Consider the following 285,145-nt stretch of genomic DNA (forward strand, 5'->3'; position numbering starts at 1 on the left):
TTAATCCCAGCACTCAGGAGGCAGAGGCAGGCGGATCTCTGTGAGTTCGAGGCCAGCCTGGTCTACAAGAGCTAGTTCCAGGACTACGGAGAAACCCTGTCTCGAAAAATTAAAAAAATAAATAAATAAATGGTAAAGTTATATGTACATCAAAGAATTAGAAATTCCTTTATGGCTGGGCAGTGGTGGCACACGCCTTTAATGGCATCACTTGGGAGGCAGAGATAGGTAGATCTCTGCAAGTTTGAGGCCAGCCTGGTCTACTGTGCAAGTTCCAGGACAACCAGGATTGTTAACTCAGAGAAACCCTATCTGGGGAGGGGGGAGAGGGGAAGGAAATTTCTTTATAGTTTATTGTCAGTGAATATCTGTGTCACGGCCACCCTCGTCCCACAAGGATGACGCCACCACCGGAGCTCTTCTCACTGCAGTTTTATTCCAGGACTTTTTACACTTCTCTCTCTCTTCCTCTCTCTCCCCGGGCAAACCTCTCCCAGCCCTTAAGTAGGCATGGGCTGCCAACCCCGAACTGCCAGGTGGGCACTGCCCATAGGCTCACGCATATGCAGGCAGCTGATAATCATTGCGTGATCATAGCATAGGTCAGGCCTTAGCCATAGGAGTTGATTATCATAAAGAGAATTCGCTTTCGGGATCGCGGAGGGCGGGAGTCAGTACCATCAGGTGGCTCCATGCAGCTCTCTACATTGCCATCAGGTGTGGCTCTCTACATATCTGATTTATACATTTACTTTTCTATACTTATTCACCTGGGGTCTAGGGTCACAAAGTCTTGGATAAAAAGGGATATCAAGTTTAAGGAGAAACAAAAGAATAGGGATCATCGATGAGCTCAGGTGACTGAGACAGTAGCTCAGCGGCACAGCCTTAGGTGCCTGGCATGTACAAGGTTTGGGGTTCCACCCCCAGAACTGACAAAAAACATCAGGGCCTGATTAAGACCCAGATGCTGGAGGCAGCAGATGGGACTTAGGGCCAAATACTTAGTTTCAATTTAGCTTGAGGGGCCATCATTTCAGGCAGCAAGAATTACAGCGCTTCCAGGCCCAGCGTTAGGAGAGAATCCTCATTTCCAGAGGAACAAAATCCAGAAGTAGTCAACTGCGGTCTATCGGGTACCTAGGGATACTGTTAGCACTGGAAGACTTGCAACTTGGACTGGTGCTCATGGGAAGGATTACACTGAAGGCTTAAACTAAATGGGATTATTCCTAGTATTTGTTAAAGCTTTTAATTTTTTGCATGCTCTCTGTTTGTATAACTTGCCTCTGCTGTAGACTGAGCTTTTGAAAGGTTTTAAGTCCCCAGCACCTAATAATTCCTGATTAGCACTTTAATACTCATCTCCCCCCTTGTCAAATATTTAATGGACAATGACATTTTCCCGTAGGCCCCAAACGACTATAGCTAATATAAGGCACACTTCCCTAAAGGAGTTATGTTCAGCCGGGCGGTGGTGGCACACGCCTTTAATCCCAGCACTCGGGAGGCAGAGGCAGGCGGATCTCTGTGAGTTCGAGACCAGCCTGGTCTACAAGAGCTAGTTGCAGGACAGGCTCCAAAACCACAGAGAAATCCTGTCTCGAAAAAACCAAAAAAAAAAAAAAAAAAAAAAAAGGAGTTATGTTCATAGAATAGAATTACTCCTGTGACACATGGTGGCCCAGGCCTTTAATCCCAGCACTCGGGAGGCAGAGGCAGGCAGTTCTTTGTGAGTTCGAGGCCAGTCTGGTCTACAAGTGCTAGTTCCAGGATAAGTCCCCAAACTACAGAGAAACCCTGTGTCGAAAAACAAAAACAAAACAAAACAAAAAAAAGGAAAGAAATCAATTACTTTTTTTGGCCACCAAGTGAGTGGCCAGCTTGGTTGCGGTGGGCCCGCTGAGGGAGGGGCAAAGCTTTGGAGGAGGGAGTGGGTATTTCAAAGGGGGGCAGAATTGTATGTGTACCTTCCCTGTGTTCGTTATGAACGACACCAAAATGATGGGACCCTTAGTTACTGTGATCATATTTGGAGGTCGGGGATGAGAGGGCCATCTATCTGTAGGGTTTGAATTGTTTATTATCCATTGGTAGCCCAGGCTTCCCCCTAGGCAGATGGAGACCTCATCCTAGACCCTCTTTTAAAAAAAAATTAGGCTTCCACTGCACACACTCTTTTTTTTTTTTTTTTTTTTTGGTTTTTCGAGACAGGGTTTCTCTGTGGCTTTGGAGCCTGTTCTGGAACTAGCTCTTGTAGACCAGGCTGGTCTCAAACTCACAGACATCTGCCTGCCTCTGCCTCCCGAGTGCTGGGATTAAAGGCGTGCGCCACCACCGCCCGGCTAGTGCACACACTCTTGTGCACTCCTGCCCAGCGCCGTCCTTACACTCAGCAAGGGATCACAGAGTTAAAGGGAGTCTGGACGCCGAGTCTCCTCTCTCCTAAGAGCTCCCAGGAGTTAACAGCTCCCGCTCGGCTCTGGGCTCCGCCTCTCTCCCCTCTCCGAGGTCCTGGCGGGCTTCTCCTGGAGGGGGCGGCCTCAGCAGCAACGCTCGGCCGGGCGGAGCTCTGGCCCGGGCGGAGCTGCGGCTGCAGCGTCCAGTGGCAGGACCGAAGCCGGGCTGTGCAGCCTGCGGGAGCGGCGCGAGCCCTTTCCGCACCGGGGCCCACACCCCCGCGACTCTGCAGGTCAGTCTTTCCTTTCCGCACCCAACTTTGTTGCGGTCAAGCCTCGAGTCGGGTGGCGCCAGCAGCAGCTACGCTCGTAGTTGCTGTGGGTTCGGGGGAGGAGGAGAAGGATCGGCAAAACCCGTCTCTGACAGTTCTCAAGTCCCCAACTTCCCTAAAACGGGCCGGAGCGCATCACTCCCGGACTTGCCAGAACTCTGGGCTTTCGCTGGCTAAACTTGCAGCTCCCGGCGACAAGGGCTCCAACTTCGCCGCCCCTCCCCCATTTCTTGGAGCTCCGGCAGTTCCGGATACTTTTCCCTCCATCTTTCAAGTACCCGGGGCTCCCTAAAAGCCCGTCCCTCCGGGCCCGCCTCCTCTTCGTTACCCGCAGGGCCCGCGATCCCTGCGCCGCACACTGCCCGCGGGGTCACCGCGTCGCCGGCCGGCCGGAGACTCGCCGGGGCGGCGGGGCTGCGGAAGAAGGGGCGAGGCCGGCGGCGGTCCGGAGCCCGGCGGGCGGGGCCGGGAAGGGGAGGTGTAGGGGGCCGGACGGGGCGGAGCAGGCGGCCTTTGCGGCCGGCGCCGGGGCGGAGAGTTTGCGCCGGTCCCTGGGCCTGAGCTCCGGCTCGGGCTGGGGCGCCTGCGATGTCTCAAGATGGCGGAGCTGGGCGAGTTAAAGGTACCTGCCCCCTCCCCCAGCCCCGTCAGGACTCGCTCGGCTGCGCGCCGAGGCGGGGAGGCGACCGGGCTGGGCGCCGCGGGCCGGGGTGGGCGCGGGCGACGTGTCAGGGACGGGCTGCAGGGATGCGCGGGCAGCGGCGGGCGGGCGGGCAGCAGGGGCTGCGGCGGCACCCCGGGGGCGGGGCCGCGGGGCAGATGCAGGGGTGGGGCGGGGGGGGGAGATGGTCACCGCTGGGGGCCGAGGCACAGGGGGCGGGGACGTGGGCAGTGACCGCTTTGCGGAGTAGGTGGTTGCAGGGTTGCGTCGGGCGACCGCGACCGAGAGCTGCTCCCGAGGCATAGGGGCGAGTCCGTGAGGCCGAGGGATGAGGCAGTAAGCGGGAGACGTAGGGATGGGCTCCGAGGCGAGGGCCGAAGGTTGCCGGGCTCCCGAGGACCTGCAGCTCAGGATGGAGGCTTTGGGGCTGCTGTTGGCATCTGAGCCCTGGGAAGTACCAGCTGGCAGCTGAGACGCAGGGGGCGGGGCCGTATGGGAGTGTACTTCAAGGGATGGGGCAGGAGCATCCTGATGGCTGAGGAGGAGGAACCGGCTTGGTGAGGCGCTGTCGTTGGAGAGCTGGAGCAGTGTAAACCATAGGATGGAAAAATGAGTTATAAAGCCGATGGAGAAATAAAAACAAGTAGGAGGAGCTAAGAATGGAGAAGGTTCTCCTTACCTTCCTGAAAAGGAGTCCGAGAGGAAAAGAACTTGGAGAGCTTCTGACCTGCCCCATGACTAGGTCTTCTAGGCATTCACAGAAGGGAGCCCTACAAGGAGAGAGGTCTTGCCCCACCCCCTCCAGTCTTCAGGGAACCACTTGGGAGGACACCCCTCAAAACTTAGACCTTCAGCTGGGCGGTGGTGGCGCACGCCTTTAATCCCAGCACTAGGGAGGCAGAGGCAGGCGGATCTCTGTGAGTTCGAGGCCAGCCTGGTCTACAAGAGCTAGTTCCAGGACAGGCTCCAAAAGCTACAGAGAAACCCTGTCTCGAAAAACTAAAAAAAAAAAAAAAAAAACTTAGACCTTCATCGCCTATCTTCTGCCTTTGCCTCATTCTTGTGCTGGACAGCCACTGGGTCATCATCACCCTTTAAGAGCTTACTTCGAAGCCTGGCAGTGCTGGTACACACACTAGGGAGGCAGAGGCAGGCAGATCTCTGTGAGTTCAAGGCCAGCCTGGTCTACAAAGTGAGTTCCAAGACAAGCAAGGTAAATAGAGAAATCCTGTCTCAAATAACCAAAACCAACCATAAATAAATAAATAAAGAAAGAAGGAAAGAAAGACAGAAAGAAAGAAAGAAACCTTGCTTCTGTGTCCGGGTCCATGGACACCAGTCTCATTCTCCTGGGGTCTCTGTTGAGAACTTTGCCCTGGTTTCCACCCCTGTGGGTATATATGCCATGTATAAGGGAGAGCAGCAAGATAGTAGTCCTTGACAGATGGAGTAAGTCATGCCAGTTACCTAGACTTGTGGATTCCCTTTCTCCCCCACAAGTTTTGGTAGCTTCCTTCTAGTAAAACAGAACTAGAGGAGTGTGAGTATGTAAATAATGTAAAAAGTTGTATGTGCGCCGGTTGGTGGTTGTGCATGCCTGCTTTAATCCCAGCACTTGGGAGTCTGAGGCAGGCGGATCTCTGTGAGTTCGAGGCCAGCCTGGTCTACAAGAGCTTGTTCTAGGACAGGCACCAAAAACTACAGAGAAACCTTGTCCCAAAAAATCCCCCCCCAAAAAAAGTTGTATGTGTGTGTTTGCACATGCGCGCTTGCGTACACAGGGGTGGAGTGGTGGTGATAAAGATGGAGTGTTCAACTCTGATTTAAATCCCTTACCATAAAAGCTTCAATTCAGAGGTATGGGGAGAATAGAGGTGGATTGAGGTGATTGGGAGGGATGAACCGGGAGATATACAATCAGCTAGCCACCTGGCCTCTTTCTTCCTCCTGGGGCTTCCTGCCGAATCCTTCTCTTCTAGCGTCCTATGCTTTTCCAGGAGGCTAGGAACACCCTGAGAGTCTGAGCCCTGGAGAGGCTATAATCAGCTTAAGGGAATGTCTGCATTAGGGGTGGGGATGGGGCTAGGTAGTCCCTGTGGATTCAGCTAGTCGGGTGAGCTCCTCCACTGTCTCTACCCTCCCCCCGCCCCCCCAGGAGCTCAGCGTCTGTCTTCAGCAGGATAGGCCTTTGTGACTGGGTATCATTTCTGGGCTCTTCTCTCCAGCACATGGTGATGAGTTTCCGAGTGTCTGAGCTCCAGGTGCTCCTTGGCTTCGCCGGCCGGAACAAGAGTGGACGGAAGCACGAGCTCCTGGCCAAGGCCCTGCACCTCCTCAAGTCCAGCTGTGCCCCCAGTGTCCAGATGAAGATCAAAGAGCTTTACCGACGCCGCTTTCCCCGGAAGAGCCTGGGGCCCTCTGATTTCCCGCTGCTCTCCTTGCCCCCTGGCGCCTCTCCTGTAGGCTCCCCCGGTTCTCTACCTCCCATTCCTCCCTCCCTTCTAACCCCTGGCACCTTGCTGGGCCCTAAGCGGGAGGTGGACCTGCACCCTCCTCTGCCCCAGCCTGTGCACCCCGATGTCACCATGAAACCGCTGCCCTTCTATGAAGTCTATGGGGAGCTCATCCGGCCCACCACCCTCGGTAAGTTGGCTGTGGTCCCCCAGAGTCCCTTTTTGGACTCTGGTTCCGGCTGCGTTTGTTTCTCCCCTCTGAGGTTTTAGTCTCAGCCCTCTGGGATGGGAGCAGGTGGCTTCTCAGGCCTGGGCTGGGGAGTGACTGTGTCTTTGTGTCCTCAGCGTCCACCTCCAGCCAGAGGTTTGAGGAAGCACACTTTACCTTTGCACTCACCCCGCAGCAGGTGCAGCAGATCCTCACGTCCAGGTACATCTCTCCTGTCCCTGCCTCGGCTGTGGCGACTGTCCCCTGGCCTCTGCCTTTCTTCTCTGTTCTACTTTGTCTCTCATTCTTTTGCCTGTCTTCTGTCTGTGCCCTGGACATCTTTCTTTCTGTCCATCTCCACCCTCTGAACTGACGTTTCTTTCTTGTTGCAGGGAGGTTCTGCCGGGAGCTAAGTGCGATTATACTATACAGGTGCAGCTAAGGTGAGCTGCTGCTTAACAAGGACAGGCGCTAAATAGGGGGATGACATACTCCTCTCCTGGTCCTGCCCAGACCACTCTGGCCCTGGGACTCTTCGGGATGCTGGGGGGCTGCATATTATCTCTGACTTTTTTTTTTTTTTTTTTTTTTTGGATTTTTTGAGACAGGGTTTCTCCGTAGCTTTTGGTTCCTGTCCTGGAACTAGCTCTTGTAGACCAGGCTGGCCTTCAACTTACAGAGATCCGCCTGCCTCTGCCTCCTGAGTGCTGGGATTAAAGGCGTGCCCCACCACCGCCTGGCTCTGACTTCTTTTTTTCTAGAGTTCCCCGCTTCAGTGCTCATTCACCTCAGAAAACTGACACTTACCTGTTCATCCTGTCCTTTCCCACCAGGTTCTGTCTCTGTGAGACCAGCTGCCCGCAGGAGGACTATTTCCCCCCTAACCTCTTTGTCAAGGTTAATGGGAAACTCTGCCCCCTGCCGGTAGGTTAAGATTCTTCCTTTTTTGGCAGCAAACGTTGTTAAGTAAAAACCTTTGGTGAAAAGATATGCTGAGCACAGTGCCCGCTATGTGGTAGTTGCTTAGTTTACTGGAAAAATCAGTGTAATCTAGAGAGTATTAAAATGGGGCTGACTTGTAGGCAGGACCATGTTTCTGTGGAAGGCCACACATCCAAGAGTATTTGGGCAACACAAACTCTACCTGATATGTCAATAAGGGGGGACTCAGAGTTGGCTGAGTACAGGAGTGGGCGGTTCTGGGAAGAATCGAGGATGGGAGTGAATAGGATTGCAATACGTGTGTGAAGTTCTCAAAGAATTAGTAAAAAGGGCTGGAGAGATGGCTCAGTGGTTAAGAGCATTGCCTGCTTCTCCAAAGGTCCTGAGTTCAATTCCCAGCGACCACATGGTGGCTCACAACCATCTGTAATGAGATCTGGTGGCCTCTTCAGGCATACATATAGACAGAATATTGTATACATAATAAATAAATAAATTTTAAAAAAAGAATTAGTAAAAAATGAGTAAAATAAAGGAGGGCTGAATAACTCTTGTCGGCCCCAGGCGAGGGGCACTGCTTTAACACACATGTTTAGAGAAGACTTCCAAGAGATTATGACAGCAGATGACACTGGAAGTGAGGACTGTCCCTGTTGTTCCCTGGGACCCAGTGATTGGGGTTCCTGGCTCCTTGGTTAACAAATAAGCTCCCCCCCCCCCGGAAGTGAACCTCTCACCCCGCCCTGTGTAGGGCCCATGTTTTAGCATCGCCACGGCAGCATGGATCCTGACTCCGTTGCTCCTGAGCGAGCTGGCCTCCCTCCAGAGTAATCTGAGACAGGGTTTTTGAGAGTTGAACCCCTTCCCAGCACTCTGTCTCTAACAAGTCCCTCCCTTCCTCAGGGTTACCTCCCCCCAACCAAGAATGGAGCTGAGCCCAAGAGGCCCAGCCGTCCAATCAACATCACATCCCTGGCTCGGCTCTCAGCCACGGTTCCCAACACCATTGTGGTTAATTGGTCATCTGAGTTTGGACGGGTGAGCATAGCCAGAAGGCCTGCAGAGGCTGCAGGGGAGCCTTCTAGTTTGGGGTTGGGGATCCATCTTGCTCTTCATGGGCCTCTCTGCTTAAGGCCACCATCTCTGGTCCTCGTGAGACAGAGCCTGTGGGGAAGGGGAGGCAGGAAGCAGCAGCTAACTCCCCCTCCCCCTTCCCCAAGTAGAATTACTCCTTGTCTGTGTACCTGGTGAGGCAGCTGACTGCAGGGACCCTTCTACAGAAACTCAGAGCGAAGGGTATCCGGAATCCAGACCATTCCCGGGCACTGAGTGAGTACCAGCCTTTTCCTTGGGTCAGGGGTTCCTGCTGCCCTCCAGACTTTATCACAAGCTCTCTTAGGTGATCTCTGGCTGTCTCTCCCCGATGCTTCTCCTCAGTCTCTGTGGGTGAGGAATTAGATCCTCAAGCAATGCAATAGCTTTGCATTCCCAGTCACACAACTCTTCTGCAACTCCAAGACCCCAGGTCCACCCCTACTAAGATACAGTTTTCTGTACTGAAAAGCCCTAAAGTTCATTCGACCTAATCCTCACGCGATGCTTCCCTTCCATCTAGATCATCCCAAACATAGCCCACATTTTCCCTTGCGGTGGTTAAAGATCTTCAGGTACGGAGAAATCTCTTCTCCATACCTTCTAGATCTAGATCCGCTCCTGTCCGGTGCCACGGGCCCCAAAGACAATGCTCAGCGGCCTCTCTGCCTCCTGGCTGCCTCCGGGCTGCCTCCGGGCTGCCTCCGGGCTGCCTCCGGGCTGCCTCCGGCCTCGCCGACCCCAGGGCTCTGGCCCCACTCTCGTTTCAGTCAAGGAGAAACTGACCGCTGACCCTGACAGTGAGGTGGCTACTACGAGTCTCCGGGTGTCACTCATGTGCCCGGTGGGTACACGGGGCGAAAGGAAGTGGGAGGGGGGTTGGGTTACAGTCTGAAGGGGGTTCCTAAAGATACTAGAGCCAAGTTTTCTCACCTGACCTCTGCTCTCATCAGCTAGGAAAGATGCGCCTGACTGTCCCATGCCGCGCCCTTACCTGTGCCCATCTGCAAAGCTTCGATGCCGCCCTTTATCTACAGATGAATGAGAAGAAGCCAACGTGGACGTGTCCTGTGTGCGATAAGAAGGCTCCCTATGAATCCCTTATTATCGACGGGTAGGGCTTCGCTGTTTCCCCCTCTCCTAGGACAGTCGCTTAGGTGCCCCCCTCTTTATGGCTTCCTTACTCCCAGCTCTCACCCTCATCTCCTTCAGTCATCCATGTGTGAATGACATCAAGGACTTAGGGAAGACATCATGCTCAGCATTTTCTCAGTCCTCATAACAGCCCACAGCATGAGTGCCGCCCTTCCAGGTCCTGTTTACATGACCTGGAAGGTCACATTAGCAAGTGGCAGAGTAAATGGTGAATTGTCCCGATATACTGCTGATAACAGCTACCTGAGATTCCCACTGTGCTTAGCAAGTCACAAGTCACATGCCTTTTCATTTTTGCTGTTATAAATGGCATTTATTATATTGGCATAATAAGGTTTTTTTTTCTTTTTTAAGTGCATGCCCTGACACTTTCTTTTTTTTTTTTTAAAGATTTATTTATTTATTAAGTATACAGTGTTCTGTTTACATGTCCTGCGGGCCAGAAGAGGGCCCCAGATCTCATTAAGTAGTCGTAATCTCCTTGTACAGCCTCCATTAGGGCTCTCAGATTGTCTTTTGAGAAGGTTAAGCCTGCACCTAAAATTTGGGAAGTTTGCCGGACCTGGTGGCCCGTGCATTTAATCCCAGCACTTAGGGAGGTAGAAACAGGTGGATCTCTGAGTTCAAGGCCAGCCTGGTCTATAGAGTGAGTTCCAGGACAGCCAGTGCTACACAGAGAAACCCTGTCTTTTGCATACTGGCCCCCACAATGCTAGGGATCAAACTTGGGGCCTGCATGCTAAGCGAGTCTCTGTTATTAAGCTACAGCCCCAGCCTGTGCTTTACTGCTGTTCCAGCAACGACTCTGAGAGGTCCAGTAAGGCGCATAGTACAGATGAGGACACTACGGTACAGGAAGTGAGTCTCAGAACACTGACTGGTGTCCCAGTGAATTCCCATGTCCTCCTCCCCTAGTTTATTCATGGAAATTCTTAATTCCTGTTCGGATTGTGATGAGATCCAGTTCATGGAAGATGGATCCTGGTGTCCAATGAAACCTAAGAAGGAGGCATCTGAGGTTTGCCCCCCGCCAGGGTATGGGCTGGATGGTGAGTGACCCCCTGCTCCCCAATTGAGCTAGATCACAGATGGCCCTTTTTCTGAGACACAGTCTTCTTAACCACCCCAGGCCTCCAGTATAGCCCAGTCCAGGAGGGGAATCCGTCAGAGAATAAGAAGAGGGTTGAAGTTATTGACCTGACGATGGAAAGCTCCTCAGATGAGGAAGATCTGCCCCCGACCAAGAAGCACTGCCCTGTCACCTTGGCCGCCATCCCTGCCCTTCCTGGAGGCAAAGGGTATGAGGAAAGGCGAGGAGACAGGAGGGCAGAACTGCTATCTGCTCATAGGCAGGCCTCGGGACAGGGAAGGGAGGATGGACTGGGACCGGACCGTGAGTATCTGTACTTGGCTAGCTTCTCCAGCTCCTTCCCTTCCCTCAGAGTCCTGACATCTGGTCACCAGCCATCTTCGGTGCTGCGGAGCCCTGCGATGGGCACCCTGGGCAGTGATTTCCTGTCCAGCCTCCCACTACATGAGTACCCACCTGCCTTCCCACTGGGGGCTGACATCCAAGGTATAACACACATCCTAAGTGGGTGGGTGGGGTCCCGCCCTGTTACACCCTCTCTAGACCTGTTTCTTTGCGGAGCTTGGGTAGGGGGATGTTTTCTTGTAGTGAAGGAGTTAGAAGGGGGTTGATTGTGATTTTTCCTTTTCTACCAGGTTTAGATTTATTTTCTTTCCTTCAGACTGAGAGTCAGGTAAGTAGTCAGACCTCAGAAGATTCCTTTCTCGTTACTGATGGCATTGTCTTTCCCTGCCCAGTTTCCCTAGGGATTTCAAAATGCTTTCCCATGGGAGGAGAGCATAGCAGCTTATCTCCCTATTCCCACTGGCACTGCATGTTCACACCTGTGCCTTCCTGGCTACCGCCATGCAGTTCTCTTTCTGCCTACTCACCCCTGCATGTACGCAGAGCCTTTCCTAGTGGGTGTCACACACATTGCCGACACCCACAAAGCCAAGAACTGGGTATCCGGAGGGGCTGTCTAAGGCAAGGCACGGGGGAACTGTCTGGGGAAGTAGGGCAGAGTTGGCGAGGTCCCCCTCTTTTCTTCTCAAGAATGCCTTGAGATCATGAGGGTTGGTACCCACAAAACAGTTCCCGGATGAGTTCTGGGAGGTGGCAGGCAAGGGAAACGGCAGCTGTGCTCTTTATCCCCAGCACTACGGCCCTTCCGTCATCACCTCGCTAGATGAACAGGACACCCTCGGCCACTTCTTCCAGTACCGGGGAACCCCTTCTCACTTCCTGGGCCCTCTGGTCCCCACACTGGGGAGCTCTCACCGCAGCGCCACTCCAGCGCCCCCTCCTGGCCGTGTCAGCAGCATTGTGGCTCCCGGGAGTTCCTTGAGGGAAGGGCACGGTGGACCCTTGCCTTCAGGTCCCTCTTTGACTGGCTGTCGGTCAGATGTCATTTCCTTGGATTGAGTTACTTGGATTACAAAACCTTCTCTGCCCCCCAGCACTGAGCAGGTGTGCTGTGGGTTCCCAACCCCTGGCTACCCTGATCCCTCAGGGGTCTTTGGCCAGAGGCCAGACCAGGCCTTCATGGATACCTACTTTTGATCTTTTCTCTGCCTAATAAGGCCGGTACTCAAAGGGTTAACATTTAACCTGTTTTAAAGGGTGTTGGGGTCTGTTTTTGGAAGTATTTTGATGGTTGCACATTCCTTTGGGTATGGTGACCTAGGCAGTGGGAGGCAGATGGAGAGAGAGGAGCTGAAGGAAAGAGGGGGATCCTCAGCCTTTACCAGGTCTACGGCCTCTTGGGGAAAAGGCACTTTGCTGGCCCGCAGGACGCCTTCCCTTCCCAAACCTGTCTGTCTGTCCTTTTCATGTCCGTTCTGTTCTCTTTGGCCATACCGGTGGCAGGCAGATCTGAGATATGAGGCTTCAGAGAAGGACAGAGAACTCTATTTGGGGTTGCAGATTTCTTTTTTGTACATAAATAAGAAAACCCAAAATTATCCAAAGATGACACTCCTGCCTTCTACTTCCCAGTCTGACTTGAGGAGGAAACAAGGCCTTAGTTGTGATGCCCAGGGCCTCGGGCCTGCCTACTGCCTGGGTCTCTCTATTTATATATTTAAGTTCACAATGTTTCTTATGCTAAACAACCAAGGGTCTATGCTTCTAGTGACCTGTGGTCAGGCCTAGATCATTCTGCACCTTTTGTGGGACATGGGGGCTCTGTGTTCTCCTTCCCAGTACTCAGGCCCTTGTAGGGTCAAGGCCCTATGTTGTGATTTTACTTTCTGTTCCCAGAGGTGTAGCAGGGTTCTTGCCTACAATAAAGGTTGTGAATGTTCTGTGATTTCGTATCTCAATTTTCAGGCCCCTGGTTTGTGGGGAAGAGGGTCCATGCTCCGTCTTTTCACTTTTAGAAGACGTTTGAAATTTTTTATTACTGCGTATTTGGGCATATGTGCCTTTGCTTGGCATGTGGACAATAGGGGACAGCTTTTTGGAGTAGGAGCCCTCCTGCCACCAGAAGGAGATTCTAGGCACTGAACTCAGGTCTCAGGTTTTTACAGTGGAAGTGTGTAGATCCAGCATCTCACAGACCCCAATCCTTCCTCTGCTGGTCCGGGCTCCATGTAAACATCACTTTTACCTGCAGGGAGCGGAGGCATTCACAGCAAGTGCTTGGGGTCAGTAAGCACTAGACCACCCCAGGTCAGTGCTGTGGGCCCTCAAGTCATTCCTTACCTTCAGCTGCCCAGATGTTGCAGCCAGAGCCTGAGAGCAAACTTGGTTCCAGCGCTGACCCGCTCTTTGTCCTCTGCTGAGGTCGGGGTTGTCCGCAGGAGTGTGGACATGGGCAGGACCAGAGGCTGGGTTCCTCCATCGTCCTTCAGTTCGGTTGCACTGGAGAATGACAGTTTCTGTCTAGGTTGTGCCTTGTAGCTTACAATGAACTTTAGTATGTTGGGCCATTTAATCCTCCCAGCTGTTACATAAGGCAAGCGAGTGTTAGCCTCATGCGGCAGAAGTTAAGTGACTCTCCTATAGGAGAGTAGGGGCTCAGACCAAGGGCTTCAGTGCTAGTCAGCTGGAGGGTGGACCCTTAACATTTGGAGTCTTTGATCTCAGGTGATCTTTTAATTCTCAGTAGACCAACTCACTTCATAAATCTCTTCCACATGCTACATGCAACTCCAAACTGCAATCTCCCCATGTATGCATATGCATGTATGTTGTTGAATGCCGATAGCTAAAGTAAAATTCTTACCAGAGAGAGGATGGTAGGGTCTGGAGAAGTCTGGGGGTCTCAGTGCCATCTTCTGTGGCGGCCACAGCTGTCGCTACATCTGGCCCCAGCCACATGAAGGCACTCACCTCATTTGGGTTTATTTGGATCCGGGCCTGGGGTTAGACATATTGATCCATCACTTAGGAGAAGGCAGAAGACAGACCAGGGGCAAGGGCAGCCTGTAGCTTGTTATCTCCCCTTGTCTGGAGTCCCAGTCAGAGCCAGGTGCTATATCCTGTCCTTTACTCCAGGCCTACCTGGAGCTGCTGCTGTGACTCCCGGGATATCACGAGAACATAGAGAATGAGGTGATGGTATTTGGGGAAACCCCAGCTCAGCCTAGGAGGGTAGGCAGACTAAAACAAAACAAAGCAACACCAATGTAGCATGTGGAGAGAATTTCTATTTTTGAAACTTTGTAAGTAGAGCTTTAGGAAGACAAAATGCTGGCCCAGCGCCCATGGAGTGGATGATAGGTAAGAGGTAAAAGGGACGCAGGTGAGAGCTGTGGTTTGGGTAACCCACACTATCCACGTTTCTTTTCCCCAGTGGCCAAGGCAGATAAGGGTTGTTCCGTGGGCTTTAGGGGTCGTTGAAAGTCTGTCTCACCTCCCACAACCCCAGAAGGACACAAGAGACCTGGGCCAGGGGCAGCTGAAGCCCACACTCTTCCTGCAGCTCTCGAAGGCCACACTCCAGGACCTGGGAGTCAAAGGGAGCAGGTCAGGATGTCCAAAGTGTAACCCCCTTTGTCCCTCAGCCCACACCCAAGGTGACGCCACTCATAGGTCTCTTGGTTGGGTTGGCAGACTGGTACCTCCTCCTCAAGTTCCATGTGGCCACCTGCAAGAAGAACGGACCCAATAGTGAATGGTGGGTGGTTGTCTCCACCAGGGAGCCCATCCTCCAGAGGGCAGAGGAAGTTTGTGGCTGTGGACACAGACCTTGGGCAACCACTGTACAGGACTGACTACCCAGTAGCAATGTGGAGGGAAAGGACACTGTCTTCCACAGCGTCTGTTCCTAGGTGCTCACCTGGAGGGACCCAGACGTTGGGGGAAATGCGGAGAGTGCATGTCCTTCGGGTCAACAAGACAGTCTGGTCACTGGACTGAAGAATAACGGCCACACCCACATCCACACCTCTATCTGTGGGCAGCTCCGTCCTGGAGCCCCCAGGCTTCTGGTCCAGAGCCACAAAAGGGCAGAAAGGGGGTCTCTGACAAGAAGGTTGATCGGGCTAAGGCTTTGAAGCAGGGTGGGACTTTCGGAAATTGGAGGTGCCCGCGGTGGGAGCTGGCCCGTCGCCCCCCGACCGGTCCTCAATCCACCCTCACTTTCCCTGCCGACTCCCGACTCCCTGACCAGACCTGGATTAGAAGTCTCTCCGAGGCGCCGGGGAATGAATGGCTGGAAAGGACAAGCTGTCCTCGCTCCAAGCTGCAGTGCGTGTGCCACGGCCCGGGTCCCTGTCCGGCGCCCAGGAGACCACACACACTCTGCGTGAAGTTCACTGACTCTAGGCGTCCGGCCAGGCGCAGCAGTAACCTTGCCGCAGCCATCGCGCTGCTCTGGTCGCTGCTTGCCTGGCGCCCCCTGGTGGCCCAGCGCCGTGAGTCGTGCAGTTTCCGGTGTGCCTGCCCTGCAAACCAGATTTTCCAGACCAGCTGGGAAATTTAGGCACAACTTTTGGGGGCAATCCCTGGGTGTGATGCTCATAAAACATAAAGAAACCCGCTACATACTCTCATTTCCTCTTGAGTTCTCTCTGACTTCTCTGTTTGGTACAATAATCCCCAGGTTGAATGATTTCTGGACAGGTGTGTTATTCCCCTTCAGTCCTAGGCTGAACTTAACCCCCACACACATCAGCAAGTAAGAGGTTTAAATTAGTCACTCTCCACATGAAACGCCTAACAATTTCTTAAAAATGTAAAGCAGGGTCTCATGTAACCCAAGCTAGCCTCAATCTTGTGTAACTAAAACAGATGTTGGCCTTCTGACTAGCTTGCCTGCATGTTCTACCTGTTTGTGCATTTCCGAGGATCAAACCCAGGGCTTCCGGCATTACTATGCTTAATAAGTGATGGTGACTAGCTTGAAGGCAGAGACAATCTTTTATCTTAAATATATATATAGTCACTTTTATTTTTGTCAATATGGGGTAGGGTGGGCATGCATTTGTGGAGGTCAGAGAAGCCAGTTCTCTCCTTCCTTCATGAGAGTCCACGGAAAAACCTCAGGTTGTAACTGTCTGATTGGAATCAAGCCTACTCCATGAGATGGAACCCATGCCCGACACTTCCTGGGATAGCCAAGAACCTGAGACTAGATAGGCCATGGACCTAGGGGAAACCCAAACACTACTGTCTGCTAAAGGAAGGTGGCAATGAAATGACTCCTAATGACATAGTGCCATACGCTTGGGCTGGTGCCTTGCTCAGCCATCATCACAGAAGCTTCCTCCTGCAGGAGACGGGAACAAACAGAGACCCACAAATGGACAACGTGCAGAGAGTGACAGGTCTTAGAGCATCTGGTCCTACATGGAATGTCTTCATCAAACCCTGTCCTCATGGCTCAGAGAACTCTGCGGAAGACAAGGTGGAAAGATCACAAGAGCCAGGGCGGGTAAGGACACCAAGGAAACAAGGCCTTCTAGGCACAACAGGAATGGTTTCATGCGTGTGAGTGGTCCAAGTCTAACCCAGATGGGTCCCAGCACTGAGAGGGGAAGTAGACATACTGCACCCCTAACGCAGAAGCTATTACAATGGATAACTTCTCGTAAGGGAAAATAGCTTTCTCCATCAGACTCTCACTGGGTAGACAAACCACACTTAAGGGCAGGCCCAGTAGATGGCCAACACAAATCAAACTCAATGGTACTTTTGGAGGTTCTTTCTTTTTCTTTTTTTTTGTTTCATAATGCTTTGTCTGCAATTTTTTTCCCTTACAGATTTCTTGTTTATATATTATGATTTCTGTTTTGTTTTTATGGGTTTTCTATGTGTGTCTTAACACCGGTGCTTCTTCTGTTCTTTGACTTTTGTTGTTGTCTTGTCCTATTCTGGTTTGTTTTTATTTTATCTTATCTTATTTTTAGATGCCTGTTTTCTTATAAGAGTGTGGATTTGGGGGGCTGGAGATATGGCTCAGAGGTTAAGAGCACTGGCTGCTCTTCCAAAGGTCCTGAGTTCAATTCCCAGTAACCACATGGTGGCTCACAACCATCTGTAATGAGATCTGGTGCCCTCTTCTGGCCAGCAGCAGACATGCAGACAGAATACTGTATACATAATTAATAAAAAAAATCTAAAAAAAAAAGAGTGTGGATTTGGGTTGGTAGGGAAGTAGGGACGATCTGGGAGGAGTTGGCTCATCCTATCTATCTATCTATCTATCATCTATCTATCTATCTATCTATCTATCTATCTATCTATCTATCGATCTATCTATCTGAGACAGGGTGTAGCTATGGCTGCCCTGGGACTCACTCTTGTAGACTCAAGGATTCACCTGCCTCTCCCTCCCAAGTGATGGGATAAAAGGTGTATGTTACTACTGCCTGGCTAAAAACAATCTATTTTTGATTATACTCCCAGACTTAGGCCGCATTTATTGTGATACATTGTGTTTAATGTAGAAACTGGCAATATATTGACACTCAAGTGTTGAAAGAATTGAAACATAAGTAAGAAGAAACTAAAAGCCTTGCAAGAACATTTAGCTGCATTAAGTGAATTCAGGCTACCAGGACAAACTACCCAAGATACTGACACCATCTAGAGTGGACCACAGAAAGGAGGGAAGGGGTAACTTTTGTGTTTATCATGTCCCAGACATTATATTCAAGTGTTCCACACATATAATTTCAGCTGTGTTAGAAGCCTAGACCTGGTAAACGTGTCTTTTGTTTATATAATTGCGTGGCTCACTTTACCTGCCAGTCCTGTAAACAGGTTTCCTTGCTGGGTGTGCAGAGCATGTTTTAATCCTAGTATTTGTAAAACAGAAGCTGGAAGTTTGCAGAAAGTTTCAGGTTAGCTTGGTCTACACAGTGAGTTCCAGGCCAGCCTAGCTATACAGTAAGACCCTGTCTCAAAACCAAAACCAAAACCAACAACAAAAAAGCCCCAAATAAACTTCTTTTCGTTTTCCCACGGCTGCCTTTGACATTCTGCACACTGTGTGCATGCATTAAATGTTACAACTCAGTGAAATAGGTGTAGACTTTTATAAATGGAATTAACTACTTGGGAAGAAATTTCAGGGACTGTGATGGTTTGAATATGTCCCAGTTTCCCTTGGGCATTTGAACACATGGTCCCTGACTGGTGGCACTGTTTGGGAAATTTAGAAAGTGTGGCCTTTTTGGGGGATGTCACTGGGTGTCTCGGGGTTTTATTGCTGTGAGAAGACACCATGACCAAGGCAACTCTTATAAAAGAAACATTTCATAGAGGTGGCAGCTTACAGTTCAGAGAGTTAGTCCATAATCATCATGGCAGGGAGCATGGTGATGTGCAGGCAGACATGGTAATGAAAGAGGAGCTGCTATTTTGATCCTGCAGACTGCAGACAACAGGAAGTGGTCTGAGACATTCATTGGGCATGACTTGAGCATATACAAGACCTCAAAGACCACCTCCACAGTGACATACTTCCTTCAATAAGGCCACTTCAACTTTAACAAAGCCACACCTAATAGTGCCACTCTCTTTGGGGCCCATTTTTTGCCAAACCACCCCACCTGGGGCAGGCTTCCAGCTCCAGCCACCATGCCTTCATTCTGCCATCTTGTCCTTTGGTCATGGCGTTTTATCACAATAGAAAAGTAACAATTCAGGGATGTTTCAACATGAGCTTGACTGACTTAATTTTTGTTTTGTTTCCTTAAGACAGGCTCTCACTCTATTGTCCACACTAGCCTGAAACTTATCAAAAGGGCCAGGCTGACCTTGAACTTGCAGAAATCCCCCCATCTTAGCTTCCTTATTGGTGGGATCACAGGTGAGTCACTTTGTGCCCAGCTTTGGACTTCTTTTTTGTGTGTGTGGTGTGTGCACGTGTTGTACAGGTATGTGCATGTGTGTTGCACAGGTACGTGCATGTGTTACAGGTACGTGCACGTGTGTTGTACAGGTACGTGCACGTGTGTTGTACAGGTACGTGCACATGTGTTGTACAGGTACGTGCACGTGTGTTACAGGTACGTGCACGTGTGTTACAGGTACGTGCATGTGTGTTACAGGTACGTGCACGTGTGTTACAGGTATGTGCATGAGCGTTACAGGTACGTGCATGTGTGTTACAGGTATGTGCATGTGTGTTACAGGTATGTGCATGTGTGTTGTACAGGTATGTGCATGTGTGTTACAGGTACGTGCATGTGTGTTACAGGTACGTGCATGAGCGTTACAGGTATGTGCATGTGTGTTACAGCTATGTGCATGAGCATTACAGGTACGTGCATGTGTGTTACAGCTATGTGCATGTGTGTTACAGGTATGTGCATGTGTTACAGGTATGTGAATGTGTGTTGTACAGGTACGTGCATGTGTGTTGTACAGGTACGTGCACGTGTGTTGTACAGGTATGTGCACGTGTGTTGTACAGGTATGTGCACGTGTGTTGTACAGGTATGTGCACGTGTGTTGTACAGGTACGTGCATGTGTGTTACAGGTATGTGCATGTGTGTTACAGGTATGTGCATGTGTGTTGTACAGGTATGTGCATGTGTGTTACAGGTACGTGCATGTGTGTTACAGGTACGTGCATGAGCGTTACAGGTACGTGCATGTGTGTTACAGGTACGTGCATGAGCGTTACAGGTACGTGCATGTGTGTTACAGGTACGTGCATGTGTGTTACAGGTATGTGCATGTGTGTTACAGGTACGTGCATGAGCGTTACAGGTACGTGCATGTGTTACAGGTATGTGCATGTGTGTTACAGGTATGTGCATGTGTGTTACAGGTATGTGCATGTGTGTTGTACAGGTACGTGCATGTGTGTTACAGGTACGTGCATGTGTGTTACAGGTATGTGCATGTGTGTTACAGGTATGTGCATGTGTGTTGTACAGGTACGTGCATGTGCGTTACAGGTACGTGCATGAGCGTTACAGGTACGTGCATGTGTGTTACAGGTATGTGCATGAGCGTTACAGGTACGTGCATGTGTGTTACAGGTACGTGCATGTGTGTTGTACAGGTACATGCACGTGTGTTACAGGTATGTGCACGTGTGTTACAGGTACGTGCACGTGTGTTGTACAGGTACGTGCACGTGTGTTGTACAGGTACGTGCATGTGTGTTACAGGTACGTGCATGTGTGTTACAGGTATGTGCATGAGCGTTACAGGTACGTGCATGTGTGTTACAGGTATGTGCATGTATGTTACAGGTATGTGCATGTGTGTTGTACAGGTATGTGCATGTGTGTTACAGGTACGTGCATGTGTGTTACAGGTACGTGCATGAGCGTTACAGGTACGTGCATGTGTGTTACAGGTACGTGCATGAGCGTTACAGGTACGTGCATGTGTGTTACAGGTACGTGCATGTGTTACAGGTATGTGCATGTGTGTTGTACAGGTACGTGCACGTGTGTTACAGGTATGTGCACGTGTGTTGAACAGGTATGTGCACGTGTGTTGGACAGGTATGTGCACGTGTGTTGTACAGGTATGTGCATGTGTGTTACAGGTATGTGCACGTGTGTTGAACAGGTATGTGCACGTGTGTTGGACAGGTATGTGCACGTGTGTTGTACAGGTATGTGCATGTGTGTTGTACAGGTACGTGCATGTGTGTTACAGGTACGTGCATGTGTGTTACAGGTACGTGCATGTGTGTTGTACAGGTACGTGCATGTGTGTTACAGGTACGTGCATGTGTGTTACAGGTACGTGCATGTGTTACAGGTACATGCATGTGTGTTACAGGTACGTGCATGTGTTACAGGTACGTGCATGTGTGTTACGGGTACGTGCATCTGTGTTGTACAGGTATGTGCATGTGTTGTACAGGCATGTGCATGTGTGTTACAGGTATGTGCATGTGTGTTGTACAGGTATGTGCATGTGTTGTACAGGTATGTGCATGTGTGTTACAGGTATGTGCATGTGTGTTGTACAGGTACGTGCATGTGTGTTACAGGTATGTGCATGCGTGTTACAGGTATGTGCATGTGTGTTACGGGTACGTGCATCTGTGTTGTACAGGTATGTGCATGTGTTGTACAGGTATGTGCATGTGTGTTACAGGTATGTGCATGTGTGTTGTACAGGTATGTGCATGTGTTGTACAGGTATGTGCATGTGTGTTACAGGTATGTGCATGTGTGTTGTACAGGTACGTGCATGTGTGTTACAGGTACGTGCATGTGTGTTACGGGTATGTGCATGTGTGTTACGGGTACGTGCATGTGTGTTGTACAGGTACGTGCATGTGTTGTACAGGTATGTGCATGTGTGTTACAGGTATGTGCATGTGTGTTGTACAGGTATGTGCATGTGTTGTACAGGTATGTGCATGTGTGTTGTACAGGTATGTGCATGTGTTGTACAGGTATGTGCATGTGTGTTACAGGTATGTGCATGTGTGTTGTACAGGTATGTGCATGTTTTGTACAGGTATGTGCATGTGTGTTACAGGTATGTGCATATGTGTTGTACAGGTACGTGCACGTGTGTTGTACAGGTATGTGCATGTGTGTTACAGGTATGTGCATGTGTGTTGATCAGAAGTTGACGGTTGGTGTCTCCCTGGTCTGCTTCCTATCTTATTTTTACATTTGTGTGCATATGTGCATGTGTGTGTGTCACGGTGTCCAAGTAGAGGTTAGAGGACAGTGTGTGGGAGTTTGTTCTGTTCTACCATAGGGTTCTGGAGCTAGGTCATCAGCCTTGGTGGCAAGCTCCCTTATCCACTGAGTCACTGTCTTATTTGTTGAGCTGGGTCTCTCACAGAACCTGAAGCTCTTCCATTTGTCTTGACTGGCTAGCTAATGAATTTCAGAGATGTGCCCATCTCCAGGGCTAGGGTGATAGACATCACACCCAAATTTCATGTGGGTACTGAGCTTCCTGAGCCAGGGCCTCATGCTTGAGCAGCAAGTGTGTCACCCAGTAAGTCATCTTGTTGGCCCCTCAATGACTTCCTGATAAGAACTGACACATATAATTTATGATTAATCTCATTTATTTAAGGTTCTCCCCACTGCAAGGATTTGGTGAGAGAATATAGTGATGGGTATAAGTCTATTAACAAATTTTACAAAATATGTCAGTCTCTTTCTGGTGTATCATGAGCAGTAGGGAAAGACAGAAGCAGGGGCTCAGAATCAGAAATTTAGCTGGGTGATATGGCACACTCTTTTAATCCCAGCACTCAGGAGGCAGAGGCAGATGGATCAACGATGAGTTTGAGGCCAGCCTGGTCTACAGAGCAAGTTCCAGGACAATAAGGATTAAAGATAAGAATGCATCCAAGCACCTTCTTCCTGTTGTTCTATCTCCTAGATCTCTGAGAAGGATGTTGGTTTCTGGTTGGGGAGGTAGCTCAGTGGTACAGCACTTGACTACCATGTGAAAGGCCCTGAGTTTGATCCTAGCGCTGCTTCCTCTGGGTCACGGTCTCTTCATGGTGCTCTCGATGTATGACTCCAGCAAGAAGATGGTTTCATCTACCTGGATCTCACTGGCATCCAACCTGAGTGAAAAAGTGAAACATTTGCCAGGGGTTTATGCTCATTAGTATAGTCACAATTGGAGGCTGGGCTGGGTGCGGCCATGCAGAATTGCTTGCTCATTCCTGAGCAAGTGGAAAGAAGAGAGAACCAGGAGAGCCTTCTTCCGTCTATATCTCTCCCATATCAGACACTGTGGAGCCGCTGAAGCCCCACAGGCAGCGTCTTTTACTTACAACCATGAGAAAGAACAGCACTTTTAAGAGTCGTGTGCTTTAAAACCATGAGAAAGTGAAGAGTTAGTGTTAATCAAGAAGAGTGAGGGACTTCCCCAATCTGACAAAACCACAGCTAACACCACACTTAATGGTAAGAACTCAAGTTTCCTTCCTTAGATCAGGAACAATGCCAAGATGTCCTTTCCAGTCTTCTGCTGGAGGTGATAGTCAAGACAATTAGGCAAGTTAAAGAAAAAATAAAAAATTACTAGAACTAATAAATTTACACAACCCCTCTTAATGAATAAAAGGAAATGAAGATGGAGGCACATTGCTATGAAACTATGAAAGGTTTCATGGCCCAGCAATGAATTTGGATTTTATACTGTAAAAAAAAAAAATCAATAAATCATCTTAGCCAGGTGTTGTGACATACACTTGTAATCCCAGCACTCTGGAGGTGGAGGTGGTAGAAGCAGTAGAATCAGTCCAAGGCTAGTATGACTACATGAGACCTTTAGTCAAGAAACATAACCCCTTCCAAATCAAAGGATGAGCAAACATATGCACAAGCAAGGAAGCCAATAAATCATTTCAACTAGAAGAGGGATGCTATCAACCACTTTAAAGACAATATTATTACCCGAGGGTTGGGGAGATGGACCAGAGGGTAAATTGTCTGCCATCCAAGTGTGAGGGAGGACCTGAGGCTGGAGTCCCAGAATACACATACCCCCCCCACCCCCCACGCTGTAAGAGCATTGTGACGCATGGTTTGTAAGATAAAGTTATTGCAATGCTCTAGGTAAGAGGTAACGAAGAATCAAGATGAAATGCCAGACTTGAGGCTGAAGTAAAATTCTCAGTACTTGGTGAATGACAGAGGACAGCCCTTGCTGTCCTGGATCAGGCTGGCCTTGAACTCATAGAGATCTGCACCTCTGGAGTGCTGGGATTTAAAGACGTGTGCCACCATGCCTGCCTGGTAGGTTCAATTCTTTTAATTAGGCTAGGAAAGATGATGCTGCACTTAGGTTTGCTCACTAAATTGGAGGAGATTAGGCAGTGAATCATATTTGCTTGAAAGGCATCGTTAAGCAGAGTCTGGACCCACCACTTACTTGTTAACGTTGCGTTTCAGCGTCTCCAGCTGCTGCCGCTCAGGGGCTGTGATCATCTCCTCTATCTCCTGCAGCTGCACCTCCTCTGCACCCGTGGCCTGCATTGATGCAATGATGGCTTCTACCCTCTGAGACTTTTCTAGTAGCCGCCTATCAGACAGACAAAGCTTTGACGTATTTCCTTATCTCTGAGATTCTCCTGCCCTCTAACTCAGAGGCCAGTTCCTTCCTTCTATGTTTCAGCTACAGACTCTGCCCATACCTTAATCACAAACGTAACTTTGTTTCTAAAACATTTATTGCCTCTTAGTTGCACTTAAACTCTGGGGTCAAGCACATGCTTCCTAATTTGCAAACTTATTTAATTGGGGGTGCAGTCACCAAGTGTAAACTAAGGCATGGCTATGCCAACCCAAACCTATGACTCAATGCCATATACTGTGCATTGGGCTACTGTTGCTATTTCTAGAGCAAGTTTTCCCTTAGGCTTGGACCGTGAAGAATGTGACTGAAAAAGTGCTGGGGCCCAGAGTGCCGGGTAAAGGAGAACTGTCACCATGGGGAAGTGTTTTAGTTACTGGTTCAGTGGAAAATAACATAAAAACAAGCTATGTCTGAGAGAGAGAGAGGAAAAGAGAAATACAAAGGTTCAATGGAGAGCACACTCACCTGTTTTCCTTCGTTTCAAACTGCCGCCTTTCTATCAGGTTGGCTATGCTCTGAGGAAAGAGAAGACAGACAAGAAATGCCAATGGTTCTGTTTCACTGGTGTGGAGTGGACGAAGGAGAAGGGCGAGGCCGTCGGCGAGGGAGGGGAGAAAACCGCACGATTACCTTATAGCACCTGTGCAACAGCATCCTGGCGGCCGACAGCACATTCACGGTGTACAGATAGAAGGTCCTGGATGGCGCGTGGTCTGGGGTTTTAGGAATTTCCTGTTTGTCCGCAGAAATAAAGAGACTGTTCTTTGGAACTAGTAGACACCCATCCACCTGGCACTCTCAGTCCTCATTTCTAAGACTTTTCTTTCCTGGCCAATCAGTAGTGATTCTGTTTATGACATAATCAGTCATAAACAGAAGCAGGGCGCCTGGCTTTCCATTTTTCTATCAGCATCCCGAATAAAAGGGAAAGCAATTAATATTTACTGAGGGAACTCTACACAGGCCAGGTGGATTGTATTTGATTTTCATAATAGACCTTATTTATTAATAATTGAGACAGTGTGATACTGTTAAGCGTATGCTGGCCTCAAATTTTCAACCCTTCAGCCTCAGCCTCCTCTGTACTGGGGATTATAGGTACACACTACCACAGCTGGTCCAAATCACGGTTCTTACAGCATCATCCACCGCCATTTTACAGATACAAAATGACGGCGGTTGACCTGCTTGAAGTGACTCCAAAATCCATTCAACCTGCTTCCTCAAAGGGTCCCATCATAGTTCTACAAGAATCAAGATATGTTGAATGAGTTACTTACTCTATTAAAGATTTAAGGCTCTCAGGAATAATGGGCTGGATAGGGCAGGGAAGTTAGAGCTGTGAGCTGATTTCCTGGGTGTTGTCTGTCTCTTATCAAGAGAGTTAAACTACACAATCCTATGTGGGTTTGCTATGTCTGTGTTAATCTTTCTCTTTTCTTCTGTTTCAGAGGTGGCTATAGTATCTGCCTGGGGACCCAGAGTAATTTCCTCAGGAGTTTCTCCAGCCATGCTGAACAGCAGCTACTAAAGCCGTGGCTACCTGGAGAGATGGGAAGTTCTCTACTAAAGCCGTGGCTACCTGGAGAGATATGAAGTTTTCTGAGAGCATCTTATACAACATGTCCTTTGCCTCCTTTGCAGGAATCATCGCAAAGTCCTCCACCTGCTTCTGCTCCAGGTGTTTCTTCTGCAACACCAGACGGAATATTCTGGCACAGCGAGACCCAAATCTGGAAGAACAAAGAACCACAGGGTATACTTTAGCTCCTGGTCTCAGAGTAGGACTTACTAATCCACATGTGGGGTCAGGGGCAGAGAGGAACAGGGCTCAGAGTTCTTTTACAGCTTCAGAAGTTGGTAATGGTACTGTTAATCATAACTTGTCACCAAACGCCAACTCCATTGTGTGCCACAGATCTTGTATCCAGAGCTTTGGGTGCTGGTTAATTTGCCTAGCTAGGAATTAGTTTTATAGGGAAGAATAGTTCTACTGGAAAGATGAGACCAAGTATGGCAGGGTATGCCATCAAAACCAAATTACCTGTTCAACGGGATGTGGAGAGGAAGTGTCTGAGCCCACCCCCCATCAATGGCCCTCTTACCTCTCCTGGATGACAGACTCCAGAGTCGCAGTGGCCAGGGATGCTAATGCCTTGTGGAGGTCTTTATGGAGAGGATTAAGGGCATTCAGTAATGTTTTGGCCTCATCATCATGAACTTAGTTTCATGACTAAATTCCTAATTTATAACTAAAAATTAAATAATACTTTGCTTTTTACATTTCATGTATGATATATAAGTATATTAACATTTGTAAGGTTTTTTTTTTAATGAAACCAAATCAAAATGGCCATCATTTTATTAAGTACAGCGCCCTCTGATGACCGATTCCATGTTGGGAGACAGGACTGGGGTAGGGAGGGGGGTGGTGGGGGTGGCGAGAGGGAGGTGCACATGCAAACTGGGAACTAACTCCATTTGTAAGGGTTTTGCTTAAACTTATTTTTTTTTTTGGTTTTTTTTTTTTTTTTTTGGAGACAGGGTTTCTCTGCGGCTTTGGAGCCTGTCCTGGAACTAGCTCTGTAGACCAGGCTGGTCTCGAACTCACAGAGATCCACCTGCCTCTGCCTCCTGAGTGCTGGGATTAAAGGCGTGCGCCACCATTGCCCGGCGTAAACTTATTTTTTATTTTTACTTTATGTGCATAGGTGTTTTGCCTGTATGTGTGAGGGTGTCAGATTTTGGAGTTAGAGATAGCTATGAGCTGCCATGTGAGTGCTGGGGATTGAACCTGAGTCCCCTGGAAGAGCAACCAGTGCTCTTAACTACTGAGTCATCTCTCCAGCCCCTCTCTTCTTTCTGTGAGACAGGGTCTTTGCTATGTAGCCCAGATTGACTTGAAACATTTGACTTTTCTGCCTCAGCTCCAAACTGCTCCGACGGTAAGCAGTTAGAACAACTCCTCCCCTTTCCTAGCTCGCTGCCTCAGCTCTACCACCTTCCTTCTTCCTCTCCTGCGGAGCTGGTGATCTGGCCCAGTGCCTCGCACGATGTGCGTGAGGTGCTATGAGCAATGACAGATGTAGCACGATTAATAGAAACCCAGAGACAGATACTGCGGTTTAACCTGAAGGTCAGAAAAGCAAAGCAGTTAGCCACTAGAGATCTCTTGCCTCTATGAAATCTTCAGATTGAAAGAAGGGCGAGTTGCTGTCTTAGCCCACCTTATATTCCTCTCTAGAGCTAGAATTAAAGGTGTGCACCACTACCACCGGGCCTGTATGGCTGACTAGTATGGCTGTTTTGCATTCTGATCTTCAGTCAAGTTTTATTTATTAAAATACAAATGAATATCACTACAGACAGTCCCAGGCCTTTATATTTTCATTAATAAAACTCAATGAAAACTCACAGAAAAATTAAGAAAGTTATTTCAATTTTTGAATGTGTTTAGTATATTAGGCATTGACAAATTCCTTTCCTGTGGTGGTACATGCCTCTACTTCCAGCACTTGGGAGGTGGAGGCAAGAGGATCAGGGCTTCAGTGCTAATATCTAAGCTACACAGTGGGTTTGAGACCAGTTTAGGCTACGTGAGACTGTTTCAATAACAACAATAAAAACAACAACACCCCCACCAATTTTTCCTAGGTTACCCCTCTGCTTCCTATCTCAGGGGTTCTGACAGAACAGACAGCTGGGAAGGATACTGATGACATACATTCCTCCACCGCTGTCGCCAGACTTTCCAATAAACTCTAGCTGTTAAAAGAGAGCAAATGGTGTTAATTGGTGTAAAGTCTAGTGATTAATTTGTTTCCTATAGACCAATCTGGTCAAGACTCTGAAGCAGACAGCTCCGACTATAGTGGATATTAGGATTTAGTGGTAGAGATAAATTATAAACAGACCAAGTGGGTGGGGAGACTTACGGGGTCATCTGCCAACAGCGTAAGGTATTGATCGAGGACTTGCTTAGAGATGTTATAGCCAACAGGCAGGGACCTGAAGATCTGTGGAACAGAAGGGGATGCTGGAAGTGGGGCCTGGGGATGCAGAACTGTTAACATGTTACTCCAGATGTCCTAATTCGGATTACAAACATAAAAATGTCTAAAAAATTCATATAAAAGGCCGAGAGGGACACATGCCTTTAATCTTAGGACTGGGGAGACAGAGGCAGGTGGATCTCTGAGTTTGGGGCCTAATCTACATAGTGCATTCTAAACAGCCAGCACTACATAGTCAGACTCTGATAGAAACGGAGTAAAAGAAGAAACAACCCAAATGTCCAGTGATAAACTAACCAAGTACAGTGGTGTGTGCCTGTAATTAATCCTGGCTACCCCAAAGGCTGGGTTAGGAGATTATGGGTTGTTGTGTAGCCATAGCCTCCAAAGTTAAACCTTTCATTCTGCAGGGAGGCTCTTAAGACTCTGGAAGCTAAAACTTACAAGGCTCAGGAAACTCATGAAATTTACAAGGGTCACAAACTCAGAAAGTAGGGCCTTTAATCATAGCACCAGGGAGACAGAGGCCAGCCTTGTCTACAGAGCAAGTTTGATGTCAGCAGAGACCCTATCTCAAACTAACCAACTACAAAAACTTAGAAACAATATAAAGTATAGTGACAACATCTAAATAAGTATAATTATAAAAGTAATAGAAATGTAATGTTTCAACCGCCAAGGCTTTCATCAGAACCCATATATGGATATATAATGGTAAGATAGCCTTCCTGCTGCTGTCCAGCCTAGCTTTAAACTCCTGAGCTCAAGCAATCCTCAGCAGCCTTCTGAATAGGTAGGATTCCAGGTATGCCAGCACACCTAGCTACTAGTATCTTAAAACAACGAGATATAAATTTTACTTGACAGTTATTTAACTTGACTTAAAGATTTTTTTTTTTGGAGATTTAATCATTTGTATTTTGAGATAAAGTTTCACTGTGTAGCCCTGGCTGTTAACTTTGTAAACCAGTCTGGCCTTGAATTTAGAGATCCACTTGCCTCTGTGTCCTGAATGCTGGGATTAAAGGCGTGTGCCACCACGCCTGGTTTTATTTAAAGATTTCCTTACGTGTATATGCTATGTCTGCACGAATGTATGTATATCATGTGTGTGCAGTGCCCAATGAAGCCAGAAGTGGGAATAGATCCCTTTGAATCGGAGTTACAGACTCCTGGGCGCTGCCTTGTGTGTGCTGAGAACTGAGCCTGAGTCCTCTGGAAGAGCAGTCAGTGCCCTCAAACACTGAGCCACCTCTCCAGGCCCAAAGGCTTAACATTTATAAAAGTTGGATCTTAAGCCGGGCGGTGGTGGCGCACGCCTTTAATCCCAGCACTCGGGAGGCAGAGGCAGGTGGATCTCTGGGAGTTCGAGGCCAGCCTGGTCTACAAGAGCTGGTTCCAGGACAGGCACCAAAGCTACAGAGAAACCCTGTCTCGAAAAAAAAAAAAAAAAAAAAGTTAGATCTTAAGTGGTTAAATGTTTTAGTGCTTACCATTTCCAAGAAATCCTTGCTCCACTCCAAACAAGAGAAAACCCCTTTTGCCCTAAGGAACAGGCATCAACATAACCCTATGAGCTACATCTAATAACTGCTATGATACCTATGGCTATCAGGAAGCTAGCACGAAGATGGGGAGCTGAACCAGGAGTGGTGGTGCAGACCCTGAACTCAGCACTGGGGAGGCAGAGGCAGGTAGATCTCTGATTTCAGTGACAACACAGGAAGTTCCAGGATTGCCAGGGCTACATAGAAAGACCAAAACAAAACCCCAAATACAACAACAAAACAAAAACCGAAAAAAGAAAATTGAAGTATACCTCATTAGAAGACAGTGGCTGGGTAAACGGGGCACTAGAGGGAGTGGTAATCTCACTCATCCGAAGCATTGTCCGCACAATCTCGCTGCTTGTCTGAAAAAATAAACTAGAATTCAGAATTCACTGTTGCTGCCTCTGAGCCAGGGGCCACATCTGACAACCACCTGAACGATCGACCTTACTCCTTGCTGAACACTGGGTGACCCACTTAGACATTACCTGGTCCATTCGGTTTGCAACTGCGCTCACAATTGCTTGGTCACGGAAGTGCTGGTGGAATCTCTCAAGGTTGACTTGCCAATAAATCCCATCATCTGGACTGGGCTGAGGAGAGAAAAGGAGAAGAAACATTGAAATACAGTGTAAAATTTTAGATTTTTCAACAAATAGACAAACCTTTATCTAAACTAACAAAAAGGCAGAGAGAGAATATCCCAATTAAAAAAAATCAGAAATGGGGGGCTGGAGAGATGGCTCAGCGGTTAAGAGCATTGCCGGCTCTTCCAACTTCTAAAGGTCCTGAGTTCAATTCCCGGCAAGCACATGGTGGCTCACAACCATCTGTAATGAGGTCTGGTGCCCTCTTCTGGCCTGCAGGCATACATGTAGAAAGAATATTGTATACATAATAAATAAATAAATATTTCAAACAAAAAAAAATAAAAAAAAATCAGAAATGAAAAGGGGGACATAACCGCAGACACGGAGGAAATACAGAGGATCATCAGGTCATATTTTGAAAACCTGTACTCCACAAAATTGGAAAAGTTAAAGGAAATGGAAAACTTTCTGGATAAATATCACTTACCAAAATTAAATCAAGACCAGATAAGCAAATTAAACAGACCTACAACTGCTGAAGAAATAGAAACAGTTATCAAAAGTCTCCCAACCAAAAAAAAGCCCAGGACCAGATGGTTTTAGCTCAGAATTCTACAAAACTTTCAAAGAGGAACTAATACCAATACTCCTCAAATTATTCCACACAATAGAAACAGAGGGAACATTGCCAAACTCTTTTTATGAGGCCACAATTACCCTGATACCCAAACCACAGAAAGACAATACCAAGAAAGAGAACTACAGACCAATCTCACTCATGAACAATTGATGCAAAAATACTAAATAAAATACTAGCAAAAAGAATCCAAGAACACATCAGAACCATCATCCACCATGACCAAGTCAGCTTTATCCCACAGATGCAGGGATGGTTCAACAAACGAAAATCTGTCAACGTAATCCACCATATAAACAAACTGAAAAATAAAAACCACACGATCATCTCATTAGATGTCGAAAAAGCATTTGACAAAATACAACATCCCTTCATGATAAAGGTCTTGAAGAGAGCAGGATACAAGGAACATACCTAAACATAATTAAGGCAATATACAACAAGCCAACAGCCAATATCAAACTAAATGGAGAGAAACTCCCAGTGATTCCACTGAAACCAGGAACAAGACAAAGTTGTCCACTCTCTCCATACCTATTCAATACAGTTCTTGAGGTCCTAGCTAGAGCAATAAGACACCAAAGGGAGATCAAGGGGATACAAATTGGAAAAGAAGAAATCAAACTCTCACTGTTGGCTGATGATATGATAGTTTACATAAGTGATCCCAAAAATTCTACCAAGGAACTTCTACAACTCATAAACACTTTCAGCAATGTAGCAGGATACAAGATTAACTCAAAAAAATCAGTAGCCCTCCTGTACACAGATGATAAAAGGGCTGAGGAAGAAATCAGAGCATCAACACCCTTCACAATAGCCACAAATAGCATAAAATAGCTCAGAATAACTCTAACAAAAAAAAGTGAAAGACTTGTATGACAAGAACTTTAAATCTTTGAAGAAAGAAATTGAAGAAAATACCAGAAAGTGGAAAGACCTCCCATGCTCTTGGGTAGGCAGAATTAATAAAGTAAAAAAGGCAAACTTACCAAAAGCAATCTACAGATTCAATGTAATGCCCAGCAAAATCCCAGCAAAATTCTTCAAAGACCTTGAAAGAATGGCACTCAACTTCATTTGGAAAATCAAAAAACCCAGGATAGCCAAAACAATCTTGGGCAATAAAAGAACTTCTGGAGGCATCACAATCCCTGACTTCAAACTCTACTACAGAGCTACAGTACTGAAAACAGCCTGGTATTGGCATAAGAACAGACAGGAGGACCAATGGAACCGAATAGAAAACCCGGATATCAACCCACACATCTTCGAACACCTGATATTTGATAAAGAAGCAAAAAATAACAAATAGAAAAAAAAGCATATTTAACAAGTGGTGCTGACATAACTGGATATCAACATGTAGAAAAATGAAAATAGACCCATATCTAGCACCATGCACAAAACTCAAGTCCAAATGGATCAAAGACATAAAGCCAGCCACACTGAACCTTATAGAACAGGAAGTGGGAAGTACACTTGAACGCACTGGCACAGGGAACCACTTCCTAAATAAAACCCCAGCAGCATAGACATTGAGAGAAACTGAAAAGCTTCTGTAAAGCAAATGACACGGTCAACAAGACAGAATGACAGCCTATAGAATGGGAAAAGATCTTCACTAACCCCACATCAGACAGAGGTCAGATCTCCAATATATACAAATAATTCAAGAAATTGGACACCAAAAGATCACATAATCCAATAAAAAAAATGGAGTACAGACCTAAACAGAGAACTCTCAACAGAGGAATCTAAAATGGCTGAAAGACACTTAAGGAAATGTTCAACATCTTTAGTCATCAGAGAAATGCAAATCAAAGCAACTCTGAGATTCTATCTTACACCTCTAAGAATGGCCAAAATCAAAAACACTGATGACAATTTATGCTGGAGAGGTTGTGGCGGGGAAAAGGGAACACTTCTGCATTGCTGGTGGGAATGCAAGCTGGTACAATCCCTTTGGATGTCAGTGTGGCGATTTCTCAGAAAATTAGGAAACAACCTTCCTCAAGACCCAGCAATACCACTTTGGGGTATATATCCAAAGGACGCTCAATCGTGCCACAAGGACATGTGCTCAACTATGTTCATAGCAGCTCTGTTTGTCATAGCCAGAACCTGGAAACAACCTAAATGTCCCTCGATCAAGGAATGGATAAAAAAAAAAATGTGGTACATTTACACAGTGGAGTACTACACAGCAGAAAAAAATAAGGACAGCTTGAATTTTGCAGGAAAATGGATGGAACTAGAAGACATTATTTTGAGTGAGGTAACCCAGAACCAGAAAGACAATTATCACATGTACTCACTCATAGGTGGTTTTTAAACATAAAGCAAAGAAAGCCAGCCTACAAACCACAATCCCAGAGAACTTAGACAACAATATGGACATTAAGAGAGACTTATATAGATCTAATCTACATGGGAAGTAAAATGTATAAAAAGACAAGATCTCCTGAGTAAATTGGGAGCATGGGGACCTTGGGGGAGGATTGAAGGGGGAAGGGGGAGAGGCAGGGAGGGGAGCAGAGAAAAATGTAGAGCTCAATAAATATAATAAAAAATATCTCCTGCCTCAAAAGAAAAGTAGATTTTAGATTTTTAAAGTTCCATTTGTTTTGCTATACTGTGGCAAATAAATGGGTTAGAGAAAAAGAATTCAAGAGTGTGGGTTAGTGTGCCCTGGCAAATTCTAACTCAAGTTCCCTGAACTTACCTTCCTCCTGCTCCCTGTTAATTTTTGTCCATTACCCTCAAATGTACATGTATGTGCCTGTAGCAAGTGCATGTTTGGTGCCTGTGGACTCCAGAAGTGGATATCAGATCCCCTGGGACTGGAGTTATAGACAGTTTTAAGCTATCATGTGGGTGATAGGAACCACACCTGGGTCCGCTGCAAAGGCAAGTGCCCTTAACTGCTGAACTATCTCTCCAGCCCCTCAAGATTTCTTTCTTTGTGTGTCTGCCACATGTGTGTGGGGCTCCAAGGTGGCCAGAAGGTGTTGAATTACAGACACAGGTGTTAGGAATCCAGTTCTGGTCTTCTGGAAGAATAGGAGGTGCTCTTAATTGTGAAGATCTTTCTAGACCATAGACATCTACTTTTGTTGTTTTCTAAAACAGTGTCTCTTCTGGAGTTTGAACTTACCAAGTAGGCCAGGATGGCTAGTGAGCCCCAGGGACCTTCCTGTGATTTTGGGTTGGGCCATATCCATAGCCTACAGACTAACATTTGTAGATCACATTTGTAGCTTTTAATAGTCCTTAGCTTGGCTTTCTTCTTCTTTTTTCAGCCAGGGTCTCATGTAGCTCAGGCTAGCACTGAACTTACTATATAACTGAGGGTGACCATGAACTCTGGCTCTTCCTGCCTCTATCTCCCAAGTGCTAGGATTACAAGCATTTACCACTACACCTAGCTAAAAAGTACTTCTGGTCATTAAATGGGTAAGAATGCAAGAAGGGAGACCACTGAGAAGAGTCTGGAGAAGTGCTGACAAGAGATGATAGTCTTGGGGGCTAGAGAGATGGCTCAGTAGATAAAAGATTTGTTGTCCAACCATAAGTATCTGAGTTTGAACCCCCAGCACCCACATAGCAAGCCAGACATGATCTCATAGATGCCTGTAATTTCAGCACTGTAAGGGCAAAGGGTTGTTGGGGCCAAGAAAAACAAACAAACAAACGAACAAACAACAAAAAACCCACAAGACCCAGGTTCAGGGAGAGAAGAGGCCTCAAAGGATAAGGCAGGGATTGCTAGAGGCCATCTGATGCTCTCCTGTGGCTCCAGTGCATATCTGCACAGGCATGTGTACTAACACATGTCATATAATCCCCCTTTATACACACACAAAGAGACAATATAGTCACTTAGACTAGGGAGAGAACAGGAAAGGTAAGAAATAGTTGGATAGGAGAAAATTTTGGAAAATGGACTGATATGTATTAGTGAGATATAAGAATTTCAAGGATTTTGCCTAACATGGTAGTGGGTAACTATTACTAAAAAAAGGAGGCTTAGGAGGGGGCAGGTGTATGGGAATAGGAAATCAATTATTCTGTGTTGGTTATGCTAATTTCCTTTTCTGTTGGGAGTATATGTGCTTAATTCTATGTCTAGGTATGGGCGTGTGGTGTGTGTATGCAGGTATGGTACTATGTGTGCCATAGCATGTGTGTGGAGAGCAAAGGACAACTTCAGGGGTCAGTCTTCAAATTCTGCCTTGCTTTGAGACAGGGGCTCTTTGACTCCTTATATAGCAGGACAGCTGGCCTGTGAGCTTCAGGAGACTCAGCCTTGGCTCGTGTCTCGTCTCAGGAACACCTGGATTAGAGGTGTGCTCCCACACCTGGCTCTAGGTGGGTTCTAGTTTCTCAGGCCTGTGCAGCAGCTCATTTACCCTCCGAATTATCGCCCCAGCTCCTGGCCATGTTTTTGAGATGCTTTTTTATTTTATTTTAATTTGTTTAAAGATGGGGACTTCTTATGTAGTAGGCTGGCCTTGAATTTGCAGTAATCCTCCTGTATCAGTCTCTCTAGTAGTGGGATACAAAGCATGCACCGCCACACTTGGCTTGAGATGTTCATTAGCCATCTTTATATGGGTGCTAGTAGGATATGTGCACACAAAAGTTCAGGCTTAAACACTTTTTTCTAGACTTAGGCCTCACCACTAATCCTCATAGGTCTATGTATTCCTGCCATACTGAAATCTTGAACTTTATCTAGGTTCTCTTTTCTTTTTTTTTGGGGGGGGGGTGAGGGTGGGGGCAGGGTTTCATGTAACCCAGGTTGGCCTTAGACTTACTTTGTAGCCAGGGATAACCCTAAACTTCTGAATCTCTTGCCTCTACCTTCTGAGTGCTGGAATTATAGGTTGTGCGCCACTTATGGTTTGTTTCGTCTGAGACAGGGTCTCACTGTGTAGCTCTGGCTGTTCTGGAACTCATTATGTAGAGCAGACTGGCTTCCAATTTACAGAGATCTGCTGGTCTCCTTCCAAGTGCTGTGATTAAAGGCATGGTTATCACAATGGGGACCACTTCTGCCTTTATTTGGTACTGGGAATCAAACTCAGGTCTTACTCATGCCAGGCAAGCTATCTACCAACTGGGCTACATTCCTGGCCAAAGTCTCTCTTCTCTTTTTGAGACAAGGTCTCCCTGGGTAGCCCTGGCTGCCCTGGAACTCACAGAGATCCTCCTGGCTCTGCATCCCAAATGCTGGGGCTAAAGGGATGCAAATACCATACTAGCCCTGCTTCCTCTTTTGTGTAAGTTGGTCCCATTTTGCAGTGAAATAAATTAGCCTCAGAAGGGAATGGGACATTCCTTCCACGGAGTCCCTCCCGTTCTCAGGCATTCTCACTGTTCCTTGGTAAAAAGAGGGGAGGGGAGAAATAAGCAGAGGTAGTAGGAGAATTCCATTTCCATTGGTCTATTCCTATTCCTTTTCTTAGCCAGAAATATTTAGGTTCTGTTGGCGCATGTTATCCGAGGGCTGTTTCTGGGTGGCTCCAGGGTGAGGATTGCTAATCAGAAAGCCCCATTACCTCTTTGTTATCTGGGTATTTTGGTTTCTTGGCCTTGGGCTCTCCAGCAGCATCTTCATCAGATGATCGCCTTCTCTTACCTTTTCCTGCCAAATAAAATACTGAACTATTAGATTATATATCATATGATGACAGGAAATGAAGCCGGTGCCTCTTTATCCCAAAGATGTACGTAGCTGCCTCAAGTTAGAGTTGTTTAGGAGCTGTAAGAAACTCAAATCAATGAGGGTATCATCTAAAACTCAGTATGTTTTAAAAAAATCCAGTCTTAAAACTGGGTATTGGGGAGGCAGAGGCGGGTGGATTTCTGAGTTCCAGGCAAGCGTCGTCTACAGAGTGAGTTCCATGATAGCTGGAGCTACATAGTGAGAACTTCTCTTGAAAAACAAAGAAAAAAAAAACAAACCCAAAAGCCAAAAACCAAAACCAAACCAAACCAAAGTAAAAAAACCAGAAAAAAAATCCTGGGGCTGGAGAGATGGCTCAGTGGTTAAGAGCACTGGCTGTTGTTTCAGAGAACCTGGGCTTAATTCTCAGTACCCACAAGAGAGCTCACGATTGTCTGTATCTAACTTCTGTTCCCCAGGGGATCCGACACCCTCACACAGACATACATGCAGGTAAAACATCAATGCACATAAAATAAAAATAAATTATTCAAAGAAAAAAGAAAGAAAAAAAAGGAAGAAAGCAAGAAAGAAAATGCATAGTCTTTGCCATCAAACTGCCCGTCCTCCTATGTGTCCTTTCAGTGAAAGGTACCATCATGCTCCCATGGGTGCAGGTCAGGCACACAGATGTCATTCTTGATCCTTTTCTTTTTTTTTTGGTTTTGGAGCCTGTCCTGGAACTAGCTCTTGTAGACCAGGCTGGTCTCGAACTCAGAGATCCGCCTGCCTCTGCCTCCCAAGTGCTGGGATTAAAGGCGTGCGCCACCACCGCCCAGCCGGATCCTTTTCTTTTTTTGTTTTTTCGAGACAGGGTTTCTTTGTGTAATAGCCCTGGCTGTCCTGGAATTGGCCTTGACCTCACAGAGATCCCTCTGCCTCAGTTTTCCCAGTACTGGAATTAAGGGTGTGTGCCACCACTGCCTGGCGATACTTGTCTTCTTACAGCTTCTATATCTACTCTTTTGTTAGTTTGCCTCACTTACCTTTGCCCTATCCTTTCAGCCTTTATTAGACAGTTACAATGTAAGTCAGATCATGTCATGTTCCTGCTTAAAACCTGAGTAGTCTCCCTTTGCTCTTAGGTTAAAGCTCAGACACTCTACAATGCCGGGTTTATCTAGTTCCTCCACGTTCTCGCCTTCTCTCAAGCTTCTCTGAACTTTGCTCGCTTTGCTTCAACACTGACCTTTCACTTTCTCTAATGCTCGGTTTCTTTTTCTTATTATACACTAGTCTTAAAAATACTCACCTTCGCCAGGCAGTGGAGGCACACACCTTTAATACCAGTACTTGGGAGGCAGAGGCAGGTGGATCTCTGTGAGTTTGAGGCCAGCCTGGTCTACAAGAACTAGTTCTGGGACAGATTCCCAAAGCTACAGAGAAACCCTAAAAAACCTTGAAAAAAAAAAAACAGAAAAGAACAAACAAACAAACAAACAACCCCCTACCATAAAAACCCACTTCATCTTTGCTGGGTGGTGGTGGCGCACGCCTTTAATCCCAGCACTTGGGAGGCAGAGGCAGGTGGATCTCTCAGAGTTTGAGGCTAGCCTGGTCTACAGAAAGAGTTCCAGGACAGGCTGCAAAGCGACAGAGAAACCCTGTATTGAAAATCCAAACCAAACCAAACAAAAACCAAAATAAAATCATCTTCTGTTGCCTTAGTAGGGCCTACTTCTTCAAGACCCAAATCAAATTCCACTTTCTCAGAAAAGCCTAACTTTTACCCACTTCACAAATCAGTTCCTCCATACCCAGCTTCTCCACAGCCCTCACCATGGTGTATAACCTATCTCTGTGACTGATAATGTCTTCTCAGAAAGGAACAGGGGTTTTCCATTATTACATACGACAGCGACTGGCACACAGCAAGTACCTGGTCAACAATCACATGTTCATTCACATAAAAAAAAAAAAATCAGTCAAGCTGGGCGGTGGTGGCGCACGCCTTTAATCCCAGCACTCGGGAGGCAGAGGCAGGCGGATCTCTGTGAGTTCGAGGCCAGCCTGGTCTACAAGAGCTAGTTCCAGGGCGGTGGTGGCGCACACCTTTAATCCCAGCACTCGGGAGGCAGAGGCAGGCGGATCTCTGTGAGTTCGAGACCAGCCTGGTCTACAGAGCTAGTTCCAGGACAGGCTCCAAAGCCACAGAGAAACCCTGTCTCGAAAAACCAAAAAAAAAAAAGAGCTAGTTCCAGGACAGGAACCAAAAACTATGGAGAAACCCTGTCTCGAAAAATCCAAAAAAAAAAAAAAAAAAAAAATAATCAGTCAAGAAGAAGCCACAATTAGGGCAAAACACAGTTCAAGGATGGAAATTCCTTACCTATCAAGCTCAGTTTAGGAACTAGGTACATGTCCTTCTCATTAATGACAAGAGTCGGGGCAGGTAGTGGTGGCTCAGGGTCAGAACTGCCAGGGGCAGGAACCAGAGGACAGCGCTGTACAAAGTGAGTGTCTGCAAGTCGCACAAACGCATTTGACACCTCGGCATAGTCCATGGTCTTGCCATCTGTAAAACAGAGGAAAGAGGCAGGTGAGAAGGCCTAAGAGGATGGCGCTGCCAGCCAACCTAGGCTTTCGCTCAGAGCTGTAGACCCAGTACTGACCCTCCATGGTCTCCGTGAGTCGGTCTGCTACTTTCTTCACCACAGCTGACATTGTCATTTTGCCATTCAACAGGAGCTCCTCAACAATCAGCTCGCCGGTGTCACTGTACAGCGTTTTGGTAGTATAGATGTACCGGGGATACCGAAGCATTCGCAACACCCGGCTACACTGGGCTTCATACTCCACCACACTGCGCTTATGCACACGATAGATCACCAGGTTATGGTGGATGAGGACACAAAGCGCTTTTTTCACCTAGATGGGACCCAAAGAAGGAGAAGAAAGACCTGGAGCTAAGTAGCTCATGACCGCTGGCAATACCGCCCACCCCCGACAGCTTAGGAAGTATCTGATCACTAGCCAAGAGTTTACTGAATCGTTTTGGGTTTATTTTTAAAAGCAACTCGGTCTGAGTTGAAACAACACAGACCCATCCCAACAGGACCTGCCTCTTGTCTGCACCAAGGACTCCTATGCCTACAGTACAATGTCTGCAGCCAAACTTATCCCCAGGTCCCAGGACAGGGGACCCAGGGCCCATGAGCTGCAGAACTTGTTGTGGCAGCCATCTGGGCCAGTTCCCGCCATGACAGGACAGGGACTGAATTTGACTTGACTGCACATAGACTCTTACTTCCTCTTTGTATTACTGTAGTTAATAAGAACCAAATGTCAGTGGAAGAGATCAAGAGAATTCCTTGCTATGATGCCCATTTTATCCTTGATCTCTATCTTTCTTTTAGTTTTCCGTTTTGAATCAGGGTCTCATGGAGCCCAAGGTAGCCCAGATGACCTTGAACTTCTGAGCTTTCACCTTTCAAGTGCTGGGATCATAAACATAAATCACCACACCCAGTTTTATGAAGTGCTGGAGATCGAACCAGAAAATCCTACATACTATGAAGTCACTCCACCAACTGAGCTACCTCCTCAGCCAGGACCACGACAAAAATCTTTCACGCCACAACTGACCTGTTTTGCCTATCATTTTTATTCCTTAAAGACAGTGCCAGATTAGTAGACTTACTGTGAATGAAGGAGGGTGGCGTGGGGACAGCAAAGACCAGCTAAGGACACTCTGAGGAGCAGCACGCTGGGGCCTAAGTACAATACCACACCCCCACCCCACCCCATGGTGATTCTGATCATAGGGCAGGCTTTTTTATTTCTATTTTCTAGGGGAAGGAGTACCACTGTTAAAAGGTGGCTGAAGGAAATGAATTAAAGAAGCAAAAGAGAGCAAACTGGTATTCTCTAAACATACCTGGTCCAGGGATGTTCCCGTGTCATGGGCAATTACTCTAAGAGGCTGGCTGCCGGTTCTGATTAGGTGGACTCCAATTTTTTCCACAATCTCACCAAAATGCTCTTGCAGCAATAAAGAGCACAGTTTAATTTCTGCTTGAGTCATTGTGCCTGGAGCCTCAGAACTAGGAAAGAACAACGATATAAATTCACATATTTTTTTTTCCTAGAAGGCAACTTGACAATGCACATCAAAACCTTAAAATCTTGCATATATGTGCTTTAATACTTTAATTTGGGATCCTTTATTCCATGGAAATAATAATAAAAAAACCACGCCATTTGTTCTCTTCATAATACTTGCACTGTATACTAAAACAGCTCAGCATCTGTCAATAAATTAAATGAGTACACACTACGTCAATATTTAAAATGACTTTGCACACTATAAGTAGCAAAACATTACTTGTAATGTGTAGTAATATCAGTATTGTGATGGCTGGGTATGATGGTGTACACTGTCTGCAATTCCAGCACTCAGGAGGCAGAAACAAAAGGATTAATAGTTCCAGGCCAACCTGGGGTACAAAGTGAGTTCAAAGTCAGCTTGTACTGGACAGTGAGACTCTGGTGGGTGATATGCCCACCCATCAAAACAAAAGACTGAAAAAACTAAACATCAAATGTATTTTCTAAAGTCAGGTATGGTGGTGTATGCCTGTAATTGTACACTTGAGAGGTGAAGGCAGAAGGGTCAGGGGTTCAAGGTTACACACTGAGTTCCATGCCAGCCTGGCTACGTGAGACCCTGTCTCAAAAAAAAAAAAAGGCCATTTTCCTCTATTTTATTTACTTTTATGGGATTATATGTGGTTTCAATAATCTTTAAAGATTGGATTTATCTAGGTATGAGGGCTCACATTTGTAATCAAGGCTCACGTGGGCTACATAATGAATACCAAACAAACTTGGTCCACAGAGTAAGACCTCTAAAAAAAAAAGTGTGTGTTTGTGTGTGTGTGCAAATGACTTGCAATCTGACATAGATACAAATAACTACGGCCCATCGCTCCGTGGGAGTACAAAGTATCATTCCCTAGCCATAAACCTCAATTTAGAAGCCAGCAAGTAAAGAAGAGCTTCTCAACAGGGTGTTTCAATTAGGAGAAGTTACGTTCCCTTGAGAACCAAGTTAAATTTCTACTCTGTGACAAATGGGACACAAGCAGAAATGGATGGAGCTTTAAAAATTACCTCCCTATCACAAGTTGTTCCTGCCATTATTCATCTATCTCTCCAACGCTTTAGTACCTAAGTCTTTGTCCCTCTTGCCACGTTGTCGCAGAGGAGGCTATATTTCACTTATCCACCCGTCTTTGGTGCAACATCCCTACATCAGTCGCCATCCTTGAAAAGCGTTTCCAAGGCGCCTGGCTCCTTTCCCTTCATGCGAGTTCCTGTTCCGGACTTCGCTTCTTGACCCTGAGTCAGGGCCTCCACATTCCGGCGTCGTTTTTCACTAACCTCAGGGTCAGTGCTAATTTAGAAGCTCCAAATGTTATCCTCCGGAGACCAGCAGCCTAAGCTCGGGGCCAACCCGCCGCCCCTTCTCCAAAGTAGAGCACCATTGAGGCGGACGCGGAAGGGCTGCGAGCACGGGCCGCTCTAGCCGATGGTGTCGGTGGTTTCCGGAGACGCTCTCTCCTTCCTCTCGGTGGAAAGCTGGAGGACCGGCCAGGGGCTGTCTGAGGTGCCGGCGGGCGGGCTCTCCTCTGGCTCTGGTGCCGGGAGGCGGGCCTCGGGTCGCGCGGCCGCTGGCGGGCGGGTCTCTCGGGGCCGGGCGGACTCACGTGACACTTGCGGGCCCAGGAGCGGCCGGCCGCACAGAGGAGGCGGCGACGGCGGCGACCGCAGCCCGGGAGGTAGCGGCCTGGGGAGGGACCGCCGGCCGCCCTTTCGGACATCCGCGGCGGAGGCGAAACATGGCGGAGGCCTCGGCGGCGGGGGCGGACGCGGGCTCCGCTGTCGCCGCGCACCGTTTCTTCTGCCACTTTTGTAAGGGCGAGGTCAGCCCCAAACTACCGGTAAGAGCCCCGTGTGTCCCGCCCTCGGGCGACGCGTAGATCCTTGGCCCCGTAGGCTGGAAACTGGGTCTCGGGCTGCCTTGCAGACCCGTGAGTCCCTTGACACCGGTGTCCTCGGTACCTGCTGCCCGCTGTCGCCTTGCACCGGCAGCAAATGCTAGGCGTCAGGGCCCCGGTCGGTCACTCCTGCCTAGCCCTCATTTCCGCGGCCGCTCCAACCTGCCCCTCTCATTTCGCTTCCGCCCTTCAACACCACCTCCATCTTTTTGTCTTCCCCGGTGAATTCTCGGTTAAGTCTCCGCTCCGTTTGCTTGCGGTCCCCTCCCCTGTCTCCTTTCCGCAATGACCTATCTCCCCCCCCCCCCCTCCCGTACTCTTTTCGCGGTTGCGTCTCACCTCCCTCTCCCTCTTTCCCCACTACTTCTCAACCAGATCCTCCCCCTTCCGCATCCCCAGTGAGACAAAATAGCGGACCGCCGAGAACTCCCTAATAGGTGGCGGCGAAGTGCGGAAAGAGGAGATTTGGAAGGGAGCTGGGAAGAGGGAGATTGTGTTCTTAAATGGTTCTGTGGGTTCTTGTGAAAGTGAAAATAGCGGTGTACTAATGACTTGCAGACCGTCTGCGCTCCCTGTTGCTATTGAAGGAAATGGCTTTAGGAAGAAAGCAGGACGTACTGTTTCAACTTAGTTTATTTTAGATGTCACGCTGCCAGTGTCTTTAGCTCCACTTCCCCAGCCCACCTCTTCATTCTTTCTGTTCAGAAAAAAAAATACAGAACATAATGTTGGGGGCTGCTTTCCTCTGCTTTAAAATTGGTTCTCAGCCGGGCGGTGGTGGCGCACGCCTTTAATCCCAGCACTTGGGAGGCAGAGGCAGACGGATCTCCGTGAGTTCGAGCCTGGTCTACAAGAGCGAGTTCTAGGACAGGCTCCAGTGCTACAGAGAAACCCTGTCTCGAAAAATGAAAAACAAAACAAAACTAGTTCTCACTGGTTTCTGCCAGGCTGTCAGCCAATAGAGAGGTCAGGCTACGGTTTGAGAAGAAAACGCGTCTGCAGCATGCTAGCCCGAGCCAGCATCCACAAACCAGAAGCTCCTTTGAGTTGGAGTGTAGTACTGTGGAGAGACTGGCAAGGTGTTAATCATGCTTTTGACTAATTGTCTTTGTAAGAATTATAGTTCTTTTTTCTTGGGAGGGTTGTCGAGGTTCCTTCTTAAAATGGGTGGCTATGTTTTAATTTATTTTATATTTATGGTGTCTTGAGTACACTCTTTTTGTTTGTTTGCTTTTTGCATCAGGGTTTTACCATGTAGTTCAGATCAGGCTGGCCTCTAACTCCCAGGGATCCACCTGTCTCTGCCTACCAAGTGCTGGGATTTAAAGTGTGCACCACTGCACCTGGCTTTACTAAGTTTATGTTTCTGTCTTATTTCTTAGCACAAATGGAGTCCAGTGAATAAGAACTTCACTTAAAAGTTGTGCTATTGAGGCAACGAAGACATTTCCTATCCTGTTTGTTCCACCCCCAACTTCATAATTAGCTATGTGTAATGCTGACTAGTTTCACTTGCTGCCTTTGCTGTATGCTGATGTGCTGTCTGCCGTATTTCAGTTTGGGAAAGAATGGGTATCTTATTTTTCCTGGCAGATACTAGAACTCTTACTACAGAGAAGGAGTCTGGAATTCAGCCACTGTGTGTAATACTGATGACATGTTATTGAATGTGATTGATGCCTTGTTAAGACATTACAACGTTAGCCTTTGGATCTGTAAGTGCATTCACGAATTTGCCTTTCAGAGTGAGAAGACATACTATCTAAATGTCTTTCTTTTGATTACCCGAAGTCTTTACTTCAAAGGGATGATTTAAAAGCTTTTTAGGTATTTTTTTGTAAGCATTAGTTAGATACATGATCATATTTGTTGGTCTTTTTACTCTGATTTATTGCTTGTTAGACCTGACTTGTAAATTGAAGCTTATCAGTGTTTAATATAACCAAATGCTGCCTGCATACAGTGTTCTCTGCTGGATGCCCTAGAGGTGAGGTGAAAGCATATGTGGTTCTTGTTTTTTTTTTTTTTTTTGAAAGCCAAGGCAAACATGGAAATATTAGCAGTTATGCATTGCTTAAGGATGGGGACACATTCTGAGAATTAGAGTGTTTTCATGCATGTGCAACCTTTGCGGAGTTTACTTAGATAAACTAAAGTGCATTGTGGTCTTGAGGACTGAGTCAGACCTTTCTACATGCTAGGCAGGTAAGTGTTTACTACTAAACTGTCTTAAGGTATTTATTTATTTATTTCTTCTTCTTTTTTTTTTAAATATTTTTTATTTATTTATTATGTATACAATATTCTTTCTGTGTGTATGCCTGCAGGCCAGAAGAGGGCACCAGACCTCATTACAGATGGTTGTGAGCCACCATGTGGTTGCCGGGAATTGAACTCAGGGCCTTTGGAAGAGCAGGCAATGCTCTTACCCTCTGAGCCATCTCTCCAGCCCTATTTCTTCTTATATAGATAGCTAGGGCTAGTTTTGAACTCAAGAACTCTCTGCCTAAGCCTCCTGTTAGTGGGATTACAGGCAACACCCTTTCACCCCCAACTCAGCAACATGATTCTTTTGTTGTTGTTGTTTTCAGTTTTTGTTTTTTGGAAACAGGGTTTCTCTGTGTAGTTCTGGCTGTCTTGGAACTTGCTCTGTAGACCTAGCTATCCTCTAACTCAGAGATCCACCTGCCTCTGCCTCCTGAGTGATGGCTTTAAAGTCATGTGCCACCACCAGGCTAGCAACATGTTTCTTTTTTTTTTTTTTTGCTTTTTTTTGTTTTTCGAGACAGGGTTTCTCTGTAGCTTTGGAGCCTGTCCTGGAACTCCCTTTGTAGACCAGGCTGGCCTCGAACTCACAGAGATCTGCCTGCCTCTGCCTCCCGAGTGCTGGGATTACAGGTGTGCGCCACCACCGCCTGGCTTAGCAACATGTTTCTTAATGGAACTGTTTTGTATTGTCTATCTGAAGTCGGGGATTCACGGAAAGGTCATATAATGCACGACAGCAAAACAAACGAGGACAAATCCTACGTGGTTTCAGTTTTAGAGAGGAAGATAAGGTTGCATTGGTGTCATTGAAGGACTATTACAGATGAGGTGGAGTCGAACGAGTTTTGAGGGACAGGTCAAATTCAGCTTGAGAATATGCAAGACTGGAAGATAACACATGAAAGTTTGGGGTGAGGAAGAAAGGAGACTATTGAGTAAATCTTTGTTGTCTTTAGCTGACAAAATTGTAGTTATGGGGTACATGATATTTGATATACGTCATGGAATGGCTAAATCAAACTATTAATTGAGTTTAACATAGAAAAGTTCAATTTTTATTATCACACTTTTCAGTTTTTATTATCTTGCTTATTGTGTGTGTCCATGTTCATGAATGGGCACCATGGTGCCAGGTTGAAGATCAGAGGACAACTTTTGTCAGCCAGTCCTCTCCTACCTCGTGAAGGAAGGAAGTTTCTAGAAGAAGCTCCCCCTCCCCCCCCCCCCCCCACTGGGTTTCTCTGTAGCTTTTGAACTTGTCCTGGAATTTCCTCTGTAGACCATGCTGGCCTTGAACTCTGCCTCGGGAGTGCCGGGATTAAAGGCTTGCACCACTACTGTCCGGCTTCCAGAAGCTTTTACTTCATCTGCTGACTGTTCTCTTGAGAGTGGGGCTGAAACTAATGGCAATTATAGTACATTGAAAGGATAACGGCCTGGAGAGATGGCTCAGTGGTTGCGATTGCTGGATGCTCTTCCAGAGGACCTGGGTTCAGTTCCCGGCACCCACATGATCACAGCTGTTTGTAGCTCCAATTCCAGGGGATCTGACACCTTTACACCAGTGTACATAAAATAAATTTTTTAAAAAAGAGAAGAGCCGGGCCATGGTGGCGCACGCCTTTAATCCCAGCACTCGGGAGGCAGAGGTAGGCGGATCTCTGTGAGTTCGAGACCAGCCTGGTCTACAGAGCTAGTTCCAGGACAGGCTCCAAAGCCACAGAGAAACCCTGTCTCGAAAAAACAAAAACAAACAAACAAACAAACAAAAAAAAACCAAAAAAAAAATAAAGAGAAGAAATGATTACTGGACAGAATCCCACAGAGGGCTGTATGCTCTGTCCCCACATGCTACCACCCTCCCCCAATCTCCTTTAAACAGAAGTTTTATAAGGTTGAATTTGGTAGTGATAATTATATAGTAGAGTTGCCTGCTTTGGATATTGATAAGACTTGTGTGGTTCTTAAGTGTTTCATGGAAATCGGGGCATTTCTCAAATCCAGATGACAAATAAGTCTAGTTAAAGACTGCTTACCACTGGCTCAGCCGAAAGGGACTGGTGAGTTTCTCACTTCATAGTTCTTTGTTATGCCATCTTCTTTGATCTAATAAATTTCCTTCTTTTAAGTAAGTAATGTTATCTCATTTGGCTCTTTACCAGCTACTTACGCAGGGCAGGTATTAATCATTGTGTGTACTTATAATAGTTCCAATGTAGGAAAGCATTCTGATATCTTGTAATAAAGGTAGCTAAGTGGTAGATTTCTTCAAGAATTTATACTATTAAACTGGAGGAAAAATTAACGATTTGAGATGTTTCAAAGATGCTAATTATTAAATTACCTTACTCTGTTATCTCTGACTTAATATCTGTAATGTCTAGATGATTAGTATCTATCAGTTAAATAATTTTGACTGAATGAGGGATAATGATGTTTTGAGAACTTTTTTACGTTTTGTTTAAAAATTGCTTTAAATTTGTTTATTTTATCTATGTGTGTGTATCAGTGTGTTCATGCCGTGTGTGTGTGTGTGTGTGTGTGTGTATCTGTGCTTATGCCATGACACGTGTGGAGATCAGAGGACAACTTGTAGGAGTTGGTTTTCTCCTTCTGTTTTACAGGTCCTGGGGATTGATCTCAGGTTGTCAGCCTTGATGGCAAGTGCCTTTGTACTTTGAACAATCTTGCTGACCTATAGTTTGTTTTTTTGAGAGAGGGTTTCATGTAGCTAGGCTGCTTCCAAATTCACTGTGTAGTGGAGGGTGGCTTGGAACTCCTGATTCTCTTATTAGAATTAGAGAATTAGAGAAGTACTACCACGACTACCACACTATGCTCTTTTGAGATCTTTAAGAAGCTATAATGGGGTTTGGGGATGTGGCTCAGTGGCGGAGCTTCTGCCTTGCATGTGAAAGGCTTTGGGTTTAATCCCTAGTAACTTTAGTTGGGTTTTGTGCTGCACCCATCTGTAATCCCAGCACTTGGTGGTAGAACAGGAGGATTAGGAAGTCAAGGTCATTCTCTGCTACATATGAGTTCAAGGCCAGCCTGGGACATGTGATCCTGATCCTGTTTCCGCCCCCCCCCCCCCAAAGTTCTAGTGATATAAAATACAGTACTGTGCTTGACTACAAAGTGTCAGCTAGTGTTTCATGTAAGATCAAGAAATAACATTGTTTTATTTTATTTAAAAATGTATTTATCTTGCGTGTATGAGAGAGAGAGATATATGTATATGGGCATGCACATCTTGGCACCTGTGTGAAGGTTTGCGGACAACTTTCGGGAGCTAGTTCTCTCATTCTACTGTGGGTTTCAAGGATTGAATTCTGATCATCAGGCTTGTGTGGCTTCAAACTGACTCTGTAACTCTGGATAACCTTGACCTTCAGGTCCTAGTGCTGGGTGTTGAAATTAGAGATGTGAGATACATTCTACTTATTTCAGACAGTGTTTGACTCTGTAGTCCAGGTTGGTCCAGAACTCGTTATGCCAGTATGGATCTTAGGCCGCCTTGAACTCTTGGCAGTCTTTAGTGTTAGGATTACAGGTATGAACTGCCATGCCTAGCAGATTTGTATTTTTAAGGGTGGGAGGTTAGTTATAGCCTCAAAATTCAGATTAGCACATATGTACATATTAGGGAATTTTGTAGGACTTTCTCAGTATGAGAAAGGACAAAAACCCCTTAAGCTTATTGCAGGCAAAGTTTCTTTGGGAGCATAAATGCTGACAGGATGCTAACTAACACTTTGTGTTTCTTTATGTTTAGGTGACTTTTTTTTTTTAAACTAATTATTTATTTATTATGTATACAATATTCTGTCTGTGTGTATGTCTGTCTGCGGGCCAGCAGAGGGCACCAGACCCCATTACAGATGGTTGTGAGCCATCATGTGGTTGCTGGGAATTGAACTCAGGACCTTTGGAAGAGCAGTCAGTGCTCTTAACCCCTGAGCCATCTCTCCAGCCCCCTTAGGTGACTTTTTAATGACCTTTATTTTTGTTCAGGTTCATGCAGCCAGCTTGTGAGGAGAGCTGGGTTATTTCTTTTTCTGGATTGTCAAATTAGAAGGATCTTAATAATAAGTGTGCATTTTATCTTTTCACAGCTTAGTTCTAAGAAATAAAGGAAAGATATAGCACAGTGGAGTTTGGGGGTCATTTGCTCTTCAGGGATCATTTTGCAATCTGTAGACATTTTTGATTTTATAGTGGGGGGGCTGAGGGAGGACGGCAGCTGTCGTTTGGTAAGTAGCAGAGAGAGCTGCTGGTAAACCTGCTGTAGGCCCAATGTCAAGAATGCTGAGGTTGTGAAAAACCCTGGTAATGAACAAAAGGATGAATCCGTGGGCATTGTCTTTGTGTGCTAGTGGTGCTTAAGGTTTTGTTCCAGGGTAATTTTTAATTTTTAACTTTGGGATCTTGATCTGAGAATTTTCAGGAAGATAATTGAGACAGTATAATTTTATCCAAAGCCCTCATGGGAAGGGATTGTTTAGAACAGGGACGAGAGTTGGGTAGCTGGTGGCTGCCATTTCATCAGAGCAGATCTTTTGGGCTCACTTTCTCTGTGGTTAGTGAGATCACAGGCATTAGATTACTCACCTAAGGCTACACTCTGTAACCTAAAAGTATCCAGTATTTTTATTGGTTGGAAATTTAGTAACAGTGTATGTAATTTAGTAAAAACAGTTGGGATTTCAGTCTGAAAACAAAAGGAAAGATGTAACAATCCTAACTTTTCCCGTAACTCACCCTGGTATTGTTCTCTTTTGTCTCTCTTGCACACTTTTGAGGCGTTTCATATGCATAGATGATCATATTCATGAGCTGTTAGTTTCTTTAAACTCTTCATTGAGTGGGCGAATTGAAGTTATTTGTGTTCCTTCTAATACTTATCCTTTCTGGGATATAAAGTGAATTTAAGGATACCCATTAGAAGCTGGAGTTAGAAGCTGCTGAGGGGGTCTGTCCTCCACCTGGATGGTAATCACAAGAGTCAGGCAGCTCCAGCAGCTTTTGTATTCCCAAAGTGTCTGATAGATAGCTGCAAGTGGTGGTAGTCCTTAGACAGTAGTGCTGACAAGTGCCACCGCCAGTACTGCAGGTCCCCATGCTGGTTTGGGTATTGGAATCCTTGGCTCTTAGCGGACATCCTTTGTTATAGAACTCAGGTTGGTGTCTGAAACCCTTGGCCCTGAACACTTTCCCAGCTCTCTAGAACTTTTCTGCTTCCTTAATAGCATTGTTTGCTTCCTACTTTCCTGTGATCTTTGTCTTCCCTTCCTTCTGCCTTAACTGCTCTTAAATTGTTCAGTTGCCAGTGACTGTTGCCAGAAAGACTTCAGGCACTAGCTTCTGTTGAGACAGCATTAGGTAAGCAGGGTACATGAAGGGAGCCCTGGATATATACGGAGGCTCTGTCTAGGAACCTGGTACAAACAAGATTGTTTAGGTGCAGGTATACCCTCCTGTCAGGGCAAGATCCCGGTAGGTGAATGGGATTCCAGACAGAATCCCATGGGCAGCACATTATGGATGCAGGTCTGTGGGTACAGCTAGTGGGTGGTTCTGATATCTCCACAAGCAGGCAGTTCTTTGCCAGGGCCTCTGTCTCTTCTGTTTCTTCAGCCATCAAGTGGTTTTGGGTGCTTTGCACTGGAGAGCCAGACTCAGTCTACTCAGAAACCAGATGAGGTCCTATTACAAGCAGCTTGTATAGGAACCCAGCTTTGGAGATCAGAAGCTGCTTGGAGCTCAGAGGTTAAGGTCAAGGTCAACCTGGGAGTACAGGCATCACGTAGGTACAAGCTGTACTTCAGGCTTGGTGCCAATTGTGTTGGTGCAGCTGCCAAGCACTAGGCAGCTCTCACTGTACCCAGCGATTGGTTTTGTCCATTGCTGCTTGTCTCTGCTACTTTCCCATTTGCAGCTGAGCTTGCATCAATCAATAGAGCTAATTTTTAGATCTAATATTGGAACACTAGAGTGAGCTTGTATGTAGTCTAGGAAATGGTTTTACCAGTCACAGCTGTTTGTTTGGCAGATCTCACCTTTCTTTCAGCACGGATCACAGTCATTAATGCCCACGTTTTGACCCAATCATCAGTCAAAGTACTGTTTGACAGACAGTGCTCAAGGCAATTTGGGCAGCAAGAGTAGTAAGAATGACTAATTAGTGAATGAGATTGTCCTATCCCTAGTGTTATTGCTTTGCAGGAAATCAAACATAAGAAGGAGTGTGCTTATAACTTACAGAACTTGCAAATTCTAGAAGCAATCCTGACAGAGATAGAAAGCATTATCTGCCTACCTGCCCAGTGCCCAGAGAGAAGGGTCTCTTAGGAATGGAGCAGTGTGATCCTGATTGAACACTGTAGATAAAGAGAGCTTTAAAAGGAAAGGAAGAGAGAGGGGACCTTTATTAAAGTAAAAATACTTTAGATTGGTTTTAGAGTTTCAAATATTTAAGTTTGCTGAGTGGTGATGGCCTTTAATCCTAGCACCCTGGAGGCAGAGGCAGGCGGATCTTTGTGAGTTTGAGGTTAATCTGGTCTACAGAGCGAGTTCCAGGAGGACAAGCTTCAAAGCTACACAGAGAAACACTGTCTCAAAATTAAAAAAAAACCAAAAAACAAATCTAAGCTCCCCTCAAAACAAACAAACAAACAAACAAAAACAAAAGACAAATCATATATTTAAGTTAGCTGCTGAAAATTTTATTTAATTTTTTTCTTTGCTGGGTGGTGGTGGTGTACACCTTTAATCCTAGCACTTTGGGAGGCAGAGGCAGGAGGATCTAAGTTTGAAGCCAGCCTGGTCTACAAAGAGAGTTCTAGGACAACCAGGACTCTTACATAGAAAAACTTTGTTTTGAAAAACAAACAAGCAAAAACCAAAAAAGGTTAATTTATTTCTTTATTTGTTAGTAACTCAGCTTTTAAAATTACATTTACTTTTATACACATAAAAGTGTGTGTTCACATCAGACAGAGGTCTGATCTCCAATATATAGAAAGAACTCAAGAAATTGGACACCAAAAGATCACATAATCCAATAAAAAAAATGGATTACAGATCTAAACAGAGAACTCTCAATAGAGGAATCTAAAATGGCTGAAAGACACTTAAAGAAATGTTCAACATCCTTTGTCATCAGAGAAATGCAAATCAAAACAATGCTGAGATTTCATCTTACACCTGTAAGAATGGCCAAGATCAAAAACACTGATGACAATTTATGCTGGAGAGGTTGTGGCGGGGAAAAGGGAACACTTCTGCATTGCTGGTGGGAATGCAAGCTGGTACAACTCCTTTGGATGTCAGTGTGGTGATATCTCAGAAAATTAGGAAACAACCTTCCTCAAGACCCAGTAATACCACTTTGGGGGTATATATCCAAAGGACGCTCAATCATGCCACAAGGACATGTGCTCAACTATGTTCATAGCAGCTTTGTTTGTCATAGCCAGAAACTGTGAACAACCTAAATGCCCCTCGACCAAAGAATGGATAAAAAAAATGTGGTACATTTACACAGTGGAGTACTACACAGCATAAGAAAATAACGACAGCTTGAATTTTGTAGGAAAATGGATGGAGCTAGAAAACATTATTTTGAGTAAGGTAACCCAGAACCAGAAAGACAATTATTACATGTACTCACTCATAGGTGGTTTTTAAACATAAAGCAAAGAAAGCCAGCCTACAAACCACAATCCCAGAGAACTTAGACAATAATGAGGACTCTAAGAGAGACTTACATAGATCTAATCTACATGGGAAGTAGAAAGTAGAAAAAGACAAGATCTCCTGAGTAAATTGGGAGCATGGGGACCTTGGGGGAGGGCTGAAGGGGGGAGAGGAGAGGCAGAGAGGGAAGCAGAGAAAAATGTAGAGCTCAATAAATATCAATAAAAAAAATTTAAACACACACACAAGTGTGTTCACATGTGTGCGCACACAAATACATGTAGTGGCACAATTATTGCAGTCTGAGGATAACTTGTAGGAGGAATTGGTTCTCTTCTTTCACCATGTGGGACCCAGAGGTAGAACTCCTATCATGTGACTTGGTGGCAAGTGTTTTTACCCATGAGCCATCTCACCAGTGCAATAGTGAAGTTACTTAGTAGTCGCTGGATACATATGTATGAGCCTGAAGTTTGTCAGATCTGCTGATTTTAAATCAGAAATATTTTTCTTATGTGAAGTATATCTTTGGGCCTTTTATTCCCCAAAGGGACCAGCTAGTTTGTCTTTCTTGAAAACATTAAAACTAAATGCAGTGGCACTTGTCTATCAGCCCCAGCACTAAAGCCCCGATACTTTGGAGGGTGTGATGGGAGAACTCTGAGTAACACAGATGTGTAGGTTGGAGGACTAAGAATTTGAGGTCAGCCTGGGTTACATAAGGAGACCCTGTTACAATAAACCAAATCATCAAAACAAAACAAAAGACCAGTAAGAGAAATGCTCTGTCTAGACAGATACAGCACTGCTCATTGCTCTGCGATGTATAGAGTTATCTGTGGTTTTGAGATATACCTTGCTATTTACCTGGCTGACCTAGAATGCCTACATTCCTCCCGCACCGTGTGTGTGTGTGTGGGGGGGGTGGCACTCTTGTTTTTTATCATAGATTTATCTATTTTATATGTATGAGTGTAATGTATGCATGTGCACCAACCATGCATATGTTGCTCTCAGAGGTCAGAAAAGGATATCAGATCCCCTGGAACTGGACCTTGGGAACTGGAATTGTGAATGCTTATGAGTTCATGTATCAGAATAAGCCTGGAATACAGCAGGCTCTAATAAAGTCACTGAAAAAAGGCAGAAACTGTTTTACTACTGTTAGTTTAGTAGTGCCTATACTGTTATTACTAACTGCTAGTTAACTTCATAGTACTAAACTCCATAAATAAAAGCAGTGACTGTGTGGATGTGTGTGTCCTCCAAAAACAAAAACAACCCACACCCTATCAGACTTGGTGTAAATCTGCAACTCTCTATCTGCCTGCTTGCCTGTCTGCCTATCTGTCTGTCTGTCTATTAATTATTGGTTCTTTGGGAATTTCACGTCATGCACCCCAATCCCAGTCTCTCTGTATTCACCCCTCACCCTTGTAGAAAAGCTAAAAAAGAATAAAAGTAAATAATAAAAAGAAGAAAAAGAAAAACAGTTTGCTCCTCCGTCTCTCTGCCCCCGCCCCCCTTCATTCATCTCAGAGGCACTGGGATCTGCTGCTGTGTACCATGCAGTAGACCCTTTGTCCAAGCAGCTTTCCTTGCAAATGTTTGCTGTGTAACAAGTTGTTGGTCAGGTTCAAGGCCTCTGACTTTGGTAACCATCAATACTGGACCCCCACTCACATTCCTCTCCAGTATCCTGCTGTTGCCTCAGTCATGGAGATCCTATGGTTGTGCTTCCTCAGGACCAGTCCCTTCACACGCTCCAGCAGGTTGTAGATCAGGTAGATGTTGGGTAGTGCCAACCCAGAGTCCTGGATGTGTGCCTGGGTGGCAGCTGAGTTGGTCAGTCCAGGGCTACTGGAACCGTCCCACTCAGGTCCCCATGGTAAGGGGTGCGTGAGCTTTCCCAAATATGGGGGGCCAATTCTATAGGGTGGTGTCGGGGGTCTGGTTCTTTCCTGGACCCTAAGTTATTTCTCTTGACCAGATCCCAACATAAACTGTCTCTGGACCGGCATGGAGGTGCAGGAAAAAAGACACAATTCACATGACTTTATCGGGAGGGAGATTCTCCGTGATCCCTCATGATATCCTGCGTTCACATGCTGAAGAATTCCTCTCATTTTATTCTCCAAACAAGTCTTTATACCAAAACTTAACCGATAAGAAATACATTGAAAGACCCCAGTGGTGGGCAGTCTTTCAGGCTGAGGAGACCCTCCCAAGGAGCAGCGAGTCACTCTTCGGATGCAAATAGCAAGAGGCTTTATTAAGTACTTAAGTACACAGGTACCTGGGGCGACTTAGTCTTTCGGAAGACAAGCGCGCCTGCAGACTGGGGGAAGGTCTTTTTATAGGAAAGAGGGCAGCAGAAGCAGATTACAGAAGCAAATGCATCGTTAGTGGTCAGTTGGAATGGGGCAAGGGGCACAGGTGGTTTTTCCTTTCCCAGCACAGATGTATGGGAACAGACATCCTGTTAATTGATGTCCTGTCCTAATCTATGGATATAAAGATCCTGTTTTGCAGCCAGGGACCCTGACCTTACTCTGCACTTACAGTCGTTCGTCAAAAGCTTTGTGAAATGACGTTACAGCAGATAAGCTGGGATCTTTCATAGGGGGAGTTGTCTTCTTCTGTGAATTACTGACATTCTAAGTTGGGCACATGTGCTGACTATGCAAACGGGAGGTTCTCATTAGAGCAGGCCAGCTGCGGGTTCCTTATCGCTTGGGGCCAGGTGGCTGACCGGCTGACCGCAGATATCTCGCCTGGCTTCTCCGCCCTTGTTTTCAAGTCGAACTTCCCTGCTCTAATTACTTGCGTTGCTCCAAAGTTTAAGCCTTGCAAAATGGCATTACTGCTGCTTAGTGAGTGGGGGTCTTTCATTCCCCCCTTTTTTTTTATCATGGATTTAATCATAAATCCATGTGTTTAAAATATCCTTGTTGAGAAGATAGTAGAACATCTCTAGGGTTTGCAGAATAGCTCTTAGCAAAACTATCTGAATGAGGCTTGAAAGTAACTACATGGTAGACATTGTGAACCACTGTAGACCCGAGAATAGCACCCAACATTGTGGCAATAATAGTCTATTGACTACAAAGAGCTTAACTCAGCCCTAAGAAACACATGGATGCCTTCTCCTAAGAGGCAAGTTTAGTATTATGAAGACAAATCTCTTTTGCTGTAGACACCGGGAGTGTTGTTCCTCAGCTCCAGAGAATGTGCCGGAGAAGTCAGTTTCGGTCCAGCTGGCACCACATGGCATTTACGAGTTTCCATTGCATCCCGTAGCATCAGCTTTATCCAAATGTACAGGGTTGTGTCCATTGTGAGAACTTTAACAAACAATGAGAGAAAATGCAATACAGGATGACAAATGTTTAAAACAAAACAGAAAGCCCTAAAGCCAGAGGACAGCCAATGGGGACATAAATATCTTTTTGAGACTGACCTTACCCAGGCTTCACATTTGTAAGTACAGCATTAAAAAGTTTTAACATCCCATTGATATCTATTTTATCATATATTAAATTACATCTGTTTACCTTTTGAAAGCCATATCATTTTATAACCCCATAGATTAAAACAAGATTTTCCTGTAGAAAAACAAAACCTGTCAAGAGGTAAGGAGGCTTTAGGTGTGTTTGCTTCTCTCTGCAGTTATCTGCACAAAACGGTCTGATCTGGAAAAGTCTCAAACTGTACTAAATAATTCCTGTCAATAGGTCCCAGACACACAAAGGAGGAACAGAACAGAATTGTCTTTTGCTTCTGCTGTCTGATATTATGCTTTAAAAGACATTAAAAATGAGCAGAGCCCTGTGGGTTTCTGACTTTAGGAAAGAAGAGCCTTGAAGGTGATGTAAGCCCATCTTACAGCAGATGTGCCTGCCCTGTGCAAGCCTTGAGCTCAGGATTCCATCATCAAGGTCAACCATTGTCAGCAGATACATGAGCAGCAGCTAACTAGCCAGGCAACAGAGCTAGTGGCAACGATGCCGGGGTGTTTTGAACCCAGAACAGGACAGGAGGGAGGGAGGTCTGTCCAGTCATTTTTGCTGGTCTCCAGGGCCAATTATATCAATTTGTTTTTTTAGAATCTTACTTATCCTATCTATCTGACCTGAGCTTTGAGGTTGGTAAGCTTAAGTTCCAATTGATCCCCAATGTCTTGGCCACACCCTAACTTGCCTGGGCAACAAAGGCAGGCCTATTATGGGACATGATTATCTTGGCCATCCCAAACCTTAGGATGATTTTTTTTTTTTTTCTGATCTTCTTAGCCATTACATTGGGTGTCTCAATCTTGGTCAATGTATGATGGCTATCTTCTTTGGCAAATGCGTGGCCTCCTGGAGGCTCAAAATTTCCGCAGATGTCAACAGTCCTTTTTGTCTGTATATTGCTTTATATATATATATATAGGTGAGGGCAAAAGCATACCTGCTGTTAGTATAGACGTTCCCTCTGCCATCTGTAGAGCTTGTATCAAAGCCACAAGTTCAGCGTTCTGGTCGGGCCACCATCCCTGAAGGGAGGCTACTGGCCCAGATCATTTGCTTCCTGTCCACCAATGTTGCCCCCGCCTTCCGCTTACCTTCGGTCTTCTGTACCTGCTTAGCTCGGACCGCCAGCCTTGTACCCCTGGCAAGCTTCACCCTCATTTTCGGCTCTGCCTGGCACAGCTTAGCCTGCCATTTTGCCATTCGCCTGTCCTTTAGGCAGATGCTGGTAGGATCCATAGTCCATCGACGTCAGCCCAGCACAGGAGCAGTAGTCTGGCACAGGAGGGCACCTGTGGTAGCATGGTGACTGCTGTATCGCAGTCTGACATGGGTGAGGGGAGCAAGACTGTAGAGTGAGCAGTCAGGGCTCATGCAGGCTTTAGAGCAAGCACAGCATCAAGGCAGTTGCTAGGAGGTGAGGATTTCTTCAGCGGTGAAGGCAGGGAGAGGTGGTCGTCCTGGTGAGGAGGGCGTGGTAGAGACAGAGGCAGACAAGCAGCCTGTGTCTCCTGCAGAACTGAAAACAGCAGCGAAAGCAAAAGTCCCTCGTTTGGTCAACAAAAGGCTTTGGTCATACATTCAGAAGTGACCAGGGAGGAACGAGTATAGTTCGTAAGGTGTCCAGTTTGTATTCTTTACTCAGTTCCAGTGTCCCTCTTTATCTGTCTTTGATCTTCTGTTGCCCAGGCTCCTAATCTGTCTGAGTCCTATCTTTCTTTTGCTTCCCGCCTCTCTCTCTCTCTCTCTCTCTCTCTCTCTCTCTCTCTCTTTCTCTCTTTTGTGGCTACTGCTGTCTGCTGACCTTCAGAGGTTGGGTAAAATGCCTGTAAACTTTCATTAATCATTTAAGGAACACAGATTTTAACTGGCCCCTGGAGAACCTCTCTTATCTCAGCCGAATTAGTGGGGTGCCTTGCAGCCCCCGCCTGAGATTTGCCATGAGCCCAGCATTTTGACTGTCAGTTTCTCCCTTTAGAAGAATGAAGATAGATCCATATTTTTCTCTATGCACAAAACTGAAATCCAAACAAATTAAAGACCTTAACATAAAACCAACAATATTGAACCTTTTATAGAAGGAAAAAAGTTTAAAATTTATTTTAGCAAAGGATATAATCAACAGAACGTAATATCAACCTGTAGAATGGGGAGGTATGAGACATATAAGGAACTTAGGAACTTAATCCTCATAAAAACAAATATTTTAGTACAATTACGTCACAGACCAAAACTGTAAATTCTCAACAAATGAACTTGAAGTGACTGAAAGATATTTAAAATTTGTTTAAATATAACATCCTTAATCATCAGGGAAATGCAAATTAAACAATTTTGAGATTTTATCTTATTCTTGTAAAACTGACCAAGATTAAAAATATCATTTGACAATTTATGCTTACAGCTACTTTGAACATTAGCATGGTGGACTTTCAAAATTAGATAACATATTACCTTAAAAACTTAGCGACATCCTTTATATTATCATTGACAGAATCTGAAAACAACTCAAAATGCACCTTTTTTATATTAATAATAAATGAGAATCTTCACCATGTTTTTTTTTTTTAATAGCCATAAACATTATAAAGAGTCAAAAGGACCATTTTAACTCAACCTCATCATTTAGTAACACCCCCTTTGCCATTGTAGTGGGGTGAGAGGCTTTAGCAGATCTTTGTCTTGTGGGGCAACTCAGGGCCCCCACCTTATCACAAGCATTGTGAGCAGACAAGTGTTAAATTCAGATCTAAACATGGGCTGGCTCAGAAGCTCAGCTGGGCTGTTCATATGGCCCCGGCCCTGTGCCAGGCCTTCTACAGCAATAGTTCTTGAAGACAGTGTAGTCCTGCATCCATCTAAACAGAACTGGGAATTTACTTTTCTTCTAGACACACTGCATAGTAGTTTTTTTTTTTTATCACAAGCATATTATTTTAAAGTGACTTAATTTAATTTTCCCAATTTTTAAACCAGAGGCTTTTACCTGGATGCAGCACATGATGACTGGTATAGAGCATCCCCAGAAGACAGATGTTATTAGGGCTGGCAGGCCCTTTTGATGTCAGCTTATTCCATTAGCTACTACTCCTGAATCCACATTTATCATTTATCAACAGCCACAGGGAAATTTACTTGCAATCTCTTGCCCTACTGCCAAAATGGAAAGGTCCAGGTTCTTTAGGGGACCTTTGCTTTTTAATAGGGTATCCGACCCCAGAGAAATAGCCTACTGCAGGTTCCCAGGCTTAGTTCTGTGACCCTGGCGCTAGCACCAGCTATTTCCCCTGGGCAAGGGCCACAGATCTTTAGTACAAGGTTTTACATGGCATTTGCAGATGGGGGCTGCCATTCAGTCTCTAGCACCTTATTTTCTAAGGAAAACAAGCCTTCTCCACAGGGAACCCCACTGGGGATCCTCCCAGGACCTGGCTTCAGCCTCAGCTCTGTCCACAGTGAGCTCCTAGTTGTATAGCACAAGCTTCCCACATCCCATCTCTATACTCACAGCAATCTAGCAGCTTTTCTCTGAATGGGATTCCAGAGGCCCCAGGAGGCATTCCCTCCAGGGAACTTGTGAGGTCAGGATTGGTCCACTCAGTTCCTCTTAGCCCTCACACTGCCAGTAGCAGCTGGGAAGGCCTTTGCATTGGCTGTAGGGGGAGGGAACACCTTGGACTGTCTAAGGCAGCCCTCCTCCCCCAGTCCTCCCGTGCGGTGCTGGTGGACTTCAGGTCAGCAAGGGAGGACGTCATTTTCAGCACAGGGATTTCAGGGGGGCCACGGCTGCCCCCTTCTCTGACTCGGGCCAGGGTTGCTGCCATGCCCCGCCCTGCGTCCTGCTGAGAGGTTTGCTCAGAGCTGGAGCCAGTTGCCCCGCCTAGGCCTGGCTCCAGGCCGTGCCTCAGGAGATCACAGTCCTGTTCCCTCCCCCCTCGCGACAGCAAGCAGGGCAGTTCAGCAGCAGAGCCTAAAGAAGTAAAGGAAGGGCAGACTGTCTGCATTTCTTTTGGATTTTCATAGAGTTAGGGTCAAAGAGATGGTTATTTACTGCCCCATGGTACCAGATTTAGACTCGAGTACAAACAGATATACAAAACAAAGAACATATTAAGCACAAAAATACACAGACAATACAGATGCGCTGGCGCGGTTTCGGCATAATGCCGAAAGCAAAATTTCAGACGGAGACTCTGAGGATCCGGATTCCTCGTCTCCCAGAAGAATCACGTACCCTTCGGACTGTGGGGGTGCCCCGAACAATCCTATTCGGTAAGGATTCACAGAGTTACCGATGGGCCAGGCACCACATCCGGCCCCAGATGCCTCTGAGACGTCTCCCAGGGCTGCGGTCGGGAGTGCGAGCCCGTCGGCTCCTCTGCGGGTCCGCCCGATACAGATCTAGTCAGCCAACTAGTACAGATTCGGTCGCAGGCGCAAACACAGAAACACCGAAGCACAGACATTCACGGAAAACAATCGCTGGCCAGCTTACCTCCCGGTGGTGGGTCGGTGATCCCTGGGCAGGGGTCTCCAGATCTCGGTGGGACCTCCAAATGAAAGACCCCAGTGGTGGGCAGTCTTTCAGGCTGAGGAGACCCTCCCAAGGAGCAGCGAGTCACTCTTCGGATGCAAATAGCAAGAGGCTTTATTAAGTACTTAAGTACACAGGTACCTGGGGCGACTTAGTCTTTCGGAAGACAAGCGCGCCTGCAGACTGGGGGAAGGTCTTTTTATAGGAAAGAGGGCAGCAGAAGCAGATTACAGAAGCAAATGCATCGTTAGTGGTCAGTTGGAATGGGGCAAGGGGCACAGGTGGTTTTTCCTTTCCCAGCACAGATGTATGGGAACAGACATCCTGTTAATTGATGTCCTGTCCTAATCTATGGATATAAAGATCCTGTTTTGCAGCCAGGGACCCTGACCTTACTCTGCACTTACAGTCGTTCGTCAAAAGCTTTGTGAAATGACGTTACAGCAGATAAGCTGGGATCTTTCATAGGGGGAGTTGTCTTCTTCTGTGAATTACTGACATTCTAAGTTGGGCACATGTGCTGACTATGCAAACGGGAGGTTCTCATTAGAGCAGGCCAGCTGCGGGTTCCTTATCGCTTGGGGCCAGGTGGCTGACCGGCTGACCGCAGATATCTCGCCTGGCTTCTCCGCCCTTGTTTTCAAGTCGAACTTCCCTGCTCTAATTACTTGCGTTGCTCCAAAGTTTAAGCCTTGCAAAATGGCATTACTGCTGCTTAGTGAGTGGGGGTCTTTCAACATTAGCATTCTGTTTCCTAGGTAACCAGGTGAATGGCTTTCAGTCACCCCTGCATCTACCTCTCTGCTCTGTAAACTAGCATAGGCTTGAATCAGCATTTCTATCAGGCTTCCTCCAAATTACAAAGAAAGGAGAGAAACAGCACCCTGACCTTTTGTTAGGTTAGTGACCGCGTGTCTGGCAGGGTAAGTGACCCATCTCAGGTGTGGCCTATGGCTTTAGAGTCTGGCTGTCATATCATACAGAAATACGGGCCTACAGCGTGGGGCCAGCTTTCCCATGCTGGAGTCATCAGTATCCATTATCTCAGGGCTAGGGAGGTTCATTGTCAGCTCTCCTAGGAGGTGGGGTGTGTGAGTGTGTGTGTGTGTGTGTGTGTGTGTGTGTGTGTGTATGTGTGTGTGTGTAGGGGCGGGGGAGGGTTGGGAGTGTCACTCCCGACTGGTGAGTGGTGGGGCCAGCTCAGCAGGGCCCTCAGTACTTCAGCACAAGCATGATTCAACACATGGTTGCATAGGTCCCTCTAGTAACATGGACAATGGCCATCCACACAGACTCCAGCTGCTGCAGGTTCACGGTTCCAGACCTGATCATTGGTAGCAGCTTGGGGCCAGATGTCACCATGGCCCCAGGTGGTAATGCAGGCCTCTCAGATCTGAATGGATGTAGCAGCAGCAGCATGGTCCCCAGGCTCCAGCCTGGCCCTATGTGGTGGTTCAGACCCTGGGCAATCACATGACACATACCCCCCTCCCCCCCAATGGCAACAGGAGTCACATACCTCAATACAGACTCTGGCTGTGGCAGGGCCATGGATCCAGAAATGACCCCTGGGTGTCAGTCAGTGCAGGCCACTCTGATCTGCATGGCTGTAGTGGCAGGATGACCTTTGAGCACCGAAAACCTTAGGAGGGGAAAAAAGCACTCACCCGAAGCACGATTAATAAAACCTCAGAGAGAGAAATTGGGTTTCAACCTGAAGATCTGAAAAGCAAAACAGCCAGCCACTTCAATCTGAAATGGTGATCCTGCCTCCCGGAATCTCAGAATGAGACTGTGTGTTGAGAACTGTTTCCTCCAGTGCACCGCTGTGATTAAAGGCATGTCCTGCCCAGTTTCTATGACAACCAGTGTGGTTGCTGGGATTAAGGTGCCTGTTACCATAACCTGGTCTGTGAAGCTGACCAGTGGGATTGTTTTACTCTCTGATCTTCAGTCAGTCTTTATTTATTAAAATACAATTGAAATGCTACCACACTAACCACCAGCAGTTGAACACAGCGGCTTAATCTTGTAATCTCAGCACTGAGAAGGTTACTTAGAGAAATTTTGAACAAAAAAATGAAAGTTTTCTTTTTTCTTTAAAGGCATTATGCATTATTGAACATGTTAAAGACTTAGCTTTCCATTTGTTTCTATCTGTGGATTAATGATTTAAACTTTTGGGTATCTTTTGGATTATGTATAAGAGAATTTTATTCTATAGTTTTTACACATGGAAAACCTCCAAATTAATATTGCTGTTTGTTAAGTTTTGTGTTTCCACCTATTTCCTTTTGAGTTGGAAACTATACACACTCTCGTTAATGGTAGTAAGCAATCTAGCAATCTTGAAAATGTTTCTTCTTTTTATGGTATTGGGGATCAAATTCCAAGCCTTGCACATGCTAAGCAAGTGTTCTACCACTGTACCCAGAGACAGGCAAAAAACATACCTAACATATTCAGCAAAGGAATATGTTAGGTATGTTTTTTGCCTGTCTCTGCCTCCTGAGTGCTGGAATCAAAGGCTTGTGTTCCCACAACTTTAAAGAGTAAAATTTATTCTTTGAAACTTTCATACATGTATGTGATGTGTTTTGGGGAGATTTATTTATCTTTATTGTATGTGTATGGTTATCTTGCCTGCATATACGTATATGCATCATCTGTGTGCCTGATGTCCAGGGAGGTCAAAAGAAGGTATCGGATCCCTAGAACTGGAGTTACAGGGAGTTGTTATTGTTCATGTGGATGCTGGGAATTGAACTTGGGTTCTCTGGAAGAGCAATCAGTGCTCTTAACTGCTGAGCCATCTCTTCAATTTCCATATATAATGTATTTAGATCTTATCCATCCACCACTACTTCCCTCCTACTTCCTCCGGGCCCTTTTCAACTGATCTCCCTTTTGACTTCATGTCTATTATTATTATTGTTGTTGTTGTTGTTGTTGTTGTTGTTGTTTTATTGGTAGTAGTTCCCAGAGTGCAATTAGTGCTGACCATATATATACTATTAGTGTGGGTCACTCATTGGGACGTTGGCATCTTAGTAGCAGCCACATCTCCAAAGAAAAGTGACTCTCTCCTCAGCAGCTATCAACTGCTAGTGCTCCCCAGCTTAGAGCGGGATCTCGGGAGTTGTTCCCAGTTCATGCTGGAATTTAAGAAAAGATATATTTGTTTAAAAATTTCAGTGTGTTTCAATGTTTTGTCTGCATGCATATCTACATACTTCTGAGGTCTGAAGAGAATGTCAGATCCTCTGGAACTGGAGTTATAGAGGGTTGTGAACCACTATGTAGGTGCTGGGAACCAAACCCAGGTTCTCTCCAAGAGAAGTGCTCTTAACCACTGAGCCATTGTTTCAGCCCCCCTGCCAGGACTTTGACTGGCTGGATCTCATGCAGGCTTTGTACAGGTAGTCACAGCTTTTATGAATTGATGCATGTATGTGTTGATTTATGTATGTATGTTTGTTTTTTGTTGTTTTTTTTTGAGACATTGTGTCTCTATGTAGCCTTGGCTGTCCTGGAACTTGCTTTGTAGACCAGGCTAGCCTTGAACTTACAGAGATTGCCTGCTTCTGCCTCCCTAGAACTGGGTTCAAAGGCATGTGCCACCACACCCAGCCATGTGTTGATGTTATATGTAGAAGACAGCTTTTCTCAGCTCTTCTTTCCATTCTCTCATTTTTTTTTTTCCTGCTCACTCTTCCTCCTTGTTCTCTGAGCCTTGGATGAGAGAGGTTTGTTGTTAGTTGTTCTTTTACTCTTTGGGCTTTTTACTCTTTTGGGGGCCCCACCATCCAGTTCCCAGATAAATCACACATAGAATCTTATTCTTTCTTATAAATGCCTGACTTTTGTTTGGCTTGTTTCTAGCTAGCTTTTCTTAACTTATCCCCTCTACCTTTTGCCTCTGGGCTTTTCTTTCTTTCTTTCTTTCTTTCTTTTTTTTTTTTTTTACTTCTGTGATCTTCCTTTCACTCTTACTCCATGGCTGACCCCTTCCTTTCTTTTTCTCCTCCTATTTATTCTCTCTGCCTGCCAGCCCCTCCTATCCTTTCTCCTGCCTCGCTATTGGCCATTCAGCGCTTTATTAGACCATCAGGTGTTTTAGATGGGCAAAGTAACACAGCTTCACAGAGTTAAACAAATGCAACATAAAGGGATGTAACACATCTTGGCATCATTAGACAAATGTTCCACAGCATAAACGAATGAGATTGACACAGATGGCCTCCTGTGACTGAGTACTCATAGTCCTATTCTCAGCACTTTTATCAGCTTGATTCTCTGCATTAACCACTGCCAAAAGCAGCTTTTCCAACCAGGGTTGAGAACAGCACAAATCTGTGGATATAAACAACACCTATAGGTTCCTCCCTATAGCCTGTGATCTCCTCACCCAACAACTTTTGATCATGTTTACAGTACTAGACATAAAATCCCTGGAGGAGGCTTCCAATCCAATCAGAAAACAGTTGGCTACCCCTATAGTCATCAAGCTACTATTGTATCAGGTGAGTACAACTTGCTTCACTCTTCTCCCCCAGAAGTCCTTGTAGCGCCTTCTAGCACTATGGAAGCTAGCCAGCAAGGAGAGTTACCTGGTTAGTTTGAGATTTATTTATTAATTGGGTGTAATCAAAATTGGTGGTATTCAGCAGAAGGGAATTGCCATTTTGCTATGATGGGCAGCTAACTGCAATGGCAATGGCCTATGTTGTTTAGGATGTCTTTGTGCCTTCCTGATCAATAACTTGTTGGGAGGTATCAAATACCTGGACTGAGATTTTAATTAGAGTCCATGTTTTCTGTGAGCAGTATTCATGCAGGGTACCCCTGATCAAATGCCCTTTCAAACACACGCACACACACACACACACACACACACACACACACACACACACACACAATTCTGAATGTGGCTGACGATTGGGGCAGGCTGAGAAGCCAATGATAATGGCACTGGGATTTGTCTCTACTGCATGGACTGGCTTTTTGGTATCCTATTCTATTTGGATGTACACCTTCCTAAGCCTGGATGGAGGGAGGAGGGCCTTGGACTTCCCACAGGGCGGGGTACCCTGCCCTCTCTTAGGACTGGAGGGTGAGTGGGGGAGTGGGAGGGAAGTGGGTGAAGAGGAGGTATTATTTATAAAGTAGTAAAAAAGTTTTATGTGTATGAGTGTTATGCCTGCATGTATGTAAGTGTACCGTGTGTGTGTTTGGTGCCTGCAGAGGTTAGAAGAGAGCATCATATTCCAGGAACTGAGATTCTAGGCAGTTGTGAGCCATCATGTGGTGCTAGGAACTGAATGAACCTGGGTCCTCTGAAATATCAGCAGTTGATCTTAATCACTGAACCATATCTCTGTCCCCATATTATATTTTAAAAATTAGTTTACAAACTATTGGGTTTCCATAGGCCTCTTTTTATATCTTTAGTTTTGGCTAACCTACTCCTTGCTTTCTCTCATCTACGCCCATCTCCCCTGAAACTTTTAACCTGGAGTATTCCCCTGCTTCTTCATGTCACTGGCTCTACTACTATTTTTCTTTTGGGTTGCAAGACCGTAGGTTTCCATACAGCTTTTTCATAAATCCTTCATTTTAGGTAAGCCTTCCCCCATTCCCTCATATCCATCACTCCCTATCCTTCTCCATACGGGAGCCTTTCCACCCCTAATATTCTTTTTTTTTTTTTTTGGTTTTTCGAGACAGGGTTTCTCTGTGGCTTTGGTTCCTGTCCTGGAACTAGCTCTTGTAGACCAGGCTGGTCTCAAACTCACAGAGCTCCGCCTGCCTCTGCCTCCCGAGTGCTGGGATTAAAGGCGTGCGCCACCATCGCCCGGCCACCCCTAGTATTCTTATATACTTTCATCTTACCTTTATTTCACTGCCCCCTCTCTCTTAATGATCAGGCATATTCTTAATAGACTATTTCAGTGAATTTTAATTTTAATTTTTCTTTCTGAGCAGTGCTTGGCAAACAGTTTGGAATGTATTTTGCTGAGTGAGTTATCAGTTTTAAAAGAAGTTTCCTTTTCTTATCTCTCTGTTTTTTTGTTTTTTGTTTTTCTTTTTCTTTTCGAGACAGGGTTTCTCTGTGTAACAGCCCTGACTGTCCTGGAACTAGCACGTGTAGACCAGGCTGGCTCGAACTCAAAGAAGTATACCTGCCTCTGCTTCCCGAGTGCTGGGATTAAAGGTGTGCACCACCATCACCTGACAGAAAGAAGTTTCTTTTTGACTAAACATGTTAAATTTTTGTCTCTGACTGTTATGGTTCATATCAATATGTAGGTTTTTTTTTTTTTTTTTTTTTTTTTTAAAACTCTTAGGGGGTCTGCCATCCAACTCCCAAACAAATATATGGAGACTTATTCTTACCTATGAATGCCATGCTTTAGCTTGGCTTGTTTCTAGCCAGCTTCTCTAACTTAAATTATTCCATTTCTCTCTCTCTCTCTTTCTTTTGGTTTTTTGAGACAGGGTTTCTCTGTGGCTTTGGAGCCTGTCCTGGAACTCACTCTGTAGACCAGGCTGACCTTGAACTCACAGAGATCTGCCTGCCTCTGTCTCTGTGAGTGTTGGGAATAGAGGCGTGCACCACCACCGTCCGGCTATTCCATTTCTCTTTAACTACATCCTTATTCTATATATTCCTCTTTCCTTCTTACTTGGCTGGCTGGATGGCTGGCCCCTGGCATCCTCCTTTTTCTTTTGTCACTCTTCCCCCTTCTCTCTCTCTCTCTCTCTCTCTCTCTTTCTCTCTCTCTCTCTCAAGATTTATTATGTCATGCATGTATGCCTGCAGGCCAGAGAAGACCTCAGATCTCATTAGAGATGATTTTGAGCCACCATGTGGTTGTTGGGAATTGAACTTAGGACCTTTGCAATCAGTGCTCTTAACCGTTGAGCCATTTCTCCAGCTCTATCCTCTCTCTTCTCCTGATCCTAGATTTCTCTTCCTGTTTATTCTTTTTGCCTGGCAGCCCTGCCTGTTCCTCTCTCCTGCCTAGCTATTGGCTGTTCAGCTCTTTATTAGACCAATCAGGTGTTTTAGACAGTAACATAGCTTTACAGTGTTAAACAAATACTACATAAGAGAACGCAACAGATCTTTGCATGATTAAAAAATATTTGCAGCATAAACAAATGTAACACATCTTAAACTAATATTCCACAACATCAATGCTAATGATTCATATTTTAGTTGAACATTGTGGCACACTAGTAACCTCAGTATTTAGAAAGTAGAGGCAGGATAATACGAAGTTTAAAAAACTTGAGATATGTAATTTTTTGGATTATTTGCCATTTTCTTTGTTACTGAGTTGTTGCTTTAAGGTAGGGTAAGCAAAAATACTATAATTCACTCTTGGGAGTGGTGAGGTGGCTCCATGGGTAAAGCATATGCTGTGCCCACCCAACAACCTGAGTTTGTTTCTGGAGCCCATGTTAGATGGATGGAGACTGACTTCAGAGAGCTGCTCTCTGCCGTTCGTGTGGACACCATATGAGCTCACACACAGTTAGTAATAAATTTAAATTAAAAAAACTTAAATCCTGTCTATGTCATGTTATATGAAGTTAACTTTTTCTAGGGGTGTGTGTGCCTACTGGTAGAGGCCAGCTCCAGGAAGCCTCTGTCTGTCTCCCCAGTGTTGGGATTACGGACACAGGGTTGCATCCCACTTTTGTTGTTTTTGTTGCTTCTTTTGTTTTATGTGAGTGCTAAGGATCTGAACTCAGCTCTTCACTTTTTGTTCTCAGGCCTGCCCCTTGTATCGTCTCGTGTGGAGTTAGAGATGTGTGCCACCCTGCCTGGGTTTTGTTTACTTTTCTTCTCTGAGTTCTTACCGCTTAACTTTTTAATTTTTTTTAAAGAAAGTTTGGCTGATTGTCTGACTGAGCTTGTATTCAGTAACACTTTGTCCTGTGACCTGCTTTTCTGTCTTTCTACACAATGAGTTAAAGGAGTTGGTTGATTACACTGTTTTGTTTGGAGTCACTGGTCAGTGTTCAGTCATGGCCTGGAATGAAGAAATAAGAGTATGAGGCTTGGAACAGAATGACAGCTGACAGTAGTCCGGCTCTCTTGTTTTCCACTGCGGGCCCCTGCACAGCAGGCAAGTGGTCTGCGCCGTAGCCTCAGCCTCTCAGCTTGTCTGGTTTGTCTTAGGAGCTAAAATAACATTTCCTTTTAAGATGTCTTCAATTCAGAGAGCTTACCTGGAACTTTGGCTTTTTATATTTTTTGATATAGGGTCTCACTCTGTAGTCCAGGTTAGCTTCAAACTTGAGGCAGTCCTGCTTCAGTCTCCCAAGTACTGGGATTACAGGCATGAGATACCATGCAAACTTTTCTTTAAGTGAATGTTTGGATCCGTGAATGAGAAAGGTAAATTTATTCCTTTTTCCCCAAGAGAGGGTTGGGAGAAACAAAGTCTGGAGGTCTGTGTCATGGTGTTGAAACAGGTCTTTCCTGTCTTCAGAACTCAGGAGCTCTTTGCTTTGGAATTGAATGGATGCTCTTTCTTTAAATTAATATGTGTGTGTGTATATAGTTACTAAAGATTTATTTTACTTTTATTTGTGTGTGTGTGTTTGTGACCAGAGAGAGGTATCATATCTACTGGAGCTGGAGCTACAGGTGGTTGTGAACTGCCTGACCTAAGTGCTGGAAATTGAACTCTGGTCCTCTGCAAGAGCAGTAAGTGCTTTTAACTCCTGAGTCTCCTGAGTCTTCTCTCCAGCCCCATCAGTTGGTGCTCTTGAGAAGGGAAAAATTACAGTGATTTTATTGTGAAGGAATGTTGAATTTTGTTGAAGGTTTTATCTGCATCTAAGTGAAATAATTGTGTAATTTCTATCCTTACGTCTATTTATGAGCTATATTAACCTTATTGACTTATGTATGTTGAACCATACCTTGCATTTCTAGAAAGAAATTAACTAAGTCAAGGTGTATGATCTTTATTTTTTGTTTTTGTTTTTCGAGACAGGGTTTTTCTGTGTAGCAGTCCTAGCTGTCCTGGAACTACTAGCTCTCTTAATTGGTTCTTTTTTTTTTTTTTAAGACTTATTTATTTATTTATTATGTATACAACATTCTACCTCCATGTATGCCTGCAGGCCAGAAGAGGGCGCCAGATCTCATTACAGGTGGTTGTGAGCCACCACGTGGTTGCTGGGAATTGAACTCAGGTCCTCTGGAAGAACAGTCAATACTCTTAACCACTGAGCCATCTCTCCAGCCCTCTTAATTGGTTCTTTAATTCAGTTTGTGAGAGATACTATTGAGAAATTTTATGTGTAGCAGGCTTTCTTGGACTGCCAGCCTCCAAATCATGACATGGAGACTTATTATTAGTTATGAATGTTCGCCTTACTTTAGGCTTGACCCACTATCTCTTATAACTTATTTTAACTTGTTTCTCTTTATCTACATTTTCCCTTGGGGCTTTTTACCTTTCTTTCATTCTGTATTTCCTACTTTCCTGTTTCCTCCATGTCTGGCTGGATGGTGTCATGGTGGATGCCTGACTGGCCCCAGGGGTTTACCTCTCTTTCTAGTCCCTTCTCTGTCCGCCAGCCCCGCCTATTCTTCCTCCACCTAGCTATTGGCTGTTGAGCTTTTTATTAGACCAATCAGGTACCTTAGGCAGGCAAAGTGAAACAGCAACCTGTCTTTATATAGCTAAAGAAATGCAGCATAAGCAAATGCACCATGTCTTTGCATAGTTAATTATCCTGCAGCATAAACAAATGCACCACGTCTTTGCATAGTTAAACAAATATTCTATTCTACAACATCGATGTTTATCAGGGAAATTGGTCTGTAGTTTACTTCTTCTATTGTATTTCTTTTCCCTCTTGTTTTTTTCAAGATAGGGCTATCCTGTGTAGCACTGGCTGTCCTGGGACTCAGCTATAGACCAGTCTGGTTTCAAACTCACAGAGATCCGCCTGCCTCTGCCTCCCAAGTGCTGGGATTAAAGGCGTTTGTCACCACCGCCCAGCTTGCATATGCTGCTCTTGAATAGGACTGGATTTGTATTCCTAACACCCACGTCAGGCAGGTCACCACCTGTTATTCCAATTCCAAGAGATCTGGCACCTTCTGGTACTCTGGGTACTGTACTCACACGTATTTAATCATGATGTACATAATAAATAAGATAAATATAAAAAAATAAAAGCTTTATAGGGTTTGTGCTTGCTTTAACAGCACATATATGTAGCACAAATTCTTGTTTTTGTTTTTTGTTTTTTCAAACAATGAACGCTTAACTTGATTCTATGTGTTGTTCTTTTATTCTCCATTTCATTAATTTCTGCCCTGGTTTTCATTTTTTCTTTACAGCTACTAATTTTGAATTTGACTTTTTTTTTTTTTAAAGACTTTGAAATATATTGTTATTTGTTGACAGGGTTTCTGTCCTGCCCGGTTCCTGCAATCATTAAGTCCCAAAGAAATCACACAGAGGTCTACATTAGTTATAAAGTGATTGGCCCATTAGCTCAGGCTTCTGATTAACTCTTATAACTTATATTAGCCCATTATTCTTATCTGTGTTAGCCATGTGGCTCAGTACCTTATTCAACGGGGCAGTCACATCTTGCTTCTTCTGTGGCTGGGCCAGGACTGCAGAAGGAACTTCCTTCTTCCCAGAATTTTCTTGTTCTCATTGACCTGCTTCTACTTTCTGTCTGGTTGTCCTGCCTCTACTTCCTGCCTGGCTACTGGCCAATCAGTATTTATTTAAAATATAATTGACAGGATACAGACCATTGTCCCACAACAGTTATTTATTGAGATCTTTCTGGGTTTGTTTTTGATTTTTGTTTTTTGGGTTTTTTTTGAGACAGGGTTTCTCTGTAGCTTTGGAGCCTGTCCTGGAACTAGCTCTTGTAGACCAGGCTGGCCTCAAACTCATAGAGATCCGCCTGCCTCTGTTTCCAGGAGTGCTGGGAATAAAGGCGTGCACCACCTCTGTCTGGTGATCTTTCTGATTTTTGTATTTTTGGTTGTGAGCCTAGCCTTTAACGGCTGAGCCATCCCTCCAGGCCTCTTTCTGATTTTTAAAATATAAGTATTCATAACTGTAAACTTGCCCCTTAGAACTGGTTTTACTGTGTCATAAAGATTTCTGATAACTCTTGCTTTCATTTTCTTCTTTACTCTGGGAATTTTAAATTTTCTTAAGTGCTCTCTTTAGTGACTCATGTGTCTTTCAGAAGTGTGTTGTTAAATCTCGAGTACTGTGTAGTTTCTTTGGCTTCTCTTACGTGGATTTCTAGCTTTATTCCACTGACATGGTAATTATTTCAAGAAGGGCATGGTGGCTCACCCTCAAATCTCATCGGCTAGAGGTAGAAGCAGGACAGTTGCTCTGAGTTCAGGTCAAACATGAGTAACAGAGTGTTTGAAGCCGGACTGGACTACAATATAAGACCCTGTTAAGATTATTTATTTTCTTTTGTATTTTTTAAAAGTTGCTTTTGTCTTAAAATGTGATCTATTCTAGGAAGATTTCCTGGGCTACCAAGAAGAATGTGTACTTTGGGCTGGAGAGATGGCTCAGAGGTTAAGAGCATTGCCTGTTCTTCCAAAGGTCCTGAGTTCAATTCCCAGCAACCACATGGTGGCTCTCAACCATCTGTAATGAGGTCTGGTGCCCTCTTCTGGCCTGCAGACATATACACAGACAGAATATTATATACATAACAAATAAATAAAATACTTTAAAAAAAGAATGTGTACTTTGTATCCACTGGATGCAATATTCTTTAATGTCTTAATTCATCTGACCTATGGTCCTATTAAATATCTCTTTTAGGGTTATGGACAGTGTTCTTTCAGAATCACTTTTACTTTGGTGGAAACAACTGGATTCTTGTTTCTTCCTTTTCTCAGTTGGCAAATTAGGAGTGATATGCTTTTCTTTTATAGATTTAATAGTAGGAATAACTCATGGAATGTTTTTGATAAGATTTTATAACCAGGGCTGAAGATGTAGCTCAGTGATTTAGTGCTTCCCTAGCCTGTATATGACTCTCGTCTCCAGTACTTGGAGCAGGGGAGAGAAAAAGGACAAAAAGATGACCATAGAGGTTGGCGTCTTCCTGCTGAAGTGCAGTCATGTTTCTCCAGTATTACCTCAACAAACAGGGAGATCGCGTCTATACATTAAGGAAATTTGACCCGATGGGACAACAGACTTGCTCTGCCCATCCTGCTCGCTTTTCCCCCGACGACAAATACTCAAGACACCGAATCACCATCAAGAAACCCTTCAAGGTGCTCATGACCCAGCAACCGTGTCCTGTTCTCTGAGAGTTTGTTAATTTCCTGTGCTGCCCGCCCGCAGGCTGATTATTAGTAACCAAACGCATCAATCTGCACTTCCTGCACTGTTTGGAATCCGATCTCACCACGTGACTGAGTCTATCGTAACGGCATCTCCCGTAAAAGGAACAATCTTAACTTTTGTTTTTCATGCTTTGAATTAATGCCAGGTTATTAAAGATAGAATGACTTGAAAAAAAAAAAAGATGACCATATTAGGCCATTTACAGTGGAAATATTGGGGGCCGCGGAGTGCAGTGGAAAGGTTGGATAGATTTGCTGTATTAATGTGTGAGCAAGCACAGGGAAGATTTCCACAGTGCCAGGCAATTATCTTTGCTTTGCCGTCCCGCTCCTCATATACCCTCTATCCTTGCAGTTCCCAGCTCCATATGTGAAAATATCAGAATGGTCCTAAGGCCCAATACCTGGGTAAGAGAAGTGTGGAGAAAAGGGTGTATTTGCTTCCTGTTTGACCCATAGTCTCCTCAAGTCACAGAAAATTTGTAAATGTAATTAAAATTACCTTTGAAAAATGTCATAAAAATATAGTTAGCCCATTTTTAGAAGTGTAAGGTAAATACTTAAAGTGCGGTATACTTGCAGTCTGTGTAGGGCATGGCTGTGATCATAACTAAGAAAACAACAAAGTATTTGCATTATATTTTTTTCAGGGGTAAATGTGTACAATTGGATGAGGGTGTGGGAATTGGAGGTTAGCAATAAAAGCATAGAGAGGAAGCTAGAGACTGACATAAACTGTAATCTGGGCATTGTCTGGAGAAGAGGATCCTGGGGCCCAGGCACCTGAATTTGAGGATGCAATGTCCACTTATTCTGGATTACCCTTCCAGTATGTCTGCTTTAAAATTTCTTAGTATTTTTAATTATTTAAGACAGGCTCGTACTTTGTAGCCCAAAATATCCAATCTTCTTGCCTCTGCCTTCTGAGTGCTAGGAATACAGATATGCGCTACCATAACTACTTAAAAAGTGTGTGTGTCTGTGTGTGTGTGTGTATGTGCGTGCGTGCGTAAACCCAAGGTTGACATTTGGTGTTTTGTGCTATTGTTCTCTACTTTTAATTTTTGGAGACAGTGTTTTTCATTGAACCTGAAGCTTATTGATTTGGCTAGGCTGGCCAGCCGGTGAACTTCAGGGATCTGCCTGTCTCTGTTTCCTCAGGGTGGATGTTATAGGTGGTGCCACACTTGTTTTTTATATGAATTCTGAAGATCTAATCTTAGGTCCTGGTGATTGCCCAGCAGTCATTTTACCAGCTGAGCCATCTCCCTTAGCCCTCTTCCATACCTGCTTATCTGCTTGTTAAGATATTCTGATGGTCTGCTTATTAAACAAATATATTTTCATAGTATTAGAAAACTGGTAGAAAAGCTTGATTGGTGTTTGTAAATGAAAGGATTATTTGCTACTTCCAAGTGACAGGAAAAATTATGTCACACTTTTACAGTTTGGTTTGTACATAGAGATATTTTGCTCATGCAAAGGAGCCTGGTTTTTAGAATGAACCTTGTCTAGGATCATGAAGAGAAGGTAGTAAATTTACGTATTTTCACTCAGTTCTTGATGTTTACATCAGTCTTCTCCTTCACCTGTGTTGTGAAATCTGAAGTGATTTGAAGTGATCTTTTATCTGCCACAGCTCTGAATAGCATTTTATTTATATATATATATTTTCAAATAATATATTTTATTACATCTTTCTCCTCCCCCAACTCTAACCAGATTTTACCCACCTCCCTACCCTGCCTCCACTCCTGTGTGTCTCTCTGTGTTCCCAAAAAAATCAAACCAAAACAAAACAAAAAATACCCTGCAAAAACTAAAAGCAAGCAGAAGACCAATAAGACAAAAAAAAAAAAAAATGCTGAAGTAAAACAAAACAAAAAAGTCCACAGAATGCCCCCCCCCCCCCCCCCCCCCCCCCCCCCCCCCCCCCCCCCCGCCAACCAACCAACCAACAGAAAAACCAAGGAGCTTGTTTTGTGTTAGTTAGGTGTCTATTCCTGGGCTTGGCTGTACTGTGGTTGGTATCAGAGACAGAAATGCCATTAGCGGATGCAAGAACTTTGTATCATTTTGAACCTTAGCTACAAACAGAATGAAAAAGAAGAGAGGATAGAAAGCAGTTGGCCAAAGAATACCACCAGTATGACACACAAGCACTTCTTAGCTACAGAATACCCAGGCCTCCACTCTGTTACCAGGGAATGCCTGGTAAATACGTGTAGAACTCTTTCAATGTGAAACAGCTAGACCTGTATCTTGGCCAGTGGGGCACGAACAGGAGTCCCTGATAAACCTGGAAGGGAGGAATGGAAGGGCAAGAGACACAAGAAATGACAGCAAGACAGGCTTTCTGATCAAGTTGCAAATTTTATTATTCCTCAGAAGCTGTTATATAGCAAACAGGCAGAGGGGAGGGTGTCAGCAAAGTTCGGTCTGCTGGAATTCAAGTCTGGAGGGTCTCTGACTGAGAAAGAGAGATATTAACTAACAAAAGAGGTGCTAATTGCTTCTAAAGCCTGCAGCCTGTCTCACTAGGAGATAAAATACCAGGTTAATTTCCAGGGCCCAGGATTTACCCTGCAGAGGTGATAGAGGTGAATATTTTACTTAACTTGTAAACTTAAGATGGCTGTAAACAAAATACAGATCTCAAAATACAGGTTTTTGCTTTTGGCAGACCTGGAGAAACCCAGCTTAGAGCGTCTAGATCTCGAATACCACTCTTGGACCGGTTATATCATACCCAGGCCTAGGAAATCAGGCCTTGAAAATCCATCTCATAATTGGAGGGAGAGTCTGCAGGCAGTGGGTTGAATTCTCTTTCTCTTTTTTTTGGGGGGGTGGGGGGGAAGAGTTTTCCAAGACAGGGTTTCTGGGTTTCTCTGGGTAACCATGGCTGTTCTGGAATCACTCTATACACCAGGCTGGCCTCTAACTCAGAGGTCTGCCTGCCTCTGCTGTCCAAGTGCTGGGATTAAAGGTATGCTCCACCATACCCAATTTATCTAAAATTAATATTAATTAACATTAATATTCATATCAAATTTTTTTAAGAGGGAGAAAGGAGTGGAATCATCGTCCCTGGGAGGGTGTAATTTAAAAGAGCTGAAGAGATGCAGGATTTACATGACCTTTAATTAATTTTACTTTTTACAATAGCTCACAGTATGCCTGTTATGAATGTGTCTTGTTCTCAGTGTGGCTAATGGAGGATCCTGCTGATCCCATGGTCATCTGAAGTTTTCCATATCTAGTCCCTGTGTGACCTGTCCACCTTCATTCTTGTTCTTCCTAACCTCCAAACTTGCTGCTTTCATTACTTTTTTGGGGGGAGGGGGGACTGAGTCTCTTGTAGCTCCAGCTGGAACTTGCTGTATAGACTAGGGTGGCTTCAAACTCACAGAGACCCACCTGCTTCTGCCTCCCTGGTGCTGAAATTAAAGGTACACCACCTTGCCTGGCCCCCTGTCACCACAGTCCTACATACATCATTTCCTTCATCATTGAACAGATTAATATCTTAGAATTCTGTCTTAGAAATACCTTCTCTCGGGCTGGAGAGATGGCTCAGTGGTTAAGAGCACTGTCTGCTCTTCCAAAGGTCCTGAGTTCAATTCCCAGCAACCACATGGTGGCTGCAAACCATCCGTAATGAGATCTGGCACCCTCCTCTGGCGTGTGGGTATACGTGGAGGCAGAAAGTTGTATACATAATAAACAAATAAATCTTTAAAAAAAAAAAAAGAAATACCTTCTCTGGGTGCTCTAGGCAAAATCTAAAATTTGTTTCTTTTTCTAGTGCTTATTTAAGGTATTTATTTTACAAAATATTACTGTTTCTTGATTTGATTGGCTTCTCCTCAAATTAATCTCGATGTGAGGAATAGCTCAATCACTTTTAAGAAAACATTTGGATATTTGAGTCACTATTTTTGTTAGAGATAGTAATAATTATATCAATAGCAGATAACCAACTTTAGTGTTCAGGAAGTAGTTGGAACAAGAAATTAGTTGAAAATGTCTTTCTCAGGTCTGTTTGAATAGACAAAGCACACTGGAAAACTGTGGCAGTCTCAAAGGTGTAATCTTTCTTAGCCCCACACTTTACTAGTATTTAAAGACAGATTTATTGTTGAAGGATGCAGAAACTAATCAGTGGTGCTGTTTCAGTTATTTAAATTCCTTTAAGAAACATGTATTTACTATTATTGTGTTGGGACATATGTGTGAAGGTCAGAGCCCCTTTGTGGGTTTGACTCTCCCCTTCACTTTCATGTGAGTTTCTGGAATGGCACTGGGGTTGCCTTGCTTGTGTGGTGTTGTGGTTTGGATGAGAATGGCTCCCATAGACTCACATGTTTGAATACTTGGTCTCCAGTTGATTGGGAGATGTGACTTTGTTGGAGGGAGCAGGTCACTGCTGGTGTCTTTGAAGTTTCAAAAGACATTTTGAGTTAGTATTTTCTGTCTTCTGTTTGTGGATCAAGATGTGATCTCTCAGCTTTGCCTGTTACCATGCCTTTGCTCCACCATCCTAGACTCTAACTCGATGAAACCATCAACACAATTAAACCCTTTCTTTTATAAGTCATGGTGTTTTGTCAGAGAAATAGAAAGCCAAGACACATGGCAAGTGCCTTTACCCGCATAGCCATCTTACTGCCTTTAATTATTTGAATTTTTATTCCTTAAAAGAGCTGATGATGTAACATTTTACTTGGAACCATTGCTAATCAGAATATAGATTAGAAAATCTGCGAATTGTGGCTCATGTGTTTAATCCTAGCACTTGAAAGACTGGAAAATGAGGAACTCTGTGAATTTGAGGCCAGCATGGTCTTCATGGGGAGTTCCAGGACAGCCAGGGCTGCACGGTGAGACTCAGTCTCAAAACAAACACACAAACCAAAATATTAGAAATGTTTAAAGTCTCATTTCATTTACTAGGCTACACATTGATTTATACTGTGATTCAGTTTATCTCTTAGATATACATAGTACAAAATAGTTGTTTCTATATTTATCAATACTAGTACTTTGTTTTGTTTTGCTTTTCAAGATAGGTGTGTCTCTGTGTAACAGCTCTGGCTGTCCTGGAACTCGCTTTGTAAACGAGGCTGGCCTCAAACTCACAGAGATTCGATTGTCTCTGCCTCCTAAGTGCTGGGATTAAAGGCATGCACCACCACCACCTGATCCTTTTCTTTTTTTTTTTTTTTCTATCTTGATATAACCATTGGAGCTGCTGTTCTTTATCAGCTTTGAAGGAAAAATTAGATGATTAATTTTTTCTAGTTAAATAATTAACTGTCTTAGGGTTACTATTGCTGTGACGAAACATGACCAGTCTACTTGGGGAAGAAAGGGTTTATTGTGCTAATGTTTCCACATCACTGTTCATCGCCAAAGGAAATCAAGACTGGAACTCAAGCAGGGCAGGAACCTGGAGGCAAGAGTTGATGCAGAGGCTATGGAGGGGTGCTGCTTCCTGGGTTGCTCTTCGTGGCTTGCTCAGACTGCTTTCTTTCTTTCTTTTTTAATTTTTTTTCCATTCAAAAGTTTACACTTCCTCCCCTCCTCCCATTCCCCTCCTGCTCTCCCACTCCCCCTCTTCCCTCCCCCTCCCTCCTTAAGAGAGGACAGGGAACCATGCCCTGTGGGAAGTCCAAGGCGCCCCTCCCCCCCTCCCCCACCCCCACCCCCACCACACACACATCCAGGCCTAAGAAGCTTTGCATCCAAATAGACTAGGGTCCCAAGAAGCCAGTACCTGCAATAGAAACAAGTCCCAGTGCCTTTATCAATGACTTCTCAGTCGGCCCCCATTGTCAGTCACATTCAGAGAATCTGGTTTGATCACGTGCTTGTTCAGTCCTGGTCCAGCTGGATTTGGTGAGCTCCCATTAGAACAGGCACACTGTCTCAGTGGGTGGACCAACCCCACGCAGTCCAGACTTCCTTGCTCATCTTCTCTCTCCTGCTCTTCAACTGGACCTTGGGAGCTCAGTCCATTGCTCTTGATGATGGTCTCTGTCTCTATCTTCATCTGTTGCTGGAGGAAGATTCTATGGTGATATTTGAGATATCTTCATCTGTTGCTGGAGGAAGATTCTATGGTGATATTTGAGATAATCATCAGTGTGATAGTGGGGCAAGGGGAATTCTTTTTTCAGTTCAGTACCCTATTTTTTAATTGGGTTAATTAGAATTTTCATGTCCAGTTTCTTGAGTTCTTTATATATTTTGGAGATCAGACCTTTGTCTGATGTGGGGTTGGTGAAGATCTTCTCCCATTCAGTAGATAGTATTTTCTATTTCCATCCATTTGCATGCAAAATTCAAGATATCATTGTTTTTTTACCGCTGAGTAGTACTCTAATGTGTATATATTCCACACTTTCTTTATCCATTCTTCCATTGAGGGGCATCTAGGTTGTTTCCAGGTTCTGGCTATTACAAATAATGCTGCTATAAACATAGTTGAACAAATGCTTTTGTAGTATGATTGGGCATCTCTTGGGTATATTCCCAAGAGTGATATTGCTGGAACCTGAGGTAGATTGATTCCTAATTTCCTGAGAAACTGCCACACTGATTTCCAAAGTGGTTGCACAAGTTTGCATTCCCACCAGCAATGGATGAGTGTTCCTGTTACTCCACATCCTCTCCAGCATAGGCTATCATTGGTATTTTTGATTTTAGCCATTCTGACAGGTGTAAGATAGTATCTCAAAGTTGTTTTGATTTGCATTTCCCTGATTGCTAAGGAGGTTGAACATGACCTTAAGTGTCTTTTGGCCATTTGAACTTTGTCTGATGAGAATTCTCTTTTCAGTTCAGTACCCTATTTTTTAATTGGGTTAATTAGAATTTTCATGTCCAGTTTCTTGAGTTCTTTATATATTTTGGAGATCAGACCTTTGTCTGATGTGGGGTTGGTGAAGATCTCCCATTCAGTAGGATGCTTTTTTGTCTTAATGACAATGCCCTTTGCTTTACAGAAGCTTCTCAGTTTCAGGAGGTCCCATTTATTCAGTGTTGCTCTTGTTGTCTGTGCTACTGGGGTTATACATAGGAGGTGGTCTCCTGTGCTCATGTGTTGCAGTCTACTTCCCACTTTCTCTTCTATCAGGTTCAGTGTGGTTGGATTTATATTGAGGTCTTTAATCCATTTGGACTTGAGTTTTGTGCATGGTGATAGATATGGATCTATTTTCATTCTTCTACAGGTTGACATCCAGTTATGCCAGCACCATTTGTTGAAGATGCTTTCTTTCTTCCATTGTATACTTTTAGCTCCTTTGTCGAAAATCAGGTGTCCATAGGTTTGTGGGTTAATATCCGGGTCTTCGATTCGATTCCATTGGTCAACGTCTCTGTTTTTATGCCAATACCAAGCTGTTTTCATTGCTGTAGTTCTGTAATAGAGTTTGAAGTCAGACTGCTTTCTTATAGAACCCAGGAACACCAGCCCAGGGGTGGCACCACCCACAATAGCCAAACTCTCCCTATCAATCACTAATTAAGAAAATGCCTCCATAGGCTTTCCCACAGCCTGATCCCGTAGAGACATTTTCTGTTGATCCTCCTCTCTGATGACTCTAGCTTGTCAAGTTGTCATAAAACTAACCAGAACTTTAGCCATCTAGTTTTTGCCATTATCCCTCTTAAACAACAAACCAAAAAACATTTTTCTTTTAAAAAAAAGTAAACCCAAACCACATCCCAAATTAAAAATGAAATAGAACAACAAAAGAAACAAAATTTTAACACTCTTCTTTATTCTCTCAATGAGACTTAGGTATCTGTGAAACCATTTTGTAAATATCTTATGAAATCCTTTCCAGAGTATATTAGAAAACAAACAGCCTGAAATTAGCAAATACATACATTTCAGAGCCAACTTTAAATGTTTTTTTTTTTGTTTGTTTGTTTGTTTTTAAAAATGGGGCTGGAGAGATGGTGGCTGAGCTGTTAATAGCACACATTGCTCTTGCAGGGGCCTGGGTTCAGTTTCTAACATCCAAATGGTTCACAATCATTATAACTTCAGTACCAGGGGATCCCCTGTCCTCTTCTGACCTCCATGGGCACCAGACACGCACTTGCTGCACAAACACACATGCAAGTAAAATACCCATAGACATAAAATAAGTAAATACATCTAAAAATGTTTAACGTTTTTATAACATTTTGTTTATTTATTGTGTGTGTAGGTGTGTGCATGAAATGGCACAAGTATGGAGGCGGAGGACAAGTTGTAGGAAGTCTGTTCTTAATGCTGTGTGGGACCTGTGGGTCAAACTTAGATCATCAGGCTTGGCAGCAAAGTGCCTCTGCCCTCTGAGTCATCTTGCCAGCCTGATCATCAGCTTCTGTACTTCATGATATTCTAAAAGCTACATGCTTAGGTTCCTAATGAAATGAAAAGCTTTTATTTATTTATTCTTTTCTTTTGTAGGAATATATATGTCCCAGATGTGAATCAGGCTTTATTGAGGAAGTGACAGATGATTCCAGGTATTGTATAAGCTTACGAGTAAACCAAACATTCTAGTATCAAAACTGTTTTTCTCCTAGTATTGACTGAGTGGATGGGAAGGAATTCCTTTTGTAGCTTACCCTCTGCTGGAGTAGAGACTGTGAGTGTGTGTGTGCTCATGCACATAGACACGAGCAAAGAGAATCTGGAAAGCAATGTGATGATATGATTTTACCCATGACTCCTTGATTGTGTCACTCCTAGGAAACCTCTAGCCATAGCAAAATAAATCCACTAAGTTTTCCTTTATTTCTTTGGGAGTCCTCTTGGATTATTAATTAATTTTTAATGACTACTCTGTTGCCTGAAGTTAAATTACTGTCACACATATTTGGTGGGCTGTGGAGTGACTTCTCATAAGGACTCTAATGAGACAAACAGTATATTCTAACCAGGGAAACTGGGCCACGCGTCCTTATTCAGATGAAGATTAGTGTTGTCAAGATTTGCCATCTTGCTGCTGAAATATTAATATATGGGCTTGTTCTCTTGGCTTTGGTAAAGGTATAATATTGATTAAAGGGAAATATTTTCTCTAAGTGATAATATATTTCTTGATTTTTATGGATAAACCATGTAATAACTTAATTCTAGCATTTGACCAATTGATGAAATACCAACTGCTTAAAAAAAATTTGTAATCTGAAGTCTCTTAATCTTGGAGTGGCTTTGGAGGCTTATGCCAGTTCATAATTCCTTTACATTGCTGTTGGCAGAATCTAAAGTTGAAGGTCTCTTCCACAACCAGAAAAAACCTGCACATTTTAAAGTATGTACTGTTAGTTTCACTGCACTAATGGTTGATGATTCTATATGTAAATAACTTGGAGCTTCTGGGGCAGTGTGTAGCATGGGATCTAGTTTGGTACAAACATTTGAATGTTGATGTAATGGTTTTGGTTTTAAATAACAGTGCCAGCATTATGCCTGTGAGATTAGCATGACAGCAAAATTAGCAGCGTGTGGATGGCATGTTAACTTTGGATTTTTTCTTACTTGTCCTATTATAATTGCACCAAATATATTTTAAGGCATTTATGCTCTGCATGTGTTGAATAAAGAGTTTACTGGTTGTAGGGAAGTACCTTATGGATGTTCCCCTAAGTTTTAAAATAGTAATTCAGATTTCTTTAGACATAGAGAACTTTTATACAAAGTACAGTTATACCTGAGTATAATGACTAACTGCAAGCTGGATACTTGGGGACTATGAATTCTCTTGATTCTATTTTTACTCAGTTCTTCTATTTGTGCCTGTATAGGTCAAAGACTGGCAACTATTCAAATGTCAATCTTTTGGATTTTGAATGAAGTGCCCTCCCCTCCCCCTTTGGTTTGGTTTTTCAAGACAGGGTTTCTCTGCAACTTTTTGAAGCCTGCCCTGGAACTCGCTCTATAGACCAGGCTGGCCTCAAACTCCCATAGATTCACCTGCTTCTGCCTCCCAAGTGCTGGGATTAAAAATGTGCACCACCACCACCTGGCAAAATCAGTACTTTTAATGAGGGAAGAATTTTATTCTAAGATTTGGAGTCTTTCAGGCAATGAATTATTATTATCTTCTATAAAATTTATAAGTATGTGCTGACTTTGTACTTAGCAGTTGCAGGGATTAGTAGTAGATGATAAAAATGAGCTGAGCCTGATGCTGTAAACCAGAAATTCTAGTCACTCAGGAGGCAGAGACAGGAGGATCATAGGACCATAAGGCTTTCTTGGGCTATAGAGTTCCCAGGCCAGCCTGGGCAACTTAGACCTGGTCTCTAAAGAAAAAATAAAAAGGGAAATAGAGCTTAGTGGTAGGAGTGTTTGCCTCCCCTGTGTGAGGCCCTAGGTTCAACCCTAGTATCAGAAAACAAATCCCTACGAGGAAATCTGCATGTAAATATAAGCCATGAGCCCTGTCTGCCTCCAGCATACTAGGGCACAGTTTGTGCATTGTCTTAAGGTTTGTAAATTTTATTAGAATGTTGTAGTTTTATCATCCCTTTTCTTAGTTCTTTTGTTCTTAAGGTGCAGAAGAATTTTAAAGAAATGTTGAAAGAGTTTCAGGGGAGTAGAGCTCTACAAGATAACAATTGAATTTCTGAAATCAGGAAGTAAAGACAAGAGAGAAGCCAGGCATGGTGGAACACACTTGTAATCCCAGCACTTGGCAGGCTAAGGCAGACAGGATCATGAGTTTGAGACTAGTCTGGGTTACATAGTAAGTTCAGGACCAGTTTGAAGTATGTAGTAAGGCCGTGTCTCATAGAGAAATCACACACCTCCCACTCCCACCCTCCACCCCACCACTCAGGAAAGGATGAATCTTGGAAGCCTATTAGGTTTGTACAATAAAATATCTATGCAGTCATGCACTATGGAATCTGGTGGTTCAATTACTTATTTAGTATTAGATGTTACCAGTACCTTGTTGCACAATCGAAATGATTTTTTAAAAAACATTTTTAACTTCTGATAGAAACACAGTATCACATGGTTTCTCGTCAGAGTAAGGCTTGAGAATGAGTACAGAAAGGAAAATAATTTGCTTTTGGTTTTAGACTAACTAGGGTGTGTTTGTTTTCCTAGTGAGCTCAGCACAATGCCTGGACTGATATTGTAATCCTGAAAATGAAAGTAGTTTGTAGTAGTTCAAAGGCTTTATTATTAGGATGGATGCTTGTATTTATTACGTGAAAAGCTATCTAGCAGTTGTTGTTTTTTTTTTTTTTTATTTTTGTTTTGTTTTTTTTGAGACAGGGTTTCTCTGTAGCTTTGGTACCTGTCCTGGAACTAGCTCTTGTAGACCAGGATGGCCTCGAACTCCCAGAGATCCACCTGCCTCTGCCTCCCAAGTGCTGGGATTAAAGGCGTGCGCCACCACCACCCGGCTTCTAGTAGTTTTTGTGATTCAGTCTACCCTCCTTTCTCAAAAGGTTTAGCCAGTTTCTTCTCTGCAAATTTCATGGGCAGTGGGATTTAATTTCTTCCTATTCTTTTGGGTCCTCGAAAAGAGGTATTTTGTCACTTAGACATGTGCTATTAATTGAACAACTTTTGTTTTGGAGTTATAGGTATATGCCATCACAAGGTTTTCAGAGGTGAGGAATGCTTTTATTATGTAATACCTGACAAATAATAAATTCATATATATGAGGTATTCATAATAAAGCACAGTTTTTGACCTTTCAGTTTATATTTATGAAGGAGGGAAGGGCTGAAATTGTTGAGGGAAATTCTAGCTATTTATAACATAACAGAACCAGAGTCAGAGTACAGAGGATGTGGAGGAGTCATATTTGGTTGCTGAGTTCAGAACTGGTTAATGGAGGGTGTAGCCTTGAAGGGTGGGTAGGATAATCTAAGTATAGGATAGTCTATTCAGAGAAGAAATTCTTTTTTGTTGTTTTTTCTTTCTTTCTTTCTTTCCTCTTCCTCTTCCTCTTCCTCTTCCTCTTCCTCTTCTTCTTCTTCTTCTTCTTCTTCTTCTTCTTCTTCTTCTTTTTTGACATCTCTGGCTGTCCTGGAACTTGCTCTGTAGACCAGGCTGGCCTCAAACTAACAGAGATCCACCTGCTTCTCCTTTCTGAGTGCTGAGATTAAAGGCATGTGCTACTACTACCTGACTCAAAGAAGAAATTGATACGAAACTCTTCTAATCTATTAATCTATACCAGGCCCTTTAGATTACATATTTAATAATTCCAGAGGATACTAACCTCAGCAGTCTTAATCATATATCTGGTTAAATGGTTTCATAGTGAAACATTTTGTTTTCTTAGACTCTCTGAGGATACTTTTCTTCCCTTGCTAGGCTAACTTTGAATTGTTACTGGCTGTGAACATTTTCTTTCTGTTGGATGGCCTTTTCCCCTAAATTTCCATTTGATATAGCTTTAATTCATTTGAAAACCACTTGGTTTTGTTGTATGACAATTTTCTTTTGCCTATCTGTTACTGTTTTATTTAAGATATTCTCACAGACACAGCATCTTTGGCAGGTGTCCTGTAGGGCTGAGTTACTTTTCCTTATTGAGCTTTGTTCTCATTTTCCATTCTATATTTAGCTCTGGGAAGGAGCTCATTCCTGGGAAAAGAATCACCACCATTGCTGTTTCTCTTTAGTTTTTTAGGTGGTGCTGGCAGCCGGATAGACAATAGCACAGCAACACATTTTGCAGAGGTAAGTTTTCCTTTGACTGTAGAAATTGCTTAGGAAGTTGGTGGGGATTAAAGTAAGGACAGCCTCACATGGAAGATAAACTGAACGTGTAAGAACACTGTGGTCAAAGGTACCCCGGAAAGATCTGTGTCCTCAGTAGCTAGGGATTGGGCATGTTTCTTCTGAGGAGAACAGCGTGTAAGCTGTCCTATTTCAAACCGGGTTCTGTTTTCTTTTCCTGCTGCTGTTTTGTGTATATGAATTAGAAGCTTGTGCTGTTTGCAAATCAGTGCTGCAGCCTCTGTGGCATTGGCAACCCTGAATGAATGTTATCCAAATTAATAAAGCAGTTTTCAACATTGTACAATACTAGACTTTAGCATTTACCTTTTGTTAACACAGTAGTATGGCCCTTTCAGATCCTAAGATGGGACCTTTGGTTAATTAACTACTATTTCTTTATATAATGTGGCATCCTTATGTTGAATCTCCCCCCTCTCCTTCTCTCTCTTTCTCTGCCTGAGGCAGGTTTCATATATGGTCCAGGCAGGCCTCATACTCATTTTGTAGCATTGAACCCATAATCCTTCTGCCTCAGCATCCCAGGAACTAGAATTATAGGTATATGGCAACATGCCTGGTCAAAAAACAATAAACAAAATTCTGAACTATCATTTGAAAATAGAATACTAGGGCATTAGTCTATGTTCTTGAATATCATTTATTTTTTAATTAGGAATACTTTGGTTATTTACATGTTTTTCATTGATCTCTTTTTCTTTGGGCTGTGTAACTATACCTGTTGTTTCTTTTGAGAAGAGGTTCATAAGGTTTCACTCTATTGCCTAGGCTTGTCTTGAACTCATGAGCTCAGCTGATCCTCCTGCATTAGCCTTTGGAAAAGCTGGGATGATAGACATATGCCCTTATGCCTAATTCTTAAGCTGTTCTTAGTTATTCAGTTGAATGGTGTTCATAGTCCATGCTTTTAGTCATTTAGAGACTTGATCCTATGGGAAAACCTAGTTCATTGGATAGCAAATACTACTTTCTTCTGTTACTTGTGTATCTCTCTGTTGCTGGGCATGGAAAGATGGTATATAACTAAAACAATTTTTAATGTTAAATTTTATAATCAGAATTATGGGATTAAAGAAGGTTTGTTTGTTTATTATGTATTCATGTATGCCTGCAGGTCAGAAGAGGGTACCAGATCTCATTACAGATGGTTGTGAACCATGTGGTTGCTGGGAATTGAATGTAGGACCTCTGGAAGGGCAGTCAGTGCTCTTAATCTCTGAGCCATCTCTCCAAGCCCTGATTTTCAATTTTTATTTATGTATTCTTTTTGCTTCAGAATCGTAGTCTTTTCTAATGTAACTGAAGTGCCAGGAGAGCCAGCCAAATATTTTGATATCTGTGTGCAAATTGAAATTTTATTGGTAGTGTGTTTGAAGAGCAATAGTTAATAAGTCCACAAATCACTGAATTTTTCTCCTTTTGAAAATTATCTTAAGACCTGTATGTGTCTTCCTCTCCTTTTGATGACATTATAGTCAAGAGTTGTGTTAAGTATGTTTCCTTTTGCTTATGGCCTATGTAATTCCTAACATCTAGTTTCTGTGGTTTTTAGTGACTCTTAACTACTTTAAGATGAGTTGATGTGACTATAACTCAGGACAGGTCATGTATTAGACTGCTCATTTGTATTTTCTTGTTGATAGATTGAGAAGCATTTAAAGTATATTCTGTGAGGTCAGCAGTCTTCTTGATTTCGGCATTTCCCAGGGTGTGCTATTCCTAGGAACATAGACTGTCAGTTTCTGATGGTGCATATGCAGAAGAAACTTCACTTGATTTTCTTTAAGTGTTTGTCCTCTTTTAAGAAATGGAAATAGATCTGTCGGTTTTGAATGTATGATTCATGAGGAGGAGATGCATTGAGTAAGAGGGAAAATAAATACATGTGGTCAGCATTCTAACTTTAGTATTGCTATATCTGCCACTATGGCGTGGGCCATCCTTCAGGTGTTAATTTTGCAGAAGTGATGGTTGCGAGTTCATTACTTAGTTATCTTAGTTATCAATGACAGACAAGTTTGTAGCAAGGATGTAATTATGCCCAGTTTTCTCTTTGTAGAAGTCTCTTGTCACTATTTCTCAATATTTAATTTTATCCTTTTTTTTCCTTTCTGAAGACAAGATCTCTCTATTTAGCTCTGGCTGTCCTGAAACTCACTATGTAGACCATGCTGGCTTCTAATTTCCAGATTTACCTGCCTTTGTCTCCTGATTGCTGGAATTAATTTCCTCCCTTTAAAGTAATGTTTTACATTTTATAACTGGAAAAATGTCTTTATAATATTATAGAAATTCCCAGTCTTTATAATATTATAGAAATTTGAAGAATTAGGTGAGAATTGTTTTGGTAAGTAGCCATTCTGCCAGAAGTAGGGGCAGGAAGCCAATGTCTGGTTTCCTTGCCTGCACAGCATTACACTGTAGCTGAAGAACAAATTTAAACACATGAGGTGGGTGAGAAGACAGAATACAGAGAGTATCCTGAGCCTCCTGGGGGGGGGGCGTATATACAGCCCAAGGACGGTCTTTTAGTCTCCAGGAAGGATCATGTACAGGTGACTAAGAGCAGATTCCAGAACCAAGTTACCTGACTCCAGATCCTGGGTGTGCAACCTACTAACTGTGTAACTCTAGCAAAAGTTCTCACAGTCTTTCTGCCTGTCTGTGAGATTGAGTAAATTAACACATGCTAGGTATGTAGACCCCAATATCTGTCCTTCATAAGGGGCTGGTAGATTAGAGCCATGAGTGTACTTCATGGAGAAGGGGTTTAGATTTAAAAAAAAAATGTAAAAAAAAGATCTTTCTCAAAATAGTATTATTTATTTATTTATTTATTATGTATACACTATTCTGTCTGTGTGTATGTCTGCAGGCCAGAAGAGGGCATCAGACGTCATTACAGATGGTTGTGAGCCACCATGTGGTGGTTGTCGGGAATTGAACTCAGGACCTTTGGAAGAGCAGGCAATGCTCTTAACCACTGAGCCATCTCTCCAGCCCTCAAAATAGTATTCTTAAGCTTTATTTTTTTTTTATGCCCATGTATCTGGAGATAAAACCTTTTAAAAGGAAGTTATCTAGAGCAGCACTTCCCTTCACTGTTCTAGTGGTTATTTTACCAAGAGTTTATGCTTGATTTTACTGTGTTTTTCTTTATTGTGCTGGTTAGACAATTAAATTATTTTTCATAATTAGCTGAATTTCTAAATGGACATATAGTTTTTATTTTTAAAAAATTTAATTTTAGCCGGGCGATGGTGGCGCACGCCTTTAATCCCAGCACTCGGGAGGCAGAGGCAGGCGGATCTCTGTGAGTTCGAGACCAGCCTGGTCTACAGAGCGAGTTCCAGGACAGGCTCCAAAGCCACAGAGAAACCCTGTCTCGAAAAACCAAATAAAAAAAAAATTTAATTTTGCTCCAAAACCACAGAGAAACCCTGTCTCGAAAAACAAACAAAAAAAATTTTAATTTTGTTTCATGTGCATTGATGTTTATCTGCATGTATGCCTGTGTGCGGGTGTCAGACCCCTTGAAACTGGAGTTGGAGACAGTTGTGAGCTCCCGTGTGCTGGGAATTGATCCTCCATCCTCTGGAGGAGAAGCCAGTGCTTGTAACTGCTGACCCATCTCTCTTGCCCCCTAAATAGATATATTAGAAAAATCTGAGTCCAAGAAAATTTCCCAAATATTTAGTATTTAGTATTTGTTTATTTTCCCTTCTGGAGAGGCTGGAGTTGGGAGGGCAGCTGGGTGAGAAGAAGGCAGAAGAGGCTTACCAGTTAAATAGCGACAGAGTAATGTGTGAGGGCTAAGGAGGGTGAGTCTAAGATGTCACAGAAGTTTGGAGAATGAGAGAACATTGTTATTCTGAGGTTGCTGATGATAACCTGGTAAGTGAGCACAGTTAGTTCCCTGAGGACTCATTGATTACTTGAACGTCTCTGACTAATACCTGGTGACAGTGAGGTCACTTATCAGGACAGGTCACTTTCGTGCAAGAAAGCTTTTGGAACCAGAGGTGTAAGGCTTAGGATAAGGCCCTGCTTCAGTGTCCAAAACACGCACACACACACACACACACTTATACAGTACACTCACATACACTGTCTCTCTCAGAGAGTGGGGAGGGAGGGGAAGGAAGAGAGCCTCAAAGACACACAGAGTGAATTGACTATGGCTGCTGCCTCAGATTGGCTAAAAGTAAGATAAAAGAGCTTTCAGGTATACAAGAGGACGGGTTGCTCTGAGAAGTTTATGTAAGTAAAATTTGTTCTGTTACATAAGATGCCTACCTGCCGGTTGCTATATTCGCTGTCACAATGGTCAAAGACTAATCCTGTGGATCCAGAACCCCCAAATTAAATGCTTTCTTTTATAAGTTGCCTTGGTCATGGTGTAGTTACGATACAAAGTGGTACTAAGAAATGTCATATTGCTGTAATAGACATGACCATGCTATTTTTTGGGGAAATGTGGGCAACTTTGTCACTTCGTTCGAGGGAAGTGGTTTAAGGCTATAAGCCTGTAACTGGAGTTTGAAGGACAGTAGTGCTGAGAGAAATGTGGACTGTGGAGACCCTGCTCAAGAAGTTTCAGAGGGGAGCAATATTAGCAACTGGTCTAGAGACCATTCTTTTGATATTTTGACAAAGACTGTGGCTGTATTTTGCCTTTATCTGAACAATTTGCCCGAGGCTAGGTTGAAGGGTTTTGTACAAATTTCATTGGTAGATTTTAAGGCGGACTAATATTAACATGTGACTATTAGTGACCACTCTTATACAGATCTACAATGAAAATGAATAAGTAGGGCAAAAAAGACATACAAAATGTACAATTTGAGGAGAAAGGAAGAACAGGAATTTGGTTTATGCTGGAAGAGATAAGGAGGCATGGAAATAAAGGGAGTGGTGCCCATAGCGACTCCCACCCAGCAGAGCCTGCAGCCTGTGGAAACAAAAGACCTAAGGGATTACCTGTTCCTAAAGAGCCACAACAAAGGAAAGCTTGTACTGACTGTGACTCAAGGAGGGGCCAGGTACCATCCCAAGCAGGCAGCAGAACTTGCCACATGGTGGTTCTGGTTTTAGAGTTTGGAGAGATACAGGAGTACAGGAGCTGTGTAGTCTTCCTCCATGGTTAAGGAAAGCTGCGGAGGCCAGGCGTGTGGCAAGGGAGTCCCTGTCTGGAGGCCTGAACAGGCTGTTGTGTGAAACTGTGACAGTGAAGCCTGGGTTGTGTTGGCGATCCTAGGATGGTAGAGATGCCAGTGCTGTGGGATAGACAAGAAGTGCAAGCAGGGAGTTCAGTCATCTTAAGACAGAGAAGCTTGTTGGGCAAAGCTAGGCAGGTAGAACGGCATGGAGTTACAGGAGTGGGGTTTGCTCTGCTGGTTTTCGGTCTGCTGGTTTTTGGTCCAGTATTTCCTCACTATTTCCCTTTTCTCCCTTTTGGGATGATGATGTGTAGTTTGTGCCGTTGTATATTGGAAGTGTGTAATTTGCTTTTGATTTTATAGGGGGTTATAATTAAGAGATTGCCTTGTGTCTCAAAAGAGAATTTGGACTTTTAAACAGTCTTGAAACTGAAAGACTATAGAGATTGATCTTTCTTTCTTTCTTTCTTTCTTTCTTTCTTTCTCTTTTGTTTTGAGACAGGGTTTCTCTTTGTAGCGTTGGAGCCCGTCTTGGCACTTGCTTTGTAGACCAAGCTGGTCTTGAACTCATAGAGGTCTGCCTGCCTCTGCCTCCCAGATTGCTGGAATTAAAGGTGTGCGCCACCACCACTCAGTGACTGTAGAGATTTTTGAAGATGGACTAAGTTACATACATATTACTACATATATATATATATACATAGTATATATATATGTATATATATATATATATTAGAAATAGACTTGATGAAAACGATGGTTTTACTATGTTAAAGGACTTGAAGTACTTTTCAAAAATAAAAAGATAATTTCGGTTCTTAAAAGAGACATTGCAAGGAAAGTTCAGACCAGTATCTTTTTAAATATAGATGTAAAGAACATAGGTAAAACTTTAACAAGCAATATATAAAATGGGAAGTATATCATGATCAAGTAGAATTTACCCCAAGAATCTAAGGTTGGTTCAACAATCAAAAATAAGCAAGCCAATATAATTTACCATATTAATACTCTAAAAAAGATTATCTTATTTCAAAACTTACAACAAAAGCATTCTATAAAATTTAACATCCATTCTTGATTTTCAAACTCTCTGTAGCTAAGGAGACTGCTCAATCTGCAAAGTGCTGACTGTTCAAGTATGAAGAGCCATGTTTGATCCTAAGCAGGAGGGGGCTGGAGAGATGGCTCAGTGGTTAAGAGCATTGCCTGCTCTTCCAAAGGTCCTGAGTTCAATTCCCAGCAACCACATGGTGGCTCACAACCATCTGTAAAGAGGTCTGGCGCCCTCTTCTGGCCTTCAGGCATACAGACAGAATATTGTATACATAATAAATAAATAAATTAATCAGGAAAAACCAGACATACATAGAGGCATATATCTATAACCAGTGTTGGGGAGGCAGAGACAGGTGGCTCCCCAACCTTCCTTGGACAGCTGGTGAGCTCTGGGGTTCACTGAGAAACATTGTCTCAAAAAATGAGGTGGAGACACTCAGTTTCATAACAGAGTGTATAATAATAAAGACGCTCTATGTGGTGGTTTGAAAGAAAATGAATCCCAAAGGGAGTAGTACTGTTAGGAGGTGTGGCCTTGTAGGAGTAGGTGTGGTGTTGTTAGAGTAAGTGGGCCCACTATGGAAGTGGGCTTTGAGGTCTCACACGTGCTCAAGCCAAGCCAAGTAAGACAGTTCACTTCCTATTGACTTTGGATTAAGATGTAGAATTTGCTGGGTAGTGGTGTTGTTCAGCTTTAATCCCAGCACTCAGGAAGCAGAGAACAAAAACAGAAACAAACAAAAAAACAAAAAGAAGATGTAGAATTTTTTAACACCACCTCTGCCTGCATGCCACCACATTCCCAGCTGCCTTGCTCTCCACTGTCATGATAATGGACTAAACCTCTGAAACTGTAAACCATACCTCAATTAAGTATATTCCTTTACTTTATTTATTTTGTTTTGTTTTTTTGTTTTTGACATAGGGTTTCTCTGTAACTTTTGGAGCCTGTCCTGGAACTATCTCTTATAGACCAGGCTGGTCTCGAACTCACACAGATCCGCCTTCCGCCTGCCTCTGCCTCCCGGGTGCTGAGATTAAAGGCGTGCCTCCCCCCCTCCCCCCACAGCCCTGTGTTCCTTTAAAAGAGTTGCTGTGGTCATGGTGTCTCTTCATAGCAATAGTAGAAACCCTAACTAAGATACTTTGTTTCAACTTCTGACCTTATGTAAATCAAACATATGTGCACATACAGACAGACACACCTCGGTAAACTAGAAATCAGTAAGAACTGCCTTTCAGACAAAGTGAAAAAAACAGACAAACAAACGAAAACTCTACTGTTAATACAGTTATCAGTGAAAGACTAAGTGCTTGTCCTTTAGGATAGAGAAGACCAGGGTTCTCCCAACCCTTTTATTTAACATTATACTTATGTAGCTAGTGCAATAGAGTCGCAAGCTAGTGGTACAGACTGAGACAGAGTGACATCTTCCCTGGAAAGAAAGAAGTAAAACTGTCTTGATTTGCAGTGAAATGTTCTGGCTTTATTTTGTTTTTGAGACTTGAGCTCAAGGCTACACTACATCATGCGCAGCTGAGGGCTGGCTCTGAACTCCTGATTTTTGTGCCTTCCTTTCATGTGCTAGAATTACAATTGTACACTACCACGTCTAGATTTGAAGTGTTCTTTTGTGTATAAAATGTGATGGAATTTACAAGAAAGCCATTAGTACCTGTGAGTGTGTTTAACAAGGTTGTAGGATAGATAGAAAAATAAGTTTGGGAGATTCTCACTGTCCCTTCTGGCGCGTGCGTTCTCTCTCTCCCGTTCCCTTTCTCTGTCTCTCTCCTCTTCTTCTCTTTCTTTACCCCCTCTAAGTAATAAATATCCAATTCTATTCTGTAAAAAAGAAAAAAATAAGTTTGGGCTGGTTAGATGACTCAATAGTTAAAATGCTCCTCATGAAAACCTGATTACCTGAGTCTCTGGATCATGGAGGAAGGAGAGAACTAACTCCCAAAAGTTGTCTTCTGACAGCCATGTGCACACTCTGGGATACACACATTCACATGCACATGCGTGCTTCCCAATAAATAAACAATTAAAAAAATAATTTATTTAAATTTATTTTATGTGCATTGCTGTGAAGGTATCAGATCCCCTGAAACTCAAGTTACAGACAGTTGTGGGCTGCCATGTGGGTGCTGGGAATTGAACCTGGGTCCTCTGGAAGAGCAGTCAGTGCTCTTAACCGCTGAGCCATTTCTCCAGCCCAATAAACAAAAAATTTAACTCAGTTTTATTCTATATACTAGCAATAGATAATTGAGAATTGAAATTATAAAATATATTATTTATTGCCATATGTAGTGGCATACACCTTTAATCTTAGCACTCAGGAGGCAGAAGCAGGTAGATCTCTGAATTCCAGGTCAGCTTACTATACATAGTGAGTTCCAGGACAGCCAGGACTACATACTGGGACCCAGTCTCAGCGGAAAAATATATTTGTTTGTAGTAGTATCAAAGTATGTAATATTTAAGATCCCAAGTGGGAAAACTATAAAATATTACTTCTAGAAATTAAAGAACATTGAAATAAATGGAGAAAAATCTCATTTATGAATCAAGTGGCAGTAATTTTAAGATAGAATTTGTAAATCCTGACATTGTGGCACATGCCTTTAGTTCAAGCACTTTAGAAGCAGAGGCAGGGGGATATCTGTGAGTTTGAGGTCAGTTTGTTCTACATGGCAAGATCTTTTACTGGTCTTTTTCCTCTTCCCAAACAGTCTCCTCAATTCATCTACTTTCATGTTCTTGTTTTTTTTGTTTTTTGTTTTTTTGTTCTTTTAAGACAGGGTTTCTCTGTGTGTTGCCCTGGCTGTCCTGAAACTCTGTAGACAAGGCTGGCCTCCCAATTCTGGGATTAAAGCCGTGTGCTGCCATTGCCCAACCCAAAATTTTTTGTTATATTAATTTATTTGTGTGGGTGTGTGCTGCAAGTGTGAGACCTTACACATGCTACTGTGCATGCGTGCAGGTCAGAGGACAACTTGTGAGGGTTGTTTTTTCTCTTTCCACCATGAGTCCTTGTCAAACTTAGATCATTAGGCTTGTAGGACAAGTACCTCCCCATTCTCTCCTTTAATCTTTAAACTGTTTCCACTGATAAACAAAAGCATACGATATTTATTTGTCTTTTTGAGTCTGACTTAACATGATGGTGTCCACTACCACCCATTTGCCTGAAAATGACATTTCATTCTTCTTTATGGCTTTCTAAAATGACTTTGTATACATCTATACATTGTTTTACGCTATTTATTTGTGATAGAAATCTGGGGTGATTCTACATTGACGTCACAATAAATATTGAATGGATTATCATCTCTTTTTGTTGTTGTTTTTAATACTTTTATTCCTTGAGACAGGTTCTGTCTATTTTTTTTTCAAGACAGGGTTTCCCTGTGTCCTGGCTGTCCTGGAGCTCACTTTGTAGACCAGGCTAGCCTCGAACTTACTGAAATCAGTCTACCCCTGCCTCCCTAGTGCTGGGATTAAACGCCTGCACCACCACCACCCAGCTGAGACAGGTTCTGTCTATTATGTAGCCCTGGCTTCCTGAAATTCATTCTATAGACCAGGATGGCTTCGAACTCGCAGAGATCTGCCTGCCTTTGCCTCCTGAGTGCTGAGATTAAAGGCATGTGCCACCACCACCTAGTGATGTATGTACTTCTTAATGTGTACTTGAATTTAATTTACACATTTTATTGAGAAATTTGCATTTGTGTTAATCAAGGAGATTGATCTATGGAGGTTTTTCTTTTTTCTTTTTCTTGTTTGGTAACAGTATAATACTAGCTTCATAGAAAGAATTTGGTAATGCTCCCTTTCTACTTTATGGAATTTTTTCAAAATTGCATTTTTATTTCTTTTAAATTTTATTTTATGTATATGGATGTTTTGTCTGCATGTATACTTGCTCATCAGAAGAGGGCATGTATCCTACAGTTACAGGTGGTTGTGAGCTGCCGTGTGGGTGCTGAGAATTGAACTCAGGACCGCTGGAAGAACTGCTGAGCCATCTCTCCAGGCCTCTTTTGTAGACTGGTTGAGGAGCATTGGTTTTAGTTCTTCAAAGATCTGGTATGACTGAGTGAATTTGTCTGGTCCTGGCCTTTTCATTGAAGACACTTTCTTACTATTTCAGTAGCATTATGTTATAGGAGTGATTAAGTATTTTTCCCTTTTTCTTTCTCTTCTTTTTCTCTTTTTTTCTATAGGAACTTCCTATCCCAGACTGGACTGGAATTCTCTTTGTAGGCCAGATTGGCCTCAAACTTAATGGAAATCCCCCTCCCCTGCCACTTTAGCCTCCCAAAGACTGAGATTACAGGCCTTGTCACACCTGAGTTTACATTGCCTCTTGGTTTAATTTTTATCCATAGATATCTAGAAATGTATTAATCTCATCTAGATTTTACAATTTATTGTGATATAAATTTTCAAATATTTCACAGTGAATCCCAAGGTTTCATTGGAATTTGCTGTAATATACCCATTTTGTCTCTAATATTATTTATTTGAGTATTCTTTTTTTTTTTTTTTCTCTGTGGTTTTGGTTCCTGTCCTGGAACTAGCTCTTGTAGACCAGGCTGGTCTCGAACTCACAAGATCCGCCTGCCTCTGCCTCCCGAGTGCTGGGATTAAAGGCGTGCGCCACCACCGCCCGGCTTGAGTATTCTTTCTTTTTTTTTTTTTAATTTATTTATTTATTAAGGATTTCTGCCTCCTCCCCGCAACTGCTTCCCATTTCCCTCCCCCTCCCCCGATCAAGTCCCCCTCCCTCATCTGCTTGAAGAGCAATCAGGGTTCCCTGACCTGTGGGAAGCCCAAGGACCGCCCACCTCTATCCAGGTCTCGTAAGGTGAGCATGCAAACTGCCTAGGCTCCCCCAAAGCCAGTACGTGCAGTAGGATCAATTCGGGAGTATTCTTTCTTGATGACTTTGGCAAAGGGTCTGTCAGTCTTACTTATCTCTCAGAGAACTCTGTTTCATTGATTCTTTTTATTGTTGTTAGTTTCTGTTTTGTTGTTTCCTACCCTGATCTTCGTTATGACTTCCTATGAACTGATTTTGAATTTATGCTTTTGTTTGTTTGTTTCGAGACAGGGTTTCTCTGTACACCCATGGCTATCCTGGAACTCAACTCTATAGACCAGGCTGGCCTTGAACTCATAGAGATCTGCCTGCCTCTGCCTCCCAAGCACTAGGATTAAAGGTGTATACCATCATTTATTTTATTCTTATTCTTTCTTTCTAGGACCTTGAGGTGTATCATCAAGTCATTTACTTGAGTTATGTTTTTAATCTAAGCACTCATATATGTTTCCCTCCTAGAACTGCCTTCACAGTTTACCAAAGCTTCTAGTACATTGTGTTTTCATTTGTTTGTAGGAACTTTATACATTCCTACATCTTTTTTTTAGTGAGCCATTGATCAATCAAGAATGCTTGTTAATCTCATCTTTTTTATAAAATGTGTTGTTTCTCTTGCTATTGATTTCTACTTTTATTCAATTATGGTCCGATAAAATATAAGAAATTATTTAATTTCTTTTGTATTTGTTAAGAATATTTTTATAGTCTAAAGCATGATCTGCTTTGGAGAAGCTTCCATGGCTGCAGAGAATAATGTGTGTTTTGCTACTGTTGGATAGAACATTCTGTAGAGATTTGATGAGTGCATTTGCTCTATGGTACAGTTTAACTCTGAAGTTCCTTTGTTGAATTTGTTTAGATGATATATCTGTTGATGGGAGTAGGTTATGAAGTTATTAGTGTTGTTTCTGGATCTACGTGGTTTTTTATATCTAGTGGTGTTTTCAAACTGAGAGGAATTCACACACAATATAATTCACTGGGGGCTGGAGAGATGGCTCAGAGGTTGAGAGCACTGGCTGCTCTTCCAGAGGACCTGAGTTCAATTCCCAGCAACCACATGGTGGCTCACAACCATCTGTACTGAGATCTGGCACCCTCCTCTGGCGTACAGGCATACATGGAGGCAGAATGTTGTATACAAAATAAATAAATCTAAAAAAAAAAAGAAATTAATCAGTTTTAGTATGTTCGCACCATCGTATAACCATTACCACTAACTCTGGAGCACTCACACATCACACTCTCACACACATGTTCTCTCTCTCTCTGTCGTCTGTCTTTCTTGTGTATGTGTTTTTCCTCTGGTCCCGTCCACATTTCTTTTGAGATGGTCTTCTACCAAATAGGCCAGGCTGGCTCTTTGGCCCCAGGGATCTGCCTATCTTTACTTCCCCAGTGCTAGCACAATTTCACACTTGGATTTTTTTTTTTTAATGTGACTTCCTGGGCATTGAATATAGGGCCTTGTGCTTGGAAAACACCTTACTGATTGGAAGGAACAATTTCTCTAGTCCTCAGAACTTTTTCATCATCTCTAATCTTCTAACCGTTTAATTTATACTTATTATTTCTGCACAGTTCCCCCATATTAATCAACCACCAATCCATTTTCTGTTTCTGTGTAGAACAGTAACTATAAATGAAATCATAATATGTGACCTTTTCTGATGGACTCTTTTCTACTTAGCATGATGTTTTCAGGTTTCATCATGCTTTAACAGTGCATCACTGCTTCCTCATTGTTGTGGCTGCACAGTACATTGTTAGGCACTCACTTTTTTCCTTTTAGTGCTGAGAATCTCCCAGCTTCAAGCCGAGCCTATCTAGCTCCTTGTGACTATCTAGTATTGTGTGTCTATCAGCTGATGGCCACTGGATGTTTACTCTGGGACTCTTAGGACTAGTGCTGCTATTAATGTATTTGTACATGTTTCCTTGAACTATATTTATAGTTACCTTGGTTTTAATAACCAACAGTGAGATTTTTGCTGTTTAACTCTGAGGAACAGACCATAACATTTTAAGTATGTGGATGTGATTATAGTTGGCTCAGAGAAAGTTCTGCCAAATGGAAGATACCATCTATCCTGTTGGTTATTTTGTTTATATTTTAAGAGATTATTTATGTATTTTTGTGTGTCTCTGTGTGGGTGTGTGCATGTGTAGAGGCCAAGAGAGGACCTTAGGTGTCATCCTGCCGCTCTCTGCCTCTTCCTTTGAGGCAGAGTTTTCTTGGCTAGGCCAGAAGCCATCAAGCCCTAGTGATCCTCCTGTCTCCTCCCTCACTGCTTGCTGGGATGTCTAGCTTGTTACATGAGTGCTGGCATCCAGGCTCCAGTCCTCACTGTGGGGAAGTGTACTCAGCTGCCCCAGCTCTCTCTCGTTTATAATGACGCTGGAAGCTTTATCTTATTACTTCTACGGAGAGTAACTTATTTTGTTTTCTTTCAAGACCAAATTTGTCAAACTGTGACTCTTTTGAATGTTTTACTAAGACTCTGTAATTGTTCACTGTTAGAGTCTACTTATGTAAGTTGTGTCCTGAAGACCCAGTTCTGTTAATGAGCTTTCTCCCCCATATGCTTGTGTAAGTCTGCTCTGAGACAGATGACCTGAAACTATTCTTATCCTTAGTGTTGCTTTGGAATAAAGTTCTGAGAGGTACTCTTTTGTTCTTTTTTCTGCAGTTCAGGCACACTGTCGTCTGGGGAGGAAAGTAGGCTAGAAATACACTAGTACTATTAGTTTGACCAATTTGCATTTCCAATCAAGTAGCAAAGTTCCTCTGCTAATGTTGAAGGTGCTTTGAGTTTTCTACTTTATTAGTTGTGATAACAATTAACAGTAATCTAAAGAGTATAGTTAACCCGACTAGGAGATGGCTCTGTGGCTAAAGTACTCAGTGAGGACTAGAGTTGGGATCCTAAGAAACCCGTGTAAAGGGAGGAGGAGAATCATTTTCTTTAGCTACTGGCAAGGTGCCCATGCAGATAAATCTGAGATAGCCTCACTTGTGAGCAACCATGCTGAAACTCAGTGGGTCACCAAAAACACACATACAAAAGAAAGCAGTAACAAAAACAAAAAACAAAGCAGAAGGGGCATTAAAATAGAAGGGACAGGTTGGGAAGAGTAAGAGGACGGCAGAAGTGAAAAAAGGACAAAAGAATTTAATGGGGAGCATCTTAGGTAGGGTTTCTATTGCTGTGAAAAGACACCATGACATGGCAACTCCTAAAGAAAACATTTAACTGGGGTGGGTAGCTTACAGTTTCAGAGGTTCTTCATGGTGGGAAACATGGCAGCATGCAGGTAGATATAGTGCTGGAGGAGTAGCTGAGAGTCCTGTATCTTGCAGGCAACAGGAAGTTGACAAACACTGGGCAGTATTTGAGCATGAGAAACCTTAAAGCCCGCCCCCACAGTGACACACTTCCTTCAACAAGGCCATACCTACTCCAACAAAGCAACACCTCCTAATAGTGCCACTCTCTATGAGATGATAGGGGCCAGTTACACTCAAACTACCACAGGAAGTGTGTATATATTATAAAAATACATTGTCTACATGTACTACATGTTAGTATCTACATGTACTAACAAACATTTTAAAATAAAAAAGTTTTAAAAAGCCAGTGAATTGTAAACAAATATTTGGATAGCAGTTACTTCTGGAGGTTGTGAGAGAGATACATAGAGAATTTCAGTAGCTTTAGAGCGGTAAGCTAAGAGATGGTTTATGGACTTATGATGTATTTTAAACATTTAATTCATATGTTATTTTGCATATATTGAATATAGTATGATGATAATCTTAATCCATCAAATTTACATGACATACTGCTAGTGAAAAGAATGCTATGGCAGTATCCTGAAAATACAAGTCTGTCTCTTTTTTTTTTTTTTTTTTTTGAGAGACAGGGTTTCTCTGTGGTTTTTGAGCCTGTCCTGGAACTAGCTCTTGTAGTCCAGGCTGGTCTCAAACTCACAGAGATCCACCTGCCTCTGCCTCCCGAGTGCTGGCATTAAAGGCGTGCGCCACCACCACCCGGCTCAAGTCTGTCTCCTTTGAGATAGCCTTTAGCTAACATATTATAATTTCTGTATATATTATATGAATATAATATAATTCTGTATATATATGTGAACTTCTGAATTATATTAATTATCTGACTACAATTCCTAACAGACAGTTTAAGGGAAGAATGGTTTATTCTGGTTCATGATTTCAGAGTGTCGTAGTTCATTGTGACAGGGAAGACATCGTAGGACAGCTCAGTCCATGATAGTAGGAGCACGTTGCAGAGACTGTTCACTCCAAAATAGGAAGCAGAGAGACAGCTGGTTCCACAGCTACCCCATTGTCCCCCAAGAGGCTGTGTGGGATTTTTCAGCTTCTAACCATAGCAGTTTCTTTTTCCCTCCTGGGGCGGGGGTATTTTTGGGATCAGTATCTATATCTTCCTACTTAAAAATAAAATTCTTATGAAGCAGAAGAGTCTTTTTCTGTAAAAACTTGTTCTGCACTGGAGAGATGGCTCAGTGATTAGGAGCATCTGATGCTCTTGAAGAGGATTGGTGTTGGGGTTCCCAGCACAACAGCCTGTAACCTTAGCTCCAGGGGATCCCACGGTCTCTTCCAACCTCCTTGAACACTGCACTCATGCATGCAAAGACACACAAAGTTGAAAACAATCTTTTAAAATGTTACTTTACCTTTCCTTTTCCCCTTTGCTTAGTGATTCTCCTCCCAAACAGCCTTTCTCCCACCCATGTTAATGATGAAAATGTGTACAACAGAGTGCCTTTATCACATACAGCCACACTTGGCACAGCACTGACACAGTCCCTCTCTGATGTGAGTGCCAAGTCAAGAGAAGGATTTTATAGACACCTGTCTCTACTTCGTGGTGATGATGTGTTCTTTACAATTGGAGAAATGTATTTGCTTTGTTGGGAATGTAGACTTCACTTGTGACAAAACACCAAGGTATACTATTGATCTGAATTGTTAGTTATGCATGGGATGGATGTCTTTGCTTACCTTTAGCTCGTATACTTCTGAAGGGGAGACTGGCCAGAGGCAGGTTAAGAAAAGGACCTAGGAATTTGTTTGTTTCCTTACATATGAGGAAAATTCATTATTTCAAATTTTAAGTTATTTATTTATTTGATTATTTATTTATTTATCAATGCTAGGGATTGAGCCAAGAGTCTTCCTCATTCTAGGCAAGTGCTCTTTCACGTAGAATTAGGGAAATATATTTCACTGTTTTGGAGCTGTTGAAATTTCAGTGTTAAAAGTAACTTCTTTTCTTTTCCTAATGTGTGTTTTCTTGTTTGTTTATTTTTTTTAAACTGATTTTTACTAGCTCTGGGACCGTCTGGATCACACAATGATTTTACAAGATTTTAGACCATTTCTAACTAGCAGTCCACTGGACCAAGATAATAGAGCCAATGAGAGGGGTCACCAAACTCACACTGACTTTTGGGGACCAAGTCGGCCTCCAAGGTTGCCAATGACGAGAAGATACAGGTCTCGGGGAAGTACTCGTCCTGACCGGTCACCAGCTATTGAAGGGTGAGTTGTTGTTTTGAGTTCTTAGAGATTGTTTCAGTGAAGGACATACTGGCATAATCTAATCTTTATAAGGTCCTCAGACTTACTTTTGTGAACAAGACAGAAGTATAGACAGGATGAAAATGAAACTAAATTGAATGTTATATTCAAGTATTGCCAGTTAAGGATTGGTGATAAAGTAGAGAGTGATAAATCTAATATACTCCATTTAGCATTTTTACTAATCTTGCAGATGAACACCGAGGGAATTTATCAATATTTTAGAAGAAGATGGGTTTGGTAGCTTATGCTTATAAGCATTTGGGAGTCTGAGGAGGATCATGAGTTCAAGACCAACCTGGGTTAAATATTGTCTCAAAAAAGAATGCAGTGGCACATACTTTTATTCCTGTAACTTGAGGGCTGGCTTGTTGGGTTTCTGTCCTGCCCAGTTCCCACAGCCGGCAAGTCCCAAAGAAAATCACACAGGGGTCTCCATAAGTTATAAACTGATTAGCCCATTAGTTCAGGCTTCGTATTAGCTCTTATTATAACTTACATTAACCCATTATTCTTATCTATGTTAGCCACATGGCTTAGTACCTTTTTCAGCAGGGCAGGTTATATCTTGCTTCTTCCGTGGTCTGGGCAGGACTGTGGAGGAATGTGCTTCCTCCTTCCCAGAATACTCCTGTTCTCATTGCCCTGCCTCTTACTTCCTGTCTGGTTGCTGGCCAATCAGAGTTTATTTAAAATATAATTGACAGAATACAGAATTGTCCTGCACCATATTCCTAGCACAAAGGGAGACAGAGGTAGACAGATTTCTATGACTTTTTGGCCAGTCTGGTCTACAGAGTGAGTTCAAGGTAGATAGGTAGGTAGGTAGGTAGGTAGGTAGGTAAGTAGATAGATGAATGGATGGATAGGTGGGTGGGTGGGTGGATGAATGGATAAAAAGAAAAAGTAAAATGAAAAAGTTTGAAAGATACCAAGAGGCATAGCAAGTATATTACATAGTATTGGAGTCCGTCTTAGTTACTTTTCTATTGTTGTGATAAAATACTATGAGCAAAGCAACTTATAAAAGAAAGTATTTAATTGGGCTTATGGTTTCAGAGGGTTAGAGTTCATCATATCAAGACAACACAGCAGCAACAGTAACCATGTTGCCTGGAGTGGCTGAGCTTACATTTTGATCAAAGAAATGATACAATGAGCTGAAATCCCAAAGCCTGCCTCCAGTGACACGTCTCCTCTAACAAGGTCACACCTCCTATGCTGCCCAAACAGTTCCACCAATTGGGGGCTATTCTCATTCAAACTACTACAGAATGCAAAGATCAGAATTAAATAGATGAGAACAGTGGATTAATATGACATTCCTCTGTCATTCCCTGCTTAAAACCAGTTTTTATAGGCTCTTCACATCTACCCAGTAGCCCAGGCTGGCTTTGAACTCCAGTCCTCCTGCCTTAGGCTCCCATTTGCTGGGATTATAGGAGTGTGCCACCAAGCCTGCTTTATATTACATTTTTGTTAAAGGAAAGGGAATTTTTCTTCTACTACCTCATACTCTGTGTTAAGAAAATTCCCTGTGTCACCACATGCTTTTTGCTCACAGATGTAAAGAAAGCTGGATGAGTATAGATTTAACTTTTTATTCTGTACTGAGAGGTGCCAAGGTGAATGGTGTTGAGGATGGATCTGTGATTAGCCAGCCACTGTCTGCTAATCAGTGACACTAGAATAAATGATATGTTTGAGTGGGGTGTGGTGGCATATACTTGTAACCCCAGCTCTTGGGAGGTGAAGGCAGGAGAATCTGGACTTCAAGGCTAGCCTAAACTATACAATGGCTTTGAGATCAGCCTAGACTACATGAGCCTTCAGCTAAAAAAACAAAACAAAACAAAAACAAAAGCAAACTAAGCAACAACAGAAAGCAGGTGTCAGGTGAATTGTACTGTACGGTCAACATTTTTTCAATGCATAGCAATCGTGAGGGTTTTTTTACTCTCATTGTAGGTGTTCTCTCAAAATGGTTTGTACATTTTGGTCATTTAAATTATTTCTTAATGAATTCTTTCCTTTGAATAATCATGATTGTATTTCTTTATTTTTATTTTATGTACATTGGTGTTTTACCTACATATATGTGTCTGTATGAGGGCATCGGATCCTCTGGAACAGGAGTTACAGTTGTGAGCTGCCATGTGGTTACTGGGAATTGATCTCAGGTCCTCAGGAAGAGCAGCCAGTACTCTTAACCACTGGGCCATCTCTCCAGCCCCAACCCACCTATTTTTAATTTTATTTAGATGTTGTATTGTTGGGTTTTTTTTTTTTTTTTTTTTTTTTGAGACAGGGTTTCTCTGTGGTTTTGGAGCCTGTCCTGGAACTAGCTCTTGTAGACCAGGCTGGTCTCGAACTCACAGAGGTCTGCCTGCCTCTGCCTCCCGAGTGCTGGGATTAAAGGCGTGCGCCACCACTGCCCGGCTTTAGATCTTGTATTGTGAAATGAACCTGCATGATTTTAGATGTCCAAACATAATTGACTATATAGTCAGTAGTAGTTTTTTTTTTTCCCCACTTACTTTTCTTACCAAGTAGAGACCATTTCTTGAAATATGATCAAAAAATACCAGATTACGTTTTGAGGGTTATTGAAATAGGGAATTGGCATGGAACCCATTTTTCACTGTTTGGACGCCACAAGTCTACTATAAGGAATCTGTTGTGCATCTCCCAACACACACATACTTTCTTATAAATAGCCAAGGGGAATTCTAGTTTTTTTACTTAGTAAAGATGTTATACTTTCAACTGCTGTCATCTGCCCTCCAGTTATGGATGGAAGGCGTGGCTGATGCCAAGGAGAAAGAGTAGAGGATGAGGAGGGACATGTTATATTGAATTGCCAGTCTCTAGAACTCATTGCTTATAATTCATCCCGTTAGACTTAAGTTCCAAGAAGAAAGCAACCATTATTCCTGCCATAACATGTTTTGTTTGTTTGTTTGTTTGTTTAAGGCAGAATGTTGCCATGTCTTGCCTGGAGTATCCTATGTAGCCCAGACTGACCTTTCAATCCTCCTTCCTCACCTCCCTGTTAATATAGGGATGAACCACTACACCTGAAAACTGAACTTTGGAAAAATAATAGGGCATATATTAGGATCTGTATTAGTTACTGTGTACATTTCTGGGATAGAATACTTGACAAAAGCAACATAAAGGAGGAAAGGGGTTTGCTTTGGTTCACAGTTCCAGGGTGCAGCTCATCACGGTAGGAGGTCATGAGGGCAGGAGCCTGAGGCAGCTGGGCACAGCTGAGGCAGAGGGATGGGTGCTGCTGCTCAGTTCTCTTCTCATTTTTATTCAGTTCATGCCATCAGCCCATGGGATGTGCCACCCATGTCCTGGATGATCTTCCTACCTCAGCTAAATAAGCCGAATCTAGATAATCCCTTACCTAGAGATTTGTTTCCATGGTGATTCTAGATCCTGTCAAATCAACAAGATTAACCCTCTTGGGAACCAAAAGCAAACCTGCTTTAAAAAGAAATTGATTCACTCTCACTAAAATCAAGAAGACAGGAGTAGCTACTGCTAAATACCTTTCAAAAACTAAGAGTCATTGCAGGGTTGGAGACCTGGCTCCACAGTTAAGAGCACTGGCTGCTCTTCTAGTGGATTCTGGTTCAATTTCCAGTACCCATATGATGGCTTGACTCCGATGTAACTCTAGTTCAGGGGATCTGATGCTCTCTTCTGGTGTCTATGGACACTGCATGACCAGACAGCAGGCAGGCCACACACCCATATACATAAAGATAAACAAATTAGAAATAAAAATTTTGTGGCATTGTGTCATTGGAATACTTGAACTGGGTGTGGAAGATCTTCCAAGGTTTCTTCACTTGAGTATTAGCAGGAGTCCTTAGTTTCCTCACTACACAGGTCTTTCCGTGGTCCCCACGACAACTGGCTCTTTTAGAGTAAATGATCCAATAGAGACAAAGGTAGAAGGGAAAAAAATCATGGTACTTTTTGTATCCTAATCTTGCAAGCCACACAGTCACTTCTGTCATATCTTGTCTGCAAGATGTAAATCACTAAGTCTAACCAAGTTTGAAGGGAGAGAAGTAGTGAATAATTTGTCCTGTGGTTTGATACTGTCAGAGTTATGTTGATTAGCTTAATGCCCTTGTTAAGAAGGAAATGGGTGCAGAATGCCTCTGGGTCAGCATCCTTTGAACCTTTTCTCATTAGTATCAGAGACCCAAGGAAATGTTTTGAGAGCTACATCATAACATCAGCTTTTTTTCTAATCTAATTCATAAAAGTAGTATTAATTTTGAAGATGGAAGAATTCACAAAGAGCACTAATGGACACATACTCCAGGCAGTGGACTGATTTCTGTTGCTATCTTTGTGTGATGACTGTTGGAAACAATTGTGGTTTAGGGTGTTGGTTGTTGAGTAGTCAGCCATGATTGTCTATAGAATATTTCTGTGTATTTTATATCAGTTTTTCCATCCTTTAACAGAATAATACAACAGATCTTTGCAGGATTCTTTGCAAATTCTGCAATTCCTGGATCCCCACATCCTTTTTCTTGGTGAGTGATCATTCTTTGTATTATTCTTCTTGAGTAGTACCATTTTAGATGCTCTCGTTTCTGTATCATAGAGAAGGAAAAGCTGCATAGGTGAGTATATGGATGTGCCTGGGATGTTGGACTGCTATTGTTTGCCGAACCCAAACTCACTCAGAACTGACTTTTCCTTGTGGATGCTCAGGACAGCTGTCCTGGTCTTAAGATACTTAGGATATAACTGCTTCCTTTTCTGTCTTGCTCTGAGGAGAATGTCGAGGTGGAGAATGACATGGTCCCTACCAAGCTTGGTATCTGCTTTGTGAGTTTTCCTTATGGACCACAAAGGAAGATTTTGTGCTTTAAGAATTTTTTGAAGTTGAAAACATAACACTCTACTTTCTTTTCTCAAAGTGAGAAAGTTTCTCAAAACAAATCAAAGACACACATAGTCTAGTGTCAGAGTGACACTTAGGCATGGCAGGAATACAGACAGTGTCTTCTAAGAACCGTCTTTCCTCTAGTTATTTGTAACTTCTAACGTTACTGTAGGAGGGTTTTCTTCTGTTCAGAGGCACCTCAGTCCTTCCCCACATTTATCCCATTTTATAGCCTCTGGTTACTTTAAATGTGGTCTAGCTAGAACCTGTGCCTTCATCCAAGGTACAGCACCAACAGCACTAAGAAAGAAGTCCGGCCAAGTCCCTTTGTAAGTGCTGGTCATAATTCACAGGAACTGTTATGGCCGCTTCTCTACCAGGAAGTCCTTACTGTGCAGGACACGTGCGGCCTCTTTGAATGAGGGAGGTCTGCTGTAGATTTGGGTCAGCCAAAACACCTTTCTTAACCCACGAGCAGTGAGCTCTTTTTATTCTGGGATGTTATGTGGCATTTTAGATGGCTTCACATTTTATTCCAGTTAGGTAAAATTTATTGAGAATGGAAGCACATCTCTAGATAACCTGGTCGGCCTTTTAAATACAGAGAATTTCTTTGCCTCACGATTCTAGAGGACTAGTGACTTTTCAGCTCTGAGAGAGTGGTGTCCATTGCTAGTTCCCCCCAGTGCTATAAGGCAGAGCCCGGCCACCCCACCTAATCCTGTCTGTCTCATCTCACGTATAGGAGCGGGATGCTGCACTCCAACCCTGGGGACTATGCCTGGGGTCAGACAGGGCTTGATGCCATTGTAACCCAGGTGAGGAGCTGCCTTTTGAGAGGGTGTCTGTTCAGTGTGTCTCATGGTTCCATAGGCTTCCTGCATTCCTTCTGCTACTTTCTGAGATGGCAACCACTCTGCTTTCACTGAAATTTTGAGCTTTGGGTTTCTTTGTTTACCAAATGGATGGATGGGCTATTGGTCCAGCCTAGTTTCCATGTTCTCCTACTAGGCAGCAGGGGATTTCTAGATGATGATTTTACCTCTAGAGGAAGTAAAGACTTCTCCTGTAACAAAATAATATATTGCAATTTTGTCCTCTTATTTAGTCCTATGAGGAACAGATGCTTCACAGAAAAATAGGGGTTCACATGTTGAAGCAGGGGTTTCTGCTAGACAGAGCAAAGTAGAGGAAGGAAGCAGAGACAAGATCTTTCCATGCTGTGTGTAATTGCTTCCACTGGTTTGTGTTCATCTAACTGGACTGGTTTTCATTTCCTGGGGACTGCTGAGAATAGAAAGCATGTTGTCTATTTATTAGTCTTCTCACAGACAATAATATGCCCAGTTCTTGGCTTTTGGCTGCTTTTCATACTCCCACCCCTTCCTTCTGACCAAATGAAATTTTGAACCAGTTAGCTCTTACTTTTTATTAGCTGTAATTTATTCAAGACATCACAACTCTTGGTATCTGAAATTAGCTTTGTGCCCAAAGCTGAGCCTTTAGGCTAAGAGTCTGTCTTAAAATCTTGGCTTACACTGGTGTTGCTCTGACATTTTGAAGCAGCTGTGTGTTCCAATACCTGGAAGGGGAGGCTGGCTTCTTGGAGTTCTGCAGAAGTTAAGAACAGTGAGCATCCTTAATGCTTACACTGTTTGTTCTCAGCTGGATGGCTCCCTCTTCAGTTACTAAGATAACAAATATTGCTGCTTTTTCTTTTTGTAGCTTCTAGGACAGCTAGAAAACACAGGCCCCCCTCCAGCGGATAAGGAAAAGATCACTTCTCTCCCAACAGTGACAGTAACTCAGGAACAAGTTGGTAAGTTATTTTCATATTTATTCTGTCATCCTAGAACATCTGATCTAATATTTAGTACATTTCTATTCTAAAGCTACCGACTGTGGAGAACCTAGTTAGCATGCCTGCTTTCTAGGACCCATTAGAAAGAAAGAGATACAGTCATTTATACAAAACTTGATTATAATTAGTACAAGAACTTAATATGGGAAGCAAAACTCACTAAATTATTTAAAAAGCTGTTGGATATGGTGTTGAGTTCATGACACCATGGGGAGAAGAAGAGGACAGATCCAAGGCTAGGGATTTGTTTCCCATGGGAGGTGCTGTCAGGTAAATGGGGACAATGTTTGAAAACTCTTTTCCCTGAAACATCTTGGAACTCCTTTTGCAGTCTGAAGGTCTCCCGCAACAAGTCCCTCCTTTCCCTATCTGGTCAGACTCCCTCTGCTTCTCACATCAGAGTTCACTCCAGAGCTAATAAGAGCAGTTTATTAGAGGAGTAGATCTGGGGGAGAGGGGAAGTGTGGGGGAGACTAGGAGGAGTTAAGGGAGGGGAAACTGGGTCAGTATGTAATGTATGAGAGAAGAATTAAAAAAAAAGTGGTAGCCGGGCAGTGATGACACGCGCCTTTAATCCCAGCACTTGGGAGGCTGAGGCAAGAGGATCTCTGAGTTCGAGGCTAAACTGGTCTATAGTGAGAGTTACAGGACAGGTTCCAAAGCTACACAAAGAAACCCTGTCTCCCTGTCTTGAAAAAAACAAAACAAAAACAAAACAAAAAAAGAAAGAAAGAAAGAAGAAAGAAAAAGATAAGAAGGAAAGGAAGGAAGGAACTTTTTAAGGGGCAGTTTTCCTTCAGATGCCTTGATCATCGTTAAGTCCTGGAGTATAGCTCAGCCATTAGATACTGTTAAGCAGATTTCTGCGGCTCAGAATTTGACCCTTAGAACTTTCAATGTAGTAGCTATCTTCTCTGAGGGAAAAGTCTTTTGTTGGTTGGTTTGGAGTCCCGAGTGCACTTGTCTCCTGTAGTTCTGTGGCACCATCTCCTGGTACAGCCTTTAATTAACAACTTGAGAGGACCCTGGGACACACTAAAGAGAGCACAGAAAGGGAAGAACAGGATAAAGGTGATTAAAGCACTGAATGGACTCCACTAATGTTGCTGAGACCAGTCCCTCAGTTATGGAGCATAGGTTGCCACTGTTTTCTAGGCAAAAACTGGCGGTCAGATGCTGTCGTACATTTGGGAGCATGTTTTCCCTGTTTTATTTAATAGACAAATAAGTTTCTGCTCTTTTGTTTGTTTTGTTTATTGAGACAGGGTTTCTCTATGTAGCCCTGACTTGGCTATCCTAGAACTCACTTTGTAGACTATGCAGGCCATGAACTCAGAGTTCCGCCTGCCTCTGCTCGTGAGTGCTGGTATTAAAGGCGTGTGCCACCACTGCCCAGCATCTGCTTATTTTTTTTAGTTCTAAAAATTATATTTATTTTGTATCTTTGTGCACATGTACCACAATACATGTGTGGAGGTTAGAGGATAACTTGTGGGGGTTGGTTTTCTTTTCCTACCATGTGGGTCCTAGGGATTGCACTTAGGACATTAGACTTGGTGTCAAGCTCCTTTATTCTCTAAATCACCTCACTGGGACAACTCTGCTAATTCTTCTAATCTGCTATTCTAAGAACTGAGTCTACTTTATGATTCCTGTTAGGTTTATTGGAGTTAGCCCCATTTGTTGTTTTTTTTTTTCTTTTTCTTTTGTCTTTTTTTTTTTTAACAGAAAGCAAACTATCTTTTTCATTTTACACACCAATCCCAGTTCCCATTTTTTCCCCGTCTTTCATTCCCTTCACCTCTCCCCCACCATTTTTATGTCTACTGCCATTTCTGTTTCCATTTTGAATAAACTTCTTACTTCTTATCTGCCTACCTTCTAGATATAACTCCCCCCTTAGTGTGTGTGTGTGGGGGGGCATCTTTATTAATGCATTTCTTGGGTTGTAGGAGGCAGCTTGTTCGTTTTTTTTCCCTTTTTTTTTTTATTTGTTTGTTTTTGATTTAGACTTTAGCCCAGGTTAACCTTGACCTTGAATGCTCCTTGCTCTCCAGTGCTGGGGTCAGGTCTGCAACATAGGCCTGGCTCTTGGTTGTTTCCTTCCTTTTGCTTGTTGCTTTAACACATACATCTTCCTCCCACAGATACAGGTTTAGAATGTCCAGTATGTAAAGAAGACTACATAGTTGACGAGAAAGTCCGGCAGTTACCCTGCAACCACTTCTTTCATAGCAGCTGCATTGTGCCGTGGTTGGAACTGGTGAGTACAGCTGGCTCTGGGCTGGGACGAGGCTGCTTCAGAGGAGAGATGAAGTTGCAGTTCAGAGAGGCAAGCAAATCAAATATTAGCCTCCTTGCCTGGCTCCTAGTGTCATGTAGGTTGTTTTTTTCAGTTATTATCCCTCTGCAGTGCTTCTAACCAGAGCGTAGTGTATTCTAGCAAACAGGCCACGGTGGCATGCCAGCAGGTCTTGTAAATACAGTGTTTCTGAGACATGTAACAGACTGTGGCTGTTCCTGTGCTAGCTGGGCAAGGTTGAAGAGTTGTGCTGGAGTTGGGATAGCCTGCAAAGCCTAAAACACTTATTCTCTGTCCTCTTAAAGATGTAATTGTTATTTTTAATCATGTTTTTATGTATGTGGAGGGAGTGGGTTTGTACACATGAGTACAGATGCCCTTGGAGGTAAGAAGAAGGTGTTGAATTCTCTGGAGCTTGGGTTGTAGGCAGTGCACACATGAGTCCTGGCAACTGAGCTCAGCCCTCTGCAAGAGTAGTGTATGCTTTTAACCCACTGAGCTTCGCTCCAGCCCCCTCTCTATCGCTTTAAAAAAAAAAAAAAGGTTTGCTTAGCCTCATCTAGACTACATGGGGAAATAATTGATAGATACCTTTTTGTCATGATTCAGGTCACTGTTAGTAGTTCGTTTTATTTGCTGTTATGTGTTAGCTTTTATTAACTTCTTGACTTAGAATTCTGTCCATTCTGCTTAACATTCTATACCAGAGATATCCTGTTTTGATGGTACTAGGGGTTGAACTTAGGACCCCGTAATAAGGCAGGTATCCTTATGTCATAATGGGGGTGGTGAAGTGGCATGTGAGCGCATAGTCTTTGTGGGCATGGGGAGGTCAGAGGTCAACCTTAGATGTTGTTTTCTTAAGAAGTATTCAATTTGATTCTTGAGATGGTGTTTCTGGTTGATTGACCTGGAACTTGACAGATCAGGTTAGGCTGGCTGGCCACAAACCCCAGGGGTCTGTGTTTCTGCCTCTCCAGCAATGGGATTACAAACATCTGTCACTCATGTTTTATGTGAATTGCATGAAACCCATTACATGGGTTCTGTATTTGTTTGTAAACATTTTACTGACTGAGCCATCTCCCCAGCTTGGTATTCCTAGCTTCTAAGGTCATGGTGTTTACATGGACTGATATCATTTTGTTTCAGCATGACACATGCCCAGTATGTAGGAAGAGCTTAAATGGTGAGGACTCCACTCGGCAAACCCAGAGCTCTGAGGCCACTTCAAGCAACAGATTTAGCAATGACAACCAGCTACATGACCGATGGACTTTCTGAAACTAAAGACTACACCTGAACCAGGGCTGCCTGTATTAATCTTATCATAGCTGTAAATTGTTTCAAAACTAAACAAGCAAACAAAGTAGTAGATGGATTTAGGAATCATGTAAGAAACCCCAACCCATATTATTAATGCAATGAGTGTGTTTCTCTAAATTTAAGGTTAGGACCTACAGATGGAATTGTATCTACAACCAAATGCCTCTTGTTCCTGAATTCACAGTGATACTTTTTTGAGTGTAAAACTTAATTATGTCAGTTTGCTCCTGCCTGAGTAGAATCAGTTCCTTAAAGTCTAGCTAGGGTTCTGCTGTCACGTTGTCTTGTAATGGATGTCTCTACCTCCTCCTCCAATCTCTGTCCCACCAGTCGTGGACTTTGCAGCAAATACAGAGGAGCCAGAGCCCTATATAAAGTCTTTTTGTCTTAATTGTGCAAGAGTACCTACTCTTGGCCACATTAGCAAGGTAAGAATAAAAAAACTCAGGAGTCTGAGACTATACTTGCCTTGATCTTCAGAGAGCAAACAAGGAAAACTACAGTGGGAAGGAAAAGTGGCCTGTCATCTACACTTTGATTTTCTTATTTTAATTCAGGAAGTGCAGTGTCCCTAAAAACCAACACGGCATGTCTTAGTCTTGGGTTGGAAGAAATCTGATTTTGGTTCCTTTTTGGCGTTAAGTTGGGCAGCACATAATAACACAGAAGGACAGATGTTGGAAATCCTTACTACTGAGCTGTTTTTGATGACTCTCACCTCTTTGTTTACTGTCTTTCGTACTCGGGACCTTACAATAATTTCCCTCAGAAAAAGAGGATTATTTTATTAGTGCTTCTATACCAAGGCACATTTTTGATAATTCATTGTTATTTAGGGATTGGGATTTTATGTTGCCTTGTTTTAGTTTGTAAAGCCCATTTTTTTTATGTGTGAAACTCTTCCTGTTCTGTTCAGTTCTCCCTATACTTGGAATCAATCTGATCAATGTAATCATGCCCAAAACAACTTATCTGGGAAAGGTAGACCTCGCTTTAAGTTCTAACACTGCCCATACACATGCTCTGTCCATGTTTAAAACTGAATAAATGGAGATTGGTGAGAATGGTGTTGAGCTTCAGTGTCTCAGAAGGACATAATGGAGATGCTATTAGCTGTTAGCACCAAGACAGGACCTGAAGGCACGCAGTTGTTTATAGCAGAACGGGACCTGAAGGTGCGCAGCTGCATTTATAGCAGAACATCAGCGCTCACAGTTCAGGGCAGTCAGAACAAGATCACTACAGTTTGATGTGTCTCTTTTTTGGCTAGGAGCCCTTCCTCAGTTTTTGATGACTTACACTCTGGTTTGGAGGTAAGTGTTTGGGTTAAAGATGTCTTTGTATTTTGTTAGAGGACAAGGAAGTTGAGGAGGGAAAACAAAATAATGAGAGAGTTCCCTGCCTGCTGAACCAAAATTAATCAAAAGAGATAGAAAAGGACACTAATTTATGCATCAAAGAAAAAAAAATCCACCAAGACGACATTTCAATTCATGGAAACAGAACAAATCTCTTCTTAATGAAAGATGGATCAAGACAGAAATAAAGGAATTAAAGACTTGCTAGAATTCAGTGAAAACAAATACGCAGCATACCCAAACTTAGGGACTCAACGACAGTGGTGCCAAGAGGAAGGTTGATAGCACTAAATGCCTACATTGAAAAATTGTAGAGATCTTATACTAGCAACTTACCCAAGAGTGTAGATGGCCAGAAATAATCACACTCAATCAATAGTAGCAAATTACCCAAGAGTGTAGATGGCCAGAAATAATCACACTCAATCAATAGTAGCAAAGAACAATCAATGAAACAAAAGTTGTTTCTTTGAGAAAACAAGATAGACAAATCCTTATCCAAACTAAAAGATAGAGAATATTCACAGTGACAAAATCAGAAATGAAAAGGGAGTATAACAACAGACACCAAAGAAATCCAGAGAATCATAAAGACATACTTTAAAAATCAGTATTTCACAAAACTGAAAAAAAAATCTAAAAGAAATGAATAATTTTCTTTCTTTTCTTTTTCTTTTTTGGATTTTCAAGATAGGGTTTCTCCGTAGCTTTTGGTTCCTGTCCTGGAACTAGCTCTTGTAGACCAGGCTGGCCTCGAACTCATAGAGATCCGCCTGCCTCTGCCTCCCGAGTGCTGGGATTAAAGGCGTGCGCCACCACCCCCGGGCCATTAATAATTTTCTTGATACCAGTTATCAAAGTTTAATCAGGAGCAGATAAGCCTATAGACTTATAACCCCCAGTGAAATAGATACAGTCATTAAAACTCTCCCAGCTCTGCCCCCCTCAAGAAAGCCCAGGCTTTTTTTCTTTTCTAGACAGGGTTTTTCTGTGTATCTCTGGCTGTCCTGGAACTCACTCTGTAGACCAGGCTGGCCTCGAATTCAGAGATCCTCCTGCCTCTGCCTCCCTGAGTGCTGGAATTAAAGGCATGCACCACTACTGTCTGGCTAAGCCCGGGCTTTTTTTAGTGCAGGTTTTAGTGCAGAATTCTATCAGACTTTCAAAGAAGAGTTAATGCCGATACTCCTCAGTTTATTCCACAAAATAGAAACAGAAGGAACATTGCCTTGTTCATCTTATGAGGCCACAGTTACCCTTTTACCTAAAACATGTAACCCAACAAAGAGAATTTACAGAACAATTTCCCTTATGAACACAGATACAAAAATACTCAATAAAATACTTGCAAACCAAATCCAAGAACACATTAAAAAAGTTCACCATGATCGAGTAGGCTTCATCCCAGAGGTGCAGAGATGGTTCAACATATGTAAATGAACAAATTTGATTCACTGTATAAACTAAGTAAAAAAAAAACCCACATTAGATACAGAATTTTTTTTTTTTGGACAAAATCCAATGTCCCTTCTTGATAGAAGTTCTGGAGAGAGTAGGGATATGAGGACCATACCTAAACATAATAATGGCAATTTACAGCAAACCTATAGACAACATCAAATTAAATGAGGAGAAAATCAAAACAATAAAATCAGAAACAAGACAAGATTGTCCATGTTCTCCATATCTATTCAGCTAGAGCAATGACAACTAAAGGAGACCAAGGCGAACAAATTGGAAAGGGAGAAGTCAAAGTATCTTTATTTGCAGGTGATATGATAGTATACATAAGTGACCCTAAAAATTCCTACAGCTGATAAGCATTCTCAGCAAAATAGCTGGATACAAGATTAACTAAAAAATAAATAACATTAAAAAATCAGTAGTCCTCCTGTATACAAATGACAAATGTACTGAGAAAGAATCACAATATCCACAAATAATACAAAATATCTTGAGGTAACTCTAAGCAAGCAAGTAAAGGACATGTATGATAAAAACTTCAAGTCTTTGAAGAAAGAAATTGATGAAGATACCAGAATATGAAAAGATCTCCCATGCTCATAGATTAACATAGTAAAACTGACATCCTACCAAAAGCAATCTACAGAGTCAATGCAATCCCCATCAAAATTCCAACACAATTCTTTATAGACTTTGACAGTGCAGTTCTAAACACCATATATAAAAACAAAAACCCAGGATATCTAAAACAATCTTGAACAATAAAAGAACTGCTGGAGGTCACATAATTCACTATTTCAAGTTATGCTACAGAGCTACAGTAATAAAAACAGCAAGATATTGGAATTAAAAACATACACATTGATCAGTGGAATCGAAGGCCCGACATAAATCCACACTCCTATGAACACCTGATTTTGATAAGGAAGCCAGAAATATACACATTGGAAAAAAGACAGCATCTTCAACAAATGGTTTTGGGCAAAGTGGATGTTTGCATATCGAAGAATGCAAATAGATCCATATCTATCACCCTGCACAAAACTCAAGTCCAAGTGGATCAAAGACCTCAACATAAACCAGACACACTGAATCTGATAGAAGAGAAAGTGGGGAATTGCCTTGAGATCATTGGCACAGAAGATGACTTCCTGAGCAGAACACTGATAGTGCTGGCACTAAGCTCAACAGTTAACAAATAGGACCTCACAAAACTGAGAAGCTTCTCTAAGGGAAAGGACACCGTTAATTGGACAAAGCAGAAACCTACAGAATGGGAAAATATTTTATTTTACCAACTACACATTCAGTAGAGGATTAATATCCAAAATATATAAAGAACTCAACAAACGACATCAGAAAAACAAAGAATACCATTTAAAAATAGGGGACAGATCTAAACAGATTCTCAACAGGAAACTCAAATGACTGAGGAGCACTTAAAGCAATGTTCATTATCCTTAGCCTTCAGAGAAATGTAAATCAAAATGACTTTGAGATTCTATCTTACACCCATCAGAGTGGCTAAGATCACATTGGCCAGGATGTGGAGTAAAGGGAACACTCATCCATTGCTGGTGGAAGTGCAAACTTGTATAGCCACTATGGAAATCAATATGGCGATTCCTTAGACTAGGTTGGGAATCAATCTACCTCAAAATCCAGCTCTACCACTCTTGGGCATATGCCGAAAGGATGCTCTGCCATACTACAAGGATACTTGCTCCACCACATTCATTATGGTTTTATTCATAATAGCCAGGAACTGGAAACAGCCTAGGTGTTCCTCAACAGAAGAATGGATTTTTAAAAATGTGGTACATTTGCACAATATTACTCAGCTATAATTTTAATTTACATCATGAAATTTGTAGGCAAATGGATAGACCTAGAAAAAATCATCCTAAGTGAGGTAACTCAGACTCAGAAAGTTAATTAGTGTATATATTCACTTACAAGTGGATATCAGCCTTTATGTAAATGGTAACCAAGCTACAATCTGTATACCCAGAGAGATTAGATAAAGAGAAGGTGGTCTAGGGGGATTCATCGGTCTCTCTGAGAGGAGGAAGTAGAATAGATCTTACTGGTGGACTGGGGGCAGGTGGGAATGGGAGTGGGGGAGTAGGATCAGGTGATGGGGAGAGAGGGTGGAGAGATAGGCTGGGAATGGGGGGCATTTGGGGAGTAGTGTGGAAACCCAGCACAGTGGAAACTTCCTGGAATGTATGAAGGTGATCCTAGTGAGGACTCCTAGCAGTGTGGGATATGGAGTCTCAACTAGCCATCTCTTGTTGCCAGGCAAGGTTCCCAGTGGCAGGACTGGGATACATTCAATTGACTTATTGGTCAAGGGGATCCCATGGAAATTCCTAAACAAGCTAGGCATTGTTGTTAAGACAAAAGGTTGCTCTCTGAAAACTGACAGCAGGGGCCCCATTGCTGAGGACAATAACCACACAACTCATGAACATGGAAAAAGTCAAGCTGGTACCTACATGGAACCTTCATCCCTATGTTTGAGTCTGTTTGGTTCGGGAAGGTACTCTGCAAGCTACCAAAAGGGAAACATTGACACCAACCAAAGAGGAGGAAGAGGAGAAGGAGGAGGAAGAGGAGGAGGAGGAGGAGAAGAACAATAACAATAACAACAACAACTAGGTAGGGAAAGTTAGGCTGAATACTGGGAGAAAGAAGACTGAGTCAGGAGAAGCTATGTATCCCACCTGAGACAGAGCCACTTGGCAGTACATAGATTAATGGAGATGGGTTAACCTAATATATGAATTAGCTAGAAATACACTTAAGCTATTGCAAATAATATGGTTCTGTGTGATTATTTTGGGGCTAAGCAGCCGGGAACAAACAAGCGGCCCCCTACAACAGGACTCCTAACCATGAGACTCTTGGGACTCTTTTTCTTCTCTTGGGTTGCTGTGTCCAACTTTGACATGATAGTTTTGCTTCATCTTATTACATTCCATGTTGTCATGTTCTGCCGTTGTTTCTTGGAAGCCTGTTCTTTTCTAATGAGAGACAGAAAGGAGGGGATGTGGGGAGGAGCTAGAAGGAGTGGAGGGAGGGGAAACTATAATCAGGATATATTGTATGAGAAAATAATCTACTTTTGCCAAGCAGTGGTGGCACACACCTTTGATCCCAGAGGTAGAGGCAGGTGGCTCTCTGTGAGTTTGAGGCCAACCTGATCTACAAAGCTAGTTCTAGGACAGCCAAAGGCTTCACAAATCCTGTCTCAAAAGACAAACAAAAAGAATGAAAGAAAGAAAAGAAAAGAAGACCTCATGCTCTTGCCTAGGACTTGAGTTCAGTTCCCAGCACCCATGTCAAGTGGCTCACAACTGCCCTTGCTGCAGCTCCAGGGTATGCTGTGACCTCTTCTTCTGGCCTCCCCAGACACCCATATGCACATAGCAAATACCTACAAAGATGCACATATACATGCAATTAAAAAAAGAATGACTATAGATTAAATACCTTCCTTATCTCAATATAAATTTATTTATCAACGATTGCTATGTGACAGTTTTGTAAATTCTCAGGTATCTGTTTTTTAGCAGTTCTCTGGTAATCCAATAGTTGATTCTCAAGTCAGGAGATTTAAAGGAAGAATTTGGTTTTTCCTTTGTTTTTTTGAGACAGGGTCTCTCTACATAGCCCTGGCTGTCCTGGAATTCACTATGTAAACCAAGCTGGCCACAAAACCACAGAGATTGACTTGCCCATCCCCCCCTACTGCCTGGTGCTGGGATTGAAGGTGTGCACCCCCCTGTCCCTCTTCCTTCCCTTCCTCCAGTCCTCCCTCCTTCTCTCCTGTGTGTGTATATTTAGATAATATATACACTCTCAGACACATGTATATACAGATTGTACCTTGGAGGAAGAAAAGACATGGTGGTCGCTGAGTCAGCAGGCAGAGGGAAGATTGGAATCTCACATTCTGCTTCTCTCATGTACAAACAGGCCCCATTTTCCCAGGATTTCTCTCTTACAGGACATTGGCTTGGATAAGTAGGTACCTCATTACATGGTCAATGGCAGAGATCCGCTTAAAGTAATACTTTGTCATCTCTAAGGGTCAAGAACAAATTACTTAAGGATGTTTATTATCTAGTACTCATAATCAGTTGAACTCACATTTGTGTGTGTGTGTGTGTTTGAGGCGGGAGGGAGGAAAGGGTTCATGTAACCGAGGACAACCTTGGGTTTCTGAATCCCTTCAGTGTGAGATTATATGAGTGTGCCACCATGCCCAGTTTATGTGTTGCTGGGGTTGGAACCCAGGACTTCATAAATGCTGGAAAACACTCTACTGGGAGCCACGCCCCCAGTCCCAGTTACCTTGGTTAGTGTGAGAACATGTCTCACTGTATAGCCCAAGCTGGCTTGGAACCTCAGACCCTACTGCCTCAGCCTCCAGGGCTAGGAAGACCGCTGTGTGTTTCCACACTTGGCTTGGCTATTAATTATTTGTTTGTCTATGTGTATTTATGGTTTTGAGGGGACTGAGGAATTGAAACAAGGACATCAAGTGCTCTAAGAGCATACATTAAAACTAAGCTTCAGTTGCACACTAACCCCCCCCCCCCCTTTCTGTCACAGGGTCATGTTCTATAGTCCAGGCTGGCCTTGAACTCACCATCCTCCTGTCGCAGCCTCCCAAGCGCTGGGACTATAGGTGTACCATACCAGGGTTAATACTATTGACATATGTTTGGTAGCACATTGAATTTCCCATGACCTCTTGCATACTTCAGTTTCTGTCTGGCTACAAGAACTGTTCCTCGAGGAGAACTAGATCACTCAAGAAAAGCTTCATCTGTCTCTTCTAAATTGCACCAAAGGGGCTTAGAAGTGAGGGAAGCTTCAGAGTTGTCTGCTAAGCTGCTGTGAGACTCACTGACATCAATGAAGGAAGCAGACTGTAGAAGCAGGGTTTGTATAATAGATACTTAAATATTAAGGGCAAGCTGGGCGGTGGTGGCACACGCCTTTAATCCCAGCACTCGGGAGGCAGAGGCAGGCGGATCTCTGTGAGTTCGAGGCCATACTGGACTACAAGAGCTAGTTCCAGTACAGGAACCAAAAGCTACGGAGAAACCCTGTCTCGAAAAATCCGAAAAAAAAAAAAAAAAAAACCAAAAAAAAAAAAAACAAAAAAACCCCCAACTATTAAGGGCAAAACCTTTTCCTCTGTGGTAAAGAAATGGGAAGATAGGGGGCTGGAGAGATGGCTCAGTGGTTAAGAGCATTGCCTGCTCTACCAAAGGTCCTGAGTTCAATTCTCAGCAACCACATGGTGGCTCACAACCATCTGTAAAGAGGTCTGGTGCCCTCTTCTGGCCTTCAGGCATACAGACAGAATATTGTATACATAATAAATAAATAAATAAATATTAAAAAAAAAAGAAATGGGAAGATAAACATGCTTGTGATGGCTACTTATTTATTTATTTTTTGTTTTGTTGTTTGTTTGTTTGTTTAATTTTGAGACAGGGTTTCTCTGTAGCTTTGGAACCTGCCCTGGAACTCGCTCTGTAAACCAAGCTGGCCTCAAACTCGCAGAGATCCACTTGCCTCTGCCTCCCGAGTACTGGGATTAAAAGTGTGTGCCACCACTGCCCGACTTTGTGATGGCTATTCTTGGTTGTCAACTTGCCAACATTAGAATGAACTAAAATCTGAAAATGAAGGGCACACTGGAGGAGGCCGCTTGTTCTTCCCAGCTTCCCAGCTAGCTGAGAACCGAAATAATCACAGAAGCCGTATTATTTAAATCACCATTACCTATAGCTTCTTATTGGCTAACTCTTACATATTAATTTAACCCATCTCCATTAATCTGTGCATCACCACGAGGTCATGGCCTACCAGCAAAGTTCCAGCATCTGTCTCTAGCGGCTCCATGGCGTCTCCCTGACTCTGCCCTTCTTTCTCCCAGCATACATACTAGCTTTCCCCGCCTACTTCTGTTCTTCCCTGCCATGTGCTCAAAGTAGTTCTTTATTCATTAACCAATAAAAGCAACACACAGACAGAAGGACCTCCCACACCAGCACACCAGTGAGGGATTTGTCTTAATTAAACCTTTTGATGCGGGAAGACCCATCTTTAATCTGGATCTTTCCATGTGGGAAGATCCACGTTTAATCTGGGCCACACCTTCTCGTGGCGGCCTCTACAAAGGACATGGAAGGACGAAGCTTCTGCTCTTTGCCTGCTTGCCCTTGCTCTTGATGGCAGCTTCATTCTCAGTTGCCATCAAGTGAAAACGTCACACCTACTTCTTCAGGATCCCAGCAAATACTGAAGACAAGCTGAGACATCCACCCTAACAGACTGTGTGACTGCTAGATCCTTGGACCTTCCGTTGGACAGTCATTACTGGACCAGCCGGGCCTCAGCCTGTACACTACTCTAATTGTATACGTATGTACAATGTATAATAGAATATATATGAATCATTATACATTACTTATATGAATATATGTGTAAATATTTATTCAGGGTGATGAATTCAGGGTTGTGGGATTAACAGAGATTTGAAAGTTGCTCTAAGAGACTGCTCTTAAGAGTTTCCAAAGCAAATCTCCAAAGTTCTATGAATGTAGCTGGGAAGGAGTTAATGGAATGGTGTCATTCCTGCGGGAGGAAATACCGGCTGGTACTAATGTCCTTGTCTGGGCACACAGGTGACACTGTCCTAGGGGGTTCTAATGGAAATCAGAATGCAGTGTGCATGACTAGGGGTGTGTACCAGGACCAAGTGTTGCTCTTAACTGAGCTAGAAGATGTCCCAGACAAGAGGAACTGTAGACACTCAAGTTTGAGATCTTTTTTTCCCCCGCTTTTTACATTTTCTTTGTGACAGATTGGATGGTGTGCACATAAACAAAGCATCTGATGTAGCTTTTCCTTCTCACTGAGATCCTGGCTGCGGCTTGTGGTGGCCATTTTTTCTAATCAGAAGTACAGCTGTTTTTTGTTTGGTTTGGTTTTGAGACAGGGTTTCTCTCTGTAGCCCTGGCTGTCCTGGAACTCACTCTGTAGACCAGGCTGACCTCAAACTCACAAGATTCACCTGCTTCTGCCTCCCAAGTGCTGGATTAAAGGCGTGCGCCATCATGGCCCAGTTAGAAGTACAGTTTTCTTTTCTAATTTATTTATTATTTTTATTTGAGTTGGTGCTTTGCCTGCCTGTATGTCTGTGCGAGGGTGTCAGAGCCTGGAGTTACAGACAGCTGTTAGCACTTGCACAAGCCTGGCCACCTGAGTTTGATCTCCAGCCCTCACAGACGAAGAGAGAACCAGCTCCCGGGAGTTGTTCTCTGACCTCCGCGTGTTCAGTGTGCACACATACATGCATCACACACACACATATAAAATTAGAACTCACTTATTTTACTGTGTTGCAGGGGAGATGAACCATTATTCTGTGGTATAAAACATACCTGGTATTTAAGGCCAGCACACCAATCACACTTGTAACATGTTTTCTCTCTTGGCACTGAGGCGGGAGTAGGCAAACTTGCGCTGGCAATAAGGAAAGAAGATCCAGAAGTATGCCAAACGCTCTGCCAGATCCCTGGAATGATTTTATTTATTGGGGTCAGAGCACGGCACTCCCATGGAGGTCAGAGGACAGCTTGGGGGAGTCAGTTCTCTGCTTCCACCATGTGGGTGCAGAGGTTTGAGCTGAAGCTTGGCAGGCAAGCTCCTGTTCTTGGCTGAGCCATCTTGCTGATCCTCCAGATTCTTGGTCTACTCGGCATCTGTTCCCCGTACCGTTCTTCCCGTGTGCGTTGTCAGATTTATCTTGCTGTACCTTCTTCTGAAGTGTTTTTTTTTTGTTTTTGTTTTTTTTATAGAGCTGTTGAAAGAAAATGAATGGTTTGTATCACTACCTCACAACTTAGACTAACTGAGAAACAGAACACCTGATTTGAGGCCCGTCCTGAGGTGGCTGTTTGATAGGCTCTCGTGATTAGAAAGGGAATAGGGAAAAGGTGTGAACATAGTATCTGGGCTGTGTGGGAGGCGCAGAGGGAGGCGCAGGGATCAGGACACTCCTTCACTTTAACCTCACATGGAAGAAAAAGCATTATAACTTGGTCTCCATGATATCGCTAAGACCCCCGGAAATGCGTGTGTTTTTCTGCTGAATGCTGTCTCTTCCCTCTGTCTGCTAAGGCTTGGATTGGAGGAAGAGGAAGAGAAGGAAAAGCTGGACATGGCTCTTCAATCCCAGTGGTCCGACGCCTGGGGTAGGACTGAGTAGGAAACCAGTCTGGGCTGCATGGGGAGACCATGTCTCATTCACACAGCTTCATAAGTAGTTATGATTTAGTTTTGTTTTTTCTTTTGTGTACCTTCAGAGCGCCTTGAGTACAGGAGAAAATAAATAGTTGAAAGTAAGGCTTTGTTCTTGACTAGAAAAGGGCACTGGGAGCAGAGGCCTTGCTGTTCTGGGTGACTCTGGAGTCAGGTAGTGGCGATAGTGCAAGGTGGACCCCGTTTCCCTTTGAGTGTGTACTCAAAGTGTGCCTGAAGAAATAGCATTTATTAACAAGAATATAGCTTAACCCACTAGGGAAACTTGTATTCAGTGCAAGTAAATAACCAGACTGCTCCATCCTCATGTCCCCTGTGTAGAAGCTGGCCCTTTTGGCTGCCAAGGACAGTCAAAATCTCGTATCATTTATTTGTTATGCAAAATCCTAGTGGAAAATTATTAAATGTCTCAGTATTTTAATACTCAATACGGTCATCATCTTTGTGGAGGTACTGTGTTCAAACCCCACCTCAGGCCGACCCTGTCTCCTGCCTTGTTCATCTTTGTGTAATAACTAGAGACCTGTGGCTTGTCCTGGCGTTTCTATGTTCATTGAGTGAGTGGGGGCAGCTGTGTTTCTTGTCTCCCACAGGCCTTTCCTAAGAGGCCCAACCTCTTACCCAGAGGGAAGTCCGATTTGTCTGTCTCCACATAGCTACAGTATGAGGACTTTAGTAACTTAAAGCTGGTTTCACCCACATACTGTAGATGGCCAGGCCTTGGGGAACACGTTTTCCCCTCCTTCCTTTCTGTACTTTCCCGCCTAGGAAATAATTAAGCTGGCAGTACAAACTCATAGCTTGGAGCGCTGAAATCTCTTCTGAACATACCTTGAAGAGCCACCAGGATGGCGACCAGCATCCCGCAGGCCTTTACTTGCAGGAAATCTGAACTGGGAGTGCTGTCAACAGGGTCCTGCCTTTGTCTTGGTCTTATCTCAGTGTGGTTCCCTGTTCCAGGTTCAAAAGAGAATCACGGATCAGAAGAGGGGATCAGAGGTCAGGACTTCCTTTTGTTGCTTTTCCCACGTGATCTCAAAGAATGCCTGGCAGCATAATCCACTTCCTGAATAAACAAGTTTTGATATCTGCGGGCTGTGGTGATAGGCTTAGGCTGAGCAAATAAATACAGAACCTAGCCTTCAGCAGGTACAGAGACAAGTCAACCTCGGAGGAGCTCTAGAGTTTTTTTGTTTTTTTTTTTTCGAAACAAGGTTTCTCTGTGGTTTTGGAGCCTGTCCTGGAACTAGCTCTTGTAGACCAGGCTGGTCTCGAACTCACAGAGATCCGCCTGCCTCTGCCTCCCGAGTGTTGGGAATAAAGGCGTGCGCCACCATCTCCCAGGAAGGGAAAACAGCTCACCTTGGACTTGGGTTTCCTCAATTGTGTTCATTATAAACAGTCTTCTATAATAGAGTAATTTAGCATGAGTTAAAATTTTGGGCTGAGCCAGTGGACCTCTGTGAGTTCAAGGCTAGCCTGGTCTACATAGCGAGTTCCAGGACAGGTTCCAAAGCTATATAATATGAGAAACCTTGTCTCAAAAAACCAAAATAAATAAATAAGAACCTTGGGCACGGGAATAGAGTTGGAGCGTCTATCGCTGCCCCTCTGAGTGAGCGCTGAGAACATCTTGTCACGGGACAACAAAACCTCCCGAAAGTCTGTGGAGACGACTACCAGCACAATGCCTGGTGCATGCTAGCACTCAGTACACGGTGGGCACTGTTTATTAGTGCCGCCTCTTGCCTGTCTGCTCTTACCTTCCAGAAGGACCTTATTTCCACAGCTGACGATCATATGTGCTGAGTGCCTACATAGCCTTCCCTGTCACTCAATTAGAAATACTGGGGCCGGGCGGTGGTGGCGCACGCCTTTAATCCCAGCACTCGGGAGGCAGAGGCAGGCGGATCTCTGTGAGTTCGAGGCCAGCCTGGTCTACAAGAGCTAGTTCCAGGACAGGAACCAAAAGCTACGGAGAAACCCTGTCTCAAAAAAAATCCAAAAAAAAAAAAAAAAAAAGAAAGAAAGAAATACTGGGGCTCCACAGGGCAGGGAACCCTGACTGCTCTTCAGACTTGAGAGGGAGGGGGAGAGGAGTGGAAGGCTGGGAGGAGGCGGAAATTTTTTTTTCTCAATTAAAAAAAAAAAAGAAACACTGGGGCTCATTGGGAAACTGTGAACACCGAGTTATAAGGAGCAAGGACTGTTGCACCCCATTCTTTTGTCCAGCGCTTGGCATTGTGCTCAGGATGCACAGGGAGTGTCCATCAAATGAATGAAGAGGAGGCAGGAGAATAGCCACTTTTGCAGTTTAACTGGAGCAGAGGGGCCAGATAAATACAATGAAATTGCCTGGAGCAGTGGGTCTCAGCCTTCCTAATGCTGCGACCCTTCAATACAGTTCCTCATGTTGTGGTGACCCCAACCATAAGATTATTTCATTGCTACTTTACAACTGTAATTTTGTTACTGTTATGAGTCAGAATGTAAATATCTGATGTGCAGGATATCTGATATTGACCCCCAAAGGGGTTGTGACCCACAGGTCGAGAACTGATGAGCTAGCGCCTCATATAAGCTAACGTGATTTAGACATTGTAGACACTAAGTAGCCTTTAATTCTCCGAGTGACGGCATAGAACATACACACTAACCTTCTAGCTAAGTCTGTGGCAATCTCAAGTGAACTGGCACAATACAGGGTTGGTGGCCCATTTATTGAACAATAGGTCCCGTAGCAAGTGTGAGAGAGGAAATGTTGGCAATCTCAAGGACCTCACTTGTTAAAGTTGAGAGGAATGTTTTAACTGTGATGTGAGAGAAACTTGGGAAGCATTTGAAAAGAAAATAGTAAACACAGGGAAACTTGTAGTAACTTATTAGATGGGTAAAGAAAAGGAGGAACCAGGACTTTGACCGAGAGTCATGGACAGATGCTAGTCTCAAGAAGACAAGTTAGGGGAGATGGGGTGCTGCCAGGAAGTGGTCCAGCTGAGAGTGGGGTGTTTGGTTAAAGCATTGGAAAGGAGGTAGAGCTGGAGAAGGTGACTTGGGATTGATGCAAACTCGGGGGAGGGAAGGAAGTTAGATTAGGTGAGGACTTAGGTTTGATAGATGGGAGAAGAAAATAGAGGCAAAGTAAATGAGAAATTAAACAAGTCAGAGAACACTCACAGAAGCTGTGGGAGAGGATTTTGGTGGAAGAAAGAATAGTTAGAAGTGCCAAGTGACAGGACATTTAGGTAGGTAGCAGCAAGCAAGGAAAGAAGAAAATATAGATGTAACTGAAGAAAAGTGGACCATTTGAATGATTAGTAACCATAGAAGAGAATAGGAATGTTTATTAAAAGGCCCTACCTCTCAGATTTTTTATTTACTGTGAGTGGAGGGCTAAGATAATGTTTGTGTGTTTGCTGACATGGTGTAGCTATGTAGCCCAGACCCAAAACTTACGATCAGTCTTTGTTTTCCTGAGTGCTGAGATTATAGGTATGGGCCACCATGCTGGGTTGTTGGATTCTTTTAAAAAAATTGTATGAGGCTGGCATGTGGCTCAGTGACAAAGTACTGACTTAGCATGTTCTAGGTCCTGGGATCAATCTCCAGCATTGAGAAACGTTTACAGATGGCAAGCTTTTTTAAGCCATTGTACATCGAACAGTGTCTCTTGTCTCACATAGATTGGTAGTTTGGCTGGGTATAGAACTGTAGGTAGAAGGTGCGTTTTCCACAGGATTCTGAAGGCTCAGGCCCAGATGGGCCCTCTCTACAGCTTGGCTAGAGTTATCACAGTGAGGTTCACTGGGGAAGTGATGGAGCATGAAGGGCATAGGCAGAGGCCAGAAGCCTTGCTCCCTTGGTGAGCTTGAGACCCTGATGGACTGTTTTGGGTCCTGTTCAGCTTTCTGGCTTCTGATTCTAGAAAACTGAACTTGTGGGGCTATCCACACTTTCTGCTTTATTTTTCTGTTCTAATCCAGTAGCTAGAGTAGGTTCATTTCTTAGAGTCAAATGCTTCTTAGGAAAATCACAGATTGTATTTTAAACCCATCTCTGTATATTTGGGAAATACAGGCTCTTCACTGAGAGAACTGCAGAGTAGTCATCAAAAGTCCTGGGTTGATTATTATTATTATTATTGTTATTTTTATTACTATGATTTAATAAACACCCTATTCTCTTCTATGGTTACTAGTCCAGTTGATGAGTGGCATTAAATAAATCCCTGCACTTCCTGAAGACTCAGTCTTCTAATGAGAATGAAAGGGCCATTCGATAAAGATGCTGAACAGTAAAGACAAAGATGAGATTACCTTCATACATATACTTTGAAGATAGGTTTAACATGAAGTATATTAGCCAGCGTGGTGCTAGCAGAGAACTGGGTAAGAGGAAGGATGCTCAAGGGATGAAGGATGTTCTAGGAAGGAAGGGTGCTCAAGGGATGAAGGAAGGATGTTCTAAGAAGGAAGGGTGCTCAAGGGAGGAAGGATGCTCTAGAAAGGAAGGGTGCTCAAGGGAGGAAGGATGCTCTAGAAAGGAAGGGTGCTCAAGGGAGGAAGGATGCTCAAGGGAGGAAGGATGCTCAAGGGAGGAAGGATGCTCAAGGGAGGAAGGATGCTCAAGGGAGGAAGGGTGCTCAAGGGAGGAAGGATGCTCAAGGGAGGAAGGATGCTCAGGGGAGGAAGGATGCTCAAGGGAGGAAGGATGCTCAAGGGAGGAAGGATGCTCAAGGGAGGAAGGATGCTCAAGGGAGGAAGGATGCTCAAGGGAGGAAGGATGCTCAAGGGAGGAAGGATGCTCAGGGGAGGAAGGATGCTCAAGGGGATTGCTATTTAGGACCTCGACTCGCTACTCGAAACTCCTACTGTCAGCCCCGCTCACTACTCCTCTGGCTGCATTTGGTTCTTAGGGACTTACCTGTGACTAGAACAGAGACAAAATGACCATGAATGTAGATTTCTGGCTTCTGGCTTCGAGCACAGCACTGGTAGGTCCCACTGTCCGATGGTGTGGCTTGGTCTATGGTGAATACCAACTGAGATTTCTGTTCATTGCTACCATCTGTCCCAGGATCCCTTTTCACCCTTAGCTGCTCTAAGCTGGTCTCAGGAGAACAGTCGGACCGCCTGTCTTTGCACCAGAAGAGTATTAGCCCCTCGGCTTCGCCTCTCTTGTGCCACAAAGTGCAGGTGAAGACCAGTTGTCCTCCTTGCTGGGATACTGAGCTGGTGACTTGGAGGCATCCTGAAACAGGGATGCAGGAGTTACCATGAAAAGTCAGGAAGAGTTCCTTAAGTCACACCTTGTGTGACACTTGTCTGACAGTGACACCGGCAGACGGGAAACACAACTTCTAGTTGTTCCTGGGACAATAACCACATTGCCCGCCTCTAATTTTCCTGGGAGGTGAGACTTAAGGGACCAGATACATCCGTGTGAAGTTTCTACTCCATGATGCTGGGGAGCAGGGGACTGCCTTAGTGACTTTTCTATGGCTATGACAAAGCACCATGAACAAAGCAACTTATAAAAAAAACCCTTTAATCTTTCAGGGAGGGTTAGAATCCATGATGGCATAGTGAAGGCGTGGTGGCAGGAATAGCTGAGAGCTCACATCTAAACCCATAAGCAAGAGAGAGCACACTGAGAGAGGTAAGAGGATTTTGGAACCCCAAGCATGGCCCCCATTTTCCCCCCAGCAAGGCCATACAGCTTAATCCTTCCCAAATAGCCACTAACTGAGCACCAAATATCCAAATACCAAGACTTATTCGGGACATCTCATTTAGACCATCAAAGCTCTGCTCTCAAGTGTACAGCCCAACGTAAAGATCAGCAAAATACAAGCCAGGCAGCGGTGGTGCACACTTTTAGTCCCAGCACTCGGGAGGCAGAGGCAGGTGATCTCTCTGAGTTCGAGGACTGCCTGGTCTACACAGAGAAACCCTGCCTCAAAAAAAAAACCCAAATAATAATAATAATAGATAACATAGATAAAAATAAAATAAATTTTGAAAGATTAGCAGAATACCACAGTCCAGATTCCAGGCAGTAACAGCAGTCATGGCTAGAGGTAAGACAGGCAAACGACACTTGGTAGAGGTAGAGGCAGTGGCCATGAAGTCCCTGGGTCTGGAGGTAGTAGAGTGGATGGGATGGGGGAGGCCCTATACCAATGGGGTGAACATGTTCGCAGGGTGAAATTTCATTCTTGTATGAATGCAAACGAGTGCTCTGAAATATTTTCTGTCTTGGGGAGAGAAATCAGTGGTACGTCACACACTCAAATGCCTGGGAAGCCTTAGTTGGGGTCTGCAGGAAGTAAGGAGGGAAATGAGATGGTGTGGGCATGAGACGAAACTCCAGGAAGGTAGGACAGGAGGGCCGTGCGCCAGGACAGGGTCTCAGGCGTATTCTCGAGCCAAAGATGAGAAGCAATAAAGTCTCAAAAATTCTACTCTCGTGTGGCCAGACAATCCCTCAAGGGCAAACAGGCCCCCCAAAATAAGGGCTGGGGGAAGCAACAGCAGCAAACGTAGGTGTCTTCCTTGTCCAAAGGAAGCCCAGCAGGAGCAGGGCTGAGTGGCAGTCTGAAGGAGGAAAAGAGATGGGTGAGAGTGGCAAGGAGAGACAGAGGCATGACGGCCACCAAGCCGATCTCTCGGGGCATCTTTGTGGTGCTGTACCTCACCTGGTTCACAGACACCAAGAGTTGAGGGGTCTGTGTAGGAACTGACAGATGGGGCTAGTGTGCCTCATGCCTGGTACTTCCTGTCACTGCACGGTCAGGAGGGCTTCCAGCAGACTGATGGCCCCGCTGCAAGGTTGGGTAGAAGCCTGCCACGGATGAAGCGGTCACTATTGCCTTACCCACCAAGCCATCTCCCCTCTTCAAAGGACAAAGCCCTCAAAGAGAAAGGATTGTTTTTATGCGTGAGTGTGCATGTGTGAGTGTGGTGTGGTGTGTGAGTGTGGTGTGTGTGTGTAGGTCAGAGGACAGTTTCAGTGGCATCTTCAAGAACACTTTACCTCTTTTGAGACAGGGTCTCTGGCTAGATTGGCTGGTCAGTAAGCCCAAAGGATCCTCCTGTCTCCACCTCCCTGGTTCTGGGATTACAAGTACGTGCCGCTGCCATCCTTGGCTTGTTTTTGTGCCTGGCCAGCACTTTACTGATTAAGCTGTCTTCCCAGCACAGTTTTTTTTTCTTTTTAAAAATAAAATCTTAGAAAATTACTTAAGCTGCATTAATTTTTTTTAAAAAAATAGATGTGTTCATTTTATGTATATGAGTTTTTTGCCTGCATATATCTATATACACCATGGACTTGCCTGGTGTCCAAGGAGGTTAGAAGAGGGTGATGGACCCCTGGAACTGGAATTATGGATGGTTGTGAACCACCATGTGGGTGCTGGGAATTGAACCAGGTCCTCTGCAAGAACAGCCAGTGCTCTTAACCACTGAGCCATCTCTCCAGCCCTTCAGCTGTTTTAAAAAAGTATATCTACGGGCTGGAGAGATGGCTCAGTGGTTAAGAGCACTGCCTGCTCTTCCAAAGGTCCTGAGTTCAATTCTCAGCAACCACATGGTGGCTCACATCCATCTGTAATGAGGTCTGGTGCCCTCTTCTGGCCTGCAGACATACACACAGACAGAATATTGTATAAATAAATAAATAAATATTTTTTAAAAAGTATATCTACATGCCTTTGCAGTCTCGTGTTTGTATTACACAGGTTTCCAAAGCCAGATTTGGACAGTTTGTCTTATGTTATCAGAAATCTTATATCCTAATTATATTTTTTTGTTCACGGGTCAGATGTTTTTACTTCCCCGTCATGTGGTGAGACTCACAATTGGAGGAATACGTGAATGAGGATGCCCCGAGTTAATGCCCATGAAAGCCTGAACCCCTGCACTGCGGGGTCAAAAGCAGGTGGATGTGAGGGACCACTGCCTTGATGGCCTCAGTAGGATGTCTCCAAGCACTTGTTCTCCTATACCTTGACAGACACTCTGCAAAATATATGAATATATATCCTCAAGGGTTTCTCAGGAAGCTTTTAATGTTTACAGGCCCCGTGGTTGGAAGGCACCAGCTGGGCACAAATCTCTTCTTTCACAGGTTGCAACTCCCCCTGGCACCACAGAGCATCGGGGTAGGTAAAGTGGACAGGAAAGTACTGCTTCCCTGATACATTTAAATCTATCTCTTTCTCTCTTTCTCTTTCTCTCTCTCTCTGTCCATCTATCCATCCATCTGTCCATCTGTCTATCATCTATCCATCCATCTGTCCATCAGTCTATCATCTATCTATCTATCTATCTATCTATCTATGCATCTGTCTGTTCATCTGTCTATCATCTACCTATCTATCTGCCTGTCCATCTGTCTAACATCTATCTATCTATCTATCTATCTATCTATCTATCTATCTATCTATCCGTCTGTCCATCAGTCTATCATCTATCTATCTATCTATCTATCTATTATTGATCACCACAAAATAAAAAATTGTCACCAAATTATGTAGGGAGCTTATGAGTTCCTGTGTGTGCCTGGAAGAACCAGGGAAAATCTCCACAGAGAAATCAGCGCTTGTGTTGAGGCTTTTTCCTACAAGAAAACATGCATGGGGAACTCTTTCCCCTGAGCCCCGGATTCTCCCCTAATGGCAGTCTCTGTCCCGGCACCTATACTCACCACCACGTTGGAAGTCCACGATTATCAGCAGGATGGCTAGGGCACAGCAGCTTTGGCAAGGTGGCATCAGGATTTGCATGTTTTCAGCAGCCCCGGGAATTCCACATGAGTGTTGGCTTTGTTGCTCTGTAGCCTCACACCCCTGAAAGCACAGAGACACCTTAGCTGAAGCCTTCCAGACCTCTAGGACTGTTTCCCTATTTTAAGCGCTTATTGAAGTTACTCAAAGTGTGATGGAGATAAAAAGAGCCCCAGGGAACAGAGGGTTTGGAAGTGATATAAAAAGATCAAGTAAGGTATAACTGGAGAGAGGAATGGGGCGGGCTGGGCTGAGAGATGTTGCCTAGTTTTCATGGGTTTAGTTGGCAAATAGCCCCTGTTATATCCATCCATATATATGTAACTGTATGTATATGCCTATATGTAAACAAATGTCCATGTGGGTAAATATATAGTATGTAAAAAGGAGAAAAGAAAGTGAAAATATGGGGGCTGGAGAGATGGCTCAGAGGTTAAGAGCATTGCCTGCTCTTCCAAAGGTCCTGAGTTCAATTCCCAGCAACCACATGGTGGCTCACAACCATCTGTAATGAGGTCCGGTGCCCTCTTCTGGCCTTCAGACATACACACAGAATATTGTATACATAATAAATAAATAAATATTAAAAAAAAAAGAAAGTGAAAATATGAGGGACTGAGGGAGGACTGAACTCAGGTAAAGGGCACTGTGTCCTGAAAGCAGATACAAAGCTAACGTTGCTCCAGTTTCAACTCTACCATGGATATTTTGGTGATGGGTAAGCACAAAAAAATATATTAGCTAATGAAAGCCTAAGATCTGACGTGAAGCTTTGAAGTGCCTGTCTCAGCACCATAGGCATTTGCTAAAACGCAAGGACTTTGGGCCGGGCTAATTTTGATGTGTGATTTTTTTTTATTTGCAAATTCTTTACAATAAAGTTTTAATTAAAAAATGTTTGGGTTTCCAATATTGTTTTAATAAAGTTTCCCTTGATTTTAAATTATTTTCTCCTAATATTTTTATTATTTTATTTTAATATATTTAAATAACCTAATCCCGTTTAAGCAAAATTATGTCCACATTTTAAAAAGCACTCAAATTGAAAGGAAAAGTTAACAGGAGGCTGACTTGGTAAATTTGGTTCATTCATACAAGAGAGTATTACATGGGCATGTGCTGTATATCAACATTTCAGCCAGCGACAGATGGCACAGACATCAGTGGTCCTTAGAGATTATAATGAAATGGGGCAGAAATGAGCGACTGGAAGGACAAGAGAAAAAAGAAACGAGGAAAAGAGAGTGGAGGAAAAGGAGAATGAAAAGGAGGTCGGAGGAAAAGAGATTAACAAGCAAACCATGGTGAAGGGGTTCGCAGACTTTGCAGACTTCAACTAGCTTTGAAAACAGGGACCTCGGTGTTGAGTAGTGTGTCACCTGCTCATCAGCAGAGACACCAAGCAAGCCGCCATGCATGTATATATGAAGGGTCCCACACAAGAGGAGCTTGGGCAGGTCTTTCATGAGGGATGCCAGAAAAAGACGGTGGCGTTTCAGGGGATGATGGCCTTAAAGGCCTTCTAGTGGGACGATATTGAAGATGTAAGACAGTAACATTAATGACCTTGACCTCTGCAGACATAGGTTACATGTGTTATGTTTTCCTTTTTTATTGAATGTGTTCACTTTTAACAGAAAAGGTTTAAAAATTGGGAAAGCATATAGGATAAGAATATATGTATATATGTACACACACACACACACACACACACACACACACACACACGTAACATGAACGAGCCTGATTGTTGGGGTTTATGTCCTGCCCAGTTCTCACAACTGGCAAGTCCCAAAGAAAATCACACAGAGGTCGTCATAAGTTATAAACTGATTGGCCCATTAGCTCAGGCTTTGTATTAGCTCTTATAACTTATATTAACCCATTATTTTTATCTATGCTAGCCACATGGCTCAGTACCTTTTTCAGCAAGGTAGATCACATCTTGCTTCTTCCGTGGTCTGGGCGGGACTCAAGAAGAACTTCCTTCTTCCTAGAATACTCCTGTTCTCATTGCCCCATCTCTACTTCCTGTCTGGTTGTCCCACCTATACATCCTGCCTGGCTAGTGGCCAATCAGCGTTTATTTAAAGCATAATTGACAGAATACAGAATTATCTCACACCACACACACACAATTCTTATACAGCTGTATAATATGTACAATGTCTTTGTAGGGACTTTTCCCCAGACTGGCCTCAAACTCATAAGCCTTTTGCCTCAGCCTACCCAGCTGTGATTACATGCATGGGCCAACGAAACTGGCATGGTTATGTTTTAGGCTAAACTTAGAAATTAAGGAGACTGTAAAGTAAAAATGTTATCATGAGCTAACGCTACTTTATGACTGAAGTCAGTTTCTTTCTGAGGTGCTGGGGATCCAGCCCAGGATTTGGGGTCTGACCTATTTAGAGTGGCTGTTATGCGGTGCCCAGCTGTGCCCAGCTGTGCCCAGCAGTGCTCAGTCATGCCCCAGGCTTCCATCACTCATGCTCTGAAGAGATTCCCAGACCTGCAGACTCCAGGCACAGAAAGTGCTTTATCCAGGCGTTCAATTTAAAGCTGTTGGACTCTATTTTTAGTGTATATTGTGTCTAGATACATAAATACCGTTGTATTATGGCTGCCTACAGTATCATTATAGTAACATACCATGTGGGTGTGTAACCCAAGAGCAAAAGGTTGTGCCAGATGACCAAGGTGTGCAGAGGCTGCAGCATCTTGGTTTGTATGTATACGCTCTATGCTGTACAGCCATGAAATCATCTAGTGATGTATCTCTCAGTGTGCCATCATCATTAGTGATGCATTATTTTAAATTATTTATTATCTTATTAATCTTAATGTTTTTAAAATGGAGGCTCTCTACCTTGCTATAATGTAGCAGGCAGGCCCTCAGCAGATGCTAGTGCTACACACTTGGACATTTCCATGTCTAGAATCAGGAGTCAAATCAACCTCTATTATTTATTTAAAAACTGAACTCGATTAGTTTTATAAATATGGACTTAAATTATATCTATTATAATTCAGTATGTCAAAATGGGTATCGTGTAGGATATATATATATATATGATATATACATATTCACTGTACATTGTCTGTGTCTGGATGTATAACTACCTACTGTTGTATTACAGTTGCCTAGAGTATTCATCATAGTAAAATGCTGTGTGGGTGTGTAACCCAAGAGCCTTGTTGTACCAGATGGCTAAAGTATACAGAGGCTATGCCACCTTGGTTTGTATACATACACTCTATGGTTTCTAAGAATCTTCTGTGTGCTCCCCCATGTATATATTTCCAGCTTGTACCTTCTTGAAGAGGTATACTCACAAGTTTTGTGGTCACTGTTTCACTGATAAGACACAGTAGCTTACTGAAGCAGCTTCAGGAAGGGAAGGACTACTTTGGCTCATGGCTTCGAAGGGATGCCAGCTTGTTATAGCACGGGAGCCTTAGGGGTGTGGTTTGTGGTGGAGGTAGCTTGTGGCACAGGTTAGTTTACACGACAGCAAGCATGACACAGAGAACTGGGCCAGAAGAGGCTGGTCGGCTCACTTCTGGTGAGCCAGGCTCCTTATCTTAAGATGCTTTATTAGCACCATAAACTGAAGAATAAGTATTCAAAATACAAGACACTGGTGTATATTACGGACTTGAGCTCCAAAATTTGAGGGAGAAAACCAGAAATAGTTATAAATCCTGTTTCTGATTTTTCAGTTATATATTTAAAGATTTATTATTTGTATCTTTGGGCACTGCATGCAGGTGCACAAGGAGTCCAGAAGAGGGCGTCAGACCCCTGGAGCTAAGTGATGGGTGATTGTGAGCAGCCCTGTGGGTCCTGGGAACTGAATCCTGATCCTCTGCTAAAGCAACCAGTGTTCTTTGTCACTGAACCATCTCTCCATCCCCTACACCATATTTTTGTCACATATCAGTTATATAGCGCTATGAATTTCATTGCTTTCATACACAGAGACAGCACCTTGAGCATATTCATCTCCACCATTGCCTTCTCTTATCACCCTTTCCAGCCCAAGAAAGTCCAATTACTTTTCTTTCATTTTTATTTTGTGTGCATGGGTGTTTTGCCTGCATATATATTCATGAGCCACATGTGTGCAGTGCCTATAGAAGCTACATTCCCCCATTGTTATTTTAAAAAATAGGTTATAGGTTATGTTCAATGTATATTTTAACTTAGGGAGAAGTGAATTTTTTGTGACATTAAGTCTTCAGATCCGAGCATAGATTTCCGTGTTGTGTATTAGTTCGTTTTCTGTTGCTCTGATGAAACATCAGTATCAAAAGCAACTTAGAGAAAAAAGAGCTTGAGTTTACAATCCAGAGGAATGAGATTTCATCATGGCTGGGCAGTGGTGGGGCACACCTATAATCCCAGCACTCGGGAGGCAGAGGCAGGCAGACCTAGCTGAGTTTGAGGCCAGCCTGGTCTACAGAGATTTGCAGACCAGCCACCAGACCTACACAGTGAGACTCTGTCTCAGAAAAAAATCCGACCATAGACTACATGCAAGAGGAATACTGAAGAGTACTGAGGGTTGCTGAGATTGCGCAGAGGGTAAAGGTGCCTGCCGCCAACCCTGACACCCTGAGTTTGATCCCCAGGAACTGAATGACAGGAGAGAATGGACTCCTGAAAGTTGACCTCTGACCCTTCCTCAAATATACAGTAAAATAAAAATAAATGTCATTAAAAAGAGCAATGATGTGGAAATTCAAAACTAAAAGGATGAAAAATAGTGGTTAAGTATTGTCGGCCTAACTAAATTAATATAAGGCAAAAGTATACAGTTTTATAAAGAAATACATAAGGTCACAGATATGCTTTGCTGGCCTCTACAGACACCGCACACATTGGTGCACAAACACGCTTGCAGGCAAAACACCCAGACACATAGCTTGAAACTATGTAATAACCCTTAGCTCTATAAAGTAAAGTTTGGAGAAATTACTGGAAGAAATGGGAACTACAGTGATCCCCATAGTTCAACCCAGCTTCCTCAACTGTGAAGTGATAAAAAGGTATGTATAGAAGATTTAAAGGCCAACCAGCCCAATGGAACTGTAGAAGTCCTTCCAACAATTCTTTGCTGAACACATATTCTTCTAAACAAATCAAACATTTTAAAAATTGATAGTGTACTAGCCATTGAAGTGAAGCTCAGACTGTCAGTATTGCAAGGCCAGATTCTGTTTCAGTGCAACTAGCTTAGATGTCAAAAACAATAAGGTACATTTTAAAAAAACTATTCCGGGGCAACATCAGGCTTCTTGGGCTTCTGTGCTGGGCCCTAGGTCAAGCCCCTGAGAAGTGAAAACATTTGACTAGTATATCCCATCTAGCACCTGCCAGGTAGGTACGCGGTGGACAGAGAGATCATTAAAACAGGAGTCTATGTGTTGCTCGATGCCGCCTAGTCAGGTCGGGTTTGAAATCTAATGTTGGATTTCTTAATCTCTATGAAAAAGAGTTTACTGATGAATAAAATGTTGACAACAGCGTTCTCTCCCCCAAGGTAACTATGGAGGTCAATCTAGCAGCTTTGTGAGCATAGCATGGTGCTTGACGGAGCGCAACTGCTCAATAAATGCTAGCCGTGCTGATTCTTATGGCCGCATAACTGGCTGCAGCTCATACACAGTAGTATTTAGTGCTTGTAAAACTCTGAGCTATCATTAACCACGTGCTCAGTGCAGAAGTCTTGGAGGAGCCGTGTGGCTTGCTTAAAATCACAGAGACTGGGTGGGGAGCTGGGATCCTAACCCCCTTGCAGTCAGTATCTTTGGTGCCTCTCCTTACAGCCATCTCTCTCCATTCCCAAACAGTGAAGAATAAAGGGTTATGACAAGAACAGAGTTGGGGAAGCAGTTTACAAGGGTTAGAAGAAGAGGAATGCAGGCCATGGGCTCTGGGAAGGTTGCAGGAAGGCAGTGGAGTTGGGTCTTGGTCGTTTTGTTGACTTTAGGTGTTGGTACTGGAAGGATGTGGTGGGAGAAGGAAGGTGGAGGAGAACTGACCGGTTGGGAGATTTGGCTTGTAACCAATGCTGTGCACTTGCTGGCTGTGAGATGCCAGAAGGTCCTGCTTCTTCTTCAAGATTGTGTCCTCAGGGACTGGTGTAATGGGATAGGAGGGGCGGAGTAGGGACCGCTTCCAACGACAGGCAGGCTGGCCTGCAGCAAGGAGCCGGTCCCTCTGCCCGGAGTGGCTACGCGGTGATGAAGTCTAGCTGGACCACAGTGTGTAAGTAAGCTTCGGCTCCTCAGCCGGTTTGGGGGTAGGCGGGGACCATTCAGGTAAGGACTCCCTTGTCAGAAGTGACCTTGATTCTTGGAGCACCAGGTGCGTCGCGGGCAGACACTGATGGCTGGAGCTCTCGCCGCTAGAGGGCGCTGCCTCCCAGCCCCGGGTGTGACCTTCTCCGCGTTGCCTGGCTCAGTCCAGCCCAGGACTCCTCCAGGCAGAAGAGCAGGGGATTGGGGAAGGGGGGGGGGGGGGGGGGGGGAGACAGACGACGACGGGGGGTGGGTCCGAGGTGGGGGCAACAACCTTAACTAGGAGTGGAGAAGAGGAGAGTGCATGATTGGATCCTGTGGGCCCAGTGACTAGGACTGCGCTCGAAGCTACTAATGGCTCTTTAGCATCTAGAGTGGTGGGGTATGGGAGGGCAGAACTTTCTGGGTCCTTTACGCCTCCAGCCGCAAGGAAGGGTGCAGATAGGGTTGGTATCCTCACATTTGAGTTTTCCTTGAACTCTCAGAAATCCTTGGTAAGAGATGGAGGAAAGCGGCAAACGCCCTCATCTCTAGTTTATGAGAAACCAGAGTTCCGGGGAAGCCTTGGCGCCCTTGCTTGTTCTCAGCCTGCCCTTCTAACCCGGTCTCTTGAGCTGGAGCGCAGCTTCCTAACCGCGGCTCAAAGGGAACTATGGAGAGCCAGATGACTCAGCCGGTAAAGGCGCTTGCCACAAAGCCCAAGGACTTGAGTTCGCTCACAATGGAAGGAGGTAGCCGACTCTTGCAAGTTGTCCTGTGACCTTCACGTGTACAGCACACACACACACACACACACACACACACACACACACACATCTATGCACACTAAATAAATATAGTAAAACTATTTTAAAGGGGACCAAGGAGCCTTTTGAAGACCTGGTGAGGAACATGCGGCTTGTGCTCACAGCGAGGCAGACATGATGTTTTTAGCGAAGTTAAATCCACGCGATTTGTCTGATTTTCCTTTAATCTTGGGTATTTTGTTTCTCTTGCTGAGAATGTGTGGAAACACTAGAAAGCCTGCAATCCTGTAGCACGAATCTGCAAACCTGTAGTTTTCTATACAGTCACAATGTACGTTCACTACCTTTGCAACACGTTACTGTACAGTAGCAAATCACTTTCAGTTATGTGTAAAGGAATAAATCAATTCAAATGCTCTTTGTAAAAAAATTAATGAGATGGGTTGGGGAAATGACTCGTTGCTCTTGCCGAAGACAGGGCTGCGTTCCAGCGTCCAGGTTGGTACCTCTGTCTGTAACTCCAGTTTGAGGGCACCCAACACCCTCTTCTGGCTTCTGTTGGGTCCAAGCTCACATGTGGTGCATGTGTGTGTGTGGGAGGCATGTGTGTATGTGTTCATGTGTATGTGTGTGTGTGTGCGTGCGAAGGCAAAACATTCATAATATATGGGATAAAAAAATCAGTCTAGAATTAATAAAACAAAATGTATAGGATAATAAAGGAAGCAAATTCTATAAAGATGGTTGCTGGAACAGTTACAGGAATTCATGATAGATAACACACGCTTCCTTGGACCCGGTGTCCATCTGACAACGACCATCATTTCTTTTTATTTTATGTGTATAGCTTGTTTTACCTACGTGTATGCCTGTGTACTGTTTGGGTGTGTGGTGCCTGCGAAGGCCAGAAGAGGGCATTGTATCCCTGGAACTGGAGTTATATATGGCCTTGAGCCTCGGTGTGTGGGAACCAGGCCCTCAGCAGGAGCAGCCAGCACTCTTAGCCACTGAACGGTCACTCCCGGCCCTTGTCTAGTCCAATGAAGTGTAACAGCCGCCAAGAGATTTGAAGATACCTATGCTTTCTGCTAACGGCAGATTCTCCTGTGGCTCCTTGCCTGCAACAACCCCTCCCCACCCCGAGACAGGGTCTCTCTGTGTAACAGCTCTGACTGTCCTGGAACTCCTTTTGTAGACCAGGCTGGCCTCGAACTCACAGAGATCCGCTTGCCTCCCAAATGCTGGTCTTAAAGGTGTTTGCCACCACACCTGTCTCCTTACCTGCATTTTTAATGGAAGCAAATACCAACTCCCTAGCAAAGGCTGACAAAAGAGAAGATATATTTTCTCCCCAGACTCACAAACCTCGAGTGTGGTCTGACCTCGTGGGGTCACACACCCTAGGTAAGCCACCAGCTCTGACTCACAGGCAAAGGCTAAGGCTTCTTCCCGCTGAAGGAGACAGTTGGAACTGAACTGAGGGCAAAACATTGCTTTTTTAAACCCCAGGAATTTAGAGGTTTACTCTGCCCAAACCACACAGCGACTAAGGCTGCCCTTGTTTATGCCACGTTTGGTGCCTAGGACTTGAATGTCCCTCAGAGACACCTCACAGAGGCAGCTCACATCTCAGCCCAGGGCTGGAGCAAAGGCTTCACAACCTTTCTTATGATGATTCTTCATCTCCTTTGTATTTATAGAAATGTGTGTCTTCCACCCACCATCTTCTCATGAACACAGAACCAAAGAGAGCACCTGGAGGAGTCGGCCCAGCATGCCTGAGTTAATCTGGTCAGGCTTAACTCTAAAATGCTCACAGAGAGAGACTTCCTTCCCATGGATGGAGTGTGGTCTTTCCCCCTGAAGGCATATCTGAGCCAGTGAAGGACCCGAAGCCCATGAGAAGGAAGGGTGAGCGCGCCAGCCCACCGCCATAAGTAGCCTATCTCTTCCTCAGGCTTCTGAGGGCAGAGAACATTTATTTCCCTTTGAGAAGCAGGCTTCTCAGCACCTCACTGAAAGCTTGGCCTCACGTGAGCAGTTCTATCAAGCGTTCCACCTCTCCCCAGAGCCCAGGTACCTCAGGACAGAGTTCCTCCTTGCTCTCAAGCTGGGTGCTCACGCTGGGTGCTCTTGATTCTTATGCTGGTGTCTTTCTCTTGTTAAAAACTATCTTCCCCACTTCCGTCTTGGCCCCTACTGTCGTCAGTCTCATAGTGAGCTTTGAAAAACCACAGGATGGGTTTAGCTCCTGCCTTTCTTTCCTCCACCCCTAGAACTTTTCCTCTCTGCTTTCTCCCCAGCACCTCCTTCTCTTTCCACGCCTCTCTTATTAGAAACCCACTAAGGTTCTGAGAGGACTGAGAAAAGAAAAATCGCCCCTTGAAATAGGTTTCTTTACCTTGGGAAATGAAGATTTCTCACTTGTTAATGGATAGAGATGGCTCTGGTAATAGAGATGGCCAGAAGGTGCAAAGACAGCGCATGCTCTCAGGAATAAAGGTGCGCTGTCTTTTCCTGTGGATACCTTTGGATTTGGAGCCGTTAAGAGCACAGCAGAGCTGTTCCACTCTGAACCTGTGCAGCAGGAAGTCCTATAGTTCGGAGACACCGCCCGCGACTGCCAGCTAGTGCCAGATATCCAGAAGCTTGAGTTAGTGTCCTAAGAAGTGACACTGGGGAAGCTTCTTCCTGGCTAATGTAGAGTGCTCACACCATTGCCACCCCACTCAGGAAAGTGCTCTAGCATCGCGGTCCCCACCAGCTGCCTCCCTGAAGCCATCACTGGATGAGACAGACCTCATGTGGCGCCACCCTTTTTCAGTGCATTCCATCTTGCTTTCTCGGCCCCTGGAGATAGACTTCAGAAATGTATCAGTTCGTCAGTGTTTGACTTTCTTGGTCTGATGAGCAGCTTCTAGGAGCTTGGCTGATTAGAGCCTATGTTAGGGAGGAGACTCTTCGCGTCATCTCCATGTTTCTCACCACAGTTGATGTCATGGACATGGACTGCGGAAGTAGCCTGGCTTCCGGGGTCCCAGGATCCTTATCCTTTGTCCGTGTGATAGTGGGTAAAAGTGCTGGAGTCCAGTTCTATGCTCTTGCCAATGCTGCATTGTTGTCGAGGGGAAAACAGTAAGGGTTCTGCCTGGTTTTTTAAAAAATGGAGGAAAAAGTAAAAAGAAGCAAACTGGGTGGATGATAAGTGTATTTTTATTTTCTACAGAATTATAGAGTTTCTGAACTGGAAGGACGACCTGGCTTATGAACGCAACGTTTGGGAGGCAGAAGCAGGAAGATTTTGAGTTCAAGGTTAGCCTGGGCTCGTAGATCCTACCTTAAAAACAAACTAAGTACATCCTGATCAAAAGGCAGAAAGGGCCACAGTCGTCTGCTAGTCCAGTCTGTAATGATGTACAGAGATGTCTGTGCTAGTGGTTCTCAAAGGAAGTGTGTCCAAATCAGCAGGCTGGCTTGTTTAAACAGCTGAGGCTCTGGAATTACAGCTCGGTACTGGTGCAAAAACCCAGCTCTAACAAAGAGGATACGAGTTTATTCTGGAACCAAATATGAGTGACCATGGTCTGGGGATATGGATTTGGGTCACCCACCCCGAGTTCCAAGTTCTGATGTGGAAATGTTTCATGATGGTTTTTATAGAGACAGAAAATCAAAAACCAGGGTACTTTTCAAGGACATTGGTAGCAGTGGGAGGGAGGAGGGGAGAACTCCCCTGTGGTCCTTGGTGCTAGTCCACCGGTTCTGTTGAGTTCATTCGTTCCAAAAGGCTTTACGATGTCAGGCTGATAGGAGGCTGGGCAAAGAACGGCTATTTGGGGAACCGAAGGTAACCCCAGAGAAGCTGCAAACTGGCTGTTGACCTGCAGCATTCCCAACTCTACAGCTACTGAAGTTCTAACCTGTCAATCCACCTTGCACAGGTTTCGGTGTTAAGGTAGGGCCAGCCGCTTTCTGGAAACTTTACATCGCTGGTTGAGGGCTTGTCCGCCTTGCCCGAAGCCTCAGGTTTGATCCATACATTAGGTGGGATAGAGGAGGATCAGAAATTCACGGCCAGTCTGGGCTAGAGACTCTGCCTCAAACCAACAATAACGTCATAATTGGCCTGGCGTTAGATTATACCAATAGCTAATCAGTTCACATTCACCTGCCATCTCTCTGCCACTGAGGAGAATTCCCTGAGAGCTGGCTGTGATCCTTAAACAGAGTCCCCAGACATGTTGCTGAGACTACAGCCCATCCACAACCCTCAATTCTCATGTGGATTCTGGGGTCCCTGCTGCTGTAGGGAGACAGTCACCCTGTGGAAGAGTTTGTCTGTCAGTACACACACTCCCTGATGTCACACTTCAACTAGAGGACCCCTCCTCCATACCTCCCCCGCATCCTAGGAGTTTCACCTGTCTTCTCTGGAATTCTCTTCTCTTGTAGCCTGACCACAGACTCATGCTATGGAACCTTTCCCCTTTGGGACCTATAGAGAAGGATGTTCAGTCTGCCTCACAGGTCTGATTTGCCATTAGAGCCCCTAACGTGCTGTCTGTCCATCAGTGACACTAGGGATGGACCTTGCCTCTCAGCCTTGACTATGCTGGTCTCTGCTGTCTGCTTACATGTCTACAGCATCAAGAACTCATCTAGTAAATTTCTTAATCAAGCCAGGCAATGGTGGTGCATGCCTTTAATCCCAGCACTCAGGTGGCAGAAGCAGGCGGATCTCTGTGACTTCGAGACCAGCCTGGTCTACAGAGCTAGTTCCAGGACAGGCTCCAAAGCCACAGAGAAACCCTGTCTCGAAAAACAAAATCTTAACCTAAAGGGCAATCTGCCTCACTGTAGCCCTTGAAACACATAAGATCTTTTATATATGCAGCCTCTACCCTTTGGGTAGACCAAGCAGTTGCTTCTCTTCTGTTTCCAGCTGCTGCTGTGATGGGCCTGCCAGAAATGAAGATACTCCAAAGAGACACCGTCTCTTAGGTTGAACATCAGGCTATGAAGCAATGGACCCAACAGAAGTAGCCCAGCCTCAGGGAGAGAGATCTGTCTCCCAGAAAGATTCCACAGGCTTCTAATAAAATGTCAGACGGCCTTATGGGACACAACCAAAGCTCAGACAAGGATGCATCGATGGTGGGCAGAACCACACTTTGATGGGACTGCTTTGGTCCTCTATTTATATTATTTTAAAGGATATATTTTTATTTCATGTGTATCCCTGGAACTGGAGTTATAGCCAGTTGTGAGATTCCAGGTGGGTGCTGGGAACCACACCCAGGTATTCTATAGGAACAACAACTGTGTTTAACCATGGAACCATCTCTCCAGTCTCTGGGCCCTCTATTTAAACTTAAAGTTCACTTCAGGACCCCAAGGATGGACTTTAAGAGGTCACTGGATCTCTTTGTTCCTTTCCCCAATGAATAAAACTCCATTTTCTGAATTTTCATATCAAGTTGGCTGTTTTAACTGACTTCTTAGGGGTACAGGCTGTGAGCCTAAGTCTGGTGACACTGCTGTTTGTGATGGGGAGAGTCTTCTGTTTTGTGTTGATTTCATTGGTTAAATAAAGAGACTGCCTTGGCCCTTTAATACGACAGAAAATTAGGTAGGCGGAGTAAACAGAACAGAATGCTGGGAGAAAGAAGCTGAGTCAAGGAATCGCCATGATTCTCCTACTGGACACAGATGCAGGTTAAGATCTTCCCTGGTAAGACACCTCGTGGTGTTACAGGGATATTAGAAATGGGTTAGATAAATATGTAAGAGCAAGGCAATAAGAGCCTGGAACTAATGGGCCAGGCAGTGTTTAAAAGAGTACAGTTTCTGTGTAATTATTTCAGGGCATAAGCTAGCCATGTGAGCAGCCGGGTGCTGGGGACGCAGCCCCGCTGCTCCTATTACAACACTGTTGTGATATTGCTTGAAAATGGTTTCTTTCCTCCCTCTCTTTTTCCCTCCCTCCCTCCCTCCTTTTCTCCTCCTCCTTTTCTCCTCCTCCTCCTTCTTCTTCATAAGGTCTCACTAAGTAGCTTTGGCTGGCCTTGAACTCACAGAGATCCGCCTGCCTCGCTTCTCTAGTGCTGGGATCAAAGGCATGCGCCACCACTAAGGCTCCATATCTTGCATCCTTGTTTCATTCCCTCTAGTGGTGTATAGCTCATTCCCTTTGTCTGTGGGTATCAATTGTAGATAGCTCTTGGTTAGGGTTGGGACCCTGTGTCCACGTCCCCGCTCAGTGCTAGGACCTCTGCTTGCTTGAGCCTATGCAGGTTGTGCATGCTGACACAGTCTTCTTGTATCTGGAATACACTGTTCCATATGGTTTTTCAAATGGCCTTCTGTTAATTGTCCCTCCCCATGCTTCCTCCCATTCCCTCTCCATTCAATCCTCCTAGTCTAGTTTCCCCTTTGTCTCTTATTCCTTTTTTAAATTTCTTTTTAAGTTGTTTTTATTGACCTATATATTTTTCTCCACTCCCCTCCTTTCCTCTCCCCATCCCTTCTACCCTCTCACATGATCCCATGCTCCCAATTTACTCAGGAGATCTTGTATTTTTCTACTTCCCACCTAGCTTAGATCCATGTATGTTTCTCTTAGAGTTCTCATTGTTGTCTAGGTTCTCTGGGATTGTTAAATACAGATTGATTTCCTTTGCTTTATGTCTAAAAGCCACTTATGAGTGAGCACATACTATATTTGTCTTTCTGGGTTTTTGTTACCTTACTGAATATGTTTTCTAGTTCCATCCATTTGCCTGAAAATTTCAAATTGTTGTTTTTTTTTTTCTGCTGTGTAGTACCCCATTGTGTAAATGTACCACATTTTCCTTGTCCATTCTTTAATCGAGGGGCATCTAGGTTGTTTCCAGGTTCTGGTTATGACAAATAATGCTGCTATGAACATAGATGAACACATATCCATGTGGTATGATTGAGCATCCTTTGGGTATAGAACCAAAAGTGGTATTGCTGGGGCTTGAGGTAGGTTGTTTCCTAATTTTCTAAGAAAGCGCCATACTGATGTTCAAAGGGGCTAAAGCAGTTTGCACTCCCACCAGCAATGGAGGAGTGTTCCCTTGACCCCACATCCTCTCCAATATAAGCTGTCATCAGTGGTTTTGATCTTAGCCATTCTTACAGCTGTGAGATAGAATCTCAGAGTTGTTTTGATTTGTATTTCTCTGATGGCTAAGGATGTTGAGCATTTCCTTAAGTGTCTTTCAGCCATTTTAGATTCCTCTGTTGAGAGTTCTATGTTTAGGTCTGTACCCCATTTTTTTTTTTGGATTATTTGTTCTTTTGATGACTAGTTTCTTGAGTTCTTTGTAAATTTTGGAGGTCAGTCCTCTGTCTGATGTGGGGTTAGTGAAAATTTTTCTTCCCATTCAGTAGGCTGTTGTTTTGTCTTGTTGACCATGTCCTTTGCTTTATAGAAGCTTCTCAGTTTCATGTGGTCCCATTTATTAATTGTTGCTCTCAGTATCTGTGAGGCTGGGGTTATATTCAGGAGGTGGTCTCCTATGCCAATATGTTCAAGTATATCTCCCACTTTCTCCTCTATGAGGTACAGTATGGTTGGCTGTATGTTGAGGTCTTTGATCCATTTGGACTTGAGTTTTGTGCATAACAACAGATGTGGATCTATTTTTATTCTCTACATGTTGATACCTAGTTACACCAGCACCATTCACTGAATATACTTTCTTTTTTCAATTTTATATTTTTCTTCTTTGTCAAAAATCAGGTATTTATGGGTGTGTGGATTGATACGGTGATTGAAAGTTATGTGGGTATAGTAGTCTGGGCTGGCATCCGTGATCTCTTAATGTCTGCATAACACTTGACCAGGACCTTCTGGTTTTCATTGTTTCCATTGAAAAGTCAGGTGTAATTCTGATAGGTCTGCCTTTATATGTTACTTAACCTTTTTCTTTTGCAGCTATTAATATTCTTTCTTTATTCTGTATATTTAGTGTTTTTCTTACTATGTGCCGCGGGGACTTTTTTTCCCCCCAGTCTACTTGGTATTCTGTAAGCTTCTTGTATCTTCATAGGCATTTCTTTATTAGGTTCTTTCTTAGGTTGGGAAAGTTTTCTTCTGTGATTTTGTTAAATATATTTTCTGTGCTTTTGAGTTGGACTTCTCCTTCTTCTATCCCTATTATTCTTAGGTTTGGTCTTTTCATGGTATCTCATATTTCCTGAATATTTTGTGTTAAGCTTTTGTTAGATTTAATGTTTTCTTTGACTAGTGAGTCTATTTCCTGTATTGTATCTTCAGCGCTTGAGATTCTCTCTTCCATCTCTTGTATTCTGCTGTTCATGCTTGCATTTGTGGTTCCTGATCATTTTTTCATAATTTTCTTTTCTATAATATCCTCAGTTTGTGTTTTCTTTATTGTCTCTATTTCGGTTTTCATGTCTTGAATAGTTTCTTTCATCTGTTTAATTGTTTTTTCTTGGTTTTCTTTAAGGGATTTGTTGATTTCTTCCATTTTTTTGTTTTTCTTTTCTTTCATTTCTTTGAGGGGATTTTTCATTTCCTCCTTAAGCTCCTCAAACATTCTCCTAAAGTTATTTTTTAGGTCATTTTCTTCTGCTTCATCTATATTTGGTTCTTCAAGTTTTGCTTTTTTTTAAAAAAAAATATTTATTTATTTATTATGCATACAATATTCTGTCTGTGTGTATGGCTGCAGGCCAGAAGAGGGCACCAGACCCCATTACAGATGGTTGTGAGCCACCATGTGGTTGCTGGAAATTGAACTCAGGACCTTAGAAGAAGCAGGCAATGTTCTTAACCCCTGAGCCATCTCTCCTGTCCCAAGGGCCACTAGTTTTTATTGGTGTTGTGATGCTCTTTGTGGTGTTGAGTGTGTTCTTACCTTGTCTACTCATCTTTTCCTCTGATTGGTGTAGCTGTGTCTCTGGTGATCAATCTTCCAGGTGCCAGATGGTTGCTCCTCGTGGTGCAGTCAGGGCTATGGTTCCAGTTACTCTGGAGGTCACCTGGTGCTCCTGGAGGTGGCTCAGTGCTATTAGGGGTTGCTCTGTGATCCTGGGGGTCATTTGGGCCTCTCTCAGAAAGGTTGCTTGGCTGGGGCTGATCCCACTGAGGTTGTTGCCTTGAGCCTGTTCCTGGGGAGGTCCCTGGGTTGGGCCTGCTCCCTTGGATGTCCCTGACTTGCGCTTGTTCTCACAGAGGTCTCTGGCTGGAGCCTGCTCTCTCTGCGGTTGCCCCCTTGTACCTGCTCCTGTGGAGGTCCCTTTGTCTCTTATTCTATTTCCCTTTCCTCTGGAGTTCCCCTCCTCTCCTCTAGTCCCTTACTAGCTAACTGACCTCTGGCTATTCGATTGTAGCACACATAGTGAAGACTTAAAAGCTAACAACATCCACATTGTAAGAGAAAATTTACAATATTTCTCCTTTTGAGTCTGGTTCACCTCATTCAGAATAACTTTTCCAGCTCCATCCATTTCCCTGCAATTTTCATTTTCCTAGCATCTGAACAATATGGCACTGTGTAAATGTATGACATTTTCATTATCCGCTCACCAGCTGACGGGCATTAGGGTGCTTTGCATTTCCGGGCATTATGAATAGAGACGCACTGAAATCGGGTGGGGAAACGTCTCTGTAGTTCACCTGATAACCTTTGAAGAATTTCTCAGTTAGTGCTGAAAACCTCTTCCTCAAGTTAACTTCCTAGCCCCCTTGGACTTCTGAGCATGAGTCCTAATTCTGCTGAGGGCTCACGGGCCGCGTTTGTGGTTGATGGGTGACTAAGTCACAACTTAAGGGTCAGACCGTGCGGGTTTCTGCCCCACCTCACCACTTTACTGTATGATTATGATTTGGGGCAGGTCATCCAAGTTTTCTGAATTTCCCTCACCTTTAGAATTGGCATAATAATTGATATTCAGATAATTGAGACAAAGCCTGGGAGCCAGTGAGCCTGGTCCTCAGCAGGGGAAGTCTTCAGTGTGTGTCGGCTGTTATAATTACTTCATTTCATTGTTTACTCTAGAGCCAACCAAATCTCTGAAGAAATTAATCATTCTCAACCTAGGCACGGCAGGCACATACCTGTAATCTTAGCACTAAGATTATTCAAGTGAATTCAAGAGGACCTGGGCTATAAAGTGTAACAAACCCAAAACAAACAAAATAAGAACTTAATCTTTCTCCCTAATGTTTCTTCTTCGGAGGTTAAATATCTCTAGCTCTTTTGATTATGTCCTGTGGTTTTGTTTTCTTCAGAGCTGGGGACTGAGCTTCTAGCCTTCTGCACAGGAACGTGTTTGACCATTGAGCCATCGGCACAGCCCAGTGGCTTTAATGTCGTCGTTCCCTTGTAATTCTCCTGTGGGCAGAGTCCGGATTGCCATGCTCCCTTGATAATTGCAGGAGCTCTCAGCTGCCTCCTGTCTTCCTTTTGTTACTGCTCCCAAAGAGCCCCAAGTTAATCTCCACACCTCAGACTCATAAACAGCAAGGATACTAGAGTCTGTCCAGCCAATACTTTTGGGAGGAAATGCTGCTGTTCTGAGTTGTTTGCCCTCACGGCTCCCTTGACTGACTCCGTGAAAGGCTCAGATTGTGCCTGTGTGCTTGCGCGCACGCGCGTGTGCGTTGGCGCGTTTGCGTGTGCGCTTACGCCAAGCAGAGCTCCCACTACCATGTACTGCTTTGATGGTGATGGGCAGTGACCGAGGAAGCCATGGGCTAGACTGGGCAGAGGGGATGGAAGAGTCTGGCAGGAGATGTGAGGATTTCCGTAGAAAAGAGTGACCTGCTATGCTGGCACAGCTTTCTGGAAGGAAACCAATCCTCGGGGCCAGAGGGCAATTGCATCAAAGCAGTGCGGGTATTTCATCCCCACCCCGCCCCCGTCTCTGTTGGGCTGTAGCCCAGAGTTCTCGGTTAGGGAAGACAAGGAGGGAGCCAGGACTGTGTCACTGTAGAGACAAGGATGGCAGACTCAGGCATTTGGGTAGTGGGCTGACCGAGGAGGCCGTGAAAAGACTGTCTCCGCCTCATTTCTAGTCTCCAGTCTGTACTGAATGGTTCACCAAGAATTTGGACCTCAAGTTCTGTGCTTTTAAGCTAGAAGGCAGAGCATCTTCCTAACACTGTGGTGTCCTGGACAGTCTGTGTTTTCCTTCTGGACCACAGAGGGTACCAGGTCCCGTTCTAATTAGACCTCTCGCTGAACGGAGATCAGCACGTGGAGGCTGTCTCAGCGGCTCAGCCCCCCACCCCCACTGAATACTTAAAGGTCACTCGAGTTTTTCCACAATGTCTCTGCCTGGTGGCAGAAGTGGGCACAGTGAGTTCTGCCGGAAGGATGAGTGGACTCTGCAGCCCTCACTATTGCAAAGCCAGATTCTGCTCTGAGGATAGAGACTTGCTTCTCACCAACTCAGGGCCACACTGTTTCCTCATACTAAGGTAAGAACATGTAAGCTCATTCACCCACGTCTGCTCACTGCCTCCTGAGCCTGGCCCAGCCTACCCTGTGAATACGAGGGTACCCTCTCAGGCTCCTTCCAAACTCTGTCCTTAAAGGAGCCGGGGAAACTGGTCTCCTGTACTTGTGGGTTCTCATCTTCTCGCAAGCCAGGAGTCCTTAGTCTCCTGATGCTGAATACCTCGGATTCAGGATTTATTACTTTACTCTCCAGGACTTTTCCTGTGTGATCCTGGTGAAAGGAAAGTCAGGATCCAGTCCAGGGTTCACCGTGAGGGTGAGGGCAGACCATCCTGCAGTTGGTGCAGAGGCTGTACCCCGCTCTCCTTACCAGACCAGATGCCACATCCTCAGGCTCCGGAGGAAGAGTGCCCCTGGCGCCCAATTAAAGTAAGAACTGATTTTTTTTCTAGTACATTAGACTTTTTTTTTTTTTTTTTTTTTTTTGGTTTTTCGAAACAAGGTTTCAGGCTGGCCTCGAACTCACAGAGATCATCCTGAGTCTGCCTCCCGAGTGCTGGGATTAAAGGCGTGCGCCACCACCGCCTGGCTAGACTTATCTTTTATCTACTATATTTTATTCTGTGGTGCTAGAGATAGAGCCTCATGCAGGCTAGGCAGGCGCTCTACCGCTGAACAATACTCCCAGAGCTCTTTGATTGACCGACTCCCTACACTGCCCAGATTGCCTTACGCTTGCTGTGTAACCCAGGCAGGCCCTGATCTGGAAATCTTCCTCCACATCCTGAGTGGAGACTACAGGTGTGGGTTGTCACCTTCTTACCCTGGCCTGAGCACGCCAAAAAGAACAGCCACAGCTGAGTTGTTTTCTGTAACGCCGGGGGTGCCAGGAGCCCTCATGGAGGCCATACTTTGAAAGAAGGTTTCTCTGTGTAACAGCCCTGGCTGTCCTGGAACTTGCTTTGTAGACCAGGCTGGCCTCGAACTCACTGAAATCCCCCTGCTTCTGCCTCCCAAGTGCTGGGATTACAGGCGTGTGCCACCACTGCCCAGCCACGAGGGATGGCTTCTTTGAAGTCAAGCCAGAGGTGGGCCACTTTGCCTCTGGTAGGGTGTCCCAGCCTCTCAGAACTTTTTCTGCTGTTCTCTTGTCCCTGCCTAGCCTGTCCCTGTAGGGCAGTGGCTCTCAGCTAGTGGGTCATGACCCCTTTCATGGGGGTCGCATGTTAGATATTTACATTACGATGCATAAATTACAGTTATGAAGTAACAACAAAAACAATTTTGTGGTTGGGGGGGTCACCACAACATGAGAAACTGTATTAAAGGGTCGCAGTGTTAGGAAGGTTGAGACCACTGCTCTAGGGGCTCTTGAGAAACTGGATCTATAAGATGGAATCCAGGTCACTCACAGTCCCTGTGTCCCTCAGAAAAGTAGGCAGAGACCCTTAAAACCTATATTTCAAAAGTGTGATGTTGGTACATTCAGGAGCCTAGAGCATGGAGATATATATATATATATATATATATATATATATATATATATATTCTTGCTCTGTCCCATAGTTTACCTTTGGTGGAAGCAGACTCTGTGTTCTGACCTCTCAGTTGGGCAAAGGGAGATAGATGGTTTGGCATTTCAGAGCTCTGGCTGTTCTTCTAAAAGTCCCGAATTTGATTTCCAGCACCTCCATGGTGCCTTACAACTGTCTATATTCCAGTCCCAAGGGATCCAACATCCTCTTCCGGCCTCTGGAGGTCCTGCACGCATGCAGTGCACAGACACGCATGCTGGCAAACACCCACTTTTAGAAAATAAAAGTGAAGAAAAGAAGTCTTCCACAGACAACTTACAAGTTTTACCAACTCATAGCTCTCCAGGGGTCCTCAGGCCTATTCTGGCCTGAAACCTGTTTCCTATAAACACTAGAAAATTCTGGTCAGCAACCATATGGGCCCTCAACGTATACCACGGCAGAGAGGGATGGCGTTGTCCCACGTGCCGCCCATCAACCCACACAGCTGTAAAATATTTATCTCCGTTCTGCATCTGGACCCTGGCCTAATAAATTCCTCTAAAGGTATGCAGCCTACGTGGCCAGCTTCTGTAGATGTTAGGGGAGGCCAGGAACGCAGAGGCAAAGGGAGAGTTATTACGCTGACTCAGGACAGGGACAGAGGACAGCAGGATCTAAAACGTTAGGGTTGGAGTAAGTTAATGAGCTACTAAAAAGTAATGCGGGACAATCAAATGTTGAAGCTGAAGTAAAAGCGGGGGGGGGGGGGTCTCTCAGGTCCCCTGTGGCCAAGTTGACTTGTGTTGCGGAGAGAGAGCATTCATTGGCTGTCGAAACAGATGCGCTGGCCTTCAGCCGCCACATCTCTGGTTAAATCACTTCATCTCTCTGAGTCTTTGTTTCATGGTCAAAAACTGAGGCATCTGAACATGAATAACAAAAACGGCTTTTTAAAAACGGGGCAGGGACTCTAAATAGATATTTCTGTAAAGAGGTGTACAACCGGCCAGGAAGCAGATGAAAAGACGACGATGCTATAGGCATCAGTCGTTCGGGAAATGCAAATGAATTGTTACACACATCAGGATGATGAGTTCAACACAATAAACAAACCAACAAGTTAGGTGAAGGTTTATGAGGATATGAGAACCTTTGTGTCGCTACTGGCGAAGAAGCAGAGTGGGTACGGCCATTATGGGAAATAGTGTGGGGTTGGTGAGATGGCTCAGTGGGCGGAGGTGTTGGAGTTCTATACCAGGAGCCCCAGAGTCGAAGGAAGAAATTGATTTCCTCTGACCTCCACGCATGCATACACACACACGATTAAAAATAACAAAATAAATCTGAAAAAAGTTTATCCTTGCTAGGCATGATGGCTTTTAAATCCCAGCACTAGGGAGGCAGAGGAGGTGGATCTCTGTGAGTTCAAGGCCAACCGGGTCTACAGAGCAAGCTGCAAGACAGTCAGCACTACACAGAGAGACACTGTCTCAAAAACAACAAACAAACAAACAAACGAAACTCTACTTGTTTCCTAACCTCGTGGTCAAGCATGAATTCAGACAAAACAAGGGGTGAGCCATCAGCCCCAGGAAACCAGCCAAGGAGCCTGAATCTCAGGGGCCTCCCGGAAATCAGACGAACATCCTAGCCACCAGTCAGGCAGCCTGCAACACTGCCCCATGTTCAGATACTATCTAAATGGAATGTTATAATAGTATTAAATATTAATATTAAATGACAGTAAAGCACACATATCAACTTGGCTGAATCTCACAAATATTTGATTGAAAAAAATAAAACATACACATACGTTTGTATGAAAAAAGTCTAGCTCCTTTGTCTTCAGTTTTTGTCGTGAATCAACTATTTGTATATGTTTGGAGCTGTTTTGGGGCTTTCTAGTTTATTTCATTCTAGTTTATTCCTTTGCCTACCTGGTCCCCAAATGCCACCATTTACTACATGGTTTTGGTATCTAGTCAAAGAAACTCCTTCCTGAGTACTGGTATTTAAAAACAATTTTACGTCTCTCTGTGTGTACATGTGCATGCATATGTACAGACACATGTGCAGGTGTGAGCATGGCCTGCAAGTGGGGTCAGAGGGCACTCCGTGGACTTGTTTCTCTCCTTCCACCTTCTGGGTTTCGGGGATTGAACTCTGGTCTTCAGGCTTGAATGGAAACCACTTTCACTGGCAGAGCCATCTCATTGGCTCCCTTCCTTATGGTTATTTTTATTTCCAAAACTAGCTTATCCAGGTTCTGCCAGCAAATGAGGGAAATTTCTTTCACTGGAAATGCCAATATCTATCTATCTATCGATCGATCTATCGATCTATTATCATCTATCTATCTATCGATCTATCTATCTATCATCTATCTATCATCTATTTATCATCTATCTATTATCATCTATCTATCATCTATCTATCTATCTATCTATCTATCTATCTATCTATTATCTACCTATCATCTATCTACCATCTATCATTTATCTAGTAGGTTTGGAGAGAACTGGCGTCTTTATGTTATTCATGGATTTCCATCTCCATGATATCTTAGAGTTTTCCAAATATAACAGAATATCAACCCCAGCTTCTGGGGCATCAGAGCAGAGTCAGGGGTCCTGGCCCCAGGACAGTTGCTCCAGTCTTGAGAAGCTTCACTTGCCCACCCTAACAGCTGCAGGACTATTACCAATCTTTGTACGTGACCCAGCGAGGGAAGCATTAGGAAATAGTGAAAGGTGTTTTTAGCTTTGTGTTTCCGACCAGTGGCACAGGATACTGAGCTGCCAATAGGCAGGGTACCATTCACGGTGTCCCAAACATCACCGTGTGCTTCTAGCCCATCCATTCTCATACATGTTGCTACACTGTGCGCTCAGAAGTAAGAGGACTGATTCTTTCAAACATGAAGCAGCCCTGTGCCCTGAATGTTTACTAGATCTGGATGGCTATAAAAGTCTTCTTGGAAGCTGGAAAGGTGGCTGAGTGGCTAAGAGTACTGGCTACTTTTCCAGAGGACTTGGGTTCAATTCCCAGTACCCACAGGGTGGCTCACAACTGTCTGTAACTCCAGACAGTTCCAAGGGATCTGGTGTTCTCTTCTAGACTCGCTGGGAACCAGTATGCATGCGGTACATAGACGCACACCCGGGCAAAACACCCATATAAATAAATAAAGTTAAAAAAATAAATCTAAAAGAAAACACAAGTCTCTGTCCTTGAGGAACTGATATTCTGGCAGGAGGGACAAAGGGATCAAACAACACAATACTCAAGTCTGAGGACAAAATGGAGCTCAATGAAGAGACCAGGAGGGCAACGAGAAGATGGCTGCCTCAGCCCAGATTCTGGGGAGAAAAAAAAGAAAGTTCTTTGGCAAATTCCTAGTCACAGACCTGCTTTGGATGAGGGGTGGAGAGTGAGGTGCTGGGGTTGAGGATACCTCACACGAAGTCTTTCCTTAACGGAAGCAGCCAGGTAAGCAGTGAACACGGATTGTAGGTGGAAGATTTTTTTACCTTACCTTTCTTCTGCCTGAGCGAAGATAAAGCCTCCAGCTGGAGAGAACAAACCAAAGAAGAAACCATTAACGACTTAATTAGGATTCAATGTTGTATCTTCTTGATGCCAAAGCCCCGGCTGGGCTATGGCTCAGAATTAAGAGCATTGGCCTAGCACAGTAAGGCCTTAGGTTCCATGGCCCGGATTTTGAGAAACAAAACTCAAAACCACCCCTACATCCTATGCTGCAGCCTGTACTCATAGCTTCTTACCTGCAGGACTCTAGAGACAAACCAGAGCTTACACTGCATTATCCTCAAGTGTGAGCTGCAGGGTGTGCATGCGTGTGTGCATGGTGTGTGTGTGTTAAAGCCCAGCAGATTTAGCTGGGCAGTGGTGGCGCACACCTTTAAACCCAGCACTCTGGAGGCAGAGGCAGATGGATCTCTGAGTTCGAGGTCTATAGAGTGAGTTCCAGGACAGCCAAGGATACTCAAAGAGACCTTGTCTCAAGAAACAAACAATGCCCCCCCCCCCGCCCCCTCGCCTCACCAAGCAGATTTAGGATCACCGAATCCTGAAGTTGGAAATGACCCAGGAAATCCCAACTTGTCTCTGTACAGTAGAGAACGCCTCCTAGAAAAGCAATAGATCGTCATCTGCCCCCCCCCCCCATCCCTACCCACTCAAATACAACTAGGGAAGGTGTAGAAGAGGAGGCAGAAGGCTCTCCCGACCGCAGGCCTTATTACCGCTGTAAAGGACTCAGTTAAGAAGATAGGGCGGAGTCCAAGGCTGGCCCCTCAGTCCTCCTGGGCAGGTGACCCTGGGCAGGATTATTAAACAGATGAACCTCAGCTTTCTTATCTAGAGATGAGTGTCATGTCATGTGATGAGGGCTGAGGCGAGTAATGAATGTAAGACCTTGAGGGGCACATAAGAGATAACCCTACGAGAGCTATAGATCTATAGTGAAGAACTTATGCTGTTCTTGCGTTACTCAGGTCAAAAATCAAAATTTTGTAATTGTTATTGTGTGTGTCCTGCGTTCCACCCATAACACTGTAAGAAAGAGAATCAGCCCAGATCAAACATCTGGAATCTGGCAAGTCAGAGTTTCAACTTGGGGGTTCAGATCCTAAATGTACAGCACCCTGATGCTTTGAAAGTTATATTAGCGGTCAAGAGAATATGGCCTAAAGATGGAAGGCAGCTGGGTCTGATGGAGTGACTCTGATGCTGGCCAGTTTCAAATGCTACCCACTGGCTTCGGTCACACATGGCTTGAGGGCAAAGCCAAGACTCAGGGCAAACTAATGGCTGGCTCGTCATGAGTGGAGAGAGGCGAGGCTACCCGGTCCACAGCCTAGGGCTTGCTTTGTCTCCTGCCCTGGATTAGGAGTGTGGGCTGGGAATCCAGGTGAGGATGGTTTGTGTGGGTGGGGTTGATAGAGATCAGCTGCTGCACGGCACCAGCCCACAGGGGAACTTGTGAAAACGCTGTCCACTGCCCGGCTGCCTTCCTGAGAGGCTGCAGAGTGTGGAGAGGAGTTCAGGTATCAGCCAGCGGGAGACAGGAGGGTGCTGGCTTTGCTGCTGCTGACCCCAGCAAGCAGGCAAGTGCGGGCACAGTGGGAGGCAGGACCGGTAAACAGGGGCTTTATCAGCCTGCTGGTGGCTTCCTGGGCAGGAGGTGCAGTGCCCTGCTCTCAGGATGGCCTCAGAAGGTGGCTGGTGATGATCCCCAACTCTGACCCTGGGCTAGGGGCAGTGGGATTCCTACTGGGATTGGGGATTAGCTGGGTATGACCCAGACCTCTGTTCATTGAATAGAACTGGAAAGGCAGAGGCACCTCCTCCCCAGATGCCCTTCCTCACCTCTGCTCCCCACTTTGTTGTCCTGAGGGAGCACAGATAAGCCCTCCTACTCCCCACATTATTAGGCTGGGGTGGGGGCAGGGCTTCTTTTGGCTGAAGGATCTTGAGGGTTTCCAGCTGGCAGGGAGCAGGACAGAGGTCGCTTGAACTCAGACCACACGTCCCTGTTAAATACATCAGCTTTTAAATCAATCTTTGTCCAAAGTCCAGTAAGTTCCAAGACTAGTAGTGTTAGCAGCAGAGAGAATTCCTAGTGGCCCGGTGGCTCCCTCTCTCATAGGTAAGAATGGCTTCTGGAACCTGCCATCTGGCCTGAGATGCTGTTTCCTTTTTCTTTTTCCTAGCAAGTGACTTTGGGGAGGGGTTGAGGCCCTTGGTGGTGGCAGGAGGGCAAGTGTAGGGGTGCAGACTGTCTCCTGGGGTTTCTCAGCTCTTTTTGCTGGGGTTGTGAGGGCTAGTTAGGCTCTACCTAACTCATCAATGTGAGCTGCTCACTTTCCTGGGGTTGTACGAGATGGGGTGACGGAGGTTTGGGGAGTGTTGTATAAGATGCACAGCCAAGAGAGAAACCACAGACCTCATAGGCCCAGGAACTTTTTTCCTGAGACCACCACTCAAGCCTTTTGGGTGTAAGGGCAGCTAGTCCTTAAACTTACTGGCTCGTCAAAATAAACGCCGCCTCTCTGCCTCCCAGGCCAGTGCTTAATCCTTTACCGTGAGGAAAGCCACTGATTCCTGGGCTGGTTGAGTGGAAATTCAGGTCCTTCAGTCTCCCTCTGGGGCATCTCTCAGTCTCGGTGTCTTGGGTGAACCTGAAATGTCTGTGTTACTCTGACGTTCCCCCAGATTCTTCTGTGTGTAGGCATTTTGGGAGGAACTCATTTCCGGAGCATCAGGACCTCTCCCTAGGGGCCCACTAATTCTGAAGATTGCTGGTCCACAACTATATCTATAAAGACTCTCACGGGGGCTTTGGTGTAGAAAGTGTCATCCTGTATCCATAAGTGACAGGGCCCTGACTGCTTTAGGCCACGGTTTGACTAGTCTTTCCTGTACAAACAAATCAGGGACTTTGAATTTATGTGTTATGGCCGAGCACACTGTTCTCATAATTGACTCTTGTGTGGTCCCTGCCGTATGGGCTTGTTGTTGCTGTTGTGAGTCCTAGGCCACTTGGTAGGCAGCTGCTGCTCACCCGAGGGAGGGAGCACAGGTCTGGGAAACCAGGGGCTAAGGTGTTAGATCATTGATCACAGGTCATTAGATACATGCCTTGCCTCAATTTCGTTATTTGTTGAAGGAAAGTTGGGCATCATTTCCCAAGGGTTGTTCTGAAAATAAAATTATAAACGTGAATGTGTCTGAGGGACTTGACAGTCCAAATCTAAGATGCCTACTCTTCAGATGAGTGTATCCAACTGAGCCGTGGAGTAGCGGGAAGCGGCATCCATGCAGTTTGCTGGAGACCTTGTATGAGACTTTTGGCGTCACTGAGTCTGTTTTCTTACCCCAAACTAAAAAGAGTTGACACTTGGTGTTGGCTAAGGCCTTTTCCATATAAGGGGATTTGTGCTTTGAAGGTGGGCTCCTTGTGACTTGAGGATGAATTCAAATGCTACCTTCCAAGAAGGACTTCCAAAACCCAGCCTCCCTCCATCTCGTCATGATCTCGTATTACTCCATAGCACCTGTCGTCTGAGATCATTGCTACCTGCTGTGTTCCCAGTTCTTGGGACAGTTCCTGACTCAGAATAGATGCTTACATGTTTGGGTGGAGGGAAGGGAGCTGGGTCGTGGGTTGTTTTCGTCAGCTATTCCTGGGGAGAGGAGGCTGAGGAACTTGGACTCCCCGTCAGGCTGTCTGAACGTGGAAATGGACCTCTCCACTCACGTCTTAGTTTAAACGACTCACAGTGAAAAAAAAAAAAAAAAAAAAAAAAGAAGATGGGCGAGAGGAGACGGAGGTAGACAGGATTCCCTCAAGCTCCTCAGCGAGTCCTTTCCTTGGTTCTTCAGGAGAGACCACCACCCAGCTCTCCTTAATCTTCTTGCCCGGTTGGCATTCTAGACAAGTGGTTAAGAGTACGGTGGTGGCACACACCTTTAATCTCAGCACCTGGGAGGCAGAGGCAGGCAGATCTCTTGAGTTCGAGGCCAGCCTGGGCTACAGGGTGAGTTCCAGGACAGCCAGGGCTGCACAGAAAAACCCTTGTCTAGGGTGCAGGGAGTGAAGAGCGCAGGCATTGGGACCAGGTGCGATGTGGGTGTTACTCTGAGTCTCTGTTTCTTTCTCACATGTGTATGGTGGGGCCCAGTTCTTAGCTGTGGGGAAACTTAAATGTTCAATGCATCTTACATGCCATATCATGATGTCTTTAGTTCCCCTGTTCTGTGTGCGATTCCAGAGAACACAGGACGCCTGGCAGTGACAAGAGGTTTGTGGTAGGAAGGATGACGTCTTGCCTACTTAATAGCTGCTGTGAGGTTTCTCTATGTTTGAAACAACCAATACCTGAGCCTGGGCCAGAAACAAATAACTGTACTTATAAAGCTGAGTGGAACCGTAGAAACCAAAAGTTAAAAACAAAACAAACAAACAAAAACAACAGAAACATCATCTCCCACACCAGCAACCCAAACAGGACTAGCTCATGGGATTCCCACCAGCTGTACAGAATACCTATGGAGCATGAAGATACCACAAGGAGCTTCCTACTCCACAGGCAGCTTATCTTGACGGGGATGCTGATGCAAACGACTGAAATGGCATCTGTAATCTTTAGGCCTGAGTCCAGGGCACTTCACTGTCTAACCTGACCTGTTTTCTTTCCTTTTTCCTGAATTTGCACTGAGGTGATTCTGAAACATTCGCTGTTCCATGAAGACATGTGTGCTCTTCTGCCTGGAGACTTATTGCTCCTTCCACTCTACCTACAAGATCCCAAAGCACAGTGTAGCCTCTGAGGCTGGGAAGTAAAAGGAGTCCAGACCTCACATCCGAGTCTAGGCTCGGCATATCTAACCAGCTGAAACCAACTTAGCCATCTAGAGTCTCTCCCACTCCACGAGAAATGACTCGTTAGGTTTCATCCCGTACTCAGAAGTAGCAAGTAGCTATAGAAAGGATTCAATACGTGTTTAACAACAGCACACTTTTCACTCTTAGCTGCTGTATCGGTGCTCGTAGGTGTGTTTTGTGACTCTCTCCACTGGATTCTCCACTGGATTCTGGGCTCTCTGGAGGTAGGACAATGTCTTGTCTAATTTCAGTTGAGCCTGACACCTGCCTCATTGTGGGTGCTAAATGTACCTTGATGGACATAAAGAAGGTGCTTAAGGAGGCGGGGTGACCTACAGAATATGCTAGTCATGCAAGGACTTGAATGTTGACCTGGACCTGGGAAGGTCCTGAATTCATCCGCATGGAAAAAGTGTTTAGTTAGCACCTCCTATAAACGGGTAGTCAGCACTGGGGAAGGGAACCCAGGCAGAGCCTGTGGCATGAGCAAAGGGCAGGCTGGGCGTGGGTGGTCATGCAGAGACCAGTTTTGTTTTTCCTGAGGAGCAGCCGAGGGTAGTGAGATAACTAGAACCTGGGTCCTCTGAAGGAGCAACACATGCTTGATGCCTCAGCAGGAATCTCTACTTTTGGTTTTTTTTTTTTTGTTTGTTTGTTTTTTTTTTTGTTTTTGTTTTTCGAGACAGGGTTTCTCTGTGGCTTTGGAGCCTGTCCTGGAACTAGCTCTGTAGACCAGGCTGGTCTCGAACTCACAGAGATCCGCCTGCCTCTGCCTCCCGAGTGCTGGGATTAAAGGCGTGCGCCACCATCGCCCGGCTAGGAATCTCTACTTTTGAAGACTGGTCAGAAAGTTTATCTAGAGGCAGGAGGACTCCACTAATAGATCAGGCATATGGAAAATGTAAGGGAGTAGAAAAGCAAGTATAGGAACTGGGTAGTGCCCTCACCCAGCATACACTAGCCCCTGGACCTGGTCCCCAGTGCCACATAAACCAGGTGTGGCTGTACACACCTGTGGTTGCTAGTCAGGTAAAAGCAAAAGAGTCTGCAGCTGAAGGTAAGGTTTACGACTGGGCTGCATGAGATCCTGCACCAAGACAAGCGTGGCACTGCTTTTGGGAGAAACCCTCATTGCAGCTGACCTCCAGGAGGCCTTAGCTGTTTCGGGTACTAGTCCCATCAACAGTGCGAGGGCACCCTCTCTCATGTTCTCACAATTTTAACTCCACCTCTCTCCCAGCCCCTGAAACTCTTAGGTAAGCAATTAAATTGTGGAGGGCATTGAACTCCCAGACTGGAGTCCTGCCTACCATACAGTACAAAATATCATTTATGGAGCCTGCGGTACGGAGGATACTAGGTACCGGCAGATCAAATGACCTTTGATAAAAGAAATTTTATTCTTTATCATAAAAGACAGATAAAAATTACTTCCTGGGCCTGTCATCACTATTCTCTAGATAATTCTCCATGGAATGCCTCCATGAATTCTTTGCATTTTAAAACTATCCCCAGCTAAGACCAAATAGCAACTGTCACAATGGGGAGGGACAGTTAGCAAAACTATGTTTTAGGGCCTCCCTTTCCCTTCTGTTTTGGTGTTGCTTTTCAAAGCAGGAGCCCTGGTGGCCTAAGATCTGCCACCTGCATCAAAATCTTTTTTTTGGATTTTTTCGAGACAGGGTTTCTCCGTAGCTTTTGGTTCCTGTCCTGGAACTAGCTCTTGTAGACCAGGCTGGCCTCGAACTCACAGAGATCCGCCTGCCTCTGCCTCCCTAGTGCTGGGATTAAAGGCGTGTGCCACCACTGCCCGGCCTGCACCAAAATCTTAAGCTGTGCTCTAGGTGAGTGGTTTTTGAAGGATGAAATCTCTTGCTTGCCAGAGATCCTCTTGTCAGTGTCAGCTGAGCTACAGTACGCCTCCTTCCTTTTTCTTTAAAAGTTTGCTTATGGGCTGGAGAGATGGCTCAGAGGTTAAGAGTACTGGCTGCTCTTCCAGAGGTCCTGAGTTCAATTCCCAGCAACCAAATGGTGGCTCGCAACCATCTGTACTGAGATCTGGCGCCCTGCTCTGGTGTGCAGGCATACATTGAGGCAGAATGTTGTATACATAATAAATAAATAAATATTTAAAAAAAAGTTTGCTTATGTTTCGTGTATGGGCATTCTGCCTGCATGTATGTGCATGCACTGTGTATGTGCCTGGTTGCCAATGGGACTCAGAAGGCGTTAATTGAATTACAGATGGTTGTGAGTCACATGTGGGTGCTGGGACTGAACTCGGGTCCTCTGCAAGAACAGCAAGAACTGTTAACTGCTGAGGTGTCTCTCCAGCCCCCCACCATGATTTCATTTAATGTCCTTAGCAGAAGCAGCCTGTGCGAGGCTCTGCCAGAGGGGGATGTGGTTGTCTGGGCAGGAAGCCCTTTGCCAGGGTTGACCACATCGGGAATTCACAGCCTGTCTGCAATTTTGGACTTAACCCCCACATGCCCACCAACTATATTTTTTCTAACAGAAGTCTAGTGACTTCTACTTTTTCGGGTCACATAGGTGTATGCAGATGCAAGGACGAGTGATCTTCTCAGGTACGCGTCGGCTGCTGCACCCGGTTTAACTTCGTGGGAGTGTTAGCTCCCTTCTCACTGATGTGCACAGGTTTTCTGACAGTCATGGAGGTCAGTGAAGGTAAATCAGGGCTAGATTCGATGTGGCCAGATAGGCCCTGCTTCCCCCACCCGCTTCTGCCTCAGTGAGACGGACAATTGGTTCGATCATGCTTCTGTCCTGGGTTATATCATGGAGGACCCTTCTACAGGCTCAGTGACCAGGTTAAACATTATTCACCAGCTGACCTGTGAGCCCTTATCTTTCGGTAAAACTGCTTCCTGAAGCAGGTGTTTATATAGGTGCCTTTGGGGAGACGCTCTGCTCTCCCTGGAATTCTATCACACAATTGATTTCTAATTACTGTTAGATAAGATGCAGGTGAGACCCGGTACGTGTGACTCATAGGAGGGCATTTCCACGCTCATGTAAAATTCCTGCCACACCCAGACCAGCAAACACGCAAAGAAGGCAGTCCTTAGGGCTGTCATTCCTGAGCCCATTGCTGGCCGGAGCCCACATTTTCCCACCTATAGGCAGAGTTCCTGTTGATCCTACGTTCTTTATCAAATCTTTGGAAATTTGATGATGCTTTCTGGTTGAGTGGACCCATTCCCTGAGTACTCCCTGGTGACCATGGTCCACACGTGGCCCAGATAGCAGTGTAGAAAGTAGGGTTTCAGTCACTCCAGCTCCTCCATCCTTGGGCTCTGCAGGTCCCTGGTTGTTGTCTTCTACTTTGAGCTCATATGTTCTGGCTGGGACTATGCTGAGAACTTCAGCTCAGTCTGGAGGCTCTGCTGGAGCCTTTGATACACAGACTGACAAATACTCCCAGGTCAGGGTGAGTCTCAGCATTGTCTGAGCGGTTCACTGGGAAGAGAACCTTAGCTCTTCCCAGCGGCTAAGGTTAGCTTTGTAGAGACTATAAGGAGAACCTCTGGCTTTGCCAGATGATCATGGTGCCTGCTCATTCTCCAGTCCCCATTCTCCCCAACAGCAAATGCCGTTGTGTTGGGTGTCGGGTCTCCCACCAGAGGTCAGGGCTAATGGCTTCTGTGGCACGGACATCCTTGCTCTAGACTCTGTGCTCCGGAGATTTTAACATCATCTGGAGCGCCACTGTCTCCATCAAGGGTACCACTATCTTCACCTACATCCTCACGGTTAGCAAGAGGTGACCTGGGATTCAAAACTAGATAGATCTAGGTTTAACTCGGCTCCTTCCTAATGTGCTTTACCCAAGTAGAATGTCGTGTGGAGGTGGAGAGAAAAGCACACATTATTATCTGCGCATGGCTGTGGCGATGGGCTCCCTGGACAGGAACTAGGCTGTTCTAAGGGACCTTCATGACCTCTCAATCACTCCTACCTCAAGTTTGGTGTCTGTATTTGGGCATTTCTGGCTTGTTCTTAGGTTCCCAAAATGGGTACAAATTAAGAGTTCCCTGTTGAAGCTGTGTGTTGCCTTTAAGGCCAGCAGTTGGGAAGCAGGTACGTGCAGGTGGATCCCTAAGTCCAAGGACAGCCTAGACTACACAATAAAGTTCTGTCTCTGAAAAGGTTCCCTATTGAATTGAAAATACATTCAATCCTTTCCTCCCACTAACTACTGACAAAAAAAAAAAATCAATTGAATCAATCCCTTAAATCACCAACAGCAAGTTGATTCCTTGGAAAAGAATGATGGCGCTGGGACTTAGGGAACATCCGTTCCCGGGCTTTCCTACCTGTGCCTTTAGGCACAGTGGGGCTGGCTTTTCTGTTTCCATAAACCTTAGGGGAAAGGGTTTGGTCATTTGTCCTGGACATCTCCTTATTCACTTAGAGAATACCGCCTTAGGTTGCCCTTCCTCCCCATCTTCCTGCTCCCACTTTCCTGGTTCTTCCTCACCCCTTCTAGTTCACATTGGTTCTGCCCTCTACCACCCTGCTCTGGGCTGATCCTCAGGCTAGAATCCTCACCAGCCAGCCTCCTGCTTTTAAAAGTCAAACCCCAGCTAGGGTGAAAGATACTCTTAGTTCTGTCATTTTTCTTTATGCTGGTGGCCATGTCCAAGAACCCCGGCATGACAAGCTAGTGTTGCATTGCTGGCCGGCACCCCCATCCCTTCCCTGCTCCTGGCGTCCATTATGGTGAAAACGCCAATGCTCACCGAACTGCATTTTCTATATAGGATCCATGATTATTTAAACCTGTTTCCTGGTTCCCTACAGTGAAGTAATACTGCTTGTGACATTCCAGACATGGTTGCACAGGCTGCCAACCCACGGGCTCTGTTTGGTTGGGTTTTCCATGTTCTTTCTTAAAAGTTTGAGACGGATGCAAAATCTTTAAAAACGGGAGCATTTTATACAAACCTAGACTTGCAGAGTCCTCTGAGAGATGGGCAGGTTTAGCTCGCCATGTCTTCCCTCGTGGTGGCTGTCTGCCCAGCCATAGTCTTCTCTGGATTATCTGTTTGACCCCATTGTGTATCTTGATGTGACACTTTGGCTTCACATTCCCAAAGTTCCCGATTTTCTACCTCTCCAGCTACTTCTCAGGATGGATTGAAATGGTCTCTGTCATCTTCATTATCCGCCCCGCTTCCCCCGTACCCTACTTCTCTTTGTTCACTGGCAGAGTATTCTGTCTCATCAGAGCTAACTCACTTCCTGTGTTCTCCATATCATCCCTCATGCTGACAATTTTCTTAAAATGGGAGCAGCTGGGGCTGGAGAGATGGATCACCGGTTAAGAACACTGATTGCTCATCCGGAGGATTTGAGTTCGATTCCCAGCACCCATACGGCGGCTCATAGCCATCTGTATCTGCAGTCACAGGGGATCTGACACCCATTTCTGGGCTTCAAGAGCACTGCGTGAACGTGGTGTACAGATAGACACACATGCAGGTAGAACACCCTTCCATATAAAAATAAAAAATTAAAAAAATACATTTGAAAACAGTGGGCTGAACATGGTGACACATGCCTTTAATCCCAGTTCTAGGAAGGCAGGGATAAGCAGGTCAAGGTCAGCCTGGTCTACCTAGTGAGTTTTAGGCTAGCCAAGGCTACGTGAGACCTTGTCTCAGAACAACAGCAACAACGAAAGGGAGCAAGTGTCAGCTTCTTTCCCGGCTGCCATTGTTCTGCTCCGACTGTCTCTGTTGTCTGTGTCTCTGTTCAGTACCCTTGTGCTTCTCTGGCCTTTTTGGTGTCTCAGCTTGGTGGCCTTCCCTGGGTTTGTTCTTGGCATCATTTGGCATTGGTATGTGTCTGAGGTTAGAATTCCTCTCAGCATGGCACCATAGCCTGGGCTTTCTGCTGAATTTTTTGCTAGGAATTCCCTGATGCTTTATCCTAATCTCTCTTCCTGTCACAGTCTCCCCATGGGGCTTCACTTGGCAAACCCACGCAGACCGCCCTGGAGTAGGACTCTGGTTCCAGTCACCAGAGCTACCAGAGCTGTGCCCCTGATTTAAACCCACCGCAACCCTACTTTGCTATCCCGTTCCTCAATTGTACCATCGTATTTCTATGGAACAAGGTCTCACTATGCAGCTCAGGCTGGCCACAAACGCTTATACTCTTCCTGATAAGCCTTCCGAACATGGCTATCACAACTGTGTGTCACCGTGCCTGTCAAACTGTGGCATGCTGGTGAACCTTGAGTCTTCCCTCAGGAGGCAGGTGACAGGGCTGCTGTAATAGAATTCTAAGGAGTGTCAGCAGGGAGCAGGGGAGAAGAGTGTGGCCTGGGTACCACGTGCTCATTCCCGCAGCTCCTCCTTGCAAGCTGTCCTGGCAGGGGACGCATTGTGATACCTCATTGTTGTTGCACCTGCTCTGTCTGATGCCATCTCAGCGTGGAGAAATACGAAGGGACAGGGTTGAATGAATGCAGCCGATTGCTTAGGTCCGCCACCCGCCCCTTTCTGTGACAACCATTCTGTTGCCAGTTTCTAGGCCAAGGCAGGCCCTTATCGCCTCTGTGATCACTGCAACAGCCTCTCCTGGCCTGCCTCCAGGGTGTCTGCTCCAATCCACTCCACCAAATCCGTCCTGAGCCCAACTCTAACCTTACTGTCTCTCTGTTTAAACACACCGAGTGGGCCCTGAGCCATCAGGCCACGGCCAGATACCGTGGGCTGGACATGAAGTTCTTCCATGTCTGCCACCGGCAAGCTCTCTTTGGTTTGATTTTGAGCTCCTCCTTAAGCATGCCCACGGACTTTCCCATGGCCTGGTAAGCAGACCACTCTCTGTCTGAAACAGCCTCCCTCTACCTCGGATGCCACTGAAATCTTGGCCATCTGTTGTCAAAGCCAAATCCTCATTAATTCATGAAGTATTCCTTAATTTGTCCCAAGGTGTAGCTCTTACACATGTATACTTTGTTTGTAGTGGTAAACATTATTTTTTCTTTTCCTTTTATTTCGTGTGTATGGTTATTTTGCCTGCATATATGTCTATGTGCCACATGCATGTCTGGGGTCCATGGACACCAGGAGAGTATGTCAGATCCCCTGGAACTGGAGCTACAGGTAGTTGTGAACCATCATGTGCTGGGAATTGAACCCCAGATCCTCTGCGTGCACAGCCAGTGAGTGCTCTGAACTACTGAGTCATCTCTCCAGCCTCTGGGAATTATCTCTGTGGCAGCCATTTCCTGTGGCCTAACTGATCCCGAAGTCCCTTGAGAACTGGGGCTTTTATATGTTAGTATAGGGTGGACATGGTGCAATCACATGACTTGGGTGTAGGGTAGTGAGTTCTCTTGATGTTTAGTGGAAAACTGAAGGGGTTACATTCGCCATTCTAGACAGACATCCCCTTCCTGAGCACGCTGACTGGAGGAGCTTTATGGAGGGGAAAGAGACTGGATGTGGCAAGAAGCTGAAGTAGGGCTACAGTGGTCAGTTTTCCTCAGGCTGGCTGGGTTTCTCAGACTTGAGTGCAGCTGGGTGAGGGAGGAGGCGTGTCCTTAGCTCCCCCTGCAACACAGGGTCTTAATACGTAACCCTATGTAGTGTGGAATGCCCTACACAGACTAGGTGACCTTCAACTCGGAGTTCTTCTTGCCTCTGCCTCCTGAGTGCTGGGATTAAAGGTGTGCACAACAAAGCCTGCCTAGCTCTTAAGGCAGTTAGGTTTGGGGCCAGCATCAGAATTCTATCAAAATCCAGAGGTTAAACATAGTTTTCAACTGTTTGATTCTATGTCTGCCTGACTCAGAACTGCTCGGAACTGTCAAGGGGGGAGGAAGACAACAGACCCGGACTGTAGGGTGCCTGCTCCTGCCACTGTGATCAGGCACGCACTCTAGACAGAGCTGGATCTTGAGGACTGCTAGGGTGACCAAGGGCCTCTCACAGCCAGACTGTCTCCAGGGCTTCTTAAGGGAGTAAAGGTGAGGGTGAGCTCTGGGTAACGTTAATAGTTCATCCAACCATGACATTCTTCTGTGACCCAGGAGAACTGTCCTTGAGGGGGAAAGGAGTCAAGCACCGTGGCGTCATTTCAAAGGCTAGTTTTGAATGTCTGCCTCAAAGTCTGTGCCCAAAGATGTGAGGTGGGGACTAAGTATCTATTTGTATGACTCTGTGCAGGTGATTCTAAAGGACAACTGGGATTGAGATCCAATTTGTGGGTGGCTGTGAGCCCTGAGATTGTACCCCATACCTGTCACCGAACCATTTAATCTTGTGTGTGTGTGTGTGTGTGTATGTGTGTGACTATTTCCCCTGCATGTACGTCTGAGTGTGTACCACACGCATGCCTGATGTCCTTGGAGGCCAGAAGAGGGCATCAGCTCCCCTGGAACGGGAGCTGCAGATGGTGTGAGCTGCCACGTGGGTGCTGGGAACTGAACCCAGGTCTTCTGGGAGAGCAGCCGTGTTCTTCACCACTGGGGCTTCTCTCTAGCCCAGCACTGGGTCTTCACAGGCATGATTTATTCCCATTAGTGACACCTGATGACCAGTGGGTTTATATAGCCTTGATTGCCCTGTCTCTCTCACAGATGGAGGCAGCTGGCATGTTTGGGTGGGGCTGGACAACTCCCAGGGGAGAGGAGAGGATGCTCTGACTCTTGATCTTAAGTCTCTAGGGCTTGCTACTTATACTTAGCTCCTTTCTTGGTAGAGCTTGGGCCTTGGGTTTGAACCTGAGCACCACCAAACAACAACAAAAGATCGCAAGTGTGGCGTTTGCCTTTAATCCCAGCACGCGGGAGGCAGAGGCTCACAGGAATTAGACAAAAAAATAGATTTTTCTTTTTGGCATGTAAGCACGTGTGCCGTGCACATGTATTGGTGTGTGCATATGGAGATGGGGTTAACCCTCGGTGATTTTTTTTTTTTTTGAGGCAGAGCCCCTCACTGGTCTGGAGCAGGTGGCTGACTGATGAACTCCAGGATTCTGCCTGTTTCCACCTTCCCGGCTCTGGGGTTGCAAATGTTTGTTATCATATCAGCGGGTCCCAGGTGTCTTAGGGTTTCTATTGCTGCTATTGCTGCTATTGCTGCAAAGAGACATCATGATGATGGCAACTCTTTTTTTTTTTTTTTTTTGGCTTTATGTCTAAAAGCCACTTATGAGTGAGTACATATGATAGTTGTCTTTCTGGGTCTGGGTTACCTCACTCAATATGTTTTCTAGATCCATTCATTTGTCTGGAAATTTCAATATGTCATTTTTTTTCTGCTATGTAATACTCCTTTGTGTAAATGTACCACATTTTCCTTACTTGTTCTTTGGTCGAGGGCTATTTAGGTTGTTTCCAGGTTCTGGCTATGACAAACAATGCTGCTACAAACATAATTGAGCACATGTCCTTGTGGTATGATTAAGCATACTCAAAAGTGGTATTACTGGATCTTGAGATAGGTTGTTTCCTAATTTTCTGAGAAATCGCCACACTGAAATCCAAGTGGCTATACCAGTTTGCACTCCTACCAGAAATGGAGGAGTGTTCCCTTTACCCCATAACCTCTCCAGCATAAGTTGTCATCAGTGTTTTTGGTCTTGGCCGTTTTTACAGGTGTAAGATGGAATCTCAGAGTTGTTTTGATTTGCATTTCTCTAAAGATGTTGAGAATTTCCTTAAGTGTCTTTCAGCCATTTTAGATTCTCTGTTTAGGTCTGTATCCCATTTTTTATTTATTTATTTATTTTTTAAATTTTTTTTTTTTTTTATTTTTTCGAGACAAGGTTTCTCTGTGGTTTTGGAGCCTGTCCTGGAACTAGCTCTTATAGACCAGGCTGGTCTCGAACTCACAGAGATCCGCCTGCCTCTGCCTCCCAAGTGCTGGGATTAAAGGCGTGTGCCACCACCGCCCGGCTGTATCCCATTTTTTATTGGATTATTTGTTCTTTTGATGACCAATTTCTTGAGTTCTTTGTATATTTTGGAGATCAGACCTCTGTTCAGTGTGGGGTTGGTGAAGATCTTTTCCCATTCTGTAGGCTGTCATTTTGTCTTTTTGACTGTGTCCTTTGCTTTACAGAAGCTTTTCAGTTTCAGGAGGTCCCATTTATTAATTGTCTCTCTCAGTGTCTGTGCTACTGGGGTTATATTTAGGAAGTGGTCTCCTGTGCCAATGCGTTCAAGTGTACTTCACACTTTTTCTTCTATGAGGTTCAGTGTGGCTGGCTTTATGTTGAGGTCTTTGATCCATTTGTACCTGAGTTTTGTGCATGGTGATAGATGTGGATCTATTTTCATTCTTCTACATGTTGATATCCAGTTACGTCAGCATCATTCATTGAATATGCTTTCTTTTTTCCATTTTATATTTTTTGCTTCTTTGTCAAAAAATCAGGTGTTCATAGGTGTGTGGATTGATATTTGGGTCCATTTGATTGGATTTTTTTTTCTCAATGCTTTACTCTAAGGTGATGTCTGTCTTTGAGGTTGAGGTATGTTTCTGGCATTCAGCAGAAGGATGGATTCTGTTTTTGTGTCCAATCTGTTAGCCTGTGTCTTTTTATAGGTGAGTTGAGTCCACTTATATAAGGGATATTAATAACCAATGATTGCTATCTCCTGTTAATTTAGTTTTTGTTGTTGGTGATGTTATTGTGTGTTTTTTCTTTCTTTGTGATTTGGTGCTGTGAGATCATTTATTGTCTGTGTGATTGTGAATGTAGCCAACTTCCTTGGGTTGGAGTTTTCCTTCTAGTACTTTGTGTAGGGCTGGGTTTGTGACTACATATTGGTTACATATCATTTTGTCATGGATATCTTGTTTTGTTCATCTATGGTGTTTGAAAGCTTTGCTGGGTATAGTAGTCTGGGCTGGCATCCATTGTCTCTTAATGTTTGCATAACGCTTGACCGGGACCTTCTGGCTTTCATTGTTTCCATTGAGAAGTCAGGTATAATTCTGATAGGTCTGCTTTTATATGCTACTTGGCCTTTTTCTTTTACAGGTTTTAATATTCATTCTTTCTTCTGTATATTTAGTGTTTTTGTTTATTATGTGGCGAGGGGACTTTTTTTGATCCAATCTATTTGGTGTTCTATAAGCTTATTGTACCTTCATATGCATATCTTTCTTTAGGTTGGGAAAGTTTTCTTCTATGACTTTGTTAAATATATTTTCTGTGCTTTTGAGTTGGATTTCTTCTCCTTCTTCTATCCTTATTATTCTTAGGTTTGGTCTTTTCATGGTGTCCCATATTTCCTGGATATTTTATGTTAAGCTTTTGTTAGATTTAATGTTTTCTTTGACTAGTGAGTCTATTTCCTCTATTGTATCTTCAGCGTTTGAGATTCTCTCTTCCATCTCTTATTCTGCTGTTTATGCTTGCATTTGTGATTCATGATCATTTTTTCATAATTTCCTTTTCTATAATATCCTTGGTTTGTGTTTTCTTTATTGTCTCTATTTCATTTTCACGTCTTGAATAGTTTCTTTCATCTGTTTAATTGCTTTTTCTTGGTTTTCTTTAAGGATTTTGTTGATTTCTTTCAATTTTTTGTTTGCCTTTTCCTCCATTTCTCTGAGGGAATTTTTCATTTCCTCTTTAAGGGCCTCAGACATTCTCCTAAAGTTATTTTTTAGGCCATTTTCTTCTGCTTCATTTATATTTGATTCTTGCTGTTTTAGGGCCACTAGTTTTTGTTGGTGTCATCTTGATCTTTGGGGTGTTGAATGTGTTCTTACCTTGTCAACCCTTCTTTTCTCTGATTGATGTAGCTGAGGCTGTCTGTGACTCTGGTGGTTAATTTTCCAGGTGCCAGTGGATCCAAGGCTCAGATGGTTGTTCCTCATGGTGCAGTCAGGGCCACGGTTCCAGTTACCCCTGAGGTCACTGGTTGTTCCCAGGGGCCGCTCTGTGCTGGGGAGGGGGTAGCTCTGCAATCCCAGGGATGTTTGGGCCTTCTCCCAGGGAGGTTGCTTGGCTGGGGCTGCTCTCATGGAGGTTGCTGCCTTGGGCCTGCTCCAGCAGAGGTCACTGGCTCAGACCTGCCCTTGCGGAGGTCCATGGCTAGAACCTGCTCCAGCTGAGGTCTCTGGCTCTGGCCTGCTCCTTGTGTGGTGACTCCCTTGTACCTGCTCTTGAAGAGGTTGCTGCCTGGGGTTGCTCTGGAGGAAATCACTGTCCCCACAGCAACTCTTATAAAGGAAAGCATTTAATTGGGGCTGCTTACAGTTCAGAGGTTCAGTCCGTTATCATCATGGAAGGGAGCATGGCGGCATGCAGGCAGATGTGGTGCCGGAGAAGGAGCTGAGAGTTCTACATCTGGACCGGCAGAGAGCAGGAAGAGATAGTAAACCACTGAATCTGGGTTCGAGCTTCTGAGACCTGAAAGCTTACCCCCTAGTAATATGCTTCCTCTAACAAAACACCCCTACTCCAACAAGGCCATACCCAATAGCGTCACTCCCCATGGACCAAGCATTCAAACACTTGAGTCTTTGGGGGTCATTCCTATTCAAACCACCACACCAGAGATCCGACTCAGGTCCTCATGCTTGAAAGGCAAGAGCCAACACTCAGCTCTGAACCCTTATGTGACCTGACTCTTGTTGTTTTTGTTTGTTTTTTAAGACAGGGTTTCTCTGTGTAACAGCAACCCTGGAACTAGTTCTGTTTACCAGGCTGGCCTCGAACTCACAGAGAGGCTCTTGTGCTTTTGAGCCTAAAATGTTTCGGGGAATCCCACGTTCCTGTCTCTGTCTGGAGCACAGTCTGTGCTCCTGTCAGGTTTCCACTGAAGCTAAGATTTTCAAATCCTTTCAGGAGATCACGCAGCTGATGTTTAAAGGGCTTTAAACACCTCTTTCCCCACTTTGGTCTGGGTTGGCTCATGCACATTCAAGCCTGTGACATTTCTTAGTAGGACATTTCCACCCACATGAAACATTATCTTGGAACAGAGGCTTCAGATGGAGTTTTGCATGGAGCAGTCTGACAGGACAGACAGGCCTTCCCACAAACCCACTCCCAGCAGGAGCAGTGATAACAGTTCCTTACCTTCCTCCAAATAGCCCTCAGTGGACAGTCCGTCAGCTTCCAGGCTCAGACACACGAACTGAGGCCATCTAAGCTGGACCTGCTGGCTGTTTGGGCCTTGGGCTTGGGAGCTATCTTCTGGCCCTGTCAGTGTCTGCTTTTCTGTGGGAAAAGCCTAGTAGTTTGAATCCTTTCTACTCTGACCCCTGGCAGAAGAGCCTCCTAACGCATCTGTGTTCATTTTCTCGCCTTCCTAACGTGCAAAATGCTCTGAGCTTTTCTTCTGGACCTCGGTGTATCATTCACTCTTGAGAGGAAGAATCCAATTGTTTGGAAGAAAATGAAGTCTGAAGGTGAGAGTAATGTTATCAGAAAGAGTGATGGACAAACACCTCTGTGCCTTTGCTGTCTGCCTGGCCAGGGCCTGGTTCTTGCTGTCTGCCTGGCCAGGCCCTTGGTTCTTGCTGTCTGCCTGGCCAGGGCCTTGGTTCTTGCTGTCTGCCTGGCCAGGGCCTTGGTTCTTGCTGTCTGCCTGGCCAGAGACTTTATTATTTTTCCACACACAAGCAACTTGGTTGCCAAGAATTGACTTTTCTGTGTCAGTTCAGACAGGAGTCATGGCTTCCTTTCATCTCCAGTATTTTGATAATTGGGAATAGAGCCGCTTTGGGATATTCTAGAGATCTCTAAGTCTTCACTAATTACCTACACACCCACCATCAAGGCCTGGCCCTCAGATTTCCTCATCAAGAAGTAGATGAGCTGGGGCTTGAAGAAACAGGAAACAGATCCTTAAGCACAGTGTCCTGGTTAGGTCAAAGCTTGGAGTCCAGACATCTCCATGAAGCAGCAACACAGACCTGAGGCCCTGACTGATGCAGGAGCTACATAAAACCAGGATGTGGACTAGATAGAAAGAGGAATGGAGGTGGAATAATGGAGCTAAAGTGAATTGACTCTCTTAAATACTATAAGGGAAAGAGGTTTTTGCCCAGGGGGTCCCATGTAAGACCAGGAATTTGGAGTTTTGGGTGGCTTGGTTGGGGTGATGGTATCCACTAATCTATGTGGGGGACACCTGCTGGTGGAGGGACCAGCACTAATCTGTTAGTGACTGGGTCACTGTAATGGCAGACATGGCAGGAAGTGGACAGAGCTAGAAGCGCTGACCTCTCCCTGTAGGCATGTGTCATTTCAGAATTGCTGTTGCTCTGAACTGGCTCTAACCCTGATTTTAGCCATAGCCGTGGGAAAAAACGGTGACCTGGTGCACCCGAGTCTCTTCAAAGCCTCAGCCACGGGTCTCACTGTTCTCAGATTGGCTGTTAGAAGCTCTGAACAGCCGCCCAAACCAGACACAGCTTGAGATTGTGCCAAGAAAGAGTAAACTCACGTCTTTCTGGCCTGTCGGGCCTTTGGGTCTCCAGGGAGATGGGAAAACATCCCCCAGTGGGGATGGATTTCACATTTTCTCTTTGGCCTACAGAGGAAGAAAAGAGGGATCCTGTGGTGGCCAACCCAGGGTGTGAGACAGCTGAGTTTTAAGGTAGATGCATTAAAAGCAAACATTCATCTGTCGACCAAAAACACAGCCGCTTCTTTTGATGAATGCACAGAACCCAGCACCCTTTATTCTGGCTGTACAGGCACATTCTGAATCGGAAGCCTGTGGATGAGGCTGCCCACTGTTTACCTGGAGGAACTAAGAGGGATGACGGAAGCCTTCAAGGTTTTCCAGCCCTGTGGAGCTCAAAACTGACGAGGTCTAGAGAGTAGCTTGCATGTGCTGGGAAACAGATGGTATGCACAGGCTGAGCAGGACAAGCAGCTCAGAAGCCAAAGTCAGAACAAGATTAGAGGTGGGCAAGTGAGGAGAGCCGGCTGGTGCTGGCTGCCCTTGGCTCCTTCCTCCCCGAGGGGCCCTTTCCGGGCTGTGCCTTTGATGTGAGGAGCTGCAGTGCTCTCCCAAGCAGTGAGGACAACCACCCGTATCCGCGGCTTCACTCTTCTCTCCTCCAGGTGCCTGATGGGGCCATTTCTTGGGGTTTTTTTTTGACCACAGAAATTTTCACACTCAGCTTTGCAGAGAGAGAAGGGAGAGCTTGAGGCATGGAGCCACAGGTAGGGGAGCTCTTCCTGTCTGCTCGTTCTGCCCTGCTCTGTGGGAACCAAGGCCTAACGGCATATTGAGTGGCCACAGCAAGGCCTCTAGGGAGCCTGCAAGCGTACTGTTGTCTGTTCGTCATTCTGCCCCTCCATGTCTTATATAGTCACCTCTTCCTGTCCTTCCAGAGCAAAGGGACGTGCTCACAAGCAGGAGCTGTGCCCTGAAGACAACGGAAGGAGCTGGCCTCAGCCACCTCGGCCCTTTGCTTCATATGCCAGCCTTTTGCTGGGCTGCCCCCACTCCCACTCTCCTCTGAAAACACAGGGCTGAGCAGGAGGCCTTGGAGCCCCTAGCAGTTGGTCCACTTCCCTTAGCAGTGAGGACCCAACCATTGTTCACACATTGTTCCTTTTCTCCTCTGGTTGACCCAGGCTCTTCCCCTGTAGCAGCAAAACATGAGGAGCTGGATGGGTGGAGACAGAAATGGCCTTACGGGGCGTGGGGAGAGCCCTTAGTCTGCCATTGGCATCTTTTCTCGGGTACCTTACTCTGACTAGAAACTTCGGGACCACCCACAGCCATTTTCGTCCCTTCCTCCCAATCTCATGTATTGTTGCACAGTTTCAGGTGTATATGTCCTGTATTTTGATCAGTCTCCTGGTTACCCTCCTGTCCTCTGCTGCTGAACCCCTACTTCCCAAGACCCTCTTTCACATGTTCTTGTTGTGTGCCCCACTTGTGTTTGCACCAGCCAGGGGCGCGCCATCTTTTCAATTGCATCACCAACACGATTAGCATGCTCGGAGGCGTGGCTTCTCTCCTCTTCCCCTCTCCCTCCCCATCTCTCCCCCTCCCTGCTCTTCTTGGGAATTCATTTCTCCATGGAGCTGGTCCTCTTTCTCCCCAGCCCATTCCTTCTTCCCCAAGCCCCTTCCTTGTGCCGTCTGTATCTCTTAGCTCTCACACAGCATGACATACACAACATTTCTGTAGATTGAGACTGCACTTTTGTTTCCCAGCTGCCCAGACCCGAATAATTACACAGAAACTCTATTAATTACTATTAAATTAACTCATTACTATTAATCTGTGCATGCCACAGGGTTGTGGCTTACTGGCATGATGTTACTCCTTCAGCAACTATGTGGCATCTCTTTGATTCTGCCTGTTCTCTTTATATATATAGATATCTGTTTGGATTTCCCACCTGGCTTGACTTTGCTAAGCCATTGGCTGAAATAGCTTTATTCATCAACCAATAAAATCAACACATATTCAGAAGGACACCCCACAGAACATTTTGTTTTAAAAATATAATTATGAAAAAGCTATTTCCCCAGATTTGAAAGGCAGCATGTAGTTCGTCTTATTCACGAGCTAGAAGCTGACAGACTCACCAGATACCGTGAGCAAAGTGAGGTTCTCGGAGGTAGCTGTGGACAGAGTACAGGTGGGAGAATGTCTTAAGGAAACTTCTGGGGGCTGGGAAGACAGACCTGTTCATTAAAGCGCTTGCTGTGTGAACTCCGGGACAGGAGTTTGGAGCCCCACAAACCCTGTGAAAGTCTGTGGTGTGTGTCTGCAGTCCTCACGCCAAAGAGACGGAAGACGGCTGGACCTGCTCTCCAGCTACTACAGTCAGAGCTGTGCGGTCTGGGTCCATTGAGAGACTCTGTCTCAATCAATAAGATGGGGAGGGATTGAGAAAGACAGCTGACAACACTTCTGATTTCTACACATGTGTGTATATGCGCGTGTGCGCGCGCACACACACACACACACACACACACACACACACACACTCTACAACCACCACTACAACCACCACCACCAACCCCAGCACATGCCCCAAGGAAGTCTATTATTCTGTCTGCTAATTAAAATAATGTAGACTTGGCTTCCTAAACCTCCTGGATCACATGTTTTCAGACTGAACCTCTTTGGGTCAGAGGACAAAGGTGAGTGTGGTTGGAGCTACTAAAGCTAAAGTACCTGTGGTAAGTGCTCAGCTGAACACATGGGTCCGAAACGCAGGTGAAAAGGCCATTCTCGGGGAATGTGTTTGGAAATTGTGAGCATGGTCTGTGCAAAGTTTCCCTGGAGCCCCTGTGTTGGTACACTGCACACAACAGAACAGAACCGGACAAGCAGAGACACAGGTTTCACGCTCCAATTGGATTTCCTTGTCTGTGGATTTACTCATTTGCTTTTCATCACAGAAATGGCCTCCGCCTTCAACCCTAGAGAGTGTAAATTGTCCAAACAAGAAGGGCAGAACTATGGCTTCTTCCTGCGCATTGAGAAGGACACCGATGGCCACCTGGTCCGGGTGATTGAGAAGGGGAGCCCAGCAGAGAAGGCAGGGCTCCTGGATGGGGACAGAGTTCTCAGGATCAACGGTGTCTTTGTTGACAAGGAAGAGCACGCACAGGTGAATGGATACTTGGGGTTCGGGCACCTCTTCGGCTCCACATCTCTGTGCACTCTGAGTTTGGGGATCAGTGGAGCTTGGTTCTCCTCTGGATGCCCCTGGTTCATGGCGGGCAGTCTAATTGCTTATGATGAACTGAGATCTGTAGAGAGTATTATGTGGCCAGCCTGATGACCCAAGGGGTTCAGTCCCTGGGACCTGCGTGGTGGAAGGAGAGAACTGATTTCCTGTGCCATGGCATGTCCCTACTCTAAAACTGATCAATCAATTAAAAACTTATTATGTAATAGTGTCAGGCCAAATATGCATTGCCTGTTTGCTGCATGCTAGACATTTTCTCTGAATAAGCTACAGCCCTCAGCACAAGCCTGTGAGGCGCGTGTGATTGCATAGACGAGGCAGCCACATGCAGGTGACATAGCTTCTTCACGTTTGTGCAGTGACTATATGGGGGAGGGGGTCCTCGCCCCACTTCGCCATCATTCCCCTTTTGCTGCACTACGCCACCCCTAGACCCGAGAAGCCCCGCTGTGCTCTTTTGACCTCCCTAATGCTGAGACCTTTTAACACAGTTCCTCATGTTGTGCTGCCCCCAACCATATTATATTGGTTGCTGCTTCATAACTGCAGTTTTGCTACTGTTAGGAATTGTAAATATCTAATACATGGCCTCTGTGGAAGTGTTGGTCAATCCCTCAAGGGGGTCGCAACCCACAGGTTGAGAACCACTGCTCTAAAGCATTCATTCATCTCTGGGAAAGACCAGTCCTTGTAAGGACTTCCTAGATTCCCACGGTGCCAGGGTTTGGTCTAATCCTCCGCTGTGTGTGTGTGTGTGTGTATATATATATACGTATACATACATACATATATATTGGGAGTGTAGGGGTGAGTCTGGTACTCCTCTGCTTAGGGTATGGGTATCAGGTCAGCTGCCAGACCTTTAGGGACACGTGATGCACATCCTCCTCCTGCAGGTGATGGGTACAGGAGGGGTGGTGATCAGGACATGGTATCCTTTGACCACTTCCCCTTTCTTCGAAGGTGGTGGATCTGGTGAGAAAGAGTGGGAATTCCGTGACTCTGCTCGTCCTGGATGGAGACTCCTATGAGAAGGCTGTAAAAACACAGGTGGACTTGAAAGAATTAGGCCAAAGCCAGAAGGAGCCAGCTTTGAACGATAAGAAACCAGGCCCTGTGATGAATGGGGCAGTGGAGACGTGCGCCCAGCCACGGCTCTGCTACCTGGTGAAGGAGGGCAACAGCTTTGGCTTCTCTCTGAAAACCATCCAAGGTAAGCTTGGGGTGGGCTGAGCAATAGCCTCCCGGAAGATGATGCTGTTACTCACAGTCTCTCTGCAGTGGCTATGAATGCCCACAGCAATGCCATTCTCTTCCTTCGTCTCCAGCATGAATTCTTTTCTCTGCAGCTGTGCAGAGAGAGCTCTGGACTTTGGACAGCTGCGAGACCTGAGAGGGGAGCTGGGCACTCTCTTCCTAGTGTTTGCCAGGCTGGCCCTGAGGCCGGGGTTCTAGGGCTTGGTGCCTCTTCATTGTTTTGCTTCACATTCCCTTGGTTTTCAAGACAGGAATTCTCTATGTAACAGCCTTGACTGTCCTGGAACTCATGCTGTAGACCAGGCTGGCCTCGAACTCACAGAGATCTGCCTGCCCCTGCTTCCTGAGCACAGGAATTAGAGGTGTGCACTGCTATCACCTGGCTTCATTGTTCTTTTCTAGCTTCCTTAGGGTGAAGATGGAGGGGATGAGGTTTTTCAGTTACCTTTGAGTGAGACCGATACCTCTTTTCATGGCCCAGAGAAGCCAAGTGGTCATTCACTTAGTTAACAAATATTTGAGCATCTGTTGCCATGTTACAACCCCAGAGCTGCTAGAGCTGCTGTGGAAACCCTGTCCTCCTGTGACATTAGAGCTCTCTCAGTCGAAGCCCAGTCTCAATTGTCCCAAGCTGTGTCCCTGACCTATGCTGCAAAGGACATACTTGAGAATCCCTGGTCCTCGGGAAGTCCTAGAGGTCCTGTTTCTGTGGTTTCAGAGGACTGTATCATGCTGTATTGTCGCCTGGAGTTCTTTAGTGTTTGTTTACCCCTGCAAAACTGGCCAGAATCAGGAGTCATGCTAGCTGGCTGGCTTCATCTTTAATTGTTGAACAGAAGAGGTTGGTAGGTCCAGAAAAGATCTTGACATATAACTGCCTTTCAGAAATTAGGTTTATTACAAGAAAGAGCCATGAGGAGTGTTTGATCATTAGTTAAAGCTAGTGTTGCCCCTGCCCACATTCTCTCTGGGACTGGAGAGGACTGATGACCGGTCGTGTTTGGTGGAAGATAGAGAAGACCATTTGACAGTTTAAAATGGTTTTCAGAGGTTACATGACCTCTAGCAAGAGACAGAAATTAAAACCATGAGAGACAGTCCTCACATTTGGACCATTAAACCCAGTGGTGTTGAGGGCCAGAGAACCTTGATATTTCTTAGAAATATATTAGTGGTAAAATAGTGTTAAACAAAAGCAGGGGACTGGTGAGCTGGCTCAGTAGGTAAAGGTGCTGGCTGCCCAGCCTGATGATCTGGGCTTAATCCCCAGAGCCCCCCTTGGTGGAGGAGAAGACCAACTCTGACCTCCACAAGCATGGTATGGTGTGTGTGTGTGTGTGTGTGTGTGTGTGTGTGTGCAGACACATCCACAGACACAGATAAAAAGTCAAAATTCAGTCTACTCAGTTGGCACTTGTGCTGACTCCTGCAGCAAGGCAGTTTGTCAGCTGTGTGGAGAGAACTTTTCTTCACGACAAACTAAGATAATGGTGGCTGTAAAAGAAACCAAACAGCAATTGGTTTGGAGAGGAAGCTGACATAATTGCCTCAGGACTCAGGTTTACTAGAGTGAAAGAGGGCCTTGAGGCCGTGATGGGGGCTGGGGCGGGGGAACACCAGTATATGGAGAGTCAAACATGGTGGGGTCTTAAAGGGAAGGGCAGGCTTCCCCTTGAAGCCTGAAGAGAGAGAAAATGAATGGATGAGTGAATGAACGAGATGAGAAAAATGAATGAATGAATGAACGAGATGAGAAAATGAGTGAATGAACGAGATGAGAAAATGAGTGAATGAATGAATGGGATGAGAAAATGAATGAGTGAATGAACATGAGAAGGATGTTGGGGGTGGGGTTAGAGCAGCCTCTTCAGAAGTCACTTTTAGAGCTATCTCTGAGCCCAGAACAAGGAAAGGTCTGGCTTTTTGTTACCTTTTAGGGGTGGTGAGGAGTTTCCTATCATGGAATTTAGTTCAGCACAGCCACGCGTGACCAGGAGCATGGAGCACCCAGGTACCACAAGGCTAGAGCTGGCGAGCCCCATCACAGGTGCTTCTAACTCTGTTCCAGAGAGAGCCGCAGGGAGGTGCCATCTGTGGGTTCTAATGGGCAATATGAGAACTGTTAAAGTGTTCGAGGAAGCTGAACTGATGGTCCTCCTACTCCTTACAAGTAACGCATGTGACCGCATAAAACTGCCCTTGGAAGGCCCTATCATACAACAAAAGTATATGCTCAACTATGTTCATGGCAGCATTGTTTGTAATAGCCAGAACCTGGAAACAACCTAGATGCTCTTCAACGGAAGAATGGATGAAGAAAGTATGGAATATATACATATTAGAGTATTACTCAGCAGTAAAAAACAAGGACTTCTTGAATTTTGCATACAAATGGATGGAAATAGAAAACACTATCCTGAGTGAGGTAAGCCAGACCCAAAAAGAGGAACATGGGATGTACTCACTCATATTTGGTTTCTAGCCATAAATAAAGGACATTGAGCTTAAAATTCATGTTCCTAGAGAAGCTAAATAAGAAGGTGAATCCAAAGACAAACACATAGGCATCCTCAGGAATATTAACCTTCATCAGGCGATGAAAGGAGACAGAGACAGAGACCCACATGGGAGCACCGGACAGAAATCTCAAGGTCCAAATCAGGAGCAGAAGGAGACGGAGCACGAGCAAGGAACTCAGGACCACGAGGGGTGCACCCACACACTAAGACAATGGGGATGTTCTATCGGAAACTCACCAAGGCCAGCTGGCCTGGGTCTGAAAAAGCATGGGTTAAATCCGGACTAGCTTAACATAGCGGACAATGAGAACTACTGAGAACTCAAGAACAATCGCAGTTGGTTTTTGATCCTACTGCACGTACTGGCTTTGGGGGAGCCTAGGCAGTTTGGATGCTCACCTTAGGAGACCTGGATAGAGGTGGGCGGTCCTTGGGCTTCCCACAGGTCAGGGAACCCTGATTGCTCTTCAAGCAGATGAGGGAGGGGGACTTGATCGGGGGAGGGGGAGGGAAATGGGAAGCGGTTGCGGGGAGGAGGCAGAAATCCTTAATAAATAAATAAATTAAAAAAATAAAAAAAAATTAAAAAAGAATATATATTAACTCCCCCCCCCAAAAAAAAAACTTCTCCACCTCCGGGGCTCTTCCCCAGCTTCTCGTTCCCATATTACTGCTGGCTCAACCACATGGTCTCTTGTCTTCCTCTCTTTCTCTCTCGTTCTCCTCCCCCCTCTCTCTCCTCTCATGGTCAGGTTCAGTCTATTGGCCTTGTTTAGTCTAATACTTTCTCTTTCTGTTCTGGACTCTTCCAGATGCCTCTGGCTGTACTTTCCCTCATATCTACAATAAAAAACCTTCCTCCTCAACCAAAAAACAAACAAACAAACAAACAAAAAAACTGCCCTTGGAACAGACCGAAATGCTGGCGTCTAGAAAGAGTTACTAGCACTTCTTTGGGTTGGCACCTAAGCCACAATGTGATCCTTTCCCTCATCCTCCTTCCTTCGACCCAGCTGCAGGGGAGGTTTATGGACTCCAGCAGCGTGTGATGGTTCCATCGAAAGGGGGAGGAGCGGAGTGGATCTAATCCTACAGATGCCAAGATAAGCGTATGGAGCAGTAGTTTCTGGTTCAAAATGTCAATGCCAGACATTTATTTTTAAAATTTCCATTGGTGTGTGTGTGTGTGTGTGTCTGCGTGCACATATGCCATGCTAAATGGGGTGGGGATCAAGGGACAACTTGCGGGAGTTCTGGTCTTCCACTTTGTGGACCTGGGAATTGAACCCAGGTCGTCAGACTTGGCATCAGCTACCATCACCCTCTGCGTCATCTCACCGGCTTGTCACTGGGAGTCCCGCCTTTCCTTAAGTCAGGCTGAGGATTGCTCTTCACACCAATAGACCCATGCTGGGTAACAGCAGTGCCCAGCCTTGTGCTGGGATCTGTAACTGAGTTGAGAGTCCAGATGGTGATGTGAGGCTGCTCTGAAGGTATCCAGGGGGAGCTCTTCATCGCCAGGCAACTGAATCTCTCTCCAACTCTTCTTCAGGTAAAAAGGGTGTGTACCTCACTGACATAACACCCCAAGGAGTGGCCATGAAGGCGGGTGTCCTGGCCAACGACCACTTGATTGAAGTAAATGGAGAAAACGTAGAGAACGCCAGCCACGAGGAAGTGGTGGCGAAGGTAATCTAAAGGGCACGCTTCTCACCTCCGGTGCTAACAGGCTCTGTCCCCCCACTTCCTTTCACAGAGTCCCTGGTGGGGCGGACGGTGCTAACAGGGCTCTGTCCCCCCACCCCACTTGTTTCTATTTTTACATTTGCTTGTAGCAACCCCATGTGAAAGTAATAGAAATTTCCAGAAATAGATAGTTCATAAGTTCAAATAACTATTAACAATACAGTGTTATAATGGACTTATTATTTATTGTTAGTCACTGTGTTCAACTTGTAAGTTCAACTATTGTGGATATATGTGCAGAGGCAGAAATGGCACAGATGAGGCCTAGTACTGTTTGCCCTCTGTGGATGGTTGTGTCATTCAGTGACTGACGAGGGTACTGCACAAAGATGGATCTTCTAGGTACCTTCTGGGTGGTGGTGTAGGTGGCAAGGGACAGATTTCATCACTACTCGAAACAGAATAACTGCACTAAAGCTTTTTAGTGATTTCTGAAGTCTCCACTTAGTATTTCCATCCTGTGGGCAGTCATGGGTATCAAACTGTACCTGCCAGGTATTGGAAGGTCCACAGCATGCTGGCACCAGAGCAGGGCTCTCCTGTCGAGGTCAAGATGGAATCTTGAAAACCGACCAACCTTGCCGGGCGGTGGTGGCTCATGCCTTTAATCCCAGCACTTGGGAGGCAGAGGCAGGCAGATCTCTGTGAGTTAGAGATCAGCCTGGTTTATAAGAGCTAGTTCCAGGACAGGCTCCAAATCTACAAAGAAATCCTGTTTCAAAAAGAGAGGAAAAAAAAAAAAGAAAGAAAAAGAAAACTGATCACCCTCTCAGTAGGATGACCTGACAGAGCTGACCCTTATTTCTTTTCTAAAATGCCATCCCGCCCTTCTCACCCACACATCTTTCTGGGCTCTGAGAATTTGGGCTCCTGCTTGAGTTCAGTTAACATCTGTGCGGCTGGATGGTTTCCCTCCCAGTAGATGGATAAATACCAGTCAGGCTGGGAGAGCAACTCAAACATCCGTGCTCAGGCCGTGTACCCCGAGCTTTCTGCGCTGCAAGGCAGCCTTCCTGCCAGCGTGGTCTGTGGCAGCCCCTGCCCCTTATCTGTGTGCACTGCTGCAGGTGAAGAAGGCAGGGAACCGGGTCGTGATCCTCCTGGTGGACAAGGAGACCGCCAAGTGTCACAGTGAGCAGAAGACACAATTCAAGAGGGAAACGGCCAGTTTGAACCTGCTGCCCCATCAGCCCCGGGTGGTGGTGATCAAGAAGGGAAGCAATGGCTACGGATTCTACCTGAGGGCCGGCCCTGAACAGAAAGGTGAGACACAGGACAGCAGACCACGAGTCCCCGAGTCCCTCATTCTCAGTGTTGGGTCATCAAGCTCCAGTCCCACGGGGGAGCTGCGGGGGGAGTAGCAGGCAGAGCTCCATTGTCCCAGGCGGCCTGACACTGGAGTCTCGGTTTCTGTAATGAGTAGTCAGGCCGGATTTAGGATCTACATGGACTGGAGGGACTAACTTGGCTCTCTGAAAGAAATCTGAATTCAGAGCATTTGCTGATTCCTGGGGTGTAAACACCCCAATATTTTGTGACCTCACGTTGCCAACATAACCTTCAGTGGAAGGCTGAGCAGTTTGCACAGAATTGGCCTCAGGGATTTCCCTCAGGAATCTCATGCTGGGAAAAGAGAAAGTTTTAAGTTTTGGGGGTGGGGGTGGGGGCCCAGAAGGAATTCACAACTTATCAGACCACCTTGCAGGAGAGGACAGGATGGACCAGTGGTGGTGGGGCCTTAACCTCACTTCAGAACCCTGAAGATAGACCTGAAGGGGTCACTAGATCCCTTTGTCCTTACCGAGGTGGCTACATCGAATAAGTCTCCCCTTTCTGCCATTAATTCGGCTGTTTTGGTCAGCTTGTGGAGGGCTAGTGGCTGAATGTTTGCTTGTTGGGGCACAGTCTATGACCCCCAAATAGGGCTTTAAATGCCAGCCTGGTTCAAAGGCTGGAAGCTTTGTGCTCTTCACCTGCCTCCCTGCCTTTGGCTCAGGGTCTCACCCTGTACAGACTGACCTTGAACTTGGGACCATCCTGCTTCCACTTCCCTAGTCCTGGCCCCTTTCCCTTCTGTGACTCACTGCTGGTGCTGGATTGTGGTTGTAAGTGTGCCCGCTGACTTCCTAGGAGCTTCTTAGCCTGCCACTTTGTCCAAAGTAACCAACAGGTACTTTTAGTAAACGCTGGGTTCTCAGTCTTTTAAGATCTCATTGTTTGAGGCTCAGTTTGGTCCAGAAACAGGCTCGAGAGATCTGTGGGCCCCTGCGGTGCAGAGTGATGGAGGAGTTTGATTCAGCAGGCCTTTTATACCTGTCCCTTCAGGCTTGGGATCCAGCAGAAATCCCAGAGCTTGTTTGTTTGGAGGTTTTTCTGGTAACTTTTCTTCCCGTGGGGAGGGTAGGTCAAGTCGTCAAGGATGTGGAGTCTGGGAGCCCAGCAGAGGCAGCTGGCTTGAAGAACAATGACTTGGTGGTTGCTGTCAATGGAGAGTCTGTGGAAACCCTGGACCACGACGGCGTGGTGGAAATGATTAAGAAGGGCGGAGAGCAGACTACACTGTTGGTGGTGGACAAAGAGGCAGACAGCATCTACAGACTGGTAAGTTAGTCCAGTCATGTATGTAGTCAATATAGTGAATATCTATCCTTGCATATATTCATGCGTTAAGGCTGGGCCCCTTCACTCACGCCCTCCGACTTTGAGCTGAGTTACTTTGTTCTTCAGCCTGGAAGGGGCATAACAACCACTAAGGTAAAATAGTGGCTCACATTGGTAGCGACGTATTAAATGAGTTATAAATTCCTAGACTAAAAACTTTGAACTTATAAATTAGCTGAACAATCACTCTTGCTGATATCTGGGATAAGCTATGAAGAACAGGAATCTAAAACCGGACAGAGGTGGCCCGGATGTCTCCACGCTGGCACAGACATAAATGTTTATTTGGTTTTAGATTCATTTTTATGTGTGAGTCTGCATGTGTGTATATGCATGTGCATGCGGGCACATGTGCACACCAGTGCCGAGGTTAGAAGAGGGTGTCAGATCTCCTGGAGCTGGAGTTACAGGGGGTTGCAAGCACTGGGAACCGAACTTGGGTCCTCTGGAAGAGATGAGTGCTCCTAACTGCTGAGCCGTTTCTCAAGCCCTGCTATGTGGATGTGATATTGCTGGTCAGCAAGCTTCCTCGGTCTTGAGTAAAGATCTAGAAAGTTTATTAGGTTTGTTGTAGTTGACGATGCAAAACCACAGCTCTCACCTCAGAAGGAATAGGAATTTATTTTGGAGTTAAATTGGAGTGGCCATGGTCCGAGAACACAGATTTAGGTTACCCCAAGTCCCACCACGCTCCAACATGGAAACAATTTAATGAAGTTTTTACAGTAACAGAACAAAGAAAGGTATAATAAATCAAGGCCTAAAATTACATTTGTGGAAACAGAGGCAGGTTACAGCAAGGCGGAGGCCCCAGACACCATGTGACAGCAGGTAGCCCTTTGGTTGACGAAGGACAGGTTTTATTTATACACTCCACCTTGCTTATCAGAGTGCTAGAGGTCACCCTAGAGAAATCAGGCTCTGAACCTGTAGCCTCCCAACCCCTGCACAGTGCTGGATGCTCTGGTCACTGGAGACTCAGGTGCTGTCCGGGGTTCTCACCCACATCGTCTTCGGTAAACACAGCAGAAACAGGTGCACCTTGAACAAGCCCATGAAGAGCCCCACTCCCTCTTTGTATTATGATAGCTGTTTGTGGGTGGTGAGGATTTAAAAAAGATTTGTTTTCTCATAACTTAAATTATGTGCAGATGTGTGGCTGTGTGGGCATGCGTGCATAAGAGCAGATGCCCACAGAGTCTGGAAGACGGTGTTGGGTCCCCCGGAGGTGGAGTTACAGGCGACTGTAAGCCGTCGGATGTGGGTGCTGGGAGCCAAGCTTGGGTCCTTTGTAGGAGTGGCACGTGCTCTCGACCACCGAGTATCTCTACCCCAATGTTAATGTTGGTCTCAGGGATAAAGAGTCGTCTTCTGTGTGTGACACAGTAACAGAAGTTCCTCAGGGCCATGGCACAGGGAGGAAGAGTTTGGGTGGAGCTACTAGCCTTTTTTAGTGCTTGGAAACTAAACTTAGACACTAAATGACGTAGACACCCAGTTTAGCAGAGACTCACCAGTGTCTGAACTCAAGTTCTCAGAGTCGAGTCACCAGACCATATATGTTCTCTTAAGTCTTGATTACGTCTTCCAAGATACTTTTGTAAACAAGATTAAAGAATGAACTGGACGGCAGAAAAAAGAATGGGTATGTTAGCTCGCTGAATAATCACACCGAGAGAAGCTCTGGTATTGGGAGAATGCCAGCCTGAACGGAAGTGGCACACATACATCCTGCTTGATTACATTGGGATGCAGACATGTTTAATGTATTCCCAGAGGAGTTAAAGGATGCTGGATGATTGACAGGAGGATGGGATTGACATTCAGAATATCCAGCCTGGGGCTGGGGCGATAGCTCAGTCCAAAGTCCTCACCTTGTTTGAGAATCTGAGTTTGCTCTCCAAGCCTCTGTGACAAAGCCGGGTGTGGTAGTGTGTGCTGTAATCCTAGTGCTGGAGAGGTGGGGACAGGGGGATTCCTGGAGCCCAGGGGGCGGCCAGCCTAGCCTAATGGGGGAGTGCCGGGCCACTGAGAGAGCCTGTCACAGAAGAGGCAAGGTGGAAGGACACCCAAGGTTGTGTCCTGCACACCCAGGAGCACACACCCTCCTATTCAGATTAGAAGAATAAAAATGAAGACAGAACAGAGGTGGTTTTAAAGTACTACTCTAACTTGAAAGGAAATTGAATAGGAAATGTTGAGAACATATTTGGTACTCCAGAAAGCCGCCCCCCACAAACAATTTAAGGTTGCATTAATTGGCTTCTAGAGGTAGTCAGACCAGTCATGGAAACACTAGCCGTGGGATGATGGGGGGGGGAGCTGTCCTGAGCTCCAGCTTTCTCGGTTTGTAAGGGACCATGAAGGGCAGGGAAAGGACTGACTAGCTGCTCCTTAGCCCGTGTGGATGTCTCACATGTATGGTCCTGAATTCATAGCGTCTAGTTCTGAGAACCTGTTCTGACAGTTCTGCCACCAAAACGGTGATGACGGGGGAGATAGGAGGACACTGGGGTTACCTTGAAGCAGGACAGGCTTCGAGGAGAGGAAGATCGCAGGCAGTAAACACGCATTACCACCCAGCCCCAATACGTTTGTTCCTCTTTTTTTCTTTGTTTTCTTTTTTAATAAAGAAAAGAATTTGAAAGGCTATTTCCATGATGTAAGCTCCAGGGAAGCTATTTCTTAAGAACAACCATAGTTGTTAGAAATGGGAACAAACTTAACTTCTGCAAGCCACGGTTTTGATGTTTGTAAGTTGTGGCATTGAGGATTTTCTTGTAATTCCCGAGGGGAGAAAAACTATAATAGAATGATGTAACTTTCTGGGTTTTAGTCTGCCCGCTCTCCAAGGTGGGCTTTGTGGACTGGTGTGGGGTGGAGTGGCTCTCTGAGACACAGTAGTGAATGAGTGAGATTTCTAACAGTTGCTGGCGGGCCTCAGGAGTCCTTAAAAGGATGGGTAAAGCCTTCCTGCTGCTGCTTTCATGCTGACACCAGCAGTTATTCCCCAGGCAGGCGCTGCTCTGCCTGCTGCAAGAGCTCAGGGGTAATGAGTCACCGGATTTCCCGATTTCCAGCCTCCAAGGCAGACGTCTGTCAACATCACTGAGGATGGCATGGGGCTGAGCTGCCGGGTACCTGGCTTCTAAGGTGATGAGGGCAGGAAGGCAGATGAATCCTACATTGCATTCTTGCTAAGCTCCTACAGTGGTGAGGTGGACAGCATTCCACCCCATTGACTATTGACCTGGACACCTGCTGAACTCAATTTAACTGCTGAGCAGGTCCATAGCACACCCAAATCGAGCCCCTAAATCAGGCGAAATCCTCAGCCAGCTAACTTAACTCTATTAAAATACAAATTAAAAAAAATCAGGATGGGGATTTAGCTCAATTGATAAAGTGCTTGCCCCAAAAGGGCGAGGGCTTGAGTTTGATCCTCAGGACTTGTGCTGAAATGCTGAGCTTGGCGGCAGTGCTGGGGAGGCAAAGATGACCCCTGGGGATGCTCGGCAGGCCAGGCTAAACTACTGGGTGAGCAGCAGGCCAACGAGACCTGTCTCAAGTTAGCAAGTGTTCCTGAGGATACCTACGCAAGGGAAGCAGGAAAGTACCAGAGCAAACTGGAACACAGGAGTCAGGGCTGCGCCTCCTCAAGCCTCCAGTTCCCTTCATGCTCTCTCTGCATTCAAGGCCATCACGTAGTGGCTGTGACAGTGGGAGGGACCTGAAGTATTTAGAGACAGAGGAAGCTTGGCGGGAGAGAAGTGCTAAGATAATTACGATAAATAAATAGCAAAGTAAGTTGAGCATAACCGAAGCCAGCACTGGAGCTGGCACGCAGCTGAGGAAGGAATCCACCTTTGCTACCATACGTGGTCGCCTCTCCATTACTAGTGTGTGGAGCTGGCACGCAGCTGAGGAAGGAATCCACCTTTGTTACCATACGTGGTCGCCTCTCCATTACTAGTGGAGCTGGTCTTTTCCGATGGCTTTGTTAGCCACAAAAATGTTTTGTCTTTTGGTTTTTCGAGACAGGGTTTCTCTGTGTAGCCCTGGCTGACCTAGAACTAGCTCTGTAGACCAGGCAGGCCTCGAACTCAGAGACCCACCAGTCTCTGCCTCCCAAGTGCTGGGATTAAAGGCGTGAGCCACCACTGCCCGCTACCTTTTAGGTGTAGAACTTACAGTGTGCTTAAAGACAGTTTCACTGAAAGGCAAGGGAGGGCCCACTTGGAACAGCCTCATGGGTGTCCCCACGTGAGTGTAGGTGGTGTTTCATGATTGGCCTGCTTTGGTGGAGTTAAGCTAGTAATTCTGTTAGATAAGCTTGCGGTTTGGTACAGAACCCTATACTGTTTGTATCTCATGCACCTGTATGTGTCTATACATGTTTCTACTTTTCTGATTGTGGTGGAGAAACTTTTAGAATCTACAGTTGAAGAGCAGACATGCAGGACATCCTGTGTATTAAGCCATCTCATGTAATGAAGTGTAACCACTCCTATATCTTCTTCCCTTTTCTTTTCACAAGGCTCGTTTTTCTCCACTGCTCTACTGCCAAAGCCAAGAAGTGCCTAATGGTTCTGTCAAGGAAGCTCCAGCTCCAGTCCCTGCTCCTCTGAAGGCTGCAAGCTCAGACACCACAGAGGATGCGGGAGATTACAAACCCAAGCTCTGTAGGTTGATCAAAGTGGACGACAGCTATGGCTTCCACCTGAACACCATTCAGGGTCAGCCAGGCTCCTTTGCCAAAGAGGTACGGTAACTGGTCCTGGCAGCCGGCAGACACGGCCAGTTAGGATCAGCACTTTCAGGGCCAGCCATAAGTTGACACCTCGGGGAGTGCTACCTGTCTGCTTCTGTGCAGGTGTCAGGGTGCCTGTACCCTGCAGGGGTGGCAGTGAGACCACTGCAGCTCTCAAGTTAGGGAGGGCTGTTAGGATTCATGGTGGCGCGACCCTGACAGGTCTCCTGGCGGGTGGGAGACTGCAGCGGGTGCCATGCGCCCTGCAAAGAGAGTTTATTTAGAGGCTGTTGGGAGGGGTGTAACAGTAAGGGGATTATGGAGGGAAGAGAGATAGAGAGACACAGGAAAGAAAAGGAGGAGGCAGAGGTTGCCTCTTCAAAAGGAGAGAGGCACAGATCAGCTTGCCTGGCAGGGGAAGGGGGAGAAAGGGGATGGGTAGAGTTTGTCTTTACTTAAAGGGACAAGCTATCCAGGTGACAGGCCAGACCAGCAGATTTATAACAGGGGCCCAATGCCTTCAGTCCAAAGATATTCAGTATATACTCCAGTGTGGAGTAGAGGGGGTATAGCCCCTGAAGGAGAAAGAGGTGACATCCTCATCCATGTTTGGAACTGACACTCGGAACTTCTGCTCCCAGGTGCAGAAGGGTGGCCCAGCTGACAAGGCTGGGCTGGAGGATGAGGACATCATCATTGAAGTGAACGGGGAGAATGTGCAAGACGAGCCCTACGAGAGCGTGGTGGACAGAATCAAGGGCAGCGGCGAGCACGTCACCCTCTTGGTCTGTGGGAAGAAGGCCTACGACTACTTCCGAGCTAAGAAAATTCCCATCGTTTCCTCCATGGCTGACCCCCTGGTCGCTAGCCCTGGTGGCGAAGGAGAAACAGCTGCGGCAGCAGCGGCAGCGGCGGCGGTGGCAGCGGCAGCGACAGCAACAGTGGAGTCCCAGCCGGACTCCCACACAGCAAAAGAGCGCGTGAGTGGCGACCTGCTTCTCTGAGATACAGTCCCCAAAAGTAACACAGGGTAGCCAACCTGTCAGGGTTCTGTGAGCAGAGGAGGTTGTACAAGGACACATTTATTGTCCTCTTAGACATGCGGCCTCAGTGTGGAGTGCAGGCTGGTCTAGAACTCGCAGTCCCCTTGTCTTAGCCTCCCGTGTGCTGGGATTGTGGCTTGTGAAGTTATTTTCTTAGCATGCGGTTGGCAAGCGTTGATGAAGCTTTTATCAGGAACATGATAGAGCCCACCAAAAGAACGGGATTCGATTCTGTAGAACCAGCTCTGGTTCTGCCACACACTGGGATTTCCTGGCCCTGTGCTTTAGCTTTATAAAACAGGGCTATGTGTACAGCCGTTTTCAGAATGAAGTGTTCGGACAGCGCCTGGCTCACAGCGGGTGAAAACAGAGGTGGTTCGGGGCAGTATTAAATGGCAGGTTTTACGATTATTTTTGTCAGAATTTTTTCTAGTCAATTTTTTTTTCTTCATAGATGAACTTAGGATTTAAAAATGAACTGACATCCAAGTTTATAAAAGGGGATTTATGGTAGTCAGGCTTCTGATGAAACTCCCTCTGCGCTCATCCTTCCCACTGTATTATTCTGATAGGTACTGTCAATTACAGCACTATAGTGTCCTACAGAAAACCGATTGCACGTATACATAGACATACATATATGACAATGACTTTGCGCTGAGTAGTAAGAGTTTGCATTGAAAAGGAAACCAAGCATGGATGCCAGCCCATGCCTTCTAGAAGTGCACAGCTCTCCTCCCTGACTTAAGCGTGCAGTCTAGCGCAGGCCACGCTCCCCTGCTGCTCGCACCCTCGGGTGTAAACCCTTGGTTTTCTCTTACACAGACTTACAGCACATCCTCGCTTTCTTCTTCCGACTCTGAAGACACAGAGATGTGATGAGAACGAATGATGGTTTTGGCTGCCGGATTTCTTCCACGTCCAGGAACTACCTTTCCAAGGAAGGAGCTCTCTGCTGACCCAGTTAGGCCTTTGGAATCACTTGTCCCACGTGACTGTCTGCTGTTGGAATGGCTGCTCAACCTCGCTGGAGGGAGCCGCCAGGTTCTTTCTATGTGATGTCTTCCAAAGTGCAACTTCCCACTGCTGTTGATGATGTTCTTCTGTAACTTCCTGAGCACTGGAGCTATTCTTTTGTGTGTGTGAGTGCGGATTAAAGGCTCAAGCAGGCATCCTGTGAGAAGTGTGCTTCTGTAGCAATGCTGAGCCTAAGCATTAGATTAGTAAAGTGCTTTTCAAGTTGCTTGTGACTTCCCTGCTGGCTAACAGAATCTGAATTTGAACAATGCCTTTGTTCTCTAGAAACATTTCATGCTTTTCCATTTGCTTCTAGAAGCCCCAAATGGCAAAATAAATGCTAGGACCTTAGTAATTTTTTTTTTTTTTTTTTTTTGGTTTTTTCGAGACAGGGTTTCTCTGTGGCTTTGGAGCCTATCCTGGAACTAGCTCTGTAGACCAGGCTGGCCTTGAACTCACAGAGATCCACCTGTCTCTGCCTCCCGAGTGCTGGGATTAAAGGCGTGCGCCACCACCGCCCGGCGGTAGGACCTTAGTAATGAAAGGAGACTTCTAGGCAATACATCTCAGAATTGTCTCACATTGCATTTGAGTATTAAAACAACACCACCTTTCTTCTATAATCGGAGAGCTTGTGTTCCAGGACAGGACAGGGCTTGTTGCAGCTAACAGCAGTCCAGTGACTCATCCCATGACAGAGGGGAAGGACCCGAGACCCCACCACTGATTAGTCTAGGACAGCCACTCTTCCCTGATTTAAAAGGAAATAAAAAATGGCACACCTAAATCTTCTGGTAAAATCTATCAGTTGCTTACCATCCCTTTTCCAGAAAAGAGCAGACAACCTTTGGGTATTTTTCTGGGTAAAGTCGGGCAGGGAGGGAGAGATGTATTCACATTAGACCACAATAACACAGCACACCAAGCTGGGACTGATAAGTAAACTCAAGGCCACAGTGTTACAAACTCTGATTTTACTAAATTTTTCAAACGAAGGCACCTGAGGAGCACCAGGGTCTCCTCTGGCCCTGACCCTCCCCCTCCCCATTTGCACAGCCTCAGACCCACACAGGCTCCCTGCCGAATGCTGGGGGGGGGGGGGTTGCTCCCTCCTGTGCCTCAGCCACTTAGGACTCCAGGATCTCAGGAGGAAGGCATGTGCTCAAGGCAGACTAAAATGCCCCAGCAGCTCCTCTGCTTCAAGGACTTAAGGCCCTGGGACTGTGTCTCGTTTTTTCACAGTTTGCAGTGGGTCTCAGTTCAGGGTGCCATATGTTTCTCTGGTGCCTGCTTGTGAGCCAGGTAGAGGAACAGGATGCTGGAGAGGGCACTGACGAGGAAGATGACATCAAACCAGCGGTGATAGAAGTTGAATTGGAGTTCCCCCAGGACCTCTGTGATTATGGTGCGGTATTCTGGGGGCATGCTCATTCGGATCAGCAGCACAGAAGAGACGAAGTACATGCCCTGCAAAGTTGAGCCAATTAATTGAAGTTACTCGGTGTTTCCAGGGACAAGACAGAGCAAACTTTAATACTGTTTTTAAAATTTACTGGATTTGGAAAGACTACAGTGGTTAAGACTGGCTGCTTGTTCAGAGGATCTTGGTTTGATTCCTAGCACTCACATGGTGGCTTACCATCTGTGCCTCTAGTCCCAGGGGCCTGAACACCCTCTTCTGGCCTCTATGGGCACCAGGCACACACATACATATACATACATGTAGGCAAAACAGCCATATACATAAATAAGTGAAAATTCTTAAATGATTTGTGTTTATGGGTGTGCGTCTTCCTCGTGTCATCTGATCAGAGGACAACTTGCTGGAGTTGGTTCTCCTACCACATGGGTCTGGGTACAGAACTCAGGTCACCAGGCCTGGAGGCAACCATGGTGACCCACTGAACAAGCCATTGTACAGGCCCAACTAAAACAGTTTAAACACTTCTGGGCTGGAGATGGCTCAGCGGTGACATGTGCATGAGCTGTGTTTGCAAATAACCCAAGTTTGGTTCCTAGCACACACATCAGGTGCCTTACAACTGCCTATAACTTCAGTTCCAGGTACAACTGGACTAAGGTGCACGCACAAATACATATCCCTCCCCCAACAAAACAAAGCCCACACATTTCTAAGCTGGCTGTGGTGGTGCATGTCTGAAATCCCAGCAGTTGGGAAGGAGAAACAGAAAGATCAGGAGTTCAAGTCTACCCTTCACTATGTAGAAGACTTGAGGACAGCAAGGACTACACGGAGACTTTGTCTCAAACAAAGACCCTCCCCAACAAAATCACATTTCTGGCATTTACAGTCCTAGACACAAGGGAAGATCATTACACTTACCATTATCTGTGCTAACAGCAGGACGATGACATTGGAGGACTTACTGCTGGAGATGGCATAGAAGAACTGTGGGGAAAGGGAGGGGGTGAGCGAGGGCGGCACAGGTGGGTTCCTGCCATGAACAATACACTACATGATTAGCCTTTAATAGCTTCTGTTTCCCAGCACACAAACACAGCCAGTTCAGAGGTTAAGGCTACAGAGAGGGAATTAAAATACAAGAGAAACCAGTTCCCCCATGAGATGTTTGGTGGTTTTATGTGTGAAACAACAAAGTAATTCTCACTGTTAAATTTCAGAAACTCTAATGCCTTCGACATCACACTAAACCACAATTTTGGGCCACTCCAAGCACTGCACTGTCAAGGCTCCTGAGCTCTTCTCGGGTTGTGCTAGATGTTGGGAGTCCCTTCCTTTCAATCTCTCTGAGTTTGGATCTTCTAACAGAGAGGATCCACTTTTCACCACTACATGGTCTTCCTTATGTTGCTCAGAAAAGGGCAGAGTGTTCTTATCTTCCTCACCGTGACTTCCAATTATTCTAACCCTGTGTGTCTGTCTGCTGTGTTTCCTAAGTACTGGCTGAATACCATGTGCCAGGTTTGGTTGTAGGTGATGACAGCTATAAGGGATCCCTGATCTCTACGACCACTGGAGTGGCCTGTGGCTGGTAGACGACGCCTTACCTTACCCACACCTTACAGACAAGCTTAATAGTCTCTTTAGTCTCTTTATTTTTCTGAATGTCCTCTAAGTTGTTCAAGACTAGTGTGCAGGACTAACTCAGAAGTCATGTAACTAAATAAGGATCTGAACACTGTGATGCACCATACCTTGGTCAGCGTGATCAGCAGTCCTCTGATGGATGTGACAATGATTATTCCAACCAGAATGAAGGAAATATGCTGGGACCAGAACTTGACCTGCCATCAGAACAGGAAGCGCAGCAGGCCATTAGTTCCTGGCAGAGCCGAGAGCCACTGTAAACTCTGATTACTTGTGTGACCATGAGAAGGAATTCCATTGGGTTCCTCTCGGCTTGTTCTGAAGTAAATACCTACAGGTGGTGGGTGCTTATGGGAAGATGGTACTGATCTCTTAATTAGCAGGCTTAATCAAGTCTTAAGGGTCAAAGAAAGCAAGTACAGAGAAGTGAGGAAAAAAAAACACTCAAAGCTGATGAGAGGGTCCTACTGTGAGACCCACAGCTGATGAGAGGGTCCTACTGTGAGACCCACAGCTGATGAGATAGTCCTACTGTGAGACCCACAGCTGATGAGATAGTCCTACTGTGAGACCCACAGCTGATGAGATAGTCCTACTGTGAGACCCACAGCTGATGAGATAGTCCTACTGTGAGACCCACAGCCGATGAGATAGTCCTACTGTGAGACCCACAGCCGATGAGATAGTCCTACTGTGAGACCCACAGCCGATGAGATAGTCCTACTGTGAGACCCACAGCTGATGAGAGGGTCCTACTGTGAGACCCACAGCTGATGAGAGGGTCCTACTGTGAGACCCACAGCTGATGAGAGGGTCCTATACTGTGAGACCCACAGCTGATGAGACAGTCCTACTGTGAGACCCACAGCTGATGAGATAGTCCTACTGTGAGACCCACAGCTGATGAGACAGTCCTACTGTGAGACCCACAGCTGATGAGACAGTCCTACTGTGAGACCCACAGCTGATGAGAGGGTCCTACTGTGAGACCCATAACCGATGAGAGGGTCCTGCTGTGAGACCCACAGCTGATGAGAGGGTCCTACTGTTAAAAATGTGTTCTTTAGTAGTTGGGGAAATGGCTCAGTGGGTCAGGGTGCTTGCTGTAATAGCAACAGGACTTGAGCTGAAATTCCAAACTCTCATGTAAGAGCTGGGGATGGCCGTGTGTGTCTTAACAACAGCACTGGGAGTCGGGGACAGGCAGACTCTGTCAGGCCCCAGGTTCAGTCAGGGAGGACTAGCCACAGCATCCTCCTCTGCCCCAGTGAGGGCTGTGAGTCTGCAGCCAACCTGTGCTACACAGGGAGACCCTCTCTAAAAGGATGAAAGCATCCTTGGCGCTGCTTCTTCAGGACTGCAGCTCAGTGCGCTTGCTCATTGTATCTAGCTGCCCTTGAGAGCAGGGACATGCTATGCTGAGACGGAGGACCAAGGGCAACACACACCCCTTGTCCAGGCTCGGGAAGCTCAGCAGTCCACACAGGACAACGAAATGCAACAGCAGTCTTACTGTCAAAGTGTTCGTCAGCCTGAATGATGTCATCTAGAAACCACATATTATACTGTGAATAAAGACAGTGAACTTGAGATAAGGTGAGTGTATGCCTGGTCTTATGAAATAGGGAGAAATGATAAAAAAAATCCCTAACTTTGTGCATAATGACAATTTGACTTTAGTCCAAGGCCCACCTGACTCGACTGACCAAGGTTGTTTCTTACAGTAGAAACCACCACAGCGCTATTTCAGGACACTAATTAGCTGTTAATTTTTTACCCGGAGATCAAAGGTGAGTTGAGAGCTTGGAGAGCTTGCTGAGTATCACAGAAAAGATCTGAATACGTGGTGGAGAGAAACAAAGTGGTAGCTGTGGGCAGGCTGTGGCTGGCCGAGGGCAGGCCGAGGAGGCCCTGTAGAGCAGCAGGTAGCATCCAGGTCACTGTTATGGCTTTACAGTAAGAAAGCTAAATTGGACCGTTTACAAATGTGCCAGGTAAGCTGTCAACACAGGACAAATGGACCCAAGTTCAGGGGTTAAAACCTGAGCGTCAAGCTACAGCTGGATGGAGCAGCAGGAACCAAACCAGGGTCTAGAACGGCTCTTACGTCAAATTGGATCCCCAGGTAATTCACGGTGATCTCAATGCCTCTGGTGACAGGGTCAGTCTTCCCAACTCGATCAAGAACAATATTGATGGTTGCCTGCAGAGACAGAGCTGTATGTCAGAAGACCTTTTATCACTGTCTCAAAGAGTGACACACAGCCCCGATGGTCCAGGGAACCAAGTCTCATGCCACCAAGCCTGACCACTTAAACTTGACCCCTGGGATTCACATGGTGGGAGGCGAGGGCTGACGCCTGTAAGTTGTCCTCTGGCCACCACACGTCACACGTGCCCTAACACACACACAAATAAATGTAATTTAAAGGCTTTTAATAAGAAATATTCCACATGAATTAATGAACATATCTTACAGGTTGATGTTTCCTAAAACACATTTTAATCCTTCTTCCAATCTAAATCACGAGCAGGAAATCTATTTCGTCTGCTCCCACACAGGCAAATAGTCTCTAGCCCATATTTATTTTCTGTAAAGAGTCAAGGGCAATAAAGCACATGTGCTCTATGATTCTGAGGTCAGAAGCTAACGTTCTGGCAAACGAAGTTAGAGTAAGAACCAGGCACTGCCAGGGTTGTTTCTGTGGTGATTCTGTGAGTGCTCAGAGCTATGACAGAAGGAGCACAGCTGTGAGGGACACCAGCTGACAAACGAGAACACGTGGCTGAGAGACACCTGGTTCATCCCAGCTGCAGCAGCTAAAAGACCAGGAGATGTGACAGATGCCAAGTCAAGAGTCACGCTAAATCCAGCCACCAATGACACCACTAAACGTAAGGAGTCTAAATCGTGGGTCAGCACACTCAGCCCCTGTATCATGACAGCAACCATGGCAATAAAGCACTGGGCTTGGCTCTGTGCCAGTAAAACCTTATTTACAAAGGCAAAGAACAGCTGGGTTTGCCCGAGGGCCATAGACTGTTAACCTCTGGTTTAAACCCACCAGTGAAACACCAGACTGTCAAATTGAATTTAGGGAAAAAAAAAAAATCAAAGCCTGATCACTGTATATGTTGTCCACAAGAAACTGACTTTGATTATGAAGACACAAATAGGTCAAAGGTAAAAGGATGGGAGAAGATACATCCCAGCAGCACCAGTCCAAAGAAGGCAGTGTCTTCTGTTAATCTCACATAAGGACCCCAAAGCAGAAACATTGCCAGGGTGGTGTCAGAAGGTCATTTTATAATCACAAAGGATATATAATGATTCTAAATGTTTTATAGCTGATAAAATCTTCGGGATGTTACAGTGAAACTCATGATTTATACACTAAAATGTCAGGATATTCAGAAGCAACACATCATACAGCTCAAAGTGTCTTGAGGAATTAGGAGACAGGAACAAGTGAAGCACAGGTGGTGGCTCCCTACCCTGTGCTGATTGATCGTTGCTCAGTGCACACATAATCAAAGTGCCACACAGCCTGCAAAGCGACTTGGCTGTACAAGCCTGACTGTTCAAACCCTAGAACCCACACAGAAAGCTGGGTTCAGTGGTGCACAACTGTAATCCCAACACTCCTACTGTAGGATAGAGGCAGAGATGCATGGCCGGCCGGCCAGCCTGGATACACGCAGCAGCAGCAGCAGAAACAAGAGCTGTCCCAGGACAAGGGCACAGACGCACAAAAGCTGTCCTCTGTTTGGGGAAATGCGTCAGTAAGAAACTCAGAGTCACAAATACTTGTCAGTGTCACACTGAAGAAATGCCAAGGTACTTCTCCTTGGAGTAATTCAGCCTAGAGAGCCCGGGTTTGAATTCTCCACTTCGATCCCCGTGTCTTCCATCTCTCTGTAGCTTATGGTTTCGGACCTGCCTGTAACCTGTCTGCTGTCTAAGCTGCCCCTCACGAAGGGCTCTGCCCTGCACTCACTGAACAGCACAGGAAGCACCGCGTGGGGAAGGAGCTAGAGATGCTCTGCAGAAACTTTAACTGAGTTTACCCAGCGACCCCGGCCGGCACACACACACCAAGGCTGTCTAGCAGAATCTGTGTGCTGCTCGACATATACAGTGGAGATTCATTTCTTAAGGTTGTTTTTCAACCTCTTTGTTGCTTTCAGCAAATGACTATCATAGCGCGCGCGCGCGCGCGCACACACACACACACACACACACACACGAGAGAGAGAGAGAGAGAGAGAGAGAGAGAGAGAGAGAGAGAGAGGAGTGTAGTGTCAGAGAAGCTAACCTCCTCACTTGCTGTCGGCAGAATGTAAAGTGGTGTTACCACCAGGGGCAACAGTCTAGCAGGTCGCAGGAAATCAACACTCCACTAACATGCAACACAGCAATACTTTTAGGCATGTGTGAGGGAAATCAAAGTATGTTCACTGCAAAACATGGGTGTTCACAACTGCATTAGTGATGGGCCAATAAGTAGACACATGCCAAATGCTTATCAGCCAATAAGTGGCTAAGCCAAATGTGGTAGTGCCCTTACAGAACACTGCATAGCTGTGAGATGGGAACAGCACTGTTAGCATTTAGAGAATGAGGGTGGTACAGCACGGGGAACCTTTGAAGCATCTGCTAAACCAAAGACTTAACTGTGTGACTCTGGCCATAAAATACCAGCAGAGGGGAACCAACACAACAGGGCACACATGCCGCCTGACACTGTGAGCACGGGGACCGGAGCACACATGCCGCCTGACACTGTGAGCACGGGGACCGGAGCACACATGCCGCCTGACACTGTGAGCACGGGGACCGGAGCACACATGCCGCCTGACACTGTGAGCACGGGGACCGGAGCACACATGCCGCCTGACACTGTGAGCACGGGGACCGGAGCACACATGCCGCCTGACACCGGGGCACGGGGACCGGAGCACACATGCCGCCTGACACGGGGGCACGGGGACCGGAGCACACATGCCGCCTGACACGGGGGCACGGGGACCGGAGCATGGGGACCGGAGCACACATGCCGCCTGACACTGTGAGCACGGGGACCGGAGCACACATGCCGCCTGACACTGTGAGCACGGGGACCGGAGCACACATGCCGCTTGACACTGGGGCACGGGGACTGGAGCATGGGGACCGGAGCACACATGCCGCCTGACACTGTGAGCACGGGGACCGGAGCACACATGCCGCCTGACACTGTGAGCACGGGGACCGGAGCACACATGCCGCCTGACACTGTGAGCACGGGGACCGGAGCACACATGCCGCCTGACACTGTGAGCACGGGGACCGGAGCACACATGCCGCCTGACACTGTGAGCACGGGGACCGGAGCACACATGCCGCCTGACACCGGGGCACGGGGACCGGAGCACACATGCCGCCTGACACCGGGGCACGGGGACCGGAGCACACATGCCGCCTGACACCGGGGCACGGGGACCGGAGCACACACGCTGCATGACTGCTAGTGAACCTGGGACTTCTTTCAGGTTTAATAAAAACATTCAGTACTTGACTGAGGTAATGGTTCTGGTTTGGTAGGAATGTTCAAACCTGACTATGGTGATAAGTTGTACAACTCTGAAAACATCAACAGCTACTGGGTTACGCTTGCTTCTCAGGTTTGACAACACGAGTTCAATCCCCACCCGCATAGAGGTGGGAAGAGGACAGCCTCAAAGTTGTCCTCTGACCTCCACAGGTGCACCTGGGCAAGCGACTCCCTTAACAACGAAGTTTAAAAGTGAAGCATGTGTCTGTCACATTAGTCAGATGCCCCACCCTAACGTGTCTGCCTAAGAGAAAAGAGCGCATATGTTCACACACAGGCTTGTGTATGTGTGTGTTCACGGCACACATGTGACGTCCCCAAACAGGAAACAATGAGATGTCTACTATTGGAGGATGGGTTTGCAAACTGTGGCACAGCCACACCACAGAATCCTGCTCAGCAGTAAGAAGGAACAAATTACTGTACACACAGTAACACTGCCACAGTCCAACAATCAGGCTGAAGATAGAAAACAGACAAAAGCAAGGCAGAAAAAGTATGCGCACTGTCTGGTTACATCTCTATAAACATCTAGAAAATACAGACTAATACACTGTGACAGAAAAGAAAGACTAGCTGCCGCCTCAGGACTGGGGATGGGAGGAAGCATTCTGGGTGTGCACGGAAATTTGACCGTGATGGGTTTTCTCTATCTGAACAGAGTAGCAGCTATGGTACAGATGTACCTGGTTCAAAACTTATCAAGCTGTGCATTTAAAATGCACACAGCTCGGTACATGCCTACTGCAGCTGAATGCAGCTGCTGAACAGGTGGCATGCTCCCTAGAGGCTGCAGCTCTGCGCTCTCTCCCAGACTCGAGAGCGTCCTGTGAGTGTGATGCTGCAGCTCTGCGCTCTCTCCCAGACTCGAGAGCGTCCTGTGAGTGCGATGACTCTAGCGCCAGTGATTCAAAGCCCCCACTCACGGGCACTGATCAAAATGAGCTAATGGGCTGACAAAGCTGTTCTTTGTACAAACTGCCCCAGCGGGAAACTCACCCAACCAGACCATGAACTCAGCCTTTTCCCTACAACTACAGGACATGCACACCACAGTTGAGTCAGAGGCAGAGAAATCAATACACAATGGATAAATCAGATCACTGAGGGACAGCCAGACTGGCAAGAGCAGAAAACAAGTATGAACTACAGAAGCAATCTTAGAATTTATCTGTACTTAAGTTTTAGTGCGCATTATAAAAACTGGCTTCTATTCTAAGCTGAAAACTGAAGTTGAGGTGAAATAATCAGTGCCCACAGGCATTACGGAAGAGTATAAAATAAGAAATGTATGCATCCCCCTTTCCAACTCCTCCTGGGGGGACGGGACAGAAGAGATGCTTGGCAGTGCGACAGTGATGTTTGGTCCAATGTGCAACTGAGCTCGGTGTTATCAGCCAAGCCCACCTAAAGCCTGCCACTCCCTGAAAAAGTCACCAAACTCTAACCATTAAAAACACCATTGCTGAGACAGCTCGGAGAAAGTGCTTGCCACTTGCAAGCCTGAGGACCCAGGTCTGAGACCTAGACCTCGGCCCCTGCCCCACCCCTAGCTGGACATGATAGTCTGAATCTGTAACCCTTGAAGTCCTCTGCCAAGATAGGAGATGGATTCAGAGAACTGCCTGAAGTCTGTGGGCCAGCTAGCAGGGAGTGCTCAGGTAGCCGGAAGTACTCAGCTAGCGGTGAGTGCTCAGCTGGCTGGGAGTGCTCATGTAGCCGGGAGTGCTCAGCTGGCCAGGAGTGCTCAGCTGGCCAGGAGTGCTCAGCTTAGAACAAGAGACTCTGTTCCAACAAAGTGGAAGGAGAGAACTGACTCCCCAGGGCATCCTCTGGCTTCTTCATAAACTTTATTATTACTAATAAACACCAACAAACAACAATAGAAATAATACATAGAAAACATTAGTAAAATCAATAAGTAATAATAAATAAATAAATCCTATAATATACGTACCATAAAAATTTTCCAGACACAGTAAATAGAGAAAAAGTAACCCAGGAAATTGAAATACTTCCCCTTGAATGTTTTGGAGTATTCGATTCTTTCCTAGGAAAACCAAACACAAAACATGGTTCTGACAAAAGGCAAACATTTTCCACAAAAGCATTCCCACGCCTGCGACTCACTGCTGAGGCTGAGTCAAACAATACACATGGTAGCAACAGTAAGTGATGTTACCAGCGGCAACCTGGGCTGAGTGCTACCTGTCAGCCAGACAGGACAACCTATTCCCACCAGCATCCAAAGCTCCACAACCCTCGGGAGACATGTCCTAGGCCCTTCATCTTAAAGACGAGAAACTGAGTCTAGAGGTTAAACAACTTGCCCAGGGTTAGGCGGTGAGTGGGCTCAGGCCACGCTGGCAACCCCCAGCCCTTAGAGCCACCCTGGAAGTGGCCCTCAGAGAAGCTTAGAATCATTTGCAACCTTAAGTCTGTCTATTTCAACCACACTGCATTTTCGGTGTGCCTTGGGAAGTCCCAGTAACACAGGCACCCATCGCTCTTGTGATGGGGCTAATTTGTGAGGCAGGAAGAAGAACTGAGGTGACCATCTTTATCTCTGGCCGGAACAGGAAGTGGAGTGGGCCAGCCTCCCGGGTGTTGAAGTCTCTGCTATCCCTCCAGTTCTTTTGCTGAGAGGTTCCAGGAATGATTTTGCCATCACAGAGAGATTTCCTACACATAAGCCCTCTTTCCTAACGCCACTCAGCTTACTCAGGAGCACTGCCTGGTCACAGAGGACTCTGACAAGTCAGGTCTTATCCTCTCTTCACCCGTGTGGTAAAAGCATAGCTGTCCCCTTGCTCTGTACCTTAGTAGCATACAGGTCAGCTGTTTCCAGAAAAAGCTGCCTGCTTAGTTCTTCCAGAGCATCTACTTCCTGTTGAATAAGAGTCAGATCTGGCGGAAAGCGGGCATCAAGGGTTAAACCACCGAGAAACTTCAGAAAACAGCGGGAGGAAAGGGTTCGCTTCAGCTGTTCTAGAGGGCGCTTCAGCTGTTCTAGAGGGCGTACGCTGGGACCTGCCTGTGTCTGGAATTTCCCACCTCAGCCAGTAGTGTTTCAGGGTAGTGCTCCGGCCTGACAGGGGTGAAGGAGCACCCCAGATGTCTGGTTTCTCAGGGTAGTGCTCCGGCCTGACAGGGGGGTAAAGGAGCACCCCAGACGTCTGGTTTCTCGGGGTAGTGCTCCAGCCTGACGGGGGTGAAGGAGCACCCCAGATGTCTGGTTTCTTGGGGTAGTGCTCCGGCCTGACAGGGGGGTGAAGGAGCACCCCAGATGTCTGGTTTTTCAGACAGATGCTTTCCTGAGCTTGGTGTTTGCTCAATCCCTGAGGCCTCAAATGGAGCACAGCACCAAGACCTATGATGCAGCAACTCTACACCATCTGAGTAGTCTGTGCTGGGAGTGCGTGGCTCAGTGGCACCGAGTCACCAGGCTGGCTTTCGTCACTACCTTCTTTAGCTCTTCCAGATGCTTCATTCTTTACCCCCCACATTCCCACAGGACAGTTGCTACCCATCTCTCAGACAAGGAAAGAGGCTCCAATCATATACCCAGGCGTGGCGGCTAGGGCCACTTGCCTACAGGTGGGCCTGCCCTTTCCACTGCCAGATGTTATCTTCCACACCTGGTGAGCAGTGTCACTATTAAAGAAACAGGTGCTCAGAGAGCTAACGTCACCTTCATACGCTTGTTAACATATTTATTAACCTACACTTTGGTTTTTATGAGTTTAAAGTAATAAAGATATTAAGTCCTAGTAATTCAAAGCTTCCTTCCTTTGTGAAATCCAAAGTGCCCTTCTGTTCCTCCCCTCATCTGGGGCCATCAGCAAGGCCTATGGCCCTCAGCGTCAGAGTGGAACAGTCACAGGTCTGTCTCCCTTGAGAAGGTTCGATTCATCGATCTATCACTCAGCACTGCCTAGGAACAGACACAAATCAAATGCTTCAGGATTGCTTTTCTGTTTTAAAAACAGATTGGTTTTACTTTTAGCTGTGTATGTGTAGGGGGAGGTGGGGTGCGCCTATGAGCATAGGTGCCCTCAGAAGGCAGAGCTGGTGGGTCTCCCCAGAAACACAGTTCCAGGTGGCTATCAGTCACCTGATGTGGGTGCTGGGAACTGAACTCAAGCCTCTGCAAGAGCAGTGCACTGTCTTAGCCACGGAGCCATCTCTCCAGACCCGATTACCCGCTCTTCTCTTTCTGCCACAGTCGCCTGGCTTCCTGCCTAATTCTTATCTGCAGCCGCATCAGACGGTGTGGCATGGTCTATCTCAACAGCCTGTGTCCTTCTGCAACTGACTGATCTGGGCGAGAGGGAGCAGGGATGTGCCACTTCATATCAGCCCTCAGTCTGACACGGGGGCCACACACAGACTTGGATATCCCCATGTGGGAATTAGTGAGCCCCCAAACCAGCAGGGCCAGGCACAGTCTATAAACCCAGTCATCCTGGTATTTAAGGAAGAAATGGCGGTACTTGAAATCTCTGTAGGCACTACATGGGTAAGAAATGGACCCTTGCCAGCACACGCATGCACCACCCGCTGCTGCAGCCATGCGACATGAAACAGCAGGGCAGAACAAGTTATGGAGGTGTGAACACAGTCCCGCTACTACATTTACCACAAGCCACTTGTGACTTTACTTCTCTGGCTCTTTTCATTGGTAAGAACAACCTCACAGATCCCTCCAGCTCAGGCTGCCTCTGTCAGGTACCCACAGACTTCCTATGCCCAGTGCTGGCGAGTCTGCACCCTGATGCTTCAGGCTCCCTAGAGGGGTCTGACCTAGCAGTAGGCTTTTTCTGCCCCTGGTGCGGAGAGGAGAAAAGTCAGAGGGGATAAAGGATACTTTCGCTTCCTGGGGCTGATGCAGTCACGCTCTTCAGCATGCCCCAGAGTCCTGACGGCTTGTTCTGCACCTCCCCCCTTTGGAACATGGTTCTCCGTGCCACGGCCATCCTGAAATAAAGAAAACAGAAGCCTGAGCGAAGAAGCGTGCCTCAGCCTCGTCCCATCCACCTTTTCATGCCACGGCTGTGTGTCCGCTGGTGATGTGGCCTGGTCCAGAGGCACAGGACATGGAGTAGGTCCCTGAAAGCTGAGAGACCTGCAGCTTCCTTCCCCACTCTGGATGGTTATAGAGACTAATAACAGCCAGCCTCGTCCTCGCTGTCTGTTAGTATCAATTAAAGAACAAGAGGCAGCTAACAGATCTAGATAAAGAACCATGCAGAGGAGGACACAAGGAAAGGCCGATGACAGAGAGGAAAAAGGAAGATGACATAAACAGGGCCTCTTGGCTCACTGAGTCCACCTCTCTCCATGACTGTTACCCAAGCCACGGCTGGATGACGTGACATAATGACATCACTCCCTCCCCCCTCCTCCTCTATGGGGGACTCCGTGGCCCAGTGCCGGCTGCCGGCAAGTTCTAATCTCTCAGAGGCAATAGGAACAAGGTCCCGTGAGCTCAGAAAACATACAAATGATTGAAGAGTACAACGGGCCCAAAGTCAACCAGCGTGGATCTAGTACAGGTACAAGGGAGGCCACAGAGAAATCCAAGGAGGACATTTCTGGGTGACGAGAGGTAAAAATGGAGAGGAGAAAGCATTGGCACTGGTTTCACGTCTGGGACTCCTACAAATGGCACCAGGGGACCAAGGGCCAGGTGGCATTTCTGTGGGCTAAATTTTTAAAGCCCCAGGTAAAAGGCCATTTACAACAATGGCTGCTGGAAGAGCCTCCTCCCCAGCGAGCTCTGCCTGGGTGCTGGAAGAATGAACTACCCCAAGCTTGAGCTTTCTGCCTTTCCTGACATATGCCCCATAGCTTGGCATGCTGGGAAGACATAAAAAAGAACCAGCAAAGGCTTAGACCCACAATTCAGCCAGCTCCAACGGGAGTGTGGGACCAGCGTGTGATGAGGTTCTGGGCTATGCATTCATAGTTTACTTGGGCTCAGCACCTGGGGTGAGCAGCAAGGCAGCTGAAAGAGGAGCACAGACGTCATTTCTGTTGTCCCTTCAACATGTAAAGGCTGTGCTGTGGCACTGGCTGCCTATGTGAAGGTGACAGACGCCGTGCTGTGCACTCTCAGCAGACAGACAAACGGAATAACCAGACGTGAAAGTTGGCTGTAGGCCGACAGGTACCCCCAGTTTTAGACAATTTACTTCCACTTTTGGTTTTAATCACCTAATTCTAACCCTGTTTTGCTCTTGGCAAATAAGTTGCAGACAAAAATAAACATACACTGAAGAAGAACAGGTGAACAGGATCAACCTTTCTGAGATGCGCTTTTCCAATGTATTCGAACACACAAGCACCGTAGCCATTTTTGCCTTCAGCTTTCCTACTGCCTCCCTTTGTAAGGTCACTTGTGACAGGAAGGAAGCTATTTACTATGGGTCGGATGCCATTTAAAAACTCCTCATAAGAAAACCACAGGCAGGCGGCTGAGGTCTGGCAGAAGCATGAATGAGAGGAGTCTGAAAAATGTCTACTCCGCTCTTTAGAGAGCATCGAACACGTCATGAAGACCCACATCATCCTTGTTATGTGCAGGGGCCATGCTAATTGTGCCCGCTCGGATCTTAGCGCACGTGTTGCTGATGCAGGCACTCTACTTTATGTCACCCTATGGTTTCATAGTTCTCATTTCTAGTTCAGCCATTACTTCTCTTTATTTAAAATATTTTATTATTTGTGTGTATGTCCTTTAAGTATGTGGGTTTGAGGATGGAATCATATCACCAGGTTTAGTGGCAAACAATCTCACCAGCCCATCAGAACTCAGAATTTTAGAAATAACAGACACTCATATATGGCTTTAAGTATAGGGGAAGTCGACATTCAAACACTTATGAATACAACATCTCCATCACTAAAGGACCTTCATTTGTCCTCGGAGAGTCCACAACTCACCTAATACCAATTCCTCAGCCCCTGGAAATGTCCTCCAATTCTTCAGTTTTGTCATTTCCGGAACATGCATATGACTATGATGGAGCAGTGTCTGTCCTATGGTGGAGGGCCTTCCTCATGACGAGGATGGAGCAGTGTCTGTCCTACAGCGAATGGCCTTCCTCATGACGAGGATGGAACAGTGTCTGTCCTATGGTGGAGGGCCTTCCTCATGACGAGGATGGAGCAGTGTCTGTCCTACAGCGAATGGCCTTCCTCATGACGAGGATGGAGCAGTGTCTGTCCTACAGCGAATGGCCTTCCTCATGACGAGGATGGAGCAGTGTCTGTCCTACAGCGAATGGCCTTCCTTCCACTAAGCAAAGGTCCTGTAGGTTTGTCGAGGTTCTTGTGTGCACTGAAGTTTGTTCATTCTTACTTCTAAATAGCATTCCACAGTATGGTTATTACCAGTGTTTTTAATCACTCACCCATGAAAAGTTATCTCTAGTTTGGGCTTGGGCTTTCTATGAATAAAGCTGCTAAAAATAATGCTATGTTCATTTTTGTGTTCTTTGCGTGAACACCTAATACAATTTCTGGATTTGGATACTGGAATGTTTAGGGTTTTTTTTTTTTGTTTTTTTTTGTTTTGTTTTTTTTTGTTTTTTTGTTTTTTGAGACAGGGTTTCTCTGTGGTTTTGGAGCCTCTCCTGGAACTAGCTCTTGTAGACCAGCCTGGTCTCGAACTCACAGAGATCCGCCTGCCTCTGCCTCCCGAGTACTGGGATTAAAGGCGTGCGCCACCACCGCCCGGCTTGTTTTTTTTTTTTTTTAAAGAAAGCTAGATCATATTCTAGTTACTCTACCACCCTAATTTGTACCAGGAACTTATGTAAGTCCTGTTTTCTGTATCCTTACCAACTAGCATTCTGTATTATACCATTAAAACATGTTCATTTGTCTGTGTATGTGAGTAGTCTGTGTGTATGTGTGTGTGCATGTGAGTGGATATGTGTATATGTGAGAGGGTCTCTGTGTATATGTGTGTGTGCATTTGAGTGTCTCTGTGTGCATGTGAGTGTGTCTTGTGTGAATCTGTGCATGTGAGTGTGTGTGTGTGTGTATGTGTGTGTGCATGTGAGTGTGTGTGTGCATGTGAGTGGGTGTGTATGTATGTGCATATGAGTGCGTCTGTGTGTGTGCATGTGAGTGGGTGTGTGTGTATGTGTGTGTGCATGTGAGTGGGTCTGTGTATATGTGCGTCTGTGCACGTGAGTATATCTGTGGGGTCCAGAAGAGGCGTCAGATCCCCAGAGCTGGAGGTATAGGCGGTTATAAGCTGAGGTGGTGACAGGAATAGAGCATGGATTCTATGCATTTATAGATGTGCTCTTAATTGCTGGGCCACCTCTCCAACCCACTGTCACCAAGTTTTATCTGAGTCATCCTAACTTACCATTAACTGCATGTCCATAGAGGCTACTACTATGTCACAGCCACCATGCTGACATAATGACATCCAATGTTAGTTGCCTGCATTCTGACTGTACTGTTTTTTTTTTTTTTAATGTGAACTTCGGGAGTCTTTCCTCAAACACTTTCTCCCTGCCTGTAGCTTTTCTTTCCTTCTTTTTCACACAGTACTCTGTTTTTGTTGTATGGACTGTATTTTAGGGGCTAAATATTAGAATTTTTGCTTATTTCTAGATCTCAAAGATTTTTCCCCCTAAAAGTTTTGTTGTTTTATACTGTACATCTAAGTTCAAGGTCTGTTTGAATTCATTTTTCTACATACTGTGAAACTTAGATTCAGGTTTTACCAGAGGAGGGAAAGGCTGTGGGTTTACTGTCTCAGAATCCTTTGGTAAAATACCTGCCTCCATTGAACTTTTTCTGAATCTGTATTTTTGTAGTAACTCCTTATTGCTTCCACTAATTAATATCGTATTTTCCTTTATTCCTTTGAATGGACCTATGCTAACTGTGTTCAAGTCTTAGCTAAACGTTCATCATCTGGGCCCATATGAAGTTATTGCCTATTTTGTATGCTGAAATGCTCAGTTTCATTCCCTCAGAGCTGAGTCTAGACTTTCTGATGGAGACTTGTTCTGGTAGACATGTGTGACTGTGGGAACCCCCACCACCCCGCCCCAGTACTGTAAGTTCTGGCTAAAGTCCACAGCGCCTGCTAAGGACATCAGACAAATTCTGTAGCCACATTTGAGGACTTTCTGTGGTTCCTCTCCTTACAGCCTCCTAAACTTCTGACCATCAGTCCTGAGCTCTACCTTCTCATACGTGATGCCCAAAGGCTTTCCCTTCCTGTCATCCAAGTGTGTGCCCAGCCTGCACAAACCTCAGGCAGCCATTCAGGCAGAGAAAACTTGCAAATCTAGGAAGCGTGTGACTATCAGTGACAGCTTCTTGGGCTCTGGAGATTTCTGTGTATGTACTGTTGAGTGGCTAGGCAGGATCTGGTGGCGCTAACATTTAGATTATGGAGCGTGGCCCCTCTAGCATCCCTGGTTCCAACGCTTCACTTTCATTTTCCAGGTATTCTGCTAATTTGAACTCCATGGAGCACACTCAGACAATAAAGCCAGAAGCTTCTAGCAGTCACTTAATATTCTTCTCAATTTTATTTTTTTAACCAGTGTTCATTTACCAGTGACTTCAACTTTTTAAGACTCCCTGCAGAAGCAATTGCTTGACTCACACTGTCAGTCCCGGAGGTTCCCTCGACGACGGATTTAAAGCATTGAGGGTCGGGACTTAAGTTTCACTCAGATGCATTTTGTCCCCATCCGCGTCAGCCTAGTGGCACCCGACTCCACACAGAGGCTAAGACCTTTCCTGCCTTGTTCCATGTTTCCCCCGCCCCATCTTGTCCACACCAGATACTGTTCTTGCAGGCCACTGTGCTGTGCTCCCCCACTGTTAAATCTACAGTGGCTTCTGGCCACTGCTCCTCCCCGGCTACAGGTATTTGCCAAAAGGTTAGTCTACATTGTACTAAGTGCCCAGCCCAGTGTTGTTGGCCGTTTTCATGTCCCTTAGCTCCAGTGGGAGAAGCCTGTGCTAACCAAGTGCAGCTGGGAGGCCAGTTCCTCTGAGAACCTGTTTGGTTAAGTGATTCTTACAGGACCCAAACCGCCCCTGATCCAGACCAGACAGGTTATAGAAGAACTGGATAACAATGTGCCTGAGTCAGAGCCAATTCCTCACCACAACTAGTTTAAGACAGGTGAGGGTCCGTCTACAACTGCCTGAGGTCTGATTCTATCTTAAATATCAGTTGTGTCTTTTCGTTAACAGAATATCACAAAAGGGAAAATAACCTTGGGGACCAAAATAATATAATTCATATATATATATGTATGATGGAGGAAGGTCATTGGTTAAAAAAATAAAGAAACTGCTTGGCTGGCCCTCATAGGTTAGAACACAGGTGGGTGGAGAAAACAGAACAGAATGCTGGGAGGAAGAGAAGTGAGCTCAGACTCGACAGCTCTCCTCTCGGGAGCAGATGCCTCAGAAGAGACGCCATGCCCCGCTCCTGGACAGACACACGCGATGAAGCTCCAACCCAGAATGGATGTAGGCTAGAATCTTCCCGGTAAGCGCACCTAGCTGTGCTACATAGAATATTAGAAATGGGCTAGTCTAGATGCGAGAGTTAGCCGAGAAGAGGCTAGATAGATATGGGCCAAGCAGTGTTTAAATGAATACAGTTTGTGTGTTGTTATTTCGGGCATAAGCTAGTAGGCGGCCGGGGTACTGGGAACGCAGCCCCGCCGCTTCCTATTACTACATATGTATGTATGTATATATATATATATATATATATATATATATATATATATATCGAATAGTCTTTTTATTTTTTTACATTTCTATAGATATATGTATGAAATATAAGTGACATGTATGTAAGTAAAGTAAGCGTACAGCCACATGTCTACCTTCCAGACTTCAGTAAAGACATGTACAGACGGAGACAAGCATTACTCAGTGAGCTGGAGCTGTTCTTGTCATTCTGATGTCTACTGCTGTCTCCTCCACTACGGCTTCTCTGATGTGACTATGGCTCAAAACACAGAAATGTGCTGAAGGAAGGAAGAAGAAACACAGAACTACTTGTCAATTCAAAACTGGTCACATGTGGATAATGGCTTTAATAAAGACAGCAGCCTAAGAAGCTTCATGAATGTGTGGTATAGTGTCTAGCAGAGACTGTTTCCTAAAGATAAAAATAAATGAGCTTATGGAAACCAAGTGATTATTCTAGATTATCAATAAGCTCAATATTTGCCTTTGCTAGTTATGACCCACTCTTCTTAGAGGCTGCTTCTCCTTTCTGCTGTGTGTGAGACAAGGCTCTGCCACGTGGTCCATGCTCACTAATGCACACTTGTATCCTTTTCAGGCTCTCAATTCCTGATTCTCCTGCCTATCTCACAAATGTTGGGATTACAGGCATGTGCCAACGCACTTGTCTTATTTCTTCTTTTTTTTTTTTCTGCATGAGGAAACACAGGCACAAAGACACAGTGCCTAATTCAAGATCATATTATAAGGTATGACAGAAGATTCAAATGAAGATAGTTTGATTTCAGAGAGCTTTTCAGGCTCACTACGACACAAATTTTTATAAATATGCCACTCTGAAAACATGTATGGCAGCAGTACTCTTTTGGGCAATTTTTTTTTAATATTTATTTATTTATTATGTATACAATATTCTGTCTGCACGTATGTCTGCAGGCCAGAAGAGGGCACCAGACCTCATTACAGATGGTTGTGAGCCACCATGTGGTTGCTGGGAATTGAACTCAGGACCTTTGGAAGAGCAGGCAATGCTCTTAACCTCTGAGCCATCTCTCCAGCCCTCTTTTGGGCAATTTTTATGTAACTTTTTGGTGTGTGTGTGTTTCCTCATACTGCATTCCATTGTAGACTCTCAGAGTGAATATAATTCAGAAGACACAAGATTCAAAGAAGTTCCCCTTATAGTTCACAGAAGTGCTGAGCAACTGCTGGAGGCAGGAGTGTGTGCGTGTATGCATGCGCATGCATGCAGACGGATGCTCTTTGGTAGAGAACTGCCTTAAGCTGCAGGGCTGGGGCTCCACTGTTAGAACTTGCATGAGGTGTCACTCACACTGGAATGGCTTTTCAGTGATGTAAACGCCCAAGTCACTCACGCTCCTGTGGATCCCACTAAACTCCCAGGCTCACCAGGCTGGACTTGGCTGGACTCCTCTCTGCTCTGTCACCGCCCTCTCTAGCTGGGGCAGACAGGAAAACATTGTAACAAAAATAAAAACAGCAAAGGCTACAAGACTTAAAGGAGTCTTAGGTAGTTGGAGAAAAATAAGTGAAAAAAAAATTCCAGGTCAAACAAGGAAAGGTTTGTAAAAACTGTAGGACAACAGCCTTAGAGTACCTGTCCTTGTCCTCTGCACAGTGACATTAAAAAATTGAGTGAAAAAACAAATGAAAAAAATAAAAAAAACCTCCAAATATCAACATTATTTTAACAAAGGATCTAAAGGGAAGAGTTGAAAATCAGAAAGCAGAACTTGAGAATGTCTTCATCTGAGCGAGACTGGCTCTTTGGTGGTACATCACCCTGCAATGGACAAGTAAGAAGGCACCTGGGCTCTCTACAGCAAGCACAGCCCTGTGGTGGAGACAGTAAGAAGGCGCCTCCTACAGTGAGCACAGCCCTGCAGTGGAGACAGTAAGAAGGTGCCTGGGCTCTCTACAGCGAGCACAGCAAGCACAGTGTGCTGGCCTCACCTTTTCTTTTTGCTTATGATCATGTCCATGGTCTGCAACAGCCGCCGTTCCAGGGCCAGGATATCCGTGTCAGTCACGTTCCTGCAATGAGCAAAAACTGAGCCAGGTTTTGGGGTCCCATCCATGCACATCATACAAACCATCTGGTGAATCATAAACCCCAATTGCTACTCAACAATTCAAGGGCCTGCTTTTCTGGAAAATATTAAATGATTCCATTAGGCTAAAATGCTTGTAGTGTTGCTTCTTATAGCTAAGTTTTCGGTTGTCCTAAGCAGTAGAGGGTACCCTGAGCCCTCACAGTCTTTCTTATTTCTTAGCCTTGACCCAGACACATTTAAAATGTTTAGTGGCTAGAAAGCTGGTTTGAGGTTAAGAGTACTGGGCAGGCAGTGGTGCATATCTTTAATTCCAGCACTTGGGAAACAGAGGCAGGCAGATCTCTGTGAGTTCAAGGCAGGCCTGGCCTACAGGGTGAATTCCAGGGTAGCCAGGGATACACAGAGAAACCCTGTCTTGAAAAGGAAAACAACAAAAAGCAAAACAAAACCTGAAAAACAAACCAACAAACAAACTTGAGGGGTCAAAAAAAGGAAAAAAGGAGTAGGGCCCCTCCTGCAGAGTGGCCAGTTTCTGCCCTCTCTGTGGTGGCGCACAGGTCTGTAACTCAGTTCCAGAGCAGCAGCTGAGGCTCTGTGGGCACCAGGTGTACACATATGCACATGCATATACACAGGAACTTATATACATAAAATATTTTAAAATGTTTAAATTGGCGATGTCTTCTACTATTCGATGTTAAGGAGGAACCAATTTACGGAAGTTGGGAGATGTCCACACTGTTGTCCACACTGTTGCCCACCGGAAACACGCATTTAAATAGCATGGTACAGGGGCATGAAATTTGCCACTTAAAAAATAAAGGAGTTGGATGTGGTGGCACATGCCTGTAATCCCAGTGTCCGGGGCTTGAGGTCAGAGAATCTAACTTAAACTTAAGCTATGTGTGGAGTTGCTGTTTCCTAAGAAATGAGAAAAGACTTGTAAGGAAGGTGTCTGATAAGCACCCATGGACACAGAGGAAGGATAAGAAAGCAGTCCTAGATCTAATATGTATTAAAGATGTGGCATGACACACATGTTCCAGGAACAATGAACCAGGAAGGAAATGAAGTATGCATTACCTAAGGAAGTAGGACATGTATGTGTACGGGCAGTTGACGGCACCAAATCCGGACAGCAGAGCCATGAGCGTCACCCCGATCACGCCCACCCGGCTGATGAGCTGTTCTATGGACAAGATCCCTAAAAACATCCAAACACATCAAGGCCAGGCAACACACACGGAGTGGCTGTCACCTGCACCACGAAAGCTAACATTACTTAAAATATCAACCAGTACGTGTAGCCCAGTACAACTCGTGCTTTAGATTCATTTGTTATGCATGAGTGTTTTGCCTATGAGTATACCTGCTGCCTGCAGAGGTCAGAAGAGCACTGGATCCCCTGCAACTGTAGTTCCAGACGGTTGTGAATCACCACATGGGTGTTGGGAACCAAACCCAGGTCCTCCGCAGGAGCATAAGTGCTTCTAACCACTGAGCCAGCTCTCCAGCCGACAAGCATTACTTTTAATTATTAATGACAGGCTGCTGAACTCCTGTGCTTATTATTTGAAATGCTGCAACAGATACTGCTATTTATGTTTAAATATACTTAGTTATGCAAACTGTGCTTCTGTTAAAATTGGTTTTTATTTCTTTATTAATTCGCTTTATTTGTTTGCATGCACCAGACCACAGCACACATATGGTTAGAGGGGATGTGGCAGATAGTGATCTCCTTCCACCATGTGGATCCCAGAGATGGAACTCGGGTCGATGCCTTTGACAGCCGATGCCTTTGACTTCTGAGCCATCTCACTGAATGGCTATGTGCTTTCAGAAACTATGTGTTTCCTCTGACCCAAATGAAGGAAAACTTTTCTTCCCCAAATCCAAGCTACCAGGTCATGTGAACACATGGAAGGAGGTTGGGAGGTGTGCGGACTGCAGACTCTGGTGCCGTGGAAGGATGGGAGGTGTGCAGACTGCAGACTCTGATGCACTCGGCATCTATCCAATCCTTTTCCAGCTTTCCCCCTCTGTACTAGGATCTGGGAAGCACAAAGTTCTTTCATTCCCAGGCTTTCTTGAGACTAAGGCTCAAATGTTTGTAGGTTTCACCAAACTGGCATGCCCATGTGGACATGAACAGTGCAGGGGTGGTGAGCGGCTGGGCAGAGGCTCTGTGCTGGCTCAGTGGGTAAGAGCGCTTGCTGCCAGGGCTAATGACCTGAGTTTGATCTCTGGGATCCACATGGCAGAAGGAGAGAACTGACTCTCGAGAGATGTCCATTGACCTCCACTTTCAAGAAAAAGAAAACAAGGGTCTATCAGAAAGGCATGCTCTTGAAGAGAACAGTGACACCCAGGCACCCCTCTTCCTTCTCTGCATTTCTCGGTGTCATGAAGGGTGTCTCCTTTGCCACGAGCTCCCACTATAATGCACTTTTTTGCAATAGACCCAACAGGCCAAGCGCCCACTGATGAACCTCCAATGCTGTGAGTCACAATAAATCTTTCTTGTTTTAAGTTAATTAATTCTTGCGACAGTAACAGAAAGCTGACTGGCAATCACGCATGCTCTATAATTCCTATGCAGCCAAACTAGCGTTCGATGCCCTTGGAAAGAAGGAAGAATTTTATTTTGAAGCCAAATACTTTTGAGAGAAATATCTTGCTGTATTTCCCACAATCAAAGTTTGAAGGGTTATTTTTCATTTCTAATTAGAAGACGGAACAGCCATGCTTCCCACTGTACTCACCATGCTTTGGGCTGAGAATGGGAAACGGATCGCCCAGCTTCCAGAAGAAATACATGAAGGTCAGCCATAGGAGACAGGAGAAGAGCAGGCGCTGCTTGTGCACTGAGACGGGAACGAGGCTGTCAGGAGGACAGCTACTAAACAGCCCATCACACACGTAACTAATATGCAAATACCGGAACTTCACATATTGGTCATATTCCTTTTCTTTTCCCAACTCCCCCAAACCCTCCCCCTCATTAGAAAAATGTTGCTAAAATTACAGTGTGGATGAATTGAAGGGAACATCATAGCAGAAGCAGAAATTAATCTCTGGCAGGAGACACAATCTATTTTTTCAGACAGAACTCATCTTATGACTGCTTTAAGATGCTGGTGTCCCCAGTCACCATTATAAAAACAGACAAGTGAGGCTGTCTGTGATCTACTCCCAACAGCATGCATCCCAGGCTAGGTGCTGACATAAGGAGGCAAAATACTCACAAAGTTGGATGTTACTCACGATAAAATAACCAATGTAGAAAGGGACCATGAAGACCAGGATGAGCAGAATCACACACAGATTCATCTTCCAGTGGAAGTAACGGGAGCTGAAATCAATGTCAAAGTCATTTGGAGGGCAGGTTGGCAAGTCCATTCTGTTAGTGTTCCAAAGACCCCTGCTCTTGGAGCCAACACTGAACACACTCCATCTACTCAGCCAACTAGACTGTTACACAGCTGGGCGCCTGTACTCCCAGCACTTGGGAGGCAGATTCAAGAGAATCTTTGTGAGTTTGAGGCTAGCTTGGTCTCACATAGTGAGTTCCATGACAGCTGGGGTTACGGAAAGATACCCTGTTTTAATCCTTCCCCCCTCCTTGGTGGTTTATGCTTATAATATCAGCATTTAGGAAGAGGAACTAGGACTATGAATTCAAGGCCAGCTTAGGTGACATCATTGAAATCCTGTCTTGCAAGAAAACAAGAAACAAAACCAATAAAAATTTCTAAATGGTACATGACCATCTTAACCTGAGATTTTCATTTTAAAAAGTAAGAATGTTAATACTTCAGTCATGCTCCTAGGCAATATGGATAACATAGATTTTAAATGTAATAAGAATGATAGTAATAATAAATAACAACAACAATAATAGATGTGGAACATCATTTTAACTACGTAAAGATGTGTTACACTTATTTTACCTTGCTGCCTAAGGCACCTGATTGGTCTAATAAAAAGCTGAATAGCCAATAGCTAGACAGGAGAAGGGATAGGTGGGGCTGGCGGGCAGAGAAAATAAACAGGAAGACTCTTGAGAATGAGAGAAGGATGAGGAGGAGAACAAGGGAGAAAGAGAGAGACATGGCTGAGGCAAGAAGCCAGGCCAGATATGAGAAACACTGAAAGTAAGATATACAGAAGGAGGGAAAAGTTAAAAAAAAAATCCCTGAGGTAAAAGGTAGATAAAGAGAAATGGCTAATTTAAGTTAAAAGAGATAGCCAGAAACGAACCCAAGCTAGGTTGGGAGCTGGCCGGTGGCCCCCCTAAAACCCTGGTACAAACAGAATTAAAGGAAAGCTTAGTCCTACACACTTATAATTCCAGGACTTGGGAAGTAGAGGCAAGAAGACACAAAATCAGCCTTTGTCACATAGTAAGTGTGAGGCTGTCCTGGGCTACATGACACCCTGTCTCAAAACCAAACCAAAACAGGGCTGGTGAGATGGTTCAGTGGGTAAGGGCATTTGTGCCAAACCCGATGACCAAAGTTTGATTCCTCAGACCCACATTATAGAAGGAGAACACTGAGCCCTGAAAGTTGTCCTCCAGCTTCCACATATATGCAGGGACCTATATTTATGTGCCCCTCCCCAATAAATAAATGTAATAAAATTAAAATAAAAATTATTAAAGGAAAAATATATGTTAATAGCAATTCTGAGGTAATAAAGACTCAAATACTTTCATAGTTTGATCTAAATATTTGACATGCACAACTCTCATTAATATTTATAATATACATTTTATCTATTAAAATTTTTATGCAGGGCATAGTGGCACACATCTTTAATCCCAGTACTCAGAAGGAAGAGGCAGGTAGATCTTTATGAGTCTGAGGTCAGCCTGGGATATATAAGTCCCAAGCTAGCCAGGGCTATATAGTGAGATCCTCTCTCTAAATAAATAAGTAAAAAGTAACTCCAGTGCCAGAGGATCTGATGCCCTCTTCTGGCTAATCTGGGTACCAGGCATACACATGGCACACTTAACATGCACACAGGTAAAAGCACTGATACACATAAGAAAAGTGGTCACATGTTTTAGCTGGTCTTTTTAACAGGAAATAAAGTGATGTTCTCTTGAAATAAAAAAAAAAAAAGGATCCAAATAATCCTCTGCATGTGAACAGGATGCCTACATCCTCTACCTAGAGGTATGTCAAAGGAATACTCACTCAGAGGCAAAATTCTCTTCTGAAAGTTATTCTGAATCTAGTGAATGCAAAACAGACCACGTGATCAAGGTCCACATTTCTGTCCACAGAATGTTGGTATGAAGAAAGAGATATAGCAGCATACATGTTTCGGCCTAAACAAAGCCCGTCTGAAAAATAAACCTGAACCGGACTTGAGCAGCGCTCATTCCTGCGCTCTAAGGTAAATTGAGGAATGCGAGAAATGCGCACTAAAGACAGACCATTTCTGACGGGAAAGACAGACCGTTTCTGACAGGAAAGGATTACCATGGGTTGCGAGTTTGGGGATACAATGCACCACAAACAGCAGGTGTGCTCTTCCCATGACTACCGCTCAGCTCTATAGTCAGTGAACCAGGGCCCCTGCACCTAGCAACTTTCACAATGAGGTTTCACTGGGGCAGGACTGTACTTGTTTGTTTCCGCACCGCTTACAGCGCTTCTGCTTTACAACGGCAGATCTGAGTGTTATGGAAGACATCCCACAGCTTACAAAGTCTGAAATATTTAAGAATATCTAGTGTTTCACAGAAACGTTTGCTAAATTCTACCAAAAGGTAAAATGTCTATGTTATGAAATGCAATCTAGCAAACAGCATAAAAATTACTTGTCCATCCTCTGTAGCTCATCCAGACAAGGTTTGGATTACTATAGAACAAAGCTGGAGTAGGAGTCACGACTACAGCCAAGCCCCAGGAGGGATTTTAAAAAGACATTTTCAAACCATTCTCAGTTCAATCCACCTGACTATGTGTAAAATTAACCGGGGTGGGTAAGATAGACGAACTGGAGATCAGTCTTCCTTGAAGTCCTTGAATTTTGATCTTTTCAAGTGGTGGCCAAGTTGGGGGCGTGACTAGCATTTGGTCAGAGTCTGAGAATCAGAAAGCTGCTGGAGTGAAGCCCAGGTCAGAGACTCCCATGGCCTCATGCTCAGGGGGTTCTGCAGAGCTAATGGTCAGGGCAGTTTCCCCTGGAGACGTCTTGGTGAACCCGTTACTAGGTAATCATTTTTGGCGATCACTGCAACTCCCGAGACTAACCTCTAGCCGCATGGTAGGTAATTCCACCATGACATCCAGGTGGCTCATCTACTGCAAATGGAGGGCCATGCACTTCCGGGGAAAGGATGTCGGGCCGGCACTCACCTGCTGTTCAGAACTCCCAGGATTTCAAAGATGATAAGCTCAAACATGGTGCAGGAAAACGCAAAGGTCACGGAGAAGATCACCTGCACAACGTACTGCCGCACCTGTTAAAAGTCGGATGCCAAGCCGGTCATGTGCTTCCCTGACATTCTGAATGCAGAGTCTTCCGACGGCGAGTCTGAAAACCCGTGTTCAATTCTGCAGTCTGAGGCAGAAACTTGGGTTACACGATTGAAGCGGGCAACACTTAGGACTCATGGCCGCCTCTTACCGGAATCTTCTCGTGGTTGGGGAATTTAAAGCACAAAGGACGAAATGACTGGGTCACAAGCAGCATTTAGATGCCCGATGTCAATGACAGAAAGGGAAAAGGTCTGCACGCATGGTTAAAGTTAACAGTTCTTCAACACTGTTGAGCTCACATAGGCTCTAGAATTTTCCTGAGAGGCCTTAGAACATACAGATTCTCTAGAATCCTGGGCTCTTCCAGGCACTTCCTAAAACTCCCGAGGAGGCTTAATAACGAACATCTTAGAAATGCCTCCAAAGTGTCCAGATAACTAAGTAGTGAAATTATATTAGAAAATGGCCAGCATAGGATATGAATCCAAGGCTTAAACAAAACAAAACAAAAACTAGAGTAGCTTTGGGATTTGCGTGTTGACTTAACCTTGAAGGCTGGCAATTGTGGACTAAAAGGGTACAACCCAGGCATTAGAAATTAAATTTCCTCTTGAAAATAAGCCTCTGCTTTCGGGGTATACGGCACCCAAATGACTAAAGATGCTCTTCCTGGTTCTTAAGTTTTTTGTTGTTATTTTTGTTTTTGGTTTTAAATCACCCAAACCAGTAGGGCCTTGTGGTACATGCCTGTAATCCCACTACCACTTGGGAGGTTGAAGCAGGAGGATTGCTATGAGTTACTGGTCAGCCTAAGCTATATAGGGAGTCCCAGGCCAGCCTGAGTTACATAGCAAGACCCAGTTTCACAAACCTGTGATAAGTAAGTTAGTAAGGAGATAGATAATAAATCTATTTGTGAAGCCTGGCTGTAGTATGTAGTTTCAGAATTGCACATTATTGATTGGCACAGGTTTTCTATCTGAGGAAGTGAACACAATCTTTTTGTTTGATTTTAAAGATAGGGTTTCTCTGTGTATTCCCTATCTGTCCTGAAACTTACGCTGTAGACTAGGCTGGTCTTGAACTGAGACAAGCTTGCCCCTGCCTCCTGAGTGTACCACCACTGCCCGGAAAGGTTTTTTTGTTTTTTTTCATGGAATCATTTCTCTTGTTCCATTCTAAACAAACTAAAGCATAAAATGGTTTCTTCTCACCTCATAGTCCTTAAACAACTGGCGCATGAAGAAAAGCCAACCGAATCCAAAAAACAGTATCTAGGGGAGAAGAAAGACAAAATGTCAAGATCCATCTTCTTTTGACAAATGCCTCATAGAGATTATTTTATGGTAAAATGTCTGATAGCTAGACAGTTATTTTTAGAGATTAAAAATGAGACCTACTTATGACATTGGAAAGAAACACTTAGATGCTCTTAGAATTTTTAAATTATACATTGTACAGAATGAGTTTTAAGGTAGACAAAAATGAAAATACATATATATTCCCATAATGCTATAAACCAATTTATAACCTAGAAAAGTCGGCAAACAAAGGCTCTACTCAGTGTTTGGCCACGGGCCATATGCTAACTAAGCAGAATGTCAAGCTTTCACAGAAACAGAGCTATTTATTCCCCAGAAAAAGAATCCCGGGGCATTTATGCTCCTTTCAACTTTCCTAAATGAGCATGAAGCGTTTCTGGTATAGATCAATCCCAATCCCCACTTGTCTGATTACCTGTTACCCACACGTACAGGAAAAACCAGTCAATTGGCAGTTACTTTTATATACCGATGATAATTGCTGACAACAGCCCATCCAAGCCCTACTGAACCATACCATGTCCACCTCATTTGTCTGCTCAGTAGCCTGCTTCCACAGAGTACACCTATTTGCTGTGGGATGTCTTTCTGTATGCCTTAATATGTGCTGCGCTCACTGGTTGATAAATAAGCTGCTTTGGCCTATGGCAAGACAGGATAGAGAGAGGCAGGTAGTCCAAGAGAAGGGTAGAGTCTGGGAGATGCAGCCAGCCAGTCGCCAAGGAAGCAAGACATGTAGAAAATGAGGTAATATGCCATGAACCACATGGAAAAGCATAGAGAAGAAATATAGGTTAATCTAAATATAAGAGCTAGCTAGTAATAAGCCTGAGCCATTGGCCAGACATTTACAAGTAATAGTAAGCCTCTGTGTGGTTATTCAGAAACTAGCAGGTGGGAGAGAAACCTCCATTTATGCCTGTTATCTGCTGATGCCAGCATCCTGTACCTGAGTTAGGGGTTCAATCATTCTTTTCCTACACCTTATACCTTCCAAGCTGACAAATACTGTAAAAACTATAACTATGGAATGAACTGAGCATCCAGGGCATGTCTTAGTACTGTTCTGTCATCAAAGCAGGAACAGAAACAGAGGGCCAGCAGTGCCCAAACCACAGTTTAGGGTTTGTTTGTTTGGGTTTTTTTTTTTTTTTTTTTTTTTTTTTTTTTTTTTTTTTTTGCTCCGAGACAGGGTTTCACTATGCAGCCCTGGCTGTTCTGGAACTCACATTGTAGACCAGGCTAGCTTCAAACTCACAGAGATCCACCTGCCTCTGCTTCTCAAGTGCTAGAAGATGTGTACCATCTCTGCCTGGTCCCCAGTTCTTAAAATAACATGTAAAAACTAAAAGACCACAGGTAAAGAAAGCTGCTACTCAGAAAGAAACAAATGCAGCAGGTCCTGCTAGCCAATCAGAAACTGTGCCTTTGCATGTTGCATAAGAACACACACACAAGACCTACACAGGCTTAAACCAGACAAAGTCCTAGCGCTGAGAAGGGGACGCGGACATACAGTCCCACCCCTAATGAAGAAGCTATTTGCAATTTACACCTGCTGGAAAAGAGAAAGTAAGTTTTCTCTAATGGAGGTAACGGGTGTATCAGCCACACTCCAGGGCCATGCTCAGGAATAATTGGCCAACACAAAACCGGCTCCATGCTTTGTTGTGTTATTTTTTGTCTCACTGGTTTTGAGAGAGCAAACATGCTGTTGGGAGAGTAGGGAGGTGAGGAAGATATGGGAAGAGCTGGGGAGGAGAGAGAATATGATCAAAACATATTGTATGAAAAATTATTAAATAGAAAAGAAAAAGCATGAGGTCCTGGCTGATGAGTCCCAATAAGCTGATTCTCATTAGATGTCACCAGGAAGATGTCACACTCCACAGTGTTCTGCAAGTCCACAGCAGGAGGAGCGCTCACTGAGGAACCAGTCTATGAGAGCAGGGGACGAGTGAGCCAATGCTGACAGCAACAGCTGCGCAGTCCCAGACGCAACAATAACCAGCTAGAGACAGGGTCACTTGCCAGTGGCCACGTCAGAGGAGCAGCAGTGAGGCGTCACCCCACCAGGAGGAAAATCCCCGATGGGTGAATCTCGGCTGGGTAAGGCCCCAAGACCAGAGTAGCTTTTGCTTCTGCTGTGCCTTTACATGTTTGCCGCTGCCATTTTCTCTGGTATCTGGGATGGTGTGAATGGGTGTGGGGAGAGCCCCACTCCCTGTAATGTGTGTGTTTATCTCATGGATTCTGAAAATGCCTGTTCTGCTGGGCATTTTTACCTGTGAATTATTATGAAGATGATTTCTTCCTAAGCTGTACTGTCTAACTGATAATGTTAGTTTACATAGAGTTTTGATGATAAAAAATAAAACAAGGAAGTGTTACACAGCTAGACACATGAGTTTCTTTGAGGAGCTGTAAAGACTGTGGCTCAGGTTAATGATTAGGGAAAACAACTGAGTCCCGTAGCCCAGTTAGTTGAAATTCTTCTAATCTCAATGTTGGGAGGTGTGTTCACAGGTTTTGGAGCTAAACACAGCTGAAATAAAGCTTTGAAAGTAACTTCAAGTTAACTAAGATGTTTTGTCAAATAGCTTTGAGGTGAAAAGCCCAACAAGACAATGCAAAGTTTTAGAAAGGCACAAGGTTGAGTGAGGAACTCTCTAAGGTCAGGGAAGAAGAGCAGAGCAGCCCAGTTACCAGTAGCTGACGTGCCTTTCCTGCTAGGACTGGTTGATGACCAAAGGGGCTGATTAACTCCTTGTACCTATTTCTGCCCTCAATCTCCTGATATAAGAAACTGTTGATGAATGGTATGTACCCTAATGATTTAAAGTAGAGCTGGCTGATTCCTTTTCATATACAAAAGTTTAGATTTGTGATTGCTTTAAGATTTCTTATATGCTTACCTTTTGAGAGTGATTGGCCCTTCTTTGTAACCTCACAAAGCAACCTGACAGTAAAGAATACCTTGCTTACACTGTCAGTCCACAACAAGCTAATTGAGTAAGAGTGTATGTAGGTTCTTGAGATAATTTGTTTTTCACCTGTAATATGTAAAATGCTTAATATGTAAGGGACATGGAAGACACGCTGCTTTTTACTTGTATTTATTGCAATTATTCACTTGTAAAACAGAATATAACCACATAGTAATTGTTATATTGCCTGAAAGATTTTTCTGGGGTGTATAAAAAAAGAAAAAGAATAAAGATAAAGTTAAAATGAAAAAAAAACCTCAAGAATGAAAGTGTTAGAAGAAAAGTATCAAAAAATGAGAGAAGGAAATCACCAGGAAAATAAAGAATAGAAAATGCAAAAGAAGAATAAAAGGAAAGTCTGAAGGAAACCATCAAGAGCGTGAGTGTCTTTCCCTAACCCCTCAGATAAAAGTCATAGTACCTGCTGAGTCAGTGGATTCCCTTTGGGCCCTGCGCTGCTGGAGGCTGGTCCCCCAGGCAGTAAAATCTCTGTGAAATCCTGATTCTGGGAACATGAATCACGTGGAATCAACCACCTGTACAGATAGTATGAACTGATCCAGTAACTCGCCAGGCAGCTCAGAGAAGAAAACACAGATAGAAACAAATAAAACAAACCAGACACGTTCAAGAGGTGGAAGGCAAACTGAGAAAGGAAGCAGTTCACAGGTTGGGTTTGGATGCTCAGGGCACAGAACTTCCTCTTAGAAAGATGGGGTTTGCAAGAGACACAAGATGATAATAAGCATTCAAACCCCAGGAAATCTCACAGAAGGGACCCAAATTCTGGGTCTTTGTATTCTGAAGACAAAGATGGGTTTCAAGAGCTAAATAAGAATGGAATACTAAAGATGAGAATTCTCAGCAGAAATTTTCTTCAAAGAAAGTATTGGAGGATTTAACGGCAAACTTACCCACAATACAGTCTGGGCTCTAATTCCCATTACCACCTCCATTCTTAAACATGCAGAAGTCAGAAGAAGAAAGCATTAGCTGCAGCCCTCACCATAGCTCAAGCATAGTCAGAACTAAGGAGGGGGAAATGCAGGAGGCTTTGTTAAAAACAGTTGAAACAAGAGACCGACACAGCCAGACAGCTGCTCTGGGAAGCAAGCAGTGAAGGGCAGCAGTCACTAGCACCACACCTCTGTCCCCCATGATTGTCACTGAAGACTCTGCTAACGCATCACATACAAGCATATACCAAAAAGATTACCCACACAATAAAACTGGCTTTATCTCCGAGATGCAGGGATGGTTCAACATACACAAGTCAGTAAGTATAATAAATAGCATAAGTGAACTTAAGGACAAAAATCACATGAATCATTTCAATCGACGCAGAAAAGTTCTTTAGCAAAATCACCTTTGTGATAAAAATCCTGCAAAGAGTAGGACTCAACAGAATGAAGGTTAATATGACAATGTGCATTAACCTCACTTTAAATGAGAAAAACTTGAAGCAAAGCCATTAAAACTGGGAATGAGTTATGACTGCCCACCATCCCCACTCTTTTTCACTATAGTTCACAAAGCATTAGCTGGAGCAATAAAGCAAGAGGAAAAAATTAAAGGGATACACATAAGAAAAAAAGTTAAATTATTTTTATCTGCAGATGGAATATCATATTTAAGAGATCCCACAAAGTCTACCAGAGAACTCTAGAAATGATTACCAATTTCAGCAAAGTGATAGGATAGAGAATAAACGTGTACAAATCAATAGCTTTTCTACAGATGAACAACAAACTCTGAGAAAGAGGTCACATGCACACTCCCATTCACAACAGCTTTAAAGGAAACAAGGTACTCGAGAATAACCAAGGACATGAAAGACCTCTACAGTGAAAGCTTTAATTTCTGAAGAAAGAGATTGAGAAAGACACTGAAAGTGAAAACACAGCCCACGGTCATGGACTGTAGAATTAAAATTGTGAAAATACCATTATGCCAAAAGCAATTTACAGGTTCAGTGTAATCCCAATAAAAAATTCCAATCTCATTCCTCACAGAAATATTTAAAAAGCTATCCTAAAATTTATTTGGAACCACAAAAGACACGGGATAGTCAAAGCAAAGCTGAGCAAAAGAACAATACTGAAGATATTACTATCCCAGACTTCAAGATCCATTACAGCGGTATAGTAATAAAAACAGTACGCTGCTGGCTCCGAAACCCATCTGTAGGCCAATGAATAGAATAAAACACTCAAACATATAAATATAGCCATATGATATTTGACAAAGATCCCAAAAACATACACTGGAGAAACAACAGCATCTTCAAATGGTGCTGAGGAAACTGGATGTTCACATGTGGAAGAATAAAATCAGACCCTTATCCATCACCTTGCACTAAAACTAAGTACAGATGAATAAAAGACCTCAATGTAAAACCTGAAACACGGGAACTGCTAGAAGAAAATACAAGCTGTGTCCTAAAGATGCAGGTGTAGGGAAGGACTTTCTGAAGAAGACTCCTTTGCCCAGGGGTTGAGGAAGACGACTGAACAGTAGGACTCATGAAAGTGAAATGCTTCTGCAAAACCTGGCCAACAACCAGGCGAAGAGGAAGCCATTGAGTAGGAGAGAATCTTGTCAGCTATGTATCCTGCAGAGGATTAATATCCAGAATATATAAAGAACTAAGAAAATAGAAACCTCCCCCAAAACACTGTTCTTAAAACGGATCTATACAGAGTTCTCAAAAGAGATGAAACCGCTAAGAAATGTCTCACAAGGTGTGCATCAATCTTAGCAACTACGGAAATGTCCTCTTTCCCCAGTCATGAGGGCTAAGGTCACAGAACAAGGAACAGCAAATGCCGAAGGATGCTGTAGGGAAAGGGGGACCCTCGCCCACTGTTGGTGGAATGGCAAATTGGTGCAGACTTTATGGAAACCAATACGGAAAATTCTCTATACTACTCCATGACATATGTCCGAAGACTCTACAGACGCTCAGCCATGCTCACTGCCTGTCTAATTCACAATAGTTAGAACATGGAAACAACATAAATGTCCTTCAACCGATGAAAGGATGATGAAAATGTGGAGTAGACAGACAGTGGAATTCAGCTGTAAGGAAGAGGGAACGCAGGGTATTTGCAGGTAAATGTGGTGTATACAGACAGTGGAATTCAGCTGTAAAGAAGAGGGAACTCAGGGTATTTGCAGGTAAATGTGGTGTATACAGACAGTGGAATTCAGCTGTAAAGAAGAGGGAACTCAGGGTATTTGCAGGTAAATGTGGTGTATACAGACAGTGGAATTCAGCTGTAAGAAAGAGTGAACTCATGGAATTTGCAGGTAAATGGAAAAAACCAGAAAATACTATATTGAGTGAGGAAAATCAGACAAAGAAAAACAAAACATGTTCTCTCTTATCTTTAGGCTCCTACTCAACTTTTCAGATGTGAACATATAACCTGGAGGAACCAGGCTAGTAAAAAGGCACTAGAGAGAACGATAGCAGAATAGGAACAATATGAAAGGGGAAAAGAGGAAAAAGGGCTTTAATTAGGAAGAAGTCAACACTGAAGGAGAAAGAGGGAGGAGAGACAAATAACTCCAAGGATGTTTGAGAGAGTCTTAAAGAAACATTATTCTATAGTTACCTAATATTACATATAATACATGTGTCTCCAAATCCGTCCATCCATCCATCCACCCATCCATCCATCCAAAAGGAAGTTAGGGGCTAGAGAGATGGTTCAGTAGTTAAGAGCACTGTCTGCTCTCCCAGAAAATCTGGGTTCAATTCCCAGCATCCACACGGCAGCTCATAACTGTTTGTGAGTCCAGTTCCAAGGAATCTGACACCCTCATATAGACATGCATATAGGCAAAACAGCAATGCACATAAAATAAATTATATTAAAATGAAGCTATGCCACTCTGACCGACAATGTTCCCCACAAGAGTCACAGACCATCTAATAAAAACCCAGCACCTGGCGTAAGAAACCTCCTTTCAAACTGTTGGTCGGCAAAGTCCAAAAGACTCCTGAAACAACAAGGCTGGTGCCCTTGGCAACCCCACTTGGAGGCTGGAGGGAAATGGAAATCCCCATTGCTGAAGAACCATGCACTTTAGACACAAGACTCGGATGATTAGAGCTGGATCTGATCTGAAAGTTTTATCCCTGACACGCACGTGCGCGCGCGCGCACACACACACACACACACACACACACACACACACCCCTTCTTTTCTTCTTGTATTGGTTGGGAATTTTATGAATAAAATTCTTTTCCGCCCTTCCTATTGACTGTAGCAGGAGTGAAAAAGCATGAGCAGGTCAGCACAAGCTATTCCAGCCTGTCCTTCCTGCCAACCCAACATCTACTTAGGCACAACTTCTCCCAGTTCTGGAGACATGTTCTTTCATATTGAGACTTCTGTGGTCCCAGACAGGAACTCTTCCCAGCTCTCTCTGCAGATAACCCCACAGGTCTTAGTGAATGCACTATGGCCTCCCAACCACAGATCAAGCATGCTTTCTGTACAGTCATATATATTTTCCCCTATCAAGGCACTGAGCACATGGTTTTATAATGCTTGATGAAATGCATTTCAAATTAAAAGCTGTCACAATAAGGATTAGGGTTGGCTGCTTGCTCTTTGTACATAATACTCCCTGCAAAACGTCTGTAGTGGGATTCCAGCCACTAGAGAGTGAAAGATGGGTAAGACAGTTATCATCCCAAAGAGCCATAGCACAGTGGTAAAGAAGGCACTAAATGATGTAACGTGGATGAGCAGTGGAGGGGCCTGAGCCTGACGCTGTAAAACACACAGCGAGGGACCAAAGCACTTTCTACAGGGTTATTAGGTTTCCTGGAGGTGATACTGAAGAAGGTCGCAATCTGAGGTGAGACCCTAATACCATGTGCAAATTTAGGGAGTACTGCATTTTTCTACAGAGGTTCCAAGGTTTTTAATCATTAAAATATTAAAAATTATTCTTAACACATCTTTAGTCCCAGCACTTGGGAAGCAGAGGCTGGTAGATCTCTTAGACTTTGAGGCCATCTGGTCTAAAAAGTGAATTTTAGGACAGCCAGGGCTGTTACACAGAGAAACTCTGTCTTAACAAACAAAACAAAAACAAATCAGGTAAGAAAAAGACAAAGGTGGTAGGAACAGGAAGATGGGGCTTTATAGATAGCAAAGGTCATGAACAAAGGTGGGTACTTGATGTTGGCACACACTGGCAACTACATGGCTGGGTGGTGGCAGAAGATAATGTCTATTAAGGAGAAAGTTTAAAACTAAGAATAGGGAGGAGAAGCAGGAAACCCATCACCAAGAGCCCAACATGCCATCTGAGGAGCTTTAACTATTCTGGAAAGATGAGGGTTGCTGAGGCTGTGGGGTAATGCTTTTGTACCTTGGAAAAAGTTGTCACTCATATTGGTTTAATAAAACGCCAATTGGCCAGTAGCCAGGCAGGAAGTATAGGCAGGGTGACCAGACTAGAATTCTGGAAAGAGGAAAGACTCAGTCTGCAGTCACCACCAAGACACAGAGGAAGCAAGGTGAGAATGCCTCATTGAGAAAAGGTACCAAGTCACATGGCTAAACATAGACGCTATACGTGTGTGTGTGTGTGTGTGTGTGTGTGTGTGTGTGAATGATAGACACAGAATGGGAAACGAGAGACAGCTGTCTGGCTCTAACGTGCTACCCTGTGCTCACCGACAAAGCTCCGCTGAAAGGACTTTTAAATTACAAGCGCACGAATGAGTAGCGGCAGCTGGTGTGCTTGCCCAGGCTTGCTGTGTGGCTGCACAGGAAGCAAAGCAGGACCCCTTGAGCCCAGAAGTTTGAGGTTAGGTTTGGGAAACAGTGAGACCCTGTCTTAAAAAACAAAAAAAAAAACAGGAATTGGAGGATTTATTATATTCAGGACAACTACAAATTCTGGCAAGGTTATAGAGGGAAAAATAACTTCAATCTTTATTTTTTTTTTCAAATAAACGGGAACCAGCATGGCTTATTAAAAAGACCTGAAGAGTCTTAGAACTGTGCGAAGCAGACCCTGACCTTGGCTCACAGTGTGCTGCAGCACTCACGAGAGTACTCTGGAACTGATAAGTTCACAAGGCTGAACTGACGGCTCAACAGAAGTTAGGTGGCAGTCGCTCTTATGAAAAGACTTCAAATTTGGAAAGTAGGATAGATTGAAAAAAGACAACGATTGGCAGAACAGTTCTCAAGAATTACCCGGAGAAGACACTTTTCTTGGGTATTTATTCATGCCTCTATTCATTAGTTATATTTATTGGCAATTGATATGTGGCAGGTTCCAGAGATAGAACAGGGACTGAGAAAGCAAAACTGCAGCTCTCAAAGGGTTAATAACCACGAAGGAGATAACAGTAACTACAGGGTGCTATGACAGCCCATAGGACGAGTGAAGGGGACCAAGGCGACAAGAATAGAAACATTGATCTAACCTGGTCTGGGAGAAGTACTTGGACACCCAAGCTGAGATCTGAAAGCTGAGCAGCAGTTGGCCAGGAGAAAGAGTGGAAGGGATGAGGGAGAGGATCCCAGAGGAGAAAAGAGACTCTGAAAACTTGACGGCACAAAGGCGCATCCAGGTTACGAAACTAAAAGAAGTCTAGGAAGTCTATAAAGTATAAACCAAAATGAGGACATGGCGAGTGAGAGTCAAGGCTAAAGAGCTAACGTCAGTGTCTTAAGGTAAGAGGCTTGCAAGGCATACTGAAGACCTTCTGCTTATTCTATACAGTGGTGAACAAAAATGTCTAAGGTAATAAGTTTTATGAATTTAATATTAAGTATTACATGTGTGTGCATGTTAGTGCACGCACAGCGCATAAGTAGAAGCCAGAGGACAACTTAGGGAGTTGGTTCTCTCCTCCCATTGTGGCACCAAGAGTCTAACCCAGGCTGTCAGACTTGTGTGGAGGGCCTTCACCTGCTTAGCCTTCTCGCTGGCCTGAGGTGATGGGTTTGATACCAAGTCTCGGTTGCATTTCATAAACCTTTCAGTTCATGCCAAGCTGGAAAATGGTGTCTGCGTTGCTTTCCAGTTAAGCACGCTTCCCTAGCAAGCAGCTCTCTATTAAACTAAGACTGACTAGGTCTCTCTACTCTCTGCCAGCAGCTGGCTCAAATGCGAGGGACTACAGACATAGTAAGGAAGACACTACCTTGGATTTCATGAAGCAGAGAAATGAAGCAGAAACGAGAAAGAAAGTGGCCAGAATAAAAGGCCACTTTGGTTATTGATATGGAGCAAATAAAGCCTCCCAAGGTGGTATTTTTATTTTCATTAACACCTCAACGATAATAAAATATCCCCATAAACATATGGGCCAGGGATACTCAATATAAAGCACTGTTTGATCCATTCAATTTAATATTTCATTTGGATATATTTGTAAAAGTTAAAGATTACAAATTTAAAAGATTAGAAAGTCATGCTCTGGGGTTAACTTTTGAATTATATTCACAATTTCACAGGCAAAAGTGAATGGCAATTTTCTACTTACACTTCTATTTTTGTATTCTTAAGGGGCTGGCAAAGGACACAGGGGCTTTGCATACTCCAGTCAAGTGCTATACCAGTGAGCTACAAGCTCAACTCTTTGACATTTATATTGTTCCATGGGGGAAAATGCCACTTAAAACTTAAGTATTGTTATTTTATCTTGACTCGGTACTAAAGCTGAAGCCATTGTGTGTTGTTATGAAGGACAAGAGGGAGGTGTAGAGAGGTTTTAAGAAGGACTGTGTGTCCAGGATTTTCTGTATTCATGAATTTTAAAACTATGCTGGCAACAGAAACAACCAAATGTATTTGAATGGTATTAATTTTGAAAAAGGAAAAACGGTTATTATATTAGAATGGTGAAACCGAGTGGCCTTTTCTTGTCTCATATTGTCTTGTGTTGTCATCGAAGTTTTCAAGAGGCAAGGACAAGACTCCGCAGAGGGGAAGCATTAGCAGTCAGCAGTGCAAACCCTAAATGTCTGGAGGGTTTAAACCTAGGAATGTACCTTACTTTAGGTTCCTGAAGGGAACAGTTTCCTTCACTTGCCGTTCGGATGCTATGGAGAGAAAATCTTTGACTGGAAAGATGAGGGGGCAAGAGCAATAATCGGAAGAACTTCGGCTAGTGACCCATTATTTAGTGAGTGCTTGCATTAATACACAGCTATGCGCATAAATGCGTACATGATGTCAACACTGTGATAAACATTAGCGTGTGGGGGGACCCTCGAAAAGCACGGACGACAGGGAAAGCAAGAGGCTCACTAGTGGTTTATATACGCCCACAGTTTTGTATAATAGTGGATGGATGTCGACTATAGAAAAGAATGGAGGTGGCCAACTGAGAAGCAAAGAGGTTCTGACCGCGATCAGCAAAGAGCGGACAGCAAGGAGAGGACGAAGCAGACGAGTCAAGCCCCAAAGGAAACGTCAGACTCGGAAGTCGGAGAGGTAAACACGTCGGCACCCGGATCCGGCTAAGCCCACACGGGTTAGTCGCACGCCGCCAGGCCTCCCGCCCGGAGCCACACTTATCCAGGCTCCGCGGTCCACGGCGCAGCCCGAAGCCTCGGGACACTGAAGGAACTGCCCTCACCCCACCCGGTGGCACCGGCCCCCGCGCGGACCCGCAAGTCTCGGGGTGGGATGCACGCTAGGTGAGTGACAGGGCCACAAGTCAGCCCTAACCATCCGGGCTAGGGCACTGGCTGAGCAAATCCGGGTTCTCCGGAGCGAGCGAGGGCCGGTGGCGGCTCACCTGGGAGGTGATCATGATGCTGGAGTCGATCAGGAAGCTCATGGCGAAGCCTCGGGAGGCCCATGCCCAGCTGTCAGCCCCTCAGAGAAGCCGCAAGTTAAGACACTCTGGCTGCAGCACTAAGCGGCCTTCGCCCCCAGCCATCCGGGCGGGGCTGTCGCGTGCTTACGCCATCAAGCCGCGCCGCAGCCAGCCAATCAGCGGTCGCATCCCTGTTTGCACAGTAGGTGAGGGTGGGCAGGGCTTGAGGCCGCGCCGCGCTCAATTCCGCGGGCTGGAAACGGTAGACTAGGCTAAATCCAATGCAAGTTCGGTTCTCTTTAGTAGGCAGAAGGAGCTGAGGGCCTGAGAAGTAACGTCTTGTTTTAAGTAGTACTGCCTTTAAGTATACTGATCCTAGCTAAAAAAACAGGAAGTTAGCAATTACTGGACTGAGAGTTGCTGAGAGGCACCGAGTTGCATGATAGTTCAGCGCTTTTGGTAGTGGAGTACTAGGCATTGTGTGAGACCTACCACTGCTCCGGGGCAGGGAGGGGCACAAATCATTGGAACATAATCAAAAACTGATTCTTTGAAAGGACAGGAAAAGGGAATTGAAGGCTCAGGAACTTAAAGAATGGATAACACTGATAAAACCCCAAGGGATGCTTGTAGGGTAAAGTACTAGAAGTTATGTGAAGGCAGATTTTAATTCAAAATAATAATTAGGAATCCGCAGGAGGGTTATTGTTAGAAACTAGTTTCGCCCTTCACAACAGACCGTGTGGCCGTAACTCAAATACAAAGTGAATTACATCTTTCTCCCACTGTATCCTCATTTCGTGAAGGCTTAATGCACTATGGTGGGGCTTATTCTTTTCCCTCTAGAACCCTAGGTAGTCTTTATAGTCACTGTGGTCTCCTAGTCCCAGAAACTGGCTCCAGCTCTGAACAGCCCTGGATAGGAGTGACTAGTGAAGGCTGCAGGCAAGACCTGGAAGGGGATGTGCATGTGTCGTGAGGAAGGCTCGTAGCTAGACTCTGAGTGCTCATTACTACAGTATGAATAAATGAGGACACCCCCTCAGGGTGCTGCACATAAAGAGAGATGTCTTTCTGTGATCTCAAGTCTGCCCCGTCAAGCAGCCTGTCCTCGTTAGGGTTACAACTGATGTGATGAGAAACATCATGGCCACAAGCAATGCCCAAAGCTGATGCAGAGGCCATGGAGAGGCACTGCTTACTGGCTTACTCAACCTGCTTTCTTATAGCCCAAGACTTCCAGATCAGCTGGGCGGTGGTGCACACACCCTTAATCTCAGCACCCAGGATGCAGAGGCAGGAAGATCTCTGTGTGTTTGAGGTCAGCCTGGTCTATAGAGTGAGTTCCAGGATAGGCTGTTACACAGAGAAGCCGTCTCAAAAACGAACAAACAAACACAACACAACAAGAAACAACAAAAAAGGGCTACCATCCCAGGTGTGGCACCACCCACCATGGTCCAGGCCCTCTGCTGTCATTTTCTAATGAAGAAAACGCTCTATAGGCTTGCCTACAGCACAGTCTTCTGGAGCCATTTTTTCAGTTGAGGTCCCTTCTCTCAGACGACTTTAGCTCATGTCAAGTTGACATAAAACTATCCAGCACACTGTCCAATCCCTATTCTAGAGGGCCAGGGAGCTGCAGAGGCTGCCTTGCCATGAGAGTGTCGCAAACCAAAGAACTGGGGTTTCCGGTCTCATCTATCAGCGAAGCAGGTGGCTGTCTACAGCGTGGCACTCAGTTGTCATTGTCATTCAAAGCTGGGGGGTAGTGCAGAACGCTGGGAGAACTTGCTCCTATCATTATCATGCCTAATTAATTTGGTCTTTATAATTTGTGAACAGAAAGAAGTACACACAGAGATGAAACTTAAAATGAAAATGTAAGTTGAAATTGATAAATAAAAGAAACAATAAGGGACTGTTCTGAACATCGGGCCACCTGTCCTCTGTGCCTGGGTGGGACAGACAGTTCTCCCTATCATAGCTAGTACTTCCTGCTCCGAGAGTAATGACCTTCCTGAATACGTCATCTTAGATACGTACCTACCTTTATCGTGATTTGTGTTTTGACACCACGACGTTGGCAAGACAATCAGAAAAGAGTGTAACGCTGCTGTTATCCCAAAGTCCGAGATAGGCCTTATTTGTTATCCTGATATATAACCATCCCATACACTTCATCATTTCCCACCAAATGTTGGTCTCCCTTAAATTCTCCCGTCAAAGCCCTAATGCGATGGTATTAGGAAGCAGACCTTTGTGGGGTGATTAGGTTTGGTACAGTCATGAGGGGTGACCCTCTCATGATTAGTGCCACTTCAATGAGGTATGTGGACCGGGATGTGCATGTTCCCTCGCCCCTCTCTCCTCCATTTGCCCCTTCCCGTTCTGTCATGTGATACAGCAAGAGGCAGCTGACCAGAAGGCAAGAGGACTGTCGTCAGGGAGTGACAATGTTAGGACCTCGGCTGTGGGTTTGCAGCCTCCCTGAACTGTGACCCATAAATATGTGATATTTAAGCCACTATCTATGGTATTTTGTCATATTAGCTTGAAATAAGGCAGTTAAAATAATTTGCGGTATAGTTTTCAACTAGAAACATATATGAACATTTTCTCATGCTAAAACAATTTCATTTTCATTACCTCAGTAACATTCCAACAATGGTCATGCCATGATTTAATGAATCCACATCTGTGGGGAGGGGAAAGTGCTCAAATGTATGTGTGTACGTGTGTACATGTAGAGACCAGAGGTCAACACTGAGCGCCTTCTTGTACCCGCCTCCTGCATTGTTCTCCATCTTAATTTTTGGCAGCATCTTTCAGCGAACTTGGGGTTTGCCAGTTTGGCTAGACTCGCTGCCCAGCAAGTCGCAGAGATCCTCCTGTCTCCACTGCTCTAGCATTGGGGTTGCAGTTGTGTGACGGCATGCTTTGCTTTTTCCCTAGGATATGGGGGATCTGAACTCTTGTTTGCATGCTCTCGTGACAAGTAGTTGGCCACCGAGTCATCTCCCCAGCCCCCCAATTTACATGTTTGATTCTTTCTGTATTGTTTGCTATAATGCAATTATGTGATGAAATAATTGATTTTTTATTTTTAATGCGTGTGTATGTGCACATGTGTGTGCATATGTATGCGTGTGTAAAGCCCAAGAGATAACCTGAATGTCATCCTCAGAGACTCCATCCATCTTTTTTGAGAAAATGTCTCTCATTGGCCTGGAGCTTACCAACTAGGCTAGACTGGCAAGCAAGTGATCCCAGGAGATCCTCCTGCCTCCCGCTCCCCAGCACTGGGGTTATAGGTGTGCCTCAGCAAGGCAAGTGCTTTACTGGTTCAGCCTCCTGTCCTTCTTCTGCATGGCAAAGACTATGAACCACAAGTAATATTTGCCTTAACTTTCAACTTTCTCTAGGCAAGGGACTTTCACTATATGTGGCCCAAACTTCCGGGACACACCCTGAGCTCCTTTAGCTAGCTCCTGCAGCAGCTGGAGTCGAGGCTGTGAACTTCTACAGCAGAGTAGTGGGTTGATGGAGGAAGGTCATTGGCTAATAAAGGCACTGCCCTGGCCCATTTTATTGGTTAGAGGATAGGTGGGAGGAGTAAACAGAACAAAATGCTGGGAGGAAGAGGAAGTGAGCTCAGAGACTTGACAGCTCTCCTCTAGGGAGCAGACGCCTGAGAGAGATGCCATGCCCCGCTCCGGGCATGAAGCTCCGACCCAGGATGGACTAGGCTAGAATCTTCCCGGTAAGACCGGTTCTCACAGATTATTAGAGATGGGTTGATCGAGATGTGAGAATTAGCCTGTAAGTGCTAGAGCTAAAGGGCCAAGCAGTGCTTAAAAGAATACAGTGTCTGTGTAATTATTTGGGGGCATAAGCTAGCTGAGCGGGCGGCTGGGGTGCTGGGGAAGCGGCCCCGCCACCCTTATTACTTCAGTGGGTGTTAATGAGCTGTGGATGAGAAGCCTGCCGTCCACCCTAGCAATTGCTTCTGCAGTTTTGTCTTCTACCAATTGCCTAAGACCAGGGGATAGGGGGGTTAGTCTCTCAGAGCCACTGTAGCTCTGTCTGTATTTCTGATGGCTTCCTAATTTGATGCCTGAGGTTTTTCAGCATAAATGATTCATAATATGTGTTTGTGGCTATTATATTTTACATCAATGAAAATTAACATTTGTTTTTCTTTTGATGGCTAAGGTCTCTTTATTTTGTGACTTTTGTTTATTTTTTTTTGTGCAGACTCTGTGTGTCTTGATTTTTTTTTTAGCTTCTAGAAGTTTAGAAGGCAGAGATTGCTTTAGTGTAAGACGGGAACCCTGTGTTTTCTATGCACTCACAGAACCAAGCAATCAGGCACTTCTGCCTTCTCATGTTTGTCCTTCTCCCTTCCGCCCTCCATTCACCATCCTTCAGTTTATGTTCACGTAATCTAGGACCCCAGACCTTTAAGAAGTATATTAAGAATTATTAATATGTAAGTTGTAGCTTTTAACTATACTCACAATTACATTTAATTCACCATATGCTTAAATGTATTTAGTAATTATCATTTACTTCTTGTCCACTTTGCCTCTGTGACTGTTTTAACATTTCTTTTATCTTTGACCTGAATGAATAATGAAATAGTTTATTCTTTGATGATGTTTTGCAGTTATTTTGTGTTTTGTACAGTTTAGAGCATATTTTGTTACTTATTTATTTTTTAAATTCATTTGTTCATTCACTTTGTATGTGCACATATGTGTGCTAGTATCATGGTGTGCCCGCAGAGGCCAGAGGATGGCCTGCACAAGTCAGTTGTCTCCTTCCACCGTGTGGGGCTGGGGATCCAACTTAGGTCATCAGACTTGGTGGCAGATGTCTTTACCCGCTGAGCCATCTCGCTGGCCAGAGAGTACCTTTTTGTTGCACTGACTCCTGGGGAAATTTGATCTGTTCAGAATTCCTGGGTTCTATTTTCATTCTCAGTGTCCTATAGACATCCCATTATTTCTTAAAAATTTAATATGATCATGAAGAAGTATGATGTCAGCAAATGTTTCCCCCATTTCCTGGTAACCTAATCGTTTTATTTCTAGTTTATTCTCTCCCTGGCATTTGGAGTAGTCTGAAGGGAATCACCAATAGAATATGGTGGAAGATATATGACTTCCAAGGTTAGGTCGCCAAAAATGTTGAACATCTCTCCTTGATCTTTTGGGTCCCTGGCTCCAGGGTAACCAGACACCAGGTCATTAGGACACTCAAACAGCCTTGTGGAGAGGCCTGAGTGGACGGGGACCAATTTGGTAGCATCACCTTCCTTCTCAGGAAGTTGAGTGACTGGATTCCACCATGGGAGTCAAGTCTTTGAGAACATCATGCCCCACTAGTACTGGATTGTAGCCTCAAGAGACATCTCCAGGCTGCTCCAGGCCCAACCCACAGAAAGGCTGAGAGACAATATGTTCTTCTTGTTTGAAGTCAGTATGTTTTGGAGCGATTGTTACACAGTAATTATATAACTAATATATGTCCCCACAAGTAACATTTTTACTGTATATTTGTGTGGAGTCATCTGGGGGGTCTATTATGTAGCCTTGATTTTTGTTTCTTTGCTACTCACTAAAGCAAACATACGGATTTTGAATTTTTGTTACAGACCTACTTAACCTCAATGAATCAGGTTCTGTAAAAAGATCATGATAGTTACTGTAATGTAAATCTTGATATCTCAGTGTCTTTATACAAGAAAGGTTTAGTTTTTTATACAGGCAATGTCCAGAAGTTCAGATAATGAGGACTGGTTGGTATGGAGAGCCCTCTGCTCTCTGGTCGTCTAAAGGTGACATCTCCCTAAGGTGGCATCTAGAGTTAATTCCATTTACATTCCTAAATTTACGTTCATATAATCTAGGAGTTAAACCTTTAAAATATACTAAAAATTATTAATATATAAGTTGGAGCTTGTAACTATACTCACAACAATTACATTTAATTTCCTATATGCTTAAATGTATTTAGTAATTATCAAAAATTCAGCAAAGGACTTGCTCAACAGCTCCAGGACACTCCTAGGTGAAATGAGGGCAGATATAATCCAGCCAGAGCAGAAAGATTCTCCCAGTCAGCTGAGACTGTGGCGCCCAAGTGGCCAACTAAAATCCACTTAAAACCTAAGAGGGCTTTTTAGAGTTTCTGTGTGGTTATTTCGGTTCTGGGCGACCGGGATGAACAAGCAGCCTCCCTGCAACAAGTATGTTTTCTCTCCTACTCTAGCATCCCCAGGGAAGAACAAAAGGTGCACCTGGTTAGCCCACGCAGAGAAGCAAAAGGATAACATGGGCGAAAGCATCCCTAACACGGCATCTTCATGTGGTTGCTAAGGTTTCTCTGATGACGTCCAGGAATGTATATGCAAACCTCTTTTTCTTTATTTATGACAATGGAAACCTGTTTGCTTTCAAGTCTGGAAGCCTGGGACCATTTGGTGTAGCACAGTTAACAAAAACCCAGAGACAGAAATTGAGGTTCAACCTGAAGGCCAGAAAAGCAAAACAGCCAGCCACCTCAATCTGAAATGGGGATCCTGCCTCCAATCTCAGAATGAAACTGTGACTGAGAGCTGTCTCCTCTCATCTTATGTTCCTCTCTAGTGCTGGGATTAAAGGAGTGCACCACTACTACCCAGTAGAGCAAACCAGTGTGGCTACTGGGATTAAAGGTGTGTGTCACCACTGCCTGGTCTGTAAGGCTGACCAGTGGGGCTGCTTTACTCTCTGATCTTCATGCAAACTTTATTTGTTAAAATACAAATGAAACATCACTACAGTTAGTGAATCACTTTCTCAGACATAGACTTAGAGGCAGTCTGCATTGTTCTGTGAAGGGCTTGGCCAGTTGTCTCATTCCTACCCTGAGTAATTCATTTATTTATTCATCAAATGTAACTATGTTCCAAGTACTCAATATGCAGCAATAAGTAGGAAAAAAGCTGTGTCGTAGTGAATTAAAACATTAAAAAATTACATGCAATTTTTTAGTGTTCTCTGTCTCTTTCTTCTCTCTCTGTCTCTCTGTCTCTGTGTGTGTGTGTGTGTGTGCATACATATACAGGCGCGCACACACCATTGCATATTTGTAGAAGTCAGAAGACAACTTGTTCTTCCACCATGTCAGTCCTGGCGATCAAAATCAGGTCCCTATGCTTGGTGCCTTTATCTCCTGAGCCGTTTCTCCAGCCCCAACAGAACAATTTGGTAAGTAAGGACGGCAATAGAAGGGTCTGCAAGGGAAGTAGCAGCTAACTTTTTCTTAGAGTCTGTGAGATTTAGTAAACAGAGACGTGGGTCTGAAACAATGTTGCGCCTATTGGTTTCTGTGTGCCAGAACTATCTTTACTGGATACTAGATCTTAGTCCCATCAGACTAAGGCAAATACATGAAGAGAGAGGTGGGGGATGAGGCTTCAAGGTGGTTCAACCATGTGGGATTGCTGCAGCAAGCAATGTAAGTGACTTGGTCCATGTTAAGTTTAAAAAGGCAGGGGGAGGAGGAAGAAACTCTGAGCAGCTTAGCAAATTGAAGGAAGGCTAAAACCATAGTCTGAAGAACCAGGTATTTCCTGAAGATCTTTATGGTCTAGAGCTTGTGCCATTATAAATGAATTCCAGAAAATTTCAGTTTCTGTTATTCCACATGAGTGACATTCTAGGGACTGTGTCTGATTGACCTAGTCGATCCCCAAAGCTGATTTCCACCTGGGAAATCAACTAAGAATCCATCAAGAGGGGCTGGAGAGATGGCTCAGTGGTGTGGGAGAATTGTCTGTAATCTGTTTTAAATAAATGCTTATTGGACAGGCAGGAAGTATAGGTGGGAAAACCAGACAGGAAGTAGAAATGATGCAATGAGAACAGGAGAATTCTGGGAAGGAGGAAGTTGGATTCATCCCACTCCTGTCCAGACAACCGAGGAAGCAGGGTGTGACCTGCCAGCTGAAAAAGGTACTGAGCCATATGGCAAAAATAGGTCAGAATAATGGGTTAATATAAGCTACAAGAGCTAATAAGTAGCCTGAGCAAATGGGTCAATCAGCTTTATAACTTAGAGAGATCTCTGTGTGATTTTCTTTGGGACTTGCTGGCAGTGGGGAACTGGGAGGGACAGAAAACTCCCACAAGCAAGCCCAGCCCTCATGTTACAGCTCAACACTTAACAGCACTGGCTGCTCTTCCAGAAAACCTAGGTTTGGTTTTCAGCACCCATGTGGCAGCTCACAATCCCAGGGCATCTGATGCCCTTGTCTGTCCTCCTCAGGTACTGTATACACATAGTTCACAGACATCTCTGCAGAAAAACACCCATACACATACACTAAAGGGACGGGGGAATCTACCAAGTCTGTATCCAACTGCAGAAGGGTGTTTCCTGTGGATAAATTGGGCTGATATAAAAGAAGAGAATACCAACAGGTAAAAAGAGAGTTATTCTCTTAGTGGGTGGGCACAAACTACAAATGACTGCTAATCATAGGGAATGAAGAATCACTAAAGAGTTTTGACAAGAGAGGAGACATGATAAATCCCAGGCAGAAGCTTCTGACTAACTTAACCTGCTTATCAGGTTGTTTTCATACTCAATGAATCATTTTATGTCTCTTTTAAATGCTCAAGGGAAAGAAAGAGAACACATGCTTTCCTTTTGCTTCTCTGCATGGGCTAACCAGGGGTGCCTTTTGTTTCTCCCTGAGGGCTACTGGAGTAGGAGAGGAAGCATACTGAGCAAATCTCAGCTGACTGGGAGAGCCTTTCTGCTCTGCCTGGATCATATCCTCCCTAGTTTGACTTAGGAGAATCCTGGCACCGTGGAGCAAGTTGTTTGCTGAATTTCCAGGAACTTTGTAAGCCAGCTCTTCGGTTCGTTCAGTAGTAACAGCTAGATTGTATAAACCTAAAAATGGAACGAAGATAACATCTACTCAAAGCCTCCTATCTATTTTGCAATCATTTTTATTCCATGAGTCAGCTTCACATCACGTCAACAAAATGCTGGACACGGGATTTGAGTAAAAGAAAGTCGTGCTATTTAGCTCACAGTTTGGGAGGTTCAACGGCACAGCACGTGCATCAGCTCAAATCTGGTGAGAGTTCTGTGGTAGAAGGCAGATGGTAAAAGCATATGCTGTGTGAGCAGCCATATTTCAAGCCAGAAAGCAGAGATATCTGGAAAGGGCCAGGATTGCTCCTTTTGTAACCACTCTCTTCTGAAGAGCTATCAGGAGGTCGCATTAGAACTATGAAGGTGTCAGATGGGAACTACCGTGAGGTCATATGAGAAGGACTTCATACCACCGATGACCTAAGGACCTCCTACTAGGCCTGACCTCTTAAATGTTCTGCCAGCTGCTTGGGAACCAGGCATCCTATCAGATGGACTGTTGCAGACATTCAAACCATAGCACTGAGGTTATTTTTCATAATTGTGGAATATGCATATGCATTGTATGATAGGGAAACTTTATAAGGCGCTATTGGACTTCTTAATGCTCTGCCAGGGATAGCATACTGTAACTCAAGATTGACAATGGTGGGTGAATTTACACAAGTCAGGTAAGAAAAACCCACAAGCTAGGGCTTCTTTACCTCAGAGAAAGCTATTAATCATTTACTAGTGTACCCGCTCCCTTCCTTTCCCGGACCCCAACTCCAAGAATAACAATTAGAAATGGAGGCAGCCTTGATTGATGGGCCAAGAAAGAAAACAACGGTGGTTAAAGTCCAGCTAGTTTATTTGTTTTGTTAACAATCTAACATGCAGTTATTAGTTCTGACACAAGAATGAGGAGGGTTGGAGAGTACAGGACCAGCATCCCCATGTTGCCACTCATGAGCCGTTTCCCAGTGGCGCTAAGTCTGAAAGCTTCTCAACTTATTCTTTACTTGTGCTCCCCAGATGGACAAAAAAGCACACAGAGACGGCGATGGCGCTATTTCCTTTCTCTCCAGACAAATTTCTGAATTCTCCTAGAATTTATTTTCTGCTCTGGAAATCTTCTGAAGGCAGTGAGGCTGGAGACTCCGGTCTGTCTCACGTCCACACGGTGGCCACGGCAGGCAGTGTCAAATGCAGTGGAGACCAAGCTGTCTTCCAGATCGCTTCTCTCTCCTTACTTAACTGCTGGATCTAGAGTTACCTTTCCTTTATCCCCTCCCTTCCCCAAAGACACATTTAGTTACACTACAATAATTTCTAGAAAGGGAAACCTTAAACGTAGTTTCTAGGCACACACTACATCTTACAAAACATATTTACGCTCAGAATAGTTCTTCATCCTACCTGTCCTTACACTTTTTATCTAGACTGCGCTAACTTTGGCTGGGCAATTGTCTGCACATGACATGCACAAAGGGCTAGTTTGGAGCCAGGGTAAGACAGGAGGAGGATGGGATGGGAGGTGCTGTTGGGGTCCACATGTGCCCACTGCCCCTCAGGAACTGAAGAGGAACAGTTGTCTTCACTAGTCTTGTCCCACACCTTCTATGTGTCTTCAGCCAAGCAGTTCCTGTTTGTTCCTCTTTCCTTTGCTGTGAGTCAGACTTGGGGGTTGACACCTCCTTCCTCCTCTGTACATGAGCTCTGGTAAGATGAACACCTTGGCATTGCTTGCAGCAACAGATTCTCGTGTGATTAAGGATGTTGTTTGTCTGCAATGTGATTCTTAGGACTTCAGGACCATCCCCTCATTTTACTCATTGTCCCACTTTTTATAAAATGGTCTCTTGGTTTACTGAGCTGTGCCTTCTTCGGGAGTGACAAGTGTCATTGCTTCAGGTTGTACTTTAAAATATGATCTTACAGTTTGGACAAGGCCTTCTTTCTCTTCTTCTTATTTCTACATTAGTAAGTTTTTGAGAAGAATTAGACCTTGAGAAGGAGGAGGCTTCTACTCCCTATTACCTTAGAGAAAGCTGTTATTGAGAGCAGAAGGATGACAACCTGTCATCCCCAGAGCTAAACAGAGGTGGCCACCACATCTCACAAAATGCCAGTGATTTTTGTGGGTCTCCAAACCAGATTGATCTTTAGGAATATTTGTTCAATGCTGTGTTGGATGCATCACCTGAACATCAAGGGCCAAAGTCATGGAAACCAAATAGGTCTTTTTACAAAGCCCTGTATACTAGGGATTTCCCAGACAAGCTTGCAGCTCTAACTGAACATTGAGCGGCTCTAAGCCTTTCTGGTGCAGACCTCCCCTAATGGGGGTGTTAGGACCACTATCCAGTCATTAGCCATTTTCCCCTGGAAGGAGCCACACTTCCGTTGTCTTCTAGTCAAGGCGTCTTTCATTGGCAGGACCATGTGCTCTAGGGGTTTAATGAGTCGGAAGTAAAGCTGGACCTAATAGAACCCCGAAGCATCGTAATCCTAATCAGTCATGATTCTGTGCCCCCAAACAGAGAGTATGGATGTAACACAAAGAGCACAGACCATCCAAACGGGACCTGACAGGACCTATGTGGCGGCCGAAGAGGAACCTTATTCCAGTCATTTAAATAGTTGCCCATCTGTCTGTGGTCATTGTATGGAATCAAAATGTTGTTGAGTCTCCTCTGAGGAAACTAGCTTCTAGAATGTCTACCTTGATTAACTCTCACCACAGAGCTGAGGGCACAAATGGAAGCCACCCACCTGTTCCCCACCCTGTCTTACTGCTGTTGGAGGAACAGCTCAGGAAGCGAGGTTCCAGAAAGCAGGCTCCAGGTGTGGCAGCCAACTCATCAGTTCTTGTGATACCCCAGAGGGAGGCAGGCAGCAAGTGCCATTGCTCCTTTGTAGACAGAAAGCTGAGGTACAGAGAGGATAAGGCGCAATGATGACTCAGCCACTGACTGGCAGAAACAGGAGAAAAATCCTGACCTCTGGGTGCCTGTGTCTGTTTCTTCCAGCATAGACTCCGTTTTGTCGGGAAGGCCAAAAGAGAAGCAGCGGCTTATATGGGGGCCCCAACAGGTGTGGGCATTGAAGCGAGACACTACTTCATCTGACATCCAGCCAAGACAAGGAGGCCAGCAACCCTCCCTCACAGCTCCGCAACTGGTTCTGAGCAGCTCTGGCAATGTTGCCTTAAAACAGGATTTAGTTTTCATTTCCTTTTTTTTTTTAAAATTTGGTCTTAATTGAGGTACTGAGGATTGAACTCAGAGCCTTACACTCGCCAGGCAAGCACTCTACCACTGAACCACATGCCTCTTGTGTCAGGTCCTAGTTGGGATGCCCCCCACCCCACCCCTGATAGTGATCAGAAAGAAGGTTCTTTTTAAACCGTAAGCACAACTGTAGGAGTGATAGGTCAACTATGAGAGTCAAGAACACCCTGGGCTCTTGGGCTTGGGATTTTTGCTACTGTTCTCATTGCATACGACAAGGTCTGTGCTGGGCTGTTATGACCTGGCAGGGGTAAGATTCCAGCAGTAGCTGGAAAGTTGCATGTTGGGAAGGTAAACAGGGCCTTCCGTTCAACTGTTCCTTGCTCGATACAGTCTTCTGTTGAAAATTTGTTACTTTGGTTTTCTAGATAGATATATAGTTAGCTTTTCTCTTTTAAATGCAGATTTCTTAGGCATAATTATACAAAAAAAAGAAAGAAAACAAACCTTTCATGAGTTTATTTCTAAACTGCTTTGGCTTAGAATGTGGTGCCAGGCAATTAGAGCATGAACTTTCCTAGGGAGGGATAGTTTTCGGAGGCTTATCCAGAACAAACATGTTAAAATGAGGGTGGTATCCAGAGGGCCGAGAGAGGACTTTCCACTCTGAGATGGTGTTGCCAGGGAGTAGGACTGGTTGAAGGGCAGTTTTTCTGGGCTTGGTGTCCTGTCCAAGTCTCTGCCCTACTAACTTAGCTCCTCCACTTCCTACCCATCTCTGGCACGCAGTTCCCGAGGCATGGTGTTCTGGCATATTCGGCCTCTTGACGTTATGATTCTGTTGTCTACAAAGTTCACAGTGGGGAATCATGGATTTGAAGCACAAAGAAGTTGCAAGAATCTTACACTGTTCTACGTACGTGTGGTGCACAGCTTCGAGTCAACTCGACACAAGCTAGAGCCATTTGAGAGGTGGGGACCTTCATTAAGAAAATGTCTCCACAAGATTGGCCTGCAGGCAAGCCTATAGGGCATTTTCTTAATTAGCGATTGACGAGGGAGGGCACCGCCCATATTGTAGGTGCTGCCTTCCTTGGGCGGGTGGTCCTGGGTTCTATAATAAAGCAGGCTGAGTAAACCACGAGAAGCAAGCCCCTTTATGGCTTTGGTATCACTTCCTGGAGGTTTCTGCCCTGTTTGAGTTCCTGTCCTGACTTCTTTCAATGAAGGAAGACAAAGTGGAAATACAAGCCAAAGAAGCCCTTTCCTCCCCAACATGCTTGTGGCCATGGTGTTTTGTCACAGCAGTAGTAGCCCACACTAGGACAGCACGTTTGTGATGCTGTGTTGGGCTGCATTCGTGGTTGTCCTGGGTGGGATGTGAAGCCCAGTAACATGAATTCCTGCCTTCTCTTTAAAAGAATGAGATAGGTAGATACTAAGGTCACATTACTTGATTTTATCTGTATTATCTGTCTATCTATCCATATCTATCTATCTATCTATCTATCATCTATCTGTCTGTCATATCTATCTATCTATCTATCTATCTATCTATCTATCATCTATCTATCATCTGTTCTGGAAATCAATCGAGTAAAATTGTTCCCTGTGTGAAATATGCATATGTACTTTATATTCTCCCCTGATTGGACTCAGTGTTTGAGGTGGGTTGGCTGAGACCTATGAGGCTCCCCTTTAGTCTCTGCGCCCCGGGGGATACAGTGTGGACTGGCTACTGACTGCACACCCAGTTGGTGGTACTCAAGTAAGCCGCTTTCCTCCCCTGCCAGTTCCCCGCTGATAGACAAAGCTTGAGAGCGGCCTCCCTCAGGCCAGGCCTGTGGGCAGACTCCTCTAGCTTGGAACTCTTTCTGCTCCCAGCCCTGGGAAAGGAAATGCAGATTTTAGGCTGAATACTGATGCTAGAAGAGGAGAATTTTTTTTTAAAGGATTTTTGTTGCTCCAGGGAAGAAAACTGCAATTGGGCTTGAAAGCCTAAAGCCTTTTCATTTCCCGGGGAGAGGTTTGATAGCCTGTGTGCTCTCTTACTGTGCCCAGGGCATAATTCCTGCCAATCAAAGGCCCCACTGCTTTCAACCCGGGGGCACAGTGACCCAAAAGAATGGTCAGCAAGAACTCTGGGCATCTCCTGGACTGACGACTTAAAACATTTCAAACTGATAAAATGAAGTTGGGAAACCACAAAAAGGGGCCAAGACCACAAAAAAAGTGAGGCAAATTCCTTAGCAAATGTGGGCTTATTAATGTAAACTGCTGTTGCAAATTGATAGCCCATAGGTTAAATCTGGACACATTGCATTTGCTCCATGTATTGTATTTAAAATTAACGTGCTAAAATTTCTCTGATTTCTCTCTCTCTCTCTCTCTCTCTCTCTCTCATTTTTTTTTTTTAAAGATGTCCAGGTATCAAGGAAACTATTTCCTGGAAGCAGCCAGCTACTGCCTCAGCCCTCACAGCCCTACCTCTCTCTGTCATATTCTATCATATCCTATTAGAGCAGGGCCACGTTAGCTATTAAATCATCTGCTGGATCCTGCAGGCTTTTCAGTTTGAGATTGCTCATGTAAGATCAGGGGCTTCTGCTAGGGAAATGCTGGGTTCGGGGTCTGACTGATTCAGCGAGCTTGAGACAAGCCTAGTAAAAGGTTAGGAGGTAACCACAAATCTGAAGTGATGATTTTCCATGGGGGAATGAGGAAGAGAGTAAAGCCCCCCATAGTGGTTGGGATAGAAGACAGGGCAGGCCGTGGAACCGGGAACTTGACTAGGACAGGGGGTTTACCTTGGTAGCCCGTACAAATGGGAAGGGCTGTCTTCGAGTTGTACAGCTTGCTCAGTTCTAAGACAGCATCTAACCAACTAGGGGTGGGGGTGGCCCCAAGGACACCGAAGGCTCCAAGTGTGTTGGCATGAGCTGATTTTATCTTGGTCTGTATTAGCAGGAGGTGAGATGTCTTTCTGCAGCACCACTTCATACGGTGAGATCGTCTGACCTGGCCCTGCTGCTGGCTTTGCTCAGCCTGCTCAGGGGCCTGTTGTCATCGGTCGTCAGCTCCGGACAGAGCCCAGGGGCCTTCTCAGCAGTCAGACCTTGCTTGGTTACTTTTTCAACTTGCAGGTCTTCTTTCTCCCCGTCCTTTCCTACTCCAGGGGTCTCTGCTTTCTCCCCATCTGGCCCTTCTGGGGTCACCTTCTCTGCTTCCTGCTTCTTCTCTCCCACTTCGGGTTCCACGGCCTCCTCTACAGGCTGCTCTTCCCCCTCGACTTCTGGGGCCCCCACCTGAGCATAAGAAGGCAGGGTTTCTTGGTAACCCCGTGACATATCTGCCAGGGGTCCCGCGCCAATCTTCTCCTCAAACTGACCGAAAGGCTTAGCTGAAAGTGGGCTGGTCTCCACCATTCCAACCTCAGTCAGAGGGAAATAGTGGGACACGATCTTCTCTTCTTCTAGAAGCTGGTAGCCCTTGGCTTTCTGGATGGAGGACACTGCGATGGAGTGGAGGGACTTCTCGGGGATCTCCCCCAGTGGCTGCTCCACAGGCCTCTTGAAGGCAGACCGGATTCCCTTCATGCCCAGGTGGCTCATCTCCATGACGTTGAGGAAGAGGGACACAAAAGCAACGGACAGCATGAACAGGATGAAGATGGTTTTCTCAGTAGGCCGGGACACAAAGCAGTCCACCACATTGGGGCAGGGCCACCGGCTGCAGCGATAGAGGGGCAGGATGCGGAAACCATACAGGAAGTAGTGGCCAACGATGAAGCCCACCTCAAAGAGGGTCTTGAAGATGATGTGGCAGACATAGGTCCTTAGCAGTGTGCCCTCCAGCCGGAACTTCTTGGTGCACTTGCTACTGCTGCTGCTCTTCCTGATGCTGGCCTGGTCCGGAGCGATTGGTACCCTTTCACCCCCGTTGCTGTGGGACTGCTGACACAGCTCCTCGGCTTCGCGGTCCTTCCGCTTCTCCTCCATGCGGACGTGATGTACCGCGTGTCCCACGTACATCAGCGATGGGGTGGAGACGAAGATGATCTGCAGGACCCAGAGGCGGATGTGAGAGATGGGAAAAGCCTCATCGTAGCAGACGTTCTCGCAACCTGGCTGCTGGGTGTTGCACACGAAATCAGACTGCTCATCGCCCCACACAAACTCGGCTGCCGTGCCCAGGATGAGGATGCGGAAGATGAAAAGGACCGTGAGCCAAACTCTGCCAATGACGGTGGAGTGCTCGTTCACCTCCTCCAAGATGTTCCCCAGGAAGCTCCAGTCACCCATCGCTCACCACCTGGGAAGCAGAAGACAAAACCTAAGTGGTCGCAGTGCAACTCCGAGATGACTTCTTCCCCAGCTCTTGGAGTGCTCATCTTTCTAAGCTGATGGACCAGTCATGGGGTGAACAGTCTCCATGGAGTGCCTTGTTTGTGTGGACTAGTGCTAAGGGACCAAAGGGACCGTGAAGGGGGTTTAACACTAATCTATAAAATACTAATAATACCTGTTCTCATTCACCTTACAAATTGCTTGAAAGGGTCCTTGAATAAGTATCTGTATTACTCCTTGAATTTATTGTGATTTACTGTGGACCAGAAATAGAAAGCTATGGGGTACACAATTTTAAATCAAGACCACACAGTGATGGAAGATTCATGAATCGTAATACTGAAAACAGACCTATACTATGGGTTCCTGGGCTCTTGACAACATTGTTATGAGAATGAAATTGTAAGTTACATATTCCAAAACAGACCATATGTAATATTCCATGTACTATACATGATCACATATATAAAATGAAATGGGAGAGAATGAACATTTATTGAGCAATTTTAATGGACAGACCTTCGATACTGCATCAATTCTAAGCTCTCGGGTGGTAAGGCTGTGCCTGTTGTATTTTCTGCTGCGTAGCCAATGCCTGCACACAGCCCAGCACGTAGGACTTTATATGAGTTTTTAAAAAACCAGTCTTCTTTCAACATGTGAGACAACAGGGGCCTTAGAGGCTAAGCAGATGGTCTTAGGCCAGACAGTGAAACACTGGCAGTTCCGTACCTGATCCCAAAGGTTTGATTCTCAAACCGTTAAGAAATAAGACCTGCGACATGGGCTACACATTTCGCTGACATCTATAATCTTAATTTATGCTTTCTTTACTTGAGGTTGAGAGCTGGAAACCCCTCTTAATAGTTTTACAAATTGAGGGCAGTATATTTTTATTATTACCCCTTTAAATCCCAAGTGCAGGGAGGGTGCTCTCGGAGGGAGTTGTGTTACCCAAGTCCACGAGGACTGTTCAGTGTTTCACAGAACGAATAGGCTGCAGGGTTAGTTACAGGTGGTTGTTTAAATATAAAAGTTTGATCAGTAGGGGAAAATACCATTAAACACAATGATATATAATGTCTCTAGCATAGCTGGGGCTGGCGGGGAGAGGACCGAATTGACTAGGAGGGTGAGTACAAATGGTGCCACTCATTAAAGACTCCGGTAAAAACAAATAAAGCCTCCCCCATCACTTCAGGCCAGTTGTCCCTCCACGCTGAACATCTCTGAAGCTGTGGACTCCCTCATGCCTGCCCTAAGAACAAGACAATAGCTCCTATTGGAGGAGCCTCCTCTGGGTTTCTTCTGGCCATCATCCAGAAACAAACGAGAAACATCGCAGTTGGGTGATCCATCTAAACATCAAGCCCACACACGAGACAGATCCAGGGAGGTTGGTTTCTTGTTAAATAGTTCTGTTTTCTCCTGTAAGACTTATTATTTCTGTGTACTTAATCTTACTTCCTAGAATAGACCATTCTTGAACCACTTTCGGCTTTATCTTCCATGACCCGTCACAGCACAGAGCAAAGCACTTCAGAGTGAGGGGCTTCTCTAGATGCCAGAGGATGGGACTGAGGGTGATGGATTTAAGATCTGAAAGTCTCAGCTCCTATAAAGACAATTCTCACCCCAATTCAGGGAACCTTCAGTCTTCTTCTACATAGCAGTAATGAGAGCAAGAACTCATTATAAATAATAATCAAGGTTATAAAATTTAGAATAGACAAGAGGATTTTCAAGGAAATGCAAACACCAGGGGAAAAAAAGAACAAAGTAAAATGATCCAAACTAGCTATCTTGAACCCAAAACCAATCAGCCTTCCCATCAGCTGGGGCAGATGGTGCTTGTTTTATGAAACATTGGGATATAAATGGGTAGACAGTGACCCTTAACACAACACACTGTGTCGTGATACACGGCCATGGCCCAAGACCTTCCTACAATGATATTAATAACTTCTAAAAGTCAGAGCAAAGCGTGTCCTTTGTAACCCATCCTGCTACATTAGGATTGTTCTGAATTTTTAATTTTTTTCCCCTTATGTCCACTCAAGAGTTTTGTGCCAAGTTTCAGGCAACTGTAACTTAGGACAAAATCTCCCTACTAGCATGGCAGTGAAGCAGGTCCCTTCTGCTGTTAAGGAGAGAGGGTTTAGAGATGCTGGGGAAAGTGTTTGGGGTATTGCAACATGTTTTAGATTGTGTGTGTCTTTGTGTGTGTGTGTGTGTGTGTGTGTTTGTATGTCTGTGTGTGTCTGTGTGTGTAGGACAGAAACAACGTTTGGGGGAGTCAGTTCTTTTCTACCATGTGGGTTTCTGGGATCACATTTAAGTCGTCAGGCTTGGTGGCAGGAGCCTTTACCTTTTACCCACTGAACTCTCCCTTACTGCCTTTCTCCTCTTAAATTTAAATAAATTATTTAAAAAAATTATTTTTTATTTAATGTGTACGATGTTTTTTCTGCATGTATGTCTATATCTCACTGTGTTCCTGGTGCCTGCGAAGTCAGAAGAGGTCATCAGACCTCCTGGGACTGGAACTACACATGACTGTGATCTCCCAAATGGCAGGTCCTTTGGAAGGGCAGCAAGTGAAAATAACCACGGAGTCATCTCTCTAGCCACCCACCCCCCTTTAAATTGTTATGTGTTTGAATTGCTGTCTCTCTTTTTCCTCCATGAATAAAGATTGGACTAAGCATGCCAGGCAGGTGCTGTAAGACTGAGTTACGCCCCCAGCCCTGGTCTTAACCTGCATGTACAGTGAACACTCAAAGCAGTAAAGCCACAGCAGCATGCTGGGGCCTGGAGAAAGTGGGAGCCACAGCCACTCACTTTTGCCATCCTCTCTGTTGTATTTTGTTGTGAAAATGGAGTGTGTGCCAATCTAGTACAGATGAAAATTAAACGGATGCTCTTTTTCAAGCTTCAACCCCAGGACCTCTGTTTATTCCTGGCGACTTTCCACTCAAGAACTGTGGGTGGAGGTGATCACTGAAACCACAGTTTATGTCAGAGAGCTCACCTCTGCCTAACAGTGATACACACTATGTGTCCCATCAGTCCCCACGACAAGTTATGAGCTAAGCAGTGGCTCTCATATTGAGATTTCAGATTACTAAACACAACAAGCACAATAAAAGAGCACACAGCTGCCAAGTCCTTATTTTAAAAATAAGAAATGTTTTAGATCACTAAACAGTGTCTATAGTCTGATTCTATCCTCACTTGATTAAAGGTGGGCTTTAAGACCCCAAAACCTAAAGAGGACACAGTTTCAGAATAAAAGTCAACTCTTTAAATTGGACACCTTTAACGTGGTGAGACATTCACCTCTTTGTTCCCTTCATTACAGTTACATTTTGTCATGTGCTGTCAACATTTTGCCTTGAGCTAAAATGGACAAATCTACATTTTGAGACTCAGAGAATAAATTATTGACACTACGATCACGGAGGGGCAAGCTGAAAAGTGTATTGACTCTCCTGAAGTAGTCCATCTAGGGAGGACAGACTTCAGATGTGAGGCCTACTCTTCCCCACTCTGAGCCCCCAGGGATTTTCCAGGGCCGTGTAGCCTTTTTGTGGGTTTGAAGGCACAGAAACACATAAACGTCCATGCTTACAAGGTTTTCAAAGCTCCAGGGGACACACACCACTCTGGCTGTGAGTGGGGAGTAAGTGTTCCTCCATCTTTGTGTGTAGGGCCACTAGGCAGCGACTCTCACCAACAGACAACAGAACCCGCCCCTGGAAGAGTTTTAGGACCCTTAGCCAGATTTCGTTTCTGTCCCCCATGAACGGCTTTAGCACTGAGAACCCTGAGCAGGTGGCTTCCCCTCTACTCACAGCACCCAACGATTGGGACGTTCCCTCCCTTCTCACAGTTGGGAGCGAAAAAAAATGGTAACTGGAATGCTTATATTTATATTCCTCTGGATTCCTGGAGGCAGGTTCATTCTCTCTGAAAATGAAAAGAACTTAAGAAGTCAAGAGTTGGAACTCAAGCATCATCTCGATTCACACCCACCATATCCCAGCACTCTCTCCCTTCCAAACCTCCACACACCCTCAGACGAGCTCTCAGAGGGTTTTCGAGGTTGAGCTGGAAGTGCGGCCACCTCAGCCCAGTAATAGAACTTGGTGGCATCTTTCTTCGTCTTGGAGAAAGCTGTGTATGGCCCTGATCATGCTGGAAAAGAAGCCAGGAAGGGAAGATTACAGTGTAGTTGCCCAAGGAAAACTTGCCAGTATGAGTTGGGTCCCACGGAGATACAGGTGCCGTCTTTTTCTCTTGGTGCTCGGCAGGAAAATGGCAACTTTGGTGTCTTTCCTTTGCCACCTAAAAGCCCACCTCCCCCTTCTCTACCCCGCCCCTAATATGCTGCACGACTGAGCAGATATGACTGGATCGGTCCTGATGGGTAGGTTTTACTGTCCAGCAATATTTTAAGCTCCCAGCCAGACGGCTTTTCTGAAGGGAGGGACCTTTGGGAAACAATGGGAGGGAGAGAATGGGAGAGCTAGGCTGGGCACCCGGGGGGGGGGGGGGGGGAGGAGGGTAGGGGAAAGCGGATGTGGGAAAGCTTAGCTGGGACGTTTCTTTTAGCTACAGACTGGCCTTCTATGAGGAGAAATCTTTGGCTTCTTGCAGAGGGCAGGTGTGTAGGGGTCTTTTCCCGGGCCCTGAAGCTATCATCTTTGACACTCTTAGTAATGCAGGGAGAGTGACAAGTGCCCATTGTGCGGTCTTCTGCTTCTAGTCAGACTGAATGAGAAGGGGTGATTCCTTTCAAAGGATGGTATTTCATCCTCCATCGGGGCTTGATCTTGTGACTCAACACACTTAGTATGCATCTTCCCTGATGGCTCTGTTCCTAGAAACAGTGGGCTGCTGCATACAGTTCTCAGTCCCAGCTGGGACGTCCATGCCCCCAGGTGGGACAAGGAAAGCACCCAAAGCCCCTGAAGCAACACAGGTTCTTGTGCTCATGCTACCCACCAGAATGAGGGGCTAAAATCACACTGAGACACCTCGCACTCTGATTGTCAGGGGGAGAGAAAGCAGGAGGCACTGAGCTAGAATTCCTGCCATGTTGGCTGGCAGTCAAACCACAGTGGGCACTAAGCAGGGTGCTGTGGGAGAAAGGTCACCGCTGACTTTGCCCAGCTCTGAGCCCTGTGAAACCGAAGTTCAACCTGCTGGGCACAATAGGCCTGCTTCACCTGATGCCGGGTACCCAGATGCCTTCTAGTTGGAGTGTTTGGTGGTGGTGGTGGGGGATGACAGTGCATTCCTGGTACTTTAAGCTCAGCCAACAACTGAGGTCTAGGGAGACTCGAGGCTCCAGTGGGGGAACTTATGACCCATAGTTAACGAAATGGACAAAGCAAACTGCCTTCTAGATATCTATGCTTCTGTGAATAGACAAAGCTGATTCTAGAGAAGCCTCTTCCTGCAGAGTATCAGCGAAAGCAGAGACCCAGGGATTTCCAAGATGCTGAGAATAAGCAAGAGTTGTGAGCCCGGCCTAAACAAGAAGGGTCCACCACTCCCCTTGGGCGCAGGGAACACTGAAAAAGAGAGGACTGCAAGTTCATAGAACAGAATATAGGGCTAAGGGCTATAAATCGCCTTTCTTTAGACTCAGTACAGCGGCTGTCGTTATTAAACTCTGAATAATAGTAACTACCAGCACTGGGTCCACACAAGACTGCCCCTGCCAACTGTCAATCAAGGAGATGGGAGGGGCTCATGAGGCCCTACCCTTTACCTCTGAGCTATTGGCTATCGATAGGTTCTGAGAGAGGAGGATCTATTGTCTGTGTTGTTTACTCTCTGCTGAGCCTATGAGGCTCCAACAAATAGCACCAAAACCAGGGCCACACAGACAGCCCTGGTTCGACTCAGTAGGTCACAAAACAAAAGGAATAGGTATGAAGACGATGGCAATATTTGCGGGGAAGGGGCAAGGGGGAAGATGGTGGGGAGGTAGGGTTAGAGTGGTCAGTATGTGTTGTGTACACAAGTGTAATTATCTCAAAACAAATTTAATGAATAAAAGAGTAAGCTGTGGACTCTAAAGGGCTCGGGCATCATTTGTCAATTTTGTATGGTTTCTCACCTCATCGCCTACAAGTACCTTTGAGAAGCTGCATTGCGTGGAGGGATTATGCAGGACCGCACACTTTCTGTAAACGATGGTGTCATGGTTTGCTCCTCAAGAGGGTCTGGATGAAGTATCACTGTAGCCCCATAAAGAATGACCCTGGGAAGTCACCTTAGGAGGCACGGACACGTGCTGTCCGAGAGCTACACCCCTTTTATTATCTGGGAACGAAAAGTGGCTGTTTTGACCACGCTTTCCCAATGAAAGATTTAAAGCAATTTATTTTCCTTTTAACTGTATGTGTGTATGCACGCACGTATGTGTGTGTGTGTGTGTGTGTGTGTGTGTGTGTGTGTGCAGGTATGTCTATGCGAGAGAGCAGGTGCCCATGGAGTTCAGAAGAGGGTTCAGGAGCCCTGGAGCTGTAATGACGGATACTGTGAGCTGCTGATGTGTCTGTGTGGCTGCTGGGAATACATTTTGAAGCCTCTGCAAGAGTGTGTGTGCTCTTAACCCCTGACCTGTCTCAGGGTCCAGGCTGACCTCAAATGTGCATTTCTTCTGCCTCAGCCCCCCAAGTAGCTGGGATTGCAGGCACATGCCAAAATTCAGGGTAGTTTATTCTACCAATTTACTCATGGAAATAATGGGGCAAAAAAGCTGGTATTTGGATTCTTTCAGGAAATAACAATGCTTAATTACTCAAACACAAATGAAGGGCAAAACTGGCTCCCTAAAAGCGGAGTGCTTGCTCGCCACCCCCTTCCACTCTGTTTTTTCTTCTGTTTTCTGTGGCCATGAACACATCTCATTTTACAGGGTGAAGGAGAGTGGCATCAACCCGTGTAAGTCTTAAGCACCACTGTCGTTAAAATGTTCACTAACCCACAACATCACTTACTTTACACTGCTGATTTCTTTCACATTCCCAAGTTTAAAAGAAATAGCCCACGTGCGCTAGGGCAATGCCTTCCAGGGAGCCCTTCCATGACAACAGGTGGTTAAGCCTGTTCTCTTGATAGCAATGAGGAGAGGAGCCAGAAGTGGGAGAAAGGGAAACCACCCTTTTGAGGATCACCCACATGCTCATTCCTGTAGTTCTGCTCTCTCTGAGAAATTCCAGGACCTACAGAACTTGTTATCAAATGAGTCCCCCAACCTAATCTAGGAGTGACCTATGACATTGGCTGCTGTAGTGGGTGGCATCCAGTGCCATTTTGTAGACATTTGGATTGTTTGAGCACAGATGGGCAGGATGTCAAATGGCTCTGATCATAGTCTCGTGGGTTTGGGACATTTCTCTCTTTCCTCCTTTCTTTTCTCTTTTCCCTCCTTCCTTCTCTTCAAACTTCCTTTCTTCCCCTTAGTTTTCTTTAAGACAATTCTCTTCTGTAGCCCAGGTTGCCCGGAAACCAGCATGTAGCCCATGCTGGCCTCACACTTAGGGCAGTCCTCCTGCCTCACACTACTGAGTGCTAGGATTAAAGTCATTATGTCTGGTTAGCTTTCTAATTTAGCACTTGTTGTGCTTATTTACTTGGTTGACACGGAAGAACACTCTACTAACAAGACCTAATTAACTATTGTGGGCTTTTTTCTCTTCTATGAGAAGAGGTCTTGCTTGTCACGTAGCCCAGGCTGCTCTGGAACTTTTAATCCTCTTGCCTGAGCATCCTCAGGTACTATGATTATAGTTGTGTACCACCGCTCCTGAGAATTAAGTTTCCTTGTTGGCTCTGTATGCAGTTAACAAGCCCTTGAAAATATTAGCACCCAATCTCATACCTTCCGGACAAAAAGTTTGGAAAAAGAGGAGGAGTGAGGCTCACCTTAGCCTTACTGCGAAGAAAGGACATGACTATGCCTTCCAGGAACCAGAGATGGTCTTAGTAGGAAGTCTTCTCATGGAGGCTGCATTGCTTTTTTTTTTTTTTTTGTTGTTTTTTTTTGTTTTTTCCTTTTTTGAGATGTGGTCTCCCTGTGTAGCCCTGGCAGGCTGGGAGCACCTCACTATGAAGACCAGGAGGTCTTCTAACTCACAGGGATCTGTCTGATTGCTTCTGCCTCCTGAGTGCTGGGATTTAACTGCACGTGGCTTCGTGTTGCATTATTTGATCTCTGAGTCTCAAAAACATGAGACATAAATCTAAATTTAAAGGCAGATTTCAACTTTAAATTCTGAAACCATCTAGATTATTAGAGCATGGCATTTTGGGTAATTCACTGGCCTTCTGCTTTTGGGAGCACTGAGGCAGTGATGTGTGGGAATATGGGATTTGAAGCTGGGAACTGGACTGTCTATTGATCAGTAGAGCTGTCCAGCTGTCCAGCCCCTCACAGCCTCTGTTTTCTCACCACCCCTGCGGCTTTGAGTACAGGAGGAATCCACTTGCCATCTGTTGGCCATGCTCACTGTCCTGTGCTCAGATCTATGGGTTGATTCGTCCCCAAGTCCATCTTGCTTAAGATCATGCCCGTCCCACTCCCTCGGGGAGAAGTCAGAACTGGGAAAGCCTGGGAGACATTACCAACCTCAATCCCCTCATCTTCCAGATAAGGAAATAATGATTCAGAGTGAGCGGAACACTGGGAGTCCAGGTACAGGCCGAGCCCATGCGTTCTGTGTGGTTCTGGTGCCCCTTCATCCAGGCCAGAGTCACTTAGGTAGCAAAAATCTTTTGGCGGCAGCAGGTAGCACAAAGATTTAGGGGCCTGAGGCAACCACCCTTGGTCTGTCCCTTTGGAGACTGGGAATGGAAGATGAACATGTTCCAGATTCCACTGTGTGCAATGGGGTGGGAAGCCCCGAGAAATACCACAGGGGGCTGTGTGCAAACTGGATCACTTCCCTGAATATTTCTTAGTGACTCAGAGAGCAGGGCCTGGACACTCAGATAAGTGTCGGTTGAGGACCCACCCTTGAGGTCGAGTGGGATTGGGAGGGCTGGAGCTCACACAGATGTCATTGGCAAGGTAAGATTTGGGCCCATGAGGGCACAGGCAATTTGGGGTGACGGCTCCAACCCACAAAGAGCTGGGAGTGGCTTGAGACGGAGTGGCAAGGGCAAAAATGTTTAGAAGTGTAATTTTTTAATTTCCTATTTTTTAAACCACATACAGTTTCTTACTGGCATGTGTCCTAAAGCCCACTGCCATCAAGAAATGAGACACTCCACCACGCCCAACATGTACTAGGCCCATTCTGTCTACTACGGATTTTGTTAAGCAGCCACTTTGCCAGGAATGCCGACATGGATGAGGCACGGCTCCTGGTGTGATGTCTCTATAGTACATGGAGTGTGCACATGTCTGCTCTGCCATGAGGGACGGCAGCAGGAAAGGCAGAAAAACCCCGTGTGTGCCGAACCCTAGACCTGCCTGTCGCTTTACAGGAAACCGAACCGCAGGCTGGGGGATGTGAAGATCGGAGTGAGGGGTCCCAGCTCCGCACCAGGCAGCTGCCAGATCTCGTAGCAGAGACTTTTCCCTCCTTAACCCCAAGGGAACACGACTAACCTCACAGTTGCTGTGATCATATAGAACTGCGTGTAAAACTGAGCCCAGCGCCAGCCAACTATCCCTTGATAAATGGTCACAGCCGTCATTGCCATTGCTAGGAAGAAGGTCAGGGCACCTTCAGAGAGAGATCAAAGGTTCTTTGCTTCACCGGCATGGGACTCAGTGCTTGCTTTTTCTAGGTTGTTCTGCCTGGAGAGACCAGGCTCTGAGCTATGCCCTCTGTGTCCTTCCTCCCTGGTGTATTTGTTCATAAGCTAGATTCTTCATTATCAGACCATTTGGCTGAAATTCAAGGGCTCCTGTGCCCTGAGAGACTTGGCGGGGATGGGGAGGTGGGGGGCTGGAGAGGGACTAGGGGGGCACTTTCACTCTGGAGAGGATTTCCAGCCCAGACAGTTGTTAGGGCAAGGCAGGGCCCTCTATTGAACAGAACAGCTCATGCGTGAGAGCAGACCATGCCAATTCTATAGAGCGCGACCCCTCAGCCCAGCCTCCTGCTAACAAAGTTATCTTTCCCAATCTGCTTAGGCAGAAGGTGGACACACTTCCTGTCCTTGTGCTGAGCATGTCACACAGGCAGGACCCAGGCCAGAGCTGGGTCTGGCTTGCAGAATCATCCCAGACTCAAAAATCTTAGGTTCACTCAGCTGTCCTGTTGCCATGTTGGGCAGAGCTGGTTTAGGTGACAGTAACTGGCCTCTGGTCACCTGCAGCCCAGAGTGTGTCTCAAGAGTCCTTAGTGCCTGGGGGTGTGTAGAGAGAATATCAGATCAGAGTCTCGGAGAGAGGGTAAAGAACGAGGCCCTGTCACTTTGGTGTTCAGGTCAGTGGGTCTTAACGTGTGGTCACTAAGTCACCTGTGATAAACCCCCAGGTCTACCCGAACCCAGGGAATTAGAAGTCCAGGGTGGAAACCAGCAGGCTCAGTACCAGCCCTTCGCTAGACTCTAAAGCATGCAGAATTCTGGATCCTCTGCTGGCCACAGCGCACTTCCGGGTTTGTCCGGGAATCTGTGTTTTATCCAGCCTTCTCCTATACCTCCTGAATGTTTAGACACTCTAATGTCAAGATAAGCCCTAGAAACTTTTTCCTGCCCTTTTTTCTTTTTGGTCCTTCCAAATGGGGAGAAGTTTTTCGGACAACTTCTCTGAAGTTCCCCGGATGTTGCATGAGCCCACCCTACCCGTAGCACATACTTACCATGTATGCTTACCACGTACTCAGAGAGGAGCCGGACATGATATGTGCGTCAAGACTGAGGGGCACACACATCTCTCTCCGCTTTATAGAGACTCGGGGAGGTCCAGGTCCTAGGCACAGGAAGAAAGGGCAGTTCCAGGGCTGGCTCAGTGCTGCTTGACTCCAAAGCCCACGTTTGCTCTGAGCCCCTGCTGTCTCCTTCAATTATACGGTTTAACTCTGACCTTCCCTAGTAGCTGGGGTCTCCCATCTCTGTGATTGTCAGTTAACATTTGAACAGCTGAAATTGTGTTGTTGCTGTTGTTCTGAAAAAAACAACATACTGCAGACATTTCCCAAGGACTGACGACTGTTTCACTTGGGATACGTATAGTTTCAAAAGGACAAGCGTAAGATACAAATATCACACACTGGGGAAACAAGCAAACAGACAGGCAAAATCATCCGACAGTGAGGGACTCTTCAAGCAAAGCTACCACTACTGTGACCCCCAAAGCAGTTGGTGTGTGCCCTAGCCTGGTTTCTGTGGCACATGCATGTAAATCTAAACAAGGCCAGTGTGCTGCACATGATTTTATCATCTGACCTTTTTGCTTACATCCTGCTGATCTCTACAGTGCCCACAAATCAACATCATTTGGCTAGTGCCCCAAATAATATTCCAGGAGACGGTCCACCTTCGGAATGCCTTCAGCCTGTTCTGAAGGCTGGTTAGGATTGCGGTCTTTCCCACCCCCACCCCAGCCACTTCTTCCCCCCTTCCTCTTCCTTTTCTTCCCCCTCCTTTTTTTTGTTGTTCTAAAAAACCAACATCACTATAAACATTTTCTAAGTACCGCAGTCTATTTCACTTTGCACACCCATATTTTCTTTTCTGTTACAAAGTTTTGGAATAACGTGTGCATGTGTCTGTGTGTCTGTCTATTTTGAGCAAATGGAGGAAAACTTCTCAGGCAGAATTAACTTTTCAGAAGAGATGGATTTGAAAAGTTGCTGAGTACAGCGGTTGCTCTTCAGACTCCCAGACTACACGGCAGCTTTCAGGACGGCCCCTCAGCCTGTTCCCCCCCGCCCCGTCACTGCTGTGGTCCGCCTCAGTGTTCCGATGGACGGGCAGGGAAGAGACTGCTAATCTGCATTTTTCCTGATTACTCGAGAGATGTATTTACTTCTAGAATGTTCGTTAGTTATTTCTATTTCTTTCCCTTGGAATTGTTTATTCCTGGCTTTCTTGATTGAGTGTGTGTGTGTGTGCCCGCGTGAGTGTATGTGTGTGCGTGCGTGTGTGTGCACGCGCGCGCGTGAGCTGGGTATTTGTTTTTCTCCTTGTTGACTTATCAGCCTTTTCTCCGGACTATGGCTACTTTTCCTCCTTATGCGCGTTGTCAAACTCCCAGCAGATGACTCCTCTTTTGCTTTGCTTTTAGTGTTTTTGCTGTGCAGAGAATTGATATTTTTATCAAATCAAATCTATAAATTTTAAAAATGTATGGTTTCTTGATTTTGTGCCTGGCCTAGAAAGGCCTCTAGGCCATTAGAATTCAGGAAGTCGTTAGGAGACTTGTCGGAGCAGCTCGTGTCCAGTGTGTCAGCCTGGATCTTAAAAACAGAACAAAAGCAAGCAAATGCTACAGAGTTGTTACGGGTGCCTCTCCCTTTAGATCTCAGCTTCTTTTTCAACAGAAGTGCATATTTTATCATCATCTCACCTCATCTGGCCACAGATTCCACCATCACCACCTCTTGCTTTTGCTGCTTCCTACTTGCAAATGAGAACGTTGAACTTGGGGCTCCTGGGCCTGAATCTTGTGATAGGTTGTCACTGTGACTCTAGATGTTTGAGTTACACTTGCTTCCTTAGTGGGGGCGGGGGGGGTCTGTTTTCTTTTTTGAAGGCATATTTTCTACCCTTTCTATAAAGAGGGAGCTTTGCAAGATTTTTTTCCTCCCTCTTTTTACTTTGAAATCGCTTTGGTACCTCTAAGATCATCACGAGCCTGTAGCTTCTCACAGAGGAGCAACACTGTGCTTTCTGCTGCTCAGCTAAGCATCTAGGTTGACCTTTTTCTTTTCTGAAATTGGTTATGGAGGCCACTCTGGCCTCATGGAAATCCCACTGTCTCTGCTGCCCTAGTGCTGGGATTAAAGGCATGCACCATGACCCTTGGCCTCTATTATTATTATTATTATTATTATTATTATTATTATTTGAGACAGTCTCATGTAATTGGTTTTGAACTCACTATGTAGCTAAGGATGACCCTGAGTGCCTAATCCCCCTGTCTCCACCTCCCAAGTGCAGGAATTACACCTGTGCACTGCCGTATGTGACTGTGTTGACCCTCTTGATAAGTACTCCATCTCTTACGTCTCAGTGTATGTGGACGGCAGAAAAGTGAACCCCAAAGATGTCCACACTCTGACCTCTTGAACCTATGACGATGCTGATATGTAACCTGCCAACCAGCTGACCTGACATGAGGATAGTATTCTTTTGTGCATTTATGTGTGCACACATGTGCACTTCTGCATGAGCATGGAGGGAATGTAAACATGTGTGCACATTCATGTAGCTGTCAGAGGCCAACTTAGGGTGTTATTCCTCAGCAGCCATTACTATGGTTATCGGGCCAGGGCTGTCGCTTGACCCCGGGCTTTCTGATTAGGCCAGGTCAACAAGTCTTGGGATCCCCCGTCTTTGCCTTCCTGGTGCTGGGATTACAAGCTCACACCACCTTGTGCTTGGGGATCAAACTCAGGTTCTTATGCTGGCAAAGCAAACACTTTACTGATTGAGCTACTGCCCAAGTTCAGTCCTGATTAAATTTTTCTCTCTCTCCGCTCTCTCTCAGTCCCCCTCACTGTGTGTGACTCTGTATTTACACATATGTTCATAAAGATGGGCATGCCCATGTGTGGGCATGCACAAGGTTAGAAGTCAACATTGGGTACATTCTATTATCCCTCTCTACCTTTCATCTTTTGAGACAACCTCACTGAATTTGGTGCTCGCCACTGGCTGGACTGGTTGGCCTGTAAGCTCCAGGGTTACAGGCATGGGTCATCACATCCAGTACGTCCAGGGTTACAGGAATGCGCCATCACATCCAGTAGGCTCCAGGGTTACAGGCATGCGCCATCACATCCAGTAGGCTCCAGGGTTACAGGCATGCGCCATCACATCCAGTAGGCTCCAGGGTTACAGGCATGCGCCATCACATCCAGTAGGCTCCAGGGCTACAGGCATGCACCATCACACCCAGTAAGCTCCAGGGTTACAGGCATGCGCCATCACATCCAGTATGCTCCGGGGCTACAGGCATGCGCCATCATACTCAGTAAGCTCCAGGGCTACAGGCATGCGCCATCATACCCAGTAAGCTCCAGGGTTATAGGCATGCGCCATCATACCTAGTAAGCTCCAGGGTTACAGGAATGCGCCATCACACCCAGTAAGCTCCAGGGTTACAGGCATGCGCCATCACATCCAGTTTTATACGGGTGTTGGGGATATGAACTGTGTTACACTGGGGCAGGCATGTTACCCACTGAGCCATCTCACAAGTCCCAGGCTATTATCCTTACGGGACGGATGAACCTGGTGTGACTCCAGAAGTCCTTAGATAGAAAACTGCAGACACAAAGAGAGCCGGAGAACCAGGAGAGCACAGAGAGAAGCACTCGAGGGGTCATTGCTGTCTTTGAAGATAGGCTGAAGTCAGTGGGTGTGAGCGGCTCCCAGAAGCTGGGGAGGCAGGGAAAATGGTGCCTCTGAGCCTCCAGATAGGAACACAGGCTGGGGCGCTTTGATTCTGATCTCAGTGATTCTGATCTCTTACTTCAGACTTGTAACTAAACATGTGAGGTGACAACATCCCACGGTTGTCTTTAGCTGCTGGATTTGTGGCGACTGACTGTAGCAGCAATCAGGACCTGACGCAACAGACATGGAACTTGGCACAAACGTGACCTCTGCAGACACGCAGCTTGTGGTTCTCGGGCTACAATTCCCATACCTCTCTCTGACCCTAGGATGCATTTTGTTCTGCAGAAAGCAGCTACGCAGTCTTATAGAAATGAAACTTGTTTAACCGCTGATTGGTGTCAGGCTCATGCAACCTCGAATATTCTGGTTGCAATTATTCTTCTTATAATTATACCCAAGTCTAGCCTACAGCTGTACCCTAGCTGATATGCATGACAAGGAAAATAACTGCAGCCTGGGTCAGTTGCCTTGAAGAGAGAGAGAGAGAGAGAGAGAGAGAGAGAGAGAGAGAAGAAGAAGGAGGAGGAGGAGGAGGAGGAGGAGGAGGAGGAGGAGGAGGAGGAGGAGGAAGAAGAAGATTGTCTCTTTCTTTTACCATTTCATTTTATTTTGACTCAAATAAATGTTTTGGATGTGACAACATTTTCCTAAAAAAGAAAGAAATGGATGCAGGAAAGCTTCGGTGCCTATGGCTTCATTTAGTTACTCTGCCAGTCGTCGGGGCTTCAGCTTTGAAGAGGAAATAATGGGAATCACTGAATGTAGTCTCTGGGTCCCAGGAGACCCCAGGCAAGTGTACTGTTTCTCGGGATTCTAGCCTTTAGTATGGAAATAATACTGAAATATTCCATTCCTGAGGTATTTGGGGGCTTAAAGCTTAAAATACAAACTTTTAGGTAATTCTTTGGAAGCATGCTTGAGGTCAAGACACAGTTCTACCACTAGATGGCACCATCAACACAGCCAGAGGAGAAAAGACAACCTGAAGCCATGGTGGGAGGTCTTGCCTGGAGAAAGAGTAGCAGAGCCTATAGATGGTCCAACTTTTCCTTTTCCTATTTTTTCAGGGGGGGGGGGTGTGGTGTTAGGGATCAACCCAGTCTCACACATTCAAGCAAGAGTTCCCATATGTGCTATTTTAAATTTATTTTTAAAATATTTTTAAATTGAGGTTTTGGAATTTCACATTGTGCACCCAAATCGCACTCATTTTCCAGTCCCTCAGTAACTGTCCTTCGCCCTTGTAGCATCTCCCCCAAAAAAAAACTTAGAAAGAGATGATAAAAATAAAATATTAATTAAAAAACAAAAAAGCCGAAGAAAAATAAAAAGCCACCTGAAAAACGCTTCCCTCCTCTCCCCCATCCCCCTTCCCTCCTCTCCCCCATCCCCTTCCCTCCTCTCCCCCATCCCCCTTCCCTCCTCTCCCCCATCCCCTTCCCTCCTCTCCCCCATCCCCCTTCCCTCCTCTCCCCATCCCCTTTCCTCCTCTCCCCATCCCCTTTCCTCCTCTCCCCATCCCCCTTCTCTCCTCTCCCCCATCCCCCTTCCCTCCTCTCCCCAGCCCCCTTCCCTCTTCTCCCCATCCCCCTTGTCTCCTCTCCCCCATCCCCCTTCCTTCCTCTCCCCATCCCCCTTCCCTCTTCTCCCCATCCCCCTTCTCTCCTCTCCCCCATCCCCTTCCCTCCTCTCCCCATCCCCCTTCCCTCTTCTCCCCATCCCCCTTCCCTCCTCTCCCCATCCCCTTTCCTCCTCTCCCCTATCCCCTTCACTCCTCTCCCCCATCCCCCTCACTCCTCTTCCCCATCCCCCTCACTCTTCTCCCCATCCCCCTCACTCCTCTCCCCCTTCCTCCTCACTCCTCTCTCCCATCCCCTTTACTCCCCTGCCCCCATCCTCCTCACTCCTCTCCCTCACCCCCTCCCTCTTCATTCATCTCAGAGGCACTGGGAGCTGCTGCTGTGTACCGTGCAGTAGACCCTTTGTCCAAGCAGCTTTCCTTGCAAATGTTTGCTGTGTAATGAGTTGTTGGTCAGGTTCAAGGCCTCTGACTTTGGTAACCATCAATACTGGACCCCCACTCACATTCCTCCCCAGTATCCTGCTGTTGTCATGGAGATCCTATGGCTATGGTTCCTCAGGCCCAGTCCCTTCACACGCTCCAGCAGGTTGTAGATCAGGTAGATGTTGGGAGTGCCAACCCAGAGTCCTGGATGTGTGCCTGGGTGACAGCTGAGTTGGTCAGTATGGGGTGGATGGGACCATCTCATTCAGGTGAGGGGCAGAGCTAACTCTCCCATGCCCATGGTAAGGGGCGGGGAGAGCTTTCCCAAGTGTGGGGTGGGTGGGGCAGCTCTCCTAGAGCCCCCCTTTCCGATATAAACTTTATTACTGTCAGAACCTGTCTCAGGCTAAGTAGGCTGCTCTGGGTACGACTGGAAGTGGGGTCTGGCAGTCAGCACAGTCTTTTGAAACACAAATCTGAGCATGTCAACCTCTCTGTGGCTTGAGTCACTGCTGGGAAATACAGGAGGCAGAGGCATGGGCCTATAGCATGCTGCACAGGGCCCACACTGTCTCATGTCCGCTTGTAGCACCTACCCATCACTTGCCACTGACAGCTTTGTACTCAACTCTCAGCATCTATGATCCTGCCACCGGTACAATCCCCATCATCCTTCTTACTTCCAAGCCTCTGCCTGTGCAATCCCCCTACACTGAATTTTCCATCTCTCAGTTCTGACTTGTCTGTTGGGGCCTCGTTTGAACTTTAGTTTCTCCAGAAAGTCTCCTCTGACCCTAGAGTTGTTTTGATTTAAGTAGCTCACTTATGTGTCTGTCTCCCCTGAGACAGGTCCTCGAAGTTACTGAGAACAGGGGATGTATCTCAATCTATCTCATGAAGCCCCAGCAAAGGAGAGAACCTGGTGATGTGTATGGGAGTTTTGACTGACGAGCAGAGAGAAGGGCCTTCTGGGTAGACGAGATGGAGGAGATGAAGATGGAGAAGTAAGAGAGGATGGTGGAGACTCTGGGGAGTCCATGGTTTGAACTGAAGCCCAGGGGAAGTTTTCCAAGGGTTTCCCTTAGTCCCCGCTGGAAACCAGAGTGAGATTCTTCACCTTAAGCCCCGGTGACACTCTCACACTCGGATCAGGGTTGAGTGGTCCTGAAAGTGGCTTGCTGGTAAGGGCCATTTTGTCTGACCCTCACAGTGTCTAATGTCGAGGTGCTACAGCTGCTTAGGTAAAGGCAAAGGTCTTCCTCGGGTGCCCCCTGCCAGAGGGTCAGCTGAGATTAAGGGTGCTCTTGGCCTGAGATGGGGAGGGAGCACATAAGATTTTAAAAAGAAATCATTCGTACAGCGTTTTTCTTCTGAGCCTGTCCCCAGGCATCTAAACAATGCCTCTCCAGGCAGCCTGGCACAGCTGTCATAAAATGCAAGTGAAATCGGTATCTATGGAAACGGGCTGGCTCCTAGCTCCCTTTTGCCTGTCTCACTCCCTGCCTCTGTGGTGGCCAGAATAGGTCTAGACTTCAGGTCCTGCCCTCAAATGTTGGGGCTGTGTCTGTGCCCAGACCGCTCTCCCATGCCCACCTGCTTCTTACTTTCTCTTAAACAGAGGCAGGGGAGGGACTGTGGGGACAGTGACCTTACAGGGTGGCGAAGCTTCAGGAATCCAGACACAATTACTATGATGATGATTTGCCTGCAGAGGACAAGGAAAGCAGATGGGGAGCTGGGCAGGGATGGCCCTGACTTGACCGAGGGGCTCCATTCTTCTGTCTAGGTTCTTGAGAAGTGGTCCCTGGTCAGCACAGCTACACCCCTCCCCATCCTATATCTGTCTGCGATTCTCCGTCCTTTTTTATTTCTCTTCTGCCAAATTAATTATTCATCAGAGGTTTGCATGTGATGGGGCTTTATTTAAGAGGTTTATTTGTTTATTTGGGTTTCAAATGAATGAAAACCAGCCTGCTTCAACTTGGCTGAATGGTCCCAAATGGGAACAAAGATAGTTTGTTTTTTTTTTTTTTCCCTCTTTAACGCTGGTCTGCTGCATTACTAAACCATGAGGAAAAAAAAATCCTCCCAGGGGCTATTTGTCATCAAAAGGCATTGTATCGGACTAAGAGAGGCTATCCCATCCCGTAAGAGCATTTGTTGCTCTTGCAGAGGACCTGGGTTTGGTTCCCAGCCTCCACGGTTACAGCCATCTGTAACTCCAGTTACAGGGGACCCAGTGCCCTCTTCTGGCCTCCACAAGTACCAAGCATGCACCTAGTGCTCTTGCATACCTGCAGGCAAAGCACTCACATGTCTAAAATAAAAACAAATACATCTTTAAAAAAAAACAGCAGCAATTCCCACTGTAGCGTCTTAGGTAGCTATAGCTTGTCTGTGTGTAAAACTGGCTAAAAAGGTAGAGGGAGTGAGGCTATGCCACCTGGGCCTCACCATTCTGACACAAGCCATTTCACAGCCAGAAATTCTAAGAAAATCAGGAAGTCATTTCAGCGCCAACAGCGTGAGGTTACCTCCTGTCTGGGGAATCCAGCAGAGGGCCAGCCTGGACCACTAGGGGGCGACGCCGTTTCTCTTTTGCTTCCAACAGTTGTCGGATGTCTTTAGAGCCTGAGAGCAGTAGGTGACTCTTTTCCACACCAAAATAAATGGGCGTGGGCTCACGGGAGGGGCTGAGGGGACAGGAGGTGCAAGGCAGGAAGATAAGCAGCTGCGTGGGGTGGTGTGCGGGTGGGGGCGGGGCGAGGGTGGTAATCTTTTATTACATGGCCAAAATCCTTGGGCTGGTCTTCCAGTGTCCTCACTATACTAGTGGGGTTAGATGACTCACAAGGGTTCTTCATCTTTCTCTTCCTCTTCCTCCTTTTTTACTTCTCCTCTCGCAAAAGACTTTCTCATGACTGGAATCTTTGCTCTATCTCCCATTGCCCCCCAAGTCCCAAATGATCAAATCCAAGTCTGATTCTTGGCCACACCCCCAATAGCTCTGGCAGAGCTGCCTGCACTTCTGGTTTTCTACAGTTCTGTTGTGCCCCTGCCTGTATCGGGGTGACAGTTAATCATAAAGGGGCAGAAGAAAATGTAGCGGGTATAGTAGATTCACATGACAGAAAAGCAAAGGGGGGAAGCCACTGAGTCTAAGAGAGCAGGAGACAGAAACGTTCTGGGGACGTTTGGTTAGCGTTGTTCAGAATCTATTCCAACAGTTGTTATGCTTAGGATTGAGTGAATTTAACTCACAAACATGCACATCAGAGACAGACCTGGCTACGGGAAGCCTCAGTAGCTGTAGCCAGGGCTGGTAGAGCCCTACCCTGTGGGAAGCATGTACAGTGCCGCCTGTCTACCGCGGGACAGTTCGTGATGGGGCAAGAGGCTGGAGATTGAAAGGCACGCACACACAGAGACACGGGTCATCTTTGAAACAAGAATGCCGCCCATTTTAATGTGTTCCAGGGCAGCTTATATAGGGATCTCCTTGACTAATGTCTGTGGATCAAGCTCTCAGTTACTGCTCCAGCTGCATGCCTATCTGCCTGCTACTGTGTTCCCTGTCATGATGTCATGGACTCACTCTCTGACAATGTAAGCCCCAAATAAACCCATTCTTATATAAGTTGCCTTGGTCATGGTGTCTCTTCACAGCCATAAAAAAGTAAACAAGGCTGAGTGGTGGTGGTGCACGCCTTTAATCCCAGCACTCAGGAGGCTAGCCTGGTTTGCAAGTGCTAGTTCCAGGACAGGCACCAAAAGCTACAGAGAAACCCTGTCTTGAAAAACCAAAAAAATAAAATAAAATAAAAATAAAAAAAAAACAAGATCTCTCTTTTTCTGACCTCCTGGGCACCTATACATGCATGCACAATACACTTACACATACATTGTAAAAATAAAATCTTAAAAAACAAATAAGTTAAAGAAGATGGTCTAGCTATAGCACGCACACCACAGGGTCCTTATGAGGATCACATAGCCAACATGCATAGAGTCTCAGAAACAGTTCCAGGCGCCTAGTAAGTACCCAAGGAAGTCCAGTCCTTACTACCTGTGGCGCTGTAGCCTGGGTTATCCAAAAGGATCTGTGCTTAGCAGGAGAGTTAGTTTTTCATTTACTTTGTATCAAGAAGAACCTGAAGAGTAAAAGGACCTGCCAAAGAAGCACGCCCTGCCCCTGAGACCAGAGCCAATACACTGGCCCTGAAACCAGAGCCGAAAGGTTAAAAGGGTCCAGTGAAAGGAACATACCCTAGCCCTGAAACCAGAGCCAAAGAAACATACCTAGGCCCTGATCAGCTCAGCATGAAAACCACCCAATCACTGAACACAAGAACCAATCAATTCCTGGGCATGAAATCCAGCCAATCTCTGAGCTTGTTCAAGCTCAGGGATTGAAATTTGAGCAATTCCCACCCTTAAAATCTTCACCATGGAAAGATTCTACTCCTAAGAAATCCTGTCTAAGCCCTGTACCTGTTCATTTGGGAGCTGTCCTTTTCTACCCCGGCAGAGGCAGCCACTCTCCTGGATTCCTCCCTCTTAATAAATCTCTTGAATAAGGTCTTGGTAATAACCTTCTTTAGCAGGAGTGGAGTGGGGCAGAGAAGTAGGGGCAGAGCAGAGTATAGCTCAGCACATCACGGCACGGCACAGCACGGCACGGTATGACACGGCACAGCACAGCACGGCACAGCACAGCACAGTACGGCACGGCACAGCACAGCACAGCACGGCACAGCACGGCACGGCACGGCACGGCACAGCACGGCACAGCACAGCACAGTTAGGCACAGCACGGCACAGCACGGCACGGCACGGCACGGCACGGCACAGCACAGCACGGCACGGCACAGTCAGGCACAGCAGAGCTGTAACAACTTTAGCTGGAAGAGGAGAAGATTGCTACATTTCTGCAGGGAAACTCCCTTGGCAGAGCAGAGCTGAGCTGTAATGGCTCTCCCCAGAGAGAAGCACAACTGCTACATTCCTGTGGGGAAACCTTGCCCCTCGGGAACAGAACTGTAGGTATTTCCTGGCTTCCAACAGCCAGGGATAACTTTCCCTTCAGAGTGTAGCACAGGTATTGCCCGGCTTCCAATGCTCAGAATACCTTTCCCTCCAGAGTTGCAACACTTCAAGGACCTGTATGTGTTGTTTGGACAACTGGATAATACTGGGTTCAGGAGCTCAAAACCTGGCCAAGGATACCCAATAAATATACAAGATGTGCTATACAATTCAAAACAAAAATTATTTTAAGGCACTTGTGTGGAGCTGTTTCAACAGTGGTCCTGTGTGGTTTATCTTTTACTGCATATCAACTTAGAAAGAAGTTATTGTAATACCATATCTTTTTCAGGTGGAGAAAGAAAGGAAAGAGACATGTTGTGTGTCCTACACTAAGACTGTAAAAGAAAGGCTCTGTACTCATGCACTAATTGCACTGAAAATAAAAGTTAGCCAAAGAAGCTTTTGGCGTTACGTGACAGGACAGGTTATAGACAGTGTGTTTGCCTTTGCCATTTGACCCAGTTGGATGCCTTGGGCACAGCCACAGTGAATCTAGAATAAGGCCAGAAATAGAGCCCATCTCAGGGTTTGTGTTGCATATCTCTGAATATTTTTAGAGTCACTGTCAAGAAAATTTGAAGAAGAAGAAAAAAATAAGAAAAGAAAGAAAATGTCTGCCTTCTGGAAGAAGCATTAAGAATAAAATTATTGGAAAAAGGGTAGCATGCTGTTAATTCTGTGAAATGTGAGGAAAATTAATCTGGAGAAACAATTATGATTAACACAAATTAATTATAGGTACTAGTGGGTTTTGTTATGACATGTTAACACATGTACATAATGCATTTCGATCCCATTCAATTCCAGACACTCTTGCTTATATCCCACTCTTCCTCTCACTAATCTCCTCCTTCTCTATCTTTCCCACCCTGTGGCCGATGGGTTTAATTGGCTTGCTTATAGAAACGTGGGTAATGGAAACTTACTAGGTGCTACACCACTGAAGAAAATGAGTCTCCTTCCTCCGGAAACCAGTAATTGCTTATAGATCCCTAGGATGGGGTGTGGCCTTATGAGGAGCGCTGTCTTCCAAAATGGGGTGCTGATAGGACCAATCGTGTGCAGCTAATTACAGGTGCTGCCAGCTCCTGAGCACAATGGCCATGTCATGATGGAAGGCGTGTTCCATGCCACTCTACTCGACTTTCTTCACCCCTTCTTCTGTGACGTCCCCTGAGCCTTGGAGTGGGTATGTGATATGGACAGTCACTTTAGGGCTGAGTGCTCTACAGTCACTACCTACTATAAAAACAAGGTTCTCTGACCAAAGCTGATATCAGTTATAATCTATAGCCACAAACATAGTTGTCTAGAAGATAATTTGATGAGCACATATTCACTTATCAAAACAACAGTAATAGATCCCTGACCCCCATAGGACCTATGACTTCTCCAGCCACAGGATATTGACCAGGCTTAGACACCAAACACAAATTCCCAGCTGTGAAATGGGTTTTAAACACAATAAAAAAGTGATTGGTTACACCCATACTAGCCATGCTGCTATTGTACCAGTGGGTCCATCTTGCCTGGCAGCTTGGTAATGTAGCATTGTTGCTGACTCTCTTCCCCAGGAGCCTGCCTAGCGCCTCTAGGCATCATGAAAGATATTCAGCAGGGAACTCGGACCAAGCTTCTGGGGCAACACTTGTCCAAGAGTCAGGAAGAAAATATTCTGCTGGTTTCCTAAATGGGATGTAGATTCATTAGCAAGGGGGGCTAGGGATGTTTATGGTCCTTTGTTGATTATCTGTGAAGTAGTTGTCTGGATTATTCAAAACAATATTTACTCTGGGCTCTGGAAAGTGTCATGATGCTTGCTTTGGCAGCAGATTAATTTTCCAGCTAAACTTTTTATATCTAGTAAAATATTTATTAGTGATGGGTATACAAATGTCATACCTTCTTTTCACTAAACAGATGTTTATTTAGTGCTTACTTTCTATAGAAGCACTGGCTTGAAATATGGCAATCAAAGAGTTAAACATGGTCCCTGTTGCAGAGGCCCACAGAGCTGATGCAGCTCCATCTTGACACAAGATCAGAGAGTTCAAGCTTATTTTTGCTTCTGCAAGGTCAAACAACAAAATCTTTGGCCGAAGGTGAAGTTGCTATTTGTCTTGCTAGATAACAGGATGTTTTGACCTGTTGTCAAAACAGGGTGTGGTTGCTTGATGTTTTGGGTACTAAGAAGGTTAACTAATTTGTTCTTTGTATCTGGGTAAAAAAGCCTTTTGCCTTCCCCTCCTCTCTGGATTTAGGTATATAAAAGCTATGAGAAATAAAAATGAGGCAGATTTGGTATTCACTGGAATGCCCTCCCGACTCTATCTTCAGTCTCTCGTTTATTTTTTCCTCAATCCACACCCCTCCTTTCAAGCATGGACCAGGTAAATTAGCAGAACTGAGGCAAATGGTGCCCTGGACATTGGGGCTTGAACACAGAGGTAATAAAGTGATGGACATCTCAGTGTGAAGAGAGCTCGGAAAAGGAAGTGAAGTGCGGTGAGTGAAAAACTCGGGAGTAAAATATTGTATATAATTGTAGATACAGGACAAGGAAATAGTCAACTAATTGTACACTTGCTTAGAGATATTTTAAAGGCCAGAAGAGCTGAAGTAGAACAGCAGCAAATACAGAAAATTTTGGAGTTTGTAAAGCAGATCTGTCCTTGGTTTCCAGAGCATGGGACTTTGGAACCAGATACATGGGCAAGAATTGGGGCGAAAAATCCAATAACATTGTGATGAATATGGGCATGGAAGCACCCCAGTAGATGCCCTTGGCTAGCGGGCACTTAAACAGCAAAGTCTAGAATCGGGCCTTGAGCAGTTAAAAGTTGAAATAAAACCCTCCACACTGTGGGAAGAGTTGCTAGGCAAGGAAGCATTTATGAGACTGTTTGATTAGAGTCAGTCCAAGCCTGGTGAGCTATAGGGAAAAACCCCTAAATACCACAGTGAGGGCTGGTCACCTTCTTCACTTCTGACCAAGAATGCAAGGGGGCAGAAACGTAGCGCTGAGATTCAGCAAGAGCTAAGAGGCTTGGGCAATTTTGTAGTGCCACTTTCACAGGAGCTGGAAACTCTGCAAGTCTCCTTGGATAGGAAGAGTATTCCTCTTCCTACAATAGTCCCCGGTTTAGATCCACCCGTGGTGCAGGGACTTCCTGGAGCACAGCAAATTCTCTGTTCATCGTAAGTCTCCTCTGCAAGCCGGTATTAGAGAGGCCACTGACAGAGAGGAGGATGCGCAAGGCTTCCAAATGCTTCTTATGATTGAGCAGAGACACTTGGGGGAAATCTAGTCAGAGCACATCTCCCAAATCCATTTCAGCAACTCAAGGAGTTAAAAGCAGCATACACACAGTATGCTGTAAGGACCTAATGCAGCCTTTACTCGAATGCTGTTGGGGAACATAGTTCCAGAAGCCTTGCCTCCCAGGGTTTGGAAGCAGGTAGCCAGAGCTTGCCTGTCAGGAGGTGATTATCTGTTGTGGAAGACTAAATTTGCAGAACAATATCAGACCTCAGTTGAGAGAAAGCGAGCCCAGCAGGTTCCTATTTCTTATGATATGCTTGCTGGAGAAGGACACTGTAGAGATACAGATCAACAGTTAAGTTTTGAGGAGGCAGCGTATGCCCAGGTTAGTACAGCTGCCAAGAGGGCCTGGAACAAGATCCCATCTTCTGGAGGGCAGACTGAGGACTTATCCAGGATAAGGCACGGATCTGATGAGTTATTTCAGGACTTTGTCTCTCAGCTGATGCAGATATCAAGCAGGTTAGTTGGGGATGCAGAAGCTGGACTTTTGATTGTTGAACAGTTAGCCTATGGGAATGCTAATACAGTATATCAAGCTGCTTTGAGACCTTTTAGAGAGAGAGGCGATACCTCTGATATTATTTGGATTTGTTCAGATATTGGGCCCTCATACACCCAGGGGTTAGCTATGGCTGCTGCATTATGGGAGTTTCAGTTAAAGATATTTTATTTCAACAAAAAAAAAAAAAAATCAAGGCCCAGGGAGAAGGAGGACTACAGAGTCTCCTAGGAATTGCTTTGGATGTGGTCAGAAAGGACACCAAGTCAGGCAGTGGCCTGATAGGGGAGTGGGGAAGGGTCCTGGTTTTGTCTGAGATGCAGGAGTGGGAAGCACTGGGCTAATGAATGTAGATCAAGGGATGCCCAATGGAATCTCCTGCAGGGAAACGACCCAATGGGCCACCTCAGGCCCCAAGAGAAATTTATGGGGCACTCAGATAGCCTGTTCCTCCACAAGGAAATCCATTCAGGAGCTCTGCAGAGCTGTGGCAGGAAGCACTAGACTGGATCTCTGCTCAACCAGCTAAACAGTTTTAACGCCTGAAATGCAGATGCGAGCTCTCCCTGCTGGTATTCACAGGCCTTTACCTGTTATTGCTGGGAAGAAGTAACACCACTACGCAGGGGCCTTTGCCGCTCCTGGAGTGATTGATGCTGATTTTGAAGGAGAAATCAAAGTTATGACTCAAAGGGAATCTCTGTAGTAAAGTCAGGCACAATTGATTTCACTTCCCCAAGCACAAACAAATAGCCAGGTTAAGAGGGATGAGAGAGGAAAATCTGGGTTTGGTTCATCTGATGCCTATTGGTCACAGCGCCTGGAACTTGCTTTGTTTACAAATGGAAAGAGCTTCTCTGGCCCCTGGACACTGGTGCAGATGTGTTTGTTACCACACTAATCAATGGCCTTCAAACGTGGCCAAAATGCAGACAGCTGCAAGGGATTGGCCAGACTCAGAGTCCTGAGCAAAGTAGCAATGAGCTTTCCTGGAGAGGTGAGGAAGGTGGCGAGGGAACTTTTCAACCATACATTCTTCCTCATTTTCCTGTAAATTTATGCGATCGGGATATTATGACCTTAATGGGGGTGTCTTTATATAGCCCCAATGCGAGACTGTTGCCCAGTCTAGGGCTAGGTGAGGAGAACGAGGGAAGGGTTGATCCTATGGTGCCCAGAAAGAGTTCTTCCAGAGCGGGATTAGGATATTTTTAGGAGAGGTTACTGAAGGCCTGCGCCCCATGCAGACTCAAATATTTGGAAGAGTAATGAGCTGGTATGGTTGGATCAGTGGCCTCTACCAGAAGAAAGATCACAAGCTGCTCATCAGTTAGAGCAGGAACAGCTGAACAGTGGTCATGCTATGCCTTCTAATTCCCCTTGGAACTCTCCTATTTTCATCATTAAAAAGAAGTCTGGAGAAGCCGGGCGGTGGTGGCACACGCCTGTAATCCCAGCACTCGGGAGGCAGAGGCATGCGGATCTCTGTGAGTTCGAGACCAGCCTGGTCTACAAGAGCTAGTTCCAGGACAGGCTCCAAAAACCACAGAGAAACCCTGTCTCGAAAAACCAAAATAAATAAATAAATAAATAAATAAATAAAAAATAAAAAAATAAAAAGAAGTCTGGAAAGTGGCGATTAACACAAGATTTGGGAAAAGTTAGTGAGACCATGAAACTAGGGAGCTTTACAGTCAGAATTGCCTGTTTCTGCAGCCATGCCAAAAGATACCTGTCCCATAAAAGATGCTATGCTGGTTTTTACTGCTGGTTCCTCAAATGGGAGAGCTGCTTATGTTGTTAAAGGTAAAGGATACGTGGTACAAATGGCTCTAGTTTCAGCTCAGGTTATGAGCCGTAGCTATAGGTTTCCAGCTTTTTTGTAAATAGTTCATTTGATTTGTATACTGATAGTTATTATATTTTCAAAGCTCATCAAGTAATAGAAACAGTTCCATGTATAGAGACTGGTAATGATCAGATTAAAATGCGGTTTCAGCAAATTCAAAATACCATTCATCATAGAAAATTACTGTGCTTTGTGGATCATATGAGGATTCATTTCGATCTTCCTGGTCCACTGGCTGACAGTAACGACAGCTGATAAATTAACAATGATGATAGCCCTGCCCCAGGTAGAACTGGTTCAACACTCATATGCAGAATTTCATCATCAGAATAGCGGAAGTTTGAGAAAACAATTCGGCCTTACCAGAGAAACTGCTTGTCAGATTGTTAAGCAATGTGATGTTTGCCCCACAATATTTTCCTGTACCTTCTTTGGGAGTAAAACCTTGAGGCCTATTTCCTAATCATTTATGGCAAATGGATATTACTCATATTGCAGAGTTTGGTAAATTAAAATATGTACACATGACAGTTGATACATACGCAGGTTTCTTGATGGCCACTGCACAAACTGGAGAGGCCACTAAGTATGTGATATTGCATTGCTTAAAACATTTTTACATATGGGAATTTCTAAAATTATAAAAATGGATAATAGAGCCGTATATATTAGCAAGGTATTCAGCAGTTTTGTTCCCAATGGAACATTGAGCATAAAACAGGCATTCCTCATAATTCTTAAGGACAAGGAATTGTGGACTGTGCCTGTGGCACTTTGAAAACACAACTTCTAAAAATAAAGAAAGGGGAGTTTTAACCCCAGTCTCCACATAATGCATTGAATCATGCCTTCTTCGTTTTAAATTTTCTGAATATGGGTGCCCGTGAACAATCTGCCATGGATAGATTTTGGCATGATGGCACTTGAGCAACTTTTGCTCAAGTCAAATCTAAAGAATCTTGCACTGGATGTTGGAAAGGACCTGATCCTATTTTAATATGGGGTTAAGGGCATGTTTGTGGTTTTTTTCATAGGAAGAAAACGAGGCTTAATGGCTGCCTGAATGTTTAGTGCCACACATGCAGAAGAGGAATGCCAGCCCTGGTGACATCACAGCTGCAATGGCCCTCCCAGAGAAGTTTGAGAAAAATTTGTTGAGCCTATGTTCCTGACTCTCTGACTTTATCATTCTGTGGTCTGGGAAGGGAGAGAGGTTTTGATGATGGTTAGTGATTTCTATCTTCTTGACAAACCTATTACACCAACTTCCCAGATGTCTGTGAGTTCCAGTTATTCTGAATCTGGCCAAAAGCTGAATATTTGGCAGTTTATCCACATGACATCTTGGGACACAGAATGCTTTTTGCCAGTGTAGTATTCATCTGCTGTTGAAATGGAAAGCCTGGAAGACAGGTGCCTCAGACTTTCCCTCCGTGGGAAAGAGATCCATTGAAACAAGTGAATACTATTAAAGAAGTGATGTGTGGCTAAAAGACCCTCCTCAGTATAATAAATCACATTGGAGGTACTGAAAAGACCCACCAAATTGATGGGGATAAATCGGATAAAATCTTTGCTGTTGGGACTGCAATAGCTCAAACTTATCTTTGAAAGTTTGTAGCAGCAATACATTGGACTTTAGGAGAGGAAAAAGACTCATACCTCACTCACTACAAAACATTTTGTTATCCTTTGGCTGAATCAAAATTATGAAAACTATAATATAGCCAATTGTGCATAATCATACTAGAGTTATAGTATTGACCTGTTAATGTTTGCAACCTTTGATATACCAGGTAAGTGTTAATGGATGGAAAAAAAGGCAGAGTTCATTTTGAGCGGAGTTTGACATGATGCTAATGGGTCTTTAGATACAGTGTGGTTGGAAAGACAGAGTTGGCGGGGTTTTTTTTTTTGTTGTTGTTGTTGTTGTTGTTTTTTTTTTGGTTTTTCGAGACAGAGTTTCTCTGTAGCTTTGGTGCCTGTCCTGGAACTAGCTCTTGTAGACCAGGCTGGCCTTGAACTCCCAGAGATCCGCCTGCCTCTGCCTGCTGAGTGCTGGGATTAAAGGCGTGAGCCACCACCGTCCGGCCAGAGTTGGCTTTTGATGCAGATGAAACTGTGAGAGACATCCTGGACCAGTTTAAAAAGGTGATTCCATCATGGTCATCCTTTACTCCCTTTATTAGGAAATATTATAGACTTAGAAGCATATATATATTTCTTAGTATTACCTAGTTACTTGTGAACTCTCATTGGAAAGTTGGCTCAAAGGTATATGGCATTTAGCTACACACTCTCCCTTAACCCTTTATAACAGAGACTGGTAGTCAAAGATGGGTAAGGTCTTTTTAAAGTCAACCTAAGACAGGATATGCATGATGGAATGTGTGTACCAGTGATGGGTAAGGCTAGAAGGTTAAAAGGGACAACCTAAGACAGACACAGTCATCTGTTCTGTGGCAGGAGCTCGGTATTAATAATTAAATTACAATAAGTGGGAGCCCATAGAAGAGGTTCTGCTCCATTTTGACGTAAGGTCAGAGAGTTTGAGGTTATTATTGCTCTTATGAGGTCAAACAGCAAGATGTTTGGCCTAAGGTGAAGTTTCTGACCTAGGGTTACTTGATGTTTTGGGTATTAAGAAGGTAGCCACTTTGTTCTTTGTATCTGGGTAAAAAAAAACCTTCCCCCTCCTTTCTAAATTGGGGCACATAAAGACTATGAGAAATAAACATGAGACAGATTCAGTTTTCACCAGACTGCCCTCTTGACTGTATCTTCAGTCTCTTGTCTATTTTTCCCTCAATCCACTTTCAAGCATGGACTGGATAAATTGGCAGGACTGAGACATCCTGCCCTCCTGTAGACAGCCACTTAAATATAAATATAAATATATAAATCATCATCTCCTTAGGGGATGTGCAGAGTGCTAGATGTGCATAGACTAAAAAAATTGACCTTGTCGTGTGTGTGTGTGTGTGTAATACAAAGGCCTTTCTAAAGATGTGAAGTGCCCACCAAAAGACTGCATAATCCCTTGTCTGGATTTGGGTTAGTCTCTGAGTGAGCATAAGTTTGCATCTATGTAAAACCTGTGGCATTGTTTCTGCCTGTGTTTTCCCTCTCTTTAAAATTAATTATTTTAAATATTGATTAATATTAATTCTTGATTGACAAACCATAGTTATACACATTTATAGAGTATGATATTATGTTTTGATATATCTGTGCATTCTGGCATTATTAATCAAGCCAATTAACATATTTTTTACTTCTCTATTATTTTCCCTGGTGATCCTTTGAAATCCACTCTTAGTTATTTGAGATGGCCCAGACCATGCAGTGTTATTGACTGCACTCAAGTTACTGTGCAACAGGTCTTGAAACTTCCATCTCTGTCAAATTTTTTACCTTTTGATCATAGACAGGAAACAACCTAAATGTCCGTCAGTGGATGAGTGGATGAAGAAAATGTGGAGTAAGCTGAGCATGGAAGTACATATCTGGAGTCCCAGCCACTCAGGAGGCAAAAGTGGAAGGGTAATTTTCACCTGTTGGGTTCAGCACAACTTGGACAACACAACAAGACACAGTCTCAAAAATAAAACAGCAAAAAAGAAAGAAAGCTGTGATACAGATATAACAGAACACTGTTTAGCCTTGTGTGGGCAATACCACATCACTTGTTACAACACAGGTCCGTTTGGAGGACATTGTGCTAACTGAAATAAGGCAAGCACAGAAAGACAAACCCTGCATGATCTTGCTTATGATGTGGAATCTACCAAAATGGAGCCCAGAAGCAGAGAGGGAATGACAGTCACCAGAGGCTGGCAGGAAGAGGAAGATGGGCATGAGGAAATGTGGCAGTTTCTCTCTTGAAGGCGGCCAGTTTCCTTCTCCAGACTCTTCCTGAAGAGTGAGAAGGGCTCCCGGGTGGTGGAAGTAGTCTGAGAAATGGCTGGACCAGAGAGATCAACACAGCTCTGGGAATGCATCAGCTCTTGGTTATTGGTAATCTGACCAAATAAGTTTTTTAGAAAAGGAGTACAATTTATTGATTAAAATGATAGAGCAGGAAGATGGGTTATTACTATCCGTATCACACTGTCAGGGATTGAGAGTCTTATTCCTCACTGGTCAGTTACAGCTTAAGGGACCTAGGTGGTGGCTGTGAGCATTAGTATAATGTCTCACGTGCTAGCTCTGTGTTACTGATATATATATAGCTAGCCAGCTCTGGAGTAAATCTACCAACTCATGTGTCCAAAGTTGCTGTGCTCAGAAGTGTGAGAATCAGGATTTCTGCCCAGACTCCTTTGCACTATAAAGCCTGTGTGTTTTCTACCTGCCTTCAGGGTTGGAGACAGAAACAGCAGACAGAGGTTAAGACCCTAGAAACTTACTTGTCTCGGTGGACTTGATGATATCCACCCACACTGGGAAGGGCAGGCCATCTTCACCCAGTCTATTGATTCAAATGCTAATCTCTTCCCAGAAAAACCTTCCCAGACTCTCCCAGTTATGTTTTCTGAGTAAACTGGCCATCCATCAGCCCAATCAAGATGACACAGAATTAACCACCTAGTGATCGTGATCAACCCGATCAGCTCCTCTGAGTCCTCCCCAGCTGCCTTTTTACCTCATTCCCTTCCTAACAACGCGATTCTCCATATTGTTAGGCCGTTTCTTCTATTCTCGGAAACAGAATAGCTTTAGTACCAAAGGGAACGTTTTTCTCATTTGTGTTAGTTTTAAGTTTAATGGTTTTCATAATGTCCCTAAACTAACTGGTCTTTTTTCCCACTGGCATAGTCAAGTAGAGTTCATGTGTATACCTACTTATGAGATAATTAACTTAAAAAAAAAAGAATAGACTTTATTTGGCCCTAACTTTAGCTCAAGAGCAATGGAAAGAATAAGAACTATGCTTTTATATAATGCTGAATACAATCAGGGAAAAAAGCTTGTACCACAGTAGGGGAAGGTGACTGATACATTTGTTTAAATGTCCTCATTCGCTGGTCCAGCAAAGATCTAGACAACATTATCCTTGACAAACTTGTTTGGTTATTTGTAGTTAATGTGATCATTCTAGTTTTCTGAAAAACTAAAGAAGAAAAAGAACAATGACCCCGTGTTACCTTGGGGTGGTCCGTTCTGTCCATACCTGTCTTTGGCTATTGACTGGCACCTTCATTAAAAAGTAAGTTCCTTGAAGGCATATTAGTTACAATGAATATTAATAAAATTCTCTGGCCCTTAATTAAGTAGGGTGAGAAAATTTGATAATAAAACATGAAGGGCCAAATTAATTAGATCAATGAGACAACCAGCCGGCACAGTTAGCCAGAGGGAAGTCCCATGCAAACCCTTTGCTGCCTGACTGGTTTGGGCGATGTCTGGTGGCAGTTACCGGCACCCGCTTTCTTGCACTCATGTCCCGGTAGAATTTCCAGGGTAGAAGCAGTAATTCCAAACTCCTTGGTTCGGAGCATTCATTTATTGCTGCAATCCAAGAAGACATTTAAAAAACATTCTGGAGCAGTTACAAACAGTCCTTGAGCTCCCTTCTGCCTTATCTACTGTTTCCCCCTTTCCTTCCTTGTGGAACGTTTTCTCTTTCCTTAACTAACAAGTGCGGTGTGCTCCTCTTGAGAGTGGGAGTTAGGTGAAGGGTATGAGCCAGTCCCCACGTGTCTTCCATCCTGGTGCCATGCTGCTTCAGTTTGACTGTATTAGGTCAAATAAACTGCTTGTTATTATGAAAGAATAAATATAATTTGTCTCACTCAGCACCACTAAGAAATGACTCAAACGTCGTAGAGGGTTAGACAACAAAATATATAAATAAACCCATGAAAGGATCAGCATTTGGCATCCCTCAGCCTTGAGCATCTAGAGCAGGGTTTCTAAAACTTTCCTCTGGGACAAAGCCTTTGACTCAAGAAATATTTTCATGACTCCCGGTATGTGGACATATAGGTTTATGAATATTTACTATTAATAAATCCTATAGAGATTTATTTTAAAATGATTTTTGGTATGCACGCAATTTTAGCACTTATTAAAGATGTAAGGAAATCTGCAATCAAATGAGATAGACATGCTTGTTTATTTTTAAATAAGGAGTTAAATCTTGAGCCAGGTGTGGTGGCAAGCCCAGTCCTTGGGAGGTAGAGATAAGAGGATCAGGAGTTCAAGCCACCCTCAACTACAGCGAGAGTGTGAAGCCAGCCTGGGCTCCAAGAGACACTGTTTCAACCCTTCCCCTACACCCCAAAACAGTACTAAATCTTTTTTTTCCAAGTCATAACCAGTTTTATTGCAAAAGGACCCTGTACATTTAACAATTCTAGTACCTTAATAGCTACCCAACAAGTCATTAACATACAGAAACATGCATCATGAGAAGCAAGTACTATCACCCATCCCTTCTGCACATCGGCAACTTGTCACTCCTGAG

At 45.1% G+C, this 285,145-nt stretch overlaps 9 protein-coding genes, 1 non-coding gene and 1 pseudogene across 19 annotated transcripts; 4 read left to right on the forward strand and 7 right to left on the reverse strand.

The window, feature by feature from the left end:
• Positions 1 to 2,570: 2,570 nt before the first annotated feature.
• Positions 2,571 to 12,622, forward strand: Pias3 (protein inhibitor of activated STAT 3). Of its 2 annotated transcripts, none has more exons than XM_041638204.1 (14): positions 2,571 to 2,692; positions 5,618 to 6,035; positions 6,191 to 6,275; positions 6,446 to 6,496; positions 6,887 to 6,977; positions 7,899 to 8,033; positions 8,219 to 8,324; positions 8,858 to 8,931; positions 9,041 to 9,201; positions 10,158 to 10,291; positions 10,372 to 10,540; positions 10,685 to 10,818; positions 10,968 to 11,005; positions 11,470 to 12,622. In XM_041638204.1, exons 2-14 carry the CDS (start codon positions 5,621 to 5,623, stop codon positions 11,734 to 11,736), a joined length of 1,860 nt encoding a protein of 619 aa, XP_041494138.1. In that variant the 5' UTR covers positions 2,571 to 2,692; positions 5,618 to 5,620; the 3' UTR covers positions 11,737 to 12,622. The 2 variants fall into 2 exon arrangements, with proteins under 2 accessions (XP_041494138.1, XP_041494137.1); XM_041638203.1 differs by lacking the exon at positions 2,571 to 2,692 and adding an exon at positions 3,210 to 3,353.
• An 84-nt stretch (positions 12,623 to 12,706) lies between these two features.
• On the reverse strand, positions 12,707 to 15,292 carry Nudt17 (nudix hydrolase 17). Its single transcript, XM_041638267.1, has 8 exons — positions 14,932 to 15,292; positions 14,597 to 14,780; positions 14,379 to 14,404; positions 14,171 to 14,263; positions 13,819 to 13,917; positions 13,541 to 13,674; positions 13,018 to 13,176; positions 12,707 to 12,922 (listed from the first exon to the last, which is right to left on the reverse strand). Exons 1-7 carry the CDS (start codon positions 15,121 to 15,123, stop codon positions 13,020 to 13,022), a joined length of 885 nt encoding a protein of 294 aa, XP_041494201.1. The 5' UTR covers positions 15,124 to 15,292; the 3' UTR covers positions 12,707 to 12,922; positions 13,018 to 13,019.
• Positions 15,293 to 21,752: 6,460 nt separating this feature from the next.
• Polr3c (RNA polymerase III subunit C) lies at positions 21,753 to 41,846 on the reverse strand. Of its 3 annotated transcripts, none has more exons than XM_041638012.1 (15): positions 41,704 to 41,846; positions 40,199 to 40,364; positions 38,934 to 39,189; positions 38,651 to 38,836; positions 36,155 to 36,240; positions 29,852 to 29,956; positions 29,633 to 29,725; positions 27,736 to 27,816; positions 27,514 to 27,565; positions 25,906 to 25,966; positions 25,383 to 25,533; positions 24,431 to 24,532; positions 24,266 to 24,315; positions 23,597 to 23,746; positions 21,753 to 22,280 (listed from the first exon to the last, which is right to left on the reverse strand). In XM_041638012.1, the coding sequence occupies exons 2-15, from the start codon at positions 40,343 to 40,345 to the stop codon at positions 22,199 to 22,201; spliced, it is 1,602 nt and encodes a 533-aa protein (XP_041493946.1). In that variant the 5' UTR covers positions 40,346 to 40,364; positions 41,704 to 41,846; the 3' UTR covers positions 21,753 to 22,198. The 3 variants fall into 3 exon arrangements, with proteins under 3 accessions (XP_041493946.1, XP_041493945.1, XP_041493947.1); XM_041638011.1 differs by having other exon boundaries at positions 41,491 to 41,799; XM_041638013.1 differs by having other exon boundaries at positions 41,434 to 41,799.
• LOC121438130 lies at positions 39,420 to 39,555 on the reverse strand. Its single transcript, XR_005973071.1, has one exon. It is a non-coding gene; the product is annotated as a small nucleolar RNA SNORA5 (small nucleolar RNA).
• A 139-nt stretch (positions 41,847 to 41,985) lies between the features above and the next one.
• Rnf115 (ring finger protein 115) lies at positions 41,986 to 113,700 on the forward strand. Its single transcript, XM_041638014.1, has 9 exons — positions 41,986 to 42,263; positions 81,185 to 81,243; positions 85,376 to 85,433; positions 101,979 to 102,190; positions 106,723 to 106,794; positions 107,896 to 107,968; positions 108,876 to 108,969; positions 111,159 to 111,274; positions 112,466 to 113,700. The coding sequence occupies exons 1-9, from the start codon at positions 42,162 to 42,164 to the stop codon at positions 112,595 to 112,597; spliced, it is 918 nt and encodes a 305-aa protein (XP_041493948.1). The 5' UTR covers positions 41,986 to 42,161; the 3' UTR covers positions 112,598 to 113,700.
• LOC121437895 (H/ACA ribonucleoprotein complex subunit 3-like) lies at positions 72,487 to 72,681 on the forward strand. Its single transcript, XM_041638016.1, has one exon. The coding sequence runs from the start codon at positions 72,487 to 72,489 to the stop codon at positions 72,679 to 72,681; it is 195 nt and encodes a 64-aa protein (XP_041493950.1).
• A 9,141-nt stretch (positions 113,701 to 122,841) lies between the features above and the next one.
• Cd160 (CD160 molecule) lies at positions 122,842 to 141,753 on the reverse strand. Of its 2 annotated transcripts, XM_041638128.1 has the most exons (5): positions 141,731 to 141,753; positions 132,520 to 132,661; positions 128,734 to 129,060; positions 124,642 to 124,761; positions 122,842 to 123,349 (listed from the first exon to the last, which is right to left on the reverse strand). In XM_041638128.1, exons 2-5 carry the CDS (start codon positions 132,596 to 132,598, stop codon positions 123,342 to 123,344), a joined length of 534 nt encoding a protein of 177 aa, XP_041494062.1. In that variant the 5' UTR covers positions 132,599 to 132,661; positions 141,731 to 141,753; the 3' UTR covers positions 122,842 to 123,341. The 2 variants fall into 2 exon arrangements, with proteins under 2 accessions (XP_041494062.1, XP_041494061.1); XM_041638127.1 differs by lacking the exon at positions 122,842 to 123,349 and having other exon boundaries at positions 123,931 to 124,761.
• A 9,702-nt stretch (positions 141,754 to 151,455) lies between these two features.
• On the forward strand, positions 151,456 to 194,137 carry Pdzk1 (PDZ domain containing 1). 3 transcript variants are annotated; one of them, XM_041637945.1, is made up of 9 exons: positions 151,456 to 151,535; positions 178,419 to 178,630; positions 179,675 to 179,924; positions 184,040 to 184,176; positions 185,301 to 185,496; positions 186,638 to 186,834; positions 191,432 to 191,656; positions 192,286 to 192,624; positions 193,513 to 194,137. In XM_041637945.1, exons 2-9 carry the CDS (start codon positions 178,421 to 178,423, stop codon positions 193,564 to 193,566), a joined length of 1,608 nt encoding a protein of 535 aa, XP_041493879.1. In that variant the 5' UTR covers positions 151,456 to 151,535; positions 178,419 to 178,420; the 3' UTR covers positions 193,567 to 194,137. The 3 variants fall into 3 exon arrangements, with proteins under 3 accessions (XP_041493879.1, XP_041493880.1, XP_041493878.1); XM_041637946.1 differs by lacking the exon at positions 151,456 to 151,535 and adding an exon at positions 158,271 to 158,294; XM_041637944.1 differs by lacking the exon at positions 151,456 to 151,535 and adding an exon at positions 161,178 to 161,257.
• A 504-nt stretch (positions 194,138 to 194,641) lies between these two features.
• LOC121437856 (Golgi pH regulator) lies at positions 194,642 to 234,951 on the reverse strand. 4 transcript variants are annotated; one of them, XM_041637947.1, is made up of 14 exons: positions 234,794 to 234,951; positions 222,913 to 222,972; positions 221,576 to 221,679; positions 218,447 to 218,553; positions 217,964 to 218,065; positions 216,282 to 216,402; positions 215,098 to 215,178; positions 207,236 to 207,345; positions 205,187 to 205,275; positions 204,326 to 204,418; positions 198,882 to 198,977; positions 196,882 to 196,971; positions 196,049 to 196,114; positions 194,642 to 195,171 (listed from the first exon to the last, which is right to left on the reverse strand). In XM_041637947.1, exons 1-14 carry the CDS (start codon positions 234,833 to 234,835, stop codon positions 194,965 to 194,967), a joined length of 1,368 nt encoding a protein of 455 aa, XP_041493881.1. In that variant the 5' UTR covers positions 234,836 to 234,951; the 3' UTR covers positions 194,642 to 194,964. The 4 variants fall into 4 exon arrangements, with proteins under 4 accessions (XP_041493881.1, XP_041493883.1, XP_041493882.1 ...); XM_041637949.1 differs by having other exon boundaries at positions 221,576 to 221,780; positions 234,794 to 234,869; XM_041637948.1 differs by lacking the exon at positions 217,964 to 218,065.
• A 14,906-nt stretch (positions 234,952 to 249,857) lies between these two features.
• On the reverse strand, positions 249,858 to 251,264 carry Gja8 (gap junction protein alpha 8). The gene has a single exon (XM_041637952.1). The coding sequence runs from the start codon at positions 251,262 to 251,264 to the stop codon at positions 249,960 to 249,962; it is 1,305 nt and encodes a 434-aa protein (XP_041493886.1). The 3' UTR covers positions 249,858 to 249,959.
• A 21,298-nt stretch (positions 251,265 to 272,562) lies between these two features.
• LOC121437794 overlaps positions 272,563 to 285,145 on the reverse strand; it is a 13,167-nt pseudogene continuing 584 nt past the window's right edge.

The sequence above is a fragment of the Microtus oregoni genome, unplaced genomic scaffold, assembly GCF_018167655.1.
Source record: "Microtus oregoni isolate MIOR12 unplaced genomic scaffold, Mior012 000054F_ref0000373, whole genome shotgun sequence".
NCBI lineage: Eukaryota > Metazoa > Chordata > Mammalia > Rodentia > Cricetidae > Microtus > Microtus oregoni.

Coding starts and splice junctions, on each gene's coding strand:
- Pdzk1 (XM_041637945.1), top strand. CDS start 178,421: ATGGCCTCCGCCTTCAACCCTAGAGAGTGTAAATTGTCCAAACAAGAA. Junction 191,657..192,285: donor CAGGCTCCTTTGCCAAAGAG/GTACGGTAACTG, acceptor TTCTGCTCCCAG/GTGCAGAAGGGTGGCCCAGC. Junction 192,625..193,512: donor CCCACACAGCAAAAGAGCGC/GTGAGTGGCGAC, acceptor TCTCTTACACAG/ACTTACAGCACATCCTCGCT.
- Cd160 (XM_041638127.1), bottom strand. CDS start 132,598: ATGCAAATCCTGATGCCACCTTGCCAAAGCTGCTGTGCCCTAGCCATC. Junction 129,061..132,519: donor CGTGGACTTCCAACGTGGTG/GTGAGTATAGGT, acceptor TCCCTGTTTCAG/GATGCCTCCAAGTCACCAGC. Junction 124,762..128,733: donor TGTCTCTGTTCTAGTCACAG/GTAAGTCCCTAA, acceptor AACCTGGAACAG/GGAACCACACTGAGATAAGA.
- Nudt17 (XM_041638267.1), bottom strand. CDS start 15,123: ATGGCTGCGGCAAGGTTACTGCTGCGCCTGGCCGGACGCCTAGAGTCA. Junction 14,781..14,931: donor CGGAGAGACTTCTAATCCAG/GTCTGGTCAGGG, acceptor CCTTCTTGTCAG/AGACCCCCTTTCTGCCCTTT. Junction 14,405..14,596: donor CAACGTCTGGGTCCCTCCAG/GTGAGCACCTAG, acceptor TTCTTCTTGCAG/GTGGCCACATGGAACTTGAG.
- Polr3c (XM_041638012.1), bottom strand. CDS start 40,345: ATGACTCAAGCAGAAATTAAACTGTGCTCTTTATTGCTGCAAGAGCAT. Junction 29,957..36,154: donor AATACCCAGATAACAAAGAG/GTAATGGGGCTT, acceptor TTCTCTCCTCAG/CCCAGTCCAGATGATGGGAT. Junction 27,817..29,632: donor AGCCACTGTCTTCTAATGAG/GTATACTTCAAT, acceptor TCTGTTCCACAG/ATCTTCAGGTCCCTGCCTGT.
- LOC121437856 (XM_041637947.1), bottom strand. CDS start 234,835: ATGAGCTTCCTGATCGACTCCAGCATCATGATCACCTCCCAG. Junction 216,403..217,963: donor CATTCTCAGCCCAAAGCATG/GTGAGTACAGTG, acceptor GGATGTTTTTAG/GGATCTTGTCCATAGAACAG. Junction 204,419..205,186: donor CTGACCTGTATGCTACTAAG/GTACAGAGCAAG, acceptor TGGTTTTCCTAG/GAAAGAATCGAATACTCCAA.
- Pias3 (XM_041638203.1), top strand. CDS start 3,330: ATGGCGGAGCTGGGCGAGTTAAAG. Junction 3,354..5,617: donor CGGAGCTGGGCGAGTTAAAG/GTACCTGCCCCC, acceptor TCTTCTCTCCAG/CACATGGTGATGAGTTTCCG. Junction 8,034..8,218: donor GGTCATCTGAGTTTGGACGG/GTGAGCATAGCC, acceptor TTCCCCAAGTAG/AATTACTCCTTGTCTGTGTA.
- Rnf115 (XM_041638014.1), top strand. CDS start 42,162: ATGGCGGAGGCCTCGGCGGCGGGGGCGGACGCGGGCTCCGCTGTCGCC. Junction 102,191..106,722: donor CGGTCACCAGCTATTGAAGG/GTGAGTTGTTGT, acceptor ATCCTTTAACAG/AATAATACAACAGATCTTTG. Junction 107,969..108,875: donor TTGATGCCATTGTAACCCAG/GTGAGGAGCTGC, acceptor TTCTTTTTGTAG/CTTCTAGGACAGCTAGAAAA.
- Gja8 (XM_041637952.1), bottom strand. CDS start 251,264: ATGGGTGACTGGAGCTTCCTGGGGAACATCTTGGAGGAGGTGAACGAG.
- LOC121437895 (XM_041638016.1), top strand. CDS start 72,487: ATGTTTCTCCAGTATTACCTCAACAAACAGGGAGATCGCGTCTATACA.